The sequence below is a fragment of the Polypterus senegalus genome, chromosome 4 (assembly GCF_016835505.1).
Source record: "Polypterus senegalus isolate Bchr_013 chromosome 4, ASM1683550v1, whole genome shotgun sequence".
Classification (NCBI taxonomy): domain Eukaryota; kingdom Metazoa; phylum Chordata; class Cladistia; order Polypteriformes; family Polypteridae; genus Polypterus; species Polypterus senegalus.
Window position 1 is genome coordinate 175,605,404 of NC_053157.1, and position 288,358 is coordinate 175,893,761.

The following is a 288,358-nucleotide window of genomic DNA, read 5'->3' on the forward strand; positions in this document are numbered from 1 at the left end:
CTCATAATATCTAACAAATGCACATTAATATAAGACTCCCATCTTGAAATGAAACTCTTAAACTACCCATGCAAATAGCACTGTCATTTATGATGAGACCTTCAACAATATCATCTTCCTGCTTCATTGGTAGTGACCTATTATTAATAATTTAAACAAGCAGAAAAGGAAAGAAGAAATGAAAATCCCACAAACCTCTGAGAATCTGACTAGCAGAACACTTTCTTTCGGGAGGGTAAGCATCATAAATATATTCGCTTCTGTTAATATATTGTTATGCTAATGCTGGGATCCTGAAGGGATTTAAAGAACATGAAACGCTTGGGAGAGAGGTCTGAGAGCCCTTCTGTTCTTGTCACACAGCCAAAACCTGTACTTTAAATAAAAAAATATTAAAAGCAGAAATAGCTTATCTGAAAATATTCATTAGTCTTCATCAGTAGTGAGGCATTGAATGTCACACAGTGATACCCAGATTCATCATTTTAACTTTCTGCTTGATGTTGTGAAGATCGACACCTCAGCATGTCCAGCCAGGGAAATAAATGCCAATGAAATACCTTGCTAAAAGATTACATATCAATTCAGAATACATAAACTATTTTAGAGTAGAAATTTTGATTCATAGGTTTCTGAATTTACATTATAGTAATTTTTCACAGCTGATAGGAATCTGAACTTATTCATGACCCTATTGTATTTTAATAAATAAAAAATAAAAATAATACAGTACAAAGCACAGTAAATCAGTAGATTTAGGAAATAAATAAATGACAGCTAAAGAAGCGATTTTCCTTAACCCTTAAAAGTTACAGTTTTGTTTGAAGCTTTGCAGTGGATTTTACAGTGGAGTGATATGCACAGTTTTCAGTACTGAAAACTTACTTCTTGTTGAGCTTAATCAGGATCTAACTGGAGCAGTACCAAATCAAAGTGGGGAGCTGTATGTAGCGCCTTACACAAATACAGTCTTGAATAGTGCGATTTGTTACATTTGCCTTTTTACAGTACGGAACAATTCCAATTACATTACACACCTTTCCTTTTCATCACTAATATATACACTATAGGCATTTTTTATCTATTAGTATTCTCCTTCAGTAAAATTACAGTACATGTAAACCTTTTGGAATACCTGAAGATCCTTATCATTCAAGAATATATAACCTTATATAACACTTTATTTTTTTGAAGAATGAAAAAATCAAACCAATTTTGAAACTTTGAATTTGGCAGAAACACTCGTGTTCATGAAGAGCAACTTTACTTTATGTTTTAGTTTTGGAACTTAAATGTGAGCTATAGTCTTTTTTTCCTCAAAAGGATGTGAATGTGAACTATAGTTCCTTTTGAATGTGACCCTGTAAAACTCTAGAGCAGTAAAAGGAGCAGATTGTTCTATAAACAGTTTTTCAAACAGTTAAACAGCATGAAAAGCAATTAATAGTACAATTTTGTCAACTAGATACAATGAGTGTTCATTTTTTAATAATTTATATCCTGTGCATTTGAATCTTCAAAGTTGTATATAAATGTGTGCAATTTAAGCAATGGTAAACAAGAGATCGTTCATCAAAAAAAAAAAAAAAATTGTCAAAAGGCTTTACATATGACCAAGAGGGGACAACCTTGAAATGTGTAGTATTGTTTGTAAAAGACAATTTAATGTATTTTGATTTTACAAAAAATATTTAGATAGAAAATAGTACACATATTAGTCAGATTTAGGTACAACTGCCGATCCTAATGTGATGTGGGAGACCTTCCGCGATAAGACCCTGCAGTTGGCTGAGGGTTGTGTTGGTGTTACCGGTGTTCCCAGACGGAGGTGTTTCATTTCGCAGGGCACCCTGGATATCATCGAGAGGAGTCGCAGCACACAGCTCAATGGCAACTCTGGTCTACCAGGAACTGAGATGAACAGGTGTGAGGGCTCTGAGGGCAGATAAAGAAACGTTTGTTAGAAGAATCTGTAAGCAAGTGACACACCATCCGTGGTCTAGCGACCCACGTCCTGCTTACAGAGGAATCAAAGCATTAAGCACATCTGAATCTGTTCCTCAGAGAGTCGCAGTAAGGGCAGCTGATGGAATGGTCCTTACAGATGACACTGCAGTTGTGACCCACTGGACTAGCTACTTTGAGCAGTTGTCCAAAGCTGATCCTCCAGCTAGGATGTTGAATATTTCTGGGTCCACGGTTCTTGAGGCTGATCCTCCAATTAGCTGTGAACCAACAACAACAACAACATTTATTTATATAGCACATTTTCATACAAACAGTAGCTCAAAGTGCTTTACATAATAAAGAATAGAAAAATAAAAGACACAATAAGAAAACAAAATAAGTCAACATTAATTAACATAGAATAAGAGTAAGGTCCAATGGCCAGGGGGGACAGAAAAAACAAAAAAAAAACTCCAGACGGCTGTCCCCTCTGGGCATTCTACCTAACATAAATGAAACAGTCCTCTTTGGATTTAGGGTTTTCACGGAAGGACTTGATGATGATGATTGTCACGTAGACTTCTGCCTTTTAATCCATCCATCATTGTTGGAGCATCATGAAGCTTTGAGTAGGTGGAGGTGGCGCAGGCCACCACCACAAAGAAACCGGAAAAAAGAAACAGAAGAGAGAGTAGGGGTCAGTACAGATTTTAGAGCCACCATGAATAGTTATTATGATGAATTGAACATACAGAGTATCAGGATTAAGTTAAATTAAGTTAAATTGAAGTTATAAAAAGGTCATGTTAAAGTAATATGTTTTCAGCAGTGTTTTAAAGTGCTCTACTGTATTAGCCTGGCGAAATTCCTATTGGCAGGCTATTCCAGATTATAGGTGCATAGTAGCAGAAAGCCTCCTCACCACTTCTTTTAAGTTTTGTTCTTGGAATTCTAAGGTGACACTCATTTGAGGATCTAAGGTTACGATTTGGAATATAAGGTGTCAGACATTCTGATATATGGGGCGAGATTATTTAAGGCTTTATAAACCATAAGCAGAATTTTAAAGTCAATCCTGAATGACACAGGTAACCAGTGCAGTGACATCAAAACTGGAGAAATGTGTTCGGATTTTCTTTTCCTAGTTAGGATTCTAGCAGCTGCATTCTGCACTAGTTGCAAACGATTTATGTTTTTTTTTGGTTAGTCCTGAGAGGAGTGCATTACAGTAATCTAGTCGACTGAAAACAAATGCGTGAACTAATTTCTCAGCATCTTTCAAAGATATAAGAGGTCTAACTTTTGCTATGTTTCTTAGATGAAAAAATGCTGTCCTGATCTGATTAATATGCGATTTAATATTCAGATTACAGTCAACAATTACCCCTAAGCTTTTTACCTCCGTCTTGACTTTTAATTCTAATGTATCCAGTTTATTTCTAATAGCCTCATTGTATCCATTATTGCCAATCACTAAGATTTCAGTTTTATCTTTATTTAACTTGAGAAAGTTACTATTCATCCATTCTGAGATACAAGTCAGACATTCTGTTAGTGAATCAATAGAATCAGGGTCATCAGGAGCTATTGATAAGTACAGCTGTGTGTCATCAGCATAGCTGTGGTAGCTCACGTTGTGCCCCGAGATAATCTGACCTAACGGAAGCATGTAGATTGAGAATAACGCGGACCCAGGATAGAGCCTTGTGGAACACCATATCGGATATCATGTGTCTTCGAGTTGTAATTACCACAACTAAAATCTCCCTGAGATTGCACAGGTGGTGAACCAGCTGAGGGGGGGAAAGGCTGCAGGAATCTGTGGTATCCTGGGTGAACTTCTCCAGGCTGGTGGTAAGGCTGTCCTCCTGGCATTGCAAGCAATCTTTGTTTCCATTTGGGAGACTGGCATCATCCCAACTGACTGGAAAACGGGACTTGTCATCCCTATCTGGAAAGGGAAGGGTGATCGTCTGGATTGCAGCAACTACAGGGGCATAACACTGCTTTCGGTGCCAGGTAAGGTCCTTGCTGGGTCGTCCTCAATAGGATCCGTGATCACTTGCTCACCTATCAGCGACCAGAACAGTCTGGTTTTATGCCTAAGAAGTCTACCATCGACTGCATCCTGGCACTAAGGGTTCTCATAGAGCACAAACGCAAATATCGGCAGAGTTTCTTTGCAGCCTTTAGTCGATTTTCGCAAAGCATTTGACTCAGTTGATTGAGCTGCCCTGTGGGACATCGTGAGGGTTCGTGGGATCCCCTCGAGGTTGCTGGATATCAGGTCTGTACACTGGTACTGTGAGTGCTGTGCAGAGTGGAGGCAGGACCTCTGCATTTTTCCCAGTTGATTCTGGGGTTCGTCAGGGGTGAGTTCTTGCTCCTACTCTGTTCAATGCTTGTATGGACTGGGTGTTGAGCAAGGTCGTGGGGTCCAGTAGCTGTGGGGCATCTGTTGGTGAAGAAAGATTCATGGATCTTGACTTTGCTGACGATGCTGTGATCTTTGCATAGTCAATGGAGGCTCTGATCGTGGAGCTCGAGAGACTGAGTGAGGAGTCTGAGTGTCTGGGCTTGCGAGTGTCCTGGATAAAAACCAAAATCCAGGCCTTTAATGACATCTTGGGCATGGCCATCAGCAGTGTGTCTGTTTGCGGAGAGAGTGTTGACCTTGTTGAGAGGTTTACTTACCTTGGCAGTGACATTCATGCCTCTGGTATTCTTCCTGTGAAGTCAGTAGACAGATTGGGAGAGCATAGGGGATCATGAAGTCGCTGGAAAGGGGTGTGTGGCGCTCCTGATAGCTATGCAAAAGGACGAAAGTCCAAGTCTTTAGAGTCCTGGTGCTTCCTATCTTGCTATACGGTTGTGAGACACGGACGTTATCCAGTGACCTGAGACGAAGACTGGACTCCTATGGTACTGTGTCTCTCCGGAAAATTCTTGGTACCGTTGGTTTGACTTCATGTCGAATGAACGGTTGCTCATGAAGTCCCGAAAGAGGCACATTACCTGCATTGTGAGGGAGCGTCAGCGGTCGCGTTTCCCCAAGGTTGATCCCGCTCATAAGATCCTCATTGTTGGGGACCCAAGTGGCTGGACTAGGCCAAGGGGTCACCCACATAACACCTGTCTGTGGCAGATGGAGGGTCATTTCCGGATGGTAGGACTGGACTGCGTGTCTACCTGGGGAGTTGTAGCAGTGCATGCTCCCCAACTTGACTTGACTGTATGATAAATAATAGTTTCTAAAATCTAGGTATTAGAATATATTCACTTATCAATTTGATTAATCCAATGTAAGGTTTCAAAGAATGTGAGGTTATTCTGACAAAAATGGCTACAAGTCAAGGAACAGAGATTTGAAAAGACACAAGCTAGTCATAAGCCATATCTATATAATCACTATTAAATACTTATTCTTGGCCCTTTTACTGCTGCCAGTTATTCTAACATGTACATCTTTGTAATGTAAGATAAAAACTAAGGAACTCTGTGGGATAATTTGGGTGCCATATATTCTCATAAAGCATTGAAGTGGAGCTCTAAAACAGCTGCTTGATGTACAGGAGAATGTTCTCGAAAACTGACATTATTCAGGAGGATTCTAATTATGATACTTTCTCATCTAATGAAAAAGGGTACAACAAATATTAATCAGCTGTTGTCTCCCAGCAAAAAAGGGAGGACAGTATCAAAAAGGACCAAAATTCTGTGATTCCCATGATAATTGCAAGTTAAGGTGAAGTCAGTACAGTACACAATATTCAGAAATGCTGTTACAGATGTCCAAAATGTTAAATGCATCCTTGTACTATGCATACACATTCAATTAACCATTTACAATACAATACAATACAATTTATTTTTGTATAGCCCAAAATCACATAAGAAGTACCGCAATTGGCTTTAACAGACCCTGCCTCTTGGCAGAGCCCCAGTCTTGACTCTCTAAGAAGACAAGGAAAAACTCCCAAAAAACCCTTGCAGGGAAAAAAAGGAAGAAACCTTGGAAAAGGCAGTTCAAAAAGAGACCCCTTTCCAGGTAGATTAGGCATGCAGTGGGTGTCAAAAAGAAGGGGGTCAATACAATGTAATACACAGAATAGAACAAATCCTCAATACAATATAAAAAATAAATGGAGTAGAATTTAACAGTAGATGATATCACATAATATGACTTGGATTTGTTTAGAGTTCTGGAGACCTCAGCCATCAAGCTGCCTACCCCTACTGGCCATTCCACAGCTGAAACAGTGCTGGGCCAGCCAATCCGATGAAAGGACCCTTCTACCCCACGATTCCTGCAATCCTCCTTCAGGGATGACTTTATCTTAGGCAGGCAAAGCAACTTGGCAAGTGGGGCATGGCACCAAGTACCACATTTGAGTACCAAGAAGAGAAACAGAATAGGTGAGGGTTAGTAACTAATTATAACTATCATGTTTTCTTATGTGTTATTGCTAATGATTAACAACAGAAATGCAGTCTGTACAGTTAATCAGCAGTTCTAGTCAGGATATGCTAAACCGAAGTAGTGATTCTTCAGCCAGGATTTAAAAGCTGAGACCGAAGGGGCATCTCTTATAGTAGCATTTCGTGCATATTTTTTCTTTAGGGACTAACAATAACAACCATAGGTTTAGATGCTGCATATCTTTGCAATTCATGGCCGTGACTCTATACTGCAGCACACATACAAAAAAATTAAACAACTTTGAAACCCATGCAATGATAAATGGTCACTAGAAAAAGTATATCAAATACAGTTACTATATTTTATAAGATTGCAGCTAATTGGCTTTGTTTATTCTCTATTACAAAATACTGACAACTTTAAATAAAGTGAGCTAATGTTAAATATTAAAAAAACAGATAGTTAAAAAAAACTTCTGTGAAATGTTATAGCCTTTTTCTAGTTATGATGCTTTTGCTATGTTGTGCTTCTCAGCAATACTGCTTTTTGCAAAACTGTTAATTGGAAGTGAAAGTAGGGAATTGGAATAAATAGGGCCCATTGCAGGCTAACTAACAGAATGCAGATTGACCTGTCGATGCATCACTACTGAATTTTGTGAAAAGGGCTAATTGTAAAGGCCATTCTCCATATAACCTGTTTTGAAGAAAGCAGAGTTTATTAGAGTAGCCACAAAGATCTTAATGAGACTGGCCTTTGCAAAGCTGAATCTTATATGGAAATATTTTCACATATAATGGCACAAAAGAAATGACATGCACTCTCCAGACCTATACCTCAATAAGAACAAAACTGTCCAGGATGGTTTCAACCTGAGAAACTTCCTTTAGCAAGAGGCTGGTGGAATACATAGGATGATCATTTCCTAGGAGTCTGCCTTTTCAGAAAAGAAAATGCTGTTTGTTGAGTTTACCTTGATCTGTGTATGTGGTCCTACCTATATTCTGCATGAAGTCTCATCTGTGCATGTCTTTGTAAGTCACTGTTTCTATAGTAAAACTGGATTTTCCTATCCGGGGTGTTTGTTGTACAGGCGGTCACAGAGGAACCCAGCTACAGGAACCCAGTTCATTGAATTTTACTGAATAATGCTATTCATCAACTAGCGTCTTTGATCTAAAAGAATCACAAAACTGCCTTTAAGCTTTTACGTTACCCTGGGGATTATGCAATTCTTGTAGTGAGCATAAAATAATATCAGTTAATCAAAGAACGTCTTGGTATTATTTGTGTGGTAAAGACATCCAAAACATTACAGTGAACCAAAGAAAATATAACATAAAAATATTAACATCTTTAAATGCCTGTTATAGATATTCTAGGCATGCAAATGTTTATTTTGGTGGTGAGCGTCATCATTTTGTGTTTCTGCTTTTCATTGCTGCTGTTATTTTATGTCTCATGTCGCAGTGAGGTGATATAGTGTTTAGGCATGTGATGCATGTACCACCCGATTTGATATTGGGAGTTGGGATCGTGAACACGGCTGAAAAAATAACAGTAAATTTACAAGTATCATAAATTACACCAGCTGTTACAGACTGAAATCAAATGTAAGTTTTTATTCTAAAATAGTAAGAATACGAGCAGCTCAGTTTTTAAAACGGACTCACCCAGGATCAAACCCATGAAGCTTTGATTACCAGTCAATGGCTGATACCATTGCACCACCGAAGCTGTGATAACAAATTCATGTCAATATTGCAGGTAAACGTGCGTTGTTTTTCTGCAGTTATAGTTTTGAAAAAAGTGCATTTATTTGTACCTTTTGTGAAAGTGTTTTTTTGATATTTGGAATTCAGACTTCACACATTATATTTTTTTACAGTTTATGCCAACATTTTGTCATTTACTACTAGAATATGAAAAATGTTTCTGTTTTAAAAATGTGTTTACATAGATTACTGTAGAAACGGAACACACATGAAATGTGTGTGTTCCAGATAACAATCTATTATTTCCACTCTAAAACTCCACTTCACTCCCAGATAATCAATCAAGGCATGAGCTGTGAGAAGTTTGTGCACGGTCTAAGTCAGTGGGGGGATGGAATACCTGGCTGCTTGCAGTTGTCTTTATCGGGACATTTAGAAGACAAAAGATGCTGGCAGAGAGGTACAAATGGATTTAAGAAGCGATTTAAGAAGATGGGCCAGATCTACAAGTTTTTTCGTAGGCTCTGGTAATTCTAGTGTTAACTGTATTACTAAAGGCTGTTGCTATATTAATAAAGAATCTTTTCACTTACATATCCAATGTCGAAAAAGTGTTTTAAAAAGCCATATGATGATATTTGAAAATATTTTCCTGCTTTGGAAGAAATTAGAATATCATTCTCGACATGAGTTGAGGCTGTTTCTGTGCTGTGAGCCAGACTTGAATCTCTTACAAAGTGTTTCTTAAGACAATATTCAACAACATTCTGAATACCCTCCACGGGCATTTATTTTTAGATAGACATAATTAAATGGCCATGAGACGTGCACATGGGACATCTTCTCTAGATTCTAAAACCACATTAATTGAATGCTTTCCATTCAGAAGTGAAGCAACTTAACATAATGGTTCTTCTGAACAGTTAAGCAATCTCCCTGTAAGAGAAACTGAGATCAGCAATTGTGTGCAAGAAGCCTATTTCAAGTGATTGTTCATATGGTATTATTTTGGTCAATACCCCCCAAAGATTGTGATCGATAATATGTGGCTCCCCATCAACATGGGAATTTAGATTAAAAGGAAAACTGAAAGATTTTTTTATAGACTTAGCTCATGCCTCAGTGACCTGATCTGTTGGATAATTTTTACTCTCACTCACGAACAGAGCTCTGGGGTATTTTAACTCAACCAACTTCACTTATAATAATCAAGTCCAGTGTGAGAGGGTCATAATGCCACATTTGCTATTTCATATGCAATCTGTGCTGCAAACCTCTCCGTTATATCCCAGAGATCAGAGTTTGGTGAGGTCTTCAAATAGCAAAAATGTAACTCTCATCTGTCCAAATTGGATACCATCTTAGCTTCAGCTTTGCTTTAATATCATAAAAACAGAAGGAAAAGACAGGTTTAAATTTTATTGACCTAATATCAAAATTGTAAACCTAATTCTCACAACACAAATAATGCAGTATGCATTTAGCAGCATAATACGTGTCATCTATGGCAGAACACTGGTAAAATCTGTTTTATATTATGTGTATATATAATGGGAATCTATCAAAATGACAGTAGATTTTTTGACTAATTTGGTAGAAAGAATCTTTACAAATATAATGAAAAAAAAAATCAGTGCCTATTGAAATGTACATAAGTAAACAGACTCTGATTTTCACAGTTCTCAGTGTTTTTCTTACAATAGCATCATCTGACTCAAAGCAGTTGGGTAGGGTGACAACCTATTGAAGACCAAGGAAAAGCACAAATCCACATTCACTCACGCCAGACCATTTGATAGATGCTACACAAGTATTGCGTAACAATTTAACTGTTATGTTCGCTTATGTTTTCAAAGGGGGAATACAACACAAAGCATAACTCTGCTAATGTATCATTAAGCCATTGTTTTGTAAACCACAGAATTAAAAAAGCCTCTATGCAGAGTCTTTTATTTTTGTTTGCCACAGGAATGTGTCTCCCCTTCACCAAAACAAATGTTTAAACTGTTTCATAACTTTAGGTTGGGCTCAATTTCAAAATAATGACACTTTTGAAATTTTATATATGCAAAATGTGATGAATGACCGGAACTCTTGCCAGGCCGGGACGGCCAGAGTGTGGAAGGACCGGGAAAAGAGAATATTTTCAGGACACTTTCTTCCCCAGGTCGTAGAGGGCAGCCCCCTTGGTTTCCAGCAGGGCCAAGGGTCATGAGCATGGGTGCTCAACCTTGTTGGAACCTGTGGCCACCGCCAGGGGGAATGTGGACCTTTCTAGGGCCTTATTTGGCCAGAAGTGTGGCCGGAAGAAGCTCGTTGGGCACCTGGTGTCCTTCCACTTACCCTATAAAAAGGGGGTCAGTCCCCACCATTCTAGAGCTGGACTCGGGAGGAAGCGGACAAAGCCTGAGTAGAAGTGGAGGGAGAAGCACTGGCGGTAAGAAGGGAGCAAATGGTGTTGTGTTGAATGGTATTTTGGGCACTTTAGATTGTAAATAAACATGTGTAGTGTGGCAAAACCGTCTCCTGCCTGTCTGTGTCTGGGTTGGCTTAACAAAAACAAGATGATTTTCTGTCTTCTTCAGCCTTCTTTCATCTGTATAATAGTACAGATTGCAAGCTTTGGAGACCATGCCCTCAGGTTCAGGTGGTTGCAGGTTAAGTTTGCAAACACTAACCCAGTCATTGTCTGATTAGAAATTGCACCCTCTCTCTATGTATGCATGGGCTTTCCACTCCAAAGTTCTGTACAACCAAACTGGTCACATATCAGTTTGTCCATTTGTGGGCTCTACAACAGCACATAAAAATATCAGGATTGATCCCAGAAGTCATTTTTCCTGTATGTCCTCAGGGAATGCCATTTCAGCTGTTTTTTTAATATTTGTCTGTAAAGATGACATCATCAAACATTTCTTTCTCATGAAATTATGCCTTGCTGGAGGCACAGTGTTTTGAACTGGCACATCATAAAAAACAATAAATAAGCAATTGAATTACATTTAAAAAGTGTGAACAATAAAAGGAGACAGTGCTCTTCATGACAATAAAATACATTAGTATTGCAACATACTGTGGAATACAGTGAGCTGGAGCAGCCTTACTGTGCCCTTCCGTATGACCAGCCAAATTTAATCTACAGAGCCGAGGCAGTCACTTTGAAAATGGAAGTATTAAATTGTTTTCACAATCTCCCACCTACTTCTTTTGTCATCTTGAAACCACATGATAGCTTAAAAAATGTCACTGAATAAGAAATCTTATCTACATCTAAAGTGTATACTGTATATTTAAAAGAAAGGGAAGGAAAACTGTGTATTCTGTTCATCAGTGCTTATGTCATAACTCTGAATTTTTTTTTGGTATAAAAATGTTGTCATTCTGGCTCATCTGAGGTGTTGTTTGATGCATTCAGTTATTACTGTAATTTCTGTGTCCTCTAAGAAATGTTCCATGTCTTTTGGTGTTTCGGCCTTGTATTTCACTTCAAACAAAATGTCCTCAATTTCTATTTTGAGATTTGCTCTCAGTTGTTACATAATCATGCTTATATATACAGTATATGAAATTTTTGAGAACCCAACAACCCCCAAATATAATCTTTGTGCAAATTCTGAATATCAGGAAAGTAATAATCATCCCGGACCAGGTGTAATTGAAAACCTAGAGCTGGTCCAAGCAGTGTCAGAAATAAAAGACAAAGAGAAGAAGACAAAATAGAACATCATAAAGCGGTTTAAAAACGTTGGCGCGATACACATGCGATATTATGAAAGCAGTGAAATTCAAAAGGCTCAAAAAATGATAGCAAAGATCGCATTAGCGCTAACAAATGGAAATTTTTACTCTCCAATGCATTTGGGTCTCTTTTCAACATGCTGCTCTTTCTTTCCTAGAACGTATAAAATTTATAAGAGCTGAAAGCACAGGAAGTGTGTCTGCCAAAAGCATTCCAACAACTGAGAGGTTAGATGACCATGGTCTTATTTGAAAATGGTTGTAAGCAGGGCATGACTTGCAAAAGTCACTGTCTTACAGGACTTTCTTCCAAAGGTTGTAAATATGACATGACTTGACCGTCTCGTAGGATGAGAAAGTGTCTGTCTTTAAAAGATAACATCTCGTCTCTGGATAAAAAGTCTCGTCTGGTCCCAAGATTTTTTTTCTATAACAGAGAGGCAAGATGTGAGATCAGTGTCTTACAGTGTGTAAAAAGCTGTATCAGCTATTTCTGATAATTAGAAGTCATTACTATAAATGCAACATGAACAATGAAATGAGCTGTGGTGTGTAATATTCATATTCCGATGGTTGCTCAGGCCCAAACACCACAATATAGTTAAAAGAGTAACATTTGCTTGTTAGTGGCACACAGTAGCTGTTGCTAGGAATTTATTTAGACAACCACTGAAATATTTAGCTGCAAAAGCCCTGTCCCCATTAGTTTTGCACTTGGTACGAGGGACAACGGAGACAACTGACCAGAAGATCTAAGCACTCTGGATGGCTGGTGTAAAACACACAATTCAGATAAATAGGCAGGAGCAAGCCCATGTAAAGATTTAAAAACTAGCAACAATATTTTAAAATCAATTTGAAAACTGAAAGGAAGTAAGTGTAAAGAAGCTAATATTGGAGAAACAGAATCAGACTTTCTTGCCCCAACCGGAAAACGAGTGGCAGCATTCTTGACCAACTGTAACCTGCATATCAGGGATTTGCTAATCCCAGAATACAGCGAGTTGCAGTAATCAAGGCGAGAAAAGATAAAAGCATGAGTAGCTTTCTCGAGATCCCTAGAAAATAAAAAAGGCTTGATCTTACCTAATAGACGAAGCTGGAAAAAGCAACTCTTGACTACAGAATTAACCTGTTTCTCAAAAGAGAGGTTACTGTCAAAGATAACACCAAGATTGCAGACTTGAGGTTTGCAAAAGACAGAGAAAGAGCCGAGAAGTCCAAGACCAATTTTTAGCTGATGGACCCACTATAAGCACCTCCGTTTTATTTTGATTCAGATCAAGAAAATTATTAGCCGTCCAGGATCTTAGTTCAGAAAGACTGTTGTGCAGTTGATTTATTGCAGACTTGCAGACGTGAATACAAACCTGTGTATCATCAGCATAGCAGTGAAAAGAAATGTTAAATTTCCTAAAAAAAAATAGTTCCAATAGGGTGAAGGTATATAGAGAACAAAATAGGACCCAAAATGGATCCCTGAGGAACACCACATTTAAGATGAGCAATAGACGAAAAAGAGGAATTTAAAGTTACTGAAAAGTGTCTACCATTTACATATGACCTGAAACAGTTAAGAGCAGCCCCTTTAAGCCTAACAAGATGTTCAAGCCACAACAGCAATATCTCATGGTCAATAGTGTCAAATGCAGCAGACAAGTCCAGGAGGACAAGGACTGCAGCGCCACCTGAGTCAGTAATAATAGAGATGTCATTGAATACTTTAAGGAGGGCTGTCTCAACACCATGATAACGCCTAAAGCCAGATTGGTAGATCTCAAATAAATTATTGGCGTTAGGGTGATCAACCAATTGATTATAAATAATTTTTTCTAATATTTTAGCCAGAAATGGCAATTGGGAAATCAGGCGAAAATTGGCTAAAACTCCAGGATCTAATTCTGCCTTTTTTAGACAGGGACGTACCGCAGCATGTTTAAAAAATGAGGGCACAACTCCCTCACTAATAGAACCATTGATAATAACTAGTAAAGATGGACCCAAAACATGAAAGGCTTACACTACTAGGCGTGGTGGTACAATATCAACAGGACTGAGAGCTGGTTTAAGGGTGTCAATAGTTCTTTTTAACTGTGAAAGTGAGACAAGATCAAAAGATTCCAAGACAATACCATGATTAACAGAAGGAAGTTCATACCCAGTTGGAACAATACCACAGCTAGTTTTATCAAGTTTTAACAAATTTTATCAATGATGGTGATGTGAGCACACTGCCAGGGTTTCAGTATTGCCTTGTCTGAACTCTATTATGTTGTGCAACAGTTTCCATGGAGCAGACAACTTGCTTTTGGTTTTTATAGTCATTGCTGATCATGTGATGCGAAGATCATTGGGATCATCCTATATAAGATTACTTTCCATAATAGCCTCTTATCTGATCATTAGATCTCTTTCAATAAATAAAAGCAAAAGTCTGATTCTGGTTTTGTGATTTTATTTTGATGATTTTTTTTCTTTAAGTTATTGGTTTTCTAACTCTAACCTTAATATTAACTCTTTTTTTGGTCAATTCCATTTTTATGTCTTTCATTTACTGTTTTTTTCACTATAGAAACATTTTCACTTACTTTTGAAGATGGTCATAACAAGGTGGAGTTTTTTTTTTTTTTCATTTACGAAAACTCAAATAGAAATATAGAAACTTTGTAGGAAACTGAAAACTGAACCCAAACTGTGTTCCACAACACTCTCATAAGCTACTGTATATAGAAAGCACTATAAAATGTAAAAAGATTGAGAAAAGAAAGTGCATTATTTGGTAAAGGTTCACAATATGAGCAGCCCTTGTCACTAAGTAGTATTTAACTTAAAAAAACAAAAAACTATGTTGATTTAGTCTTTGGCAGATTATTTATAATGAAGCTGAGAATAATCCAAAATAAAAGAAAGCAGCCCAGTGGAAAACCAAATGTAAGTTGCCTGTATGAGTGACAATGTAGAAAGAGATGCTTATTTATTCATTGTAGGGTGCCATAATGATTCAGTTTGCAACAGACAACTCCCCTATCTCTTGTGACATCCACACCAATAATGAAGATGTTGGAACCCAGTCCTGTTTTATAGTTTCATTAAAAAATTATGAGATATGAAGAAAGCTTCAAGCACTTCAAGCACTGAATCCTGCTATTTGTCTCAGTTAGTTATAATATTATTGCCACCACACAGAAAATGAACCTGTTGCACAAAATAGATTCATGGGGGTTGAAAATGACAGATACATGAAACAAAGACACTCCACCACTCAATCTGGCATGTACAGTCTATATCAGAATCAGTTTGTACCAATATAGGGCTCGGGTATGCCTATGCCCACCTACTTTGCTTATTTGTCCGTCGTGTTTTTTAATTTAGTTTTTAAATTATTATTGCTTTTTAACAAATGAAAATTAGGTTGTGCTGCGTACGTGCATTTTATTATAATTCTTACTTGATTAAAATATTAATTAAATCTAAACCAACACAGCAAAATTACCTATGTTAATTTCACTTATCATTATGAGAGGTATTTGGGAAGCATAAATATGGTGGCATGCACATGTAATTAGGGGGCATTCTAAGGAATTGTGCATTGACCATCGTTCTGCCTGTGATGGTGTGGGTTCTGCTCCATGCTCCCTCTTCCAGTTTTGGGAGCTCATTGATCCCAGCACCATGGGTAATGTAATCAGGTGAGCTGTGCAATGACGACAAATCACACATGGAGCAAGGGAATGGTGTAAAGTATCCTGTGCTTTTATTATTAATAAATTTCATCAAAACAGTGTGTTCAAATAAATAAATAATAAATAAAGTTCTCCATAGTTCAGTAAATACATTTTATTTATTTTATTTATTTATAAAGCACTTTAAAACCAACGTCAAGGCTGAGCAAAGTACTTTACAATAAAAACACAGCATATCAGACACACAAAACCAAAGGGTAAATAACACAGAAACACATAAACAAATAAGCACATAAGAACAGAAGAGATCCATCCATTGTCTAACCCGCTGAATCCAAATAGGGTCACGGGGGTCTGCCGGAGCCAATCCCAGCCAACACAGGGCACAAGGCAGGAACCAATCCTGGGCAGGGTGCCAACCCACCGCAGGACACACCCACACACCAAGCACACACTAGGGCCAATTTAGAATCGCCAATCCACCTAACCTGCATGTCTTTGGATTGTGGGAGGAAACCGGAGCGCCCGGAGGAAACCCACGCAGACACAGGGAGAACATGCAAACTCCACGCAGGGAGGACCCGGGAAGCGAACCCGGGTCTCCTAACTGCGAGGCAGCAGCGCTACCACTGCACCACCGTGCCGCCCACTGAAGAGATTCTTAATAAAAAAATATATATATATATATATACAGTTAGCCAACATCCCATACTCAGTTAAAAGCCAGAGAGTAAAATAATAAATAAATAAACTAATAAAAACCACAAGTGATGAGTGGAGGTTAAAATCCATAATAAATAAATCTTTTAAAACGACATTAGAAGCTGTCCTTTTTAAAATCCTATTGCCTTCTCCTAACTCGCGGTTCCCCTGCTTCTCCCATGCGGGCCTTGCAACAGGGGAGTCGCCCTATCTGCAGGTGCAGCTGACTCTTCTACTGGTCTGGTTGCCTTCCATCCCCTGGCTACGTACAGCTTACTCACTGGACTGAGATTCGGGTCCCCCAACGGCCTGGGCGATCACACAAGGGATCACCCTCCCAAGCCTCCCTGACTCCTGCTGCCTTATGTAGAGAACCGTCAACCTTTCTTGGTCACTCCAGCTCCTTGAAATCACTTAGCTGGAGCGACCATTTCCAGCTGCCGCTTCATGTGTCAGCCACACACTCCTTCCGGGGCTCTATACCTAGCTGCCTGCTTCTCCGCAGCGAGCCTGCTCTATCTCAGTTACACCAGCTCTCAGCATGTACTGCCTTCTTCTTCCTTTAACCTCCTCTCTTTTTTTCTCCCCTCCGCCCTTGTGATACTACTATTTTATAATGGGGACGTGGCACAGGTGTGATTATGGACACTGACAATCCCGCACCTGTGCACTTCAGTGCAGAAACACCCATGCCTGCATCGTGCCCGGGAATCACTCCTGCCATGCTACCATGCCCCTTGCTGCAATTATTTATTTAAACACTGGACATCCGTTTAGAGCCGTAGACCCGCTATATCACACTACCCTGAGTAGAGCACTGGACACTATTATTCACATCTTATTCTCCTTCATTGGCCGACCAAAATCTCGAACAAAAAGGACTCATGATGTCACTTCCAGTTTCTCCTTTAAAGCTGGCCTCATCCAGTCCAGAAGCCTTATAAGCTCAGCCTTTTCAATATGGAGTCAGTCAGCATATGGACTCACATCTGAGAAAAAGCTCTCATTATCTTATTATTAAAAGTGTACCAGTATTACAGTCTGGTGCCCCAAACCTGTGTCTTGTTTTTTGCATTTATTTCACAACAGTAGTGATTTTACTGTGTAGAACTCCGTAACAAGTGTTTAAAAATAAGATTGACTTTAAATTTTACCAATAACAACCCCTGAAAAGATGTGATGTTAACAGAAGGGTATCAACTGGTAAGTTACTGAATTAACTAGTTGTATAAGTGGATACTTTTTGGAGGGAAATGTGAACAAGGCAAGATACTGTAAGTGTGGACGATATCCTGATAAATACCTCTCAGAGTGTTATTAGTGAAAGGAAATTAACAGTGCTGAAAATCGTTGCAGAGTCTTATGTTGGTACTTTAAAGTTTGGTGGTGCATCAATAGCAAGTAAAAACTCTCACGTTAGCTGTGGTAGCTTTAGTGATGGGTTCGTAGCCAGCACTACTACTGAGTGAGCTGGAAAATACAACCACTACACCAGTAAGTGTTGAAGGGTCAACCAAAGCCATGGATTTCTATGATATTAATAAACCACCAACTCAACAGATAGTGTACATGTTTTGAATGTAGGACATCAAAAGATGAGGTTGTGGCATTTTATTGATTGACAAAAATGTGCTTGTATGTTCAGAGATTGGAAACATTCAGGCCCAGAACAGGGTAGTGCTTTGTAAATAAACAAATTACAAGGAATGCCAAAAATGGTCATCCAACTCTACTGGTTAGAAACATATTATTTGGGCATTTGTGTCTTGCGACAGGCTGGTTTCTCAAACGTATCATTAAAAGGTAATCAGTTAGTTAACCTTCACCGTTTGTTAGTGGATTTAAATTAGTGTTAACAAAAATGCAACTAGGTTAGATCGGAAAATGAACAAAAAAACTCCTGATGCTCATGCTTGTATTGGTATGACTGGACATGAAATGTTATATTTAAATTTTTATAATCAATGCATATTTAACAATAATAGAATTAGGCTCACTCTTCACTAATTTATACCCACCCTTCAACTGATCAGAATATTGATTCAATCCACTTTTAGATGCCAAGTAAAAACAGCTTTATGAATGCACAGATAATAGACCTAACAGACATGCATATTACATGTACAGTATAAGACCTTGCTAAACAGCCATACATACAGTGACTGGGTTAACAAAGTAGAGTTTGACAGTGTAATGGGTAGTTGAACTTTGTGCAAGAACCTGATTGATGTTCTTGTTGTCACTATATTCTGCTACATGCCTCATGTACAGGGTGAAGCAAATATAGGATCAAATTCAAGAACAACTGCACAAACCCTAATCTGTTTGTCTGTTACTTTTTAGTATGTGCAAAATGTTGTGGAAGAAAACAAGTAAAATTCATATACATTTTGATTTCTCCTTATGAAGGTGTATTTGAATGGTGTAATTCCTGATGTCTGTGTTGTTACTTGATGTGTAAGTGTATACAAGTGTATGCTTTGTATGAGTTGTTTCATGCTTTGAGCAGATTGCGCCAGAAAAGGCAGCTTGGAAACCCTGTACTGGAATGTATAGGTTCAGAAATGGCAAGAATGTATAAAACAACTAATGATAAATTCATGCTGAAATTGTTTTATCACTCCCACTTATCTAGCCACTCCATTATTGACTGCTGTATTAGGATATTGTACCCTTATGCAAAGACTCTGCTGGTTTATTTAAACTAGATGGTTACTGTGCTTTTTATTCAGCATGTAGTGAACTGCACTTTGTTCAGATCTCGTTCTTGTTTTCAACAGCACATGCACTTTAAAAAAGTCCTTTGTGTGTGCTGTGCATGTTTTTCATCCATATCCACATTTCCAAGATTTTTCCTGTCTTAAATGTTCTGTTAGTTTAAATGGCATATTCTAATGAAAAGCATCCGTGTGTCTTATGTTAAATTTATTGTACCAAATTATGCTGTATATTGTTTTCTGTTTCCATTCTTTAGTAAAAGCTTAATAAATCTGGCTGCTATTCATTAAAAATTATAACAATAATAAATAGCATATATTTGATTATTTTTATGTGGAATGCTCAGCAGATTAATAACAGCACTGGGAACAAACTGTTCTTGATTCTGTGTCAGCCATGTAATGGCAAATGGATGGGAGTGTAGGGACTGGAGGCAGCCTTTCACATTACTGCTGCGGATGCTGTAGGCCTTTTTCATAAGTTATACTGTATATAAGAAAATGTATGTACAGTAAGAAAATAGTGAAAGTATTTCAATTTTGGAACATACTTTTAACATATAGCCATCATTCGCTAAGCTAAAGCTTTGCCTGATGAACCTACCTTTTTCTATTAATTATACAGAATATATAATATAATCAGAAATCTGTATTTGGTTATTTGGTTTCATTATTTTCTATGACAGACTTTTTTTGTTTTATACAAAATAAGGCTTTAGACATTAATTTTTGAGTTAGTGTTCTTATGTTTTGATGATCAGTATCCTGGCATTGACTTCTGCCTGTTTTTGACCTCATCTTTTCTTTCAATCTTATTTTCAAATTTTCACTGTCTCATCTTGAGTCTGTATGTAAATGTTTTGCCAAAAGGAGAAAAAAAAAAAACACAAGCTAATGGGTTAAAGGAGCTAACTGGGTCAATAGGCAGGCACGACTAGAGATCTAGTGACAAAACTGAAGAGAATGGCAAACTCATAATTCAAAACATTAAAACAAAGCAGGGTCAAAACCAGAGAATAAATTTGATTTTTTTGTACAAAGTTCTCTAAAGGTTTTCGCAAAGACATTTAGCGAATGTTTCACCTGAAAGCTATTTGTACCAATGCAGAACTGATGTGGGGTGCAAACTCTTGCAGGGGCTTCACCCTGCTGACCTTCTTAGCAACCAGGTGCCAAAAAGTAAAAAAAAAAAAAAACAGCACCACAGTATCTAAAATTCTTAACCAAACAGTCTTCCTGTCAATAAATAACACGATTCCAGGATAAATCCTTTTTAAGGAACAATTTATCCTTCCATGGAAAAATTAAAAGTCAGCGTGGTTCAAGATAGCAAAGAACACAAAAATATTATAGTGCTGAGAAAAAGAATAAGAAAAGAAGTTTAAACTGGTTAAAATTACACTGTAGTAGACAGAGTTGTCACATATAGAGTCCCTTAATTCTGGAGTGACCTTCCTGCTATTACAGAGAGGCCACATTGGTGTCAGTGGTAAGTAAAGATTAAAGCCTCTTTATTGTAGCATAGGGTACTGTGGTTAGCGCAGCCATATTAAAGCAGTCATTGCAGTTGGCGGTTATTGAGTCACTGCTGTACTCTGTCTTCTCAAAGTCTTGCTTAGGCTTTTAACGTTGTTGCATTCTTTATTGAGTTATACCTCTAGAACTGGAGACAGGCCCGGTGTCAGACAATCATAATCTGCCAAATCAGATCTGTCTGTATCACTATAAACTGTGGAATATCCCATGGGGGAATGGGAGCCCTCTTGTCCTGGGCAAATTTATTCTCTTTATGATACAGTGTTTTTTTTTTACTCCTCGTGCTTTTCTGTTTATTTATCTATATTTAGGCTAATTAAACACAAATTTTATTTGTAATTATTTTTACACTATTTATTTGTGACAGCATTGTTTTCCTGAGGTAGGAGAAATATTCTTTTTCTTGAATATAGATTTTGTGACCATTGCAGTACATTAAGTGGGAGCAAAATTTTACGTTTTGATTTTTAATTTCATATGCTGTATTTACCAATTTATTAAGAAGTCAGGTTATCAGTAGTTGTTGTAAGATTTAATTGCAGTTGGATGCTTGGAGGAACAAAACATTTTTAAAATTGTTAGAGCTGCTTTTTATTGCACTGCCATTGCAATAAATTTTATTTGTAGTAAAAGTCGTCTGTCGATTGTTAGGCACCTTCCCGTCTTCTTACAAACAACATGTCTCATATTTGAGTTGGTTTTAAGAAAAATGTTTTCTTTCAGATTAATGGTATTTTTTTTTAGTTATAACTAAAAACAATCATCTCAAGTTTAGAAAATAGCTTGAAGTGGCATTTTCTGTATATTGCTGTCAACAAGTCTTCACCATAAACATACCTAGAAAATTTTGCAGAGCTTAAATGTTTTTACCAGATACTGTGCAGGACACATGTTATTAACATATTAATCAATTTAATCTTTTTTCATTTTTTTAGTAAACTAATGATGTTCTAAAGAGACAGAATGGGAAAGTTGCTCATTTACCCTTATTTCAAATTTTTGTATATTCCCTGTAACAAATCATTTCCTTTTCAAATTGCATTTTGCCTGCCAACAACTAACTCTGGCCTCACTTCTTGAGAATTAAAAAAATGTATTGCTTTCTGATGGTTCTGACCAGTAGTATTTCCTTAAAACTTTGTATCCAGCAGGTGGCACTTGCTCCCTGGGATTGTTTCCTTTCTTGATGCAGAACAGAATAGAGCAAGGTCCTCAAACACCAGTCCTGGAGGGCTGCAGTGGCTGCAGGTTTTCATTCCAACCCTTTTCTTAATTAGTACACTGTTTTTGCTGCTAATTGACTTCTTTTGAATTAATTGTAATTGACTTGATTTTTAAGAGTTGTTCCCCTGAATTTCTTCATCATTCCTCTGAATTTCTTCATTTCTGTCCTTAAATGGCACCCAAACAGAAATGTAATGTGGAGTGAGCCAACAGAAGACCAACTAAGTTAGTGCCTCAAACTCCAACCAGTTTCACCCCAAGCAGTTGTTTAATTAGGCGTTGATTCTTGTTGTTAATTACATCCATTCTTTAATTCCATGGCTTGTTGATGTTCTCATTGTGCAATAGCAGACATTTCTGAAATTGTTGATTTTCTCTTTTCTAAGAGCACACTGTTAAAATGTTTTGGGGACCTGAGACCTTCATCTTTCTTTATTTTCAGATATTGTATGATAGACACCAGTTGTTTTGGCTCATTTTGTAGCTGATTATTGTTTGGCAGCTAATTAAGAAAAAAGAAACAATTAAGGCCTCCCACAGTCCAGAGACATGAAGGTTAGGTGCATTGACGATTCTAAATTGTCCATAGTGTGTGCTTGGTGTGTGGGTGTGCATGCCCTGCGGTGGGCTGGCGCCCTGCCTGGGGTTTGTTTCCTGCCTTGCACCCTGTTGGCTTGGATTGGCTCCAGCAGACCCCCGTGACCCTGTAGTTTGGATGTAGCGGGTTGGATAATGGATGGATGCATGCTCTTGGAGACTCAGACCCTTTAATTGTTTCCATCCATCCATTATCCAACCTGCTATAGCCTAACTACAGGGTCACGAGGGTCTGCTGGTCAATTAAAATTAATTCAAAAGAAGAAGGGCGGGGAGCAGCATTTGGTCAGCTTCTGGCTTTGTGATGGATCCTCTTCATTATAAGCACTCACATATTAACATATTTGTCAGGTATGCACAACTACCAACAGAGCCGTCTATATGTCATTCTTAGACTATTGCTAAATAACACCATCCCCTGTTCTCATGGCTTCTGCAGACAGTAGCCATTGATCACTCTAGCTATACATTGATTCAGCATGCATCAGCATTTTAAAATAGCCTGCCTTGGTTGTCTTTCATAAACTTCTGTCCATCATCCAGATCAGTTTCACCCTTTCAGCTGGTGTGTGTGGCTTCAGCTTTGGAATAAACATCATAGATTACATTGGCACACTTCAAACCTATTACCACATTTTAAATATCAGACCTTCTGGCCATCCATTTAAGCTAATTGTCTTGCACTATGTTGCACGAGACTTCAAATGTAAAAGTTCAGACAAACAGAAGTAAATATATTTTGTGAATTCTATTTAACTAATGTTTTCCAAATAAAATCATGTCAAGATTCCTGATTCACTTAAAAATAACATTTACTGTGCTACTTAGTAATTAAACAAATTCAGTAGATTGCCTTTATGTGTCCATCTCTTTCATTCTCCTTTAACACAATAATACTGCAGTAGTATTCTTAACTCCTTGCTCTTTTATGCTAGTTTCAGTGGAAATGTTAAAAGGACTCATCGAAATGCTTTTCATCTATACATCCTCCTAGTTATTCTGTAATTTATGGTAATGGGCATCCTGGCAGTCTGTGAAACAGTACACACACAGAATTACCCGCATCAACTCATAGGAAACCGTTTAAAAGTTACAGATGAAACTAACATGCACATATTACAGTAGTGGAAGTGAAAGTGCCCTGATGAAAATCCACAAGGAGAACATAATGATAGTGAAAGAGCCAGTATTTAAACTCAGTCCCATGGAGCTGTGATGTGGTCCTCACCAATGTGCATTTCATTTATTTTTTGCAATGGTGCAATCAATCATAAATACAAAATTTCATTTTCTCAAGATGTTTTTTTATACTTTTTATTTCTGTTTTAAAAAAGAAGGTACAGTTTAGGCGGTCCCTTTAAAATGTTTTATCATACAAATGCAATGTGGAATAGGCATGAGTAAATACAATTCTATCAGAATGTCATAAAACAAAAATCTTGCCCAAACATTTTTGACTTATTCATCAAGATGGCATGAATTGTCGTGTTTTTTAATTTCTTTAGCGCATTTTTTTCATTTAGCAGTTTGCACCTACAGGGGTCAGAGTTGGAATAAAATTGAAAAACAATATGTGGATTTTTCTTTTGCTTTATTGTGTATAATTTTGACAGCACGGTGGCGCAGTAGTAGCGCTGCTGCCTCGCAGTTAGGAGACCCAGGTTCGCTTCCTGGGTCCTCCCTGCGTGGAGTTTGCATGTTCTCCCCGTGTCTGCGTGGGTTTCCTCCGGGTACTCTGGTTTCCTCCCACAGTCCAAAGACATGCAGGTTAGGTGAATTGGCGACTTTAAATTGGCCCTAGGTTGTGCTTGGTGTGTTTGTGTGTGTCCTGCGGTGGGTTGGCACCCTGCCCAGGATTAGTTTCTGCCTTGTGCCCTGTGTTGGCTGGGATTGGCTCTAGCAGACCCCCGTGACCCTGTGTTTGGATTCAGTTGGCTGGATGTATAATTTTGAACATATGAAATAATTTTGTATTTTGGATGCATTTTTCATTACTGTTGCTGGTATATCAGTATAATATTTACCTTGTATCTTGAAATTTTACATTAATATGAAAGACTGTGCCAGAAAAAGAAGACTTAAGAGCTACTGATACGATAAACAGAGTTGGCTGGTATGACTGTTATGCCAGCCTACATTTACATTGCAGTCAGTCAGGTCGTTATATTCATCACAAGACAATTTTCATCACCATTCAATTTAAGCCATTATTTTAAATACTGCACATGCATATCTCCCAGCCACTGATAATGGAAATAGTGGGCTCAGAAATAAAATAGATGTATGATGTTCATGCACTGTGCCAGTACTTTCTATCAGCCATTCATTAAATTTGTGACAAATATTGTACAAACATGTTTAAAAGTCAAAGACAGAATCCAATGTGGGTCAAACTAGGGCTTCATAAAAATTTGTGTCATTAGTTGCTCAAAATGTACATCTGATTTTATCAGTTTTTCAAGCATTAAAATTATTCAATGCAGAATAATAATAATACATTAGCAATGTGGGTATTTGAGGATAGAGCAGCTCAAAAACCACATTAACATATTAAGTAGATCAAATGAAGTGTACATACATATTTTAGATTTTACATTACAGTCCCTACAGGGCGCTGTAGCACCCCAAATACCCAACACAGAGGCTCAGACACAAGTTCCAATGAGAATCAAAGTTTTATTCATATGAAACTCTTCAAGGAAGTGTTTCACACAACACAATCACATCTACAATAAACAGTGCTGTGATTCTTTTTCTTCCTCTCTCTGTAACTCTTCCTCTGTTCCTATCCACAAGCTTTGTCATGCTCCTCCCAACTCTGGTTCCCAGACTGAAGTGGGACTGCTTGTTTTATCGGTAGTACATCTAGTGACACTAGATTGTGGCTCAAAAGCACTTCCGGGTACGTCTGAATCCCCACACAGTAGGGATTCCTGATCCCTACAGCTCCCCCTAGTGGTTCCCACAGAACCCAGCAGGGCTGTCCCCTGAGACTAAAATATCCAGCATGCCCTGTGGGTACCCAGGCAGGAATTTAAGCCTAGGTTGGCTGCCATCCAGTGTTTGGGGGAGGGAACCAACACAAGTAAGCTGTCCTTCCATTTGAATGGCCTCCCGGCTGGGTAAGATTCCTGTTCAGTCCTGGCTGGGGTGCCTGCCCACATGGGATGTATGTCACAACATGTTAGGGCATTTTCTGTTGCTTGTTGCTGTATGCATACTTGTTTTCCTTCTCATTGTTTACTGACTAAAACTTTGGTAACACAAACAAGCGCATTTCCTAATTTTTAGTTTCTGTTTTTAATTAAATGCAAAATTTTACCTGACCAATGGGTCTCCACTTTGTCATAATGTTCTGATTTGTTTTGTCTATAAAATGAATAAAGATTTGACCTTGTTTTAGAACCCATGGGTCACGGTAGCGAATACCCTTTAGAGGTATTCTAACATAACATCACATAACTGCATAAACCAATAAAGGGTTTTGGAGAGCCAGCATATTGGGTATATGGCAGGAAACAACCATGGACAAGGTATCATTCCACTCACCAACGCTCAGTCAATTCAGAATCACCAGGTAATTTATCATTAGCTTGAGGTTGGAAAATAAAAATACAAAGATTATTGCACGGACAAGTACAAGAAAACATATAAATACCATACAGACAACAATCCGGTACAGGATTTGATTCCAAGATGATGCCTTTGCAGGGAAGCAGCTGCAGCCACTATTCCAGTCCTATTTGTGGTAGACTTTTCCAATTAGTAATCAAATAAGGTACAAGCAGGAATTTTATAATCCCTCTTATAATCTCTTACTGTATACTTCCAAACTTTCTAACCCTTGGATTTTCTAAATATTATTTCTGAAAGATTAACTGTTGTCTAAATTTTGGTTACTTCATTTGGATTTTTTTAGTTACAGTGAACAGTTTTTTTCAGAGACATGGGTAATAAATCCGTCACACAAACACTTTTAGACTAAGTACCAGATGCCCCTGGCCATGAACTGAACAAGGTGGTTAGAAAATGGATGCATTGACATTCATACAACTCCTTCTTACTTCTGCTATTGATTAAATTGCAAACAGAATTGAGATACTTTTCTCTTAATAATATCAAATTTATTTACATTAGTTCAGCGTCTTTCCAGACTAAACATTCATATACCATCCATACTCTCGATCTGATTAAGCCAATTTTATCTTTCTATATAATACACTACCGTGGCTGCTCGTTTGTCTGTAGGATTTTAAATCACCTGTAGCTTGCAAACCATTTGACCTATTGACCTGCAATTTGGTGCACATATACTACATGATGTCTAATATCTGCTTTTGGGGTGATGATTGGCCTCAAAGGTTATGCTTCTTTTTATTTTTATTTTATTTTATTTTAGAATCAACTCTTGGCAGCGAGCAGCAGGGTGTCACTTCCCCTACCTCTTCATATCTTAAATCATTCTTGAGGCAGATTGAAGACTTAAGTGCTAGATTAAGTGAAAAATTAAGCAAAAACATGTTAAGTAATTGCAACACAAACACTGACTTAATCAGTTTTAACGTGAAAAGATGCCAACGAAAGAAGACAAGAAGTGGGCTGTTAGCGTGGAGAAAAAAGGAGCTGCTCAGGAAGCAGCAAGCGCATCAACCTCTGAGCAAACGAATGCTAAACATACAAAGAAAGAGTATGAAAACTATGAATGCTCAGGTCAAGTGTATTCACTGCACGTTAGCGTGCATTTGGCCCTTACTGGTTTCCCATAATGCATGTGGTAATGTGGTAATATTTGTTATTGTCACCATCTCCAATGTTTTTGTAAGCATTTTGACATTGCACTGGACAGTAAGAAACAGTCTGTGATCACCAACAATGAAATACTGTAAACTTCATTTTCCTAAATATGTGATGCTGTACCATAAAATGGGCTGGCACCCTGCCTGGGATTTGTTTCCTGCCTTGCATCCTGTGTTGGCTGGGATTGGCTCCAGCAGACCCCCGTGACCCTGTAGTTAGGATATAGCAGGTTGGATAATGGATGGATGTACCATATTAAATTGTATAATGCAATTGGACTGTATCATAATTTTTAAATCAATTAGTATGTTTTATTTAAATGTTTGTAACCCTCTCTGACCTTTATCTGCCACAAAGCAGTAAGCCTACTGAGCTAAAGAAATATTATTATAGTTTGGATTGATGTGGAGGAGGTAGCCTCTTTGCTTAACTTGTGAAAGACTCAAAATGAGCATTTCTATATGAAATGTGTGTGTAATTACAGTATTTGGTAAAATCTAAATGATCATTAAGTGTGCAGTAGATTTAATAGTACAAATTTCAGAAGCATCTAGTGATTGAAAATATATTGGCTTGATTTTCAATTCTTCTGGCAATGTCATAACATTAATGTATTATTTTACACAGGAGAGAATCTCCCATCAGGTTATTATGGGTGCACACCCCAGGGGCCCATGACAGCAAGCCACAATGAAATGGCTGAGTTTCTGCATGCCAAAATGAACAAAGGTTCACCTTTCTGGTCGGTGTAGACTTCAAGTGAAATTACTAAGGGTATCCCCCACCATAGCTTCATTAAACAATAATTGGAAGTATCAAGCACCATTAATCGACTGTGAAAAATATGTTTGACTCTCTGTTAGGGGGGCCATTGGGGTCTGAATGATTTCACCATTTCACATACTTGATTTAGCCCTATGGTGTTCAAAACAGAACCTCTTCATGTGCGTCACAATGTATTTAGACGGGAATTAAAAAAACAAGGCTGGGTTTCCACACAAATATTACATTCACATGAGAAGAAAATGGAGATAACACAGTTAAGGAAACCCAGACACGTTGAATCTGCTAGCAAATTAAAAAACACATACAGTATTGTCCCTTTCCAACACTTTATCCTACCATGTGATAAATAATGCACTGCATTTAGTTTGTATGAATTAGATGAAGTTCTTTTTTACATTTTCATATATCCTTCATCTGCCCTTGCTTTTAGAAAATGCATTAATGTGTTTTATTTGGTCCAGTCACATCAGAACATCTCTGTAAGCATATGGCAAATCTCATCAGACTGTTTCAGGGGGCGAACAAAATGTCTCTCAGGATAACACAACCGCATATCGTGCTTTCTTAGAAGATGTACAATGGAATTCAATACTCCTTAATAACATTTTCATTTTTAGCCCAAGGTAAAAAGACTTTATTACAAATGAAAAAAAAGTCTGCATTATTTAAGCAAGGAAGCAAAGGTGTAGTAAGTTTCATAGATTAGGGGACATCATCAGCTTTTTCTTAAAATTGAAGAGCTATTTAAAATACTATAGTTTTAAAGAACAATGACAAGTGAAAAATGCATACAATTATGTTGATAATCATTTAGTCAATGAATAATAACAGTCGGATGATTATTCCATAGATCAAGCTTGCAATCTGAGTTCTTTTAGCCCACACTCTTTAGCATCCTTGACCAACTTTTATTTTTTTTTTTCTCTACACTCTAGCTCTGATTTATATTCTTTTTGCAGTTTGCATTTGAGACTTTCCATTTCTCTTAGTGCTGTCCTGGCAGTAAGTTACTATCTATCATTTGCACTACTGAAACCCAGATGGTTTATCTTTAATTACAGATAACACCCACAGGAGGGGTAAAGACCAAAACATTCATTATGCATTAATATGGCTGGATAAAACTCAGACCTGAATTTCTAGCAGTAGGATGATGCTTTGAAAGGCTTTCCAGATCACAGGTAACTTTCTTTTCCCTGAACTCTGATTTTCTGAAATGCTCATCTGTTTGAAAATGGCCACTGTAACCTGTGTTGCTAAGGATCGTGCAACATGTCTATAGAGAACAAAAGGGTGTATTTCAACAGGACTTGAACTCAAATGATTGCCAAATAATTATGAAGCATAGCTGAATGTTTCAAGTCATTTATTTGCTTTGGATCAAGGAGTAAATACTGCAAAAATGAAGCTTTCTATATTCCACTTGTTTTGTTCATTTCTGTGCCACTTTTTACCACATTCTTAAGGGAATGGGCTGATTTAATAACCACCTTTCCAGAAGGTTATCCTAAGATAAATTAGCTTGGCAACACAACGATAATAACATTTTAATATTCTACATTTTAACATTCATCTCATTTCACTAATTTTGCATTAACCTGCAGTGTATAATTCAGATAGTTTATTACATTATTACATCCGTATGGTATCAGTCAAGCGGAATCAGTAAGCACTGGCAATGTCCATTTATTCCAAATTGCAATTCCAAATATAATTAGCACTATTAATATTATTTACATTTTGAGTGCATATGTTTTTCCAAAACTAAGCTGTCAGCAGCAAGCAATTTAAAACAGAAAAAGAGGTACAAACCCTTTTAGTTAGAATAATTTCTGAATATGATAGTAAAAAGTAAAGCACCTTTATTCATGTGAATATACATAATCTTAACATTGACAAGAAATGTCTGTAAAAATGATGTCATTAAATTTTCTTTGGATGTAGAGCTTAGCCAAAACTCAGACTGCAGTGGTCCTAATTTACATTATTCACTGTAGAGGTGTAGTGAGCTAATACCTATCTGGAAGGAACCAGTGTTGGATAGTAGTCCATCATGGGGTGCAGACACATAGTCACATGCACACTGGGAAAGATTAAAGCCTAGACATCATTCAGAAAGTGGCATATATATGAAAATAGTGATCAGTAGAGGGCATTCTACACCTGATGAAGACTTGTGTCATTCACAACTCATAAATTGTCTGAAGTATTCCTGTTATCATATTGACTGTCTTTTCAGGCTTTAAATGGCTCTCATATGATAATAAGCTACTCCAAGAGATCTGTTGCTACTCAACGGATTTGTAATAGTGTATAACTGGTTTGCAGAGTGAGGAGCTCTTAAAATTGTGTTTCACTCATAAAGTAATGACTGAAGGAGTATGAACTGTGCTATACCAAGTCTTAGAGAAACTACTCCACTGGGCCTCTTGAACTCTTAGATTCCTTTTTGCAGTCATGTGAAAAGAAGGGGCAAACTCCATGGCGGCCTTTTGAAACTAGCTGGCTTTCTGATTTCCTTGACGGCTTTCCAAAGTAATGTGTTTCAGGCTCCTCCCAGAAAGGGAAAAAGAGAAGGCATGGAGGCATCTGGAGGGGTTTCTTCATGGTCAGAGCTCCACCAGGAGTAAGGAAGAATTAAATGTATCTATACTTATATATGTAGCTAGTAATCCACACAGGGAAAAAAATGAACCAGATATCTTAAAATACTTTTTTATTCCTAAGCTTACGACAACCTATCAGGTGTCATCATCAGAGCAAAATGATTAGACATACAGGAATCAAAGGCAACATATAGCAAATTAAATTTTTGGGGTGCAAATGTGTTTGGTTTTCTCAAAGTATAACTGATACTACTCGAACAATTGAAATTTCTTTTCTTAAGAAAGCAAATGTAGACTTGCTTTCTTTCAGTTTGGAAAAAATACAGTATAATCATTAGTGTACTGATGTCTTCCAGATTGCCTTCTAGTCATCAAGTTTAAATTTAATGGTGCTGTATTAAACATTCTTTACTGTATATGAAAGGTATGTTAATAAATGGACACAAAAGAAACGATTCATCACCTCCTGAGATTTTTATTAAACTGCACACCATCAAAAGACTCATCTACTTTCCTTCTCCAACTCTGTTGAGTCTACTTCTTTACTACTGGGGGTCTTCCATAAGATAATCATTCAAACTCCACATACAGTAGAGTTTATGTACCAGGGCCTTCAACACTTCTAACCATTCCTTTGTGCTGCCTCCTATATACGGTAATTTGTTTTTCTATTCAAATAACATAAGGAATTTTAAATTAGAGATCACTTACATATTGAAATGAGTACTTGCTACTAAAGGTACCATAAGTAATACCAGTAATTTTTCCATTTTCTTTACTCGTAAGGTCATCTTTCAGTAACATTTAATAACATTTAACTCTTTGCTTTAACTTTGTTTTTACTGCATGTTTGGATCATTTTATAATATACAAAAGCAAAACTAAATGTTCAGAATCAAACATGAGACCATAGAAGTGGCATTACCACTTAGCAAAGGCCATGACTGGAGACACCTCTCTGATATGCTTAGCTTTCAGTGGCATAGCTGCTTTGACCAACACATAGATCATCTGTACAAGGTGCTTCTGGAAAAATAGCACTTGTTACAAAGCACTACTTGAAGACCTAGCAGTCTGCTAATGATATAACAAAATGTTGCAGTTTGTCAATTTCCTGTCCCAGGTGAATCACAGGACAACAGTTTTCTTAAGTAATGTTTGTTGTATCGAGCTAACAACAGGCTTCTTCTATTTCCTATTTTTGATTGATCCTCATTCTTTTATGTACATGTACACACACATTATTATAGGTAGCACTATATATATACAGTATGTATATATATATGTGTATATACACACACATATATATACATATATGCAAACACATACACACACACACACACACACATATATATATACTGTATACATATATATACTTGTAATGGGTTGGGATATGAGTTTGTTGGCCTTCTTATAATTATGTCTTTTGTCTTCTGTTTCCTTGCATTTAAACCTTTGCAATCATAGGCTGTTCTTTGTCAGACACATATGTTATTGATCTGCAGATAGGATTTATTATCAACTATTCTGTTCTAATACATTTTAAAATGAATGTCTTACACCAACACGAAGAGCTGTGCACAGGCAGGCTCTTTAGATTTCCATCAGCCGTGTTAGATGCTTTACCTCCTTTCTTCTTGTTTCAGTCATTTATATATAGTGCCTTTTTTGCTTGTACCATATTATCACAATTATAGAATAAGCAGGTCAAATGACCTGACAGATAAAAACACAAGAAACCAATTTGATATTTGAACCAGCAACATTTCAGATGTTTCAATTCAGGATAATTAGCAGGAAGAATAGAATGCTAAATGGCTGACAGCCTTCTGGTAATTCTTTACATAAAGGGTTCAGTTTTTTCATGAGTAAAAAAATAAATGGTTAAAATTTAAAATGTAAAGCTGTAAAAACCTACCCTTAACAATCATTAAGATTAGGATTAAACAAGTGTATTTTTTTTTTTTTTTGCTATGGGCAGGGCTGATGAGCTGCTGCAGGGATCTAGGTTTCAACTGCCAGCCTAACACTTTTTCATGGTCTCCCTCTGTACTCTGGGTTCCTCCCACACTCTGTAAAGATTTTTAGGTTAAGATGATCGGTGACCTGGGGGTCATATTAATAAACGTTTGCGTGGATTCCAGCGTTAAAATATGTGTTAGCCCAAAAACAAAGGAAATGCATACATACAAAACATTAGATGTATAAAACCACTGTACACACATTTCTATGCAATTTACCTTTATAAACCACACACGTGCACATGGGAGGCAGCTAAAGGGCTTGAGGAAGAACAGTTCCGAATCATACCAGGATGTGGCACAGTGCACTCCCTTGCCTGCAGACCATTCATGGGACATTCCACCTGGCCCTCTTGATGTCACTTCCGGGACCGAGCCTACGGAAGAAGACCTTGCCGGCTCTGGCCCCTGTGATGTCATGTCTGGGCTCGAACCTATGGCTGAAGACCTTCCTGATCCTGACCCCTTTGATCTCACTTCCTGTTTTCCCCTTTAAATGTCTCCACCTTTTCCCTATTCTCTCAGTCCTATTTTGGACTTGGTTTTGTCCACAGCAGTGCTATCATTTCAAACGACAATTTGCTGCCAGGAAACCAAATGTTGTGGCTGACCCAAACCTTGCTATGGCTCTTTGCGGCTTTTGTGACAGCATGTACATCAAGATGCCTCAAACCCCACTTGTTATCTGGAACCTGGAAAGAACCATATATGGAGCATGCTAATCAACCTTATACATATGCAGTCATGATGCTGCAGACCTTCATTGGCTGGTGCAGCAGCCATCTTCCTGATGCATTCAAGAGTATCTTGCTGTTCTCCACAACTGAGTGCGCAAGATTATGCATGGCATTATAGAGCATGTCCCCTGCATTCTGGGGATATGGGAAAGGCGTGAAGTACTAGCACTATTATCTGGTACATGTGATTACATGATTGCTATTACCACATGAAAAAGGGTTCAGCTCTACCAATATGCTAGCCACCACTTACAATACCATCACATCTGTCAAAGCTACTTTGCCTCAAGATAAATAAATCATGGGTTGACCCAGACCACTGAGCCATGGTGTTTGTCAGTCTCCTCTTATCATCATAAATGACTTGTGCGTTAATAGAATGTCACTGTTTACGGTTAACAAAAACACATTCCCTCTTGCTAGATGCTATTATTACAATATAAGAGCAGTAAAGTGCTTTGATTACATTAGGAAAACTGTACACTACCGTAAATTGCCTTTTAATGTTGGTAAAAAACATGTTATGTTTTATGTATGTACACTCACACCATACGAAAACTGGATGTAGCAACTTGTTGGTCTGTTAGTGGCTTCCTGAACAGTGGGCATGATGGAGCAAGGCTTGGCTAAGATATTCCTGACCTGTTAGCCAGTATATAAACTGACAAAACAAATGGGTGAGAAATGCTGCAAATATGTGCACATTCTTCTATCAAGTTTTCTTTTATAAATCCCAACATTTGTGTGGAAAGTTAATGTGTCAAGCTTTTTTTATTTTGGCCTTGTAAATGAGTATGCTGCTATGGCCTTTTGTCCTGTTCTGTGTTGCTGGCTTACCTAAACAGCTTTAATAAAATTATCTGGCTTCCTATAATGCTGCAGTAGTGAAAAAGTCAATTGAGGAAGTTAATGTCTTAAAAACAATATTTTTCGCAGTACAGTAATCAGAAGTTTTAAAGCATCTGATGGTGGAGCAGTGACTTTCACCTGTTTTCTTTATTCCACCAAATTTACTACTCAATAGTTTGCACATTCTCTCCAAGTCCACGTAAGTTTTATTAAGATGCATGTGCTAATTATGTTGACAGGCACTTTTAAATTAGCTAGCTATGACTCAGTGTGATTGTATATGTGAATGTGCCCTGCTTTGGGCTGGCCTCCCAATCCAGGTTTGGCTTCTGCCTCAGTCCTGATGCTACCAGGATTGAAGGTTCACTAAAGGAATGAGCAAGTTCTGAAAAAATGGTGGATGAATGGATGGACAGATATATTGGTTTTGCTTGGCTGTACGTGTGAGTGTGTCCTGGGATGGGGTGGTGACCTTGTCCAGGGCTGATTCCAGCCTAAATCACTGTACTTCCAGGACAGATTCCAGAAAATTCAACAAATGATTCTGTATTGAAATGAAATGGTTTCAAAAAATGAATGGATGGTTATTAACAAGGTTTCAGTCTTTCCTGTAACGATCCTACATGTGTATTAGCAGCATTACACACATTCTAGTGCACATGCTACTTTTGCTTTTGCACATATCCAAAATTCCCTTTACAAGATTCTGTTCATTTGAATTTTTTAAATAAAGCTGACAGATCATTTTGGCATTAGCTTTTCTGCAATACTTTATCAAAATGCACTCACCTTTTAAGGTTACTTATGTACATATGCAAATATTAATACTACTTCTATTATTAACATTACTATTGAAGTATTAAAGAGGCCAGTTATTTATAAGTATATTGTTATGCACTTTTTTGTTTATTACAATATACAATGGCAAATCATTTGTCATGCAAACCTCTAATGGTTCCTTCCAGATCAAATTATTGTAGTAACAACTGCCGTTTTCTTTAGATATCTGTTTTGTCACCATTATCTTTTAGTACATATGTGGATCTCAAATTGGGTGCAATGGAAAAGCTTCCTCAAAACTTAACAACCGTCCTTATGGGGTAATTGAAAACAATTTGTGGTATCCTGCAGACATAAGGTGTACCCTGATAGTCACTGGTAAAGATCCTGTGCAGATTTGCTCAAGAGCCAGTATCCATTACCTGGTTCAGATGTCCATCAGCCTTCTTTCATAACATGCTTACCGGGTGACCATGAACAGCAATTTCACATTTGACAACTATATTGTACATTGTTCTGTTTTCCAAGGTAATGGGCATTATTGTTTTTAAGAAAACACAGCTTACCCCCTTCCTGTTTTCTTTTATTATTGGAAATGTATGACACTGACAGCTTTTGGGTCTTCAAGCAAAATATAATATACTGATTTTATCTAACCCTAACTGGTACTACATAAAAAAGTAATTGTGCCTTTACTATTAATAACTGGTTCCGCCATGTTAGTTGTAATTATTGCACAAAAATCTTCCTATTATTCAGTTTCACTTTTTAACATCAAAATGGAGGAATTATAGTCTACTCTTCTTTGCAAAACTGCTTTAATCAGAAATGTTAGTAGATGTTCAAGCACAAATTGCTTGTTTCATATCAGTTCAGTAGAATCTCTGTTGGATTTATGTATAGGCTTTGACAAGGTCAGTCTCATATTTTAATTTTGCCCTTTTTCAGCCATTTTTCATTCATTCTAATATAGACCAATTATTGTGTTTTGGATCACTTTATTACATTTTGACCAAACTCCAGTGTAATAGCCATTTCCTAGTTACATAAGATTCATAAATGTTTTACTAAATGATAGTGCATAATCTATGGGAGGTTCCTATAACCCCCATCATTTAAATATAATTGGTATATTCTAACTATTTCTAGCTTATCTGACTAAACATTATTCTCAGTTTGTGATCAGCCTTGCCATGTGTGAGGTGTAGAGGGCACATGGTTTTAAACCGTGCCTTGCTTACCTTGTGTGCATGTTTTGTGTCCTAAGAAACATGTAAGACAAAGCACTTAATTGAAAGTGCTGTGCTGTACGTTTAAAGCGTACAGAAGAAAAAGTTAAGAATCTTTAAGTATAGAAGAAGAAGTTAAGAATCTTTAAGTATAGAAACAACTAAAGTTTTACAAGAAAAGCTAGAGAAGATACAGTTTTACTTTTTTTTGCCTTTTATTCTGCGTATGTAACAACTTTTTTTTTATTCTTGTGTAGATTGCTTGCTTTGAATTTTCACTAAATATTTTTAAAACAAACTTTTAGACTGAGAGATTTCTTTCGGCACGCGTTTTACCCATGCCTGAACTCGCCTTACACCCTGGTGGCTACATCCAGTTTCTGGACAGATGACCAGACATTACCCCGAAGAATTTGCTGTACAGAGCAGAATCTACAATTGCTTCAGTTGTGTTAAGTTGTTCAGGACCTGTGGTAGCAAAGCATCCCCACAACATCACTACTACCACTTCTGTGTTCATCTGTTGGCATTATGCTACTGAGGAGTACTTTGTTCGATATATCCCAGCCAACACAGGGCACAAGGCAGGAACCAATCCAGGGCAGGGTGCCAACCCACCGCAGTTGTTCGATATATGTTGGACATAATGTTTTCCTAGAAGTTCCACTTTTGTCTCATGTGTCCATAAATAATTATAACATCAGAACATGAGAAAATTGTGATGAGAACCGGCCATTCAGCCCAACAGGCTCATCCATGCTATTCACCTAGATTGTCTAAAATAACATGGTGTCAACATTTGAAGGTCCCTAAAATAACCTAATAAAATAGTAATATAACCAGTAATAAAGTGACTGGTAAATTCTTCCAAAAGGCTCAGGGATCTTCCATGTGCTTCCTGGTAAATGAGAGGAGCCAAGCATTTATGTTCTTCTTGGATAGCACTGGTTTTTGCTTTGCTACAGTCCAATGACACCCATATTTGGGTGTCATCGAATGTAAAGTCATAAGTAACGAAAAGCTAAATGATTTACTCAAAATTGAATTGGCAGTGAAACTCAGTGCTCCACTTCACAAAAATAACGTGCAAAATAAGTTGAGTTTCGCTTCCAGGAATATTCATGTCATTCACAAAACAAGAAAGGAGATATTCCTTGTTTTCCAACCAAATCAAAGATTTAAACCTCAAAATCTAGCAAATTGTGAAATCGGTTGGGAAACAAATTTTTGTTTAAATTTCGCAGAACTGTATGCAAATGAAAATTTGGCTGACCATTGCTGAAGCAAAGGAGGCCTAAAGTCCTTTAAATATTTTTAGGATGTTTTGTGACTTTGAGTAACTATGGCCGGTCACTCATTACTATTCCAAGTCTTTTCAAAATCGAGACTCTGGTTTTTATTCAGTAGGGTTACAGATACCAACAAGGTTTTTTTTGTTTTTTTTCTAATCTCTTCAGGAATTTCTTTTGATTGTGGCATTATTTGCTTTTATTGAATCTTGGTGCTGGCAACTTGAATGTAATGGTCAGGGTCAACATTTGTGAGTTTATTTATTGAGCATGGCCAGGCAGTTATCTAGCTGTTCTGTTAAAGCACTTGTTTTCTTATTATTTATTATTTACACATTGCCTACTGGTGTTGAATAACTTTGTTCATTCGATTAACAAAGTAAGTTAAAAATGTGTGATTTATTCACTCTGGTGTTCTTTGTATTTTAATAGATTTTGGTTGACAACATTCACATTTTCAATAATAGAAGAACAGGAAGGAGAAAAATATTTCTTCCCAGCATTTCTGTTGTGCTGCCTTTATTCATTTCTTATTTTGTATACTTTTTATTAATGATATGATTGAAAAACAATGAATACAAACTGTTACACTGTGGTGGGTTGGCGCCCTGCCCAGGATTGGTTCCTGCCTTGCGCCCTGTGTTGGCTGGGATTGGCTCCAGCAGACCCCCGTGACCCTGTGTTCAGATTCAACGGGTTGGAAAATGGATGGATGGATGGACAAACTGTTACAAGATTTTGTATATAAAAAAAGTTGAAATATGGATGAAATCCCATCTGCTTTAGATGGAAGTTCTTTTTAAAGCAGTAAGGGGTTCACATATTCCCATATACAAAATTGTATCTTGGGTGAATTTAATTTGCATAATCCAGAATTTGTATAATCCTTAAATCTTGTCACAGACATTCTCTTGTCTTGTTAATTCGCAAAAGTATTTTCTATTTCAAGGATCACACATAGTCTTTGGTCAAGTTCAGCTGCTATAGGCCACTTGTTTCTTACTGCCTATGTTTCACTTAAAGACTAGCACTATGTAGACCATAAAAAATTCCAGTTAGTTACACTGAACCTCACAGTTTAAGTGAAATATTACAACAGTTTATTAAGAAGGGAAACTGTAGTCCCCACGTTGTGACTACTGTTGCTAACATAAATTCTGGGGCTTAAAGCACAAATCTACATGGAAACACAAAATGTAATACAGCTTATAAAATTTAATAAGCAGAACTCATAAATTGTATAAAATAAAATTACAGTAAGTCTGATTTCATTAACAAAGCACATATATGCAAATTCTTACCAATAGGTGATGGCAACAGTTTAGAGAAATATTAAAAAGAAAAACATCTAAGATTAAAATTATTAAAGTTTTTTCTGCTAGCATACATACAATTATTTTTATTGATTGAATATCATAAAGGGGTGGCGCAGTGGGTAGTGCTGCTGCCTCACAGTTAAGAGACCCAGGTTCACTTCCCAGGTCCTCCCTGCATGGAGTTTGCATGTTCTCCCCGTGTCTGTGTTGGTTTCCTCCCACAGTCCAAAGACATGCAGGTTAGGTGCACTGGCGATTCTAAATTGTCCCTAGTGCGTGTGTGCGCCCTATGGTGGGCTGGCGCCCTGCTTTGCGCTCTGTGTTGACTGGGATTGGCTCCAGCAGACCCCTGTGACACTGTAGTTATATAGGATATAGCGGGTTGGATAATGGATGGATGGAATATCATAAAGGCTAAACAACTGTTTGTTTCCGCAATATCTAGAATTTTATTTATTAGGAGCTTTCATGTGGGAGTTTAATATATACTGAAGAAATTACAAAGGTATTTGTAATATATCACCTTATTTGAATCATCAAAGTTGTCTGCTTTCTCACTTGTTACCAGCTTTGGAAAGTACAAGTTTGCGGTGACGATGGCAATGGAATCAGTGCTGCTTTGATTGCACATTAAAATACACATTAAGCTGCTTTTCGATTTCACATTATACAGACATTATAGCACTGTTCTTCTCAGATCATGCATATAATTTCTTAGTATATTGTTACTATATTTATAAAGCACATGGATCGGTGCTATTTGTTCATGTTAAGGGTACTCCACTAGCAAACCCTGCTGGAATTATACTGTAGATTTGTGGAGACAGGACTTTTTGATGCAGTTGACAGAATATTTGGTTCTACAGGATGATGGCTTCAGTCCCAGTCATACACAAGATTGGTGGAATTTGTGTGGTGAGGTTGAGTTGATGGAATCTTTTTCTGTGACAATGGTATACAATCCAACACTACATAAAACCATATAGAAGAATAGTCATGTAAATTACCTTATAGATAATTACAATGGGTTCCTACTAGAGGCTTAAAGCTTTCATATGTATAACTGTACATAATTTTCTCCAGAGATAGAATTTGTCAAGGGCTTAGTTACCAAGCCAAAAACATCTTGATCAATGATCTGTGTTATTTGTAATGTTAAGGATTAGCCTTAGGCTGTTGTAGACCCCATAGAGGATGTGAGGAATAGTGTGGAGTTTTTCTGAAGAGCGAGCAAAAGTGGCACAGTCAATATTTAATTGAGTTTTAGTTTGGTTTATTCATATATAGATATGTATAACACCCGCATAAATTCTCACAAATAAAATAATCAACAGCAAATATATCCATCTTAAATAAACTGAAAAAAGACAACCATAAATGTTGGCTAAAATTTACAAAACATCTGACTAACAGAAGATATGAATAACAAAACATCTACCAAGTTAGCAAAGAAAAATATGAAAATAAAAACAATAGCTAATAGCACACACAGAAAAATAAGCCTCTGTGTTTTGGAATTGGTGAATTCAATATAAGGAAGACCTACACTAACTGGTCATCATGAAGTACCGTATGCCACATGCTGTAGTCCATAAATGTAATTTAAGAGGATGCTTTTGTGCTCTGTGTCTTTTGTCTTTGATATTAAAGGTTCTTCACCACCACAGAATTTCATCTTGCAGAAAGAACCACAGATAATAATGCAGATCATTGACCACAAATTCCTAATTACCATTTTTTATCAGGAAATTCAGGATTAGAAAAAGGCACACTCATTTTGTTTCACAAATCTGATGAGAAACTACCCAAGTTCATCTCATATGAATCAAATCTGTAATTAAAGGTTTTGAACAAACCATTCATCCAAACAAGATCACCAATCCTGTTCACCCTATGTCAGAGCTTTGAAGGTCCCCAAAGCACCACTCTCCACTACTGTCATTGGTAACGTTTGTAATTGTAGACTAACGCAGCTCAAGGCTTAAGGGCATCCACATTTCCATTGACATGAAATACAGTTGCTGAATTTTTAATTTTTAATTTTTTTGTTTAAGGGGCTAACATCTTTATTGTCTTTGTGCTTGATCACAGTCCCTGCTGCAGTTTTACACTTCTGAATCCACCAGGTATATCACAGAATTTTGGTTGTACAGTGTTGTATGTATCAGTTGACCAATTGACATTGTCTTAATTTAACTAATGGTTCACTTTCAGTTTGTTCTAAAGCTGGCTTTACAGCTTCTTGTTTACACATCATTGTATTTTGGTTGAAGGCTCAACACTATGAAAGTGGATCATTACCGTCACCACAAGCCCAAGTCAGGAATAACAGTACTTGCATAGAATTCCGACCCCAAGTAACGCCAAAGAGGTTCAGCCAATTTTGCATTAATTTACAATCTTGGTCGTGAATTAATTTCTGTTAGTTTGGTCAGTAGCTTCTAATATATGACCTTATTGAAAGCGTTCTGAAAATAAGGAATATTGTAGCCCTCTAAGATGCAAATCTAGACTAGCTTTGCTATAGATAAATTACCATATATTATAGACAAAACGTAAGCCTTAAAATCACAAGAAAAGAGCAACAGAGACTTCGCACTAAAATAACATTTAAATATCTGAAATATGAGACAAAATACAAATTTAATATTGAAAGTTTCTTGAAGGAAGGGCCTGAAATCCGAAGCAGGAAACAATTCACAATATAAATGATGAATGCAGTTGAACCAGGAGTTGATTTAACACTGTTGATCAGGTCAGGCTGAATGAAAGCTGTACAGGCCAGTTAACCTGATGTGCATTATAAACAAGGAAAATTGTTATATAAGACAAGATAGAGAAAAAACTGTTCAGAAGAGGTATGTTAGTGGGCAGTTAAAAGTGATGAAGAGGATTATGATTTATCAATTTGCTGAAGTATTATGTCGAAGCAACCAATATATTTGATAACAGAGAAACATTCAATATTATCAATGCTTTCCTACAAGACACTATGTGAAGAGTGAGGTTACTGAATCATTAGACCACAATTACATAATGTCAAAAGTGCAGTCCTTCAATGGTCACTCTATGGGCCTCTGTTTTTTAATGAATATAAGGGCATTACCCATATACAGTGCATAATGCAAAGTTGACTAACTTGCTCACTCATCAACACAAACACTTTTTCCCTAGTTAGTTAAAAAGTTGAAATTTGTCAGCATAGTATATCTAAGTCACTAGGTCAGTAATAAAGGATATTTCTATATAATAATACAGGGTAACCCACAACAGAACATTAAAATACCCCAAGAGCCATGATGGATTTCTTTGAAATTTGGTGACATTATAGAAAACAGAAAATTACCTGACAGTTGTTTTTTTTTTCTCAATATTTGTTGGTAAAAAGTTTTTCTTGTGAGTGAATGAGTGAGTTATTCTTAGGCAACATGTCCTTTTTATTGTTAACTGCTACGGCTAAAATTGAGTGGAGAAATGGGACGTGCAGTTCATCTAAATGAACGCAGCAAGCAAAATAGTTCAGCACAACCATACAAGCTGACACAGTAATCACACAAAAAAATGGCACTAGCGGTAAGTGAAAAAGGGTGGCTATCCTACACAGGAAAAAGGTGGAACCTTGGAAAATGATATTATAAAGTATACAAATAAAAGTGTAATGAAACACAAAGCAGGTGTGGTTAGCAAGTGGCCTCCTTGGGTACTTGCATTACTCCCAATGCTATCAGCTTCTTCCTACTCTTCACAATCTATATATATAAAGGAGAGTTGGGATCCGAGAGACTGTGTTTGTGTGTTTGTGGAGGGATTGAGAGTTAAGGCGGGTGGGAGAGTCACGTGATCATCTCCCCTCCCATTCACGTCATTCACTTTATTTAGCTCTGCAGCTGACGCGGTCTTGCTGTTCTTTTTCCTTAGTGTTTAGTCCTTTCTCCTTTACTAATTTACTGTTTAGTACACGCGGTACTTACACAGTCACTCATAAAAGGGGAGAAGAGTCTGTGCATGAAATGGGTATTGAAACTATCTTGGAAGACATGCAATCAACGAGGCCATTAAACAGATCTCAAGAGAGGTCTTCTAGGTTGGAAAAAAAGCGCTTGGCTGCCAAAACCAGGCGATTAAACGAATCTCAACAAGAAACGACTTCTACGTTAGAAAAAAAAGATTCACTGCCAAAATCAGGCGGTTAAACGAATCTAAAAAAGACAGGACATCTAGATTGGAAAAACCATGATCCGCTGCCGAAACTAGCTGGTTAAACGTGCAGCGAAGCGTGCCAGGTCTGCTAGTGCAAGATAAAATACATTCGAATTCAAGCCGGATTGTGTTTTTGAGCACATTTATAAACATAACTATCAAAGACACAGGGTGTTGAAGGGGCAGACTGGTGGCAACATACATGCAATATTATGGGGAACTGTGCCATCTCCTTTGAGGTCAGACCACAATGTGCAGCTACACAAAGCACAAATAGAGAACTGCTAAAACAATGTATCAGCCGATGTCAAGCTCTGAGTTTATCACAAGCTGGGAGCAATGGCATGCTTCATTCAATTTAAATGCTTGTGTAGCTCATTAAAAGGGTCCCCCACAGACAGAACAAAGAGCTGGTGGAAATTGCACATACAGTTAGGCCCATAAATTTTTGGAAAGAGACAACTTTTTTCTAATTTTGGTTCTGTACATTACCATAATGAATTTTAAATGAAACAACTCAGATGCAGTTGAAGTGCAGACTTTCAGCTTTAATTCAGTGGGTTGAACAAAAGATTGCATAAAAATGTGAGGCAACTAAAGCATTTTTTTAACACAATCCCTTCATTTCAGGGGCTCAAAAGTAATTGGACAATTGACTCAAAGGCTATTTCATGGGCAGGTGTGGGCAAGACCGTCGTTATGTCATTATCAATTAAGCAGATAAAAGGGCCTGGAGTTGATTTGAGGTGTGGTGCTTACATGTGGAAGATTTTGCTGTGAATAGACAACATGCGGTCAAAGGAGCTCTCCATGCAGGTGAAAGAAGCCATCCTTAAGCTGTGAAAACAGAAAAAACCCATCCGAGAAATTTCTACAATATTATGAGTGGCAAAATCTACAGTTTGGTACATCCTGAGAAAGAAAGCAAGCACTGGTGAACTCAGCAACGCAAAAAGACCTGGACGTCCACGGAAGACAACAGTGGTGGATGATCGCAGAATCATTTCCATGGTGAAGAGAAACCCCTTCACAACAGCCAACCAAGTGAACAACATTCTCCACGGGGTAGGCGTAGCGATATCCAAGTCTACCATAAAGAGAAGACTGCATGAAAGTAAATACAGAAGGTGCACTGCAAGGTGCAAGTCACTCATAAGTCTCCAGAATAGAAAGGCTAGATTGGACTTTGCTTAAAAATATCTAAAAAAGCCAGCACAGTTCTGGAAAAACATTCTTTGAACAGATGAAACCAAGATCAAACTCTACCAGAATGATGGCAATAAATTAGTATGGAGAAGACGTGGAACAGCTCATTATCCAAAGCATACCACATCATCTGTAAAACATGGTTGAGGCAGCATGATGGCTTGGGCGTGCATGGCTGCCAGTGGCACTGGGACACTAGTGTTTATTGATGATGTGACACAGGACAGAAGCAGCCGAATGAATTCTGAGGTGTTCAGAGATGTACTGTCTGCTCAAATCCAGCTAGATGCAATCAAACTGATTGGGCGGCGTTTCATGATACAGATGGACAATGACCCAAAACATACAGCCAATGCAACCCAGGAGTTTAATAAAGAAAAGAAGCGGAAAATTCTTGAATGGCCAAGTCAGTCACCTGATCTTAACAACTGAGCATGCATTTCACTTGTTGAAGACTAAACATCGGACAGAAAGACCCACAAACAAACAGCAACTGAAAGCCGCTGCAGTAAAGGCCTGGCAAAGCATTAAAAAGGAGGAAACCCAGCATCTGGTGATGCCCATGAGTTCGACTTTAGGCTGTCATTGCCAGCAAAGTGTTTTCAACCAAGTATTAGAAATTAACATTTTATTTCTGGTTATTTAATTTGTCCAATTATTTTTGAGCCCCTGAAATAAAGGGATTGTGTTAAAAAATATGCTTTACTTGCCTCACATTTTTATGCAATCTTTTTATTCAACCCACTGAATTAAAGCTGAAAGTCTGTTATTATTACTATTATTTCTATTCACCTGTTTAAAACATTGAGTTTATTCCATGGGACATGTAAATGTGAAGCCTGTAAACATCAATGCTGTAAGTAATAATTTAATGGAAGCTACAATTCAGTGTATATTGTTTTTAATCTAAACCCTCCAAAACCTTGTAACGGTACAAGATGACAGATGAAAGCATTACAAGGTGACATTACATTTATCCCAAATATTCCTACTAATTACCTGTTGATTTAACGGTTTCCTCTAAAATTGTGTTTTGCAATGAACATCAACAAAAGTCAAGCCACAGTGAGAAGCAAGAATTGATCTATGGCAGGAATATTTTACTCATGTGCAATATGTAAGCATGATCAACAGCAGACAGCATGGTTGTGTAGTGGTAGTGCTGTTGCCTCGCAGTAAGGAAACCAGGATTCATGACCTTACTCCTCCCTGTGTGGGATCTGCATGTTGCTGTCTGTGGGGATTTTCTCCAGATGCTCCAGTTTCCTTCCACAGTTCAAAGACATGACAGTTCGATTGAGTGGCAACATTAAATTGGTCATAGTGTGTGTGTGCTTGTGTGTTTTCATTCTGTTCGGGTAGTTTGTTCCTGTTTTGCACTCTGTACTTGCTGAGTGAAGCTCCAGCTCCCTCACAACCCTACTCAGGATTAAATGGGCTTAGAAAATGGTATGGTATGGTATGATATGGCTTGTTTAGGAGTAGGGACCTCCAGTAAGCTAATAATATATATAAAAAAAAAACTTGCATAGTACTTGTTGTAAGAGCCAGTCTTAGAAAGTTCATGCTTTAAGTTAAACTCATATTAGTACATACTTAATTTGAATAGAAAATAATTTTCTTTCAGACCCGTAGACAATGGTAAAGTCTTTTAGCCCCTGTAAGTTAATATGAGATAGAAATTTGTAATATATTTGTAATAAAGTGTGTTAATTGAGTCAGTTGTCATTTAGAATAGGTCCCTGTGCTAGTAGGGACTGAAAGACCCATTTACAGTATGAAAATGGAATAGGCATACAGTTTTCTGGGTGTTTAGAAATGGTTCAACTGTAAGCAAACTTCCATCCATCCATCCTCTTTCACTTATCCGAGGTCGAGTCGCGGGGGCAGCAGCTTGAGCAGAGATGCCCAGACTTCCCTCAACCCAGCCACTTCTTCTAGCTCTTTCAGGGGAATCTCGAGGCGCTCCCAGGCCAGCCGGGAGACATAGTCCCTCCAGCGTGTCCTGGGTCTTCCCTGGGGCCTCCTCCTGGTTGGACGCACCCGTAACATCTCGCCCGAGCCACCTCATCTGACTACTCTTGAGGAGCAGCGGCTCTACTCTGAGCCCCTCCCAGATGACTGAGCTTCTCACCCTATCTTTAAGGGAAAGCCCAGCCCTTGTATTCGTGATCTTGTTCTTTTGATCACTACCTATAGCTCATGACCATAGGTGAGGGTAGAAACATAGATCAACTGGTAAATTGAGAGCTTTGCGTTATGGCTCAGTTCCTTTTTCACCACGACAGACCAATGCAGAGCCCGCATCACTGTGGATGCCGCACCGATGCGCCTGTCATTCTCACGCTCCATTCTTCCCTCACTCGTGAACAAGACCCCGAGATACTTGAACTCATCCACTTGGGGCAGGATCTCGCTCCCAACCCTGAGAGGGCACTCCACCTTTTTCTTGGCTGAGGACCATGGTCTCCGATTTGCAGGTGTCGATTCCCATCTCAGCCGCTTCACATTCAGCTGCGAACCGATTCAGAGAGAGCTTAAGATCATGGCCTGATGAACTGATAAGCAAACTTAAAGAAATGAAACAAGATTTATAATTTTTAAACAGATTTTTTCTTCAACAAGACCTTTTCTTTTCTTCACAATACCAGTCTTGTCTCTATTTTTGTGTGAACTGTTTTACTTTGAAATGATTCCACAGACACAACCAATTAACCCTTGTCTCTATAAATAAAGCCCATTGCTGTAGGAAACTTTCTGGTGAAGCCTAGTGACACAGCTAGTACTGAAATAAAACTAACAAGTTAAATAAACACAAGAACAAATGTTGTAAGATGAAGGCGCTATATTGCGCCCGACCCTGCACAGACTGACCCAGAGGCACGTGTAAAAGCACAAAGACTCTTTTACTTTTCTTCACCTGTGGGGCACATCTTCCCCGTGAACCCCATAGGCAATACGCAGTCCCACAAGCACTTAACTCCACACAACACAATCCTCTGGCACCACCACTCCTCCCAGGCAACCTTGCCCTCTTCCTCCCAATTCTGGCTAATGAGTAGTGGCTGCAGGCTCCTTTTGTAGCACTTCAGGAAGTGCTCCAAATGGTAATTGACCTAATTAGGCTACACTTCCGGGTGTGGCTGCATTCCAGCCCACTGAGCCTCGTTAAGCCATGCAGCTCCTCCGGGTGATGGCCATGGAGCCCAACAGGTCTGAGTCCTGAAGTCCCACACCTGTGGTCCCGATGCCACCAAGTGTTCCGGGGGACGTAGAGTGCATCCCATGGTTGCTCCCCCAGATCCAATGTTGAAGGGGCGTCCCGTCACAATGTATTACCAAATACAAAAAATCAACAAAATCCCTAGTTGATGAACATGTTCAGAATTTAACATACTGTATTGGACAAACCTTTTCAATGTAAATGCATTTAAACTGTTATGGGAGGCAGAAATAATTAATTATAAAAAGAGGGCTCTCATGCTGCATACTTTTAGTGGACTTGTTACTGTCCATTGTCAGATAGTGTATAAAAGCAGTGAAAAAGTCTAACAGGGCGTGGAATAGCGGATCCACAGCTCCTGTCAAAGGCCAGTTTAAATAAATAATAGATAGATAGATAGATACTTTATTAATCCCAAGGGGAAATTCACATAATCCAGGAGCAGTATACTAATACAAAGAAACAATATTAAATTAAATAGTAATAAAAATGAAAAAAAATAAAAAAAATTAAAAAAAAATTAATGTTAGCGCTTACGGCTTAGCGAGGGGGCGTGGTAGTGTGGCTGAAGCAGTTCTCGGGGCAATTCGTGCTGTGGGCATTTCTTAAGTGCACAGGTGAGAAACTGTCCAAATCCGTGATTGTTCCTGGGGCCGCTGTTATGCCACAGCTGCCATGCCCTCTTGATATACAGAAGCGCGAGTCGGCTATAGAGGGAAGAGATAAAAAGAAAGAATGAACAGGAGGTTGCAGGAGAAAGCAGGAAGCAGAAGATAGAGAGGATAGAGAAAGAGAGAGAGAGAGAGCCAGTGCATGTGAGTGAGCGAGTGAAGGCTCATATGCAGCTGTGCAAGCAGCCTGGGTGTTTGGCCAACACCCGAGGGAGTAGTAGTTGTGGTCGCTTCCGCAGAGTTTGTTTTTATGAAGGACGGTAGTGACTGGAAGGTGGATGACTCTCTGCATAAGGCCGTGGAAGACAGCGGGAGTTGGGACTTGGGATGTGGTGTTCCCAGCGTGAGAGCCTTGGTCGTTGGGGAATCCCAAGTCACTGTTCGGTGGTGCCTAATGGAGCCAGGGATCGGAAAGGCACCCGACCAGCTAGGAGCAGAAGGCCAGCTGCAGGAAGAGCGACTCCCCTATTGAGAAGCCCAGATGGAGGAAACAGGGGAGTCACTGGTAAAAAGGCACCGGGCTTGTTGTTTTTTAAAGAATGCTTTCTGTGCTATTTTAACCTCGCTGTTTCTAAGAAGACTTTTTTCTATTGTTTTTAAGCTCCACATTTTCACTTCTGGGTTTTATTGGATTATTTATTTATTGACTATTTTTGAATGACTGCACTTAATTATTTGAACATTGTTTTTGTCAATTCTTTTAAATAAAAGCACTTTGCACTTTTTCACCATCCCCTTGCTATGTTGTTACCTCACTGCTAAGCTCATTGGTGATATTACCGGAGGTGATGGGTTCAGGGGCTCCCGGACAGCAGATGTGAGCATTTAGCAAACCTGCATCGTCACACTGGGCTACATAAAGCAAAGGAAGTACTGTATATTATGTGCAGTTTCTGCATCCATAGTAAAAGAAAAATGATAATTGTGACAAAATATATATTAGTGCAGAGCTACTACTGATTCCAAGTCTTCCAAGTATGAGATCTCAGGAAAAGACTGAGAGATTTAAGCTTTATTTAAAAGAAGGAAATAGAGATCACACAATGACATGAAAGAAGTGATTCACATTATTAAGGGAGTTTGAATGGTGGATGTCAGTCTTTATTTTAAAATCAGTTCTTCAACAAAAACGCAGGATACAGATGGAAGTAGTTTAGGAATATATATTCACGCAGATGTTAGGAAGTATTTCTTCCCATATGTATTAATCAGACAAGAGTAGCACATTCAGAACCTTTGTCTTAACAATACTTTGTAAAAGTGAAATGAGCAAGAAATTACAAGCACCTACACTTTAGTGGTATGTTCTTCTTAAAACCGTTTTAACGTCTTTATGTTCTAATTACTACATATTACATTCTGTTTTGCAGCAAAAATAAAATTGCAGTACAACTCAATCATAAAATGTTTTTTATGCACCATTTAAACTAGTAGTTTGTGAATAAACAGGCAGTTCATTGTAAAACACTAGTAAATGCTGATGGACATGTTTATAGTTATATCATTTTTAGATCTGTCATATGTTTAGTTGTTTCTCCACTCAACTCCACATCCCCTCTTTATAGGGTGTGGTTTTCGGCTTGGACACAAACAGGTAGACACGTTTGAATCACCCCAAACATGTTTATTTTGGTGCTCCATATTTACACAAGTGCTCTCAAGTCCCCAAAAGTCCCCAAAGTCCTGGCCACAACAATGCCTCAATCTCTTCAGGCCGCCTCCTTGCCTCCTCCACCAAGCTCTGTCCTTCTCCTCACCTGACTCCAGCCTTGAATGAAGGGAGGCGGTCCCTTTTATACAACCCCGGATGTGCTCCAGGTGCTTCCCGGCAATTTTCCACTGGCACTCCCCAGTTTGGTGGAAGTGCCGGCTGCATACCTGGAAGCACTCCAGGTGTCCCCAGTCCTCTTCCCCCCAGCACTTCCGGGTGTGGCAGAAGTGCTGAGGTCCAGGGCTCTCCAGGCACCAGGGCACCCCCTGGCGGTGACCACGGGCCCCTACAAGGTTGAGATTCCAACCCCTGCACCCGTGATCCCCAACGCAACCAGGGCGGTCGCCTTCTCGTGGTCTGGAGGAGGCGCAAGCCCTCCTCCAGTCTTCTCGGGCATCCCGACTGGGTACCAGCCCCAGCCGCATGCCACAAGGGATAGATAGTGCACATCTTGACAAGAGAAATGAGCACAGATACTGAGATAGTGAATTTCTCACAACATTGGAATAAAGATTATTTAATATAAATAAAGAGGGCAAAACAGTTTGTAGTTATTCTTCAGACATAACAAAGAAATGGTACCATTCATTTTGAGCTTTCAAAATTCTGACATGCTCTTGCTAGGACAAACTAACTTTTTCAGTACAGCTTTGTCATTCTTGTAACTCTGAGAATGCTGGGCATGTGACAATAACTCAACAGTATGAGGTAAATAAGTGAAATTGTTCTTTATTTGAATTGCATTGGACAGGTTTTCAAAAGTGGAGGAAATCAATAGGTAGAGAGATTTGGTGAGAATATCTGATGATATAGCATAAATAATATCCGGCTTGCTTGATTACTAGTCCACTCTTCTCTGCCATTTAAGCTGAGAGTGTCATTTTGTGGTTTCTAGTCATTGTGTTTACTTCATTATTGTCAGACTTTTGATGTAAGTGTTTAACTTTGTGTGTTGGAATACCTTCTGAATCTCACTGTGCAAACATTGTTATTCTTATTGGTGAAATTTACTAGAATTTTGTTATGCCAGCATGCATTTGATATGTTTCATGATGACATAAACTCTTAAGATAGATTTACATAAGTATTAGGTAGATGGCCTGGCCACTGAAGTACAGTAATTTGCCTTGGGGGTTCTGATACAGGGATGGACCTTTTGACTTACATTAAACCACTATAATCTATCATGGCATAATAAAAATAATGACATAAATGTAGGAGTCTCAAAACGTTTATTAAGCTTTTAACCACTGATAGGAAATACTTGAATGTAATGGCAAGTATAATGTTTTAATGCATTTGTATGTTCTATTTGGGCTGTGATGGTCTGTCATATTCATTTGTTATTATACAACGCAAACTAAAATCTATAAAAGTGCCTTATCAGCCACCAATATTTTTATTTTGGACTTTTAATAATATTTTTATGCTGGATTGAATAGTACATCCTCAGACTGAAGTAATAAAATGACAAAGTCATTAGCACTACTGCTTTACATCATCAGAAAGTTCAAATCCTGTCCACACCAATATCTATTTGCAGCTTGTATGATTTCTCTTTGCATAGGGTGTTCTCTGAGTACTTGGATACTCCATTTTTTTGAATATATGAAAAAGATATGTGTTTTAGTTTAATTGGAAACTATACACTAGCAATGTGTCAGATAGGCAGAGAGAGAGAGTTGTATTGTGGGAAAGGATGTGGGTAAACCTCACCTTAAAACGTAAACTCACAATACAAAGAACACAAAACAGTGCAAATGTTGCTTCGTAATAGTTCAGGTATTACCATGTGGTCATGTAGGCACAATAGAGTGAGAGAGGTTAGGAGCATTGCTGCACCCACATCGAAAAAAAAAGGCAGTGTGCTTCATGGTTACTCTCTCAGGTGTGCGTTAGCATATCATTATCCCTTGTACCAGTAGTGCGAATTTTCCGCATTCGAATTAAAAAATACCAGAAATTATACTGTAAAATCAAGTCCCAATTTATCCGTGGGAGAACTTATCCACGAGTATATACGGTAGTTAGATCACATTCACACCTTGTGCAGAACACTCCAAGATTCATTTGGTACAGCTCCAAGACCATCCTTTCCAAAGGGACCCGAGAAAGTTGTATTGGTCCACACCATTCAAATCTACCTAAACTAACCGGACTTTCAGGGAAATCGCTCCTGAGTTTAAAAAACTGTCCAAACAAACTAGGTGTGAAAATGTCTTAAGATTGATAATCGAATCATCTAATTTAGCAATGTAAATTGATTCTTCTTTAAATACATTTATATTTATTTTTGCATCACTCTGAAACCTTTGAATATACATCTGATATATTTAAAATACAAATCAACTTGCCATTATTGTGAACACTTTAGAAAACAGCTTGCTAATGTGAATCTAATACCTATGTATTGCTATGTAACCCAAATGACTAACACAAAACATTACTCTTATTTTAAAGGTTTGTTAGTCATTTGTAAATCTTATTTAAATTAACGTGTTTGTAACTGGCTAATAGATTACTATTTTAATGAGTTACCAAAAAATATAAAATGTCACAATAGAATATTTAAATGCATTAAAGACCTCCTGGATGAGCCACTGGGAATACAGAAATTGTTAGAAGGGCCCAACTTCAAAAGTGACAAGAACCAAGAAAGTATACCATAGTATACATAATGGTTGAGGTATTTGTGAATGTTTTTCTGCATATATCAAACATTTAAAAAGAAGTTTTCCTAGAATAAAAGAGATAAATCACATTTTTATCTTGATTGGCACACTCCAAATGCCTTTAGACTACTACAATATACAGACCTTGTTGCATTTTAAATGTTCAGATCTGCGCTTTTTCTTGATTACTTTTTATTTACTAATCTGAAATGTGTTTAGTTGTTATTAGCTCCCTTTCCAGATGTTGTAATTGAGAGAGTCTTTTTGTGCTGTATCTTCTCTGTGGAGCATATTCACAAAGATTAAACAGTGCTAAGATTATCATTTCCATCTGGATTCACTTTTAAAATTTATCTTCCTTGCCAAACCTGGACGATTACCAAATGAGAATTCAGTTTGTATTTCTTCACCAATGTTTAATTTAGTTTAATAAAAGAATACCTTGTCCAAGGGGCTTGGAAGAAAAATGAAACACCTGAGCTAAAATGGTAATAAAACCATTTCTTGAATGAAAACTGTAAAAACCATGTAGATTTCTAATATCTGTTTTTAAAGTAGCTAAAATGGTAATTTCAATGCATTTGAATAAATTATTTTCCACTAGTGCTTTTCCTTTGTGGTGCTGTGAATATATTAAATAATACATTAATGTTTTACAGTATTTGTAGCTATTAGAGTAGGGTTCTCAAACTCCTGGTCCTGAAGGGCTGCAGGTTTTCATTCTAACCCTTTTCTTAATTAGTAACCTGTTTTTGCTGCTAATTAACTTCTTTTTAATTACTTTTAATTGACTTGCTCTTGAAGATTCAGACTCCTTATTTTTTTCTTTTTCCTTAATTTGCTGCCAAACAATAGTGAGATACAAAATGAGCCAGCGAACTGTGTCCATCATGTAGTATCTGAAAATAAAGAAAGATGAAGGTCTCAGAAATCTTGATCGGCTCAGGTCCACAAAATATTTTAACAGTGCTCTTAGAAAAGAGAAAAGCAACAATTTCAGAACTGTATGCTATTGCACAATGAGAGCAACAACAAGCCATGCAATTAAAGAACGGGTTTAATTAACCAGAATCAGCACCTAATTAAGCAACTGGTTGGAGTGAAATTGTTTGAGTTTGAGGCCCTGACTTAGTTGGTCTTCTGTTGGTTCACTCACTTCACATTTCATTTCTGTTTGGATGCCGTTTAAGGAAAGAAATGAAGCAATTCAGATGAACAATGAAGAAATTCAGGGAAACAAATCTTAAAAAAACAAGTCAATTAAAAATTAATTCAAAAGAAAACAATTAGCAGCAAAAACAGTGTACTAATTAATAAAAGGGTTAGAATGAAAACCTGTAGCCACTGCGGCCCTCCAGGACCAGAGTTTGAGAACCCTATAAGTAAAGACACTGTGTGTTCTCTCCATGTGTGCATGTTTTTTTAAATTTTTTCCTCTTGGTACACATTGCAAAAAAATGCGGATGTTAGATTAACTGTAAATTCTAGAGTAGGCCTGCAACAGTGTAAGTGTATGTGTGTATGTGTGTATGTGATCACGTCCTGAAATCACTATCCCATTATCCAGGTTTGTTTCTTACCTTAAGTTGTCATTTTGGCTCTGGCTGTCAATGACTCTGAACTGGACAAAGCAGCTTTTAAAATTATATACTGTATTATTTTTGGATTAGTCTCACTTTTACTTTTGCACGAACATAGCTAATAAACAACTTTAAAGAGGAGACGTTCTAAAACCAAACTACTGTTAGTTACACAGTAGTATGATAAATAGTAGGACTTTGGGGACAATCAAAACTGAACCTGATGTTATTTTGGACAAACTAAGTGTGGAGGAATGGCAAGATTTGAAAGGCTTAATAACTTGCTTTTGTAAAATTCACATGTTGTTATTACCAATTTAATTTTCTTAGTTTAAGAAACCAAGCCAAGAACCTTTTCAAAACCTGGTAGGATCTAATCAATAATATTTTAGAATAAGAAGGAGTAATTTTCTTCGAATTTCTTTTTGTTCTCCATTCATCTCTGTTGCCCTGTTAAACTCATCAATATAGGTATGCTTATAGGCTTTAAGTATTACTCCGTTGGCCATGCTCTCTTTCTCAGGAGTGGGGTTCGATTTGTTTTCAATCCTATTTTTTGTAAAAATTGATCTATTTTTATGAAATGATTACAATAAAATTAATAAAATTTAAAATAATAAAAAAAGAAACCAAGCCAAATTGTGAAAGTTGTACAACAAGTGCTTCTTTTTCATTGGTTCATTGCAAAAACTATTTCAATAAGTATTACTACAGCTGCTTAATAGTGATGTAAGTATTCAGGACCAGACTAGGGATGTTACTAGCTTTAAAACTTATTAAGGGCTTACTACCCACGTGGGTTATTAGTGAGGCTGAAGAGCAGCTGTGGTGGTCCCTGTACAGTTTTACACAAATCATCCTTGCATTTAATAGCACATACCGCAGAATAGTGGTTAGGTTCATGAAGATCAGAGGCTGGACACTTGAGACAGTGAGATGGGGCAGGGGTCCCTCTAGAAGATCAGGGGATGAACACCTGAGAAGCTCTCCGTGTGATGCAAACAGTTTGGTCAATGATAAACTTCTAAGAGAATGAATCTGTCTGTTTATACATCGTCACCTTTTTCTTTAAACTATTTTTTCCAGATCAGGTCATGGGGTGCCATAACCTTTCTTGGCAGCATTAGGTGCAAAGCAGGAATTGCCTCGGAAGAAACCTTCAGCTAATGAAAGAGTACATTTACACTCATACTGTACATTTGGAGCCATTTACTCATTAACCAATGTATAAGGAAACCATAGAGATGGAGACATAGTTAGAGCATGTGAACTGCACACAGATATTAGCTAAGGTTCGATATCAGTCAATGTCCCAATTCTTGCAAGGCAGAAGCACTAACCATTATGCCACCCTACATCCTATCAAAAGCAATTACCAGCATTTTATTATTATTCAACTTTTATACAACTAAAAACAAGAGATTATGTGTAGTTAAAATATCTTAACTACTAGCACATTTTCCTCAGTCATATTTGTGTCACCTGATGTGTATGGAATGCTGTGCAAGAAGAAATGGAATCAGGAAGCTGTTGTTTTTATTACAGACTGTGAGCTGATCAAACCCATTACCAAGGAGTCAACACTTTACTTTATAAGGACTTGCTTGGTTAACAAGACTGTAAGCTGATCATACAATGCAAACCCATTACCAAGGAGTCAACACTTTACTTTATAAGGACTTGCTTGGTTTACAAGTATTAGATCTTTTCATTTATTCTCTAGATTAATTCCCTTATGTCAAAAGTATGGCATGCATTGCAGACATAATGAAGAGGTTTAGCTTGTTTACCAAGCCTGAGCTCATCTATCTATCTATCTATCTATCTATCTATCTATCTATCTATCTATCTATCTATCTATCTATCTATCTATCTATCTATCTATCTATCTATCTATCTATCTATCTCAGCTACTGCTCCAGGCAGTATACTGCTCTTTGACCTCTGGTGAGATGTGGGTAGTTTTGGTTGTCATTTAAAATCCATCCACCCATTTTCTAACCCACATATTCCTTTTACTATATGCAGTAATCCCTCCTCGATCACGGGGGTTGCGTTCCAGAATCCCTCGCGATAGATGAAAATCCGCGAAGTAGAAACCATATATTTGTACGGTTATTTTTATATATTTTAAGCCGTTATAAACTCTCCCACACTGTTAACATTATTAGAGCCCTCTAGACATGAAATAACACCCTTTAGTCAAAAGTTTAAACTGTGCTCCATGACAAGACAGAAATGACAGTTCTTTCTCACAATTAAAAGAATGCAAACATATCTTATCTTCAAAGCAGTGCCATCAGTAGCAGAGAATGTCAGAGAGAGAGAAAGAGCGTGACAGAAAAGCAAACAATCAAAAAATCAATATGTGCTGTTGGGCTTTTAAGTATGCGCACCGCGATAAAGCAGCCGCAACAGAAGGGAGCAATGTGAAGGTAGTCCTTCAGCATTTTTAGAGTAGCCTCCATATCTTCTAGGCAACCAGCCTCTGTGCAAACAGCCCCTCTGCTCACACCCCCTCCGTCAGGAGCAGAGAACGTCAGAGAGAGAGAGAGTGCGAGATTAAAGCAAACAATCAAAAAATCAATACGTGCTTTCGGGCTTTTAAGTATGCCTAAGCACCGCAATAAAGTGGCATTTCTTAGAGGAGCGTCCGTATCCTCTAGGCAAACAGCCTCTGTGCAAACAGCCCTTCTGCTCACACCACCTCCGTCAGGCACAGAGAATGTCAGAGAGAGTGAGAGAGGCAGAGAAAAGCAAACGATCAAGCACCACGCGGGAAGCATATCGTATATCATTGAGGAGTTTTATTTAATACGTAATACATGCTCTGATTGGGTAGCTTCTAAGCCAACCAAGAAAGCATGTACTATAAATTAAAAGACCCATTGTCCTTAGAAATCCGCGAACCAGCGAAAAATCTGTGATATATATTTAGATATGCTTACATTTAAAATCCGCGATGGAGTGAAGCAGCGAAAGTCGAAGGGCGATATAGCGAGGGATCACTGTACAATAAAATTTTTTGTAGTTATTCTGACCCATGGGTACTTGTGGTGAGGATGGTCTGTGGTCTATGGAGGATGGTACAGAGCATTGTGGCCCTGTTGATCACAGATAGCAGATATGCCTCAGGCTCCTACAGAATAGATGTGCTACTGCTATGGTGGCTCTAAAGATCAATTACAGTATGTAATAGGTCATGTATGCTTGTCACATTTTTATTAATTATTAACCAACTGATAATAAATGAATTCCAACACAATATAAGTTTGTATTGGTTCCCTGAAGGGTGGTATCATCCAGCAGAGATTAGTGCTGCTTTTTCAGATTTTGTGCCGTGGACTGAAATTCTCTGTTCTGTTGCTACTGATATAGAGTTTGAACATTCTCCCATCTCTCTATATATATTTCTCTAGGTATTCATGTTTTTTTTCTTTAACATCTTTAAAATGTCCAAGTTAAATTGACTATAAATTCAAAATTACACCCCAGAGTACATTCATTAAAGGGGCATAAAATGGATAACATCTTATTTAGCATATGTTCCTATCAGTTGTCTGATGCTGCTGGGATAGGTTCCTGCTTCCTGTAACCCCGAATTAGATCTAATGGATCTAGAAATATTATTTTAGGTTCCTGTGTATAGATTTTAAGACCCCTTTTATAAAAAATACAATTAATAAGGCTTTCCGACAGGCAAGTCTGTGCTTGTCACATTCAAATGTTTAGAACAAGCCATATTTTATTAGAGATACATATCAGCTGACATTCAAACAGAAAGGGTCTAAATAGCAAAATGGTGGGATTACTGAAAGGCCCTGGCCTGTGAAAAGATCAAATCTGCTTAAATTAAGTTTATATATTGTTTCTGAAAAGTGTCAGGGTGAAAGTGAAGGATGGGTTTGATGGGTTTATGATTCCTATACCTCTTCTTTGCGTGAATATTGCTGAGTGTGATAATAACTTCACTTAGAGCCCATCACTTTTGAGAACTCTGTAGAGCTGTTCACTTAATAATTTAAAAATTATATCACCCATATTAGTACAAGAAAATATATTACCTGCTATGTTATAACATATATATGCATCAGATTTAAGGAAAGGCGCAAATATAGAGAAGCAGGAGTTTGTTTGAAATAGTCTTGAGACATACTGGATTGAATGCATTCAGCTTTTCACTATAAGAAAACCAAGTAACCTAAATGATCCATGAAAGCAAATGTCCCGTCATTTCATTATTTGAACTAGAGCTTGTCCCAAAATTAACCACATAACCTAAATGCAGGCAGTTACCAAGCAGATTTGCACTTGTTTCAGTTCTCTAGACAATTACCACCTTTTCTGATTTTTATTTTTTTCCTGGCAGCCCCGTCTTGTTATTTTGCACAGATTTGGATCCTTTGGTTATACAGGCATAAATAGAGTATCACCTTTTATTATCTATTTGATGGCACCCCTGTAGTCATTCACACCTGGGAATTAGGAATATCACCTGCGAGGGAGTATGTAACTCCGTAAATGGCCTCTTCTATAATGAACAGTCAGAAGTAGCAATTGAAAGCACAGATTAGCAGAAGGAAATAATCAGACGAGATCAGGACCTAATCAGTGGAACTGGCTCATGTAACTGTTAACATGATGACCCTGTGCTCTTAGAGGAAGCAGCTTGCAGCTTGCCTGTCTTTAGTTTCCTTTGCTGTATTTCATTTTCTTTTTATGTAGCAATTAGTTGTATTAGGAAAAAAGTGTGTATAAATATTCCTCAGGATAGAAGTTAGACTGCAGGAATGACTCTAAGGAACAGAATCCTTTGCAAGTAATAATGAATATAACTATGATAGTTCTACATATGGAGATGGCTGCTTGAAGACTTTTTACATAACATCATGTTCTGAAACCTGCCTATTCCAATTCTGGACCACAGTAGGCTGAATCAATCTTAGCAGCACTGGCCACAAGGCTGCTGTCCATCGCAGTGCCCATTCCCATACACACTCACTTAGAGCCAATTTGGAATGGCCAATCAACTTAACCAGCACATCTTCGAGGATATGGAAGTAAAGCTAGAGTATGTTAAGGAAAATAGGTAGACACAGACAGAGCATGCAAACTCCACATAGAAAATGGCCAGGTTCAACATTAGATATTGTATGTCTTTGGTGTCCATATTTCAAAACATGGTGTTGACTACCATTGTTATGCTGATAATACCCAACTTTATCTTAAAGTTAGCCCTAACATTGTTTTATCTGTAAAAAAGATGATGGAGTGTATTGATGATATTAAAATTTGGATGGTACTAAATTTTCTCCAACTGAATGAAAATAAAACAGAGGTCATTATCTTTGGCTGTACTTCTTTCGCTGATGAAATTGGCACTCACTTAGGCTAGTTAACGGTAAAAATTCATAATGATGTCAGGAGCCTGAGTATCATCTTTGAGTTGTTGTTTTGACAAACAAATCTCCGTGGTGATAAAGTCCAATTTTATCAACTGAGGCAAATCTCAAAATTAAAATCCTCTCTTTCCCAGAAGGATTTGGAAATAGTGATTCATACTTTTATTACACTTGGCTATATTATTACAATTCCCTATATGTGGGATTGCCCTGTTGCACCTTCAACTGATTCAAAATATAGCAGCTAGATTTCTAACCAGCAGTAGAAAAAGAGAGCATATCTCACCTGTACTGGTTTGTCATTGGCTACCGGTGAGATTTTGGATTGGTTTTTAAATGTTATTGTTTGTTTTTAAGACCTTTCATGGTTTTGAACTTAAATATGTCTTCAATCTCCTGCATCTCCTTTCATGGATGAGGGTTTTGAGGTCTTCTGCTCAGCTACTCCTTGCAGTTCCAAGATCACAGCTGAAATCTAGGGGTGACAGTGCTTTTTCAGTTGTAGATCCTAGGCTTTGGAACAATCAACCATTCCACATCAGATCTTCTCCTATATTGAGGTTTTTAAGACTCGGTTAATAACCCACTTTTTCTCTACCCCATTTTACTATGGGTAAGGTTGTCGGTTGATGGAAATTAAATATTCATTAAGAAACTGTTTTACATAATTTTTTGCTTTATGGTAGTCTTATATGTTCTTTTGTACAGCACTTTGGTACAACATCTGTTGTTTTTAAATGTGCTTTTATATATAAATTTGATTTCACCTGACATGACTGAGATCCCATTGGTGATGCCCCTACCAACAAGGCCACTCTGATAAAGACTGTGATAACTCCTGGAAAGACATATGCCAACTGAAGTTTCTTGAGCATGGAAAAGGTGCTATTTAAATAAAATGTATTATTATTACTATTATTTCATAAAGTACTGCCAGTTTTTAATTCATATTACTCTTCATGAGATATTAACTCCTCAGCTCTTTCCCCACTAGGACTAAGGTAAATTGTGGTTGAAAACAAAACAGAAATATTTAATTCAGAGAACACTCTTAAAGCTGAGTACCAATATCACACTTTGAAAATGGGGATTTTGGGATTCACACACCACCATTTTTGCAGTGTTGTGACATTCTATTCATCAGATCATACAAAAAGAAGTATACTGTATTGCATCAAGAGTCTGTTCAATAAATGGTTCTGCTTTTATTACACAAATATACTGAAAAGTTACTTGTTGCACTGGGTATGCAGAAGAAGAAGATGGGCATTCTTAGAAGGGCAACAGTGAAGAGCAGAAAGACCAAGCAGTCAAATGCATGTCTTATATATGTAAAGGAATGTCCCACGGAGCATGGGAAATGGAAGGGGACAGGAGCTTGAAAGAGAAGTGAACATACAGCAAGATAAGCAATCAGCCTAGAAAGAAAGAAAGAAAGAAAGAAAGAAAGAAAGAAAGAAAGAAAGAAAGAAAGAAAGAAAGAAAGAAATGCCAGTTCATATGAGCATGTTGAAGACATGAGTGAAACCATATTAGTGGCACCACAGGAACACAAAGATAAATTAAATAAAGATCTGGATGTCAGATAAATGCCACAGCTGGAAATCTGGCATGATTTCTCATGAGGTCGCTATATTATGTTTGTGATGTGCAAAGAAAATTTTTTCAATCATCAATCTTCTAGAATAGCTTAGATCGCAATTGCACTGTCAAACCCACTTATAAGCATGATGATATTTACCAATCTTTTTTTTTATTCAATAATTCAATTGACAATTAGATTTTAGAAAAAAAATATTTTTCAAATGTCTATACTTTTGAATTTTATTTTCAAAGCACGGTTGGCAAATCAGGCTGCAAGTGGTTACAAAAATCACTGTGTGCTCTAAAAGAATACCAGTCCATCTTTGTACACACAGAAGTGCAAGAAGACTGGAGCAAATTCACCCTGGGCATGAAAGAAAGGGCCTGATAAAGGGGCCTGAGTTGCCTTGAAAGCTTGCAATCTTTTTAGTTAGCTAATAAAAGGTGTCATTTTGCTAGACTTTTCAATTATTGGAGAAACGTTTGGGACGAGTGACAAATATTAGTCACTTCAGTGTATTGCAACTTTTTTTGCTTTTTTGTAGGTGTTAATTAAATAGTAAAAAACAACACAAAACATTATTTCCCTTCTTGAGAAAGTTACATTTTCTGAAGAAACTAGGATTCACTACTGAGCATTGAGTCCACTCTAACATTCATTATGAAAAAGAAAACATGAATTTTGGCATAATGTTTCTTAAATGTTTCCAAATCTCTATGATTTTTAAGTCATAACTCTATTATAAAAAAGTTTGTTAAGAAGTTAAAAGTTAAATATATCTCATACTGCCCTGTAAAGATAAAGGAGGGAGCAAAGGGAATTTCATGAGGTAAAGCAAAGGAAACTAAATAGATGTCATCAATATTTTGCTTTGTTTGATCACAATTTTAACTATCAAAGGAACTCCTGCCATAAATTGTAAAAAAGCAAAATAATACTGATCTGAGCAAACAAATAAAACAAATGACAATCTCAGTAATTTACACTGCAACTTACTGCCAGTATAAACAAAGGTGTTAGTAAGAAAGCTTTAAAAGTGTGATAAACAGGTTTTTCTAAGTGCTGTAACAGCTGGATCAACCATGACACAGCATGTTGCCAATATAAGGATCTTTTGATTTATATGTTCATAAGTGATTTTAGTGATTGATAGGAAAATTAAAGGTCAGTTACCAGGCTGATATTCACTGAATAGAATGGAAAATGCAGGTAAATAAAGCCTGTTTTGAAGACAAGTGGAAAAATTTTTTTGATATCCGTCGGGTCTTTTTGTTCATTCTTTTATATATTTATGTATCTCTAATGTGTAAAATACTGAAAAACTACATATGTAACTTTTATGATGCTTACTTTTCACATCTGCATGCTAGTGTGAGAAGACAGACACAGTGAAGCAATTTAATCAAGAGCATCTGAGAGACAGAAATGGAATCACTGACAAATAGTCATGATGCCTTCTGCCCAACAGAGCGTAGTCTTTATGGTCATGTTGGGAGAATTTGTATCATGTTACAGGTCAGGTCTGTAAAGATTGGCAGTAGGCTAGTAATTATGGCTAGTAATTATTCTTCAGCTTGTTAGACAACACCTACCTGGCTATACATCACCATCATGGGCATGATCCCCAACAGTGATGAGACAGCTTACATAGAAGAGGTTTTCCTGCTGACACAGCAGTACAAGGACCTTTGCATCAATAAAACCAAGCAGGTTCTCATAGTAAATTATGCTTATTTATATTGTAGCGGTGCTACTGGGGAATGAAACTTCAACTCCCAGCAGTTCCTATAGTGGCTCTGATTGGTTGTCTGCTTAGGGTGCATGGGCTGCTGGGGACAAGAAGGCCTGCGCGACATTTCAAAGGAGGCTAGTTCTACAGAAAAGAGGGGTCTTTTGTGTTTCCTGTCTGGAGTCGCCTGTATATTTGTCTTCCCGTCTTGGTAATTGTGGAAACTTGTTTTGTCTTGGATTGTCTCCTGTTTTGAGTGTATGGACTCTCTGGTGTCTTACTGCTGCATGGGGACTGTCTGAGCATTTGTTGTTATCCTGCAAAGAAATTAGCACTCCTGATCCCATTCACACGTCACTATCTCATCAGGAAATACCAGTAGGGCTATCTATTGGTGTGTGTGAATCAGGCCAAGGCTGGGTGCGTTCCTTTCCCCACTGAAAAAATAAATAAATCTTTGTCATATCGACGGTGTGAATCTTAGCTGGGTTTTTTGATCCGCTACAGTATTATAAGGAATATTGTGCAGGAGAACAGCATTTTTAATTTTTTTGCAATCACCATTACTGTTGATCTGAAGTTGAAACTGTTGGATAACATAATGTTTGTAATAATAATTGCATGCAATCATGGAAAGTGAGTGCATATGTGACAATTGTGCATGGTTTTGGTTGATCTGATTTTAAGACTAGAAAATAAAGAGCATTCTTGCAAGTGAGAAACTGTATACATTGTAGATACAACATAAACAATACATCTGGGCTATCTTTGAGTATGTCCATCAATATCTTTACTTTGTTAGATACCTGAGGAAATCTAGATGTAGAAATCTAGATGACTCCATTGGTGTTTACCAATTTATATTGATGAACAGTGGAGTTTATTCTAATGGACTGCCCAACATCCTGATATAGCACATACTTAGTTCAGGAGTGTAAAACACTACAAGGGTGATAAAATTTTCTAAGTATTATTACATGCGCATGGCTACCTTCTGTCCAAGGCATTTATAACTTAAGGTGCCTTCAGAAGTTATATAGATCCCTTCACCCATCCATCCATTATCCAACCCGCTATATTCTAACTACTGGGTCACAGGTGTCTGCCGGAGCCAATCCCAGCTGACATAGGGCACAAGGCAGGAAACAAACCCCAGGCAGGGTGCCAGCCCACTGCAGGATCCCTTCACTTTTTTCATATTTTCTTATGTTGCAACATTATATCTAAATCATTTACATTCACTTTTTCCCTAATAAATATTCCAGAAAATAGATTTTAGAATTTTTTGCATATTTATTACAAATAAACAACTGAAATATCAATTGATACAGGCATTTAGACTCTTTGCTATGACACTGGCTCAGGTGTATCCCATTCTATTGATCATAACTGAGAGGTTTCTACACCTTGCTTGGAGTCCACCTGCGGTCAATTCAGTTGAATGCACATGATTTGAAAAGACACAGACCTGTGTATAAAAGGGTATAGTTAACAATGTGTATCACAGCAAAAACCATGCCATGAAGTCAAAGGAATTGCTTGTTTAGCTTAGAGACAGGATCTTGTCAAGACACAGATCTAGGGAAAGATATAAATGAATTTCTGCACCACTGAAGGTTCCCAAGACTATAGTGGTCTCTATAATCCTTAAATGGAAAAAGTTTGAAACAGCCACAACTCTTACTGGAGATGGCTGCCTGAACAAACTAAGCAAACAGGGAAGAAGGACCTATCTAAGAGAGGTGACCAATAACTCAATTGTCACTCTAAATGAGCTCAAGAGAATATTTGAGAAGATGGGAGAAACTCAGATGGATAGCCACCACTGCAACACTCTACTAACCAAATCTTTATGACAGAACTGCTAGGTGACACATGAAAGCCCACTTGGACTGGGGGACTAGTTTGGATTGGAAAGCTGAATGGGCCAAAGTATTGTTCTGAACCTTACACAGGGCCAAAGTTCACCTTCAAAAGGACAATGGCCTTAAGTACAAAGGAAAGACAACACAGGACTGGCTTCAATCAACTCTGAGACTGTTCTTAAGTGGCCTTGGAGAAGCCAAGACTTGAACGCAATCGAACATCTCTGGAGAGACTTGAAAATAGCCATCTACTGACAGTGTCCATCCTGACAGAGTTTGAGAGGATCTGGAGAGAAGAACAACAGATTGGCAGAAAATCTCCAAATTCAGGTGTGCAAAGCTTGTCATGTTAGACTCAAGAACACTCCAGGCCCATAATCACTGCTAAATGTGCTTCAACTAAGTACTGAATAAAGAGATGAAATGCTTGTGTCAATGTGATATTGTGGTATAGTCTGTCCACGACTTGGAAAATATGGCCATTTAATAAAAAAATAATTGGCCCCGCTATCTGTTGGTTTTTGTGCTCACTCAGCTGCGGGGGGGTTGGTGGAGTAATTGGGGCGAGATGCACAGGCACGTGAACTATGACACAGTCTTAATAGTCAGCGACTTTAACTTTCATATCGATAATCAGTGTGACCTAAAAGTAAAGGAATTCATGAACCTCCTTGACTCTTTTGATTTGAGACAGCTCGTTAGTCAGCTTACAAATAAAGCAGGTCATACGTTAGACTTAGCAAATACCAAAGGACTAAAAGTTGATGTGAAGCAGATCATTGATATTGGTCTATCAGACCATTTTCTTCTTCTATTTAATATAGAAATAATGATAGAAAACATTCCTGAGAAGCATATTGTTAAAAAACGCTTCTTTGACTCATCAACAGCTTTAAAACTTACAAACATTCTGAGCAATCAGTCCGTTTATAGTGCCAACTATAATATTGAGGATAATGTAAATAGTAAGGTGGAAAAATTTAATACTAAAGTGAGAGCTGCTGTTGACATAGTAGCACCTAAAAAGAGAGTTAAAAAATCTTCTAGCATTGTTATACCATGGAAGACCCAAAGAGTGTCTGATTTAAAAAGAACATGTCATAGAGCTGAGCATAAATGGAGAAAAACTAAACTGATTATCCACTATGAGATATTGAAGGTTAAAATAACAGAATACAATAACACAGTCCGTCTTGAGAGGCGCTGCTATTTCTCTAAGATTATAAATAACAATGCTAGTAATCCCAGAGTCTTATTTTCTATGATTGATCATCTGCTAAACCCAGGTAACGCAAACGAATGCCTCCAAAATACTTCCAGTGAAACCTGTGAGGCTATTGCTGTATTTTTCAATCAAAAAATTTATGATATTAGAAATAATATAGTATATCTCCCCAACACTGAGGATCCTCCTAAGCCCCAGTACTCCGTTATAAACAAATTAAGTTCTTTCACCAGGATAGATTTACCTGATTTACATAGAATAATCTCTCAACTGAAACCCTCCACCTGTGTCCTTGACCCAATACCAACAAGTTTTTTCAAAGAAGTATCAGGCGTGCTAATTGATAATATTCTTGACATAGTAAATTCATCATTAAATATGGGGGTCTTCCCAGACTGTCTAAAGGCTGCTGTAGTTAAACCCCTACTCAAGAAAAAATAATCTTGACCCCTTTGCTTTTGAAAATTTTAGACCCATCTCTAGCCTGCCCTTCTTAAGTAAAATTCTAGAGAAGGCAGTCATTATGCAGTTAAATGACCACCTAAATAAACATGCTATTCTAGATAAATTTCAGTCAGGTTTTAGAACAAATCACAGCACAGAAACTGCACTCGTTAAAGTAGTAAATGACTTGCGGGTAAATGCAGACAGAGGCCATTTATCTGTTCTCATCCTCCTTGATCTGAGTGCCGCATTTGACACCATTGATCACATCATTCTTAGAAATTGCCTTAGTCAATGGGTGGGCCTCTCTGGCAGGGTCCTAAATTGATTTGAATCCTACCTGGCAGGGAGAAAATTCTTTGTTAGTTGTGGTAATTACAACTCGAAGACACATAATATCCGATATGGTGTTCCACAAGGCTCTATCCTGGGTCTGCTGTTATTCTCAATCTATATGCTTCCGTTAGGTCAGATTATCTCAGGGCACAACGTGAGCTACCACAGCTGTGCTGATGACACACAGCTGTACTTATCAATAGCACCTGATGACCCCGACTCTCTCAACTCACTAGCACAATGTCTTACTTGTATTTCTGAATGGATGAATAGTAATTTTCTCAAGCTAAATAAAGAGAAAACTGAAATTTTAGTGATTGGCAATAATGGATACAATGAGGCTATTAGAAATAAACTGGATACATTAGGATTAAAAGTCAAGACGGAAGTAAAAAACTTAGGGGTAAGTGTTGACTGTAACCTGAATTTTAAATTGCATATTAATCAGATCACTAGGACAGCATTTTTTCACTTAAGAAATATAGCTAATGTTAGACCTCTTATATCATTGAAAGATGCTGAGAAATTAATTCACGCTTTTGTTTTCAGTCGACTAGATTACTGTAACGCACTCCTCTCAGGACTACCCAAAAAAGAAATAAATTGTTTGCAACAAGTGCAGAATGCAGCTGCTAGAATCCTAACTAGTTACCTGTGTCTTTCAGAATTGACTTTAAAATTCTGCTTATAGTTTATAAAGCCTTAAATAATCTCGCTCCATTTTATATATCAGAATGTCTGACACCCTATATTCCAAATCGTAACATAAGATTCTCAGATGAGTAGCTCCTTAGAATTCCAAGAGCAAAACTTAAAAGAAGTGGTGAGGCGGCCTTCTGCTGTTATGCACCTAAAATCTGGAATAGCTTGCCAATAGGAATTCGCCAGGCTAATACAGTGGAGCACTTTAAAAAACTGCTGAAAACACATTACTTTAACATGGCCTTCTCATAACTTCACTTTAATTTAATCCTGATACTCTGTATGTTCAATTCATCATAATAACTATTCATGGTGGCTCTAAAATCCATATTAACCCCTACTCTCTCTTCTGTTTCTTTTTCCGGTTTCTTTGTGGTGGCGGCCTGCGCCACCACCATCTACTCAAACCATCATGATGCTCCAACATTGATGGACTACTAAAAGCCAGAAGCCTGCATGACCATCATCATCAATCCTTCTGTGAGAACCCTAAATCCAAAGAGGACTGTTTCATTTATGTGAGGTAGAATGCCCAGAGGGGACTGGGTGGTCTCAAGGTCCGGAATCCCTGCAGATTTTATTTTTTTCTCCAGCCATCTGGAGTTTTTTTTTTCTGTCCTCCCTGGCCATTGAACCTTACTCTTATTCTATGTTAATTAAAGTTGACTTATTTTATTTTCTTAATGTGTCTTTTATTTTTATATTCCTCAATATGTAAAGCACTTTGTGCTACATTTTTTATATGAAAATGTGCTATATAAATAAATGTTGTTGTTGTGAGGGTGTGGTCTGTCTCAGTTGCTTCATCAGCTTCCTGTGGTGATGCAGTGATTGAGACGCTACATCCACAGAGGCATATAAGAAGGAGCCGGCATGAGAAAGAAAAGGAGGTTAATGGAAGGAGAGAGACAGAGATGGCAGGAGACAGAGGGAGCTAGTGTGTGTATGTGAGTGGATGAGCAAGAGAAGGCAGGCTGCCAAGAGGAAGTCCTTCGAGGGTATGTGAGTCTGGGGCTCTGGGGCTGAAGGAGGTTATTCCAGTTAAGTGATTTGGGGAGCTGGAGTGACTGACGTGGTGCTTAGATGGACTCACAGCCTAAAGCTGGAGAGTGGAAGTGCGACTGCAGGGGAATATAAGGCTCAGTCAAGGCATCCTGGGCTCGCAAGGACTGTGGTGTTATGGGTCCACAGCCCTCTCAGCAGAGGCCAGTTTTTAAATAAATAATCACCATACTCGCGGCTTATTGAAGGGGCATAGTGGCTGTAGCAGATCTCGGGCGATCTGAAGTGTGGGCATTTCTCACCTAGTGCACAGGTGAGGGACTGCCCACATCCATGATTGTTCCTGAGGCTGCTAATATGCTGCAGCTGCTATGCCCCCCCTCTCAATATAAAGAAGCGCGAGTCGGTTAGAAGAGAGAAAAAAAGAAAAGGAGAGAGAGGTGAGAACAAACAAGGAAGAGAGAGAAAGACGGAGGTGGCTGGAGAAAGCAGGAGAAAGAGAGAGACGGTGCAACGAGTGAATGAGCGCTCTCAGGCAGCTGTGTGAAGACTGGGTGTTAGGCCGACACCCGGGAGTCGAAGTAGAAGTTGCTCCCGCTGAGTGATCATGTTGCGGGAGTGACCAATGAAAGTGACAGTCCGCATAAGGCTGGGACGGCAGCAGGAGTCGGGAGGCTTGGTAGTGAAGTCCTTGGTGTGGGTGTCCTGGATGCCAAGGTTCCAAGTCTCAGGCCTGGGATAAGTGCCAGACCGAAGCCAGGATCGGGAGGACTCCAGACCTGTGTGTGTGTGAGAGAAAGGAGAGCGTCTCGCCTGCTGTAAAGCCCAATCAGGAGTAGCAGGTGAGACGCTAGTTTAAAAGAGGCACCGGGCTTATTGTGTTTAAAGGACTGCTTCCAGCGTCATTTGAACCTTGTTGCTTTTAAGGATGTGTTTTTCTATTTATTGGTTTTAACCTCCACATTTTCTTTTATGGATTATTTATTTAGTGAAGACTTGGTAGAAGGCACTGCACTTTATTTAAATTGAATATTTTGATTTGGACATTGTTTTGTTTTGTTGGATTTTAAATAAAAGCACTTTGCACTTTAGAACCATCCCCTTGCTTAGAAGTTATTGCCTCACTGTCTAGCTCAACTCGGTGACATTATTGACAGTGTTAGTTTCAAGGGCTCCTGAACAGAGATGGGCGCATGGAGCTGAACCCGCATCATCACAGGGACGTGAACAAGGCAGTGGGAGTTAGAGGCTCGGCATAGTGCTCTTGGAGCAGGCGCAGAAGGTCGGTTGACCTGCTGATGAGTCTTCTGCTAGGCTGCAAGGACCTGATTGGGGCTGAGGAGATGGCTGTTTTAAGGTGATGCATTGGGTAATGTGTTTTCTGACTCAACAAATTCCTGCAATGTTTTTTTAAACTCGCTTTTAACACTAGAATCCCTGGAGTCTGGCCACCTTAAATTCCTTTGCACCTCTTAATCAGTATTTTAGTTTTGCAAATGTGTCAATCAGCACAAGCAGCAAGCAGCCTGCTATCCCATCTACCCACTGACGTACCTGGGTGTGAGGTACCTGGAGTTGTATAAGGTAAATAATATATCATTATTTGGAATGCATACATTTCGTGTGTGTTCCTTGTCTGCAGCGATCTGGGTAAATGTAGGATGACAAGAGATGCAAGGCAAGAAATGTTGAACACATAACTAAAACATGTTATAATAATAATTGACAAAATCCTGAAGTTAAGTATATATAATGTGTGAAGACTGAAGTGCAAATATGAATTTTTCTGAAGGCACTGCATGCTGCTTTACAAAGGCATGCAGCCTTATCATGATGAGCCATATTACAAATTCATTTTTCATTTTCATTTACACCACTAGATTAAGGGAAATATTTTTTCCTCCTGTCATAAAAGTGATATGGGTTAGGACTTGTATCAGCAGGCAGGGGAACACATCCCACACAGTACACAACTCGTATCCTGCTACAGCAAGGATGCCAGGTGAAGATACACAGTGGTGCAGCTAGGGGTGGGCAGAGGGGGTGGTTCTCCCTGGGTGCCACATTTTTGGGGGCAGCATTATTGGCCAAAAGGCTCAGTACAATTCGTGTGTAAGCAGCAGGGTTCAGAAAAATATCACTTATGATTGAAAAAAGTATAATTCTCTCATTTTTATCCACAAATGTTTCAAAAATAATTTTCAGACTGTCCTTCTGTGACGGCATCAGACAGAGCTGTTGAAATTTATTAGGCAATTACAAAAATAAACATAAACATTACACTGATAATAATTTCTAGGAACATAAACAACTAATTTACAATTTATAATTTTGTTTCATTATCAATCAGAATGCGTTCTTGCTCTGCAGAAAACATCCCCACTTATCACTAGTACACTACACTGGTTAAGGTTTTTGTAGCGTAATTATATTAAACTAATAATTAGAACATGGCTTATCAGTGCGTCTATACTATATTCTTGTCTAGTTGATGCTTATAAATAATTATATGTAAATAAGTATTTCTGTTTCTCTATATATGAGTAAATCTATGAAAAATGTATTTTCATTTTTCTCTATATGTCATTTTAATTTTCTATTTAAATAGGTTAACATATTCAGATATGTTGGAGGGTGGCAAATTGAAGCATCGCATTTATTGTGTTTTGACTCCATCTAATTTTAGATCAATATTTCTCAACCACTGGGACATGGACTGCTACTGATGGGTCACAATTGCTTATACTGGTAGCAGGTTGCAATCGGTTGTGCATAGGGTTGTGCTAGGTCATCACCCCAATGAGACTTGCTAAATCTCCCTCCTCAACTGTCCTAGGGGGACTCCTCCACACTTTTATTATCACGCTCAATTTTCCAGAGGGTGTGCACTTTGTTGGGTCTCTAAGAGACACTACATCAGGAAAAGTGGGTCAAGGCACCAAAAGAAGTTGAGAAACAAAAATTCATTTTCTATTTGTTTGCATTATGGTGCTGTAAGTACTGTGTGGGAAACAAGAACATTCAACTTGATCTTTAAACAGATTCAGACTGCTCCACAAATGAGACTCCGCCAAATTACATAGTCAGAAAAATGTTTGGAACAAACTGTTGGGAAGAATAAATACAAGGGTCCTAAATGACAGATAGAGCAAGATGAGGGTTAGAAGAGAGTGCGTTCCAAGCACAGCACTTAGTGGCTAGGTGATTGTGTGAACCACCCAGACATGAAAAACACCTGGTCTAGAGGGGTATCATGACTTTTTATGTCATATTTGCTTTGTAATTAAATTTTTTTATCTCTGTATATCCTTGTGTGTGTTTGATTTTTATAAAAAAAGAAAATAAAAATACTCTGTTGTGACTTGATTTCACTTCTTGTTTTTATTGTAGGTGTGGAGAGCCACCTATACGGTCTTTCTCCAAAACTACTATATAAAACTATATGCATATATTTTTACTTCAATAGAAAACTGATCACATAGCAATTTACCACTGATATCCTGTATTTGCCAAAGTAGACCACTTTCAGAATTAAAGAAATCATTTAGACTCTGCATTTTCTTGAGCACTGGAGGTATTAACTGCCAGCTGTATAATCACAGTGGATAAGGGATGTGTATTCGCAGATCTGTATTGCAGAAGTTTAATTGCAGCATGGCTATGTTAGCAAGACTAAGTGGTTCAAACATAGCTGTGATCCACTGTAATTAAACATCTGACATCATTATGCTTGTGCTTATCACTGGTTGAACTGGGTAAATTGCCCAAGATTTAGGTCTCTAGACACAAAAAAAGTTTAACCTAATGGTGGTCACCAGAGAATGAAACAGATGCTCCTGCTGTTCCAGCTTCTGCTGTTTGAACTCTTCACATATGAATGCACTAAGTGTCTTGTTCCTTTTGCCAGAATGGGATTTATTCACTATACTAACAAGTCTAATAATTCCTAGGAGGCTCATTAAACAGGGTGTTTTGCCATGTAAAATATGTGAGAAGAGAAGAACTGCTAGACAAAGGACGGTGTTCACCATACACTGAAAGAAAATAAAATCATTCAATAGAGCTTTCTTTATTAAATTCCAGACACTCTCCATTACCTTCTTCAAACTCACAGTAACATTCAGTAAAAGCCTAAACTGGCCCATACAACATGAAATTATATATTTTCAAAGTAATGTAATTGGAGGCTAAATTGGGAATTCTTTAAAATTCTATGCACACAAGATAATGTTTATGGTATGTTAGCAATTATGCAATTACAGCTGCTGCTGTGCAAAACTATCTTTGGTGTTACTTTAAGGCATCATTTGCAAATTCAAACTGAATTTACATCATTGATCTCTCGCACTTTGCAATTACTAAACATATTTGCAGTACTTAAATTTAAAATGTATAATTGTTAAATAGTTTCCACATCAATTTCTACAATTAAGATGACAAACAAAAAATTTGATTCATTCATATTTACTTTTGAAGTTTAAATGGTACCCATCCCTCTGGGCCTTCAGCATCACACTCTTTATACACTGCCACTGATTGTCATAATATTATTTATGATTAACAGGGTTCAATCATGGTGTGTAGACAATACTGGAACTTCAAAACACAAATTTGGTTGGTACAGCTTGTTGGAGAAAATATTTTATAACATTTTAACATTTCTGTCTTTTAGACTCCCACAAGGACTCCAACTGTGTTCAATAAGCTAACTCTGTTCTTCAGAGAGGTGTAGTTGTTTAACCTACCCTTGCAAGGATTCCACAAGACTACTAATATAGAAGGTGCTTTATAGTAGCGTTTGTCTATCTGCTTCAAAGTAGGCAGACACTTCTCTAGGAAGCAACCCCTGATATTGAGTCTCAGCAAGATGAACATATTCCAAATGCATGTTAAGTCCATCCTCATTCGCCTTTTAAAGTTAAATGTACTTACCTATAATTTACATGTCATATGCTAAAGACACTCAAGTATATTCATATCTATAAAATCTTCACACAAACAAAGAATATTAGCACATCTGTGTTTGCAAGGTAAACACATCTTCCTTGATGTGCTCCAGGGCCATCTTTGTTTGATACATTTCTTATATACAGTCCCGAGAGCCTTTTTATTCTATTGGAAAGATAAAATAGGGATCAATAAGAATTTGGGATCAAGAGTTTGTCCCTATCAAGCTTCATGGGGCTCCAAAGAAGTACAAATGTTGAGGTGTGAAGGTATATAAGAACAGTAAGACCTGCAACCAATAATTGCCAATAAAGGCAGTGACAAAAAATGAAGTAAGTACAAAGCAGTCAAATAAGTCTGGTAGCATGGTATATAATACCACTTGCGGTTTAAAAAATGGATTTACATTCAAAGCTAGGAAAATAGCCCTTATTAGGAAAAGAAAAATCCAAATGTATTTGATTAGGCCATCTGGCCACAATATCTCTTCTTGAGCAATGTAGTGCACTACAATGGAGGTTAGTGTTCATAATTTTGATGGAACAGTACCGTTAATGTTTTCTATAACCTTTGAACAGCTATACAATATAACATATTGAGTGCACTAACTAGAAAAGTGTGTAACATTTATTAATTCTTTGATATCAACACCATATTGGGAGCAGAGGTAAAATAGATACCTATTAATAAAAGAACATGAAAGTGATAGCTGTGTCCTTGAATATATGGATATCTAACTCAAAAAGCATTTTTAAAATGTAGAATAACTTCAGGGGGTTTCCAGATGATCCAAACAACTCTGTACATCTGAACTTTACACTTGCTGTCCTATACAGCAAAGCAACACATATCTTACAAATCCATGGTCTCCAAAGCAGAATATAATGTCAAGAATAGCTTTAAAGAGAATATGAATGTCACGTTCTTCCAAAAATCTTGCCATAAAGAGGAAACCTAATCTCAGAATCTGAACTTTGGTAGTGGGCAACATCCACCAGGACGTTGCCTTTCGACTCCTCTCTGTCCATTTTTGTTCAGTCTTTTCTTATCCAATAGCCTTACTTTTACATGTTTTCAGATATATTGCTAATGGTGCATTTTGGACCATATTAATTTGGGTTGTTGTCACACTACTTACAATATTCTACTTTGTAAGTTATTTAAATGTGACATAGCTGAATGACAAAGCAACCTTTATTCTTTATTCCACCCTTTTCCAAAAATAAGGTCAGCACATATGTAGTGGATTCACAAGGTGTTTAGACTTCATCACATTCTGCAGACTTTACTCTATTGTAGTTTTAATTTGAAATCGATGTATTTGTCATTTTTGCCCATTAATCTTCATTCAATAACCCATAATCACCAAGTGACCCAAGATTTTTTTCTTAATGCTCTCATAGTCGCATAGTTCCATTTTCAAACCCTGTGCAGGCTGCCTCAGCCACCCTATTATATAATTGATGGAGTACTGCTGAAATGGTTGTTCCTCTGATAGGTTCACCCATCTCAGCAGAGAACTTCTGAAGCTTTGTTAGAGTGATCATTGGGTTCTTAGTTACCTTCCTGGCCATGGCCCTTCTTGCTCAGCAGTTAGGCCTTACAGCCTGAAGAATTCTGGTAGTTCCAAACTTTTTCCATATCTCAATTATTGAGGTTCTCTTTGTAAAAGTCAAAATGATTTTATACCCTTGCCCTGATCTATGGTTTACCATAACTTAATTTGTGGTGATCTACAAAAAGTTCCTTGGATTTCTTGGCTTGCTTTTTTCCCGATATGCAGTGTGAATTATGGGACCTTATATACACATGTGTGTGCCTTTCTAAGCTTTTTCCAATCAATTCATTTTGTCATCACTGGACTCAAAGCAGTTCTAGACACATCTCAAGCATAGTTCAAGCAAACAGTATCCACCTGACTACAAGTTGGAGTGTCTCTGCAAAGGTTCTGAGTACTTACAGAAATGAGAGACTTCAATTTTTGATTTTTAACATATTTGCAAACCTTTCTGAAAACATGTTTTACATTTGTCGTTATGGGATATTGAGTAATTTTGGGCAAAATTAAAATTATGAATTTAAAATGAAATGTACAACACAATGAATTGCACAAACAGTGAAGGGACCTGAGTCCAATGTATGTTTTATTGTTTCTACTTATTTCAAAATTAGTGTTGGGTGACCACAGTCAAAAATGACTAAATACACAAAAAGTATAATCTCTGTGTTACGATTGACTACGGTTATGCGTTTTTAAAAGCATTACAATGCTGTACATTTGCCTTGTTATAAAACGTTCAAACAAGAGCATAAACACTTTTTTGAAACAGACATTTTAGAAGTTGCTTCAATAGCACTATTAACCAAAAAATATTTTTTTGTTTCTTCAAAAACAATAAAAGTCTTGTTTAAGAAACAATTTAAAAATACATTAGCAGACACAATTAGACCAAATAGAGCAAATATATTTCTATTTTAAAAAAAAAAAACAAAAAAAAAAAAGGGAAATGGATTTTTCAAACACTTTTTCAGACCCTCACATATTCTGCGCTTTGTGTCTTTCATTTAGAGATAGAGAATGAAGTGGGTGAAGATTGATAAAAAATTAAGGTTATTACCCATAAAGACATTTGATGGTGGGTGTAATGGCAGCTCTTTATTGATAACATTGGCTTAATCACTGGTTTTCTGGAGCCACTGAAGAATGAATCCTCATGAATGCTATGATTGCAGAATTTCCTGAAATGCTGGTCTTTAACCAAACTGGTGTATCTGGAGTAAGCAGTCCAATCATTGTGGGCTTCAAGTAGCCTTTTATTACTTCTGTCATATTGCTCGTTTTAGATATATATTCCCCTGACAAGCAGACTTCTTGGCATTCTAAAGTCTATGAATGGTAACTCTCACTTATCTATGTCCATGAGAGTCTATGTATTATTCATTTGTAATTGCACCTAAGCCTTTTATTGCTAACCGATTCATGTTTCCGTTTTCTAATATACTAAATTAAAGAAAGTGCAATTTGTTGACTTTTCCCTGTGAATCCATTAGTCCTTTTTATTGTATTTTGCCTTCAGGTATTGTGCTTTTAAGTGTTGTTTAATTTCTTAAAGACCTTGTGATGCTGCTTATTGTGCAACACACTGAAAAATGCAGAACTAAAGATTTACTGATGGGAGAGACATTGGTTAGCAGTGCGGTCGTGTAGCTATTTGATTCCTAGTCCTGACACTGTCTGTTTGATGTTTAAACATCTTACCTTTTTGAGTATTTTCTTGGACATTTCATTTCCTTTAACATCCTTCAACATCTTATGCACATGTTAAGATAATTGGTAGCTCTTTATTCATCTGGTATGATTGAGTCTATGGGCAAATACATTAATTTTGTGTCCTGGGTTGGCTCCTGCCATGCATCTGAGGCTAGCATTTTACAAACCTTAACTGGGTTAAGTTAAAAATATAAAGTTTGGACTGTTGTGTCTTCTTGTTCCTATCATCATATTTCCTTCCACTCCCTCAAAGCTAGTATAGAGCCTGGCTATTATTTATTTGTACTGTTACTTTATGTTACAACCAGGATAGGCTCTGCTCTTAATGAAGGTATATCAAATTAAGCAGAATTGGAGATTGAGGTGAGAAAAGCTAAAGTTCACTTTGCATTACGTTTTCTTCTTCTGTATTATCCTGGAAACGTAATTTTTTCCAACAAGGTGAATGAGCACAACGTGACTTACAACACGCAACATACTGTTCTGCTTGGCAATTTTAAACAAATAACATGAAAATGGAACTAGTGTTTTGTGTTATCTTATCTCAATAATCAGAGAAAGGAGAGCCTTACTCTATTTTCATAAGAAAACTAAGTTCTAAGTTCATTCTTCAGAACACAGTATTAGTGACTTAATGAGATACTATTATATTTGTCATTTCTTTAAATCATACTTGTAACAGGCTGATGCCTTCTCGAGAGCTGGCCCTGCCTTGTTGCCAGTGCTGACTCTTTATATAGGCAGAGGGGAACCATTGCCATGGAGAAAGGCTCTCTCTCAAAAGATGGCAATCTCAGAGCCCAAATGGAAATGTAGAACAGTCTTTATTACACTGCAGTGTAACAAAGAAACTTGACCATGGTGCAAGTACCCAAACTAAGAAGTACATCAGTTTATATTACATTTCTTATCATCCATAAAAAACGCTCCCCTCCTTCCAGTTCTTCCCTCGGTTACCTAATGTCCATCACTTTACTAAAATATTCCATCATTACATCATAGCATTACCTAATTTCCATGAATTTATCAAAACCTATTAATTGAAATATGACATAATTTACACAATTTAAGTCAAAGCCAGGAAGACTCACATATGGAATACTGGACTGCACGAACGGATGTTTCTTATCTCTCAAGGAGTTGCATTTTTAAAACAATGGCCTGCTTGTTTTTTTCATAGTACACAGTGTCCTTGACTTTCATTAGCAAGTAAAGAAGCAGGGCCAGGCTGCTGCATGCAAAAGCAAGCTTAGCCATCTTTTCACTGTACTTAATAACAAAAGCTATATTTTTACTTATTACTGTGTAAAAGTCATTTTATGTTAATTCCAAATACCATACCACTTCAGCCACCACCAATGTGTAGCACTCACCTGGATTATGCAATGGCAGCCAGTACTGCATCAGTACGCACACCACACATTAGCTGTTATGTGTTGGAGTAAGAGAGACACAGCCAGTTAGAGACAGGGTATGATTAAGGAGCCAAAATGGATAATGCCGTGGTGTGCAAGTTAGTCAAGACATCAGGATAAACCCTGCTCTTTTAGAAAGATACCCAGAGAACTTTAATGACCACAGAGAGTCAGTTTTACATCTCATATTTACAGCACAGTGTCCCCGTCATTGCACTGGGGTACTGAGATCCAGGCAGAGACCATAGGGAAAGCACCACTGTGGCTCTCCAACAACCTCATCCAGCAGCAGCCCTAGCTTTTCCTAGATGGTTTCTCAAGTACTGGCCGGGCCTAAACATGCTTAGCTTCAGGTGGGTGACCTGTTCTGAAGCGCAGGTGGTATACAGTAGTTTAAAAGTATTAGGTGATGATGTTTAATGCTTTGTTTAAAAATTCAATAACTATTAAATGACAAAGATATAATTTAAAATGTAAACATCATCCTGCCACTGACATTCACCCATGGTATGATTATTACTTATGAGAAAATAGATGCTTCTTTTCATTTACAAATATTCAAAAAAGTCACTTACATTCAGAATGGACAGAAGGTTAAGGTAATTGAATTACCAATACATTCTAAAAATAATTATATGATTTAGTCTTGTGTTAAGCGCTAATACTATGTAAGGTATAAAAATTGCATAATAAGGCACATGTTTAACTTGAACCAGATCTCTTTTAATATTGTTAGCAGCAGAAGCTACAATTGCTTTTTTATATTGCACATATTTTAAGCAATGGCTACACTCAATTTCAATATTATATTTAAATTGATTGTAGCCATTTATTATATTTTGTTCACTATATAAACATAAGTCAACCAATACTGGAGCAAATGCACAGCTGTTTTATTGCTTAACAATGTAAAATATAGCAACCTGCTATTATGTTTTATTGTCACTGGAGTTTATCAAGTGTATAATTGCTCTCCACTTGGAAATAGGCTACTAGTTGTTAAACATGGAAAAGATCGATGAAAATCTGTTGCCCAGGTTGTCACATTTACACCCTTTAAAGTTTTCACTACACATACTGATGAGAGGCGTTATTTCAAGAACTGTATGCTGTCAGGCAGTAATATCTTTCACAGCAGTACTGCAATGCTTGGCATTAACTTAAAGAGTTTCTCTCTGTGCTAATGTCATGTCTATGCAGAAAAAATAGAAAAAAATATTTTGTATAGCTGGGTATATTACCCATTTTGTTGCAACAAAAAAAGAATTAAAGGCTCTTAAGAATCCATTCTATTTGCCTCCCTTTCCCATTGTTATTCCATACGATTGCAGTAATCAATCAAAAGTTACACAACACACTTACAGAAACATTGCCTTTTTAAGCATTGCTAAACAGCGTGACACGTTTGAAAAATGAAGTAGCAGATCCTAAAGGTTATTTATCTTTGGAAAAAGAAGGAAGTATAATGTGTGCTTATGCCACAGTGGCAAATGAATGCTGTAAAGATGATAAATCTGTGACCACATACATAAACTACTCAATTCCAAAATCCCTAACCTCATCACACAAGAATATGCCAGGAAAGGCCAAGTTAAACTTTAGTGAGACTGGGACAGAATGTATAAATCTGCAGGCTGTGTCCCTTGGTGAAGTGAACTGTAGGAATATCAGTGAGAAAAGAAAGCCATCTATAATAGAGAGTGAAATCTGATAAAGTAATCACATGTGGAAGCTTTACCACAGCAATACTGGTGTGTGTGTGGAGGGGGGAAACAACAGAAAAATGCAGGCACAGCCTGAAGGCAGTGCTACCATATAATTAAAGGTCAACTAGAAAAGGCATTTGCATAGTGCATTATGGAGACAGATAAATGCAGCTTTTCGTCTGCTCTAATATATTTCAGTTCATAAAAAGGAAAGGTCATTTACAGGTAGACAGAGAAATCAGTATGGCTGTAAAGTGTCTTCATTTTGTGTAAACACTAGAAAATGCCTTCCTTTGTTCAGCCACTAAGCATATTTCACTAGTTGTATCTGATGTAGGGTGAAGATCTCTGCACAATCTGGTCATCTGGGAGTGGCTCATCTTGGCTCAGATCACTGTTAGCAGTTGTTTTCCCAAATGTAATAAAATTAAAATTAATTCTGGCTGAGAATCCAGGTTTGACAGTTTATATAATCACACTGCATTAAATTTACTGCACTGGTGCCATTTCATGTAGACTCCAGCACAGCTGATGTTTCAGTGTATTCACAACAGATGGAACAATGGTGATTCTGTCTTTTGTAACATCTCTTAGTTCACTAAATCTTGGGACACTGCAGGCGGCTAGTGTGGTATAGATTTATGAAGCTCTTTGATGTCAACATATTGACTTCATGGGACCTTTGGTCTCCACTGGCGTGCTACCTGTAATGAAAAGTCAATGGGCAAAATAACTATGGTCTGATGCAGGTTGCTGTCAGTGGCCTGATGACTTTGCTTTGGGTGGGTGACTCGAGGGCTGTCACAGCCTTGTCATCAGGGGTGCCTTTTGCAAGATAAGCAAAATCAGTTGCCTGAAGCATCATAAATTATTAACTATTGCACAGTTCAGGCATAATACAGTTTATTTCTGATGTAATAATGTTGTGGAGTTTACTTTCTACATTATTTTTAAAAATATTTTGTAATCCCACAGACATTTATTTTATTTATTTAGGACCTTTTCCAAGCTCAAGACGCTTTTGAAAAAGATTTATGAACCATAGCTTAAAGGCAGTTGCTTTTAAGTACACAATTAAAAGGTATATTCTTTGAAAATAATATTCTGCAAGGGTATACATAATAACATTTGACTTACGATATCAGACATTCACTAATTTCATTGAACATTTTTTAACAGTGGTATTCACTGTATACAAATGGGGACCCAAAAATTCCCAGAATTAAAAAAAAAAAAAACAATTAATGTTGGGAACAATAAGAAGTCACAGGGAGCAAGATCTGGCAAATACTGGTGGTACAAAGCAACAACTGCATTGTTTTTGGTCAAAACCTCTATGACTGACTATGCAGTGTGTGCATGTGTGTTGTCATTGTGCAGAATTCAGGTTTCAGTGTGCCTCTTCTTTGGATGTGTTTTTTCCTGATGCTTTTATGTAGATGCCTCAGCAGTTCAATATAATGTCACCTATTAAGAGTCTGTCCACGGGCAACAGACTCTTTATGAAAAAGTCTGTGTGTGTAGTAAAACCTGATCATCTTCTTTTGTAAATCTGTCATGGCTTGGAGAAAAAAAATGGCTAAGTCATGTGCATATGTGCATGACTGTAGAATATAAGCTAGAAATATGTGGTTGATCAACATGGCACAATTCAACTCAGTGAACCAATTAACCAGGCTGTAGGTGTACGATGCCAGGCGACACATTCAAGAACTACACCTTACTCTAGTGCTTTCATAAGAGTTTCATAAAAGCACCAGTATAAGCACTATTGATATTTGAGTTAGTTGTCTGAGGTCCAACAAAAAGCCATTCTGTAAGTTTCTGCATTTTAAACCTAATTTGTCAATTATGCTAATAAGGTCACTGATTTTAAATGTCAGTATAATGCATCTATTTTGTGATTAACTAGAAGTTTGTTGGATATACATTTCAGCCCATGACCACTGCTCTATGTTAATATTAATCTTGGGGCACCAATCAGTGTACTTTGATATCACATTTTGGACTAATTATGTTAATTCTTAAACTGGTATTTGGCCAGTTGATTTGGCAGTCAGGATATATAAAATTAAATTCATTCTCATATTAAAAGCTGCTCTATGGTAAACACTTGTGTCGGGAGTTTTACCACTCTACTGGCAAAGGAACTGGATTAAAAGAAACAGAGGAAGAGGTGATACTGAAGATCTGAAGTATCAGTCTGTTGGTACTTTAATCCCAAACTAAATTGCATACGACTTGACTGCATCATATCTCCAAATGTATGTGTTTAGAAGAACTCTTCAAACCATCCAACAACAGTGCAAAGATCCAAGAAGGAGAATGCATAGGCTCTGAATCACTGAGGAGAGTGGTAAAGTGGTTGCCCTTTAGTGTAATTATGTGCAATTATTCATTCCTCATAAAGGAAATTAAACTGGGGACTTTGTCTCTGGGAAACCCTCCTTTCACCTTCTTCCTGTGTGTCTCTTTTATAAATGATAGCTTTAAGTGTCAGAGAAGAGACAGCATCAATTGATGAACATTTAATCTGAATTTCATATGAAATTATTGTGATTATCTGTGAGTTGTAAGACAGGGTTCAACAGCATTATGAACGTTCCTGTCAAGCTAAACATTTTTATGTGCATATTTATAATGTTCTTCAAACTACAGCACAGTCTATTATTTATCATTTGTCCAGGGTTTTTCAAAGCATTCTTCTAGTGTGTCAATAAATGAGAAGCCGGTTCATTTAAAAAAGTTTCTTTCCACCAATAAAAATAATTTGAACCATCCTGTTATATTGGATGTTTTTCACACTGAAAAAAAGCAAGCAACATCTTAGGCTGGGGATGTGGCTTTAAACATTCAAACCTAAGAGCAGTCAACCAAGCAAAGCTCCTTAGAAGCAAACATGAGCAGGGATAACAATAGTCATGAAATCAGACAATAAAAAACATTAAAAATCAATAAGCAGAAAAATGAGAACGATCAAACAAAAACTTCACTGGTGATGATGTGTTCATTTGATCCTATTGGTGGCATCAGTGAAAACACTTGGAAATTGCTTCAACATTTTGTCTTGAATACATCCAGGGGAAAAACGTAAGGCAGCATAAGAAGCAGGTATCCAACAGCCTCATTCAAGCCTCTTCCTGTTATAAAAGTCTTTTCCCAGGACTGTGTCCTGCATACAGTAACTCCTGGATCTGTACTTCTTGAGCAAGTATCAAGAGATCCTGTAGATGGAGACTATGAAGAGCGTGCCTTATAAGTAAAGAGAGAAATTCCTGTATGATTCCCCAAATCCTCTCTTGGGAGTCTGGATGGATGAGATGGGGCAAACTGTGACAACATACACACATTACATTTTCTGTGCTATACAGTAGTAGAGTGTTTCACCATATGTTAATATAATTGAGTAATTAATTTGCCACCGAACGATTGTCACATTATAACTGGAAACAAATCTGTTGCAATTATTTATTTGTATAACTATGCATACCATAAACTTTTTGCAAGGCCCATTAATCACTACATTAATTTGTTCAATGCAAGGTGCATTTATAACCTACATATCCTTTAGTAAGAGCAGTTCAAAATTAAATAAAAAAACATCACTAATTATACTCAGTATCTTTGATGGGCCATTTAATTAATGTAAATTGGCTCCTGAAGTAGTCATAGACCAAGATAAACTTAATTGCCAGATAGCTGTGATGTCTACTTACAGAAACAATAGCGTTTGGCAGTCAATTCTGATATTTCATGCTCATTATGGTAGCTTAACACTCATTCAAGTTGGAATCTAAACAAAATTACAAATGTAAAGAAATCTTTTATTTTAATGCCGTCTATTTTCTCACCCGGCCAACTGAAGCACATCTGTATTCATCCCAAGCTACTGCCTTAGCCGCCTAACACTTTGCTGGCATGTGACTTGATAATGTGTGTGTTTGACTATTTTCTAATGATTGTGTGATAAGCAACAATTCAAATTAGAAGTGCCACTAAAAAGCATCAAAATATAATTATTTGTTCAAAGTTCTGGTGGTCTTAGGATTTACAAATATTTTTATTATTGTGTTCAGCGGTCATTATTTTAATTGCACAGCCTCCAGGCAAACAACCGTAAACTGCACAAAGAATGAGCCATATGCATGATACAGTCAGCCTCTTTTCTAACTCCTTCAAAGGTGTCTATAACTTTGTACTTTTCTGCAAAGTGAACACCTCATAACTGTCATGCTAAAAGCTGAAACTCCTCTAAATGTACTTTGATGTTGTCATAAACTTGTGAAATACTTTTTTCCTTTTTTCACCGCAATTGCAATTTCAAAGCTGTTAAGGCTGTAGTCTCTTATTCTGTCTCCTCTCAGCTTTGCTTATTCCATTTTTATGCTCCAAAAACTTTGAATTTTGCACCCTTGATTTAACCATTACATTTCCTAATGACATCAGAAAACTTTCTTTTCATTAATATATTTTGACATAGACATCAACTGACATTTAAGGACTTTCTGGAACAGGTGTGAGTCTCTTTTCTTTCTATTTGATGTATTACTCTTTAATCCTTATCTTTTGACTCCCATGCAACATTCCTTTGCTTCAGCAGAAATGTACAGGATGTCATGGTTATGTGAAAATGAAATAGATATACTGCATCTTTGCTGTATAAAAGGTCTGAATTTCTAGGATGTGTGGCATTTTTTCACACCATTTCTTTTTCATTCTAATGATATCCCCAAATTATTTCTATTCACACTCAGAAGGGTGTCACAAATGCATTTGGTTATATCACATTACTGTCTTTAATATTGCTTTAACCTGAGAAAAGCATGATATAATGGTGCTATTTTTTTAGCTCCACTCCTCCACCATCTTTTTTTTTAAACTTAATTGTGTTATCAGCCACATATTTTTGATAAGACGTATCAACTTTAGGACAGCAAAACAGTAAAAGCAAGAGCATAACAATATAAAATATGACTCACTTGAATGAAGTGGAAGAGGAAGGTATTGGACAGTAACGTAATATCCAACCTGTTCTGTTACACTGCCAACTGTGGCTGATTATACTGGTATTTAATAATTATTGTAATCAACGTAATTACCTGTTATAAAGTCTTTCATATTATTTCTCATCTGGTTGACACTAACTATTACTATCTCTCCTTTGAGATGGTACTCAGTATGGACAGAAGACATTAGCCTTCCGGTGGCATAGAAAACTCAGACATTCATTGTATTCCAACAAAGTCATTAATGCTAACCTGTACCATACCACATGGCCAAATAAACTGGTTGCACAGATGTTTTTGCCCTGGAGTCTACTATGCTGTATTCATAAGTTGCCTTTACTTTTTATTATTGGAGCTTTACAAACCTAAATTAAAATCAACATATTTATGTCAAATCGCCACATCCATTTATGTACAGAGTATATAACAAGTATTCACCATCCTGGAAGTTTTCACATTTTATTGTAATACAAGTTTAACCACAGTAAATTTAATTTTGGCTTCTTCAAAACTGACCAAATAAAAAAGACTAATTCATTTCAAAGTGAAAGCAGATCACTGAAAAGTAGTCTAAATCGGTTACAAATATAAAAAAAATATTTGATCACATAAGTATTCACATATCAGCATTCAGTAGATGCACCCTTTTCAGCTTGTGTGGACAAATCTCTTTCTCTCTGTATCAGTACATATCAGGACTCTGCACTTTTCCCCCATTCTAGTTTGCAAATCCTCTCAGGCTCTGTCACGTTGCATGGGGATCAAAAGTGGACAACTGTTTTCAACTCCAGCTACAAATTCTAAACTGGATTGGGATATGGACTCTGACGTAGCCACTCTAAGACATTAATATTGTTGCTTTTACACTCGCTGGAAAATGGTTCTTCTCCCAAGGCAGAGGTATCTTGCAGAAGTTTTCCTCCAACATATGCCTACATTTTACTACATTTATTTTTCCCTTTAACCCCACAAGCTGCCCATGGAATGCTTCAGAGATGCATCCCCACAGCTCGATGTTGCCACTACCATGCTTCATGGTAGGGATGGTGTGTTTTTGATAAAGTGCAGTGTTTGGCTTATGTCATACATGGCAATTAGTTTACTAAACTTTTTCTAGCTGTCTTCAATGTCTTCCATAGTTAAGATAAAAACAGACTTTCTAATCTCAGGCACTGTACCTTTTAGCTTCTTTAGAGTTATCATAAGTCTACTGCTGGCCTCCCACACTAGTCATCTTGCACGGTCACTTAGATTCTGTGGATGGCCTGCTCAAGGTAGATTTACAGCTGTGCCCTAGCCAAGAGTGGCGTTTGGGGGTGGCAAGTGGGGCAACTGCCCCAGGCCCTGCACCTAAGGGGGCCCCGCTTTTGAGGTCTGTATGTCCCGTTCAAGCGGATTTGTCAAGATTTATTCTCCAGTTATATTTTGATAAAGTCCACGTGTTATCTTGCAAAAAATTAGCTGAATACCGTAATGAGAAAATCCAGTGTATGTTAACATTATTTTTATTAAATTTATGCGCAAGTTTCTAAAGTCCACACATACCGGTAACAGCATAGTTTCTGTTTTACATTTGTAATTATTTTAGACCACTTTACAGAGATCTATTTGCACTTTGACCTTTAAAAGTCTTTTTCCTGTCATATCAGTGTTAGAAAAGATAAATTAAATACACTGTGATTCAACGCTGTATAAGAATAACTTCTAAAAATTTCCAAGGGTCTAAATTGTTTCTGTGCCCATGTTGTATGGTGTTTTTGTTGTTTGCATGGTATTTTGTGCTTCTATTGAATTTGAGCTTGCTTTTACTTTTATCAGTATTTAAAAAAGTGTACAGTGCTTTGAGCTTGTCAATGTATTGTGCACTATATAAAAATAGTTGTAATCGAATCTGACCATTAGTCACCCATTCAAACATTTTGTGTCTTATCTTACATTTTGTAGTGGCAGCACTAATGTCCTTTGTTTTTCGTTATTACAATTCTGTAGTTCATGTATAGTTATTTATTTATTTAAGATGATTTTCATTCAGAGCCACTCACATTTGTATTTATATATAAATATGCACTGAGCTGTCACATTTTTAGGTATGTCTGCCCTTACCATGTAATTGGCTGATCAGTCAGTGACAGAATAATAGATCTGGCCCATTCAGTATGTGTAAATAATACAAAAGAAGAATGGCCACAACTTGAACTTAATGTGTATGTTTTTGCCAGATATGCATGCATAACTGCAAGTTTAAAGGAAAAAATGACTATGCTATGAGTGTTTTAAGAAACCATCGAAAAAACAGTCTTGAATTTGGTTCTTGGATAGGGAATGAACATAGATGTAAACCCCTAAAGAACACTGTACTGGTTTGAGCAGAGTAATAGGCAAGCTGTAGTTATTTAATAAAAAAACTGAGCATAACATCAGTAGAGTTGAAAAAAAAAATCAAATCCATCTTTTCTTCCTTTGTAGTGGAAGGATTTAGTAGCCGATGACCCTATTAACTTTCAGTGTTTTCAGTGAAAAATAAGTGGGTGCCGTTGTGGTGGTAAAAGAACCTAAAGATGGAAGATTAAAAAGAACATCTGGTCTGCTGAGTGTCAGTAATAAAGTCTTGCTGTTGTTCTGTAATAGTGTAGCATACTGTTTACTGTATTTTCTTGGCACATACTGAAATATTTGATACAAGTAGTGTAATATCCAAATGTGAATACTGATACATCATTTTCATCCTTTCATGGCAAATGTGTACCACTTTATGGATTATCTTTTTTCAGGATATGAGAGTCTTTGAATGGTTCCAGTAAAATAACTGGAAGCTTCCCCATTCATCAGCTCTCAGTCCAATGAAATATCTAATCAAATATATATGGACCTAGGTGGGACAATTTATTTGGAATATATCTCCAGTACCTAATATGCAGGGTCTATGGTCTACAGGCTCCATACTATGCCTAGATCAATTCTGTACATTTTGAGAACAAACAGGAGGTTAGCTCTCTGTTAGTTTGGGTATATTTAAAAAGTGAACACTCAGTGAGCAGCACATTGTCACAGTTCCTTTTCCTTGTAACATAAGGGCTAGGAGCACAGAAGAGACCATTCATGAAGACTGTGCTTCTGTTTTTCCAGGTGAAGACTGGAAACAAGTTTCTGAATGGTGTGCCCTGGAGAAACACTCGAAGCACAAGGCAAAAGGATGGGGAGCTAGAGCTACCAGCTAGAGCAGGTAGTCCAGCCTCTTTGTGAGGGAAAAAGACAACCTGATGCATCACTAGCAGTTTGCCTTTGGATACTGAGGAATGGACTTTAAACTACTGATATTTTCATATTTTGTGGAAAAAAAATCATTTTGTATAATAATGGAATGGCTACGCTATGGGTTCCTTACTTGGTCGGCTGTCCTCCCTCCAAGGTCACATCATAGCGAAAGAACCAATATAAATTGAGTTCTATAACCTTGGCTGCAACAAAAAAGAAACAAATTGAAATCCCAGTATAATGCTGGGAAATGTTGGGAAAAAATGCCAAATAGCCCATACTTTTTCCTTCAAATGGTAAAAGTCGATTATATACTGTAATAGATTTTCCTTTGAAATAAAAAGGATTGCCACAACAAAAAAGGTTTGTGGGCCATTTACGTACAATGTCCATAGGACAAGAAAAAAAAACACAAAGACTTTTTGCAGTGATCAAAAGCATGTATAGCAGATGACAAATGATACATGAGAAAATGGCGTTTATATACAGAGGACAAAATGGTAACGGGAAGTCAGTTGGCAGGAGATGACGTTGAAGCTGTGGAACGGATACAACGTCATCAAAAGCGGACTGGAAGTGATGCTATCATAATGAGTTGGAGGTAGCATCATTTGGAAGCGTTGAAGGTAGCGTCATTTAGAGGAGTGATGTCTTGGTGGCCATCTTGGAACCTGGAAGTAAGTGTTTATTTTTCTTCTTTTTGTCAACCCTCCGTCTCATGATGTTTCACTTACCTTTGGGCTTGTTGAATGCCTCCTAAGCGCATGAATTGTAATTCACATATTGGTGTTACTATTTTCTCTTTGTCTAAGTTCAACATCCAAGCCTTCACTGTCTAAAAACTAATTCATGGTTCTGGATAAAGAAACCTATATTGTTGCAATTAATGAAGACAAGAATCAAACCTGTGCAGGATGGCTATTCATCCTAAAGCACACACATAATGGGCCCATTTACAATTGCCACTTCATCTGAAAGGATATCTTTTTTTTTTTCTACGTGAAGTGCCAACAAAGACAGAGGAAGCATGTAAAATTCCACAAAGAAGGCTAAGCAGCATAAAAATGAAATATGAGCCTTGGTACTTTAAGGCCTTTGTACTTCTTTTTGTGGTAATATCATCCTCTACTTGTTGCTTATTCTCTACCTTTACAGTCTTTATGTTGAAATGCCATCCTACCTTTTTCATCACGTAATGCAGTGCTTCCTAAGTGGAATCCTGGCACCAACATAAGGCTGCAGGTTTTTGTTCCCACAAATTCACAATTACTGTGTCATTTTTACCTCTAACTGATCTGTTTGTTTAATTAGCTGCTTGTTTTCTTATTCTATATTCAGAGAAGTGCAGTAATGTGAGATGTGTATTTATAAGAAATGTATACAGTGGAACCTCAGTTTGAGAGCATAATTTGCACCGGAAACGTGCTCGCAGTCCAAAGCACTCGTATATCAAAGTGAACTTCCCCATAAGAAATAATGGAAACTCATATGATTCGTTCCACAACCCAAAACTATTCATATAAACATGATTAATACAAAATATAAAGTAAAAATACATAAAACAATTTAACCTGCACTTTACCTTTGAAAAGAATCATGGCTGGTCTGAGTGAGTTTCTAAATTCTTGTGGGATTCCACCCAACAGGACGACATGTGGAAGAACTGCCCAAAGCAATCACAGTCTCCCAGCGCTGTAGCAGTTCACTGTAAAAAGCGAATCCAGGAAGATCGCGGACATGCTATAAGCGCCTGCCTGCCTGACTGCTGTGTCTGTGTGTAGGAGAGTGGCAGATCATGCTACAATAAATAACCAAGCTGTTGCTGTTTCAAGCTGAATAAAGCTGGTGGTGCAAGACAGGGATTCGCACGTCACAGCACACACACGCAGGAGCGCGCACATGCACACACGCACACACGCACGCACACACACACACACAGTCACAATGCTGTAGTAAACAGTATACGCTCGTACAGATGTTGACTATATGAGGCATGCTGACTCAGACGGAGAATAGGAGACAATTGCCCACAATCCCGCAATGAGAGAGAGAGAGAGAGAAGAACCATCAGCTCAGCTGTTATTACATGACGCTCAGCAGACAAAGTGTATACATACTACTCGTATTGCAAGATGTCACTCGTTTATCAAGTCAACATTTATTAAAAATTTTAGCTCGTCTTGCAAAACACTCGTAAACCAAGTTACTCGCAAACCGAGGTTCCACTGTATTTGTATTTTTATTCTAGCTTTAAATGCTTAACTTTCTTTTGTTATTTATGTATGTTTTTCTTCTGTAAAGTCTGTTCCCTTGATTGTATCCTAATAATGATAATTAGCTACAAGGAGAGCTGACACCCAGACAAATGATGCTGAATACTGACAGGTAACTTCAATATCTGACCCTGCAGCACAGTCATTATGAAGTAAATGGTTTAAATAACTAGAGCACTACATAATTAAATTGATAATGATGACCAAATATTAAACACCAAGATGTTATACTGAAAAAAATATTTTTCCAGGAACATCTATATGATGCTAAGCTCCGACACATTGTCAATGATGTTACTTGGGGTCATCAAATGTTTTGAATCTTTCACACATCATACACCCTTGTCCAAGTGACTGGATCAACAACAACACAAGGATCTTTAGCCAGAGGCATCTTGATGTTTAATCAGCCACATCTGTGATGGCAGAAATAGCTCTTCTTCTTCCCTCTCATGTGATTCCAAGTGTTGTAAATGTTTTGACCAGCCTGCAATGACACCTGACCTCCACAAACAAACATTTTGCTCTCCAGCCTCTTCTTTGGCAGCTGGTTTTCAGGTCTTCATATTTCTTTTTTTCGTGTATTCTTAAGCATAAGAATATGCTCCAATGAGTCAGACTACAAAATAATAAATATTGTGCTGCAATGCAGCCTCATTGATGTGGGGAGAAGACTCAAACTGTTTTCCGGACAAAACAAATGTCATTCTTAGTTATGCCTTGCCTTTCAGCAAATATTGTTTGTTGTTCAATCATTGCTGCACATGAGTTTCCACTCCACTACCTGTTCCCTTTTTGTCCAGGCCCTTTGCTGTCTCATTGCCCACGCTCTGTTGTTCCTCTGCTTCTTCATAGCTGACCTAATTTCCTTCAGGACTAGTTCTCATTGCTTCTTCAAGGACACAGGACTTTAAAGCTTCCAAGTCCAACTCTTCCTTTGGTGACCGCTCCCACCAATGTTTTATTTCAGCTTGTTCCACTGTAGCTTCTGCTTTCCACTGTCTTCCTATTCTCACTGTCATTCTTGTTCCAACAACTTTGGATCTAAAAATTCCTTGTACTGTATAACTTCTCTTACTTACAAAACCTTGAATTCCTACTCAATTTCAGAGGTAGTCTCTGTTGGCAGTTCTTAACATACAAAGTAATGCCGTTGATGTTTCTATGTACAGGTAAATCCAACCATCTCCACAGGAATCAATTGATTACCCTCTCTAGTTCAACAACAGTGGAAATTGAAAACTCATAGTGGAGCAGTGGCCAAAGAGTTCTCAGTAGTATAGCATGCTGGTAAATGAATGACTTCAGTCACTGGCAGGCCAGTCTTGTCAACCTATTGCAGCCATTTTTGAAACTCTCCACAGGTGTTTTTTTGTTGCTGTTTTGTTACAGTGTTCTTTATGGTGGTGGGAATTGGCATGTCTTTGCTTTTTAGCTAAGTCTAGTTTATCAAAACATAACAAAATGGATAATGCCAGTCTGTCCTACACCATTTAAAAGCAGAAGTTGGTTGGAATGAAAACCTGCAGCCACAACAGGCCCTTACGACTGTTCTTAAGAATCACTGATGTACTGCTGTAATGCATAAAATAAAACGCCAAAGACTAACTTTATAAATATTTGATTCAGGCTGGTGGCATGTACTATATCTCTCTTCTGAGAAAATTAGTTTTGTAATTCCCTGTTTACAGTTAATACAGGATGTGAATCTTTAGATATAAATATTTTTAAATTGAACTTAAATCTAATTCATGCTTGATTTCAGTGCAAAAAAATCAAAATTTTATGTATAATTTAAACATTATTTAAGTGTACCGTTTGAATTCAATCATTGCATATTATATAAAAAGTTACATGAAAAGTTGAAAGGATATAAATTGAATGAATTGAAAACAATAAACTCCTATTACATGAAACTGTCTTTACAAATATTAACAAAACAAATCAGAGTGAGGCAAAATGTAAGTCTGTTTCCTGACATGAGAAAACTGTGCTTCACAATGCAATTGACAGGGAAATACTTCATTATGACAGAGTTATTAACTCCAAAAAGCAAGAAGGTCCTTAATGTACTGTAAGTCTTTTAGAAAATGTAGTTACTTGGTGGCTGGAATATTGCAGCTGTCATGGCCTTGGTAACTTATTGATAAAGCTAAGAAGTGCATAGTACACAAAGGCATGAAGAAAGAATACAGGAGATCAAAACCGGTAAATTCACTTTCTGTTTCATATTTTTGTCTTAAAATAGGGAAAAACTCATTAAGATGCACAAGGGCAAAGGGTAGCATTTAACATAACATTCTTGAAAGCTAACAGCCAGCGATGCTTGTAAAACACAGAAAAGCCAATACATAGCCCACAGGCACTATAAACATGACAGAAAGAGTGTAATTCCACTAGGTCAAGGACGCAATAAAAATGTTGCTTCAAGAACCACTTAAGTATGCACTCAAGACTAAACTGGAATAGAAGAACATTTTTTTTATATTTTAGTTATAGAAGCTGACAAGAAAGAAGCAGGGTTGGGCACTCAAGGTATAGAAAAGGCCAATCTGAAGAAGAAATTCAAAGAAATAGGCAAACCCAATGTCTTATGGCAAGGTACAGGTTACAAATATTTATAATGTGAGAGTGAGAGAGAACTTTGCTCAGTCTTTTCTTTCTATTCTCTGTCTGTACTGACCTAACTATGTAACTCTATGCCATGTAAAATGATGTGGAATACCATCACTTACAATACGTGAAAGTGTGAGCAGGAAAGTTGGATGATTTATCCATTTTGTTTAATGTTTTTTAAGAAACATAAATTCATTTTTTGTAAAGTGGCATTAATTAAGTGACACCAAAATAACCTCCTTTCTTGTAATGGATTATTAAAGAAACCAATGAATCATGCAATATAAATCTGGTCAGAAATGGACTAGTTGGACTAATTCTGAAAATTAAGTTAAGAGTTGATCACAATGACAAGGGTAAAACCGCAAAAGACAATTCCTTCTTTAAGTGTTGCACAAAAAAATTGAACTTATGAAGCAAGCGGTTTTGTTTCTCAAGTATTACACTCTGAAATAAGTAACTGATTGTTTAATCATAATGGGTATTTTTAGGTAATGCTAAATATGAAGCTGATGACAAAATGAAGTTAAAATAGAATTAGATATAAGGAAATATTATTTGTACAAAGAAATGTCTGTCTTAATCGTATATATGTAAGCGATTATTAGACATAAACAAAACAACAAAAAGTCTTGAGTGGGGCAAAAGTTTTTTAAGAAATTAGAGTTTCTAAACACTTTTAGAATGAAATTTTAAATACAAACCCAATGAGAATTAAAAGAAATACAAATTGTCTTGAAGACAGAACAGGAATGTCTGAATGTGTGCCATCACTGCTGAATTTTAGCAAGAATTTTATTTTTTAATGTGAATTTAATGTTTTATGTGTATTATAGAAACTAATAATTAAACCAGACAACATGCTAAAGCATTAAATTAGATATCATTTGGATTTAATGTTTTATCTTTGCTTTTCATTTTGTTTTTTTACTAAATAACTAGGGTGCTTTGCCCCTTACTCGCTTTGCTCGCCCAATTCCTCCCATCCCCTTGTGAGCGCTATGCTCCAGCCACTTCGGGGTTGTAGGCTGAACACACGCTGAGAAAATGCAATCTCATCAGCTGCTGTATTTCTGCTGCCAAGCTGCGTGTCGAACATTTAAAAGCCTGTACAGCAGCTGTCCTTTTATCTCACTGCCTTGTCTCGCGCGGGTCATCAAATTGTCTTCCAAGAAGATCACGCATTGTCTCCTTCCAAGATTTTTTTTTTTATAATAGAGAGTTATTAATTTGGTTTTGATTCTTACATTTTGCTGGTCTGAAAGGTTTGGGCATGACGTCAACTTAGAGGTTTCATTGAAAAGTTAAGCAGTGTTGGGGTTGTCAAATACAGGTCTGTAAGATACTGGTTTACAACAAGTAAACCAAGCCAAGAGATCTGGAACTGCAGGGGGACTGTTAAGGACCCTAAGGTCTCCATTGCCACCATATCTCCAATCAGTTAGCCTGGGGAAGAGAAACAGATGACCTTGATACCCCTCCTGGCCTGGTACTAGTGGTCATGTCCAAGGATAATCCCTTTGCTTTAAGAATGACTAGTATAGTTGTAAGTTTTATAGCTTCTATTGACTTTACCAATGTTTAGTTTGACATGTAAATACTTAACAAATGCTCCCATACAGCAATTTAATATATCTATTAAAAATATCTTTTTGTCCAATTTATCCCTTTGTGTCTGTCTAAGAAGGCTAAGGAAAAAGATTTTTATGGCATGATCAAGAAGCGTTGACTGCCATGCTAGCATGCTTACTGTAGTTAGTCCCCCAACAGATTCACAGTATTGGATGACTCTATCAGTGGTGGACAGAAAAGTCACTCAAAGATGCGCAAAAACTCAACAAATAACTTTAATATCTGATATCAGACAAGAGGGAAAATAGCAAGAAAGTTCACAACCTGAGAGCTCTCTCTTTCTAGCTCCTTCTCACCTTGAAACTTGTAAGTGGACTAACAATTTTGAGATTAATTAAAGCCCACAGATGGTTAAGTTTATGGAAGAGTCCTTGACACAACTCTTATTTGCGCTTTCTCTCTAGGTGGTTAGTGGTTGGCGACAAACACATGAAAAAATGCATGCATTTGTTATTGGCTGCTATGATTTATTTTTTCAGTTTTTTTCTTTATTTTGTTTGTGATGAATTTCTGTTCTGTTTACGGTTTACTATTATGGAGAAACGTAATAAAATATAATGTTTATTATTTGGTATGAAGCATTTTTTAAAGTTATTTTCCTTCTTATCACAACACCATTATTGTTTTCTTATGCATGTAGCTGTCTCTTGTTTATCACTGCCAAGGTATTGATAAGTAGGGATACACAGAAGTGCTACTTCTTTGTATTCAGAACACAAACATGCCATAACAAAATGCAAAAAATTCAAAAGATAAACAAATCATTACATTGGCTTATAAATGCTTTTGAGTAGTGAAAAAATTGTCTGGTTTTCTAGTGGCCTGATGTTCCCTAGATACTTATATTTCTGTATATTTGTCCATTCTTATATACATTGTCAACATTGCAGAGTTAAAAGTGTTTTGCTTCATCTCCCTTTTCTGTCTCCATCAGCAGAAGGTGGAGGGTGGACTGTCAGCTTCAGTATTATTGCAACAGAAACTGCTAGGTACAACTGCTGAACTCAAAATAAAGCGAGAAAAAGAACATTAAAACATTTGAACAGTCTGGATGAGAACAGGCCATTCAGTCCAATGCTTGCCAGTCCTATCCACTTAATTTTTCCATTAGAACAATCTGGATGAGAAAAAAGAATTTGACAAACTTTGCATTCAGTATAATATGTTAAACTTTCTTTACCAATGTTTAGCTTACACACTAATGTTTGATTCAGCTTTTTACCCCAAATACACATTTGTGTATTTCTAAATGCAGGGTTTACAATACTCTTATAAGAATATTACCCTGTTTATATATCTACAGTATAAGCATTACATAGTCTGTTCTTTTTAGATTATTCACTTACATTACTATTTATTTCACTTGCCATTACTGTACTGTCTACCCAAATATTGTATATGGTCATTTGTTTTTAAAATTTAAAGCCCCTCAGCCAAAAAGGCATTTTTTTTTTAGATTCAATGTAAATTAATGGGGAGAAGAATGTTGTATTGAATTTTATTTTTTTTTTTGTACAAGAAATAGCCAGGAGTGGCTCTTGAGGTTGCCGATCCTTAGGTAGAAAGTAATTTGAACATAAGAGAAGGAAAGCATCCATCTGAATCACAGCAGACAGAAACTGAGAGATTGGATAATGATATGTCAGATCACAATGAAAATAGTGATGTGGCCATGAAGAGTAAGAGTGAAAATGGAGATTTCGATAGAACTTATAGGAAAGAAGAAAACAATGTGTTTAATAAGAAACCTGCAGTTTTACAGATGCAGGAAAATGGAAGTGAAAGGATGGGCACCAGTGTATGCAATCTTAGCATCTACTGTATCTACAATGATAAATTACCTGAATGAGTGAGTGTATATGGTTCAGTGAGTGTGTCTTACGATGAACTGGCACACCATCTTGGACCTGGGTCATGTATTATGCTCACAACAGCAGCTTCCCACAACAAAGATCTGGAATAAATGGATTCAGATGCATGGCTAGATGGCTTAGAAAATGAAAGAAATAATATTACCTAGCAAAAGTTGACAATCTACGAAATTAAATTTGTGTAAGACCAACAGAAATAACATAATTCAGAAAACAAGCTAGTGCTGCAAAAACAGAATCTTCATTATTGTCATCTTCATTCATTTTATGTTTTTTTTTTATATTTATAGTACTAGTTTGCTTGCCACTTTAATATTCTTTCAAAAATTATTTGAAAATGGGTGTCAGTAATAATGCTGTGGGTTAAACGGGTGTATCAGAAGTACTATGTAACTAACTGTTTTTCTGTGCACAATATTTACAGGTTTTTTTTTTATTTGGCAGGCAGTATGGTGTAGTGGTTTAGGTTTTGGACCTCGAACTTTAAACCCTTAGGTTGTGTGTTCAAATCAAAACAAAAGAAATGTAACTAACTATATCTCAAATGTTATAGGTCACCATGGATTAAGGCATCAGTCAAATAAACAATAATATAATTAGGTCAATGTAGCTGCATACTCTTGAACATGCTATACACAATTATCAATGAGAAAAACATTACTGCATTAGATCAGTTCCTGCCATTTCCTAATGACGTGGTTTTTGTTGTTGGTCATTACAAAACACAATCTTATAGAAATGTGCATTTTTTGAATTGATACGAGTAATAATAAATTGAAACCAGTTATCTTCCCTCCAAGTTACGACTGTACACCTTTCTTGTGGGTGTCTTGCAGCACTTTTGAACTGCTATGCAGCTGTTATCCCGGTAGTCACTCCCCTTTCCATGCAACATTTCTAAAGATCTGCATAGCTTCATCTTTTTATTTATTTTTTTGATCTTATTAAAATCAAATGACTTTCTATACAAATAACTCAAGTTTTACAAAAAAAGGTTCAAAACAAATCAACCCCCACCCCTGAGAAAGAGAGCTAGGCCAGCAGAGTAAAACTTTAAGCTAGTAAAAATAAGTAAATAGATAAATGAATAAATGAATAAAGATAAATGGAGTAAAAGAGGGCAGAGAACCTGCTTTCTCAATGTAAATGCTTATTCTAAAATGTTATTGATTAGATCCTGACAGGTTCTGAAATAGTTTTGTACAGATCCTCTAAGTGCAAACATATAACTTCATCTTGCCTTTCACACTTTGGCTATTGTACCCACAACTTAATTTTGTCGTTTATGCGTTGCTGCTTTGTACTGCTTAATGCCCATACAAAATCTTCCCTCCCTCATGTCATTTATGTGTTGCTGATTCAAGGTGCTCGATTAACCCCTATGCTCATCAGTCATGTGAGAGTGCTTCACTGCGCTTGACTCTAAAAGGAGATCTTCTTGCTAATCGTTTGTGTGAAAGAGTGCTTTGTAGTGTGCAATACTTCATGCCGAGATGAGAGCTGGTACACACCTAAGAGTTCAGGTAGTCGAAAGCAAAAAACATCCATCCATTTTCCAACCCGCTGAATCCGAACACAGGATCACGGGGGTCTGCTGGAGCCAATCCCAGCCAACACAGGGCACAAGGCAGGAACCAAACCTGGGCAGGGTGCCAACCCACCGCAGGACACACACAAACACACACACACACCAAGCACACACTAGGGCCAATTTAGAATTGCCAATCCACCTAACCTGCATGTCTTTGGACTGTGGGAGGAAACCGGAGCACCCGGAGGAAACCCACACAGACATGGGGAGAACATGCAAACTCCACGTAGGGAGGACCCAGGAAGCGAACCTGGGTCAGTGATTGAGTCAGTCAATCCATTATGCAGTGAGTCATTCAGCTTTGCATTATACAGTATGCAAGGTATTAGGACCTCAGCTATATACTAATAAAAAATGGCTCTTTATGCCTGATATAATGCATTTTTGACATATAATTCTTTAACTGTATTACATTTCAGGAACCAGTATAGGATAAATAGTATGTGTTAAATGTCAATAATACTTCCTTTTAAATCCAGTAGCGCATAAGTTGAAAATGACCTGTTCTTCTGTTGCAAGATGTTATTAAAGTACACAACAAATGAAAATATGTATCAAAATAATTAAGAAAATAAAACACAACATGTGAGTGGTGAGTAAAACATTTACCAAATATTTTAACCAAATATGATCTAAAAAACAGTTAAAGGAGGTCATGCCCTGGAAGAAAACTGGAGGCATGGGGCACGATAACAGTAAGAGCAGCTACATTAAGTAGCCCTGCATCTACTGGTCACATGGTCCATGGTTCAGTGATAAAAGCAACCTAATATTTCACTAGCAGTTCATCCCAGGATGCTGAAAAAGACAGAAGTGTGCCCTGCCACTGGTATAAACTGTGTATCAAGAGATTTGTGTGTGGCTCTCTGTGGTAGATATAAAAAAGAGGACCAACAGTCTTTGGGAGGAGTTATATCAATAGCCTATCCAGTGAGCTGGTATACAGGCCCTTGACTACCATGTTTTAAGAATTAAAATCTTTCTGAACTGACTTCTAAATACTGATATTTCCATACATCTTGTGGAAATAAAATACAGTTGTATGATAATGGAATAGCTCAGGCAAATTTTTTTTAGCCAGTGCTAGTATTCCTTCTTCACAGTGCCAGGGGCTCTGGTTTGATTCCTAACCTGTTAGGGTCTGCTTGGAGCTTCCATGTTTCTCCCATGTGTCCATGAATTGAATAAGTAAATGCGCCTTGTGATGATCTGGATGGACTAGCTCATCATCAAGAGATGGTTTCTGTTTTAAACCACATACTGCCAAGCAGGTCTCTACTTCAGCAATAACATCCATCCATCAATTATCCAACCCGCTACATCCTAACTACAGGGTTACCGCAGGGTGCGTGCACACACACACACACACACACCCACACACACACCCACCCACACACCAAGCACACACTAGGGACAATTTAGAATTGCCAATCCACCTAACCTGCATGTCTTTGGACTGTGGGAGGAAACCCATTCAGACACAGGGAGAACATGCAAACTCCACGCATGGAGGACCCGGGAAGCAAACTTGGGTCTCCTAACTGCACTGCAGTAGCGCTACCCACCACGCCACCGTGCCGCCTGCAATAACATTAAACTGCAAATTAAAAAGCAAGTTAAAGGTAGAATCAGAACTCAATGCATCTTGTTTGATGAATGACAGCATATAGGTTTATAGAAATAAAGTACTGAATGCTAAGGGAGTGAAAGAAAACCTGCATGTCTTGGATAAATACAGATAAACCCATGTACATTTCACAAGATGTTTGGCCAGTGGTCTATGTGGCTATAGATGGTGCCAGCAAGCCAGCAATGGTTCACTTGTTTTCTGTCATCAATTTTTTTTTTATTTGAGGAAAGTCAGTGGTTATTTCTTTACATTAACTTAGTATGGGATTTTTTTGAGTTACCACTGGTGGCTTCTTATCTTCCCATACTGTTTTGTAGATGTGAATTTCAGGTAGACGTTTTAGGTGAAATATGAGCTTAGTGTTTATTTATTGCTTAATTCTCACATAAAACAATTAAAGATTATCATTTTTATTTTTAAAAAGTAATTAAATGAATTAAGAATGTACTGCATTCCAATTAGGAAAAAGAGCACAAGCTTCAACATACAGCATGATGAGAAACAAATAACCCAGAAGAGTGTGTTGCCTCTTCGATAATGTTTGTAGTATCTAAACCTCATTTTTCAAGGAGTTTTATCCATTTTAGAGAGACGTATGGAGCCATTTAGTATTTCAATCAGTGTTAAACAACAGTCTATCTTATGGTGCCCAATTAGGGACAGAAAATTATTTTTTGTCATTCTTTCACAATAGTGGTTTTGGAAGCATACACGTGGGTAAAATAAAAAAGAAATAACATTACTTCCTTTTAATGCGCACGTAGAAACTGCTGAGCGCTGCTTACTGTAAGCACAAAAATGACTGTTCAGCCAGGCAGCTAAGGTAATCATGAACAAATACTGGCACTCACACTTCAGATGTTCTAGTGAACATACAGCTACACCTCTTTATTTCTTTGTGCATATAATGTGCTTGACTGATACCGTACCATTGGTCAGACTGATATCAATGGTGCAGTTTCTGGTCAGAAAGAAAGACATGCTGTGTTAAACCCATTCAGAAAATTCTTCTTCTTCTTTTGGCTGCTCCCATTAGGGGTTACCATAGTGGATCATCTTTTTCCATTGTCACACATGTACGCATGGGAGGTAGCTAAATGACCTGAAAGAGAATAATCCCACACCAGACCAGGGGGTGACAGAGTGCGCTGACTCATTTTCTCACTTTCCTGCAGTCCGTTTACGGGAAATTCTGCCTAGTCCTGATGACGTCATTTCCGATTCCGGGCCCTTTGATGCCTTCACTTCCAGTCCCATGGAGGTGAACCCTTCCAGTTTTGGCTCTTTTGATAACGTCACATCCGGGTTCGAGCCTATTGAGTTAATTTCTTTCATGTTTGAGAAACATTATATTAGAATCACATTTAGAACTCCCACATCCTTTAACAGACATGAAGTATATATACTTATAAAGTGTGCACATATTCACACAAAGCATCCATTGAATATCTCCGTGTGTGTGCCTGTGTGTCATTTGCTGGTCATGGAGCTTACCCTCGGCAATTGTGTTTTGCTACATTACTATTTAAAAGTAAAAATTATTGTGAGGCAAAAGTATAAGTGATTACTAACATTCACATGGGCACTGCTCATTTAGCCCAGCTTAATAAACCAGTTACAACATGTTTCTCTATAGAAGTTGCATGTTTCCCCAATGTCTCAGCAGGTTTTTCATCAGGTACAGTGATTTTCCTCTGACATTGTAAAGTTAAAGATGAGTATGTTAATTTAAAATGACAATTTTAAGTGTGTGTTTGAGTATGGAGTAGAAGTGGGCATTTTGATTTAGTTGTTAACTGTCAGAATATGTTGCAATTAACTGTAATTCATGATTTGTGTCTTTGTGTCACAATGTCTTTGTGTCTATATTATGTGGAATTAAAGTTAGTAGCATCCTGGGAAAATACATACTGTACTTCTTTCTTACTGTTCATCCGGTCCTTTGGAATTTCACTGGATCATACAAACATTGCAAACAGAATGACAAAGACATACAAATAGACTTTCACTTCTTAAATATATTTATATACTTCTTTGTGAACTATAGAAAACATATCCTTTTCTTTATATTTAAACTTCAATAATCATCAAATTATTTCTTGAGAACCAAGTATTCTTTAGCTACCAAATTATTACAGAAATTTTTCATTGTAGAAAACTACTTCAGTCTGTACAAGCTGTTATGAACACGAGAGTTCTCAAGCATGTACGTCTCAAAAATACTCAAAATGTACACTAGAAGGGAAGTTATATCAAACCCTAGCTAGTACCAAGGGAAAACACAAGCTATACAGTGTTGCTTGAAACATAAATGCAATCCAAGGCAAACAAAGTCCATATACAAAATCAAAGGCAAAGTCAAAAATACAGCATAAGAGCACAAAATCCAGTCAATTGTAAAAAGTGAGGTACTCTGCAAAACTCACCAACTCCAAAGGGTGTAGAATTGTAGGACAGAAATATTAGTTCCATTTATTATCATTTAGCTCTTATAATGGTGTTTTTTTTTTGTATTACTTCCTGTCATGTCCACAAGACTATTTGCTTCTGTAGCCAAAGAAAAATACAAGCTGGGTAAATAGGTACATTAAATTGTCAGGGTGTAGAAGAGTGTGGGTGTATATATGTGTATGACCTGTAATGGACTGGTGTAGAATTAGGGTTAATTCAATGAGATGCTGCCAAGATCGGGTTTACTGTTCTGGTTTCCTCATCTTGGATTAAGTACCTACAACACATGAATGAACAGATATTAACAGAGGAGAAACTCAATCTGAATGGGCATCAGCCTCATGCAGAAACACTTACACAACAGGCCCCTATTTTTGGTATCTAAGAACATGTAGGGCTCCTATGGAAAACTATAAATTTATAAATAAAAAAGTACATATTGGATAATGAATGTATGAATGAATATTACACATAGTCATAATACTGTATAGGAATAATATTAATATTACTTCTTAATTATATATTAATTTTACCTTAATGGGGGTTTGGGTTAAAGACCAGAGGCAATCACTGAGCCTTTTACAAAGTAGGATGGTAAGTACTATATAAATAAAAATCATGGATGGTTAAAAATCATTGTACAAAAACCATCCATATATAACAATAATTATTTTTCAGCTGGTGGTAGTAAAGTACTAACATTATGGCCACAATCTAAATAACTAAAATTGAAATTACTGCTATCTATCTATCTATCTATCTATCTATCTATCTATCTATCTATCTATCTATCTATCTATCTATCTATCTATCTATCTATCTATCTATCTATCGTGATGGATGGCAGCCAGTGCCATTACCCGGCCATGTCGCCTCCATAATGGAAGAACAGGGGAAGATGACGTACGAAGGGCATTATCTTCCCCAAACTGCTATTTGGCAGTCCTCATGGGGTGTAACGGCCCCTCGGAGTTCTACAGGGCTATATGGGACTTGGTATTGGTTGGATCAGCCTTGTTGGGTTCCCGGGATGCCGCCCTGGGGAGCTACCACACCTGGGACTAATTCCCGGTCTCTCCAACAAGCCACCTAGAGTTCTCCTAGGTGCGGCTTAGAAAAAGGCAGCTACCTCACAGAAGAGAGCCTGAATTGGGAGAAAGTGGAAGAAGCTCACCTATGAGGTGCAGTGAAGGAAGTGGACTGTAAGGGTCTGGAGGAAAGAGACGGAGTTTTACTCTGCTTGTGACTGTTGGTATGGGTTGGGGAGCCTTTCCCTGAATAAAAGACTTTGTGTTCGACTTAACTGGTGTCTCTTCCTGTTTGTGTTGGGTCAGGGTAGTAGGTGCACCCCTATCTATCTATCTATCTATCTATCTATCTATCTATCTATCTATCTATCTATCTATCTATCTATCTATCTATCTATCTATCTATCTATCATTAAGATGATATAATTAAGAAGTAATACTAATATTATTCCTATATTATGAATATGTGTAATATGTACTTGCCCCAGACACATATATTATATTTATATTATATAACTGGATCACAGGCAGGTAAAGTTACTTCCTCAGGGAGTCCAGGGTAGGGGTGAACTGTTAAAATCCAAATCCTTAATCACTATGCCAGCATGTTAAAATAATTTGTATAGCATTTTGTAGCTTTATTTAGTACTGAAAACTTTTTATGTATAATAACACAGGCATCACTTTTAAAATTATATGTAGAAAAAAAAACAAAGTGCAGGATTTGCCTAGTGCCTATAGCTGTAATTTTATGGAAATTTCTGTTAATAAACTAGTATGGTTACACTTGATACTCAATAAAACATGTACTCATTTTATCCAACAGCCATATATCTCACTCAGCTTTAGCATCAGTATTCTGTTTCTGATTTTAAAAATATGCATGTCCTATTAGTTATCTGGATTTATATGGATTTTCATCAGTGCTGTGTGTGTGTTCATGTATTTTACATAATCTTATTTTTCCTTTATGCTTGCTGTTGGTAATGTATTTAATTTCACAGACATTTTCATACAACCTGGTATAATTATAGTCAGAAAAATTCCAATTATCTATGTTAAATTTATTGCTGAATAAATTAGTAGATTGATACATACTGGTTTAATTTAGTGTACAGCACTGAACATCCCAATTGTACCATATATTGATACCATATGCAGAAGCTATTAGGGAGAAATTCTGAAAAAGGAGATTTCACAAATTTAATTTGATAAGATTATGACTGAAAAGACTGTAAAACAAAATTAACAGTCAGCACATGCCATTAAACAGCAATTTTGCACAATTAAACAGCAGAAAGTAATCAAGCAGATATTATGTTTTCTTCCCATTAGACATGTATGGTGAAGACACCTGAGTGAGTTCCTGCCAAGGTTTTTTTTTTTGCTCTTTGCATTAGAAATAAATTTAGAAACAGTCTGCAGTATTTAAAGAATTAAACATACATTAGATGATCAGAATAGCTCCATTAAGCCTAAGTATATTAAATCCTTTGGTGCTTCTTTTGCTAATATCATAAAAGATGAAAAAAAAAATAATTTCTTGGATTTAAATATCTAAACTATTTCTAGTTTTGGGTGCTTTGAAAATTGAGCTTTGGTCCGGTGACAATAGTTCAGGCAGTATTACCGTACTTATTAATATTCTTCTCACTGTTGGATAATGGCTATTTCGATTATGTCCTTATCGTTGTTAGATAATAGCTATTTTGATTACTGTGGAGAGGTAAAGCTTGTTAAACTATTACAAGAGTTTCTGGAAAGTTGAACCAGTTTTAATGAGAATAAAGCTACAATCACTTGTAGCTGAGCTAGTCAAATGTAAGAAGGAAGTGTTGTAGAAGAAGGAAATCTGAATGGGAATTGCAGGACAAAAACTGATAAAACACAAAGATACACAATGGGTTTAATGTTTTGTTTATTGGACTATTATTTACATTTGTAGCTGTATGCCCTGTTTTTGCATTACAAAATCTCCATTTGTACCGTTTTGCCACTGAGCCTAGGTGTGGTCTTTGTACATGTGGATATTGCAAGCTACAAAGAGATTTAATCTTCACAAAGAGAACAGTTGGGCTTCAATTTTGTAGTTACTTTACTAGGAACAGAAAATTCCTAGTGCACACATAAGATGCAAGATAGGAACAAGTAATGTATGGGATATCTGCCCATTGCAGGACATATTTATAAATGCCAATTGACATTAAGCAAATGTCTTTGAGTTGAGGTTGAAGCTGGACCAGTTAAAGAATACTGACATGAACAAGTGGCAAATGTTTAAACCCAAACAGACAGTAATTGGGGTGGAAATCTAACTCTGCAATGAAGTTATTAAGCTTCCTTCTGTGTCTAAACTAGAAACAATATCGCGCCTTGATGAAGAATAACATCATCATGTTATATATAACTCAATAAAGTATACAGAAAATAAAGGGGTCTGAATACTTTCTAAATCCACTCTATATCAATGAGCTATGTATAAATACTAAAAGCAGTCATCCTAGCAAATAGCTGGGAAATTCTTTAAAACTATTATCATATTTATAAGATGAGCTCTGACTGTTGTGAACAGGGATTGGTACTTGTAGCTGCCGATGTATAAGGCGAAGTCAGGCACGGGTAAGACGCGTGTCAAAGAAATCTCTCAGTCCAAAAGTTTTAAAAATATTTAGTGAAAGTTAAAGGTAAATAATCCATACAAGAATAAAAGGAAAAATAATTACACACAAAGAATAAAGGCAAAAAAAGGGAAAAATGTATCTTCTATAAATTTAGTTTTTCTTATGAAGCTTTGGTTACTTCTGTACTTAAAGGTTATTTATTTCTTCTTCTGTATGCTTTAAACATACAGTTCAAAACTTAGATCTTTTAATTTACGAGTTACTTCACACTCAAAAGACTCTTAGGCCATTGGCACTTAGATATGCGCCAGGCTCAGTGACGTGCATAAGCACGAACGCGAGCACAAAAAAGAATTCTTTAAAGGACACGGTTAAAAAAACGTATGCCTCTGTACCTTACACAAGGCAAGGCTAAACACTTACTAAAGAACATTGTTTACTCAAAAACTGTTAAGAAATGACAGGAAAATACCAACTCAATTCTATTCACGGGGGTTTTAGGAACCTCCCATATTTTATGCATTATCATCTAGTAAATATTCATACATTTTATAGAACTGGGAAAATGGCTCTTACAGTACTCTTATAGAATTTATCCACGAGGATTAATTGTAAGGAGACTAAGCTATTATGGTGCACGACCACAGTGATGATTACATTAAAAAAGCTTATTGGTATTTATGGGTTCATGTCTATAAGGCTGTGTAGATCATCAAATCACCCTTTCTCACATCCCATCTCTCTCTCTCAGTCCTGCTTCCTCCCACCATTCAATTGTTTTTTATCTCTCTCCTCCTAAGTACACACTCAGCCACTGGCTGCATGCTCTACCTTATTTCTGTCTCCAGATCAGCTATGGTAAAGTACAAGATTCATTATGTAATTTTGTGGCAAATCTATAATATTTTGGGGCTACCAAAATACACTGTTCTCAGGGCACCCTTTGTTGGTATGAGCATGCAGCTGATCTATCATCAATGACAAATTCAAGGTTATCAAATCTTATCATGTTACATACCAGCTGCAAATCTTCTTAAAGCATCCAGGTGGTTCTTTTGGTGCTTTGTGACCTGCTCCAGTTGGTTAAAGGAGTAATGAAATATATGTCCTCTGGAGAGACACTTGGGCCATTCAGGTGAGAAGTGAGTGCCCTTGAGTTTCATTTGGGATGTTTTTGCTATAAGAAGAAGCTCTGCCTTCTTATGGGCTTGACAGGTGTCACACATGTGAACATGGGAGGAAGCTAAACGGAAGGTAATTCTACACCAGACCAGGGGGTGGCGAGGTGCACTGATCCTTTCTCTTTTTCCACTGCAGACCCATTACGGGAAATTCCTCCTGGCATCTATGACATCATTTTCTGGTCAGGATCCCCATGATGTCACTTCCGGTCCAGAAGACACCCCGTACAGTCATAAGCCCGATGGTGTCATTTCCAGTTCCGGTCATAATTACCTCATTTTCTCGGCCACACTTTAAATACCCACCATTTCAATCTCACCAGTTAGTTCTGTTTTGGACTAGAACCTGCACACATCTGTACTAAAATTTTTTCCATTTAGAGCCACAGGTGGCTACCCCAAATCGTTTTGTGGCTGTTGTCTCATCTCTAAGATGGATGGATAGAGGAAATAACATCACAATGGTTAAATTAGCTAAAGATAACAATGTAACTCTAAATAACAAAACATTCAGAAACCTGATTAATACAGTTCAAGATTGTCGAAACCTGTAGCACAGGGGTGACCAACGTCAATCCTGGAGGGCTGCGTTGGCTGCTGGTTTTTGTTCCAACCCTGTTGCCTAATCAGAAAACAATCCTTGCCAATTAACAGATCTTATTTCATTTCATGGCTTGTTAATATTTTAACTCTGCAGTGCAATTGTTTTTCCTTTCTAATAATATCATCCAAATGATTTGAACCCTATAACAGACAAGTAGTTATCAGTTCTTCACTTTCTCTTCAGTTTCCTACTGTGCATTTTATTTAACCAAATAGTCCACGATGAATACACACTGGTGTAAATGGAAACAAGCTAGATGGAGAATGGTTGGTTCTTTTGTCGTTTGCATCTTATTGCTAATAAGGAGCCATTAAAACCACTGAACAGAGGTTTTTAAGATTAAGAGAAGTAATTTAGAAATAAGACAACTAAAATGAAGCAGGAAAATATCACTTAGGCAATAAGTGCAATAACTGACTTCTCATTAAGCAATTGGGTTGAAACAAAAGCCTGCAGCTACTGTGGCCCTCCAGGGCCGACGTTGCTCACCACTGCTATAGCCTATTCAGCCAGCATCAAGCACAAGGCATGAACCATTCCTGGCTGGAGCAAACCAATATGAGGCTAATATTAAAATCACCAAATAATCAGAAGTACCTGAAAAAGACACCATACTGACTATGGTTGAGAACATGAAAATTCTGAAAAGACAGCGACAGGGATCAGACACTGGATCCTTGAGGCAACCACATTAACCACTGCAACATCAAGCCATTCAATTAAAAAAGGCATGGTACTCTAATTACAAAAACTGACACATTTCAAGAATTACATTTGAGATGTTTTTGTTCTGATATTCAATTGGTTGAATCAATGATAAATCAGTAAATCATTAGTGTCTCTTCTTCATATTTAGACACCTGCAGTTACAGATTGTGAAACTAGTATCTAAGGTTAAAATTAGATGAGAGTTATTAGAGCTGTGCATTCAGTTTTCTCACTTGCAATTTTGAATAGCATTGTCTTTTTTCAAAAAGTGCTCAAGTTTTCCCTTTGACATTGGTCTATTATTAAAAGAGGGCCCACTACTGTCCTGTGCATAATGAAGATATTTTCTTAACATTTCTACTTGACAGCATGTCAAGTTTGGCAGTATCAAATCTCTATCAAGTGTTTACCAATACATAACAGGTAGAAACTTAATATAATATTTTAAACAGGGATATTTTCTTGTTGTGAGTGTAAAAAATAGTGAGCTTGACAATGTAATACATCTGAAACCTTCATTCTCTGTAAACATCTGTATACAATGAATTATAAATTAGATTCTTGCATCCAAAGGTTATAAGTGTTGTAGGCAATGGCAGCAGAAAGCATCAATTAAATGTGAAACAGATGCTTTTCAATGCAGAGCATACAGGTGCTTCCAGAATGACACAGGTAGAAATGATAGGCAGAATGTAACTGCAGCTGCTCCGTGATCAAGTGCCAACTCATGACATCAGCCTGGTGCTCAGAGAAGCTATTATAAATGCATTATGTGGACACTTTTAAGATCTTCCGATGAGCAGCCAACAAAGCAAATTGCTTTTTATTCATACTACTTGGAGAATATGAAAACATTTAGATTAATGGAAAGTCTGTGAAGTCAGGATGTCCAAAGAACAGGGCATTCTCAATGAAAGAAGAGTGATGGAGGGGCCTGATACAAAGGCAGAGTTAGGAAGGAGCATTAAGAAGACAGCATTTGCTCACTGCCTCAAATGTGGCAGTTGAAATTCAGAATCAATAAACGTGCACCCATGCATATGACGTCTAGAAACAGGATTTATTTACATGAAAGGAAATAAATATGAGACGCACAATTTGGAAAAAAGCTTGGGATCAGACAGCAGCGCTCAATTCTTTGAAGTCATGGTGGCGATGCAATAAAAATCTAAAGCGAAATAACTTATCAAGAGCATTGTATGGCATACAAATTTAATGAGGTAAATCTATTATTGAAATTGCTATGATCTTTTTAAATAATATTATGGCAATATAAAATGGACAGAAAAATATTTGAAGTCTGTAAATGGTTACAAGTCCAGTATTGTGCAAACGTATTCAGACATCATGAAGGTTTTCAAACAGTAGTGAATTACAAAGGGATGTTTCCACATTATTATTTCAGTTTGGAGTTTAACTGCATATACGCATTTGCAAGAAGACATATTTTAAAGACACAGTTTTTTACTTGTTCATCAGTGCACCTCCTAATCCCTGTGCAATATCTGGGCCAGTAATGGAAGCTTTCTTCTTTGCCATATTCTTTTCCTGTTTTGGGCCATGTGGACTGCTTTTTGAGAAATTTAAGTCAGTACATTCTTGGATACCACCTATCTTTTGCTTTGCCATGTGTACCACATTCCCTTAACTCTCCCAAACATTACTGTTTTTATCAGTCTGTTGCCACCCATCCTGCATACATGTTCAAACACCGACAGGTTCCTTTCTTTGATCTTATCCACAACTATTTTGCTGTTCAGTTTTTCAGATCTTTTAACTACTTACCATGTCCCTACAACTTATTATCACTATGTTCTTGTAACATCTCATTCTGAATGAGTGTAATTTCCCAATATCTGCTTTTTTAGGAGTCCATTATTATAAGGAAGATTAAAACTTACGACGCATCTGCAAATTTGCCTGGTTGAGGGTGAAAGCCCAAAATTTCATCAAGAGCCCTTAACAACTTAGACAGGACAACTAAGAAGTACCTCTGTGCTACTGCAAAACACCTACAGAATCATCTGATGAAGACTGTGACAAGTGGTTTAGTGGTAAATATAAGACAACAAAACAAGAACTTCATGGCCACACTCCTAGATGCACTCCATTCTTGACCACAAAGAACATCAAAGGTCAACTAGAATATGCCAAAAGAAATTTGGATAGGCCTGCAGTATTTTGGGAAACAGTTCTATAGACTGATGAAGCTAAATTGGAGCTGTTTGGACACATGGACCAATGGCATATTTGGAATGAGAAAGGCCAGGCTTACAACCAAAGGAATAAATACCGTTCCCACAGTCAAGCACAAAGGTGGGTCATTGATGATGTGGGGACGATTTTCCACTGCCGGAAATAGCAAACCTGACTGTGTAATTGGTATTATGGATTCCCAGAAATACCTGTCCTTTTTAAAGAGGAACATGATGCCTCCTGTTCAGAAATTGAATCTTGGTGATAATTGGACTTTCCACCTAGTTAACCAAACTTTGGTTGAGAAATAGATCCTGGAAAGTCCAGGAATGGCCTTCTCAATCAATCCCAAGATTTAAATCAAATTGAAAATCTTTGGTTGTATTTAAGAAGGCACTTGCAGCACAGAAGCCATCAAACATCAATGAGCTGGAGGCTTTTATACATTCCAACAGAGAGGTGTAAGAAGCTTTTCAGCACTTAATTAAAATGGTTATTAGAAGTTAGAAAGGCTAATGGATGCTCCACAATGTGCTTAATCTGGGGGTTGAATAATAGTGCACATGCACATTTATGAAAAGAGTTAATTATTTTTCATTTTTCATTTGAACTCAAACTTAAAGTCAATTTGTGTTCTCAAAATTACTCTAAAAATGTGCCAATAAATATTTTGTGTTGTTTAATGAGGCTTTTTGTCATATATTTTCATGAATCTCAATTCAAATCACTGTAATATCTTTTGAGGTGAAGGGGTTGAATATTTTTAATTGCAAATGTAGCTATGTAACAGGCTCCATACAGTAAGTAACCAAGAATAGATGGGAACAGATTTGTGAAATACCAATGGATTCCAGATTTTAAAAGGACTGTTATTGCATAGGGTGGCACAGTGGTAGCGCTGCTGCCTCACAGTAAGGAGACCTGGGTTCGCTTCCTGGGTCCTCCCTGTGTGGAGTTTGCATGTTCTCCCCATGTCTGTGTGAGTTTCCTCCGGGTGCTCTGCTTTCCTCTCACAGTCCAAAGACATGCAGGTTAGGTGCATTGGCAATTCTAAATTGTGCTTGGTGTGTGTGTGTGGACTGGTGCCCTGCCCGGGATTTGTTCCTGCCTTACACCCTGTGTTGGCTGGGATTGGCTCCAGCAGACCCCTGTGCTAGGATATAGTGGGTTGGATAAATGGATGGATGTTATTGCATACAATAGTGCAGACGAAGTCTAGGTTTGCTTAATCTGTTATTGTCCTGCTAGGTACCCTACTATACATTAAAAATTTCACGTTTTTTTTCTCTATATTAAGAATGTTTTTTAAAGCACTGTGGTAGTCGGCCCGGACACAGACAGGCGGACACGTTTATGTCACCCACAACATGTTTATTATACATTCTAATATTTACAGAAGTGCACCACAACCCCAAAGTCTCCCAAAAGTCCAGGCCTCACAACAAATCCTCTTTTGCTTCAGGCTGCCTCCTTGCCTCTCCTGCCGATCGCCGCCCTTCTCCACTCCCAACTCAAGCCCACGAACAGAGGGAGTCGGCCCCTTTTATAATCACCCGGATCTTCCGCCGGCACTCCCCAGTGTGCTGGAAGTGCCAGCACTCCGGGTGCCCCCGATCCTCTTCCCCCCAGCATTTCCGGGTGTGGCGGAAGTGCTAAGGTCCAGGGCTCCCAAGGCATTGGAGCACCCCCTGGTGGTGACCACGGTCTCCTACAGGGTTGAGCTTCAAAGCTCTGCACCCGTGGTCCCCATAGCCACCAGGGCATCACCCCCCTGACACCTGTGACAGCACAAAGAACCATATTGACATGCAAAGAACCCATACCAGAATGCAATGGTGCTTTGTCAAGCAATAGTTGTACAAGGAACTACACAGCCCAGTAAAGCAGCATAAAATGCCACGAAAGAACCATTATTTTTAAGAGTGCTATGGAGTTTCTAGTATTTATAATAACATTTGCCACGATTGTCCTCTTATCAATACAAATACAATATACATCTGATGGCTCAAGTGAATGTCTACACATGACAAGATTTTTTATTTTTATTTAAATACGAAATGACAGACAGTTACATACAGAAAATAAACTCCTTTTTTATATCAGTGGCATGAATTTTGCTTGAAACAAAAGACCATTTATATTGCAGAATTTTTTGTAAAGTGAAACACTGTGTTTGTCTGCAAATCATTTTGCTCATCACTACCTATACAAATGTAGATATCACACATGCATCCAGTATATGTATTTAGTTGTCATATTAATGCACATACTCTTTTATATCCTGCTCACTGTTGTAAAAGCACTGCTTAATATTCACATTTCCTTACTGCAATCATTATCTGAAGTATTGTTACTTGCTAGAAAGGCTAAATACATTAAAAACTGAAATATGTGGCTTGTATGGTAGGTCTCGTGCACTAATACCTGTTTGAGTGACCTTTTGCTGCAGCTTCAGTATGTAGGTGTGACTCATTCACTCTAGCTCACTCATGTTCCTAGGGCAGTGATTGAAGATCACTATGTGCCGCAGATTCTTGATGGAAGTTAGGTTGAGAAGTTGGCAAGGACATTCTGTAATATTTGCCAAATAATCTTGAGACACTCCAATTTTGCTTTAACCTTGTGCTTGAGATCATTGTCCTGCTGAAAGATGAATTGTCTCCATTGTCTCAGTTTTCTAGCAGACTTAATTCAGATCCTCTACAATATTTCCTGGTAAGTAGAGAGTGAGATGTTGTTTGGGAGGAAATAAGTAATACTGCCAGAAAGAAAAAGAATAGGAGTGGGCACATGGAGAACTCAAACAAGAATTAAGGACATCTGGGTCAGCAGAAGATGGCGTATCATGTCTGGCTGGCAAAGCAGTGACCAGGCTGTCCCTTAAAGAGAGCTGCTTTGAGATGTGGGAAGACAAAAAGGGGAGTACACAGAGGAAAATCCATTCAGATACAGGCAGAACTTCAAAACTCCACACAGGCAATGACTGGGAATGGAATTTAAACCCAGAATGCTGGATCTGTGAGGAAGAAATGCCTCTTTCATTTTCATTTCATCTTTCATTTTTACTGTCTTTCATCTTTCAAGTTATTCATTCTCTTTCATCTTTCAACCTGTTTTTCCCGTGTCACTGCCACTTTGCTCTAACCTCTTTGTTCATCAAAGGCACCCCACCCAATGATTGGTCATCCAAGAATGAAGAATAGATCGGTGAAAAGTCTCAAAAAATGCACTGGAACTGGATGCAAAAAACAAAAGATTATCTATTTCTTCCAAAGAAATTTGCATCACACACAAGAAACTAGCAAATAGTCATAAGAAAAATGTCTTTCATTATGAATCAAATGTGTTCATTGTAACCTAGAGTTGATGCCTGAAAAAAATACTTTTTTTTGGTTAACTGCAGTACTAATCCTGTCTCTGCCATGCTGCCTAACAAACATGTTCTTGTCTCAGTATTTTCCTGTAGTTCTTTCATGTATTTAAATTGTCTTCTATTGTAGCTTGTTATCTTATGTTATCTTTTTATTGTACTTTTATAAGCAAAGTGTTCTCTGTGAAATTCAACATAGACTAAAGGTTAACTGTTTCACAAAAGCAACTTGATAGACATTTTAAAATACTGAAATTCAACACAGACTAAATATTAACTGTTTCACAAAAGTAACTTGATAGACGTTTTAAAATACTATCAAGAATGATTGAAAGATATGTCCTCTTCAATTGCATTTCTGATCAAACTAAAAGTTCTACAGCCTTGTAACACATACAATTTCTTGTGCCATTTTCTCAAATAAAACTGCCCTTTGCTGCCACGTAAAAGACATTTCTGCTGCCTTGGACAACACAATGTGTGGTAAAGAAAGTGCACTCAGACAGTGAAACTTGATATTAATGCTAGATTTTCCCCCTTAGGCAGTTCAAAAAATATCTGAAACTGCAAGTCCAGTTCAAGTTGACATATGTGAACCTAGTAAATTTCTCTCAAACAACTGTTCAGCAACTGATACAATCTCAAAAATCAAGGCCGAAGGAAAACAAAAAGTAAAAATGTGTTAAAATGTACTTGTTCTGCCCTTTAAAAAAAGAGAATCAGATTTTTTACCAAACTCGCTTTGTTAGCAGCTCTTCTTGAAGGCAGAATGCTACTGGCAAGGAGTCATTAAGTTTTGCAGATTTGTTTAAAAAAATATCTGTGACTTGTCCAGATCCTTGTCTATACTGAGCACTCTGTTGTTATTCACTGGAAACATGAAATTAAAGTTATATTTTTTTTTTATTAAAGGCAGCAGGCTGCAGTTAGAATTTAAGCATTTAAGGTTCAAACCCCAAGGCAAGTCTTTGTCCAACTGGAGTTTGCATTTCTTCTGTGTTTGTGCGATTTGACCTCCAAGTACTCCACTTTTGTTCTCAAATCTCTAAAGATGCTCATGTTAGTTTAATTAGCGCTTCCACATTGGCTCTATGGAGTGTGTGTGCCTGAGTGAGTCCTGAGATGGACTGAAGCTCTTTCCAGTGGTTTTTCTTGTAGTGCTGCTGTGATTTGTTTCAGCAGGTAACGATCCTGAATTAGATTACATGAGCTTGAGAATGTTACATTTTAATGTAAATTACTAAATTATTAAATAACATAAATATAATAGATGCAATATACACCATTTTATTTTAATCTTTAATGCCAAATATATCACAGCTATTATAAGTTATTTAAAATACATCAACTGAGCTGCTAACAACTTTTTTGCATCTTATTAAGGGTGCTTTTATAAAAAATTGGAATTATTGTTTTTACAACCTCTTTATTTTTTATAATCTTTCTCTTACAAGACTGATAAAGAGAGAGTTGATTAGCTAGAATGCAACCATTGCCACTGAAACAAGAAAGGCAGAATCCGGAGGGGAGTGATGCATATATTAAAATAAATTGCAAATATTTGCATACTTCATTTATTTCTGCTTTTTAGTAACTCCAGTGGGAGGTAATGGAGAATTTCTGAATTAAAGAAATGGAACACCAGAGTCCCCAGGGAATGGTAAAGCCTAGTCTGTCTGTAACAGGTGTTTCATTGTAATGACTTAATTGTTTAGGTCAGCCTACAAAAGTGCAGGGGAACAAATATTCCGAGGATGGCATTTCCTAAATAAAACTAATTGGATTCACAACATACATTTAGGACAGAAATACAAAGCAGCAGAGCATTTTCTATCAAGTTGTGATATTTGCTTTTAGTAAGTCAGCTCAGCTTTAATTACCTTATCAAATAGCATGGACGGCAAATTCTTATTATATCTAAGTTATGTACAACTGGCTTTGTCAGCACATATGGTTAAAAGAATGGATGTTTTATGGGAATATTGAGTTTTACTAACCAGAACAGTAGAATTGCTTCATAGTAAAAAAAAATTGTAAATGTCTCTGCTCAGGAATTTGTTTAGGGCAATTGAATTGAACATTCTCTGCCACTGTACTAAAAGAGGACTCTGTCAGGACAATGGAAAAGCAGGCTACTGTGTAATGCAAAGGTCCAAAGTCCTACTGTTTCCACCTCTGGGAGGAATAGTAGTAGAGAGTGTAACAGGAAGGGCGGTCTCAGACGAGCCTAACCAAGAGAGTGACTGCCGCTAAGTAAGAGGCTGTCTTGAAGTTAACAGCTTTAATGGCGAGATGGAGGGTGGGGAGTTGGTGGCATCATCCTGAGTGAATTCTGGAACAAAGATAAATGGTGCTGTGACCTATATTCTCTCAGGGGAAGGACAAGTGTGGCAGGAGAGGTGTGTGTGAGCCCGCTATTGTGTAAGCGACGCGTGCATAGTTAGCAGCCTAACTGACTATTGTACAGTGGCAGAGAAGGCTGTCCTGTAAGCAGAAAGTCATGAGTCCTGACACTGGTGTCATCTTAAGGAGCATGATTAGATAAGGGGTAAGTGAATTCCTGAGCAGAGATGGTATGTTGCTTTAGATAGATAGATAGATAGATAGATAGATAGATAGATAGATAGATAGATAGATAGATAGATAGATAGATAGATAGATAGATACTTTATTAATCCCAAGGGGAAATTCACATAATCCAGCAGCAGTATACTGATACAAAAACAATATTAAATTAAAGAGTAATAAAAATGCATGTAAAAACAGACAATAACTTTGAATAATGTTAACATTTACTCCCCTGGTTGGAACTGAAGAGTAGTGTGGGGGAGGAACGATCTCCTCAGTCTGTCAGTGGAGTAAGACAGTGACAAAAGTCTGTTACTGAAGCTACTCCTCTAACTGGAGATGACACCGTTAAGTGGATGCAGTGGATTCTTCATGACTGACAGGAGTTTGCTTAGTGCCTGTCGCTCTGCTACAGATGTTAAACTGTCCAGCTTTATTTCTACAATAGAGCCTGTCTTCTTAACAGGTTTGTCCAAGCGTGAGACATCCTTCTTCTTTATGCTGCCTTCCCAGCACACCACCGCGTAGAAGAGGGCACTCGCCACAACCATCTGGTAGAACATCTGCAGCATCTTACTGCAGATGTTGAAGGACACCAACCTTCTAAGAAAGTATATTCAGCTCTGACCTTTCTTACACAGAGCATCAGTATTGGCAGACCAGTCCAATTTGTCATCCAGCTGCACACCCAGGTAGTTATAGGTCTGTACCCTCTGCACAGAGTCTCCTCTGATGATCACGGGGTCCATGAGGGGCCTGGGCCTCCTAAAATCCACCACCAGTTCCTTGGTCTTGCTGGTGTTCAGGTGTAAGTGGTTTGAGTCAAACCATTTAACAATGGTTTACACATGCATGTAAGAATTTCACTGTACTCTGTATATTTGACAATAGTGACCCTATTAACTTACAGTATACATCAGTCCAGCCATCCATTACCAAGGCCACATAATTCAATTTAGGGTGCCTGGAACCAGAGCCAGCAGTGCAGCAAAGCACATGTTGCAAGTAGACATTTTCTTTAAGTGCTGTGTGTTTAACATCCACTTGATTCATTTTTCTCTTTTTGGTTAACTGCCTTTTGAAGTCTAATGTAATATAAGTAAGTGTGTTTGTGTAGACAGATACCCCATCAGCAACAAAGAAAATGAAGTGTAAATAGATGTAGTGGACAACAGTAGCCACCATGTGCAAGACACAGTAATATATGTGAAATATACAAAGTACACATATATCCATCCATCCATCCATCCATCCTCTTCCGCTTATCCGAGATTGGTTCGCGGGGGCAAAAGCTTGAGCAGGGATGCCCAGATTTCCCTCTCCCCGGCCACTTCTTCTAGCTCTTCTAGGGGAATCCCGAGGCGTTCCCAGGCCAGCCGAGAGACATAGTCCCTCCAGTGTGTCCTGGGTCTTCCCAGAGGCCTCCTCCTGCTTAGATTTGCCCGGAACACCTAACCAGGGATGAGTCCAGGAGGCATCGATGCGGAGGAGCAGTGGCTCTACTCTAAGCCCTTCTCAGATGACCAAGCTTCTCACCCTATCTTTAAGGAAAAGCACAGACACCCTGCGGAGGAAACTCATCGTTCTTTCGGTCACTACCCATAGCTCATGGCCATAAGTGAGGGTAGGAACGTAGATCGACTGGTAAATTAAGAGCTTTGCTTTACGGCTCAGCTCCTTTTTCATCCACCTGTCAATCTCCCGCTCCATTGTTCCCTCACTCGTGAACAAGACCCTGAGATACTTGAACTCCTCCACTTGGGGCAGGATCTCTCTCCCAACCCTGAGAGGGCACTCCACCCTTTTCTGGCTGAGGACCATGGTCTCGAATTTGGAGGTGCTGATTCCCATCACAGCCGCTTTACACTCGGTTGCGAACCAATCCAGAGAGAGCTGAAGATCACTGCCTGATGAAGCAAACAGGACAACATCATCTGCAAAAAGCAGTGACCCAATCCTGAACCCACCAAACCGGACCCCCTCAACACCCTGGCTGTGCCTAGAAATTCTGCCCATAAAAGTTATGAACAGAATCGGTGTCAAAGGGAAAGCTCTGACACTGGTTGTACAGGGACCAAACAGCCGTTATCAGGGAGTCCCGTACCCCATACTCTCGGAGCACCCCCCACAGGATTCCCCGAGGGACATGATCGAACGCCTTTTTGAAGTCCGCAAAACACATGTAGAGTGGTTGGACAAACTCCCATGTACCCTCCAGGACCCTGCCAAGGGTGTAGAACTGGTCCACTGTTCCGCGACCAGGACGAAAACCACACTGTTCCTCTTGAATCCGAGGTTCGACTATCTGGCGGACACTCTTCTCCAGGACCCCTGAATTGACTTTTCCAGGGAGGCTGAGGAACCAACAGGTTCGGGGATTGCTGCAACAACAGGCACCAACCACCTTATGGCCACAGCTCCGGTCAGCCACCTCAACAATAGAGGCACGGAACATTGCCAATTCTAACTCAATGTCCCCCACCTCCCTCGGGACGTGGTTGAAGTTCTGCCGGAGGTGGGAGTTGAAGCTGCTTCTGACAGGGGACTCTGCCAGACGTTACCAGCAGACCCTCACAACACATTTGGGCCTACTAGGCCTGACCAGCATCCTCCCCCACCATCGAAGCCAACGTACCACCAGGTGGTAATCAGTTGACAGCTCCGCCCCCTCTCTTCACCCAAGTGTCTAAGATATGTGGTCGCAAGTCAGATGACACGACCATGAAGTCGATCATTGAACTGAGGCCTAGGGTGTCCTGGTGCCAAGTGCACATATGAACACCCCTATGCTTGAACATGGTATTCATTATGAACAATCCGTGACGAGCACAGAAGTCCAATAACAAAACACCGTTCAGGTTCAGATTGGGGGGGGGTCATTCCTCCCAATCGCGCACTTCCAGGTCTCACTGTCATTGCCCACATGAGCATTGAAGTCTCCCAGCAGAACGAGGGAGTCCCCAGAAGGTATGCCCTCTAGCACCCCTTCCAGGGACTCCAAAAATGGTGGGTACTCCAAGCTGCCATTCAGCGCATAAGCACAAACAACAGTTAGGACCCATCCCCCCCACCTGAAGGCAGAGGGAGGCTACCCTCCCATCCACTGGGGTAAACCCCAATGAACAGGCTCCAAGTTGGGGGGCAATAAGTACGCCCACACACGCTCGGCGCCTCTCACCGGGGGCAACTCCAGAGTGGTAGAGAGTCCAGCCCCTCTCAAGGAAATTGGTCCCAGAGTACAAGCTGTGCATCGAGGTGAGCCCGACTATATCTAGCCGGAACCTCTCGATCTCGCACACTAGCTCAGGCTCCTTCCCCTTCAGAGAGTTGATATTCCGCATCCCAAGAGTCAGCGGATTGGACCGCCAAGGTCCCCACCTTCGGCCACCACCCAACTCACACTGCACCCGACCTCCTTGGCCCCCCCTACAGGTGGTGAGCCCATGGGAAGGGGGACCCACGTTACCTCTTCAGGCTGTGCCTGGCTGAGCCCCATGGGTGCAGGCCCAGCCACCAGGTGCTCGCCATTGAGCCCCACCTTCAGGCCTGGCTCCAGAGGGAGGTCCCGGTGACCCGTGTCGAGGAGAGGGAAAACGCTGTCCAAAGTTTTTGTTCTTCATAGGATTTTTACTGAACCGCTCTTTGTCTCATCCCTCACCTAGGACCAGTTTGCCTTGGATGACCCTACCAGGAGCATAAAGCCCCGGACAACAGAGGTCCTAAGAACATTTGGACACACAAACCCTTCCACTACAATAAGGTGGCGGTTCAAGGAGGGGAGTACACATATATCTCTCTATATATAAAATCCAACACCTTTTTTTCTGTCTTTCTGTATGTCTGTCCACTTTTCATGAGAGAAATACTTAACGAAGTATCATAGTTCGCTTGCAGTACCGATTTATTTGCAGGAATCCGAGAGAGACGCAGTGGACCGAGGGGATGGGGACGAGGCCCTCCTCACTCATGCTCCAGCCTCGGGGTGTGTACCTTACCTCCGTTTTGCTAATGAATGAGAGAACTACTTAACATATTTATATGTTTTTTTTTTCTATAATTTACTTGAACATTCCAGTTAATTTTATGTCTTTTCTCATCGTGCTAAAAATCATAGTTGCTTGTAGGAGCAAAATATTTGCACTAATATGAGACAGAGGCTGCAGGCCAAGGGGAGGGGAAACCGTGATGTCAAGAGTGGGGAGCTAGGCAGAGCCCTCCTCACTTACGCGCCAGCCTCCATTCGAGTCACTGTACCTCTCCGTTTTGGAGTATACCTTGCCTCTGCTTAGCTAGCAATACCTGTATGTTTATTGATTTTTAAAGTTTGTCCTGTTTCACTACTACATGAGCGGAGTTGTGGGGGACGGCTAGTACTGTGTATATGTGAGTGCTCTAACTGAATAATGTATGGTGCTGTAACAAATACTGACATTTTTCTGTTATAAATAGATACAGTATCAAGCAAATTTTGTCCCGGAATCCGAACGCTGAATCCAAATGCCCAACATGTTGTTCGTGTGTGTTTGTGCGTACGTTTCCCCAGCGCTCAGGGCCACCCATATGCTTTGTTGTTCAGTTCGTTGTCGGAAGCTGTAGTGAAAGCATCTCATGTGATTTTTGCTGCTAATTTCAAGATTCAAGATTCACGAGTATTTATTGTCATTTCATCCATGTACAGTAGTACAGCATACAGTGAAATGAAACAATGTTCCTGCAGGACCACGGTACTACATAGAACATAGGACAATGAAAAATCCATGACACATAACATAAAGACACATAATATATTACAAGGTGTATGTGAGTCAAATGTGCAAACATGTGCACCCATGTGCAACAGTGCAGAGCAGAACACATATATCACATATCAGACCGGTCCATGAGTGTTCAGGAATCTGACTACTTAGGGGAAAAATCTGTTACACATTCTGAATGCTTCGGTACCTTTTTCCCAATGGCAGGAGTGTAAACGGTGAGGGTGAAAGGTGTGTTGGGTCATTCACAATGCTGGTGACTTTGTAGATGCAGCGTGTGCTGTAAAAGTCCATGATGGAAGAAAGAGAGACACCGATGATCTTCTCAGCTGTCTTCACTATCTGTTGTAGGGCTTTACGATCCGTGACCATGCAATTTCCAAACCAGACAGTGATGCAGTTGCTCAGGATGCTCTCTATGGTTCCTCTGTAGAATGTTGTTAGAGTAGCTAGTGGAAGATGGGCTTTCCTCATCCTACGCAGGAAGTAGAGCCACTGCTGGGCTTTCTTGGCTAAATAGCTGGTGTTGTAGGACCAGGTGAGGTTCTCTCCTAGGTGGACACCAAGGAAGTTGGTGCTATTGATGACCTCCACAGTTGAGCTGTCAATGTTCAGTGACAGATGGACACGCTTAGTCTTCCTAAAGTCAACAATCATCTCCTTTGTTTTGTCTATATTCAGAGACAGGTTATTGGCTTTACACCAGTCTGTTAACCGCTGCACCTCCTCTCTGTATGCTGACTCATTCTTGTTGCTGATGAGACACACCACAGTCGTGTCATCAGTGAATTTTATAATGTGATTTGAGCTGTGCGTTGCTGCACAGTCATGAGTCAGCAGTGTGAACAATAATGGACTGAGCACACAGCCTTGAGGGACTCCAACAACAACAACAACAACATTTATTTATATAGCACATTTTCATACAAAAAGTGCTTTACATAATGAAGAATAGAAAATAAAAGACACAGTAAGAAAATAAAATAAGTCAACATTAATTAACATAGAATAAGAGTAAGTCTAATGGCCAGGGTGGACAGAACAAAACAAAAAAATACTCCAGACGGCTGGAGAAAAAAATAAAATCTGTAGGGATTCCAGACCATTAAACTGCCCAGTCCCCTCTGGGCATTCTACCTAACATAAATGCAACAGTCCACTTTGGATTTAGGGTTCTCACGGAAGGACTTGATGATGATGGTCACGTAGACAATATGGTGCAGCCTTAGTTTGTGGAAGACAGACACGACTAAAGACATGAGCATAAAATCATGGTTGTCAATTTCAAACTGCGTTTCCTCAATGTGCTCCTTGAGAAAAAACACATCATCTGAACCAATCTCAGCCCGAACAAACTGATTGATCAAAGATACACTGACAGCTTGCCCTAATGTCAACTGTCGGGTAACACGCTCAGCTACTTTGAACACCTTGACTGTACCCTCAGAAGGAATCATCAGACTTCCTTTGTTTTTTAATGTGAACAAGTGGTAGCTTTGATCATATGATGCTGGTACAGCATCTGTTACCAAACTAGCACGGCATGACAGGACAGCTTTCTCAAAATTCCATCTAAGGGCTACCTCCCACTGCTTCCTGAGGTGGACTTCTTTGGGAAACTTTCAGAGTTTGAGAAATGTTAACAGCTAACAACAATCTACATAGTTATTGACTAAATATGTTTAGCCAAAGCGTTGTTTGGAGGCTCACTTGAGCACATAAATGCATAGCTTTGCTATCTTAGCCTGGCGTCGCTAAAGTTAAGATTATAAAATGGGATTTTCTAATGGCCAAATATAACCAAAACAATTGTTCAGCCTCACCTATGAAATGTAATCCCCTGGGATTTGGTTTGGAACGTACAGTGGTTTGCACAATCCCAAGCAGCACATGCATGAGGCATCTTTATCCATTACTTCAATCCAAAGCAGTGCCACTCGCAACATGGCGGAGACGTTGACATACGATGCTGCTGGTCATGCGGTGTCTAGTAATTCTATGTCTATGGAGTTTCCCGTGTCTGGTATGCAGAGATAAAAGGGAAAGATTTACTGCACCCCGCCACCCCCTGTCCTGGAGTATTACCTTCTTTTGGTATTTTCAGCTGTCTCCCATGCACACGTGTGTGACACAATATTAATGATGTTGCCATCGTTTACTTTTATGCCACTACTTCCAGTGAGTCCCGGGTCAGTTTATTTAGGTGTGTGGTATCCTCTTAACTGGCAGCACTATTTTAGCAGATTGCAACATAGATTAATACACCTGCCATTGAACTTGCACAGTATCACCAGTCTGTATATTTATCCGTAAAAATGTACTCTCCTCTCATTTTCAGTTTATATATCTCTTCATTGGTTGATCATCACACACACTGATCTATCCAAAAAAAAAGTTTTTCTTTTCTGTCTAAGAGTACATATGGTCTTCTTTATGCATTCACAATGTAAGTGACATATGCATTGCCTTTAAAGTAAAACTTCGTCTTCATTGTTATCAACTTAATTAGATTTACTGCAACTCAAAGTGCATCTACGTTTATTTCCAGCATCACATTAATTTCACTATATATTCTTTATGCACTATTGAGTTCTTTATGTATTCTTAAATTTTATTAAATCCTCACTATTTTATTCATCCACACACATTTATCCATTTGGTTTTGCTCTTTTTCCCTTTGGTCAGTCACCCTTTTTACTGAGTGTCTTTTAAGGTGTTTTTTTCAGGCCCTACACTATCACTGCTCTTCTCCAAAGAATAATGAAAAAATGTAAAATATATATATACATGTTTCTGTATATATACAGTATATATAGCAAACAGTTTTGTTATCACTTGCACTTTACAGTACTGGATATAGAAACCCATTCATAATCTCAAAACATCAGAATAAGCCCAGTGCCAAATACAAAATTCTTCATCATTTATTATGCTTCATCCTGCAAAATATTTCCCTTTCTGTATTTAAAATGCAGCTGCCTTTCTAAAATAATGGTTTCATTTTGACATTCTCTACCCTAACATGTATAAAGAGACTTTTTATTTAAATGCTATCACACCATTGCAGACCACTGCAAACCCATGCATTTGCCCTTCAAATGAAAATGTCAGCCAGTCCCCTCTTTTTCTTGTAAGGAACCTTGGCAGAGGCATTACTATGCCACTGAATAATAGAGGACAATTTTGTACTCTGCACCAGGAATCCAGTATCTTAAGAGTAGTTGTTGTTATGAACCAGTTATTTTTCTGCCTATTCTCTATTAAATGCACAATGAATAACTGATGCTCTAAGCCTCATAAGTAATGTTAATAAAATAAAATTACCTGGACACATGATTATGCCCTCTATACTTTCTTTAAAACATGCATGTTTGTATGTATGAAAAAAGTGTATTTATTAATAAAACAAACGGGAAGCAAACAAAAAAAACCTGTTTAGTTATCTGCCTCAGAGTAGACTCAATCTTCTTTATGCATTCACAACCTGAGTGGCATATGCATTGCATTCAAATTAAAACTTCTTTTTAACACAAAGGGTCATTAGTGTTTACAGAAATTCCTAGCAAAATGTATGACACTTCTATAAATATCTCCTTCACTGTACTCCTCTCAAAACAAAATTTGTTTAATAACACCTTATCACTGAAGCACAACATTACTATAAATTCAAAAATTATTAACTGCTAAAATGTCAACACACTTTCTAAAAAATGCTGCTCCATTCCCATTAATTTATTCAAGTTGGCACATCATTTCTTTTACCTCAATGTAAACACCCTCTGTTATGTAGTTTAGAGAGATCCGCAGATGTGTGCATATTTTAAAACTTTAAAAAAGTACTGGATCATAATCAGCTGTTCCAGACTTTTTACTCCATGGCACTCTATAATGTTTCCACTGCCCTACGATGACAGCCTTGGAGTATTTTTTAAATCCTTTTTTTATTGAAAATAAATCTAGCTTATTTTTTCCACATTGTGCAGTTAAGTGCCTGTTTTTGTTCTTTTAAAACCGGTAGTCCCATGACTGTAATATTTCCTCTTTTGTGTATATTTCATAATATCAATATTTTTAAATTATTTTTAAGATTAAATTTTTCTACCAAAATGGAATCTGCTCCAAACATAGTGCTGACAAATGCAATTGCACAAAAGCTTGTGTAGCAGTATGTACTTCTTTATTAAAATATTTTTAATAACTATGAAATACTCTGTGGGCAGTTCAAGAAAGGTTTTTCTCAATGCTTTAACCATTAAGGTGCTGTAACAACACACAATTGAAGATAAAATGTTTACTCCTTAGCAATAATATGTTGTTTCATTTCCTTCTTTTTATTTCAGTACCACTTCTGAGAACCCTCTGAAACAGTGCTAGAGTGTTCAGTGTTACTGCCTGGCCACCACTTAGGGATTGTGGGTTCAAAGTCCAGTGGTTCAAATTTATGTGTAATTTTCTCATTTTCTCTGTATTTTTGTGCACAGTAATTGTAAAATCCCTGGTTAGTAAAAAAAATGGACAACAAAGAGTCTAATTTATTTTTACAAAATGCTATTTTAAATATGAAACTTTGAACAGCACAAAAGGCACAACAGGACATGACTGAAAAGGCAAAGGTAATCCAAAGCCAATAAGTTCCAATCACAAATCCAAAGAATAGGGAACAGAGGTCAAAAATCCTGTAATTCACAAAACACAAAAAAGAAGTCACAAATCCCAGAATCTCATCACACCATGAGCACATTCCAATGAACAGCAATGGAGTATACACGGCATATATATATATATATATATATATATATATATATATATATATATATATATATATATATATATATATATATATATATATATACAGTATACAGTGGAACCTCGGTTCACGAACGTCTCGGTACATGTACAACTTGGTTTACGACCAAAAAGTTTGCCAAACTTTTGCCTCGGTTCACGACCACAAACTCGGTATACGAACAAGCCAGTTTCCCTTTCGGTTTGTGCGTGCTGATGATTTCCACACGTGTTGCATTGTTCTCGGTCCGACGTGCGTGCTTGCACATGCGTGCATGCTTTCGCTGTGAACTCTTTGTGCTCTATTTCATTTCCATTCCGGTTCGTACACGCCGATTACTGTATTTAAGCATGTGTTGAGCTGCTCCCTGTTCATTGTTCTCAGTCAGATGTGCGTGCTTTATCTGTGATCTTTTTGTGCTCTACAGTATTTCGTGTGCTTTTGCAGTTAGCCATGGCTTCTAAGCAAGTGAAGAGTGGTGAGAAGAAATATTTGCAGAAAATTGAAATCGAAGTAAAGAAAGAAATTATTGAAAAGTATTGAGCGTGGTATTCGTGTTACTGATCTTGCCGCCGAGTACAAGAAGTCAAAACCTATGATTTCGACTATCCTAAAGCAGAAAGAATCCATTAAATCAGCTGATGTTGCAAAAGGAGTTACAGCGTTAACCAGGCAGAGACCTCAAGTGCTGGAACAGGTTGAAAAACTGTTTACCAGTTTACTCATTTACCAATTTGAGAACCCTCGTGCTTTCAAGCAGCACAAGGTAAACAAAGCCAGACTGCCAGTGATGTGGAGGGCAAACACGAAGGGTTGGGTCACAAGGATGAGAGAAAACACCTGAAGGAAAACATTCCTCCATCGCGGAGCCAGACTCTCCCTCAAAACTGCAACCTCCTCTCCACCCAGATCCTCCTCACTTCATGCCAGAACTCGACTCATGCAAGGTTAGTTTTCTTGGCGGTTTATGGTTAGTTTTTGTATTCCGTATTTTTCAAATGTTCATTTTTCAGTTGCGGTGTTACTTTTCACTTTTTTCAAATGTTCATTTTTTTCCCCTGTGCTTAAAACTCCTTAAAAAAAGTGTTTATACAGCGATCAGTTGCAAGGCTATAGCGCAAACTCCTGTAATGTTATTTTCTTGGTTGCTTGTGGTTGGTTTTTAAATAAAGTTCGGATTTGTTCAAATGTTCCTTCCCACACCCCCCCCCCAACTCCTTAAAACTCATTAAAATAAGGTGTTTATACAGCGATCGGCTTGCAAGGCTATAGCGCGAACTGCTGCAATGTTACAGAGAGGGAGAGAGAGAGAGTGCTGCTGAGAGAGAGAGAGTGAGCGCGTGCGCGGGCTTGCATGCTGCTGAGAGAGAGAGAGAGAGAGTGCGTGCTGCTGAGAGAGAGAGAGAGAGGGTGCATGCTGCTGAGAAAGAGCGAGCCTGCTTGTGCCGCTTGAGCATGGAGCCTGGGTGTTTTGTGTCAGTGTTATTCAATGTTTTTACATTAGTTTACTATTACACTGTGCATTCTATGGTGTAATTAAAAAAAATTGGTTTGAATCCTACCTGACAGGGAGAAAATTTTTTGTTAGTTGTGGGAATTACAACTCGAAGACACATGATATCCGATATGGTGTTCCACAAGGCTCTATCCTGGGTCCGCTGCTCGTCTCAATCTATATGCTTCCATTAGGTCAGATTGTCTCAGGGCACAACGTGAGCTACCACAGCTATGCTGATGACACACAGCTGTACTTATCAATAGCTCCTGATGACCCTGATTCTATTGATTCACTAACAGAATGTCTGACTTGTATCTCAGAATGGATGAATAGTAATTTTCTCAAGTTAAATAAAGAGAAAACTGAAATCTTAGTGATTGGCAATAACGGATACAATGAGGCTATTAGAAATAAACTGGATACATTAGGATTAAAAATCAAGACGGAGGTAAAAAGCTTAGGGGTGATTGTTGACTGTAATCTGAATTTTGACTGTTAAAGATAAATGGCAATGTCTTTCTGTACCTTTCTCTGCTATTCTTCGTCCAAATCCACAATGACAGCTTCGTTGTTGTCCAGTTCACTATCGTCTTCCTCTTCTTCCAGGTTTGTCCGTATTTTGGTCAACCCAGCACGAAAATGAAGCAGTTTTAGAAACAGGTACTGTGGAACCTCGGTTCGCGACCATAATTCATTCCAAACCTCTGGTTGTAAACTTATTTGGTCGTGAACCGAATCAATTTCCCCCATAGGATTGTATGTACATACAATTAATCCGTTTCAGACCATACAAACTGTATGTAAATATATATTTTTTTAAATTAAGCGCAAATATACTTAATTACACCATAGAATGCACAGTGTAATAGTAAACTAATGTAAACACATTGAATAACACTAACACAAAACACCCAGGCTCCCTGCTCAGCTGCACGCACAGGCTCGCTCTCTCTCAACAGCACACACCCTCTCTCTCTCTCAACAGCACGCACCCTCTCTCTCTCTCTATCAGCAGTATGCACCCTCTCTCTCTCTCTCTCTCAGCAGTACGCACCCTCTCTCTCTCTCTCAGCAGCACGCAAGCCCGGACGTGCTCGCTCTCTCTCTCTCTCTCTCCCCCTCTCTCTCTCTCAGCAGCACGCGCTCTCTCTCCCTCTCTGTAACATTGCAGCAGTTCGCACTATAGCCTTGCAAGCCGATCGCTGTATAAACACCTTATTTTAATGAGTTTTAAGCATTGGAGTGGGAAGGAACATTTGAACAAATCCGAACTTTATTTAAAAACCAACCACAAGCAACCAAGAAAATAACATTACAGGAGTTTGCGCTATAGCCTTGCAACCGATCGCTGTATAAACACTTTTTTAATGAGTTTTAAGCACAGGGGGAAAAAATGAACATTTGAAAAAAGTGAAAAGTAACACCGCAACAATTCACGCTACGAACTGAAAAATGAACATTTGAAAAACACGGAATACAAAAACTAACCATAAACCGCCAAGAAAACTAACCTTGCATGAGTCGAGTTCTGGCATGAAGTGAGGAGGAACTGGGTGGAGAGGAGGTTACAGTTTTGAGGGAGAGTCTGGCTCCTTCAGGTGTTTTCTCTTGTGTGATTTCTTGGGTTTCTGGTGTTTTTAGCTGTTTACAGCTGGTGGGAGCGAAAGCCTCATGCAGCCATTCCAAAAACAAAGTCCTTGTGACCCAACCCTTCGTGTTTGACCTCCACATCACTGGCAGTCTGGCTTTGTTTACATTGTGCTACTTGAAAGCACGAGGGTTCTCAAATTGGTAAATGAGTAAACTGGTAAACAGTTTTTCCACCTCTTCCAGCACCTGATATATATATAGGGCAGACCCTTGATGGTCATAAGCAGGTGGCCCTGCCTCTTGGGGAACCACTCACAATACACATGGAATACAACAAAATACAGGTGAACATAAAGAAACTAAACACTCAATAATATAACAAATTAAAAAAAAATAACATAAAAGCAGCATTTGAACACCAGCCAAGGGAAAATCCTGGCTGAAACACAACACTAAGAATACCAGTCTCACAGGTCACTTCCATTTCTGCTACTCTGAAAATGAAAGAATGGCAGATTTATTTTACAGTAACACAGAAACAGAATATGAGATGAAGAGTATAATGTAAGGGTCAAAACCAGAAAATTCAAAATGCTAAACTTGGATGTGGCTTCTAGCCCATCACGATTGTTTATCCTGCTAGTATAATGATGTAATGTGTCTTTACTTCCAATCTTCAACTAATAAGAATGAGAGCCATAACTAACAACAGGGCAAATTCTAAACAGTGATGCTCATGCTGCAAACAATACACAAAAAGGCAGTTTAAAAAGTGCAAAAAATAATGACAATAAAAGTATAATTTTTTATACAGTGAGATAAACCAGATATAAGTTTGGAAATGGAATTTGCACATGGCAAAAAAATATATATATATTTATACCTTATGTGTAGCTGATCTTCTGAATCTTGTAGATCTGCAGGTAATCTTTTTTTCTTTAGCTCAGTAGCTCTCTATCTCTCTTTCTACTCTTGTCATCTCTTACACTTTCTCTCAAGGGCCCATCCTTAAAACAGATTCTTGAGTTATTGGGCCTTTTTTAAGTGCTACCCCAAGGCACAATCTTCCAACGGTAGTTCCTTCATTGTGAAGACAGCAGACACTGAAACAGGTCTTCTGAACTTGTTGAATAATAGAGGACTATATAACACTCCTGTGATAACATCAATTCACAGTTCACATTAAGCTGCAGTAGATAATGTCAGTCCACTTGATCAGTGGAAGCCAAAGCTGTCAGTGAATTATCTGTCACCTGGGTTTCTTGTAGAAGTACAAGTCTGAACACTACTAGGTTTTTAATCTTAATCTTTTATAAAAAGCTACATCACATATGAAAAGCAGATTATAAAAAAAAAAAAACTCTTTCTTAAAACATGGCAGTAAATTGCAGTGTTAATTTACTTAATAATCAGATTAATGGGTCGGGGTGAGGAGGAGGCTACCTTTATAGCAGTGAGCACCAGTACACCACAAAACACACTCATACCCCATTCCACACTCACTCCTACATGGGGTTATTTTCTAACTGTGCCAGATGGGAGAAAAGCTCTCACATGGGATGAGTATTGGAAGTGAGCGGGTTGGAGTAGCAGCACTAACCACTAACCCATTGTTTTATTTTTGGTGAAACAAGCACAGAATAATACCTAAGATATTTGTCTCATTACTCCCAAGCTCTTATTCATGGTATGTCACTGACCATGTCACAAGCACATTAACACTCTTATTGAAGAAGGCAGGCTCAGTTATTGGATACTGTTGTGATGTGAGATTTTGCATATAACTTGATAAATGTTTTGTATGTCTTTATTTATAATTTAGGCAAACCAATGTAATTTAGTGTTACTTTGGTGAGAGGTATTCGTGTTTGCATTTACGACTGTCTCTTTGTAATTTTATGACAGGATTTGGGGGGATGTGTCTTAAACCAGTTTGATGAATATTTCTCTGCTAAAGTCTTTCAACCCCCTGCAAAGAAGCCAGGATGTTTAACATATAGCTTGGGGGGTTGCAGGTGTTAAGATGTTCTATTTCAGCCATTGGTCTGAGATATGGCTGTCTGTATTGGCTGGAGGGGTTGGACAGAAAACCTATAAATTTGCTTTCAACCACATTCTCTCTCTCTAACCAACATATGATGAAGAAGCATCTCTCTTGCTAACCTGTGATGATGAAGACAACACAATGAAGAGCACAGCTTCAGCCATATTGAACAGACATGCGGCTGAAAGCTGAACACCTTAACTAATGCCTTAACTAGAGACATTTTAAGTAACTACAAGTCTGTGTGCCACCTGAATTACACATCACCATTTTATCAGGTTGTATGGTTGCCAATATTGCATTTTGTTATTATTTATGAATATTATCATTAATACATTATTTTATGTGTAACTTAACTCCTGCTTGTCTTTTTACTACATCTAATTGCCTGAGGTTATAGATATAGAAGGGAAGGTGGGGTTAAGTTATAAACAATAATACCTTATAAACAGTGGTAAGTCTGTGAGATTAGGCATTCTAAGGCTACATATTAATAATACAATAGGGGAAAGTAGAGCAATATATATATTACTCTACCAAGATAAAACAGATGCACTCTGGACCCAGTGAAGATCTTAGCAAAGGATAGGTTTAAAACAAAACTGAGTCCCAATATGAACAATTCTGCACATTCCCTCTCTGACACACTAACACTGAGGACTTTCAGCCAACACATTATTCAGAAGATGTTTCAAGAAACACTAATGGGACATATTTATACCATCAGCAATATGCCTGCATAATGCCTCACTGAGACTGTGACTTTCTAAATGTTCTCCCATTTTAGTCATTCTTCTGTGTGTTCAGAACATATTTATTTATTTATGTATTTATTTGTTTAAAGAGCTTTTGTAAAAAGCCAAATTTCCCCCGGTGACAAATAAAAATCTATTTATCTATCTATCTAGATGGATGGCAGCCGGTGCCATTACCCGACCGGGTCACCTCCTTAATGGAAGAACATTCCAGGTCTCTCCAACGAGCCACTTAGAGCTCTTCCAGGTGCGGCTTAGAAAAAGCCAGCTACCTCACAGAAGAGAGCCTGAATCAGGAGGAAGTGGAAGAAGCTCACCTATGAGGTGTGGTGATGGAAGTGGACTGTAAGGGTCTGGAGGAAAGGGATGGAGTTTTACTCTGCTTGTGACTGTAGGTATGGGTTGGGGAGCCTTTCCCTGAATAAAAGGCTTTGTGCTGGACGTAACTGGTGTCTCTTTCTGTTTGTGTTGGGTCAGGGCAGTAGGTGTGCTCCTGGTTATCTATCTATCTATCTATCTATCTATCTATCTATCTATCTATCTATCTATCTATCTATCTATCTATCTATCTATCTATCTATCACCTAAGCTGTTTTACAGTATATACAAAAATGTATACAGCTATTTGATACTAAAGCACTTAGGATATTGTGATTTATTTTACGAAAATACATTTAAATATCACACTGACTTAGTGCACTGCCGTACAAAATGGAGAAAAAACATCTTCGATAGGAAACAATGAGAAATGAACCCACATTTACAATTTGTGCTATAGTAGGACATGACATAAAAAAGGTATATGTTTAATACATTTCCAAAAAAGTTATACATTATACATTTACAAAATGGAATACAAAACTAATTATTTTGTATTTCACAATTTTATTTACCAATCTGACTGGTGTGTATATGACAGAAAGAAAACCTGGTTTGATCCAATGTGCACAGTGGACATTCTTGACACTGAGCTTAAGACTAAATCATCTCACCAAAACCTGTTGATTCCTTCACACATATGGCAATCAGACCACCAGAGGACACAAAGCAGTTAATCATAACCAAGGAGGCAAGCAGAAAACATCTCTGCTGTCTCAGCTTCTTCAATTAATTTTTATTTCTCCTTCTGGGCCCTAGCCTTTATTAATCAATCTTGGACAATAAGCAAAATTAAGAGGCATCTTGAAAGTTTATTAGAATCCCAACAGATCTGAAATATGGCAAACCATAGAAAACCTGAATTTCTAATATTCAGTTATTCAGTATGTTAATTACCTTACAATCATTTCTTATTCTGTTGTGTCTTATTAAGTGTACTATACAACAAATCTCGAACATATGGTTGATTTAGCTGAAGGAGAGTTTTTGAACTTTTCTTGGGAACTTCTTGAGACCAGCAATTTGTGATATGTGAAAATAAATCACAAGAAACAGGAAGTGATTCCAGAAGGAAATACTGTTTAATGCCAGTTAGGTCTTACAGCAGTTAAGGAGCTCTCTGAGCCACTTTTAAAGGCTGTGCTGTAGATGCACAGGTACAGAGACCTGGATACCAGGCATCCTCTTCAGAATCAACATCTTCATAACTACTGGGCCAGTTGGCAGATACTGTATGTGATTGACCTGATCTTGCTTACAACACTCTCATGTCCCTTTTGCTTTGTTCAGGTGAGCTTGTGTGAATAATTTCTTCACATATTTGTCAATAAAAAATAAAAATGAAAATGCTGATATTCTATTACTCTAATAAAGTAACACTATTCCTGTATCAGCTCTGCAACTGAATTATTGATGCAAGTTCAAACCCATCCCATATTAGGTCTTCATCTCCACTTGCACAGTTATAGCTAACCACTTTAGGTCTGCATGCATGGGCCTTGAGGCCCTGATTACTCATAAGGTGGCTTATCATCCAGTCCATCACAGTACTATTGCCTGCTGCACTCCTCTTCACAGCTCCTTCCCCTCTCTCATTATTCATTGGCCCCTATTCCTCCTATCAGCCTAGTATTTTTCCCTACTCTCCTCCCCACTTCATGTTCAACTAGTGTTAGGAAGGCCCTACAAAGGATAACTACAGGGTGAGCAAAACACCCTAATTGTAACAGTGATACCATCCTAAATTTCCTTCTAGTAAACCCTTATGTCTCTGTACCATTGCTCTGTCCAAGACCCTTAAAGGTTTACATATCACTTTCATCCCCATGCTACCAATTCTATATAAGGAGCTTCACAGTCTTACATATTTCTATCCTCGTTGTTTGCCAGCTAGGGGGTAGGAGGTGTTTTCTGTCGTTCCTTCTTTGCAAAAAGTAAAGTCCCCGTACCAGATGTTAGGTTGCCTGCACTCTGGTTTCCAGGATATATTCTACCTCTTTCCTCTCAAATATCAGGAATTCCAGTTTGTTGAGTCACTTGTCCTGTGGTATGGAGTTCCTGTTTTGTGCTCCAGTACTCTAATTTACTATAAGTGCTGCTACCCAATATTAACTCAAGATACCTCTTTAATATGGACGAACTCTTACGCCTTGTTTGCCTGTGACAACTTCTTCCCCGTTTACCTAATTATCTACTACAACGCATTGGTATAACCATCTATTTGCACATGCACTGCATTATATGTTAGGTTCTTTATTTTATTTTTTTGGCCTTTAAATAACCTTGTAATATCCCCTGTTGACTGGTTGGTGAATTGGTAAAAGAAGTGTTATATTTGATGTTTAAGGAAAATAGTGAGGATGTGAATGCTAGATTCACCCAATACCTCAGATCTTCTAACGTCCCTCTGTATATTCTAGAAAGTAAAACCATTGCAAAACCAGGCTTTCAGGCCTCACATAAATTACATGATGAAGCCATACCCTTTCAGTGTCTTTTAAATCTATCTCTCTGCAGAATTTACTATGAATTCTACCAGTTTTCCACTCACTGCTCATTTGCCACTTCATGATGTGCCTGTAATGAGTTCTCAAGTCTTGTCATGGCAGCCACGGCATACTGTTTGTGTGTAGCCATGCTCAGTTTCCTTCAGGCAAATTCAAGTTGTAAAGCAGTCATGTCTGATTATTGCTGCTATTAATACAAGTTCACCATAGAGAACAGCTGGAGGGTACCTGTCCTTCTATTTAAACGATAAGAAAAGATTTAAAGTTTTAACATAAATTGTAACAATTTGGGGAGCTGTATGAACCAGTTTTTCCATCAGAACAAAAGTCACTTATTTTCTTTTTTCCTTTACACAATCAGTAAGAAGCCCATTTCATTCTGATTAGACCTTTTTCCCCTGTGACACTGTTTTTTTTCATACTCGACACAAATACACCTTTTCTGCATGAAGTCTTGCTGATTTCTGCAATCATTGCTTTATGCGGTTCTCTCTTTCTTTCTGACATGTCTAGTTTATATTTTTCAATCCGTGCATTGAAGGTTTTTTTTTTATTTTACCAGGTTTGCAAATATAATAAAGATCTCCAAGATGATCAGTCTTTTTTTCAGAAAACAAATTAAATATTACAAGATACAAGCAGGATTTGCACAGTAATACTAATCTATGATAGATGCAATACTTGTTTACGTTCTTAGGACTTCAGTCAGAATAGAATACCTATGGGATGCATTCCAGCTGTATAAATATAATGAAAATTGGTAAGAACAATTTATCAATTGACTGATATATTTCCTTTTGCAGATACAGTGGTGACAATGTTTTAATGCTTTAAAAAATCAGAAATGATAGATAGATAGATAGATAGATAGATAGATAGATAGATAGATAGATAGATAGATAGATAGATAGATAGATAGATAGATAGATAGATAGATAGATAGATAGATAGATAACTAACCAGGAGCACACCTACTGCCCTGACCCGACACAAGCAGGAAGAGACACTAGTTAAGTCCAGCACAAAGCCTTTTATTCAGGGAAAGGCTCCCCAACTCATACCTACAGTCACAAGCAGAGTAAAACTCTGTCTCTTTCCTCCAGACCCTTACAGTCCACTTCCTTAATCACACCTCATAGGTGAGCTTCTTCCACTTCCTCCTGATTCTGGCTCTCTTCTGTGAGGTAGCTGGCTTTTTCTAAGCCACACCTGGAAGTGCTCTAGGTGGCTCGCTGGAGAGACCTGGAATTAGTCCCAGGTGTGGCGGAAACCCAAAGTAGGTCTCTGCAGCTCCCCCGGGTGGCATCCGTACAAGGCTGAACCGACCAAAACCAAGTCTCATATAGACTGTGGAACTCCGAGGAGCTGTTACACCCCATGGGGACTGCCAAATAGCAGTTTGGGAAAGATAGCACCCTTCGTAAGTCATTTCCCCCTGTTCTTCCATTATGGAGGCGACCCGGTCGGGTAATGGTACCGCCTGCCATCCATCACAATAGATAGATAGATAGATAGATAGATAGATAGATAGATAGATAGATAGACAGATTGATGGACAGACAGATACACAGACAGACAGATAGATAGATTCACTTGTTCCACTTGACGTATGTTTAGAAAAATCTTTCTTCATGCTTGTCTAAAATTCTAGTAATTCTGATTTAAAGTGTGCTTATAATTCTTTAGTGCCAGAACATGTCTTCAACCTAAAATATTCCTCTGTTTATTGAAACCACTGAACCCATTATTGGGTTGTAGGGTGCCAGAGGCTAATATGATTGCACAAAAGACAGGAAAAATCGAGGACAGCGTGACAGTCCATAAATAACTTGAATCACCTTTTGAAGTGTTAAAAGTAGCAAGTCTTCGAGAAAAAGCCATGTTTAATGTGTCAGTTTCACATTACAACTATGCAAAATACTGAAACATCTTGAGAATAGAAACTTATATGCATTTATTATATTCTGATATGGTATTAGTATAAAGGAGTAAAAATCAGTAGGACTATGTTTTCATTAATGTGCAATACAGTGTCTGAGATAATAACACAGCTGGTAACAGCTTTTCTGACTGTCAGAAAATGAAGTGTCGCAGTTCAGCCATTTAAACACAGCACAAGATTAGGCTTGTTTTGTCACACCAAAGGAGTGGACTTGGTAACATTCTTCTATCATCATAGCCTAAATTTCCCCCAAATATACTCAGAAATCAATTAATGTAAACATGTTAAAGATATTATATAGAAATAGTACTAAAATGTCAAGAACACAGTGAATAAACACATATATTTATACAGCAACAAAAATAAAGAAGAAATATAATCCCAATAAATATCTCTTGTCCATCTGTATGTGAAAATTAAAATTTGGGCTTCTGTTTGATGAGGAAAATAAATGGACTAGTGTCAACAGAGTTCCAAAAATGATACTCTTCACCAGACTTCTTTGACCCTATGGTGAAAGCTTATGGTCACTACAAATGGTACTACCAAGCCCAAATTAATGAAAAAGCATTCCTGTGTGGGGAAAGAAAACCAGAAAATTCTGTATCAATTCCTCTTCCAAGAAATGTTGTCCAAATATGCTCTTCCATAATCTGAAAATAGTTCCTCCCAAATGGAATTAATTTGAAGCATTCAAACAAAACTGCAGGCATACAGTGCCAGCTTTAGAGGCCTCCATTTGTTACAATCTGAGAATCCTGTTCTCTCTTTTACCAGTGTTTGACTTTTCAATTTGATAGAGTATTAAAAGAAGCTATTATAAAAGTATTATAATAACAGCTACATTTGATACATTACATGTAACTCTTTAGTAGCAGTTTAAAGCACAAGTGAGTCGACTGCTGAGACCGCCTAAAGAGTAAGTAAGGCTAAAGACACTGAGCATTCAGCTTTAAATTATATATTACATTTGATAAATCAAAAAACTGAAAGAATGTGAGAAATGACAAAAATCACTTGCGTTAAGAATATATTTACTATTACATGTCATGGAGAGAAGAACACTTAGAGCAGAGGACTCAGAAGATTCAAAAAAATGTTTGAACAGAATATCCCAAAACTTTTTGTAGTATTAGTAGTAGTACTAGTTTATTTATATAGCGCACTTCACAGACAAAAGGTCACAGAGCGCTAAACAGCAATACAATACAACAGTTAAAACAAAACATAACTAAACTAAACCAATAAAAATAAAAAACAAACAGGAACTACTCAGAACTGATTTAAAGCCTGTTTATAAAGAAATGTTTTCAGTTGTTTTTTAAAAGAATCAACAGACACAGCTGCATGCAGACCATAAGGCAGACCATTCCATAATCTCGGTGCCACAGACTGAAAGGCAGAATCCCAACAGGTTTTTAGCCGAGTGCGTGGGACAACTAAAAGGCCCTGTTGCCCAGATCTAAGAATCCAACAAGCTGTTTAGTGCTGGAGCATTCTGGTAAGGTACTCAGGAGCTTGTCCATGCAAAGCTCTGAAATTAACTAACAAAACTTTAAAGTGAATTCTATAAAACACTGGGAGCCAGTGCAGTGTGTGCAGAATGTAAGTGATGTGATCATTCCGACTAACACAAGTTAGGAGCCTGGCAGCTACATTTTGGTCTAAAAGAAGACGTGAGAGAGAAGACTTGCTTTAATCCGTACAAAGAGCATTAGAGTAATCAAGTCGTGAGGAAATACAAGAATGAACAAGCATCTCTAATTCTGACTTTGAAACAGCATTTCTTAGTTTAGAAAGATTTCTTAAATGAAAGAAACATGAACTGCTGACTGATCTTACGTATGAATCAAGTGTCAGGGACTGGTCAAAATTAACCCCAAGGTTGTGTAAACTCAATCTAATTAGCAGGAGAGACAGAAGATAATTTTAAACTAATCTCAGAATGCAGAACAGGAGGAGCAACAATTAGTACCTCAGTCTTTCCATAAGTCAACTGCAGGTAAGTACTACTGAGCCAGGCATTAACCTGGGACAAACAATCAACCAAAGTGACCAAAGTATTAATTTGGTTAGTTTTAAATGAAAAATAAAGCTGTATATAATCTGCATAGAGATGATACAAGATATCCTTCAAAGAGTTAAGAATCTGTGATAGGGGAAGAATATATAAAGAGAAAAGTACAGGTCCAAGAACCGAGCCCTGTGGCACTCCACATGTTAAAGGAGCAGAGTCAGATGAAAATCCAGCCGCACCAACAGAGAAACTCCTATTCGACAAATAAGAGGAGAACCAGTCCAAAGCAGAACCAGAGACACCTAACAGCTCTAATCTATTAATTAAGATCTAACAGTACAACAACAGAGCATTGGCCTGCATCAGCAACAATTAAAAGATCATTGAAAACTTTAAGAAAAGCTGTTTCTGTAGAATGTTACCTCCAAAAACCATATTGAAAAGAATCAAAGGACCGTCGCTTCTCTAAGAAGGCACAGAGTTGCTGTTTAACCACCTTTTCCAAAACTTTGGCAATAAAAGGCAGTTTTGAAATTGGCCTGTAATTACTCAAAATATAGGGATCAGAATTGGATTTTTTCTACAGCTGTTGAATTACAGCATGCTTAAAATATAATGGAATCACACCAGATCTCAAAGAGCAATTTAAAATATTCAAAAGGCACAGACCTATACAATTCAAATTTTTTAACATTAATGACGTTGGCAACGGGTCAGAAGGACATGATAAAGGTTTCAACATTCTGAGCAAGTCAGAAAGATCAAAAAGTGAAACTTCTGAGAACACAAAAGACTCAGAACATGAGTGAATAAAATCACTAGGTAAGACAGCTGGAACAATATTAGCCCAAACAACATTAACGTTGCCAATAAAAATTTAACAACATTATTACAGTCACTATCAGAAAAAAACCTGAATAACAGATTGAGTTGGGGAAATATTGTGAACAGTATCAAATACCACTTTTGGATTACACTTTTGAGTCTGAATAAGATTACAATGAACTTCCAGATTAGTAGACTTCCATAGGTGCTCATCTTTTTGACAAGAATGCGTAAGATTACGAATGGAGTCATTCATCCAAGGAACTGAGTGGGTAATAGAACACAGCCTGATTGTAAAAGGAACAATTTTATTCAAAATATCAGTACAGTGTTCATTAAAACACTGAACTGCTAACTCAACATTATCAACATTACTGCTGGCATTAGATGCCACAAACAAATCAATAAACTGATTAATAACTGACTCATTAATGAAGCGACTACTCCTAGTGTTAACACAAGGTGACAACTTTAAATTAGAGGACAAGTAAAAGAAAACACACTTATGATCACTAAAGGTTACATCACAAATGGTAACATCATTCAAGGTAACTCCATATGAAAAAAAAAAAATCCAATTTGTGCCCCACCCGCTATGGGTAAGGCCCACAACATGTTGTACAAAATTAAGAGTCAGTGATACAAAAAAATTCGGAAGCCGCACTACATAAAATATTATACACATTGATGTTAACATCACCAAGAATTATTCTATCCAGCTTAATAATGGTGGATACAAAATCTTGAAAATCAGCAAAAAAAGGACTAACTGCTCAAGGTGGACGATAAATTAAAATACAATATATTGGGGTTACACACCCAACTTTAACAATCTAAAGTTCAAAAGTCTTATATGAAATGGTAGTAACAGAATCACATAAAAATAACGTCTTAAAAACCATGGCGATTCCACCTCCATGGCCGGAATGCCGCAGGGTGCTAATGAAAGAAAAGTCCTTTGGGCACAATTCTATCAGATTAATAAAATCAGAATCGCACTGCCAAGTCTCCATCAGGAACATGAAATCCAATTTATGACTAGTGAAAAAGTGATTCAAAATAAATGACTTGTTTGTGATAGAGCGTATATTAATCATCGCTACCTTAGCTGGTAGAGTCATAAAAAGAGTAGCCGTCAAAGTAGCATTTCCTGGAATACGAGAGATAGTGCAGAGTAGTCCGGGATTACTCCCTCAGCGAACATGTGGTCTAGGACAGGGGGTGGGATGCAACATGTTGGGTAATCCAGGCAGAACACGGGGGTATTTTCCGTATGTTGCTTAAATCATCCGAGATCAGATGCCTCATCTTGGATGAGTTAATGCCAGTGAAACTCATCCAGGATAAGTCGGTTTTTCAAATGCAGCTGTGTAGTAGATTAGTCTAGCTGGATCTAATCATCCGAAATGATTGCGTGCGGCCACGCTGATTGAAAAGCCCATATATATTGAGTCTAGAAAACATGATCAGCAAGTCTTTCATAGGCTGTAACAAAATGATGAAAGAACGGGCGCATTTTTTCACACAAGCGGAGCAGGACCTTTTACTCGAAGGATATGCAGAATTTCAAGATTTAATATGCAAACAGGGTAACACTGCAAAAATAGCCCAAACCAGAAAAGACGGCTGGCAAAAAGTGGCAGAAAAAAATTAAATATGTAAGTAGTGTGCATTGTACTTACTGAATACAGTGTTTCATTTCCTATGTGTCAGATTAATTATTATTTAATATGTCATAATTCCAGATCAAACATGAGCACAAGAAGAACAGTTAAAGTGAAGTACAAGAATATACTTCAAACTGGTAAGTATCGGTATATAACTATTTAAAGAATTGTTGACATAAAGAATCATATATAATATAAAAAAAAACATTCATTTTAAAGCTAATAAGAAGGCAGGCAAGCAAAAAACAGGTGGAGGTCCACGCAGTCCAGACCTAACCTCTGCAGAAGAGTTGGCTCTCCAGCAAAATGCCCATCACCCTGTTTCTGAGGGCATTCCAGGGAGAAGCTCCTCCTCAGAACCAGTGGCAGGATGCAGTGGTCACTTCATTTCAAGTAAAGGATGTTCACTGCATATATTTGTCCTCAATGTGTGCCACAGGTATGTTCCATATACAGTAGCTATCTTTTTTTGTTGGCTCAGTTACAGGGAATGTCATATCCCTAGAACCAACTAGATTTTGACAAAGGTCAAATATTTGATGAAGACACTGTGTCTGATTATTTATCATTAGGAGAGGTAAATTTTCCAAATGTTTGATCACACTCAACTCTGATCAGTCCCATGTACCCCAATCACATTTGGAAATCCTGGGTAATGAGAATGTTAGGCTGATTGTGAGATTCTTTATGGAACTGTGGGTGTTTTTGCCTGTGTATTACCTACCTGCAATGTCATTAAATGCCTCATTTATTGTCTGCACACGCAGGTGTCCAAGAAACACAATGAAAAACAGACTACGAATTGCCTGGCAAACTGCACTTTTAGATAGATTTTCCGCATCGTATACAGTATACATATAAAAAAAGTGCCACTTGCAAAAATCCTCAAAGCAATGCATACTGTCTGTGTGGTTGTGAGAGCCCGACTTCGCCTAGTGTGAATTCGAATATAAGGTGTTAATAAATCTTGCAGCATTCACAAACGGGAGATGAGAAAAGGTATAGTTGTAATGCTGGGAAAAATTTTCCATTGCTGATCTAATGTTGATCAATGAAATGCAATCGTACACTAACGTGGCTGGAAAATTGCGTACAACTAGTGTCACAAAATAAACAAAAAAATATCCCACAAATGCAATGAATGGGGCAAGACAAAGGCAAAAGCACAGCCTATCAGAGGCACAATCTGCTTACACTATGATGTTTTTGTACAGACATGCTACAGGGAGCATCAGACACCCATAATTCTTAGGTCATTCGCTAAAACCGATTGCAAAAAACAAAACAAAGGACCAATTTTCGCATCAATCGGCAACAAGAACTGCAAGTTAGTGTACATTTATAAACACACCCAGAGCGTGTAAAGATTTCAGTTAATCTAGTCTATTTTAGTTGCTAAGTTAATTTTTTCAGTTAAATTTTTCTGTTGTTTGGTTGTAAAACATGATTACAGTGGATTATGTGGCCAGCCCTCTCTTGCGTGTGTGTGTTAAAGCAAACAACAACATTAATTTATATAACATGTTTTCATACGAGCAGTTCTCGCTTTACAAGCGCATGTGTGTGTGTGTGTGTGTGTGTGTTGCTAAGTTAATTGCAGTGTGTGTGTGTGTGCACCTGTGTCTCTCTCGTGCATGTGTGCAGGTGCTTGTGTCTCTCTCTCGTGCATGTGTGCAGGTGCTTGTGTCTCTCTCGTGCGCTCGCGTGTGTGTGTGCGCCTATGTGTGTCTCACTTGCGCGCGTGTGTGTGCATGCGTGTGTGTCTCTATCGCGCGCTCGCGCAAATGTGTATCTACGTGTATCTCTCTCTCGTGCTTGTGTCTCTCTCACGCGTGTGTCTCTTTCTCGCGCATGTGTCTGTCTGTGTCTCTCTCTCGCGCTCTCTCTTCCTGCACAGGGAATGCACAGGGAGAGACTGAGCACGTGCGGAAATCATCGGCGTGCACAAACTGAAAGGGAAACTGGCTTGTTCATATACCTAGTGTGTAGTTGTGAACAGATGCAAAAGTTTGGCGAACTTTTTGGTCATAACCCGATTTGTACGTGTCCAGAGACGTTCGTGAACCGAGGTTCCACTGTATTAGGTTCGTAATGTGTAAAATTATAACATAATTTGACGTTTAATAGGCTTTTTCTTAACACCTCCCATTATCCGACATTTTCGCTTATCCAACGTTTTGCCGGCCCGTTTATGTCGGATAAGCAAGACTCTACTGTAAGATTAGACAATAATGTTAAAGAATAAGTAACAAAGAAAAAAAAGCAAAGATCATAAAGTGATTAATGCAGCAAGCTGACAAAACAAACACTTTTGCAGTCTCTCAGCATTTGGATCCTGATTCAACACTTTTCTGAAAAGTCTGTTTGTGTTCTCACGTTCATGCGTACTTCTTCTGTGGATTCCATCAGCATTCCAGCCTAAGGTATCACTAATAGGTAGCTCTGAACTGGCCCAGTATGTATTTCAGATATTTCTTCGGCAGTTTTTTTATTTATAGTAGAGATATTTCAATGTCATTATTTGTCAAATGAAGTGTAAAGCTTCTCCTTACTATTATACCAGGAAGTCTACAGGCTTCTTTTTTTGGTTACACGTTAAGCCAGGCATGCACTGCTTCTGCTCCCTCATCATCTCTTGCAATGTGACACCCTCTTCTAGTTAAAATGCAATTCCCTCAACGGTTATTCCTCAGTCATTGAGATAAAGGCCCTAAATTCTTCCCATTTCTCACCTGTGGTTGATGTTAACATCTTTTGCTGTTCCAAGATCTCTGCATTTGTCCCATCTGTTTGACAATAATTAAAAAGCTCTATCTAGTCATACACATGCCTATGAGACAAAACATTGTCTTCATGCTGAGTGTGTATACTACTGTGAATTTAAGCTCCACAGCACTTCTCTCTTCTTATTTAGTGCACACTGATAATGCACAGCCATGTTCATCACTTGGAAACAATTTGCACACTGACAGCACGGCCATCAGAAGCAAAATTCCAACCCCCAAGAATAAAGTTTACAATATTGCCATATCTCTGTAAGCTACCTTGCAAAAATTTCTTAGAACCAAAAAAAAAGCAAGAATTACAATTATTTTATATTTGTCTTTATTTCATATTTTGCCATTATCCAGAGTGACTTACCGGATCAAAATAAAATAATACTTTTTTTAACAAATGGAATGTAGGTAGGTATAAAATAAAACAAACACAACAAAGAGCTAAATTAGCCAAAAAATAGTACCTTTGGGGTCAAACTGCAGTTAGAATGATGAAATAAATGGGCAATATGTTTGTCCAAAAGAACACTAATTGTTAACCTCTTTTTGTGCAAACCTTTTGACAAATCATCAGTGACCTTGCATGTCTCTCAAAACACTAACTGAAAATGTATGTGAATACAACAAAGTGTGAAATTGAGAAGTCTTAAGTACTAACTCTGAAAACTCCCATATCCCGACAGAGTATATGCTGTCAATGACTGTTTTAATATCTGAGGATGGTTCCTACCGGCTGTATATTGCTTCCATGATAGGCTGCAGTTTCTATCAAATGTTGAAAAATGAAAAAAAAAACAAGATAAAAAAGTGATGGATGATTAGCTGGAAATGACTATAATTTCGATAATGCAATCCAAAAAACGTAACTCATGTTAATATCAAAATATCCAATAAACTGTCATTTTGGTTATGGTTGTATTTTAGTAATCCATGACAAGTGTAAAGTGTCACATGTATAGGTGGAGCATATGACTATGATGTTGAAAGTCACATAACACATTTGCTTAGGCATTCAGATCTGAAGTTTATTCACATCAGACGGTCATTTTTGAGAAAAAGTTCGATTTCCTTCAGTCATTTCTGCATACTGACTCTAACTTCCAAAATAATACACCTGAACTATACAAACTAATAAATCTATCTCTCTCTCTCCATCTCTCTTACTCCCTCTGTCTCTGTCAGACAGAGACACACACACACACCTTGCACATATGAATATGGAAGACATACGTCCACATTATAACTCATACGTTTTACTTTACATCAGTAAAAAAAAATAGTCAGCTATTCAGTAAGAGTACCAGATGTGTCCTTTCTTTCCTTTTAATCCTTATTATTACCTACATAAAGAATGTAGCTTTTTTTTTGCTTATCTATGCAGCAGACTCACTGTCATTGCCCGATTCAACCTAAATCCCCCTGTACCTGGATTCACAGCCTCATCAGCTAAAAAGCTAATGCTATGTAAGAAAGTAAAAGAACACAAAAAGGTTTCCTAGCAACTACTCAGATTCTTTCTGAAATGAGTCAGTTAAAACTGTGAGGCAGTACGTGTGCAGAGTATAAAGCATTAAGAAAAAGGCACTGGCAGCTTTTAAAGAATTGACTTCAAAATAAGTAGATTCTCAGTTAGGTTCATCCTTCCGTACTCTGGCGCTTCACTTTAGTTACCGTTTGTCTTTTATAAGTAAAATATGCCTACTGAATGCTACTAAACATCATTGGGAACATGTTTAAAAGAGGTGAACAAAAAACAAAAATTCTTTAAAGCCTCTTTAGAACAAAAGACTATAATATATATGTGTATATATATATATATATATATATATATATATATATATATATATATATATATAGAGAGAGAGAGAGAGAGAGAGAGTACCTTATTTCTTTCAGCTCCACTGCTTTCAATCCTTAAGCCATCTATTTGTGCGCATATGACTTTACATAGAAGAACTCGTGCCTTGTGTTTACAGATTAGATCAGTGCCCTAAGCTATGTATTGACACAAACAGTACTATATTAAAATTAAAATAAAAATGTAATACATTTTATTTACCGATTGCCTTTCCTTTGCTCAAAGCACATTGTAAGTGTGTGTGTGTGTGCATATATATATATATATATATATTGTAAAAGATGCAACAATAAGCAGCATAAAGGTTTGGGGTTTTCCGGCCCCGTATATTGTAGACAATCCACAATTCAAAAAGAAAACTCAGGTCAAAATATAAACATAAACAGGTTCATATGCACGACGGCATTCTAGGCGTCGGTGGCCATTTTATAAGGGAGGAGCCGGAAGTGGAGGAATGCTGGGAAGGAACCGTGAGGGAGGATGGGACTGATGACGTCAGGAAAGATGGCAGAGGAAGGGCGGAAGTAAGCGTACTGAGGGAAGGCTTCTGGTGGCAGAGCGTCTTTTTTCCTGGAAGAAAGCAAAGGAGAAAGGTTAGTACCCCGCCACTTCCTGCGGGCGAACGTCTTCCGAAGCGTTTTAAGGTCCGTCCGCAGTCTCCTATTCGCGCGTGTGTGACACGACCCCCCCCTCAGCCCAAGACCGTCAGGTCGGGCGGACCTAACCGAGAGGTCATGGATGCGAGAGAGGGCATTGGACTGAAGGTTACCGCGACGATAAGTGACCGTGAACTTATAGGGTTGTAGGTCCAGAAACCACTTGGTGACCTGCGGATTCGACTCTTTGTGCAGGGACATCCACTGAAGCGCAGCATGATCAATCACTAGAGTGAATTCGCGACCCAACAGGTAGTACCGGAGATGGGTTACTGCCCACTTAATGGCCAAGGCTTCACTCTCCACTGCCGCATACCTGGTCTCTCGGTCCAGCAGTTTCCGGCTTAAGTACATCACGGGGTGTTCGACACCATCGAGGCTTTGGCTCAACACGGCGCCCAGGCCTGTGTCCGAAGCGTCGGTCTGAAGGATAAAAGGAAGCCCAAAATCAGAGGTCTTTAATACAAGTGCCGACATTAGGGCCTTTTTTAGGTCACTGAATGCGTGTTCCGCCTTGTCGTTCCATACCACGTGTAGGGGAGCGCCCTTCTTTGTTAAATTGGTCAAGGGTGCTGCCCTTTTGGAGAAACGGGGTACGTACCGGTGGTAGTACCCTGCCAACCCCAAGAAAGCCTGCACCTGTCTCTTAGTATTCGAACGGGGCCATTCCAGGATGTCTTTGACTTTGGAACATTGGGGTCTCACTTGTCCTCGTCCCACAAGGTAGCCTAAATATTTGGCCTCCTTTAAGCCAAAAAAACATTTACGGGGGTTAATGCGGAGGCCGGCTTTAGCCAGTGTTGCGAGGACAGCAGAGACCTGCAATAGATGCTCCTCCCAGGTGCCGGAATAGATGACAACGTCATCCAGGTAGGCGGCACTATAGGACTGGTGGGGCTTCAGCACTCTATCCACCAGACGTTGAAATGTCGCTGCGGCCCCGTGCAGCCCAAATGGGAGGACCTTGTATTGCCAATGTCCACTAGGGGTGCTAAAGGCCGTTTTTTCTTTTGCAAATGCCATTAAGGGAATTTGCCAATACCCTTTCGTCATGTCAAGAGTAGTCAAGTATCGAGCCGCACCCAGCCGCTCAAGTAGGTCATCAATGTGGGGCATCGGGTAGGCGTCGAACTTGGAGACCTGATTCAGATGTCTAAAGTCATTACAGAACCTCCAGGAGCCGTCTGGCTTGGAAACGAGGACGACAGGACTGGACCAAGGACTATGGCTTTCCTCAATAATGTCCATATCCAACATCCGTTGAACCTCCAGTTCCACTTCGGCGTGTTTTGCCTCCGGGAGTCTACAGGGCCTCTCCCGGATGATTACTCCGGGGTCCGTGACTATATCGTGCGCAATCATCGAGGTCCGGTCCGGTGACTCGCTCACTACTTCGAGGATTGCCTGGGTTATCTCCTGCCGCTGTAAAGGTGTCAGCTCGTCACCGAGGTTAAGGGCAGACGTGCTAGCGAATAGGGAGAGGGATCTACGAGTGTCGGTAGACTCCTCCCTGTCCTTCCAAGGTTTTAACAAATTGACATGGTAGATCCTCTCGCTCGGCCGACGATTAGGTTGTTTAACTAAATAGTCGATGAGCCCCTTTCTTTCCTTAACCTTGTATGGCCCCTGCCAGTGAGCTAGCAATTTGGAATGGGAGGTAGGAACGAGCACCATCACTCGATCCCCCGGGCGGAACTCCCAGAGGATGGAGTTGCGGTTGTAACACCGGGCCTGCGCTGCCTGCGCACGAGTCACATGGTCCTTTAGGAGTGGCCTGATTTTTGCTAGTCTGCTAGTTGCGCCACGTACTCCGATATATTGGAGGAGGGAAGGGCCTCAGCCTCCCAGCCCTCTTTTAGTATGTCTAAAAGTCCTCGGGGTTGTCGCCCGTACAATAATTCAAAAGGGGAGAAACCCGTAGAGGCCTGGGGCACTTCCCGGTAAGCAAAAAGCACGAGTGGTAGGAGCTGGTCCCAATTCCTGCCATCGGCGTTGACAACCTTGCGGAACATCTGTTTAAGCGTCTGATTAAAACGCTCCACCAGACCGTCTGTTTGAGGGTGGTAGACAGACGTCTTCAGGTGCTTTATTCGCAGTAATCTGGCAACCTCCCTGAACGTATCTGAGGTGAAGGGTAAACCCTGGTCCGTGAGGACTTCTTTGGGGATACCCACTCTAGAAAATAGGTTGACTAATTCCCGTGCGATATTTTTGGTGTTAGCGGAGCGCAGGTGAACCGCCTCTGGGTATCGGGTAGCGTAATCCACCATGACCAATATGTACTTATGGCCACGGTTTGAGGGTTCCAGGGGTCCTACTAAGTCCACCCCTATTCCGTCAAAAGGGATATCTATCAGAGGTATTGGGACGAGAGGAGCGCAGTCCCTCCTAGTAATCTGGTGAATCTGACATTCCGGATAGGATTGACAGAAGTGCCAGACCTCCTCGTTGATCCCGGGCCAGTAAAAGCGTAGTTTGATTCCCTCCAAAGTTTTTTCGGCCCCGAGGTGGGCGCCTAGGAGGTGAGCGTGAGCTAGTTCACATACCTCCCGCCGGAAGGTACGCGGCACTAGCAACAATTTCCGCACCTCGCCCTTGTGGGTTGCCACCCGATACAACAGATCATTCTCCAGAAAAAAGAAGGGCTTGCGTGGCATGGAACCGTCAGCTTGTGAGTTGCCTGGAAGAACAATCGCATTCCCGGCAAACCGCAGGGAATCGTCATTCCACTGCTCCCTTTTAAATGAGGCAGGCGTGGACTGAAATTGATGGTCCAAGTTGCTCAGGGGGTCTTGTGAGTGGGTTAGCGGAAGCGTTCCCTGGCTCGTCCCTTCTCCGGCGAATACTTCCGGGTCAGGGTCCGTCGCCAAGGAAGTGTCCCCCGATGTGCCAGCGCCATTAGGGCCTGCCCCAGAGCACGGCGTGGAGACCGCGGGAAGGGCGCCTTGTCCCCTCATAGCCAGACAGACCCAGTGAGGCCCCGGGAGCGGTGTGTGTCTTACCGCAGTTTCTGTGTGACCAGACTTGTCCCAAAATCACTGGATAGGGGGGTTCGGGCAATACCACGACCACCAAATTAGACAATTGCCCCTTCCAGGTGATGTAACAGCGAGCGGAACGGAATGACTTGGTCTCCCCATGCACACAAGTGACTTGCAAATGTTGCTTAAGCCACTGTCATGGTAATACATAACGGTGAGCGACAAGGGTAATATTGCTGCCGGAGTCAAACAGAGCCACCACCGAGTGCCCATTCAATAACACCACTCCCGTGTTTGGACTTGCCAGCGGGTGCGACGGAGTACAGTACCTTTCCACAGTGGCCCAGGTGCAGTCCACCGGCTCCGAGGTGGTGTTGAGGGGACAGGTCGGCAGTAGGTGGCCAGTCTCACTGCACTTGTAACAGCGCGGGGAGAACAGCTTTTCTTTGGATCTTTGCGGCGCTTCCGCAGCGCGTCGAGAGGGCTTGGGGGTGGCCGCCCATCCCTGTCGGTTCCCACGAGCTTGCCTTTCCAACCCCCCGGCTTGGTAGAGCACGAGCTGATGCTTAAGGACTTCCAGGAGTCCTGGCATGTCCTTATAGGGGTGGCGCCGGACCTGCTGGGCGAGGGAGCTTGGCATGGCGTTCACCAGGCCCTCACAGGCCACCTGCTCCACGACCTTCTGGGTTTGGGGACCCTCGGGCCATAGCCAGCATCCCATCTTCCCCCAGAAGTCGAAGGCCTGTGCTCGGGCCGGCTTCTCCGGGTCGAACTGCTAGCTCCGCCATTCGCTCACCTGCTGACCCGGGGTGATGCCGTAGCGTGCCAGGATCTTCTGTTTTAGGAGGTCGTAACTCACAGCCTCCTCCTCGGGGAGATCGTAATAAGCTCGCTGCGCGGGTCCCTTCAGGTAGGGCGCCTGAATGGACGCCCACTCGGACCGCTGCCACTCGTTCCGGTTGGCCGTCCTTTCGAATATGCCCAGGTAGGATTCTATATCGTCCGCCTCTGTCATAGGCACCAGAGGCAGGGGCGTTGGACAAGGCGGATCGGGTCTTACCCTCCGGGCTTCTGCCAACCTGGCCTTCGTTTCCTCCAACTCCCGGGTGGTAGCAGCTTGCGCTTGCTGCAGGGCCAGGATCTGGGCGTTCATCCCCTGCAGCACTATTATATATATTATTATATATATATATAATTTAAACAGCTGAAACACAAGGAGTTTAACTGATGTGTTCAAAATAAAACACACTTCATTACATCTTGCACTGAAGTACCCCAAACACAATCTCACAGTCTCAAGTCCTGGGTTCAATTACAGGTTAATTTATACAAATGCGGTATATTAAAAAAAGGCTTTTTGTAATTATAAACACCTACACAGCTTTCTTCTTCTCTTTTTGTTCTTCCACTCCGCAATGCAAGGTTTGTCCTCTTTCACCCAGCTCAAACTTTAACTGCCGGGTCAAGGTGAAGCACCTCCTTTTATCTTTGACCCAGAAGAACTTCCAGGGCTAAGACATGGTTCGTCTGAAGCACTCCCAGGTCTGACATGAGAACCACAAAATAGGAATCATATCCCCCTGATGCGCCCGCTTCTGGCACCCACAGAATCCAACAGGGCTATATTTCAGAACTCCAACTCCCCGGATACCCTGTGGGTGGCCAAAGGGGACCTGAATCACAGAGTCCTTCCAATATACTGGTCTTCCCACCTAGTAAGGATTCTTGCTCCCATCTGGTCAGAGCCTGTCCTTTCTGTTTCTTTTATCATGCAAGCAATCACCCTCTGAGATGCCCATCAATCTCCTGTGGTACTTACAGGTAATATTTTTTTTTAAATGCACAAAATTATACTGCTAGAATTGGGTACATGTTCTGCAAGTGTTTTTCAGGGAAACAAGAATGGCAGTGATAGAGCTTAGCATAGCCCTGAGACAGAAAAAGATGAAATCTTGCCATGCCAGTGGATGTGTATATCTGTATGCCAGTGCATAAAGAACTGCCCAGTTTGAGGGTGGTATTATCTTTAGGCAGGGTAGGCTACCAAGTTTAAAGAGGTGACTAAGAGAAACCATAAAAAAGAGCGGAAAGTCAAAACCATTGATCACTTCTATTGAATGCCAATACCCAAACATTATCCCAATAATGGTAGCAACAGAAATCAAAGAAAAAGTCAGGAACTAGAAAATATTAATAGCAATACTAAGACAAGCACAAAGAAATGTTTTTACTTTGTTATACGTAATTTGGTTAATAACATATCTAGCACTCCAGTTCTTGTAGCAATGTATTGGATGACATTAACCACATAAATTTAGGGGCCGCAAATTATGAGAATAGGTACACTAAATTGTGTCTGCCAGGAAAAAAACAACATGGCAATGAAAATCATGCAAGAATTCACCCTCTGAGATGCTCATCAATCTCCTGTGGCACTCACACCACAATATAATTTTTAAAAATTGATAACAATTTCTATGACAAAAATTAATGCAAAAATAGGATTCATCAGCTTAAAAAAACATAATAGAGAAGTAACCATTAATCAAAAAAGGCTTAATAAAGTATATAAAAATATGCCAATGTACAGACTCATAACAGGTATATCATGCAGATGCCAAAATTTACCCTAGGAACTATAAATGCAAGAGCACCAAAGCTGACTGTGAGGCCACAGTGAAATTATGGAAAATGTGCAGCAAATGAACATAAACCAGCAGGACAGAGATGACTAGCATAAAGGCAACCAGGTGTTTAGATGGCAGCACACAGTCCCTAACTGGGCTGAAAATAATACATTTTCACATCTTAAGATAAAAAAACAATACGCTGCCTTTGACACTTGTTCCTTTAAGAGCTACTTTAGGACAACAAGGGCTGGTAGAGGGAGTGTTAGCCTGGTGTCCTTGATCCACCTTTGATCCCAAAAGTGATTTGATCGAAGTCAACCTGCTGTCAAAATGAGTGAGAGGAGTAGGAAGACAGAAATAGAAAAGAGTCGAGAAAGGAGAGTGTCTCGATAGAACTGTCAGAAGACTTCAATAACCACTGGTACACCCAGTCACTTTTTCTTGCCTTCTGGTACTTTGCATTCCACCATGTGTTTTCCTCCCTTGTGTGCTCCTGAAAACAAGAAGTCAGTGAAGTGGAAGAATATCATCTCTAATCTCCTCAGCACATGCAGACTCTATAACAGAGGTCAAGCTTTCTGCCAACACCACACTCATGTGTATCATCTCAAATTATGATGAGCCTGAGTACAAGAACATGGTAAATTAGCTGGTTAAATGATAAGCCTAAATATTCTGTCATTCCATGTCAGTTAAACAACCAGACTGGCAGAAGGCTATAAATGAGACCAAAGATTACTTTCACTATTATTCATCAATGGCCAATTTTAGAGGTAGTGGAGAATTTCATTTTCCTGAACAACCATTTTTAACAGTCTAACATGGGAGGTCATCTCATCCATTAAGGTCATTAAAGTTCGTACTAGTTACAGATATTCAGAGTGCCACAGAAAGCAATCGTCCTTTTGTACTGGTCTTTTATTGAACATATTTTGACCTTCTCCATCACTCTATGATATACCAATATCTTAGTGGCCAGGGACAAAAAGCGAGTGATGTGTACTGCAGAGTCACATTCTTTTTTCAGAATGAAATGTTGTGTGCAATTAAGCTTTTATCTGACCTATCAAGGTGAGAATATCCTCTGTTCCCTTTTCTTTTATCCAAGAAATGGTTTCGGTCAAAACCAGGATTTTATAAACAGAGCTGTGATATGCATGAATGTCATTTTTAAAGAGTCCTCTGAACGAATTGTGAGTACTGGTGCTTCCTGTCTTGCTATATGGTTGTGAGACATGGACGCTATTCAGTGACCTGAGACGAAGACTGCACTCCCTTGGTACTGTGTCTCTCCGGAAAATTCTTGGGGTTGGGTTGACTTTGTGTCGAATGAGCGGTTGCTTATGGAGTCCCGAATGAGGAACATTACCTGCATTGTGAGGGAGCGTCAGTTACGGCATTACAGCCGTGTAGCACGTTTTCATGAGGATGATCCTGCTCATAAGATCCTCATTGTTGGGGACCCGAGTGGCTGGACCAAGCCAAGGGGTCACCCACGTAACACCTGGCTGCAGCAGATAGAGGATCATTTTTGGAGTTGTGGGAATGGACCACGTGTCTGCCTGGGGGGTTGCAAACCGGGATCCAGAGGTGTTTTATCATGAACAACGCATAATCCCCAACTTGATTTGAACAAATTGAAATTGTTTTTAAGTAACTATTGGGAATGATGAGTACTGAAGTCCTTATCTTTTGTATTTGCACTAATGATTTATCTATATGAGCATTGGCCAACCAGACTCCTTGGAACTGGTTTTGCAGTGGTCATAAAGTAAAATCGCACAATTTATTGTAATGTTTTACCCTCCTGTTACACCAGGCTATATGCTCTCTGAGAAAAAATGTAATCAGTCAATAGCATGGTCAGAACTCTTTTGAAGCTCCTGATTTTGCTTCATATTCACAGTGGCATAGCTAGGGGCTGGAAAAAGGGGCGATCCGCCTCGGGCAGCACATTTTTGGGAGTGGCATTATTGGCCAAAAGCCTCAGTACAATTTGTGTGTAAGCAGCAGGGTTCGGAAAAATATCACTCATGAATGAAAAAAGTAAAATTCTCTGATTTTTCTCCACAACTGCTTCAAAAATAATTTTAAGACTGTCCTCCTCTGATGGCATCAGACATAGCAGTTGAAATTTATGAGGCAATAACAAAAATGAACATTAACATTACACCGATAACAATTTCTAGGACGATAAACAGCTAACTTAAAATTTCTTTTCATTATCATTCTGAATGCGTTCTTGCTCTGCGCAGAAAACATCTCCACCTATCACTTGTACACTACACTGGTTCTGGTTTTCACAGCGTAATTGTATTAAACTAATAATTAGAACATGGCTTATCAGCGTGTCTATACTATATTCTTGTCTAGTTGATGCTTATAAATAATTGTATGTAAAAAATTATTGCTGTTTCTCTATATGTGAATGAATCTATGCAAGAGTTCTTAATTTTTCTCTATACGTAATTTTAATTTTCTATTTAAATAGGTTAACATATTCAGATATCTTGGAGGGCGGCAAATTGAAGCACCGCCCCGCCCCGAGTGGCACAAACTCTAGCTACACCACTGCATATTCAGTTTATGCTGCTATTTAAATACTATAAAAGAATACTTAAAATTTTAAATTTATTTAAAACCTAACACTCAACCCCTTATTAGTCTGTTTGTCCTTTTTCAAAATTCTATTACAGATTGACACTGAGTCTATCCATCCATCCATCCATTTTCTAACCCGCTGAATCTGAATACAGGGTCACAGGGGTCTGCTGGAGCCAATCCCAGCCAACACAGGGCACAAGGCAGGAACCAATCCTGGGCAGGGTGCCAACCCACCGCAGGACACACACAAACACACCAAGCACACACTAGGGCCAATTTAGAACCACCAAGTCTTTGGACTGTGGGAGGAAACCGGAGCGCCCGGAGGAAACCCACGCAGACACGGGGAGAACATGCAAACTCCACGCAGGGAGGACCTGGGAAGCAAACCCAGGTCTCCTAACTGCGAGGCAGCAGCGCTACCACTGCGCCACCGTGCTGCCCCTACTGAGTCTATTAAATCTTCAGTTCTTTTCATATAACAGCAAGTAAAAGATAAGATGAGATAAATTACTGCAGAATCCATATCTTTAAAAAAAATTTTTGTCTTGATAAAAAATCTAAAGCAAAAAGCATAAATAAATAGTTGCTTGTAAAATTCTAATTCTACAACTTCATACTAACAAAACTGAAATGTCAACAATCCGAAAACAGTGGTGCTCGTAGGTGGAAGAATTGAATGCTTTATATTCAAAAACAGTAACCTACTAGCAAACATAATAGCAAAGGAAATAAAACAGCAATGAATTGTGCCACAAATATTTAGTATACTGTGAATTGGCAAGCAGGAATGGGCTTTATAGAATAAAACAAGGCACATGCAGAGCTTGTCTGAGTCATTTAGATGCTGCTACTGCACTATTATGGCTGTCCTCATGCTGCTCAGCCACACCCTCCAGGTGTGCTCTTTGCTCCGCGGCCCACTTTGAAGTTGTCTCCCACATGCAGGGTGGTAGCTCAGAGGGTAAACAGTGAATAAGTAGTTTCAAAGCATGAGTGAAGAAGTGAAATATATAGGGAGTGTGGGATAAATTAGCTGCATAACAGAAGTCCTTTTAAAATAATACAGCAAAAAACTGACTTCAGGAGACACTAAAGGCATTTGCTGAAATATGCTTGAGTATTGTTTATGTATTTCATTTCCAGTATAGAGTCTCAACAATTAATAACTAAAATCAAAAATGAAGAAGACAACTGCATTATTAATAATATATAATAATAATAAAAGGTACATTTGTCTCTATGCCCACAGGGTGTGTCTTGAGGAGGACAGTAAATAACTGACCAATAAAAGTGATAAAAATCAGTGGTTAGCAAAGCAAGTTTAGAAAGCCTTTTAAAGCTCAAAGGGAAAGGCTGCACAATGTGATAAATCTTGCTTACACGTATCCTTCCGCACCTCCTTGACAATGCTTTCTGGGATGGTGTGATGGTCCAGGTTGGATCCACACTCCTTGTTGCATCCAGGGATCTCTTGAACCTGCCACCATCAATAACGTAAAGTAGAATGAGCCATGCAAATGAGGACACCTGCATAGAGCAAGGGGTAGGTGTACAAGTGATCAGTCCTTTCATTTAAAACAAAGTCAAAAACAAGGTGCCCCAAATAGTGCAGTGCACCTTCACAAATAAATAATCCAATAAAAACAGTGTTGGTCAGTGAGTTAAAGGTCAGAATTAAAACGAAAGAAAAAATAACACAGTCATCAGAACCTTAGTGTTCATTCTGATCAGCACAACTACCTCTTCGTCTTCCTGGTTCACCCATTACTCGCTCAGGCAGCAGAGACTTTAGCATCCATGGTCCTCACCACCCGACCACTGTCTTTGTTGCCTCAAGCAGAGCTGGGCAGACTTCTTGGGGTCGGTTGTCCTCCTGTCATCCTTCACACTCCCCTATCATACCTAGTATCCCTGGGGTAGGGTTCCACCTCGATCACATTCACTCCTCTACAAATAATCAGTGAAGACAAACCACCCCTAGAGCACTCCTCCACAGGGCCAACGACTTCACTGCCTCTCCTGCACTTGCTGGGTGGCTGGATTGTCCTGCCTCTCCGCCCAATGCTGTTCTCACAGCTCTCTGTTTTCGACCTCTCTGTTATTTTCCTTTTCTTTTTCTGCCTCCCTTCTGTCCCGTGCTGGCTGCTCTTATACTGCCTCTCCTAATGGGGTCCAGGTGTGAGACGGTGCTCTGAAGCAATTGACTGATGCTCGCATTTGCCCAGGTATACTCAATCAGCCAGGTGCCTCCATCATCCATGGAGCGGAGTGCAATTGTGCATACCCACCCCTGATTGGAGCCTGCACATTGTGGGCCACGATTATATCTTTAAAATCCTCAGAAAGTTACAGATCATCCATCACAGATGGTCGACAACCATATGCAATTTCAACTTGAGTATATGCCCAGAAAGCAAACCTTCCACAACTTTCTTTTGAAATATGGCAACCTTCAGTCATTTTTTTTTGTAAATTGTGAATTCATTCTTCAGAACAACTTCAAGCACTTGGTAACAGACAGTATGTTCCACTTGTGGGCAAAAGCATTTGTCCTAACCTTTGATCTAGATGATCTAGATGATCAATGCCAGATATATTTCCACTGGATTCTTCATTTGTCACAGGGTATTCAACACCTTTTTGACATATTACTTTCTGGTGAACCACTTTGTGGTGAAACATGTCACTCTTTTTACATTCTGCCACACAAGTCTCCCCATGTTATATGGATGTAGAAAAACTGGCACGTTAGTTTCAGGTTGTTTGGTTTTAGTTGCAGTGGCACATTTTTACAGTTTTACCTAGTCATGCATTAGACACTCATTCCTTTGGGCTGCAACTCAAGAAAAGAATCAGGTTTTTTATACAAAAATTGTGATATAGGCCACATGACCCTCGTTTTCATTCACTTGTAATAAAACCAATGAACCTCAGCTGCGAGAGAGCTGATGAAAAAGACACACTTTATATTTTACTATTTAGTAAACCAAGTCAAGTTCCATTTCAATTTACAGCCACATAACCCTCCATCTCTTTTTTCAATATGCGTACTCAAAGCATTTTGAAATTTTAACTGACTTATAGTCAATACTGTCCACTAAGGGGGCTCAAGGGGTCAACCACTAGATAGTCTTTCAACACAACATTTGCAGAAACTTTTTTTGCACTTATATCACAGGTGCTATCACTAATAGAAGTTTCAGGAGCCTGCTCACTGTCACTTTTTTCTTGCAGCTCCAAATCCTCATCTGATATTGCAGAACCATCAACAATATGAAAACATCATCTGCAAAGTATTTCTTTTGACAAGAGTGACAGCTAGTATCTGATGATATGCTGTAAAGAGAACTGATAACTGAAGTGTGCAGGATTCATTTTATCTTGCGGTCTGAGCTGTAATTCAGCAAATAAAAACAAAACAAACCTCTATAGGAAACTTTAGTTGACTTATGGAAACTGTTTTCAGCCTTCTGCCCCCTCTGTCCCAATGTAAACTGGTTTCTAAACCTTATGTTGACTTTTGTTGACAAGTACTGTCAGTTAAGCAAACCACTTTAAGGCTGCTGCTTATTCTAGAAAATTTCACATTTGTATGAGACAATAACTACAATTGCAAGGTCCAAACCTCCTTGAATTATTCTTCAGTCAATTGATGGGAAGGCTAGAAAACAGAAAGAAACTATTGATTTTAGCACCTCTATGCTCATATACCAGCCCAGGTATTGTCTAAGTATCCTTTTCAAAATCTACTTTTTTCAGATATTCTTGAATTCTGTATAATTTTGGACCTTTACTTTTTTTTAAGATATACCGCATTTCAGTTGTGTCTGGATATAATGTGATTTTTCTTTGTCTTCTTTAAACAAATTAATTTTTGCAGCAGTTCTGTTCATATTTTCAAGTCTTTTGTCAATTTTGCCAACTTATCTGTTTGTGGTATGTATTGTTATAATCATCAACTTGTTAGTTTGTGCATGAGTTAGCATGTGATACCACAGTTGCCATTCTGTGGTGGCTCTGAGGCTAGGGTTCTGCACCAGCAATTGGAAGGTTGCCGGTGCAAATCCCATAAACACCACAAATGACTCTGCGCTATTTGGCCATTGAGCAAAGCCCTTAACCTTTAATTGCTTCATCCTAGGTATGATGTTAAACTGCATCCAGCCCTGCAAGCAGGTCCTACAACTAGAAAGGAAAACTTAGGGGTTGGTGGCAGGATTAGCATTGAAGCCACTGGCTGCACTAAGGTCCCAGTCCGGGTAGTTCATCGTTTGGTGGGTGCAGCAATTTGCTGTAAAATCAGTGCATGGTCCCAATCTATATGTCAGGAGATTTGTCTAAAATAAAGGAAACGACTCTCTTATGAAAGAAAACTTTTCTTGAGCATTTAAAAATATAAATCAGGTTCAGGTTTTTACCCAGTATCTGTTCTTAATTGATTTTTTGTTATATTTGAATACAATGCAAAACATAGTTATTATGATTGCCATGACTGTCTGTCTGTTAATCTGCAAGAAAACAACTTGGCTCTCAGTGAATGGATTTGGTGAAATTTGGTTCCATTTTCCTTGACATATCTGAAATACAGCAGGCTGTGCATAGTTTTTAAATTTTAAAACCTCCCATTGAAAACCACTGTCAAATTTCAGACTTGTTTATCTTATTATAGATTACGGATTACTTACCTCTTCAAATTTACCTTCAGAGGGGTAGCTTCAACTTGTATGTTTTGAATATTTTACTCTTTTACATGTCTGACAGCCGCTCTTTATATTAGAACAGATTCTCAATACAAATGAGTCATACTGATGGAGATATGTGATTGCGTCAGACACAAATCTACTATACCCACTTAACTGCCACTGTTTACAATGCAATTGCCCAATACAGTTCTTGCTCTTCTTCTCATTTTATAGCTATAATTTCTGTTTTTTTTAACCTTAACCTTTCTTATGTCTAATATTGACCCACATTCAGTACAACCCAGAACTTAATTAGTCTGGTTTAGTCTGGTTTGAGAATGTTTTAATTGAAAACAGTGTTCACTTGTATTTTCCATGAATAGTCCAGTTTTTTTAAAACTCAGTGTGGCGAGTGGCCGGAATCCTTACCGGCCAGAATGCCCGGAATGTTTAAGAACAAGTGGAGAGAGTATTTGTGAGACAGTTTCTACCCCGGGCCCAAAGAGGGCAGCCCGCTTGGTTTCCAGTGGGGCCACGTGCTATGAGCATGAGAGCTCAACCCTATTTGAACCCATGGCCACCACCAGGGGGCGCATGGACCTTTATAGGGCCGTATTAGGCCACAGTTCTGCCACACCCAGAAGTGTGGCCAGAAGAAGTTCGTTAGACACCTGGAGTCCTTCCAGGTGTCCTATAAAACGAGGCCAGCCCACCATTCAGGGACCAGAGTCAGGAGGAAGTAGTGGAGGTGGAAGGAGTGGCAGCAAGGAAAGGGAATGGACTGTGTATTGCGGTGTTGGTGATTGGTGTACAAACTGTAAATAAACACGGGTGTTGAGTTGAACCTGTGTCCTGCCTGTCTGTGTCGGGGGTTAGGATGGCAGTATGCCCCTAGTGGCGTACACCACATTAAGTCCAATGAAATGAAGTCTAATTTTAATGTGGCATGGAACTGGAAATTAGTGAGCCCTTTATTGGCCCATTCACGTTTTTCTACCCGTGTTCTTAGTTAATTTGACAAAACGTTTAATCATTTTATCTTTATGCTTTAGTCTGAATACTTTTCTGTGTAATAAACACTTTCCACCATGGAGATGATAAGATCATATGATATTTAACTCTTTCATTAACTGCAGTGTTCAATGGTAAGATATTTACCAAGGCTTTTTAACATTCATATATTTTAGTACCTTTCGTATCAATACAAGATCCAGGGTTTAAGATGGACCAAACCATTCTATTAATTTACAGCTATGTTATGCAGATTCTGTCAGCCTTAATAAGTGTAAGCACTTTCATATTTGCTAATATTTGTCATATTGACCTCAGACAATTCATGCGGCAGGGGTCCTTAAATCTGTTGAATAAAGAATATCCACTGGAATCACTGCAGGGGACTCTCACCTGTTATTAACAGGAGATTACCCAACATCTTGCTTATTTCATTGTTAAAAGTAATTTTGTCTTTTTTTTCTGGTTCTTTTTGTCTTAATTGTATTATTTCTTAATAAATAAGGACCAAATATGCATTAGCAATGTGTTTTGGGAGGGTTTTGTAGTTTTGGATTTCCTATTAGGGAATTATTCTAATAACACACAGAGAGATGGTAAAACATATAAACTCCACACACTGACAGTGGCAGGAGCTTTTAGGTAGGAAAAACAGAATAGAAAGAATGTGTAAGATTGTTTAATCATGGTTGTGAGGACTCACCTTAACTAGAACAGAATCAGAATGGAAATGATTAAGGCACTAAAGCCTGGGTGCATCTTGGCAGAACAAGTCTGAACAAAGGACCACTTTAGGTAACCACCAATTCTGTCCTGGTAACTGAGCCCTGGGAAACATTGTGGTCATGATCATTATCAATAAATAACTGAAGAGCTCACAGGAAGAGTCAGATTATGGACTGAACAGGAAAGTAGTTGAGCTTATTCTAAGGATTTAATAAGAATCTGGATGATCCACAATCATTATCTGAATAAGTACAAAAATAATAATTCAAAGAAGGATTAACATTCTTTATTTACTTTGAATATATTATTTACTTTATGTAGGAAACTTAAAAAAATCTCTTCCTTTTGGTCACTGTAGTGACAATATATGTTATAATAAACTTTCATAATTCTGAATCATTATGGCATCGATAATCACAATAAATTGTAATTTAGAGATTGTGGGTGTTAACAGGAGACTAAGGATATAATAGTCAGAGATGTGTGAAAACTCTTATCAGCAAAGGAAGTAATCTTAAACCATAAAGCAGCTTTGTCAGGCAGTACAGTAAGGCATTCTTTAATATTCCTGAGAACCACTGTCAGTGGCTGCTGAAATGCTCACAAGTATATACAGAGGAAATGGACCATAATCAGAAGAAAGAAGAAGGTCATTATATACTGTAGAAAGTCTCTTTTCTTGCTGTGACTGCCATTTGCTTGGAAAAGGATTTTTAATGATAGCCTCTCTGCTGGGAATTTGAAGTCTGTTTTCTGGTTTGGAATGGGAATGTTAATTACTGCTGATTGATTAGTTGCTAAATTATGAAGTGGCACAGAGAAGAACCAGACAGGTGGAAACAAGAAGAATGTTAGCTGGTCAAAATAAGTACAGGTTATTTTTGGCTTCATAACACTGGCAATAGCCCGGGCATCGGAATCAAAATAATGTACACCCAGATTGTCATTTACTGTGCACACAAGAAATGGTTGAATTTAATTGAAATAAAAAGCTAGAAAAATGTTAAAAGTTAAACACATAAAGAATTGTTTGTTGTTTGGTAATCCTATTAAAATATATTAAACAATAAGGAAAAATCATTCTATTTTTTTCCATGACACACTGTTTATTTCAGAGTTAGTCTGGAAATTCAGGCCACTGTTAAATTGGATAATTAAATCAAAATTACTATTTTCCCTATATATTGAAACAAATCAAATTTGATATGAAAGCATAAACATAAGACGTTTAGGGTATTTCTGAGTGTAGACTGTAGGAGGCAATCTTAGAAAGTTAATGCTTTAAGTTAAACTCATATTAGTGTTTGCTTAATTTGAATAGAATATAAATTTCTCTTATAGCTATAGATTATAGTGTAGCCTTTCACCCCCTGTAAGTTAATATGAGAATTTTCTTAGCCATATCTGCAATACAGTGTGTTAGTTTAGTCACTGTGTGTTTGGAATAGGCTTATGGACTGAAAAGCCCATTTACAGTAAGTAAATGGGATAGGCATACAGTTTTCTGACCATTTAGAAATTGTTCAACTATGAGCAAACTTAAAGAATGGAACAAGATATGTAAGCTTTAAACATAACTTTTCTTAAACAAGAACTTTTCTTTTGTTTACTATATCAGTTTTTCTCTATTTTTGTGTGAGCTGTTTTACCGTGAATTTTTACTAAAGCTTTTAAAAATGAAGATATTTTGTCTGTGGAGTTACTTCAAAGCATCGAGCAATTGCCAGAATCCCATGAAGCAAACTAAAGCTGCAGAACCTTGGTAACTTTGGGTAAACATGGCTAAATATACAATACTTTAAAGCTGGAGAACCTTATGCCTTCCATAACCAATACATTAGAGCATAATAGTTTAAGTAAAGAGTCTGTGAATTGAAATCATGCAGCATTGAAATATTTTGTTACAAGTTAATCTTCCTGGTAATTGACTACTAATATCTTGATAACTTTATGATCTTAATTGAAAATATAACAAACGTTATTGTCACTGCAGCACAGCATGTTTTTACCAGTCCTGATTCTTCAACCCAATGCCTCTCAGATTCTTTATTTGTCATTGTCAGACACTGGCACTTTGCAAACATGACATAATGCATAATAATAGCTACATGGTGTCATGTAAGGTATGTTTAAGCTATGAATTTAGTTTTTTTTTCATTAGACCAGGTTTTATTTTTTGTGATAATTTTTAGTATGATAATAGTAAAGATACTTTTATTCGCACCTCTTTGATTTTTAATATTGAACTAAATATCACCTAGAGATTGCATTTAAAAGTAAGATTGGTTGCTGGTTTAGAAGCTGGGAAATCTTCACTAGGTTTAGGATTGTGGTACAACATGATCGTTACTCTGTGTCTTTCTGGTGCTGGAGATAACAAAGGAATTTTAAATAATCATTTTTCAAAATTACATCATCAAACATTCTGGGAATTAAAAGTTACAATAGTAGAGATTATAAATTCACTTTATGAACTTACCTTTATAAAGTATATAAAATTAATCATCAGCAGTAAATCCAAAAAAAGAATGAGTCGATAATGAATCTCAGCACTCATGGGTATAAAACACTGTTTTTAAAGATGACAACTTACTTAATTTGCATATACAGCCATTATAGAAGTGTTAACTTACAGTACCTACAGACAATTCGATTAACATTCTATTGACTATCCAGTAGTTCTGACGATTAGACAACCTGATGAAATATCTATGCACATTTTTGACTTTGTACAGATTGCAGATTTTTCTAGAAGGCTAGAAAGGCAGACTACAAAAGACCAAAAGTCTTTATCCAATTACCAGTCCGCCATTTGCAAAACCAAAATCAAAGTCAAAAAACATGCAAACTCCTGATTCCCTAGTGATTATATTAAATAGCTAAACACTTGGACTTTTTTTTTAAATAATCCAGAAGTGTAAACAAGGAGGATAGGGCACTGTCATGTTTTATTCTGTCAGGACAACACATCACACAACTGCCACTTCCTGTGTCATGTGGTGGAAAACAGTGCCACTAAAAATTACAAATGGTGGATCCCAGAGCAAGAACCTCTAAAGAAAATGGCAATGAAAACACAGACAAAGAAACGTTAAAAATAAAACATATTAAATAATAATACATTATAGTGTTTCAAAAGAAGTTCTGCAATGTATAACACCAAGATTCAGACAAAAGGAAACACATAGATTAGCATGATTAAAAGAATGTCATTTATACAATTTGGTGCTCAATGTAATAGTTTACTTCTGAAAGGTGTGTAGTTCCAGAAGAAAATAATTTAAATTTAGTTTGTCAAAATATTTAATTAAGACTTAAGGTAAACTTGCTAGGCATGGATTATCCAATGTTTTTTGGTTATTGCTCTTTATCTCCATTATCTGTTGATCTTCAAACATTGATTATAAAGTACATGTACCTGACCTCTGTATCATTAAAAAGTTCTACACTTGAGTCCAACTGGGTCATTAACTTTTGTTAGTTTGACATTAAAATTGTAACATAACAGCATCAACAATTGTATCAATATTATTTCAAAATCATCAGCAGCTGAAACATCTCTTACTTTGTTGATAGCCATTATCTATTCATTGAAATCAAACTTGCAGTATAAATTATTCAGGTAATTTGCAAAATGAACTTCATTAGCAACCGTCATGTTGTATCTCTTGAGCTTATAATCAGTGATTGATTGTAATCCCCGCAAGGCATTCTTTGCATTATTAAAAGAAACACATCTTTGTACAGTAGATTACCTTAAATTTTTCTTCAAAGTTTTATCTCTCAGTTTGACTTTACATCTAGTTAGACTGTTTTAAAATTTAGATGTGAAGTATACACCAAACATTACCTACATGTTTTAACTGACTCATCAGGCAAGTTTTCAATTTGTCTTTTTTAGGTTTTACTTACTACATCAATGGTTAAGGCGCATGTGAAATTAGTAAGTACGTGTGAGTGGAAGATTTAAAGTTTTGTTTAACAGAGTAGCTTTATAGAAGAGCTGCAAATTGACTTTGGGTAGTGGCAAGGGAAGATTTTGGAGAAACATCAGGGAATTACAAAGGAACTTTAAAAAAGTCTTGTCGCAAAAAGTGATTTCAGAGAGTCCTGTAGAGAGAGAGGAAAATATGAGAGTCAGCAGCTAAGTGATGGTCAGGAATATCTGCATGTTACAGGAGGGACATACAGAAGCTATCATGAAAGCTATGGGATGATCTAGCATGATATTGCTTCCAGCCAAAGGCATCTTATCCTGAGAGAGATGAAAATGTGGTGCTAGAGAAACACAGGTGTCCCCAGAGTGTCTATTAGCTCCACACATCTAGACGCTATTAGAGATTTAACAGCATGCTGACTTAAAGAGTATTAAGTGTTAAGGAGGTGTGTGTACAGAGGTACACAGTTTGTACAGGTTGTAAGCATGCAAGAATTTCTTGCTAATTGTATGGCTTATCATCCTGTAAAGTACAAGCTTTGCAAACCCAAGGTTGACTGCAGATCTGAAAGACATACATGAAATGATGGTTTACTAAAGCCAAGAGAACAGCTAAGAATCCAAAAGGGTAAAGAGGTAAACCAGATGTTCATAAATAGACAAAAAGAAAGAAAAGAGAATCTGAGACAAAAAACCCAAAAATCAAAACAAATGTCAAAAATATCGAAAAATCACTCATAAAACTATTACAGCTCAAGTGATGGTTGGTTCACAGCTTAACAACACAAATTGTTCAAAACAACAGTTACTCTAAGCATCTCATTCTTAGTTGCCCTTCAACATCAAGGGGAAAATAATAGGTGTTGCTTAGTAACAGCCTGAGACAAAAGGGGCTAGGGAAAAATGACAATCAATAAAAGGGAACAGGAATGGCACCCTGTCTGAAGTACAAATTAATGGCAGAACTAGGAGTAGAGCCCTAGTCCATTCATGGCATAAATGCAACAGGCCACCGACCACTGAATTATAGTATCAGTGATTGCATATGGACGGATATAGTAGTAATTGAGGTATGTGACTATTCAATTATGAAGGTGGCAGGAAATGTTTGTTGTTATGAAATAAGAATCTGTTTCATCTGGAGAGACAAAGGGTACTTATATTTCAATGAGGGAAAGTGTCTATGAAATAGGAGAGTTTTTAGCAAATATTTATGGATGGACATTTTTTATGTTTGGCTTTCTTAGACTTATTTTTATGGTTTGAACAAGTGAAAGGGATAGTATTTGTTTTAGTTTATAAGACACAACGAACCTGAGACTCATTCAGGCCTGCAACTGTGTTTGTTGTTAAGTTACTTTGTGCCTGGGTGGTTAATAGATTAAACTAGTGCTTCTCTTTCAGAATATTGTGATTGTGTATTTGCTGTTAATGATCATGCTAGCTTTGTAAATATGTATTGTGGAAATGGCCTGGACACAGACAGGCAGACATGTTGTAAGTCACCACCACATGTTTATTTACACGACTATTTACAAGTGCTCACACAACCCCTTCAGTCCCCAAAGTCCTGGCCAAACAACACCTTGCCTTTCTTTGGGCCGCATCCACTCTCTCTTCTTCTGCCTTGTCCTGCTTCCACCCAACTCCAGCCTCGAATTAAGGGAGGCGGCCCATTTTATCCACACCCGGATGTGTTCGAGGTGCTCCCCGGCAATCACCCGCCGACAGGCCTCTGTGTGGCAGAAGTGCCAGCTGTACTCCCGGAAGTTCTCCGGGTGTCTCTTCTTCTCATCCCCCCAGCACTTCCCGGTGTGGCGGAAGTGCTGAGGTCCAGGGTTCCCAAGGCATTGGGGCACCCCCTGGTGGTAACCACGGGCCCCTACTGGGTTGGGCTTCCAGGCCCTCTACCCGTGGCCCCCAAAGCTACCAGGGTGGTGGCTCCCACGTGATCCAGGACGGGTGTAGACCCTCTTCCGGTCCTTCAGGGCGTCCCGGCCGGGTCGTTGCCCCTGGCATCCCTGACAGTATATGTTATATATTAATTAATTAATTCATTCATTCATTAATTAATTAATAATTGTGATTTGATAAAATTACAATGCATTTGTTTTATGGAATAAATGTTGTTTCATGGTATAATTATTTTTCACTGTCAGAATATTATTTGACAAATGACAATGACAATTTCTCTTAACATTAGTGGAAATGGAAACAGTCCAAAATCAAATATTTGCAACACATTTTTTTCCATCAATCAGTACTTTTTTCTCTTTTATCCCTTTACAATAGGCAGGAATTTGTATTTAGAAGGTCATAACGATGTACTTTATTGTCCAGAAGAGAAAAAGTTATTTAAATAGTTTTTACAGAAATATGCAAGGTCATATTGTTCTATCTATTGTCTTGACTAAGTAACGGAAGGAAACTGTGAAAGAATAAACACTTTTTCTATATTAAGACAAGAAAAATGACTGCAGAAGTTATATCTCATGTTGAGTTAAAAGATAACAATGGTAGCAGCCTGAGTATCAGCTGATGAAATATAGACAGAACATTAGAACAATCATGATGAGAGCAAGCTATTTTGTCCAGTAAACATGCCGATGCTTTTCATCTAGTTTCTCCAAAATAATATCAAGTCAAGATGTAATGGTCTCTAAAGTTCCACTCTCTTACCACAGTACTTGGTAATTTACTGCATGTGTCTATGGCTTAGTTTGTGAAGAAAAACCTAACAAGTGTCCAACCATGTTCCCTTGTTCTTGCTGAAGAATGTATTTCAAAGCAACTGCTTGGAACTATTGAAGTAATTACCCTTATAGTTTTTAACTCTTCAATCATATCATATAGTTATCCCTGTTTACTTAATTAAACTGAAAAGTTTTACCTTCTTCAATCTTTCCTAATAGGTCATACCTCTCAGTTCAGGTGTTGGCCAAGTTGTACTTCTCTGGACTTTCTCTGCTCATGTGGCATCTTTTTAGTAATATGGAGACCAACACAACATTGTACTCTAGACGAGGCCTCATTATGTAGCTTAAATATAATCTCTTGTGATTTTTACTGCACACATTATTAGATTAGATTTCTTGATTGCTTCTGTGCACAATCATGATATAAATAGAGATTATTCTACTATGGTTCCCAGATCCTTCAGAATAAAGTCTAATAAGAAAGAAGACTTCTAAATCTACAGATTAATGAAGATGTTTTTATTTTTTGCCAGTTTTCTAAAAGAGACACCAACTGGTATTGACAATATACAGAAGATATTGGGTTGAGTTCACAAAGAAGATCAAAGGCTTTCTTCAAAAGGTTTGATTGATTGATTGTAGTATCCTGTAATAGTACAATTTAAGGGTTGAAACAGCATAATTATGAACCTATCAGTACTTTATATAGGTATCTTACTCTTGGATGTACACTTCTGTAACAGTTAATAATCGGGCCTATTATACAATTGCAAAGTTTTATTAGAAAAATCTGTAGCATGTTAACCACCTAATTAGGAAAAATAAAGAACTATTACACTAAGTTGAGGACAAAAATTAAAAGGAATACAAGAAATCCATAAAACCATGTCACTACTAAAACTGTTTGTAGTCTGTTGGATAAGTTTTCAAGTGTATGCAATACAAGACACAAAACAAAAAGAAGAGTTTGGAAGGTTTTTATGTACACCCATCTTAGGGATGACCTGTTGAATGCCTTATTTAGTGTAAAATATATGAAGACCAAATATTCTGTCATAATTGAGTTTTATATACAATACCATCCACTACTGGAATTTGGCTTGAGAGTGAGAAGATATGTATTTTTTGGAAAATGTACATGATTGACTGGAAACAGGAAAGTGGAGAGGAGGTTATACAGTAGGGCACTGTTTCTAAGAAAGGTTGGAGGAGTTACAAACAGGCAATTGTGCTTTATATATGGATTAAGTATTAAGATAAAATAGAAATTTTAGAATGTCAAAAAGAACATTACTTACATTTGAACATCCTAAAGAGCATTAAAAGGGTTCAAGGAGGCAAAATATATCTCCAAATAAAGATTTAATCTGTATCATAAATGGATGCTGGCCAAACATGGTTTAAAAATGCATGTATGGATAAAAGGATTATGTAAAAATTCTAATATGGCCAGGTTCAGCGGAAGGAAAATAGTTTAAAAATGTATAATGTAATCAGTCCAAGTGGGCATAACAGAGAGTTCTTCTGTGAGATTAAAGGAAGAACATAAAGATATTCCTAGAGAGCATTCAAGATTGTTTGTTTTTGGGAAAAACCTTGTGAAGCTCAGAGTATCTGAATTAGAGACACCCACAGGCGTTAAATTTTACATTTTTTAGGATAACTCAAATCCTTTTTTATAATGCACCTCTACAGTATGTTCCAGATATGTATTAAAAATATCTTCATAACACTAGCCAGAATGCTGCACACTTTATGAAACTTACATTTTTTAAACTTTATTTTTGGACTGCCAGACAGTGCCATTTTGAGATTCAGTTTCATAATCTCTTTCCAAAACTCAAAGCCACTTTGCTTAATTTTACTTTATTACCTTACCAAGCCTAAATAATGACCATATTTTCACATTAAAATGATCACATCTAATATTCACTTTTAAATGTTACATTCAATCTGCCCTTTACACCAAAATATAAGAGCAAAGCAAAGCTTTCAGAATTTCAATTTTACATATGTGACATCAAGACCTTAATGTGTTTTCATCTGGAAAACAAAAGCCACATTTTTGAGCATGAAAAGAATATTTTCTGATCCAATAACAAGTAAAGCCTTTTTACCCAATTTCTTGTAATAATTCTTAAACAAGTCCATACTTGATAGTTAAAATTAGAAATTACCATGGCTTCAAGTACTACTAATTACACTACAGAAAAGATGCACTTATGCTTACTCATAGTATTCAATAAACTCTACTAAAACAACGTTGTAAAAAGTGTTGAGAGGTTTTTATGCTGTTGAAAAAATGAAAATTTTATTAGCACTGAACCTTTCTCTCTATTCAACTCTTTAACATAAAGAGCAGTAATAGCATGTGAGAGTTTATAAAACATACCGGAGTGAAACAATACGATACCATTAATGATTATGAACTTGCAAGAGTGATTTAACAAATCCAGTTCTTCAAATACTGTATGCTTTTGTCATACTGCAGAAGTAGAAACTGAATTAACTGGCACTACAGCAACAAAGTAACACTAAAATCAGTTGGAGGCTTTAGACATGCCTAGACTTTTAATTATTATTAATATGAAATTGTAAGATTATGGCTATCTGCATTATAACAATCTGTTTTAATTAAGAAAAATGTTAAATTTATTAATTTATAGTTAAGACAATATTCCACTTATACATTTTTACAAATATTAAATAGTAAAATAAATTATTAAGTAATGGAACATTTATATATTCAATAAATATTAAGATCCTACACATCCTAATAGGCACTTCAACTTTTGTTAAAGTAAACATGGGCTGAAATTAAAACAATTTTAACTGTAACAAGGTATTATAAACCAGTACTTCTCAAACTTAATTGACTAGCAACCCTGTTTTATCTTTTTTATTTGATTTATGACCCTCAAGCAGCAATTGAGAACTGGGTTTGGTTTGTCCTCATTGGTGAAATGAGTGCAGTTACAAGAGCAAGGTGGGTAGATGGGGAGTGCCCCCTTTGGTAAAGGAAGGGGATCCATCTTATTAAAAAAAATTGTAGTTATGCAATGCTTCCGCTTTAGTGTCCCACCATAACCCAATGACAGCAAACCATTAGTTGAGAAACACTTTTGTAAGCAGCAACACTTCAGTGAAAATTATATAGGTATAATTTTTGGGAGTCAGAGGGTTATATTAGAAAATATCTTGCTTGTAAATAAACCAAAATGTAGAAACACAGGAAGCAACAGGTTCACAGAAGCAAAGGCCAAGTTGATTTTTAAGGAGGGTAAAATAAAAAACACTTGCCTGAAGACAATAAGTAGACTGGTTAAGCTTAGTGCAAGTCTTCTTTTGTTCACTGCAACAACGGACTTGTGGATCATCCCTTGCTAGTATCACACTACATAGTCTGGTATTCAATTAGCAAAATATTTTTCTAATGAATGCATACATTTCACTATACTGATTTAACATTTCAGGCTTTTGCAAATATATCTTAAAAATGTAGGAAAATATAAGTGTTTTCTAAATATGTAGAATACTGAAAAATTAATTCTTGCATTTATTTCTAGTAGGATTGACTGCTGCAATGCAGTGTTCACTGGCTGTTCAAATCATACTTTTATACACCTTGCAGTTAATTCAAAGTGCCGCTAAAAGAATTATTACAAGAACCTGAAAATACACACATATAACTCCAGTTCTCAAGTCCATACAGTGGCTCCTAGTTAAGTTTAGAGCAGATTTCAAAATTCTATTTTTAATATATAAAGCCTTAAATGGCTAAGGCCCTGGGGCCTCATGTATAACGCCGTGCGTAGAACTCGCACTATAACATGGCATAAGCACAAAAGCTGAAATGTGCTTACGCACAGAAAAATCCAGATGCAGGAATCTGTGCGTACTCCAACTTCCACGTTCTTCCGCTACATAAATCCCAACCAGCGTGAAAACTAACGCTCGTGCATGCGCATTATGTAACGCCCCAAATCCTCCCAGAATTACGCCTATTTGAATATGCAAATCAATATAAATCGCCCTTAAGCGCAGCCTTCTGTGAAAAGACAATGGGAAAAGCACGGGGAAAATATACGAATTTCAGCTAATACCAAGTGGAGGCAAAGGAAAAACATACTATTTGTTCAAATAAACCGTGGTATAATCAACAAAAGGAAGTTGATCGAGTGACATAGCGTGTTGGAGAAACTTGAAAGCTCACATTCACAAATCGTACAGTGCCGGAAATAAAAAAGAAGTCACATATCAAAGTCGCCGTGAAAAGCCGAGTTGTAAGACCACTGTCTGAGTGTCATATGAAAGCTTATTAGGGTACAGAGAAAAAAGGCACACAGTGAGGAAAAAGCACGAAATGTCAACTTCAATCTCGACATTTCCACTTTAATCACGTAGTTTATTTTGTCATTAAAGTAGAACATCATAAACTTCATCTTAAAATCGTTTAATTAACCAGTTTCTCAAATCACATCGTAATTAAAGTAGCACGTTAAATGCTTTGTTTTGTATTTGATCTTCTATGTGCTCTGTGCGTGTGAATCACTACTTGCTTTTTAAACCGGCTCTCTTCCTCCAACTGAACACAGAATCAATTACATTCGTAATATTACAGTTCTCTGAATAACTAAAATACTGAGATGTATACGTGATATCATTTTCATTATGATAGGAGTTAAAGCACGTTATTAAACATGTGTTTCACTTCAATAAAATAATTTATTGCAGCAGTACGCAGGGGCGGCTCTAGGCTTGTGGTGGGACTGGGCAGAGGAAGAATCGGTGGCTCCTTCGCCCGCCCGTCAGTAAGATAGCTTATGCACAGTGGATGGCTGCATAGCTGCCTCGTGCTCATGACACAAGCATTTAACTTTTGCCAAAATATGTCGCTGTGTTTTTAGCTGTGTTGTTATTTTCTCTTTCTGTTTTATATTCAATATATATTGGCGTAGCCATCACTGCAGTCAGTGCTTTTCTTTCCCCAAGTAACCGATCGCCATACAATCAGCTCTGTAATAGACGTTAAGCCATCTGTAAGCTTAGCGCCGATTCTTCAAAACGTTTAAAGAACATTGAAATGTCTTCGTAGTACATGTTTAATTAATCTATCCTTAACGACACTCCTAGTGAAGAATATAGATTATTTAAATGAAGTTAAAGTTTTATCTGTATAATTTAATAAACATATTTTGCTGAATTTCACCTTATAAATGATATCATTTCTGTTTCTGAACCACGAGGGCCGTACAGGAAAGGCTTTAAAACATTTTGCAGTGGCTAAGACAGCGGGGCCTTGAAGCTGTATACCGATAATTCTCTGCCCGATCAGCTACTGCTGTGATTCACACTCAGATACAGTGATATAAATACTCTGAGTGGTGCAGTGAGAGAAATATTGAAAAAGATGATCCGCTGTGGCAACTCCTAACAAGAGGAGCTGAAAGAAGAAGAAGAAGAAGAAGAAGTGAGAGTAACAACGCTAAAGCAGTTATGGTATTTGGAATACTATGGCTGTTCCTTCTACCATTATATTGTTACAAGTTAATTACAATCAGATGCATTACACTAATAAACAATATGCGGTTAGTTTCGGTGTATTTATAAAGCCGCGTCAGGAAAATAAGGTGTAACCACACAGGAACAGTAGCACTGCTTTGACGCTGGGTGCCGCCAGTCTGCAAAACCGAGCGGAGAACTTGCGTACGACAAGGTATGAGGTACCATGGAAAAGTGCGTGGATTTACGCCAAGTGTAGGTTTTATACATCGCGATTTGAACGTGGAAAAGTTCTTACGCAACATTTCTGTGCGTACGCACCGTTTATACATGAGGCCCCTGGTTACTTATCTGAACTTATCGTTACTTACAAGCCTGAGTGCAAATTACGATCACAAGATGCCAGGATTAACAAAAGAACAGTGGGTGGTCAAGCTTTTAGTTACAGAGCCCTGATACTGTGAAGTGGTCTGCCTGCTACTATAAGAGAAGCCCTTTAGTCTCAGCTTTTAACTCCCAGCTGAAGACTCACTACTCCAATTTAGCATACCCTGACTAGATCTGCTGATTAGCTGTGCATACTCTCTATTGTTAACCATAAGTACTAAAATATAAGTAATATATTTATAAACTGTTACTAATCATATCCTATTCAGTTACTCTTCTTGGTATCCTCATGTGGCACTTGGTGCCACTTTTCTACTGCCAAGTTGTTTGCTTGCCTGTGAAAGAGTCATCTCAGGTAAAAGATCATTGACTGGTCGAACACTGACTCAGCTGTGAAATGCCCAGTAGTGGGGAGGCAGCCAGTTGGCTGAGGTCTCCAGGTCTATGACTGTGTCTAACTTGTCTCTGACTCATTTTTTACAATCTGGAAGTGGTTCTACAATTAAATGGTAGTCAGATATTATTGTTTTTCATTTATGCTAATTAGTTTCTACTTTGTTTTCAGGTATTTTAATAAATCGATATCTTTATATGTTATAGCTCTGCATTTAGTGAGTGGTATAATCTATTTTTGCATTTTACCTTGAGAATTGCCACAGTGCTGTGCAAGAGCAAAGTTGCTTGTACTCTTGTATTGTATTTCTGTAGTGGCAATGATAGATTGGCCATCTTGCTCTGTCAAGAGGATTACTTGTATTCTTTTTAGTATATTTACCATATTTTTGACACCCATTGCATGCCCAGCCTACATGGAAGGCAGTGTCTGTCTGAATTGTCTTTCCCAAGATTTCTTCCTTTTTTTCTACTGGCTATTTTGGGAGTTTGTTGTTTTCTTAGAGCGTCATAGCTGGGGGCTGTCAAAAATGGCCAATTAGAGGCCATTGAGGCATTCCTTGTGTGATTTTGGGCTATATAAGAAATAAATTGTTGTTGTTATATGAGTGCATATAACTGTAAAAAAAATGGTGCATTACAGAATACATTTACATATTATGTGTTAAAAGTGGTCTTCTTGCAGGGTCAGTGCTCACCTTTCCTGAGACTCAGTAAGGAAGACACTATTCATGTGGATGTTTGTTATAATACTTTTTAACTGACTGATTTCAGGTAAGAGGCCTGAAAGTTTTGTCATGGTGAACACAAGTGCAGTGTATTTGGTAAAAGCTGAAAGTTAAAGCTGGATATTTTACTTAGTTAGAAAGTGCAGCTTTTGATTCCCTTGGAAACTGACTGTAAGCTAGAATTATTATTATTATTATTTATTTGGCAGATGCTTTTATCCAGGGCAACTTATAATACATACAAGAATGAAACATCAAAAGCAAAAGAAAACAAAATTAAAAAGTACGCACAAGGGAGTTGAACTACTACATAATTATACGTACAGCCAGAGTAACACAAAAAGCAGTATTATAAACACTTTGTCAGTGCAACCGTAACTATCCTGTAGTAAAGAAACTAAGCAGTTCCAAAATATTTAATGAAAAGGTGCATTTTCAAAAGAGTCCTAAACACAAGTAAATTGGGTGAAGTTCAAATAGATAAAGAGAAATCATACCATGGTTTTGAAGCATGAATGGAGAAACATTGTCCAGTCTTGGCGCATCCAACAAGAGGAGGGATGGTCAGCGGACAGGCTGTGGCAGAACGAGGAATTCTTGAAGGGACATAAGGAGAGACCAAGGATTGGAGATACTGAGGATCATTTTGAACACAAAAGAGAGGAGAGTAATTGCCTTTTATGGTAACTTTTTTTTTTTTCAAAAAGAGTTCTCTAAATTCAGAGAAACTGACTAATTAAGTTTTTAATCCAGTTACTGTTTTTCTGAAACTTTTGATAAAGAGCTGAGTTCAGTTTCAAAAATGGAAATTGCAAGATTATTTTCATTTGGTTTTTATTCAGTTTTAATCTTGAACAAAAACACAATTACTGTATTTCATTGATTTGTTAGAGACTCAAATCAAATGTATGTTACATTACTGAGTTCCTTGAGTTAATAGAGTTGCTTGTGTTAAATTATATGGGGTGCTGAGGACTTAGTACAAAATGATTTTCACTCTTGTAAGTCTGCTTACAGTGTGTATTAAACAGTGACAGTGTGACACTAACCTTCAAGAGCCTTTTAGATGCTTATGCGTGGACACCTTATAGTTTTAACTGACTTCCAGTTCAGTGCTTTAAGTAACCATACATGTTCAACATAAGATAAATTGGTATTGCTTTTATCAGTCTTTTAATGAATTGTTATATTGGGCAGAGAAAAAACATCATTTGCTGGTTCTCATAAAGTTAAAGCATAAATGCAAAATCCAGATAAATAGGTACATGTCAGGACAGCAAACCAGCTATGAAACAGTTGGCTTTAAATATGGTGTAATAAAAAAAGGAACAAAAGAAAAAAGAAACAGAAGCAAAATTGGAAGAATTAGAAACAGACTAAAGAATAATGCAAAAAACATCTGTTAAGGAGAAAATTGTGGCTTATCTAAAAATTCATTGTACTCAAAAATTAGACACAGTTGTTAAATATTTATGCCACAGAGAATGGAGTACATAATGATATTATTTAATATTGTAACAGCTTCAAATGGCATGAAAGTCATAGACACTGGCTTTTGAGAGAAATTAGCTTTTGCAGCTATGATGTACCATTATTTCTGATTAACCATTTCCTTGGATTTTCTTAACAAATGTACTGACATGACTAAATCCAAACATAGAGTCAAATAACATTCTTTATATAATGCCAAATACGTAAGCTTACTGGTTACTGTAGGCAACCCTTTTTTAACTAATCTATTAAATACAATAAAGTTCTATCTATCTATCTATCTATCTATCTATCTATCTATCTATCTATCTATCTATCTATCTATTGTAGTAAAAAGGAATCGACAAAGAAACTCAAGAAGAGTGGAGGAATTGTCCCCTTATAATGTCCAGTGGACTTGTGAAAAAATAAACGTTGAATATGATCAAAAACACAAGCATTTGACAAAATACAGAGGTTGGCTGTAGCTTTTTATACATAATCCGGATATGTCATAACAGAAAGACGGAAGTAACGCCATCAGGATGGTACCAGAATCGACGTCATCAGGAAGAGCCAGAAGTGACGCTATCAGGATGGGGAAGTGATGCTGGGAGTCGGAAGTAAAAGTGATGTCCTGGTCGAAACACCATTTTGGAAAGTCAGAAATGATGGAGGTGAGTGAGCTAATTCATTACTTTTCTACTGTATATCTGGTGAAAGAGGGAGAGAGGCATTAATGCTCGATATCAACCCTTTGTCTTATGATATTTCACTCACCTCAGGACTTGTTGGCTGCCTCCTAATTTAATTTTGTTTCTATGTTGATGCTTTACTGTGCATTCATATCTGATCCATATGTAATGTGCTTATAAGGAAATCACAAATTAAACAGTTACTTTTGTGACTCTTGCTTGTAGCATTTCTATCCTGGACCAATTTACCTTGAACAGTAATCGATGGGTCCCAGTGTTTGAGTAAATGCCCTTTTAACGCCTTTCATATGCAGCCTCATTCCTCAATAAATCTGTATATACATTTTTTGACATTACATGATGAATGCCCAACTGGTGTAGAAAAACAAGACTTTTACTTTCTTTAAGACCTTAGATCCCAAATGTTTTTCTCAACATCTCTTCTGTTCCTATCTGACTTTAGTATATATTATTTTTTTGATGGGTGCATGCTTGTGCATTGCAATTTGTTTTTGTAGTGATTCTAAGTTAACTGTTTCATTTAAGAGTATTTAATGGACTTTGTTAGGGAAGTAACCACACTGGTCTGACAGGGTTACAAACTCAGTAACTGCAGTTCCAATTTTTTCTTTAGAATGGAAGAAGAAAAATTTCACCATGCTTTTTTAATGAACATACCACCAGAAATCAGCACTCATTAAACCTGCTTCAGGAGAAGATGAACTCCATGATTCCGTACTATTCTTCATTGAAGGGAAAACCTTACTCATCACAGACTTGATAGTCTGGCAGGGTTTTAGTCAAAACCTATTTCTTTGTATCTGCTTTATAATAAAATGGAATCCCACCCTGTTCGCCAACACTTCATCTCTTCTGTGTTCATTTTGTTACAGCTGTTATTTCTTTTACTGTTTTGCATATAAGAAATATGGCTCCTTCTTTTATGAATAGTGCTGTTTTAAAACAAACTGAATTATAATCCAATCACAATATAATGACAGCAGTACAGCAATTTTCATTTTCAAGTTTACGTAGTTAGCCATCTACCAATTTTTGGACAATCATTTTCAATTCCATAGTTTTCATATTTGAAGATACCCTGACAATATTAGGTGCAAAGCAGGAACACCCCGTATGAAGTGCTACTCACAGTAGACACTCGTTCTTCGTGGGTAAGTCTATAGTTGCAAACATCACAGAGATGATGACTAGGCCAGGAATTAAATTTATTCTCCCAAAGCAGAAAGGCAGCTATAGTATCGACTGCACAACAGAGTCATATGCCTTATGGTCCAGTTCTGCTATTTGGGGTTTTTGAACTATTAACTGATTTGTTAACAGTCAATGACTGACACATTGCTAAACCTCTCAAACATCACTCTTAAATGAGAATTAAGGTTCCAACTTTCCTATCCAGTGCCTGTGTGCAGCCATGTGACTCTTACCAAAATCTCTTTCTCTTACTCTCTATGGTGACCTTAGGTAAATTAGTTCCTGGGACCCCACTGCAAATTAATAATTTACAATCCATAATCAGCATTTTAATTTTACCCATCAGAACTAGATTTGCACTCCCACTGCCAGTATTATGTTTTTCTGTTTAATTGTACATCTGTGTCGCCACATTCTGACTGACAATCCTTTGTAAAACAAGCAACTATTTGAAGAACTGTTTGCAATACACAACACACTAAATGCATCTTGAGAGTGGAAAACAAGAACAGTTTATTGCACTTGCCATGTAGTCCCAGAATCACTGTTTATATGCCTTTTAGATTCGGGCTGTAAGGTTGGTAATCCTTTTACTTTGTTTTAAATACTGCTGGTCATCAGTGTAGTTAGCCTGGTGGTGACTGGTTGCTGACTTACCTGACTTGTTTAACTTTAAGTTTCTCAATATTTTGCTCTCATCAAGTTGTCTGCTCTCTCTGTTAACTTACTGCTCATCTCTTATTATCAGTTGGCTGCCCATATCCCTGTTGCTCTCAGTAAACTGGCCAGTTTGCTTTCAGTAGGTTGTTTTCTTAGTTGAATTATGTCTCAGGAAATCAGATACCATGTGTTCTGAAAAATGGAGTCCATTTCTTCAGCATCCTTAGATTTAACTATGTGTTCTCTAAATTTGTAACTAAATGATTTATACAATATTTTCATTATATACAATATAATGATTTAAAAGTTAAGCAGTCACAGTACTGACCATTTGTGGATACCATTTTTGACCTTTATCACAAAACAAGTGTGTTACACAGTAGAGATGCCAGGATATCATATTAGAGTGGGCCTAAATTTGCCACGGGTGGGTCTAAAGTTATTTTTATTATAGTTGAATATACTTTCATTTAAAAAAAATGAAGTCTAGTCATACTAACATAAACAACATTTTCTTTTTCTTTTGCACATATAGTTTGTATAATTTTTGTTAACACACTTTTAAATGGTAAAAGATCACTTGATTTACTATATTTTTGTTGATATGTAAGACTTACCCACCCTTTGCAAGGCACCAACAGCCAAATGACCACTATTGCATTATATAACAGCAAACAGTCAAACTACCTTTTTTCCATTCCTTGCAATTTGAGTATGCATACCTGATACTTACATTTCCAGTCTCAAATACACAAGTAAATCTGTCATCAATTACATTACTACAAAAAAGCCAAAATCCCATCTCTGGATATTCTGTCTTCAACTTATGCACTGTTGTTTGTTGTATCAATGAACTGTAAAGCTGCATGCCTCACCAGAAGTTGGAAACTTCAATACTGATTGAGTTGGATGTTGAAACAGATAGTGAAATTGATACATACAGTATGGCATAGGATTGGTGAATTCAGTCACATGAAGCTTTAGCTTAGCAAAAGGTAAAATGAGTGTGATCAAGTGGAAGGACAAAAAGACATTAGACCCTAAGCACTGTTCACAATGCAACAACTGTCAATGTTCATGGCAGGGGAAATGTGGGGAAAAGTCAGCGACTTTTGCACTGTGGTAGCCTACATTAACCCAATTTAGACTTGATCAAGTGGATCAAGCACTGATATTCTACCCTCTAATGTGCAAGCAACAGAAAATATATTATAAGAAAAGCACATAAAGAAATATGCTTCTATTGTCCCAATTGTGACACTTTGAATCTGAAATCAATTATAACGTACCTGAAAATGAGCCAGTGGATGAGGACAAAACACACAAGCATAGCAAGGGGTAGGTATAAAAGTGCCTTGATGCTTTTATTAAAATAGTGAAAAACAGTGCCCAAATATATAGTGCAGGGCTCCAGTCCAATAAATAATGAATCCAATAAAATAAAGTTGTTCAGTTGAGGTTAAAATCAATCAAATAAATAATCCTTTAAAAATGAGGTTAAAAGATGTCAGGAATCTATCCTTTGAAGTGAAGTCCCTTGTGCATCTGTTTGAAAATGTACAGTACATCTCCTCAGCTAACCCCAAGTGGGTCATTGCTGCTGAGAGAATGACTAACCAGCCGTTCAGCCCACCTTCTGTGCCTGCTCCTGGGCAATAACTGCAACTAAACATTTCCAGTAACTTTTGATCCTGCAAACCGGTTTGGAGGAATTTTAGCCCATTCCTCCATACAGAACAGCTTCAACTCTGGGATGTCGGTGGGTTTCCTCACATTAACTGCTCGTTTCAGGTCCTTCCACAACATCTCAATTGGATTAAGGTCAGGACTTTGACTTGGCCATTCCAAAACATTAACTTTATTCTTCTTTAACCATTCTTTGGTAGAACGACTTGTGTGCTTAGGGTCATTGTCTTGCTGCATGACCCACCTTCTCTTGAGATTCAGTTCATGGACAGATGTCCTGACATTTTCCTTTAGAATTCTCTGATATAATTCAGAATTCATTTTTCCATCAATGAAGGCAAGCTGTCCTGGCCCAGATGCAGCAAAACAGGCCCAAACCATGATACTACCACCACCATGTTTCACAGATGGGATAAGGTTCTTATGCTGGAATGCAGTATTTTTCTTTCTCCAAACATAACGCTTTTCATTTAAACAAAAAAGTTCTATTTTGGTCTCATCCATCCACAAAACATTCTTCCAATAGCCTTCTGGTTTGTCCACGTGATCTTTAGCAAACTGCAGACAAGCAGCAATGTTTTTTTTGGAGAGCAGTGGCTTTCTTCTTGCAACCCTGCCATGCACACCATTTTTTTCAGTGTTCTCCTGATGGTGGACTCATGAACATGAATATTAGCAAATGTGAGAGAGGCCTTCAGTTGCTTAGAAGTTACCCTGGGGTCCTTTGTGACCTCGCCGACTATTACAGGCCTTGCTCTTGGAGTGATCTTTGTTGGTCGACCACTCCTGGGGAGGGTAACAATGGTCTTGAATTTCCTCCATTTGTATACAATCTGTTTGACTTTAGAGATGTTTTTGTAACCTTTTCCAGCCTGATGAGCATCAATATCTCTTTTTCTGAGGTCCTCAGAAATCTCCTTTGTTTGTGCCATGATACACTTCCACAAACATGTGTTGTGAAGAGCAGACTTTGATAGATCTCTGTTCTTTAAATAACACAGGGTGCCCACTCACACCTGATTGTCATCCCATTGATTAAAAACACCTGACTTTAATTTCACCTTCAAACTAACTGCTAATCCTAGAGGTTCACATACTTTTGCCACTCACAATTATGTAATATTCGATTATTTTCCTCAATAAATAAATGACCAAGTATAATATTTTTGTCTCATTTGTTTAGCTGGTTTCTCTTTATCGACTTTTAGGACTTCAGTGAAAATCTGATGATTGTTTTAGGTCTTATTTATGCAGAAATATAGAACATTCTAAAGGTTCACAAACTTTCAAGCACAACTGTATATATTCACAGGTCTGCAGACACTCAGTATAAATAAATTAAATTCTGGACATTTTGCTTTCTGCCTGTTTTATGCTTAACCTTTACAAATTTCTATGAGGTTTCTTCACTGGAACACACAATATTTGTAGCACTCAGTCTGGCGACCTCCTTCAGGGTCATATTTTTATGCCTTTTTCTTCTTTGTTTCTTCAGGTTCTCTTGTTTCAACACAAACTCAGAAACACACACACACCTGAGCTGTCTAATAATCACTAATTGCTCTTGATTGCCTGTGTGCCACTTACTGGGCTGAGATATGCAACAGAAGTTAAAATAAATGTTACCATGGTAATGTCATTGCTAATAAAGTTCTTAGAAGGTCACTTCAGATCTCCCACCAGACAACTAAAATTAGAGCGTCAGGTAACAGCATGAACAAAAATTGTTAGTGGTACAGGGAACTTAATGCCCTTCATATTTACAAAGGCTTTATTGTGTAGGACAAGTTAATTTAAACAATCCAACTGATATTTCTTCATTAACCAAGGCCAGATTATCCAAGCCTGTGTAATAAGGTACCAGTTCTGAATTCCTGGAGTCCCTTACTCTTAATAGCAGTGAAGAAAATGCTAAATCACATTAAAGGAGGAATTTTATTTTGTTTTATTGCATAACAAATGACTGCCTGTTGACTCTTTCTCAACAGTTTTTACAAACAGTCAGATTAGGAGCTTTCAACCAGGAATCAAAAATACCACATTTTTCTTATTCCAGGGAAAAGGAGAATGCTTTACAACTGGATGTAGGTATTTAATTCTCATCAATGAAGAGGAAGATATGTTTACATTCTTTTAATTGTGAGCTAACTGCGAAAATATTAGAAATATAAATAAATAATCCCACTTCGTGGAAATTCATTTATCTGTCTGGAGCAGATTAACCGCGATAAACAAGGGTTTACTGTATAACTGTGCGGAGAATATTTATAAACAGTGTGGGAGAGTTTCTAAGGGCTTAAAATATATAAAAATAACCATACAAACATATGGTTTCTACTTCGTGGATTTTCACCTATTACAGGGGTTTCTGGAACGCAACCCCCACAATCGAGGAGCGATTACTGTATCTGAGACCCTCGCTTTCATAGAAATCCATCAGTCTTTGTGTGGGGTATGAAAATAAGAGGCACCTGCTCCCAGCCAATTGTCAGCATCGACAGACTTCAGTGTTAAAGATGGAACTTGAGGGTCACAACAAGGGCACTGTCAGACAGAGTGGTGGGGTCGAACCACACCTGAGCAAGGAAATTTGTGTTCAGCCCCTGTGAGTCCTTTTAAGTTTCCTTCTGTTTGTATACTGCACTGCTCTCGAGGAGCAATACACTGATATATGACTATATTTATGTAACAATTGAAGAACCTCTTCAGTTACCTACATGTTTATTTAAAAACTGGGCAATTTAAAGACAATCTTTAAAATTGGAATGATGTTTTTAATAATATTAGCCTTTCTGGGTGCTGTAGCCCTCAGTTTAAAAACCATTAGCTTAGAATAGCAAGGTGTGCCAATTTAAACGATTAAGGAAAAATTATGTGTTATACCTTTCAAAATTAATCAATATGTTAGCATGTTTACTTTGAAAGCTCTCTTTATTATCTTCTGATCCAATTATAATCCAAAATATGGTGTACTTGAGCTTGTCCAGAAACATTGGAGAAAATCCAACCATCCATCCATCCATCCATTTTCCAACCCACTGAATCTGAACACAGGGCCAAGGGGGTCTACTGAAGCCAATCCCAGCCAACACAGGGCACAAGGCAGGAACCAATCCTGGGCAGGGTGCCAACCCACCGCAGGACAAAACACAAACACACCCACACAAAGCATACACTAAGGCCAATTTAGAATCGCCAATCCACCAAACCGGCAAGGCTTTGGACTGTGGGAGGAAACCGGAGTGCCTGGAAGAAACCCACACAGACACGGAGAGAACATGTAAACTCCACGCAGGGAGGACTATTGGAGAAAATGTTTAGGTTTAATTCAGTTATAGAAGGCCGTCTGTTGACCTAATTAAATACATTTCAAAATATAAACTGTACATGTATTATTTTTATTGTGATAAAAATGAAGTGCCAATATTCTAGCAGTAATTTATGCTATTGTGATTTAATGTGCTCTTGTTGAACTATTGTGTTATAGTTGCTCCTATTTCTATGGATATTTCTGTTTCCATAGTGCATTACTTTTGTTCTTCATGTCAGTTCTCGCCAGAGCTTCTCCTAGCAACTTTTTCAAAAATGTTCGTGTATTTATGAGTCATTCTGATACTGAGCTATAACATTGTAAAGCATGTAATAATGTTACAAGCTGTAAATGGTCCTATATGAAATGAAAAAATTGTTTTCTGTGCTGTTTTGGCCTATCAATATTTTTTATTTTTAATGTTTAAAATATAAAGGTACACAGAAGGAAAAGGAAGATAAGTAATAGAACTATTGTCTAATAATGTTGCAAGCTTTAAATGGTCAAGTTAATGCACTAACACTGCTGTGATAGAATGAATAAAGGAGAGAATAAATCCAAATTAAACAAAATTCAGGATAGTAAAACACAAAAGGGAATGTAATAAATTTTGATATCTTTAAATCTAAAGTTGACTTGGAAAGCTTCAAAACCCAAAATATTCTTTGTACTGTGGAAAATAAGAAATTAGTATATTCATGTATTAGCGTAAATAGAAAAAACTTATTAGCAATAACCTTAGTGCAAGTATCAATACAAGTCAGGTACATCAAGCACATGGTTAAATAAAGGCTAATGCCGTATTTCTTTTTTTAATTAAAGCTTAGCTGCAGCCACCAATATTTTATCAACTTGAGGGACAGAGAAGGGGAAGAATGATAGCTGGAGACAGCCCAAGAACAGAAGGGGGGAACATCTGCAAGCTTAAGGCCGACCTAAAAATAAGCAAAGCAAAGAGTAAAGGCAAATAATAAAATATGAGATATATTAGTGGTTCCCATAAAAGTTTGGGAAGCCAGCTGTGGAAAGGGGTCATAAAAAGCAGCGAATGAGCTGTCTTGAGTGAGGTCAGCGTGATAAGAAATGATTATATAAACTGTGATTTTTGGCTTGTTCAGGGCTCAACTAGATTTGGCCTAATTGGGTTGGGTTGGGATTGCAATGAAGCTAATTACTCTGTTTGCCTATCCTCTGACTCCTAGAGCCGTCATTTCAGGTGAAGACCTTTGGTGCGTTTTCTGCTATGACAATTTCACTTCTTCAGTACCCAAAGTGTCAAGAGTTTAAACATTTTTAAGCTGTCCACTTTGTCAGAGATATCACCAGTGGCACATGCCACTTGGGAACGATTACAAGGACACCAGAGGGGCAGGTTTGTTTGGTTAATCTCACTCCAATCTTTTTTTTTCTCATCAATCACGAGTAAACTCTAACTCCACCAAATGTCAACTAATTTGCCAGCTCCTATCTGCATCTCCAAAGAGAACTGTAAATAGTTCAGCAAAACAACATTCCCTGGGATTATTTAAAGAAGTAGGCTTGCTGATTAAGCTAAAATACCTTAGAACAGTTATATTTACAAGCAGGTTGATAGGAATATATCCTTTCTTTTTAACTTCCTCCATGTATATTAAGTTATACCTTGCTCGTCTTTTTGAATAAAAGCATATCTCCATGATCAGACTGGATAATAGCAAAAAAATTCCAATATGATGATGGAGACTTTATAGCCCAATTAGTTCCCCAACAAAGTTTAATTTGGCCGTTACCATTTTTGAATGCAAGGTATATTATAACTCCAGGATTTATGAAGTCATGCAATACATTCTACTATGGCCTACAAATTGTCAGTGAAAGCCTCAGAAAGGCAGCTACACCATGTGAAATGTGCACTTTGCTCTCAAACTAACAGAGAAAATGGATAATAGTCTCATATATGATTACAGTCAACAACAGGCTGCCCACTCCAGGTGCTTTGAGTAAGCCCCATCGGGAACAAAGAAAGCTGATTTGTTAACAGAAAATCATTCCAATGTATAGAACAAGTGCATATTGAAACTGTTATATGCAATTGTAAATGACAAAACTAATATGGTTATTGATTACACAGAACATTCAGCTGGATATGACTCATTCTCATATAAAGAACCAACACCAGACATTTGAAAAAAGGATTTGAGCAAAAATAATCATTTGTTTTATCCAATGCTCATGTAAAAATATCTTACATTTTATGTGCATGCAATGTATCAGCATTTTAGCTGAATTTCATAGTCTTCTTCCTGAAGATTCGGGGTTAGGTACAGTACATTATTTATTTAGCAATGTGCACTGTTGAAACATTTAATCATTCATTTTAGACCTTCTAACACATTCATTTTATCCCATTACCCTAGGCTTTTTGTCCCATTTTCCCAGAGATTCGGGGTTGTTATTTGATGCCTTTGCATTTACAATAGTGTATTAATTGTCTTGCTAAACAAACATGCTCTAAGTCACTTTTTATTCTAAAATTAAGCTTTTGATATTCATCAGTCATTTCCTCTTAACCTATAACATGTATGGATATGAATATAGTCTGAACGAATCTGACCAATTGTGTTAGTAGCATATTTTAAAACCTGTATAATTAAAAACATTATTGGGTAACTTGAAATACTGAAAAGTTAAAACAGCTGCCATTAAATGTATCCATGACCAGTTATTTGTAAATGTGTTCTTCCTCTTTATATTATCTGTCTACTTAAAAGAATACTCCACTCCAAATTATATTTTTTATATATTGTTTACCCCACATGTATTGTAGTTTTATCAAAAACATTTTTCTTACATTTTAATGGAGAATAGATAATAAAAAATGATAATATGTTGTATGGTGACCAATACTGGACCGCAATAAACAGCAAAAAAAATCCATGAAAAAAATCCCTTGTTACTCATACCCTTACATCCATGAACCCAAATGCACAGATAAAGGATGAGGTTACCTAGGCAGTCCTATTACTGCCCATCTTCTAAGTATATAGGAATACTCAATATATTCCACAGCAGCTGTCACCTAATGGATTTTCTGGGATCTTTCCCAGCCTCCTACCTCACAACCTTTCCCTCACTTTGATGTCCATAAAATAAATTACTTCAAGAGCACTTTTGATACCTCACTCCATCCACTTCCCAGTGTAGACTGTTTTACAATACAGATCTTGTCACTCTTGCGTCCCATCTGGTTTGAGACCCTTTTTTTCAATAGCACCTCCTTGTCAAATAGAAATTGCAACATTCCAATACATTTCAGTCATATGTGAAGGATGAAGAAAAATAAAAGATTCATTCTTGTATGATGGGTTATCATTTTGGTGGCATGCACACTTCTTAACATTTCCGCATGAAACCTGAAGTAGTTTCAAAGTGTAATGGTTTTATCTCCTTAGTCATGAATAAGAGAACACTACAGTATATAATATTCTTATTTTAATGACATTTTGTATTTCCTTTACCAACTGATTTACATTTAAAAAGCACCTGCTTGTCTTCCATTTTAGATCTTTGGTTGTTTGCCTCTATTATCTATTGTATAGTAAAATGCCAAGGTTTGTGGTTGTGTCCAATTTCTCAGAGCAATTTGATTGGTCAGTTTGACTTTTGTGATGCTATCAAAAGAGGAAGTGTGATTTTGAGAAATGAAAGGAGGAGTAAAGGCATAGGAGGCACACTGAGATTTGCCTTCAAAGATGGGCAGTATAAAAGCATAGTGCAGGTGAGCAAGATGCCTTGAAATGACAGAGTCTGAGAACCAGGTTTTACAGGAACGCTCCTGACAGAGGGAGTGATGGTCAAGAGAGGTTCAGACACACAAGGATATCAATGAAAGGCACTGAAGGTACACATAGGACAAGAGATATAAAATATTTTTTTATTTATTCTTTTATCTGTTTTTGACAGGTAGCATGACTTGTATTGTTATAATATAAAAAATTGTTTCCTAAAGTTTACTTTTCTTTTCAAAACACAGAAGACCAATTACAAAAATTACAGATTTAATAAAGACGGAACATAAATTAGGAAATGATCAAATGCACAATTTGTGGCAGTTAAGCAAGCCAAAGTGTTTAGTAAAAATGAAATAATAAGTCATATTGGTTTGGACCATAGCTTGATCTTAAGTGTAGATCCAATTCCAAGTATAAGAACTGGGACTGTCAGTTTAAGAAGCTCACTCCAAATGAGCCTAGCATTTAATTCAGACAATTGTCTACAACAGCAGTTGAGGACTCTTCTATTTCCAGTTATAAACAGCTTTTGTAAATCAAACGTATAATTTCCCATATGGCAATTTCATGGTGGGACATATGTTTAGTAGGCTTTTTTTCTTGAACTTCACTGGAAATACTATAAATGACTGTGAAGTACTCTAATGAAAAGTAAAGCAATTAATTTGTAACAATAACAAATAGCTGTGTGCCGCATGTTGTTTTCGGTTTTACACTCTGTTTTGATTAGAGATTTGCTAACGACTAATCACAGAAAAGAAGTGGCATTTTTTGAGATGAAAATTGTTTTGTTGTTGAGCCCCTGTCTTGTGCCCAGTAGTGCTTCATTCAGCCAGGGTTCTTTGCAATTGTGGCCAAAATAAGCATTATTAATAAGAATAAAGATTATTTTGCATGTAGATTTCAATGATATATTATTGTAAATAAATAATAGTGTGTCATGGTGGTAGGGATGGGGGTTAATGTTATTGTTAAAAGCAATATTAAATAATGACTATCTTGAATTCAATTAATTCAATGTGATATGCCGGATTATCAGCATGAAGTCCAATCATTTTTTGAACCAGTGTATTCTGAAAATTTTTTAAAAGATTAACTGTTGTTTTGATCACTTTCAATGTTCATTCTTGGCTTGAAGCAGGCAGTTCTTACCAACAAAGTGTTGTGTTCAGAAGATATTAAGAACATCTAGGTGAAGAACACTAACGACCTACAAAAACAATCAACCCGTTCATTTGTATATGAGTTACCTTAACCTTTTCAGCTGAATGTATTTCAGGTAATGGGCCTCACTCTGAAAGCTGCCTCACACAGAACAGAAATGCAGTATACTGTATTCTGGGAAAGCTAAAAGGCAAAGCGGGATTCAATGTATTTACAGTACATAGTTAGAAAGTGAATCGGCTCCTTAGTTTGTATAGCTAGACCAGGGGTGGGCAAAGTCATTCCTGGAGGGCCACAGTGGCTGCAGGTTTTTGTTCCAACCCAGTTACTTAATCAGATGCACTTATTACTCACGTAACACTTCTCTATTTTAGTTGTTTCGCTCGTTAAGATTTTGAACCCTTATTGCCTATTTTAGTCTTAAACAGCTGTATTCTTGGTTTTTAATTGCTCCTTATTAGCAATAAGATGCAAATGACAAAAGAAACTAGCATTTCTCCATTTAACTTGTTTCCATTTACACCTGTGTGTATTTAACGTGCACTATTTGGTTTAATTAAATACTTAGAAGGAAAGTGAGGAGAAAAAAGTAAAGGGCTGAGAATTACTCCTCAATTTTAGACTTCAAATAATTTGGACGATATCCTTAGAAAGGAAAAAAATTCTAGGATATGAGAATGACCTGATGTGGCAGATTAAAGCATTAACAAGTCATGAAATTAAATTATTGGCAAGGATTATTTTCTGATTAAGCAACTGGGTTGGAACAAAAACCTGCAGCCACTGCAGCCCTCCAGGACTGACTTTGCCCACCCCTGAGCTAGACTCTAGTCTGTTTGCAGCTTAAAGCTGCTTTTGTTGGAAAAAATAACCTTGACCTTGTGATAATGATTTACTAATATTTTGTGAGTTTTGTTAAACTGTAACCTCACTGCTAATAGAGAAGGCGTGAGTGAGTCTTCATTTTAGGCAAGAAGGGCAGGAGAGCAGCTTCCTTTTGTTAGATATTTTTCAAAAAGATCAGTTCAGTTGCTGACAAAGGCTCATGGAGATTGTAGTTCAGTTATTAATTTTCTGATATTTTTGTGAAGAGCTTAGCTCAATTGCAAAATGAACATTTACAATTAGTATTTCTCTAACTGAAATAGACACTATTACTGAGCTTTCTATCTGTTGGTGCTTACCTGCTGGACACTTGGAAAGGAACTCTGTCTATGGCAGTGTTTCCCAACCTCAGTCCTGGAGGCCCCTGTGGCTGCAGGATTTTGTTCCAACCAGCTTATGTTTTTAATTGGAGTTCTGGGCTAATTAAGTGAAATGTTATTTCCCAAGTTCTGTGTTTTGGGAACAATATAGAAATTAAAAAACTAAGTTTAGTAAAATATATATATATATATATATATATATACAGTATATACATATAAAGGAGAGTTGGGATCCGAGAGACTGTTTTTGTGTGTTTGTAGAGGGATGGAGAGTTAAGGTAGGTGGGGGAGTCATGTGATCATCTCCCCTCCCATTCACGTTATTTCATTCACTTCATTTCGTTCCAAGCTGAGCTCCGCAGCTGACACGGTCTTGCCATACTTTTTCCTTAGTGTTTAGTCCTCTCTCCTTTACTGATTTATATAAAGGAGAGTTGGGATCCGAGAGATTGTTTTTGTGTGTTTGTGGAGGGATGGAGTGTTTAGTGTTTAGTCCTCTCTCCTTTACTGATTTACTGTTTACTAGACAAAGTAATTACTGAATAGTATTTTTTTCCTTTAGCGTTTCTGCTTAATGTTTCTTAATGTTTAGTAGATGCGGTGTGCCGGTGTTCCTGGCGGTGTTGCTGTTTACTATTACTTTCTACTTCGTTTTTGTATTTTAGTGTTTAGTAGACTTTTACTTAATCTCATTTACTGTTGTTTTTTTACTGTTGTTCCTGGAGCTGTTGCCCATTTTTACTTTATCTCATTTAGTGTTTGGTAGACTTTTACTTTATCTCATTTACTGTTGTTCCTGGCGGTGTTGCCGTTTTTCCCGTTTCTATTTTTTATGTTGCATGTTCACGAATTAGTCATAGAGAAAATGTATATATTTTGGCTCCAGGAGGACAAACCAAAAATGTTGTATATAAAGAAGCTCTATCTAAGTCGCATGTAGATACATAATTATTCCAATTACAGTGACTGCAGCGAAGCGCACGTGGTCTGCTAAAATATATATATATATATTAGAATGTCCCAAGCAGTTAAATGGAAATAATGTATTTTTTTCTTTTTAACAATATTTTCATCTTGATTGTTTAATTAATCCATTATTTACTAATTAGTGGGTCTGATGCTAAAGTAGTTGCAACCTTTGATTATACTGTGTTGTCTGCCAGCATGTCTGCACTGCTCATTTTTAATTGTCATTAATAAGATACAACAAAGGGGAAAAACTGCACAGAGAAAGGGCAAAATATAATGAAAAAAAAATGGTTAAGCATTTAAATCTATAGCAAAAGCAGAAATATTTCTAAATGTCTTATAAATGTAAAAATCATGCTGCTGTGCTTTTCTGAATGTAGAGTAAAAGAAAAATAATACCAGCTAATTAAATGAGATCTGTGCTATCAGGTGTTGTCACTGATTAGGAAGCTGGTTGGAACAAAAAACTGTAGTTACAGGGGGTCCCCAGGACCGAGGTTGGGAAAACACTGGTCTCTGGCAATAAATCTGTATATATTCTAGAAACTAATGAAATGCACCATCAGGAAATTTTTGTCTGTGTCTGAATGAGCCCATACAGATTGCATAATTGTTTGTATTACTTATGTTTGCTGCTGTTGTTTTTGATTCAAATAAATATAATTTTTAAGTGAAAACTTAAATCAATATTTCTTTCTGATTGCTACTAGCAAGCTAAGAATCTGGATTGTCTGTTCCTTTTCTAATGGATACAGAAGATGCTCTTGTGAAGCCCTCTGTTGGTGTAAAACTGGGTTGAAGTAAAGATTTGGAGGTAAAGACAGCCCAGTCAGCAAGTAGCTTGCCATTAGAAGCCCCTGGGGCTGAATACATGGTGTACAATATGAACAGAAAAAATGTAAGAGGTTACAGGTAACACTTGTATAGGTGTTTTTGACACTTCTTCTTATTCCTCATTAAGAAAAAGAAATTCAGAGGTTAGTTGGAACCTTTAATGTTAGGTGCACAGGTGATCTGTAAATAAAAAATAATTCACCCTGTAAATCTCACACATTAGAGGCTATGTTTAGTCATAGGGATGAAATGAAATATTAAATCAAAAATAATTAACATCTCAGTGGTAGTAATACGCTGGAATGCTTCCCTAAATTAATTTTAAAGAATTTTTAATTCCAAACATGTTTAAGGGAAAAGATGAGCTATTTGCTAGAAGAACAACAAGTAAACATATCGGGACAGCTGCAGTGGGCTGGTGCTTGCCTGGGGTTTGTTTCCTGCCTTGCACCCTGTGTTGGCTGGGATTGGCTCCAGCAGACCCCCATGACCCTGTAGTTAGGATATGGCGGGTTGGATAATGGATGGATGTATATCTGGACAGTAAGGACAATATGATTTTAGCTGAAAGGAAATTAAGATTTTTGTTGCCATATTTACTCATATGCATCTGAGTCCTCCAACAGAACAATGAAGCATTTTTTAAAATTACACATATAAAAAATATTCAGTATTGTTACATATTTAAGTTAGTCATTTAGATATATTCAGCAATACTTAATTTCTTTTGCTGACATGGTATCACAGATCAAATTCAAAGGTATTTGACAAAGAGACAGCAATTTGCTATATACATTAATCCTTTTCTAATCCCACTTTCTCAAATTCAGGGGGCCTAGTGCCAATCCAAGCCCCACTAGGTACAAAGCTGTAAATAAAACTAGGTAGGGTGAAGGTCCATTGCTGTCAGGTTCAATACAGTTGAGTTGATGAGATTGGTTGGGAATTTTTGGAAAGTAGCAGGGTGTACTTTAAAAGGGCAAGTTCAGAGAGATGTCAGACATTCATGGATCTGTGCACTAAAAGAACAGATTGCCAAACTAATTCTGGAGCAAAACAAAAACTTGTGACAATAAAACAAGCACTAGTCAGAAACTTTTGTTTTTTTTTCTTTTTTTGCTATATTGCTCATGAATGGAATTCTCCCATTATGTCTTTCCTTTACTTGCACAAGGCTGGATGTCATGTAACATATGTTCCAATTTCAATTACCAACCACAATGTTACACAAAATTAGGCTTGCATGTCTGGTAACACAAATGGTCATAGCAACAAAATATTGGTCCATGAAAAGTTGAAAATCAAAAGAAAAATGAAAAAATATAAGAAAAAAAATATTATTGCTTTAACTTGATAGTTGCTCTGCATACTTATAGTACTGCTTACAGAGACTCCAGGGAGTTTAGAATCACTAGTCAAATTAACACCCAGAATTTTGCAGTGTGAGAGAAAAACCAGCATTCTCTTGCTTACCTTCCAGACTGAGGGCAGAAGATGGGTTGACATTTTGCTGTGGGCTGGGCTGGAGTGAATATCTTCTTATTGGGTATCTCTGTCATTATAATCATCTGTGCTTTTGTGGAAGACATGTTGAGCAAAATACACTACACTCAGCAGTATACTTAGCACTACTGGCATGTGAATATAGTTTATGTTACACATTTTTTGATTTGTTCTATTTTTTGGCTACATTTCTTCAAAAGAATCACTAAACTATGGTGTATTTAGTTTCTGATTGTAAGGCATAACTTGTTATATATTGTAGTAGTAGCAAAGATAAAGTAATAGCTTGCGTGCTTCCAGGGGCAACTTATGGAAATTGCAGAAATTCATCTTAACAATTTATTGTGTATCAGCTGGCCATGTACTTTTTTGTGCATCTTGTTGCTATGTTTTCTTGTCTTACAAGATGGCTGCTGCTGATTTCCCATTAATTTCCCATTGGCTTCCAAGACCACATGATTACACCCTGTGTCATCATTGTATAGCAGCCATCATGCAAAACGAAAGAAAAAAAATAATGAAAAACGGAAAAAGGTGGAAAGCTAGAACAATAAATAATACTGATAAAGCCACAATTAACAACAGAAAAAATATAGACATTAAGATCTAGAAGAAGAATCTAGAAAAATACTATAGCATTAATTCTAGATGCAGAATAGAACCTCTAGAACAGTTTTTTATAACTTCTGTCGGGACATTCAGCTAAGAGCATATGTCTCCCCTAACTGCATTATTAATGACAAAATCATTCTTTCTCATTACCATTTGATCTGTTTATAGTATCTTCATAATTTCATAAGTAATACAACCTAGAGGATAAAGTCAATCAGTTTCAATGTCCACAAGCAACTAATCACCTTATCTAGAAGACCTATAGATCTTGTTTATGCCTTAAAATGTCTGGTGTGACTATGCTGATGATTTTTTCAAGAAGTAAATTGTATTGGTTGATAATCCCCAGTGTGAACCTTTTGTTGTCTCTGTCCTGGACATGTTTTCCATCAACTTTATCCCAGTTAAAATCAAAATCTTTGATCAGTTTAACTTGTACATTCCTTTCACAGATTTAAATACATTTACCATCACCTGCAATCTTCCAAATACAATGTGCTACTAGAACTTTTTTTATACTTACAAATATAATCAGAACTAGTTTTGTTTATGATTATTGCTTATTTTTGATTATTATATACTTTTAATATTGTAAGAGTGATGTAATCCTGCCACCATTTTGTGATAATTTATTTTGGGCACTGCCATTTTGTAGTGTGGATGCATGGGCACTGCCAAGTTGTTTGTTGAGCCATCCAATTACTAATCACATGATGTATGATCTATAATGTCATCGCCCAGCTCCTATAAAAGATGGCAGCATAATTATCAACATGTCTAATTATACAGGTAAAAACTCTTTAAAAAAGTGATTTTTGGATAGTGATTTATTTAAGAGAAAGATTTTGGTTTCTGAACTATTGGCTTTGAATTTTTACTTTGATGCTTGTTACTCAATTTGGACCTTCTCACTTGGTTGTGTTATTAACTTTCTGGTATTCTGACATTAAGTTTATTCTGAGTTTGTTTCACCTTGCTCCCTTAAAGTATTCCATCTACAAGTAAAATTTATTTAGTCTTAAGCTCTCAGTACCTCAAGACCATAACAGGACATTGCAAAGGTGGTTTAACAGATTACACCAAACCACATACTTAATTAACTAAGTCAAAAATTATATAACAAATTAAAAATGGACACCTACCAATATGTTGCTGTGTGGGCAGATGTAACATTTCAAGTGAGTCTGCAAAATGAAAAAAAAAAAAAAATTAAAAAAAACAAACATGAATTCTGAAAGTAACCTCATGCAAAAAAGAGACAGGCAAGCTGTGGTTTTCAGCCTTAGTTTCATTGTTGTGGCACTAAACTGACACAGCCAGACAAAGTCTGATCCGGTCCATTAAGTGCCCTTAGTCATCAATTTACTTTTCTAGAATATTTCTAATTTATAGTCTTTGTGCAGAAAAGTTTTGTTGTGTGGTGGTTTCCAATAATAAGTTCTTGTTTTTCAAAGTACTTTAAAGAAGTGCTTATTATAGAAGGTGATGAAAATAAAATGCTGTTTAAGCTAATTAGCTATTGGGAGTTATTTTATTCTCTTCATTAGGTAGCTTTTATTGTTTACTAGGCTGACCCGTCTTTTAAGGCGACCGACTTTTAAGTTGACCACTTCTTAAGGCAATTCAATATGTAGATCAATTTGATATTTTATACAAATTCATTAATTTGGTTATATTGCATTTGAGCGGTATTACTTTAATACTCGTAGTTTCTGATATTTTTGTGATGAAATTTAAACTTTTTTTCTATACTGAGGTCACCCTTTTGAACCCCCCTGATATTTACTATGCGGTGAGGCATTTGTACTCCATCAACATTAATTATTTCCAGAGACATAATTTTGTCTATTTTTCCAGCGCATCGCGCACAAAAGCAAGGGAACGATGGGAGCACCAGAACTCTGCTCACATCATGTTGCTTCGTACCGCAAGCTGCAAGTAGTAAGTCTGTGATAAGCGGAAAGCCGCTACGCTTTCCACTCACGGGATGGAAGGACAATCCCAACCGCTTTTATATAGTAAGAAAGAAGAAGAAGATATCGAACAGTCTGGAGTAGAAAATCATCTTTTACCTGGAAAAACGAAACTACAAATCCCATCGTGCATTGCAAAATGGACGGAGCGTGTGTGAAACTCCGCACCTGCGTAGCACTCACGGGACGGAAGGACAATCCTGACCGCTTTTATATAGAAGGATTATATGTCCAAATTAAAAAGAGGAAAGAAATGAAGTGCTTCTGTGAATTAGTTATTTGGACTAGTTTATAATTATAGAGTTGTGTGTATATGCATACATATATACAGAGGTACTGTATAAGTACATTCATGTATGTACATTACTTCTATACATATATATTGTGTTAAAATCAGTTCTCAATTTATACATTGTTTCAGGAAGATTCCTCTTTGGACCAGTTAATTATGTGGTTTAGATTAATAAAATTTAATGTCAAAATGGCAAACTCTGTTGATCACAACTCCAGACACCTGATTGTATTTGTACATTCTCCCTATGTCAATGTGACATTTTTTACTTTTTGACTTCATCCATTCATTATCCAACCTGCAATATCCTAACTACAGGGTCACAGGGGTCTGTTGGAGCCAATCCCAGCCAACACAGGGTGCAAGGCAGGAAACAAACCCCGGGCAGGGCAACAGCCCACCGCAGGGCATGCACACACACACACACCCACACACCAAGCACACACTAGGGACAATTTAGAATCACCAATGCACTTCTGGAAAACAACTAAAATGGAATACAGTGAAATACGACTGAGCATTTTAAATGAAGACTCCCTCCAGGTCATGTGTCTAGCGCAGTAACACCTTATTCAGTGGCTAACATTGCTTATCACCTGACATGACAACTAACGATAAAAAATTTAAAGAAAAGTGAGTAAAAACAGTATTGGGAAGAGAATATACCTCATACTTGTGCCTGAGATACTTAAACAAGCAGAAGGTTAATTCACCTGTGCAGTTCTACAGCCCACCACTAAAAAATTGTGAGCGGCTAAAATTGAATTATATATGAATATAAATGTAAGTATACAGAAGATACTTTAACTAATTCAGATAAGAGGCCTTTTTCTTCTAATTAAAAGGTTAATCAAGCTGAACAGAATTGCAGTGCATGCTGCGGAAGATGGAACACAAGAAGGAATTTATAGTTTTTTTTAATACATTTTGCTTAACTCTCAGAGAATTGACCTTGCGCTTCTTATAACGTTTTTCTGTGTTGTGAGAAACTACAAAAATGTATGCAACATGATCTGGTATCAGTGTATGTTTATTCATTTTGGGGGGAATTCAAGATGGGGGGAGCTGATGCTGGAGGATACCACACCCCTAGTTACTTTCCACTATCTCTCTCTACAATGTATATTTGTTTGGCTTGAGATCACATAATCTGCCTAAAATGCTCATTTGTGTCTGAGTGCATTATATTTTTGTTCAGAAGAGCTTTTTCCGGAATTGGTTTATTTAATAATATTTAAGCAAAAATACAAGTGTTCGGAACATTGTAACAATAAGGCTGGATGACTTGACATGCAGCGTGAGTAACGTGAAATTTGTTTCATGGATAGTTTTGATATTTGCTGTTGTTCCGTGTTGGTCCCCATATGATTCCTATTCTATCAGAAGGTTTGTAATTCTCATTTTGTATGAAGAGATACATTTTTTTCTTGTCATTTGATACATTTTACATGGAGTAGGTAGCACATAAAAATTTTGGGGTGGAGTATTTCATCAAGCACATTAAAACTATGTATTAAATCAATTTTATATTTTTGAAGGGCTTTTGGGTACTGTTCATTGAGGATATGTACTCTATAAAACACAAGCAGTTGGTTTATTGCAGTATTATTTCCAAGTGAATGCTGAAATGAGGATAGGGCTAAAAAATAAATAAAAAGCCTTATTTCCAGTCAACAATGAATAACAACTATGTAGTTAACCAAATAATTTTATGCTCCCATACCATTTAGGTGGGTTTACTATAGTGCAGTATAAACTATTTTGCAGTAAGTCCAAAACCCCAAATTAATTATCAAAATGTAATTCTAATACTGTACTGTCTTTAAGTACTCTCTCCCTAGAGGTCTTGGGTTGTTTATTCACATTGTTTTTTTAAGATCAAGTAAGATTAAAACTAGCTTACAGTGAGCACGAGTAGACTCAGCTGTCATGGCTAGTGCAATAGCTGGGATATCTGAGCACAGCCTGAAGCACAGAAGACCCTTTCCAAAGAGGGCAGTGGCAGGTTTCAAACACTGCTAGCATGAAACCCTAAGCAGCCAATTTCTTCAATTATAAATCTGAGTTGAAATGTTGACCTATCTCAGCGGATTTTAGGTCTGTAAGGCCCTGCCCTAAGATAAGAATGTGAAAAGAAATATTATAACAAAGAACTGTATTTCACTACAGTACACTGACTATTATATTTAAATGAACGATACACAAATCTGCAGGTTTTGCAGAATTCAGTCTATGCTGGAACTGTTTAGGAACTATTCAATATTCCCTAAATGAAAAATGAAACAAAAATGTCAGGGTCTATCTTTTTTGTGCTTCAATTTAAGTTGATAGACCTGTTACTTTATCTGCAAAAACAATGACAAATGTGACACAACCATCATAAGCGATAAATCATTTCACACTTACATTTGCATTCAGTTTTTGCTTGACCAGACTTCTAATGTATGACCCTTGCTTAGGTGAAAGACTTTGTAGAGCACTTGGACAGATGTTAAAATATCTCTAACATCTGTAGGAGGGCAAACCTTTCATTTTCTTTTTTATGTGATGTGACATCCAGGCTTCACTCTATCCATGTCATTTCCACAGGCAGCTTCTTTCTGACAAGCCTCTAGTAAGACAGCAAAAATGTCAGGCTTTATTATATTTGTGCTGAATTACTGAGCTAACATGGTGGCGATACCTTATTCTGACCCCCAAGTCCGGTGGAGTACTTGCTTTGATATCTCTCTGTCATACATAATCATCTTTTTATAGATATATCAAAAATACTGTGAGAAGCTTAGCTGATATTACAAAATATATAACCTCTAGGCACTAAAAGACTAAATGCATCCTGTATTTTGTGACAAGGCTCAACACGATAATGCCCATTAGGTGCACCGTTCTTTGGACTTTTCTGTACTATCGCTAATGTGGTCTTTCTATATTGTTATGCATTGTCTGATACTGTGAACTTTTGGAGTATTTTTCTACTAATATAAAATGTGTTGTGTCAAGGATCACATTATACTTGTTAAAAAAGAATTGAATTGAAATTTGGGGTTCTTAATGAAGATTGTAGAGGGTGTGACAGTGATTGCCCAAAAACACACTCAAAGTGATAAACTGGTCTTTTTTTCACTCTATCCTTACACAATCAGTATCTCACTAAGATTCCCCCTATTCAATGCAGCTCATGTGGCTCTCATGGACAGATCAGTTGAGTTGACAGGGCTAATGGATCTACCACTGGGTTGCTTGGTTCTGAACTAAGGAAGGAGAAGACAAATGTGTGAGCTATCTAGATAGATAGATAGATAGATAGATACTTTATTAATCCCAAGGGGAAATTCACATAATCCAGCAGCAGTATACTGATACAAAGAAACAATATTAAATTAAATAGTAATAAAAATGAAAAAAATTAAAATAAAATTAATGTTAGCATTTACTCCCCCGGGTGGAATTGAAGAGTCCATAGTGTCGGGGAGGAACGATCTCTTTAGTCTGTCAGTGGAGCAAGACAGTGACAAAAGTCTGTCACTGAAGCTACTCCTCTGTCTGGAGATGATACTGTTAAGTGGATGCAGTGGATTATTCATGATTGACAGGAGTTTGCTTAGTGCCCGTCTCTCTGCCACAGATGCTAAACTGTCCAACTTAACTCCTACAATAGAGCCTGCCTTCTTAACAAGTTTGTCCAGGCGTTAGGCGTCTTTCATCTTTATTTTGCCCCCCCAGCACACGACCGCGTAGAAGAGGGCACTCGCCACAACCGTCTGGTAGAACATCTGTAGCATCTTACTGCAGATGTTGAAGGATGCCAACCTTCTCAGAAAGTATAGTCTGCTCTGACCTTTCTTACATAGAGCATCAGTATTGGCAGTCCAGTCCAATTTGTCATCCAGCTGCACTCCCAGATATTTATAGGTCTGCACCCTCTGCACACAGTCACCTCTGATGATCACAGGGTCCATGAGGGGCCTAGGCCTCCTAAAATCCACCACCAGCTCCTTGGTCTTGCTGGTGTTAAGGTGTAAGTGGTTTGAGTCGCACCATTTAACAAAGTCTTTGATTAACTTTCTGTACTCCTCCTCCTGCCCACTCCTGATGCAGCCCACAATAGCAGTGTCATCAGCGAACCTTTGCATGTGGCAGGACTCCTAGTCATATTGGAAGTCTGATGTATATAGATTGAACAGGACCAGAGAAAGTACAGTCCCCTGCGGCACCCCTGTATTGCTGAACACAATGTCAGACCTGCACATATTGAGGTCTGTCTGTAAGATAGTCCACAATCCATGCCACCAGGTGTGAGTCTACTCCCATCTCAGTCAGCTTGTCTCTAAGGAGCAGAGGTTGGATGGTGTTGAAGGCGCTAGAGAAGTCCAAAAACATAATTCATGCAGCACCACTGCCTCTGTCCAGGTGTCAGAGGGATCGGTGTAGCATATAGATGATAGCATCCTCCGCTCCCACCTTCTCCTGGTAGGCGAACTGCAGAGGGTCGAGGGCGTGACAGACCTGTGGCCTCAGGTGGTGAAGCAGCAGCCGCTCTAGTCATTTCTTTAATGCTATTGCATAATTTCCTTTGTTAAACCCTGTATATGGTCATGCCTTTGACAACCTATTTTTGAATACTAGACATTATGAACAAATACATATGTGAGTTGATTATACTGACTGAATTTGGATATGTCTGACAAAGGGAGACTTATAAATGATAATATGATGATTTGACTAAACCAAGAACAATGTAACAGGTTAAGTCAAAAGTTGAAACTTTTGCACAGGCAACCATTAGTTTGAAGAAAGGTTAACATCAGGGGTATATCAAATGTATTTTAATGGGGTTATTTTACACCAGCAACAAAAAAAGTACCTTTTGTCATAAACAAAAATGCCTGTTACATTATATTACTCTCACTTCCAATTTTTGTATAAAAGTTGTCCATCAAGGTCAAGGTCTTTTAATTGCAACACATAACGATGGACAATAAAATTTGTACTTGTATAATGTTCCTTACAGGTACAATAATCAACATTAAACAGCAGGCTCAGCAGAGCTGAAAATGAAATCTAAGTAAATAATGCTAAACACAACATTAAATGCACTAGACCCACAGAAGATGTGGCACATAAATCACACTTTGGGGGGAAATGTCCATGCTGGGCGTCCAAGGTCCTTTTTGATTTGTTTTGCCTTTCCCAGACCGTGCTTGGCAAATATGTCCTGCAGAGATGGTATTTGTGTCCCAGTGATGGTCAATGCTGTTTTTGCCACCCCTGCAATACCTTAATTGAACTGCTGACATACCAGCTCACCATCCAGTTTCTTCTCAGAAGGTTGTGTCATTATCGTCTGTGACAAAGCCTATAACAGCGAAACCATCAGCAAACATTAAGATGGCATTGGAGCCATACAGTCATGGGTGAACAGAGAGTACAGCAGTGGATTTAGTACCCTGCTCCAAGGAGTGCCAGTGTCCAGAATCAGAGTAGAGGGTGTCAGAAAGTCCTTTGTCAGGTTGAATTGCGACCTCTAATGGCAGAATATTAGAAATCACTTGTAGAACTTTTCCTACATATTTCCGGGTGAAAGTTCAGGCTTTGCACGTCTTTCGTTCCTTTGTTTACTTGCTGCACGTTGTGAGAATAGTTTGTCCTTTTCTCTTATCACTTGAGCCAGTAATGCTGTGTGTCCTTCCGGAAAAGTAAGTTTATCATAGATAATTTGATATAAAGAGGTTCAAATGTTTGTTAAACTTACACGTTCAGAGTGTTTAAAATGTGTACTTGTACGTAACGTTGTAACTTAGTGTATGGATTTAATTTTGTTTACAGACCACAGCAAAAGGAATTAAAGTGCTTTCAGAGTTCAGATTGTGCTTGAAATTAATCTTTACCTCGATATTGGAAAGGGGAGTTTACAAACAAAGTTGTATCATCATGGAGTTAATAGCGGCATTTCCCGTGACCAGACATCTGATCGTGTCTACAGTCGTTTGGACTTTATCTCACCCGCATTTCTTACACCAGCCTGTCGTACCGAGACCAGCTCACATTTTTAGAGGGGTTATCGACCAGTTGGTATATGCTGGGGTATGCCAGTCAGAAAATTCAAGATCCAATTGCACTTGGGTACACTTAGAGCCAGGTCAAAGAGCTTGGTGATCAGTCTTGATGGAATTACAGTGTTGAATGCAAAGCTGTAATCTACAAATAACAGTCTCACAAGAGCTCTGTTTATCCAGATGTTCCAAAGTGCTGTGCAGTGCAAGTGCTATGGAGCCCTCATTAGAACTGTTGTGTTTAAAAGGGAAGTGCAGGGGTTCCAAGCTGTCTGGAATAATGCTCTTAATGGTTCCCACCACCAGTCTCTCAAAGTCCTTCACAATAATTGGAATCAGTGCTACTGGAAGATAGTCATCAAGACATTCCATGTTATTCTTCTTGGAGACTGGAATGACAGATGTATTTTTAAAGCACACTGGAACCATAGCTTCACTCGGAGAAAGGTTAAAGATGTCCTGGAAAACAACATGTAAATGATCATTGCACATTTTTAAAACTCTTCTGCTGACTGGATCAGGTCCATTTGCCTTTCTAACACTGATTTTATTGAAAGCTTTCCTCTCATCCTTTTCAGTGACAGTGAAAGTACAGTTGTGCTGCCCTTCAGGAATTAAAACTGGGTCCATTGGTGCACTCAAAGCAGCCATAAATAAGATGAACTTGTCTGGATGAAAAGCGCCTTTTGTGTCAACTGGGGTCTTACAATCAGCCAGGCTCTAGATGTCGCTTCACTTTTGTGAAACACCGTAAATGTTGCTAAGATGTAATTTAAAATATCTGCCATATGGCCATTTCGCCCTTGTAATTGCTTTTAGGGGTTCATACCCACATCTTTTAAAGTCTGCCGCACCACCAAGCTGAAATGCAATGGTGTGAGTATTTAGCTTCCTGTGAATTTCACCATTAAACAATAGCTTCTGATTTGGAATTTACTAGACTATTTTCCTGGGTACACAGTTGTGATGGATCAGTATTAAACTTTTTACTTTGATGTCTGATCTAACTTTTTCTTCTACCTTTCACTGGGTTCACTCTAATGGGTTGTGGGGCATGGTTTTATATAATTGTTTGTACTGAGTTTTAATTTAATAGTAATGCTCATTTGTACAGCACTTTGGTGCAACATCTATTGTTTTAAATGTGCTTTTATAAATAAATATGACTGACTGCTGACTGACCTAGCATTGAAGTGTTTTAAACCCTCGTCCCCAATATACTGAATTACAATTAGAACCAATCTATCGGCGCAGTGGTAACGCTGCTGCCTTGCAGTAAGGAGACCTGGGTTTGCTTCCAGGCTCTTCCCTATGTGGAGTTTGCATGTTTTCCTCATGTCTGCATGGGTTTCCTCTGGGTGCTCTGGTTTCCTCCCAAAGACAAGCAGGTTAGGTGCATTGGCAATCCTAAATTGTTTTAGGGATTTGTTCCTGCCTTGCGCCCTTACCTTGCATTCCAGGTGACCCTGTGTTAGGATATAGTGGGTTGGATAATGACTGACTGACCCATTAATCGATTTTCTGAACTATTTTCTCCATTTCAAAGCTATATTGGGGTGCCAGACCCAAGAATCATTGCTGGATGTTGCACTACTCCATCTCCTGATACGCACATGCACACTTTTATACCTGGTAATGAATCTATTACATGTGTCTGGAAGGCCACCACGTCACAAAAAAAGAGAACATAAAATAAACCATTATTGCCTTTGCTGTGGCTGATAATCCCTTATCTGACAAAACTGTTGGTATATTTTATGCACTCCAGCATGATAACCTAGTATAGTTGCCAAGTTTAAAGTGGCTGAATGATCAGGTTATAGATTAAAAGTGACTCAGACAGAAAAAATAATTTGTCCTCCAGGAAAATGTTTTAGCTGGTTTGTGCCGTTTGTACTGTAGGTGAAGATGGCATTCGTACAGCCTGGAACGAAGCTTGCAATATGTCATGTATTCAGGGCCCCAGTCTAAATTCAGAGATACTGCTTTTGGCACGAGAGGTGTAAAACATACATCTGCTGCCAGTTTACTGCAGGTCATGAATCTTGGCTTATTCTTAAAGCCTGGCATCTTTACATGTGCCTGGTGGTTTTACCATGGCTGTAGTTTAGTTGGCTTGCTTTGCTTTAGTTCCATTCACTAGATACAGTGTGGCAGGATTGTTATTAATTTACATTTTGCAGACTTGTTAAAAGTAACATACTACTAATCATTTGTGTAATCAACCAGTGACCAAACTCTGCTTCCATTCTGTACATTTTCATTTTGTAGTCTCAGTGAAATCTTGTTATAAATGCATGACCTCACATATCTGCCTCTGCCCATTTACAAAATAAAGGAATAAGCAGAAAACATGTTGAAGCAATTGAAAGCGTATTTTTCATGCTGAAGTCTGAATATAAAATGGTTTGCTGCATTAGGCTGCCTTTAAGTGCAAACAGAACAGCTCTAGTGGAAAAAATAAAACAATGAAATGCAATATGATGAGATGAAATGAAACAGTGAAAAATACTTTTCAGAGTCAATATCTGATGCAGTTTTTTTCCAATAAGCAAACCTGAAATTCATTATTTTTGTGTTCGTACATGCCCTAGGAAAGCAGATTGCTAATGTCTGAGGGGCAAATGGCTAACATAATAATTAAGGTATATTTCACCATTTACATTGTTACTGTTTCTTTTTTTTAATTCTATTGATTTTATTTGTAATGATCCCATACAAATAGATAAATTTTTACAAAAAATAGGATTGAAAACAAATCAACCCCCACCCCTTTAACCTTAATTTCCAATTTTCCCATGAGTTATTGCCATGCAGCCTATTGTTACATTGGTAATTATAATTATAAAGATTAAAAGGATAGATTAGATATAGCTTGCTCTCTTTCTCTACCCCCCTTATCCCCCACCATTTTGCCTCCCCACGTGAGGCTGGACCCTACTTCACAAAGTCCCAGTCCTCTGACATACCTAGAGACAGAGCACATCCAAAACAAAACAAGCCCCCCAGCAACTGCATTTGAGAAATAAAAAATACAGATATCTATTGCCGATAAAGTCTAAATGCTATAAGCATAAAATATATTCTTTAACTATCTTGAAATATTAAGATAGTAAACCCAGGGAATGGTGTTAAAAAGTGGCCCTGGATAAGCATAGTAAACCCTAATGCAATAATAACAATAACAATAAACCAAGGGTACAATGTTAACACTAGAATTACCAGAGCCTACGAAAAAACTTGTAAATCCTTTCCACCTTAAATCGCTTCTTAAATCCCTTCACACCTCTCCGCCAGCGTCCTTTGTCCTCTAAATGTGCTGATAAAGAGAAGGTAGAAGCAGCCAGCTATTCCATCCCCCCACCAATTTAGAACGTGCACGAACGTCTCTCAGCCCATGCCTTGATTGAGTATCTGGGAGTGAAGTGAAGTTTTAGTGTGGAAATAATAGATCGTTATTTGGAACACACGCATTTCATGTCTGTTCCGTTTCTACAGTAATCTGTGTAAACACATTGTTAAAACAGAAACGTTTTTTATATTCTAGTAGTAGATGACAAAATGTAGGCATAAACTATATAATGTATAAAGCCTGAAGTCCAGATATTAACGAAACATTTTCACAAAAGGTACAAATATAACACAACAGTTACGCTTTTATTCAAAAATATAACTACAGAAACTAAAAACCGCCTTAACATGCGACATTGACACCCGTTTATTATGATTGCCTACGTGGCATAATAGATTCTACTGCCGACTGGGAACCAAAGGGTCGCGAGTTCGAACCTGCACTACTCCGTTTTGAGAAGTAAACTGCTCTTAGTCTTACTATTTTAGAATAAAAGCATACATTTGATTTCAGTCTGTAACAGCCGGTGTAATTTATGATCCTTATAAAGGTTAGCTTTGTTTTTTTGTTTTTTTTAATTCACTTTTCATTCTCTCAGTTGCGTTCAGAATCAATCTATACAACCCCATCTGACACGGGGCTGTTTTCACATAAAGACGCACTGTAGCTCTGCAGTGTACTTGTGACTGACTACTGTAACTTGCTTTCTTTTTTCTTCGGTTATACAGGTAGTCTTGAATAAAAGTGCACTTGTTTTGTTATACTTTTACACCAACAAAAAACTCACAATTGTATTTCAAAAAAGTGTCGGGATCAGCTTTCTTAAATCCTTTTCTGCTTCCTCTGTAGTGGTGAAAACGTAATATTTGTCTTGAATATCCACTTTCAGTTTTGCAGGATACAAGAGGCTTTATCTGATATTGGCGTTCCGTAACCGCTGTTCGATGTTGTAAAAAGCGGCACGTTTAACAGCTGTTGACGGTGAGAAATATTTTCAGATATAATCTCTTGTTTCTGTCTGAGAAATTACATTACATTAAGCTTAAATTGTAATCTCTCAAAGCAAGCAATTAGAGTCCTAGGTTTAGAGGTATTTGATCCACGTATGTGATAAGCTGCTGCTATTTCGGTATCTGATTTAAAGTCCTCTCCAATTATTTTTGAGAATAGTTCAGCTACGAATTTCACTGGGTTTGGACTTTCACGATTCTCAGGTAGATCTTCGATTCTAATATTATTTCTTCTGCATTCATCTTCCAGAGCAGCAAGTCTGTCTCCGTGTTTTTTGCATTCGGAATTCGCAGTTGTAGCTGTTGTGACTGCTTAATGTCTTCCAGCTGATCGGCAAGTGCCCTCAGTTTGGATGCATTCTTCTGAATGTGTTTCTCAGTTTTTCCCAGCATACCTTTAAAGGCTGCATCAAAGCAATTATATATATGTTTTTCCAAATCTTTATTATCCTGCAGCTGCTCCTGCATCTCCAGCCACAGCTTCTCGTCTGTCTTCTCTTTTCTGAATGTCTTTCTTGAGCTCATTTATGGCCATGGCCATTGTTGCGATCATTACCTTCAGTTCGGTCAGATCATTTCGGCTTTCATGCTCCACAGGTGAAGTGGCAATACCCGTTACAGCTGATGCTTCCAGTTGATGAAAGCGCGGACTGCAAGGCCATTTCCAGTTTCAAGTGATGTTCTGGAATCGGCGAGCTATCGTGACCTGTATCACTTGCACATTTGCTCCCATTTTCGCTCTTGACAGGAGACAATGCACTGAAGCAGGGTCCCAGGGAGTCTGTGTTTTCACCTGTCTGTTCCAGGTCAGTCTCTGAAAGGCCGTACCTTGCACTTGGACTCAGTGCCTGTCTAGACTTGGATGTAGCTTTAGATTTCATTTCCATTTCTTTCTGACCCCCTTTCTTGTTGCAAATGTTTATATACTGTAGTAGAAACTCCTCGGGTTGGGTAAATACAGGATACCTAGGGATAATAAGAAATAAGAGAAAAAATAAAGCCATTACAAACTGAGCTCCACTTCAGACGTCCATCTCCTGTAACGGACGAGACCTACTGTTTCTAAACCACTATTTCAATTACAGGCTTCCTGGGAGCCGAAGCATTCTTTACATAGTTATGCTATAAAAATTGTAAGTAGATATCAGAACAAATGTCCAAAGAGATAGTACATTAAAAAAGTACATTTTTCTAGAAGAGGGAGAATGTTACAGATGATATTGGGTTCAGAAAAATCTTTAATCTTCCAAGTACACATATGTATAGGAAATTGTTTTGGTGCATTTGGCTTAAAGACAGTGACACATATTTCACATTCATTTCTGATATATTCTTGTGGAATGCAAGACATGTTCAGAAATGGTTAACATCAGTGCAAAAAATCAAGAGTGCAGGCAGGACAATGTCAGCTGACAACCCTTAATAGTACTAAAGTTGTTTTGTGTGGTTTACACTACTACTACTACTACTATTATTATTATTATTATTATTATTGTCTCCATTGAATTTTAGTACAGACTATAAGGAATCAGAAGGAGTCTAGGATCTGGTTCAGTAGTGTAACAGCTTATTCCTGAAGATATTTGATCAGAGGGAGCAGAATTGTTTCCCATATGAGAATTTATAAAACAGATGACAATTAGGGTGGCTGGGATCACCAACAATTGTTTCCTGCTTGATTGTTTCCTCTGCTTTTCAAGGAAAGGAAAGTGGGAGCCAATGACCTATCCTGCAGAGATGATGATACATTGCAATCTGTTCTCAGAGCGAGCAAACCAATCCGTAATTGAGGATGTCAGGTAGAAGAATTGACTAGATGGCATAAGGTTCTTTCATCATTCACATTCTCTCCTGTGCTTGGTAATTGTTAAAGCTAATTATGCAGTTTAAATGGCTTCACCAAACCAACCACTGCATTACTTTACTCCAAATGGGAACGTGGAGAACTATTTTATTCTTCTTGAAATCAATGAATATTTCTACTGTTTTAATGGTTCTAAGTTCAAAATGGTTTTCAATACACTATAATACCAGAAGATCCATCTCACACAACCCTCAGGTGGCAGAGACCTGTCTAAGGAGGATGGGACTGCATGGAGAAGCTGACACAGCAATTAGTGAGAACTTTAGCTGCCAGGAGACGTGTTGGAGGTCCATCTACCTGGGTGCATGTTCTCCACTAACTCTTGCAGAGCCGAGGGACAGTGGGCATATGAGTTGCTTCTGACCCCAGGTCAGTTGAGTGAGGCAAAGAGCGGAAAGCCTATATTAGTGGGCAAAGGAACGATGTAGCTGGAAAATGAGTCCAAAGTGCTCACTATGTGCTGTGTCTGTGAACGTCAATCTGTGAGCTGCTTTTTTGCTGCCCCCTGTCCCAGACCCTTTGGAGAGTTTAGCACGTCTAAGAGATTTAATGCTTTTGTGGTTGGTAGAATCATGGTGTGGCTTGAGATTTTTTGGGTTACATAAAGTGTGCCAGCACAGAAAAAAAGTTGGAAAATATTGCTTTATCTACAGCTTTTCTACTGGTACATAAAAAAAGATCTGCATAACTGCCATCTCACTTAACAATTGACACCATGCATTACTCGAATAGTTATGTTGCATTCTTTGCACAAATTAGCGAAGATACTACACACTGGAATATTGGGGAGGGATAATCATTACACTTCTATTTCATAGAATTTTGTCATTATATTAGGACAGTCAGCACTCTAAGCTACCTGCAGACCAGCAAAGTATTAGAGACTTATTTTGGCTTTGATGCCACTCAAAGATAACTTATTTAGCAATTATGTGATATGATATTGATTTGATCTTCTTACAGAAACATGAAATGAAAAATAAAAAGAGCATAATTTTTACCTTTACAACTTTTCTCTGTTGCACTAGGACTGCCATAAACTCCTCCTCCCCATCCCTTTTCCTCCCATTTACTTGCACCTGTGTCAGTATGAATAAATCAAGAAACATCACATATTGACATGTGGTGTATCGTTGTGAACTGCATAATTTGAAATTTTAATAAATGAAGTAGTTTATAAATATGGTACTGGATATGTATGTAATTCTTTAGGTACACTGTAAGTTACTTAGTAAGGTTATATTAAATTGATAGAAGTATTTTCTTAGTTATGTTAAAATGTTTACCTATATATTAATGCATAGTCTATAGGAGATTCTTTATACCCTCTACAAGTTAAACTGAAATAGAATATTCTAATTATTTCTTGTTCCTCTCACTATAGATTAGTCCAAGTTTATTATCATGGTAAGGCATGGAGGGAAAGCAGTTTTCAAACCTTATCAGTTAACGTACCGCATTGACCATATTGAATGTGCCGTACATGTAGAACATACGGAATGTATTAAGCAAAGCATATGTAAGTTTGCCATAGAGAAATAATGCAACCTTTAAGTACAGAAAGTAAGTGAAGTTTAACAAGAAAACATTTTTTCTGTTTTGCCTTTTATCTTGCGTGTGTAGTAACTTTTTTCTCTATTTTTCTGGGAATTGTTTTGCTTTGAATTTTCACTAAAAAACGAACTTTATTAGACTGAGTAATTTCTTTTGTTAAACATTTGACTCATGCTGGATCCTACCAGGCCAACTCAGTAGCAGCTTAGTTTTGGGAAGCTGGAAAAAAGGCAGCTATATACGCACTTAACTTTTTTGTATTATTGTTTCATAATTTTTTTTTTTTTTAATACCACTCTGCTTTAAATGGCTGGGTGTCTTCATGCTGCATTGTTTAAAGTATGATCAAATCCCTGTTAAGGAGCCCAATTCATTAAATTACCAAGTGGCTGGTGGGAATCTTAATCCAGCCTTGTTTACCACACTCAGTGACACTAACCCTAGTGACCCACTGAGTCTCACCTAGGCTGGCTTCTCTTAAAGATGCTAGGAAGTGTGCTCTATGACTGAATTGTCTATCAGAGATTATCACCTCATTCTCTATGTGTGCAGATTCCTCTATCTTTATAGGGGCTCTGTTGATCCTGCCTGCAAGGATCATGTAGAAGGAGAAATGGCAATACTACAAACAGAACAGAGCAAGAGTTTTCAGTCTTAAGGCAACAGACAATAGGCAAGAGAAAAATGGAAAAAAGGAAGGGTAAGATAAGAAATCAAGATGTCAAATAGAGAAGAATCTGAATATTTAATGTGGGATGTCTTCATGATACTTAATACAAAGTCCAATGAAGATACATTTAAAAACATCCTGTGGTGTTCTAAAAATATGTACAGAATTTTTAGCAGAGCTTTGGAAGAAAGAAACAAAAAATTATAAAAATAATTTTTAATTTTACAGGACGACAAGGTTTTTGGTACCGAGTATATTAGAAGGAGAGAGTGCACAGCAAGAAAAATTGTCAATTTTTATGAAAAGGCATGGTTGAATAATTCAAAATATTCTGTTGAAATTCAAAACACTGTTTCATGAATCTCACAAAACATGATAATACTAAATCCCTTAGGAATGCAGGATTACAGCTAATATTTTGTATTTCCATCCGTTACCTAAAAGCAATTAAAATGAAAGAACAAAACTTTGGAGCTCATAATATGAAAGGGATGAGAAAGTAAAACCAAGCTAATGCTTTCAAAATAATGCTCTGATAATCAATAAGCTAGAAATACATTCAGCAAAAGTCTGAGATGATTTAGAGCACTGTATATTGAACAGAAAGTGACAAGGAAAGCAAAAGTGAACCATGTTTTCCAAACAAACCAAAGAAACAAATGGTACAAAAACTATTGGTTTGGCAAATTGTACACAAATCAAAGTGACACATGACTTTATTGGTTATGAATGATTTAATTACAAATGAAAAATGACAGACTGAATGAAATGGAGTGAAAGAAATCGATCTGTTTTTATTGTGTTAAAGTATTTATGATGTGGCTAAAAACATAGCCAAGATATTATAATAGAACATCCATTTCACATGTGAAGAAAATTAAAAAAAGCAAATATAAACCACTATTTGAGTCAGAGTGAGGATTAGGAGGATTTAGTCAATAATTAAATGAGTTCTGTTAGGATGTAAATTGAAGGCACAAGGGAGTAGCTAAGGTAGGATTTGGATACTCAGCTTTTAAATTGTGTTTAAAGCCTAAAGTACAGCAGATCATTGGTTTGTCTTAAAAAATGGGCAGTTAATTTCCAGTATAACAGATTTAGATAAACAAATTTAAGAGATGCTGTTTCTTGAACACCATTAATAAAATTCAGGGAAATGCTACAGACGGGTCTTGAGCTATTAGCCTATGGATCATGGGGCTGTGATTTTTTTTTGTTTTTAAACTTTGCAACACATTTAGTAATTAATGTTTTTATAAGGTTTCATCCTCTTCTGCTGTTATCTTACCACCCCTGCCACTCATTGAAGACTATATATACAAAATGATGCAATCCATCAAACAACTGCCAAATAATTTATGTTGCAGGAAACATTAACTGGATAAAGCAAACAGGACGAGGTAGGAGTAGCTGAGACCAGACTGTATGTGGCAGGTGAGTAAAGACAGAAAAGAAGTTGGTTAATCAGGTACTGTTATTGGATTCAGAAAGCATACAATCTTCCCTTGAGTCACTATTTCTGGAGAGAAAGTTACTACTAGGGTGCTGTACCATGTTAGCCATTATGGATGTAGTGAGAAGTTAAGTAAAATGACTCCTTTTATTGGCTAACTAAAAATATTACAATATGCAGACTTTCTAGGTAACTCAGGCCCCTTCTTCAGGCAAGATGTAAGATCTAGAGATAGAGTGGAAACTGTTCCATTAAGCCGATGATGGATCTCTTTTGATCAAGTAAATATTTGGGCTTTTCACTGTGAGTGTCATTCTTGCAACTTCACTTCAGAACTCTTCAAATGACATATCATAGTATACATTCCTTACTTAAACTTCGCATCCTAGATTTAAATACAAAATATGCTGCTAATAATGATGCCATACTCCTCAGTCTTGAAAGTTTTGTTATTATTGCAATGCTAATGTAAAAGATCTGGACACAATGCTACCTTTACAGGGTTCAGCTCCCACAGAAAGCAACCTCATGTTATTTTACTTTTTTTAAATTCCTCACAGGTCTTACCTTCAGGGCAGTGAAAGTCGATCAATTTCTCTGATTAAGGACTTCCATCATCAAGAGGCTATTTTAACTTTTTTCTGTGAGTGCTCATCTAGTAAAAGAGCTACTTTGCTTAAAGCCTGTTGCACACCTCCTTACAGAATTTCACATTAGTACTGAAGTGCTCCCTCCTGCTGATGAATCCAGATCATAGCACCATATAAAAAATTTCAGTTCCAGTTATTGACCTTCTTGCCTTGAGCTGCATCCCCCACAGGATTCAAATTCTGGCCTTACCGTCTGCATGGAGACTGATAAAAAACCTTTTTGCTAAAGATTCTAGTCATTAATTATGAGTATGTGTCTTTGAATAGCCCCTCTTCAGTTAAGATCTCCTGCAGTGACTTGTCATGACAGATTTTTATTTCTACTATCACCTAGCACTCTATATTGTCATAAGAAAAATTCATTTAAATTATACTGCTCAAGCTCATTGCATATGCCCTGAAAATCTGTTCTTTACATGAGGTACTCAATTTCAATCAAAAATTACATAAGGAATGACTTTGATGATGGCATAGTGGGGACATTGCTTAAAGCTGCTACTGCTAGTTCCCAACTTATCTGTGGTGATCTTCTCCAAGTTTAATCCTAGCACATTCCAAAGATATGCATAGTGAATGAAAACTGGCCTAGAATATACCCCTTCCTTCCAAAGATGGTGCTTGCCTTGAGCCCATTGTTGACAGGATAGGCCATCTTGTAACAGTGCCATTAGGATTAAAAGTCAAGATGGAGGTAAAGAATTTAGGGGTGACTATTGACCTGAATTTTAAATCACATATTAATCAGATTACTAGGACAGCATTTTTTCACTTAAGAAATATAACAAAAGTTAGACCTCTTATAACATTGTAAGATGCTGAGAAATTAGTTCAAGCTTTTGTTTTCAGTCGGCTAGATTACTGTGGTGCACTCCTCTCAGGACTAACCAAAAAAGACATCAACTAGTGCAGAATGCAGCTGCTATAATCTTAACTAGGAAAAGAAAATCCGAGCACATCTCTCCAGTTTTATGTCATTACATTGGTTACCTGTGTCATTTAGAACTGACTTTAAAGTACTGCTTATAGTTTACAAAGCCTTAAATAATCTCACTCTATCCTATATTTCAGAATGTTTTTCACCTTACACTCCAAATCGTAACCTTAGATCTTCAAATAAATGTCTGCTTATAATTCTAAGGGCTAAACAAAAGAAGTGGTAAGGCAGCCTTCTGCTGTTATGCAATGTGGCGAATGGCTGGGGGTCTTGCCCAGTTGGGTTGCCTGACGCGTCCAGGAGAAGAGCAATACCTTCCCCGGGCCACGAGAGGGCCGTCCTGGTCTACATATGAGCTATGGGAGCAGAGCTTGGAAGCTCATCCCAGTTGGGGCCTGTGGTCACCGCCAGGGGGCACCCAGATACTTATGGAGTTCTGGAAGGCAGCACTTCCGCCAAACCAGGAAGTATTGCCGGAAGAAGATTCCAGTGACGACCAGAGTGTTTCCGGGTGCAAGAGCAGTGTGTCCGCCACACCAGGAAGTGCTGCTTGAAGAAGATCAGGAAGTACCTGGAGCACATCCGGGGGAGGTATAAAAGAGGCCACCTTACTCCAGCAAGAGAGCCGGAGTCGGGTGGAAGTGGACAGAGCTTCCCTGGGAGGAGTTGGAGGTGATAGAGAGAAGAAGAAGAAGAAGGAAGTCTAAAGGACTGTGTGTTGGTAATTACTGCACTGGGGGTTGGGTTTGTAAATAGGGGTTGCAATTAAATGTGTGTGTTTTAAGATGTTCTGTGTCTGCCTGTGTTTGTCAGGTCTGAGCATTTCCACAGCACCTAAAATCTGGAATAGCTTACCAATAGAAATTCGCCAGGCTAATGCAGTGGAGCACTTTAACAAACTGCTAAAAACTCATTATTTTAACATGGCTTTCTTAAAGCTTCATTTTAGCTTAATCCTGATACTCTGTATATGCATTTAATTATCATTTATGGTGGCTCTGAAATCCGTACTAACCTCTTCTTTCTCTGCTGTTCTTTTTCCGTTTTTTCACCCGATCAAAGCACAGTGATGTCCCTACATTGATGGATTAAAGGCCAGAGGTCAACATGACCGTCATCATCAAGTTCTTCCATGTGAACCCTCAATACAATGAGGACTGATTGGGTTCATTTATGTTAGGTAGAATGCTTAGAGGGGGCCTTGGAACCCCTGCAAATTTTATTTTTTTTCTGTCCTCCTTGACCATCAGACCTTACTTTTATTCTATGTTAATTAGTGTTCCCTAATTTTATTTTTTAAAATATTTTGTCTTTTTTCTCTTTCTTCATCATGTAAAGCACTTTGAGCTACAACATTTGTATAAAAATGTGCTATATAAATAAATGTTGTTGTTGCCGTAGATAAAACAGCTTTATAAAATAAACAATAACTTCATTAGATGATTTCTCCCAGTTTTAATAGTGATTTTATAATTTGTTTTTCAGAAGCAAACAAAAATCTTAGCATCGATTGACAAAAATAAAATGACTGTCTTCTGCAGTCTGTCATACAGTCTTCTGCAGCTGTCATTTAACACATGGATGCAGAGCTGAGGATGAAATTAGGGTAAGGGGTCAATTGAAAGTATTTTACTTGTTGAAAAAAAAGGCATTCAAAATGAAGAGCATGACAGCAGTGTTCTCATTCCTGTCTGGATGCCAGGGGCAGACTTTCTGTTAGTAGCCTGGCACTATTCTTTAGCATATATTCAACATCTTAACAATCTGCTCTGGTGTTGAGGGAGCATACAAGTGCATGTGCCACCGCACACAGAATGACTTGGTTTTCAGATTAAAACTGTGAGGAATTTCAGCTGCAAACATTGGCAATAGTTCTTTTGGCGTTTAAAACATTTATCCTATGCTTTAGACCCCCACTTGTGATGGCATCTGTTAGCGACATGGACTTTGCAGTCAATGCAGTAAACAGTTCACAGATGTGTGATGCCCTTCAGGGTCTTGCCTTCCAGGAATGTGGCCAAATGTAGCTCCCAGTCATTTGTGCAGAAAGGCACCTTGAAATGAGGCCAGAAAGTTTTCTTGGAATTGGACCTTCCTTCAACTGAATCAGGGATACCAAACATTGATAATTTTTCTTGACTTGCTAGATTGTCTTTTTTCCACCCCAAAACAATTTTCTCTTTTCTCTCACCCATTGAATTAGAACATTAGAAAAAGCTTGCACATCCTCTTCATGTAGATTGTCCAAAATAACATCAAGTCAAGATTTGATGGTCCCTAAAGTCCTACTCTCCACCACAATGTTTGATAATTATTTCCACATGTCTATGGTTCTCTGAATGAAGACAGACTTTCTAATATTTCTGTGAAATCTGCCCTTAACAAGTTTCCAAGTGTATACTCTGTTTCCCCGATCACCCACAACTAAATTCTCGTAGCTACCTGAAGCCTATCCACAGCAGCAGTATGAGTTGGTTACAGTGCACAATATCATAAACAGAATTACCATCAAGGACTTAGAAAAGTGGCAGCACATATGTATATGGAAGAGTTTGAATTTCTATCTTAGAACTAGATTTTGAATTATTAAGTGGAAATGTATGTAAAAACTACTGTTAGAAACATTTGACATTATTTTGAAACAGTTTAATTTTTATATCACTTTGCAGTATTCGTACACATCCCAGACACATGCATGAATAATTAATGAACTTTTCACACGTAATTCTGGTTTTTCTGCCCAATGTCACATCAAGAAGCCTTTCAGAGTGTGTGCCTGTGTCTCCACTTGGGGTCTTTCTGCCTTGTTGCCTATGGCTCCTCCCAAGGTGCTTCTTGCCTTTTGTTTGCAACTTAATGCAGGGGCTTTCTGTCTTATTGCATATTGATAACCCAACCGCAGTAAAGGATGTTCGTCAGTGGGACATACAGAGAGACATGTGGCTGTACAGAGAGAGAGAGAGAATGCCCAAGTTTTCTAAAATGGAGAACGCTCCAGCTTTGTTTACCTTTGGACTTTTATTTATCTTATCTTTACCCCTTTGTCTTGTCTTTTAAATATTATTTATTGTTACTGATAATATTTGTGCTTTCTGTTTTTCTAATATATTTTGTTCATGAAATGTTTTATATATTTTTTTTTTATTGTATGAAATGATATTGTGTCAATTATGTATACGTCTCATTTGTGTGCATGAGTTTTATGTACGCACATCCATGTTTCTAAATTATTGCTTGGAAAAAAATCCAAAGAACACTCCTCTCTCTCGTTACACTTAAATTAAATGCTGTCTTCAAATTAAGTGTACTATATGCACGTACATTCTGATGACACATCATCTGGACATGGTTTAAAGTCTAAATGCTACCAAATGCTTCAAAGATCTCTGAAATGGATGAGGCTTGCTTAATAATGGCATACATATACAATATATTATACTGTAGAAGAGGCTGCATGCATCACTGGGTTAATCATGTCACATCATGTTGCATGTTGAAGGCTGTACTCTTTTTTTGTGGTCGCATTGTATATGTAGCAAAGAAGTACATGCTTAATGCATTTACTGCAATTTATTCGCTTTTTATTATAACAAAAAAAAAAAATAAAAATAAACACAAGATTAAGCTGTAATTGTTTTATCTGGTTGTATCCATTCTTTGACCCGGTTAATTCAATTCTGGGTCATGTAGCTGGAGGATACTTTCTGCAACACAGATCTGGGCTTCAAAGGTTTGTACACACATCCACCTTCACATGTTTACAGTCTCCAGTTAACCTAACACACACACACACACACACACACATCTTTCAGGATGTTGGAGGACAAATAGAAATAAAAACCCATAAAGATACTGGCTATATGGATAAACTCTACAAAGAGAACAACAAGGCAAAGGAATTGAACCCAGGACACTGACCTGTAATGCAGCAGTACTAACGTCTGTCATTCCATCCATAAGTAGTAGATATAGACAAAGTGTTTTATTCAAGTATTCATAACGTTTACAAGAACCATCCGTGAAAAAATTGAAAATAAGATTGAAAGAATTTGAATTACCACCTTCAAAAGAGATGACTGCTTGATGTGTCTTTGTGTCTAACACTTCATGTTCTGAACAGCTATGAACATCTTTCTTCCACTTTGGGGGTAATTTCCTGAAGCTTTGATATTTCATTAATAAATGAGCTCCAGTAAGCCATTTTTAGGCCTCCTCAATGGAGACAATATAAAAAAAGAACTAATGAAATGATGTAATGAAGCACTGGCTCCTTCTTTGTAATATTTTACCTCTTATGAAATAAGCACTGTTTAACTTCTGAGTCAAACTCAGAAAAAAAAAATGTTTCAGGCTGTAAACCACCCCCTCAGGTCAGTGAACCCCGTCCATAGCTTTAAAGATCATTAAGTGTTCTCTTCATATCATGAAAGTCTTCTTTCTAACTTCCTGGGATGCCAGAAAATTCTAATCAGCAGTTTCACTCTACAGCACATTCATTAAACCCTGACACTCCAAAGACAGGTCATTATAGATAGATCTGCCCTCCAAAAAATGCTGCTGTAATGCTCGATAATAAAATGCACCGGTTCTAAGTGCTTAGTTGAACAAACTGGTGACCTTTTCTATTAAAAGGATTTAGGTGTGGCTTATATTTTGACCTAAAAAACCTTCTACAGATTATTTCATTTTGTTTGTTTTAGAATATATTAATTGAAAATATTAATTGATTATCCATTTTAAACTAGTTCATCAGTTAAATGACTGTTAGCATTTGGTAAAAAGAAGAAACCAACTCCCCTGGGCAGAGCTAGTCTACTACAGGGCACAATCAACCACATATAAATAATCTCTCCTACCCAGCCAATTTATAGTCACCAGTTAACCCAAGTGCATGTTATTTATAATAAGGGAATAAATCCAACTCAGATACATGGAGAAAATTCAAAACAACTAGTGTTGGGATTTAACCCCGGCTTCTTGGAGCTGAAAAAAAAGAAAAAACCTGTTGAGAGGTTTACTTACCTTGGCAGTGACATTCATGTCTCTGGTGACTCTTCCTATGAAGTCAGTAGACAGATTGGGAGAGCATAGGGGGTCATGAGGTCACTGAAAAGGGGTGTGTGGCGCTCTCGATATTATTGCAAAAGGACGAAGGTCCAAGTCTTTAGCGCCCTGGTGCTTCCTGTCTTGCTATATGGTTGCGAGACATGGACACTATCCAGTGACCTGAGGCGAAGACTGGACTCCTTTGGTACTGTGTCTCTCCGGAAAATTCTTGGGTATCGTTGGTTTGACTTTGTGTTGAATGAGCATTTGCTCGTGGAGTCCCTAATGAGACACATTACCTGCATTGTGAGGGAGCATCAGTTATGGCACTATGGCCATATGGCGCGTTTCCCAAGGGTGATCCGGCTCGTAAGATCCTCATTACTGGGGACCTGAGTGGCTGGACCAGGCCAAGGGGTCGCCCGCGTAACACCTGGCTGCGGTAAATAGAGGGTCATTTCCGGAGGGTGGGACTGGACCACGTGTCTGCCTGGGGGTTTGCAAACCGGGATCTTGAGTTGTTTCGTTCTGTAGTGGGTGCGGCAACACACTGTACCAGTGCATGCTCCCCAACTTGACTTGACTTGACTACTTAGAGCTGTGAGGTAGCAGAGTTTCTCACAAAGTTCATCAAAGTTTAAAACTACAGTATCTATAAAAAAGTATTAAGCCCTTTGGAAGTTTTCATATTTTATTGTTATCTAACATTGCATGACAGTGGATTTAATTTGCCATTTTTGACATTAATCCACAGGGAGAAACTCTTTAATGTTAAAATGAGAGCAGATAACTACAAGGTAGTCTAAATTAATTACAAATTTAAAACACCGAATAATTGATTGCTAAAGTTCACTGGTGCAGTCAATTGCTTTATAATTCACATAAGTAGTTCAAAGGTGATCATCTGTTTATAGTGGTTTCTGTTGATTACAGTATGAATGCACCTTATCTAGAAGGTCCAGCTCTTGGTGAGAGGTGTTCATTCCATCCATCTATCCATCTTATCAATTCAAAAGGAAATTTGGCGAAGCGTTTTTTTTTTTTGAGAATATATGGTGTTTACCAGTGACCTTTTTCATCATTTTTTTTTCCTGGAAGTATCATTGTACAGCTGGCATAGTCCATTTTTTTCCAGGGCCCCATGACGCTTTACAAAGCCAGAGGGACATCAAGGAGCTGTAGCTGCCAATGCTGGATTAGAAAGCAAGCAAACCCCCCAAATATATAATGCTGATCCAAGTAGTGAGTTCAAAATGAGATGGAATCTTAATATATTTCAACACAAAATGTGCATGCAGAAGGAAAATGGAAATATATCGTTGTATATGTGTCTTAAAGGTAATGTCTTTTTGTATTGACTAGTATGTGACTGGTGTGTTATACATGAGCCTGCCCCTTTAATACAGTTAACCATAATGCTGTGCAGATTATACAGACTGGTAGGAATGATGAATCCACATGCGTATTGTGTATTAGGTAGCAGCAGCAGCGAGCAACAAGTGCAAAAAAAACCCTGCAATTTTAGGTTTCAGAGTGAGTACATCCTATTTTAATCCTAGTTTAATTCATGCTTCCTGTCTGCCTCTGCCTGCAAGAAATTTTACTCTTATTGTATATAGTTCTGTTAACTTTATCTCAGGGAGGCAAGCTAGTACAATAGTTAGCACTGCTGCATCACAGCTCAAGTCACATCGCCACAATAATCGGTCCAGTATAGTTGGTAGATGTTTCTCTAGCAGGAAGGGAAATTTAACAGACAATTGCATGATTTTATTCCACAGAAAAGTAGTTCAGTTTCTACTTCAGCTTTGACTTTAATGCGTTCCTATGAATTCAGTGTTGTTCCTGAACATTTTTGCAGTTTTGCTGAACTAGAGGCAATGAGCATTCAGTGAGGTTTGCCCATCACTAGTAATAAGTCAGCATCCCTGAAAAAGTGATTGTATAGCACACGTCAGGGGATGCATACAAGAAAATATCTAAGTCACTGAACACTCCTTAGAGTCCAGTTAAATCAATCATTTAGGAATGAAAACAGTAAGGCATAGCTGTAAATCTGCCTAGACCAGGCTGTTCACAAGAATGAGAGGGACCTATGAGGCTTAAGAGATCTATGATAACTCTGAAGGAGTTATAAGCTACAATGGAAAAAAATGAAGAAACTGTTGCCAGTTGCAGCTTTATGAGAAAGTGACAAAGTGAAATCCAAAGTTACAAAAATACACATCATATCTTGGCTAGAGTTTGCCAGAAGTCACATGAGAGACTTTGAAGTCAACTGGAGAAAGTTCTATGGTCTGATAAGGACAAAAATTGAGGTATTTGTCCTTCAGAATACACGCTATGTTTCAACACTGCACAATAATGAATAACAATCCATCACTCCATCAGACTCTGGCATGGTCATGTCAGCATTATGCCTTAGGGATGCTTCTCCGCAGCTGGTCCTGGATGGAGTGCGAGTGTAGAGGGTTAAACGAATGCAGCAAAATACAGGAGTATCCTGGGAGAGTATCCAATGTGAAAAAATGCACCTTGGAAAAAGAATTGTTTTCCAGCAAGACAACCACCCCTAGTACTATATCTAAATAATGCTATAAAGAAATTTTAATGTCCTTTTGTGGCCTAATCAGATTCTAGGTCTTAGTCCAACTGAGATCTTGTGTCTGGACATCAAACAAGGCCATTCACTTCCAATTCCTACGACACCTGAAAGAGCTTGAGCCACTCTACAAAGAAGAATGGGAAAATATTGGAATATCCAGATGTGCAAAGCTGAGAGAGACCTGTGCACACAGACACATGTCTGTCATGGCTGCCAATGGTGCATCTCCTCAATACTGGCTTGAAGGGGGTGAACACTGTTTTTACTTTGTTTGTAAAGAGCTTTATTTCAGTTGATCAGTGTAAACAAAGCCAAGATCAATCCATTGTGATCCAATATTGTATACCAATAAAATGCAAAAATTTTGTAGGGCGACGTTTTAAAGGCAATGTATATACTTTAAACATCCATTTATTTTTCTGAAAAAATGGTAATTAAAAAGGTTGTAGAACCTATTAAGATCTTCTTAATTGTGTACAAGTTAACCACCTTTTTGTGAATATTAGTTTATTTCTTATTTACAGTGTTCCAATATTTTTCACTTCATTTTTTTCTATTACTTGGTTAAAGTAGATTGAGTAGATCACATTCCACAGATGAACTGCCACTTTACTGATGCTTTCTGAATACTTTTTGTCACTTTGCAGTACCTTTCGCTCCAGAAAGTCTTGATAGTTTTGAAATGTTATTGTTCTGTGCACAGACTTAAGGCACCCCATGCCAGATGTAGCAAAGCAGCCACAAAACATAACCAAGCCTCCTCCATGTTTCACTGTAGGTATAATGTACTTTTCTTTGAAAGATTAATTGTTTTCATCTGTGTGAATAGTGCTGACATGACTTGCCAAAGAGCTCTAGCTTTTTGATTTGTCAATGTGCATTTTAGCAAATTCCAGTCTGGCTTTTTAAAGTTTTTCTTTCAACAGTGGAGTCCTCCTGGGTCTTCTTCCATTGGGCCCAACTATAACTCAAAAAGTGACATGTGAGGTGGTATGATCAGACACTGATGAACCTTGACTTTGGAGTTCAGCCTTGTCTTTCTTTGGAAGCTGTCTTTGGGTTTTTGTCTACCATTCTTACTATTCTTCTGTCCATTATGGGGTTGATTTTCTCTTGCAGACACATTAAGGAACAGGAGCTACAGCCCATGAACCTTAAACTTCTTAATAATATTTGCAACTGTTAAGGCAATAACATCAACCTGCATGGAAATGTTCTTCTAGTCTTTGCCTTTATGACTGTCTTTAATTTAATTTCTGATCTCCTAAGACGTCTCTCGTTTGCTTTCTCTGGTCCATGTACAGTTTAGGATTCATGATGATACCAAACAGAAGAGTGACTACTTTTCTTTATTAAAATAAGCTGAATGACTGATTGCACGATCAGATACATGTGTCATACAAATTAAAAAACAATTGATTTGAAAATTCACTCTAATCAAATTATTTATGATGTTTCCTAGGAGTACCAACAAATGTGTCCAGGCCATTTTAGAATATCTTGTTAAATAAGCAGTACTTTACCTCTTTTCACACTTGCTTTGCTTTAGTCGATGACATATCAAAGGCATGCAAGTATATGCATGGAACAATTGCATTTCATTTAGTCACTTTTCAGGAGGCATACAGCACTTATTCAATAAGCTTTAATGGAACCAATACATTTCTCATTGTCTGTACAGGCTTTTTGCATGTGATTTTTCCATAACAATGCTGCTGGATGCTGCTACTCCACTTGGTCCAAAATGCTCTGTGATTTAGGGCAGACTTTCACTAGTGACTCTCTTCAAAAAATTTTAAAGGACGGCTGTCTTTTCGAGAAGTCAACTGTAACAGTTGTCTTTGGTGGGTTCTGCAGGATGCTGCACCTTGTCCCTCTTTTCTGAACACCACTATAATTCAATTTTGAAATTTCCATCTTTAACAATAAACTGTAGCTCCCCCCACAACTCTAGTTAAAAAAATCTTAAAGCAGCATTACATTTGGTAAGTTTGCCTTGAGTTTTTGGCCTCATGTTGAATCAATTTAAAATGGCCAGACTTCTGGAATTAGAACTGTGTGATCATACAAAGTGAAAAACAGGCAAAAAATCTCATGTTATTCATGTTGCATAATCCACATATCAGTTATCTTGTTACATAGTCTAAATGTGCAAAACCCATGTTTTTTGCTAAAATATTATTAAACATATACTTCTGCAAGAGTCAGCACACTTCATGAACAGGAAACTAGTACTAAACTAAAGGCTCATGGGATTGCCTTTTCCATCTGAAGACAGAACTGTTACCCTGTAAATGAGATTCGGGTCTTCAGTTCAAAAAGGTCTTTGGTACTAGTTTCCTGATTATGATTGACACTACCAATCCTAAATCCTAAAAAAAGCTGTAAGAATGATGCTGTTTTACTGGAGTTTTGCTGTCTTTCTTCTTCATTATTAGTAAGCTATATTTTTTATTAGGCAGATTTCTGGCGAGACTGATGGTAGTTACTTATTTGTAGATACTGTCAGGCACGCATGCCTAGGGAACAGCTGAAAGGCAGTAGTGACTGTAATTCTGTCAATACACCAAGGGTTGGCACAGGATCCTAATGCCTTTCTCTATTCATTCCTCTGCAATCTGAATGATCTTTTGGCTATAACACCTCTGATGACACTTCCAGTGTTTGCCCACTTGGACCTGCCTCTTCCTGCTGGGAGAACTGAAAACTGGAAGCTCTGCCATTTTTGTCAGTTCGATCCTGAAAAAGCGTCTAGAAAGGCATCTCTGCGGTTATTGCGTGTTTTCTTTTGTTTTTTGCAAATCCATTTATATGGGGTTACTAGGCTGGTATGCCAACTCTTTATTGTCCTCCTGTATTCTCATAGTACTTAATAATATAAGATCCAACATTTTACAAAGGATATATACATATATGTGTCATTAAGTCTGATCAGTAACTCAAAAGTGAAATTCCACTGTTTTATTTCAATTACATTTTGCCTGACCAGACTGTGGAAACACTTGTCAAAACCTGTGTAAGGTACAGGAAAAACTTTAATGTTTAGCTGGCACGCTAAATGGTTAAATTGTGGTTACACTGCTAAATTTTCAACAAGAAGGTTTTGTGTTTAACTGCAAGAACAAGTATGTTTTAAAAGATACAGCACAGATCGGTTATGTTCTTCCATGAAAAGGAATTATAGGAAACTTGTATTGTGAAAATTTAATTGGAAACTTTACTGCAGTGAAATTTAGGAAAGTTAGTTAAATAACATTTTGAAAATGTTTGTCTGTAATTTTTTTCAAAAAGCTTTAGATTTTGCATAAATTAATTTGATATTTTACTAGTATTTCAGCACTAATTTTTTTATGACTTTCATTTCACACAGAAACATTACATGCAGTATACACCATATAAAGCTGCCGTACACTACCCGATTTGCCTTGGGCCCTTCACCTTTCCAGGGACAATTCTGTCAAAAATATATCACATGACCTAGGAGCCATTGGAATTTTGACTTTACTTGTTTCAGTTGAAAACATCTGGGAATACAGCTGGAAACCAATGCTGCAAAAAATAATTACTGGTCTACTCTCCTCAGATGAATGGATATTTAATATCTTATTAATATGCCATTAACTTAAGTAACTAACAAGATATTTGCATTCTAGTAATAATCAGATTGAGGCAGATGGGAGGTTAATGCATATGTACAGGAATTTTAAGCCTTATCTCCTCACAAATTCTTAATTGTGCTTCACCATTATATAATGCAGATTGCTTCTTCAGTGTATACTAGGCTGATACATGACGTGACACAGCAGGTACTTCTGTTGTACAGCACATCCTTTGACAAACTGAATTTGACATTTCAAGATTTAAAATGACTCCTTCTGTAGTACTACTTACGTATTAAAAAATAATGGCAGTATGTCATTTGTGTGTATCCAAACTACACATCCAGAAAAGCTAAACTGCAGATTTAGTTACAGTCCAGCTTAAAAGACTAAACCTGTAAATTTTCATTTGGTCTCCACCTTTCTACTGGTTAGCAAGAATATCCTTTAGAGTTTCTAGGCGATTATTTGCCACTGCAAATTTCATTACTTAGCAGGGAGGTGCATTTTGATTTATTTTTTTCCCTTTAGTATAGCATTTCTGCCAGAGAAAAAAATAACGGCAAAAATGAATATCTTGGGAATGTAATGAAGACACCTAAAGACTCCAAAATCTAAGCATAAAACTGCATTTTGATCAGGTTTCTTTTAATGTTGTGCTCAACAAGGGCAGAGTGAGTAAGGGGTGATATTGATATAGTAGCAAAATTAAAAAGGGCAGATTTATTTAGTTTAATGTTTGATAAGATAGCTCAGTTAATGTTAAAGCATCTAGATTACATTTATAAAGTTGGATGTTTTCTGAACAATTACCAGTATTATTTCAAATATAGTAATTAAACTGCAGTTTGAAATCTAATATGACTGTAGACAAATTGTTTTTTTATAAATGTGAATTTTATTAAGACATACTTTAAGATAGTATCTACTGTTCTGCCACATTTGCAATGGAGACAGATTTTGGAGAATTTTTAGTGCCTTCCATAATGTTTGGGAGAAAGACAAATGTTTGCCTTGATTTATTTATCCCTTATCCTCCACGGTTTAAAATTACAAATACAAAATTTCAAATGTGATTAAAGTGTACATTGCAGAATTTAATTTAAAGGTATTTGCATAGTTTTCAGACACACCATATAGAAATAACAACACCTTTTCTATATGGTCCCCCCACTTTAGGTTACCATACTGTTTGTGACATAGTGATGGCAGGTCTATTGAAGCAGTCATATTTAGTACTTTGTTGCATATCCCTAGCCTGCAACAAGTGCTTGAAGTCTATGATTCATAGACGTCATCAGTTGCTGAGTATCGCCTTTGGTGATGCTCTGCTGAGCCTCTAATCCAGCCATTCACATTTTTAGCTCCTGCTTGTTTCGGGTGCTTGAAACCTTAAGTTATCATTTCAATATATGTAAGGCTCAACTGGATTTAAATTAGGTGACTGGCTTGGCCATTCAAGAATTTTCCATTTTTTAGCTTCGAAAAACACCTGTGCTACCTTAGTGGCATGTTTGGGATCATTACCTTGCTGTAGGATGAAGCACCGTTCAATGATTTTGGAGGCATTTACTGGAACTTGAGCAGATGTTTCTATACACTTTAGAATTCATTGTGCAACTGCCATCAGCAATTACATCATCAATAAACATAAGTGTGCCAGTACATGTTGCAGCCATATATGTCCAAACCCTAATACCCCCACCACCATATTTAAGAGATGAGGTAGTATACTTTGGATCTTGGGCAGTTCCTTTTCATCTCCCCATTTTGCTCTTGTTATCACTTGATACAATTTGATGTCAATTTTGTCTGTCCACAAGACCTTTCACCAGAAATCTGCAGTCTTTTCTAAGCACTTTTTCATAAGCAGTAATCTGGCCATCCTGTTTTTCTGGCTAACTAGTGGTTTGCATGTAGCAATGTGGCCTCTGTATTTCTGTTCATGAAGTCTTCTGCAGGTAGTCATCTCTGCCACATCTATATCTGCCACTTGAAGACTGTTCTGATCTGTCAGACAGGCATTTGGGGCTTTTTATTTACCATAGAGAGGATACTTCTGCGATCAGCAGGGCCTTCGTTAGCCTACCAGACCTTTTGCGATTATTGAGCTCACTAGTGCTTTCTTTCTTCTTAATGATATTCCAGAAAGTTGATTTAAGTCAACATAAGTTTTATGTTCCTAATGGTTTTATTCTTGTTTTTCAGCCTCATAATGGCTCCTTTGACTTTTATTTGTCACAGCTCTTGTCCTCATATTGAACAATGGCAAGTACAGACTCCAAGGGGTAGAAGCAAGCCTAAGTATCTCATGGCTACACTAAAGAAGCATTGAAACACACCTGACTAATCACAAACACCTGGGACGCCAATTGTCCCACACATTGTGGTACCCTGAAATGGTGGGATCATGTATATTGTTGTCTGGTTTAGTTCACAAACGGCACACTCCAAATTTAAATTATAGCGTGTTGTAAGATTGCTGAGAAAATAATTGGCTCTGCTCTTCCATCTTTCGAGACCTGTATACACCTCAGGTCACTTACCATATCATAAGGATCATCACGGACTCATCTCACCCAGCACATCACTTATTCCAAAAACTCCCCTCTGGTAAATGCTTCAAGTCAATTAAAACTAAAACTAAAACAGACAGTTACTTTCCAAGAGCCATAGCCCTGTCACACCAGTAATTTAGCCTGTCTTCTTTGTATTCATGCTGTCTGTCATATACTGTATGACGGTGTGTGGGTTTATAGTGTATGTACATGTATGTATGCGCACATGCATACGCACTACAGTATACACCCACACTTTCACTTGCACATCATCATTTGCACATCTCCTTTATAATTGTACTATTCTGCAACTTTGTTTGAATTTTTTCTTTTTAACTTATGCTATTTATGTTATTTCCATGTGAGGTTGTGTTCTGTTATAAGCAGTTCCAAATCTACCAAGTCAAATTCCTGTACATTAAATACTGGCAAATAAAAGTGATTAGGATTCTGACTCTGGCAAAAGATTGTAATTTCTACATGATGTGACAAAAATGCATGCAAATACTATTAAGTTAAAGTCTATAATGTGCACTTTAATCATGGTTGAATTGTTTGTTTGTAACTGTGGAGCAGAGGGGTAAATGAAGGAATATTTGTATTTGCCTCCAAAATTATGGAGGGCACTATAACTTAGCATCAAATAGTGAAACGGACAAACAAGAGCCAATATACTAAAACCCAAAATGCAAATCATAAGTCAAAGTTCAAATTATATCAAAGCCTCCCTGAAATGATTCAGTTTGTAACTGCGTGCATGAATTAGTTATTTTAAGAATTCAGAAACATGGGTAACAAAAGTAGAATGCTACAATCTTTTACACTGACTAGTTAAGGACATCATCCAATGCAACTTGCTAATTTTATGTGATGGCAACATTACGTGAATGCGAACTATAATACCAAGGGAAAAGTGCTGAAAATGGTGGTATCCGAGATCAAACAAAATATTAGTGCTAAAATAAATAAGATCAACTGAAGAAATTAATTGTAAATTAAATTTGGACCAATATATGAAAAAAGTATACAGAGAAGAAATCTGTGACAATACTAACATATAAGATATGCAGTACACTATGGTAGAAATTAGAACAAAGAATTACACAATAATAACAGGAGACATACATAATACAAGATAATCTATTTCAATAAAGTCAGTAATACCAAAATATCAGATTAGTCAAAATATTAATCAAAGGCATATTTTTTGTTAAATATTCTTAGTTTCTTGTCCATATGGCCTTGTAAACAATTTCTCCAGTGTTATTATACTCTGATAAGCTTGATTAGTTATGTCTTTATGTTGTATAATTTTTGTGTGGAGTTTCATCTTGTTTTTCTTTTAGTATTTATTGCATGTCCATGAGTAGGAACCAGTTAAAAAAGCAAGGTAAATGAACTACCTCTTTGATCTTTCCATGAAAGCTGTATTAGAACGCCTGAAAGACCCAAGTGAAACGGAGATACTTCAGGGCAAAAAAAGTAAAATATTCATGAAAAAGCTAAATTCAAAAAACAATGGAGGATAAAAAGATCATTCAAATAAATCATAAGGGAAAGACACACTTCAATGCAGGAAACATAGCATTTGCATTCCACTTAGTTTGAATTTTAGGTACTCAGGAAACTTGCTTTGTATCTTCAACAACAAACTTCGGTTTATGTAATTGACATTTTGTGACCTGGCAGATTTCACCTGTGGCAGAACAGAAGCTTTTCACTGACATGATTTGACCTTAAATAATCTGTCTGCCAAAAAATATGCGAACAAATCCTCTTGATTTCATGAACATACATGCACATACATAAGCCATGCACTTAAGTGCAAAAAACTAAAAAAAAAATATAGTGCAACAAAGATGTCATCATTGTGCAACAGTAAAACTAATAAATAATATATAAATGATAAAAATAAACATCAAAAGACTAATTGCTTAACACTAGAATCACTGAAGCCTATGAAAAACTTGTAATTCCTGGCCACCTTAAATCCATTTGCACCTCTCCATCAGCATCTTTTGTTTTGTAAATGTATCTATCAGCACAAGCAAAAAGCAGCTTGCTGTTCCAACCCCCCACCACTGTAGCTCAATTTGGAGAAAAAAGTTCTCCCAGCTCAAGTCTTGTTTATCTGAGTGTGAGGTGCCTGGAATTGTATAGGGTTAATAATACAGTATATCATTATTTGAAATACATGCATTTCATGTATGACAGGAAATGCGAGGCAACAAATGCTGAACACATAGCTAAAACAGAAACTTTTTCCATGTTATACTAATAATGACAAGAAGTGTATAATATGTGAAGATTGAAGTCCAAATATCAAATAAACACTTTTATAAAAGGTACAAATATAACAGAACAAGTGCACTTTTATTCAAGAGTATAACTGAAGGAAAAGAAATTGGGTTAGAGCACAATACTAACATGACTGCTTGAGTGGTGCAGCACTAGGAACTGCTGACTCATAATCAAGTGCTCCTGGGTTCGATCGTTACTATTTTAGAATAAAAACATACATTTGATTTGAGTCTGTAACAGCTGGTGTAAATTTATGGTACTTGTAAAGGTTAGCATTTCTTTTAGCAGGCTGCATGCTGCTTGTGCTAATCGACACATTTACAAAACAAAAGACGCTGATGGACAGGTGCAAAGGAATTTAGGGTGACCAGGGATTACAAGTTTTTTCGTAGGCTTCAGGGATTCCAGTGTTAAATTGTTAGAATAGGCTCTGGGCTGTGAAACATCAGGGATAAATATTACACAAATTACAACATCCTCACTTTTTTAAAAAGATATTAAAATACATTTCAACTTACTTTTCCATCCTCAAATGTACATCTTGTCACTTAATAAATGGCCATCTACTTGTTTCTTGCCTTACTTGAATAAGAGGCCGTACTGTGCAATTCCTGCTGCTGTAGATAAACAGGGAATAAAGAAAGAAATAAATTAAAGGAGCGTCCATGGCACTATAGTATACGTATACTCATGCAGCTCTCTTGCCTGCTACTCTACATCATTCTCCTTCATGCTAGTTGTTACTAATCTCCAGCTAAATGTCAGGGATAAACTAAACATCAACGGTGTCTAGCTAATGAGTGACAGGTGCCTTCCCAAACTGCGGTTGTCCTAGTGGATTCTGGTATTCTGTGACAAAATGCTTTTTTAAAACTGCTAAAAACTTCTAATAGAATGTCATATTACTATTATCCATTTATAATAGTTTGGTCATAAATCTTCCAGTATTTTAAGTCTGAGGCCATTTTAGTCCTGTCTGCAGTGCTGAAGACAGGTGGAATAAGCATTTTCTTTGAACATTAATAGACGTGCCGCCAGGCACTGGGGGAGAGAGGCCTGCAGAGTGGCACTTTTAGTTGCCGACCTGCCAATGAATTGCTTCAATGTTAGATTTATAAGTTGTCATGCCCAAGTAGGCCCAGAGGCATTCACATTCTAATTAGTGGGAACTGGCGTTTAACAAAGGCAAGCTGTACAGAACAGAAGGATGAGTCTTAAATGAAGACCAAAGACAACAGAGAACAAAGAAATGGCATTAAGAGTTATAGGCAGCCATAGAGGTGCCAGGAAGGGCAATGTCCTAAATAGCAATGTTACGACAGGGTCCCAGTCAATGTGAACAGCTGATATAGCTGTTTAGTATAGGAGCCAAGACAGTCTCATCTACTGAATGTACAAAAGCTGAGACCAACTGTGAGTAATTTTGTATTATTAATGAGCTGTATGTGTCCTGCACTTGTACATGGGAAGCCTTGCTGGAGGGTTACACAAGATGTTGTGGTTGATCATAATTAAGTACTTCCTACTTCATTCTGTTTTTTTTACTTGAAGGTTTGGTGAGCTGTTGCATATCCCCTTGCAAATGGGATAATGCAGGACCAGCTTTTATAGAATAGTGTAGAAGTGGCAATTAACCTTCACATCTTCAGTATTAAATTATACAACACAGAGAAAATCTGTGTAAACACAAAGAATTGTCAAAGCCCAAAGCTCTAGTTATACAAATTGAACAGACCACAAATATGACTTTATTATATTGTGCTGAAGCCAGTTTCAGAAAACAAAGTTGAACCAAATGTTTGTCTGTGATGGTTTCAAATCAGTAGAAACTCAACCTTTTCTTTCTTAATATTAATTTTACTAAAATTGACTCTTTCAAAGTTGTAGTACCAAATGGATGTGCTGTTTGACTGGTCCTATTGTTTGTGACTACTGTGCTCTTTAATTTCATTGTTTTTACCATACTTCTTACTGTGATACTCGGTATGTAAAATTTGAGATAGATTTACTCAACAAAATATAGGGTCTGGTCTGGGCAAGCCCATCCATTAAGACAAACTATGTGATTTGTTATAGTTGCATTTAACCAAGGACAGCAGATGTAGTATTTTAAACCTTTATACAACCTACTAGGAACTTCATGGCAGAAGAAGTCAATCTATCAAGCTCTCTCTAATCATGTTCAATAATTTAGGCTGCCCATTCCTGACTCAATGGTACTAAATGCAGATAAGCATGTTGAGACACTGTTGATCTATGGCAAAGTGCATGTTGAACAACCATAATTGTCTGGCTGACGTTCTAGTGGAAACTTTGCTTCACTGCGTGTAACAATGAACAAGGAGTATTCTGTCCCCAAAGATGTCAATGAGAGTCATGCCTCCTCCTAAACAAAGACTGATCAGCTTCAAGATGAGGACATTTTGAATGATCCTGGTAGTACAATGACACAAGGCAGGCTTAATGGACAAGCTTCAATTTCTCTAGAGCATACATTTTCACAGAAAATCTATAATGCAGTTAAGATCCTGTTTTATTGTGAAGTCATCTGATGACAACCCCCTCCTATATTTAGGACCCTTTAAAATTCAAATCTGAACATTCCAAGCCCTAGTTCTTTGTAAATCAACTTACCGTTGTGTCTTATCGATGTAGTTGCTTTCTGCAACTCCTCCCTTCCCTGGTCAACGTCAGGGTGAATCAGATAACCAGGCAGTAAGACAGAGTACAAATCAAGCACTGGATTGAATTCAAACTCATAACATTAAATAGCTTTCAAATTTAATTATGCCAAGAGCAAATGCAACACCTCATACGACTGGGTAGCAGTTCTTCTTTCTAGGTATCCTAGATATCAGGTTGCTTTTTCCATTTTCTATTGTGCTTCTGAACTGACAGTTCTTTCAGCATGGTTTCTGGATGTGCTTGATGGATAGAGAATGAGAGAGGCACAGAGGTACTTCTGGATGCTAGATTTATTTTAGTCTTGTGCTTCCTTACTATATCCCTTCGACCATGTTTTGGATATGATTTCATTCACATGTGTATGCCTTGTGCCATTGAATTGGCCCTGATCATGCAACCTCATAGCATAGAAAGACATAGCAGCGCTAGAGAAAGACATAGCAGTGCTTGAGAAAGTCCTAGCCTGATTCTAAAGCTAAGAAGGGGGAGCTGTGAGGAGACATTGAAGGAGTTGATCCTTTACAGTTTAAGCAAGTTGAGATTAAAACGGGACTTGATTTAAGTGTTAAAATTATGAAAGGAATTAGTACAGTCGATTATAATTGTTTCTTTAAATAAGCTATGCATGGGGACAATGCTGGACATTTGTTAAGAGCAGATTCACACAAATTTTACAAATGTTTTGTTCATGTAAAGAACCAGAGATGCATGAAATGAATTACCAAGTAGTGTGATGGAGAAAAGGACTTTAGGGATCTTCAGATCGAGACTTTATCTTAATTTGAACAAGCGTGGTGAATAGAATGAATGAGATTGTTGAACTGAATAGCCAAATAATATCACAATGTTTAGAATGTTCTAATGTTCTAGTACACAAATGTTCTTAAAACATGTCTTTGACTATGGCAAATCCCAATTTGTCATAGAGGGGTAAATATAGATAAAGTTTCAAGCTAGCAAATTTTAAGTTTCAGTTGTTACTGGTTCTTGCCAAGGGTTGACAAACAAAGCAAACAATTTCAGATTGTCTATTAACTAAAATGTTATAATGGAAGTTAAAATCCATGTAAAATCCAAGCACATTTTTCTAGTACATGTCTTATCACTATAAAGACGAATGATAATATAAAACAGCATTCCAAACATTTTCCCACATTCTATTCCCACATCCCACATAGCCATGAATATCTGACAAGCATACTTCTGAAGAGTATGATGAATTAATGTAAAAAATATTAACACATTGACTGCTGGACCATTTATTATCAGGACACTGCAGTGTTGGTCTATGCATGTATGATAAATATTGTTACCTAAAAAAATGTAAAGAAATGTGTTAGAAAGCAATGCTTTTATTGTCAACTATAACTCTGTACAACTATAAAGAAACTGTTAGTTACTTTTATTTTGACCAGTAAAACAACTAGAATTCTGCAAATGAATGAGAGTCCTAGAAGAACGGTTTCATGCAGAGTGCAGGCTTAGAAGCACATGTACCATAAATATGCTTATTTGCACTGTTCACACTTGTTGCACATAACAAACACATTTGATAGTTGGTGAATGTTGGTGCTCAGTGCACAGAAGAATGTCAATGTAGTGCTGTCTTGATAGTCGTGACAAGTCTGATGCCTTTTGATGAAGAAATGCCTTTGGGGCAGCTATCCACATCACTGCTAGAGCCTACAGGTTCCACATCATCCAATTGATTGTTACTATCTTAAACTTTCATCAAAATATTCATTTTGCAACAAATCTAGTTGTTTCAAAGCATCAGCAGCTTTATACCTTTTTTGCAATTACATAACTATGGACTATTTATAACACAATTTTCTGCATGTACAAAAACTAGCCACTAGATAGCAGAACTACAGAATATAACTGCGACATAAGAGCACAGCTTGCCAGCAAGCTGACTGTGTCTATAGTAGCTGCTATGATATAGCAGGTCCGTGGCTCACAATGAAAGGCCAGCTTTAAATAAATAATCGCCGTACTCGTGGCTTATAGAGGGGGTGTGGTAGTGTGGTTGGAGCGGTTCTCAGACACGATGTGCTGCGGCTGTTTCCTCGCTTATGTGCACAGGTGAGGAATTGTCCACATCCGTAATTGTTGCCAGGAGCTTCTAATCTCCTTACTTGTCCCTCATCCCCATTATATATAGTAAGAGTGCAAGTGCGGAAGGGAGAAAAAAGATCATGAGAACGGAGGTTAGCGGAGGAAGAATGTGAAGCTGGAAGCTGAGAGCCAATGGCAGTGTGAACGAGTGAGCAGAAACAGCAAGTAGTAGCAGGGTGTTTGGCCAGCACCCGGGGGGCAGATCAGAAGGTGGTTGGCTCACCACAAAATGCCACAGAAGGCAGCCAGGAGTCAGAGATTTGGGATCAGAATCCCAGTTTGAGTGCCCTGGCCGTTGGTGGAACCCAAGTCTCAGTCTGGGTAGTGGTACCATACGGAGCCAGAGGACAGAAGGCAACCGGACATGGAAAAGGTCAGCTGCAGGTAGGGCGACTCCCCTGGTGCATAGCCCAGATGGGAGAAGCAGGGTAGCCGCCAGTTGAAGAAGGCATCAGGTTTTGTTTTTAAAGGATTGCTTCCAGCTGTTGTTTTTAACCTCATTTTTATTGGAATTATTTTTACTTCCACATTTCACTTGCTTTTAATGGATTTACTTATTGACGTTTTTGAGTCACTGCACTATTTATTTGAACACTTTTTGCTTTTGACGGTTTTAAATAAAAGCACTTTTACAGTTTTGCACCTTTCCCCTTGCTTTGTTAGTGTCTTCATCGTCCAGCTCATCTGATTACATTACCGATGGTGTCGGGTTCGAGAGGCTGCCAAAGGAGAGATGGGAGCATGGTGCTAACCTGCATTGTCACAGCTGTATACTGAGATATGATTTATCTTGTATGTCATGCCTAAACAGGCTCAGTGAGTTACGACTTAACTCGTATCTCGTGTTCATAGTGTTAATATAATAATCCTGTTTTTAGATGTTTAAGTACACTGACAGTCTGGTTTGTGTGGATTAGACTTCCAGTTTGTCTGTTGACATGTGCAAGACAGAGATGATGCTTTGCTGAGGGATTTGCATTAGTGCAGCATGTTTTTATCAAATCATAATTAATTCCTTAGAAATCAAGCAGTGCTTAAGCTGGCCACTTTGAGTGTCATAAAGCCTTTTTACGAGTGTCGAAAGTTCCCCTTGCCTACAATATTTACATTGTGTGCATGGGCAAATACTTGACAGAATACAGATTGTGTGTAATTGCCTATTTCTTTGGTTGTGATGTTGCAAATAAACGGGGGCTCTATGGTGGACAGCACAATTGTGATTCACTTAGAGCAGCAGAATGAAATTTGCTAGTTTTGGGGGTACTGCAGTATTTTTGTCAACAACTTATCTGCATGTATCCAGTAACTTTTATCACAGTTCTCTTTCCTAGCAAACCCATTAAGATTTTAGCCTGCATATTCAAATATAAGACCACATGGAACCAAAGCCTATCCCTACAGCACAAAGGAGGACCAAGCCCTGGACAATACACCCAAAGAGCACACTCACTATTACAGAAGCCAATTTAAAGTCATCAATCAGTCTAACCTTTAGTTAGCAGTATTGAATCAGAGAAGCAACTTTGAACATAGAGAGAATCCAGACACATATCTCAACTCACTATATCACTGGACCAACCAAATATCAGAATATCAAAAAATTAAGAATGAATTCACTTTCAGCATCTTTGACCTAACAAGCTTCAATTGCACAGACTGAAAGGAAAAAAGGTGAGAATAAGCAGACGGTTCCATAAGAAGACATTGATGTGATTTGCAATTTAATTATGCAGTTCATAATTTACCAATGACGTCAGCAGCCACATTCAATGATAAGCAGAAAAAACACATAATTGGTCAGTTTTAAATTTCTAAAGAGCTTTGTGTCAAGATAGATACAGCTTGTCTTCAAAATGTACTTCTCTGACAAAAGTAATTTAAGAGCAGGTTTACATTTGTATTCCACAATGATTTTCTATATTTGATTAACCTTTTAGTCAATACAACCATTCTGTGAACTTGCTCCACTAAAGAAAACTCAATTCTTTTTGAAGAGAGAGAAGTGGCTCTGTCTTACTGCCATGTGCTAAGAAAGCTGTGTTTTTCAAGTCACGGTGCATGTTAATCCGAGCCTCGTTGAGTCATCCCACAGTTAAGCAGATTTGTAGATGCACTAGCAGTTAGTTGTCAAAAGTGATGCATTAGTGGTGGAAAGTCAGTGAAGCTTGGCTCTGCTGCTTATGGCACTATAACTAATTAAATGTAGCTTATCTTAGCTCCACTCTTAAGAGCATTTGATGTATACAAAAGGTTCAAATGTTAACTCCTTTCCTGGAAATATAATTATAATGAGCCTTAAGTTAATGCAAACAGTTTTTTTACATAATCTAAATGCTACAATGGATATGTTCACACAAAAGGTGTCATTTTCAGATATACTCAGTCAACTATTCTTTCAGTAATTACTTTCGTTTTCTATGCAAATTGGAAGTTTTTTTTTAATAATTCCAATTCAGCTTGAATCTCAAGCTATTCTTTTGCCATTAGTCTTTCATTTATTAATGACTGGCTTTTCTTCTGTTAGGAACAGCAATTTGTTTGCTATTAAATTATTGTTTTAAATATACATATTTGGAGGAAATCACCAACAGATCTATCGCAGCAGTTTTTTTTTGTGCAAATAATTGGGCAAACATGAACTGAACTACTGAAAAAGAAAATATTGATAAAGGAAAAAAATGTGTAAATACAGAGGAAGCTGCTTGGAAAAAACTGTATTCGTAATAAGAGTGAAACCATCATCCTTTTTTTGCAGCTTCACAGCTCCTGAGACCAAAGTCCAAGTTCTTGTCCTGAGGGCATGAGAATGTGTTAATAACAATAAGAATCAGAAAGGCTCTGAATATGTGTTTGTCTCTTTTAAAGTGACCCTTCTGAGAGCAGGTCAGAAAATAGGAGACCCATCCTCATAGGCTCGAGTCCAAAAAACTTACACCGCCTTTAGTGCTAGCTCAGTTTTTATAACACCAGGACCAAAGAGCGTGGTCTCACTTGTAAACGTTATGTGTCCTCAGTCAGCATCCTCTTGAAACTGTGGGAGGAAGACACAGAATGGTTAGTGACAGCACCCACTTGTGTTCCTAAGTGGCATTAACTGCTTAATCTTAGCCTTGAAGACGATCCTTAAGCTGTATGACACTGTTTGAAAAGAACTGTAAAAAAGTGAAATAGCTAACTGGCTCCAGGAACCCACATGCTTTATTTATTTGTTTGTATATTTGTTTTAAATTTGGCAACTAGGGATTCATTTCCAAATAGTCCTCCCAAACAACAGTCACCAGAATTTGTACAACAATGTCATTCTCACACAGGCTTGGGGACATTTCAGCAGAATTCTCAAGACAGCTCAATATCCTCATGTGACAAGTTAGAATCTGAGCCATCGACATTGTAAAAAACATCTTCTGCATAAAATTTCTTATTATGAGAGCAGCTCCTAGTATTTCACGTTGTGCTGTAAAGAAAATGGAGGTATACGGGACTCTGTTTATCTCACAATCCTTGCTACCATATAGCATATAAAGCCAAATTACACATTATAGATGATTTTTCTCAAAGTTTGGTCTTCTATCCCTTAATGGCAACTGCTGTCCACACCCTTTTTCTACCCTTTACACCAACCTTTGTCAACACCCACCTTGAAGGAGTCAGACATTATTAAAATATGAATTTTTGGCATGTTGTTGCAAACAGAAACTCGCTAAGGCCATCCATCTTTCCACCCATTATCAAACCGTCTTAATCAAGTTCAAGGTTATGGGGGCCAGAGTGTGTCTTTGTTATATCAGTACAAAGGAAGAACCATCTCAGGATGAAGTGTTATTCTGTTATATTTGTGGCTGGTAGCATGGTGGATTGTGTGATTTCAGGTAGGGAGAAGATGGCACAATATAGGATAGTTTCTTAGTTTAAATTGTAGAAATTGTTGAATATTAATCAAGAGATGTAATGCTCAGAATATAATGCACTAGTGGGGTCAAATCTGGTATACTGTTTTTATCTCTGGACACCTTGCTACAAAAAAGACAGTGTCAAAAGAATGTAGTAGTCAAGTCTATTAAACTTCTTTAATATAGTCCACAGAAAACTGCATGGGGATGTAATCGAGATCTTTGAAATTCTAAAAAGCATCAATGCCCGGAAGCATTCCTTTACACAATAAGAAGTAGGAATCTGGAAGAAACTACACGTACATGAAGCAAAACTCTAATATCTTTTAAAAAGTATTAGCATAAAATATTGGTACAACTTGATGGACTGAATACTATTTTATGAGATATTTTATGTTCTAATGATACAGACAAGACTATGTAAGAGCCTAAGAGCATGAGGAGAAACATGATCATGATGTATGCTAAATCCCATGTGTGTGCTGTGTGAACAGTAAGAACAACAGCAAGGTGTCCCAGAATTAGATAAAGTGAAAAATTATTTGTGCAGAAGCATGTATATTTCCCCAAAGATGCTAATGTCCAAGCCACCTAAAAGTTGCATATATCTCTATTAGGAGAGATATAATAAAGCCATGGAAGGTTAGTGAGAGGGCAAAACAGATCCTGTGTGTTTCAGATAGTACTTAATTCCACTTGGGAATGAAATTCTGTTGCCTTTCCGGGGTGAAGTCTCCAGATTTAATTAACACTAGAATCACCAACGCTTATGAAAAAACTTGTAAATTCAGCCCACCTTAAATCCGCTCGCACCTCTCCATCAGCATCTTTTGTCTTGTAAATGTTTTGATAAGCCCAAGCAGCAAGCAGCCTACTATCCCATCCTCCCACCGCCGCAAATACTGCAAGAACCTCTCCCAGTTCAAACCTTGTTTATCAGGGAGTGAGGTAGGACCTAGAGTTTTTTAGGCTAAAAATGTATCGTTATTTGGAACACATGCATTCGTTTCATCTCTACAAAGATCTAAGTAAGTGTAGGATGACAGGAAATGCAAGAAATGTTGAACACATACTGTACCTTAAAGACAAAATTTTTTCAAGTTTTAGTACTAATGACAAAATGTAGACATGAAGTGTATAATGTGTGAAGACAAGTCCAAATATCAAATCAGCACTTTCACAAAAGGTATAAATATAACAGAACAAGTGTGCTTTTATTCAAGAGTATAACCGAAGAAAAAGAAATTGGGTTAGTGAGGATTGTTGTAGCTACTTCTTTGGTAGTACAGTGGAAAGAGCAGCTGACTTTTATTCAAAGGGTCACTGGTTCAAGCCTCCCTGTGTCTAAAAATAAACGTTTTGAGTAGTGAGCTGCTCTTATTGTTGCTATTATACAATAAAAACATACATTTCATTTGAGTCTGTAACAGCCTGTGTAAATGTATGGTACTTGTAAAGGTTAGAGTTTTTTTTATTCAGTTTTATTCTCTCAGTCGCGTTCACGCTCGCTCCGATCTGACACTGTTTTCATATAAAGACGTGGTATAACAGAGGTAAATTCAGATGAAGATGAGGGTTCTATATCGGAGAAAGAGAACAGAAGCACCCCCCACTCCTCACAAGAAACGTCCACTCACATAATAATAACGCAGCTGCACCAGGCATACAGGCGAAAGATGGCACCTTTTGGATGCACCCAGAGGTCGGGCGTTATCCTGCCAGTTGGTCTGCCCCACACCTGTCCTTCAAAGACAAAACATGGCTTACAGAGCTTGCCAACATATCGTGCAAAGTCCTGTTTGTGATTATATTTTGTGATGGTCTTTATATAAAAACATTTATATGTTACATATTTAAAAGCCAGATCGAATGTTATTTACTTTGATTTATTTACTTATCTTCCTACAGCATAAAGTCACAAGTAGTCTTTAGAGCTTCCTCTGTTTGATCGACAAGGGCATGCTCACAAATTACACGTGTAATGCCAGGAAAAATGCCTGTGGACACTTTAGTACACGATCAATGGTACGAGAATGCAGACTTCTTTTTTGGGCACATACATCGTCCACATCTAAACACTAGCGTGAAGAGTCACTCGTATACTGAAGAGTCTATAGCTGCTGGTGGAAGCTGTTGTCGGACTTTTGCAATCACTGTACTTTGTATATAAAAGTCAGATTGAATGTTATTTACCTTGATTTATTTACTTATCTTCCTACAGCGTAAAGGCGTAAGTAAACTGCAGAGCCTCCTGTGTTTGATTGACACGGGCATGCTCCCAAAGTACATGTGTACTGAAGTGACTTTAGCTGCAGGTGGAAGCTCCTGTCACATCCTACGCAATTGTGTTTGATCTCATTCAAGAAAAGATCCCAGTCACCCCACGAGAGAAAGACTTTCCTAGACTAAGGTCATAAAGCTGATGAAACCGTTTTTGGACAAATTCAGAACCATAAAGAGCAGTTGCATAAATCAAAGTAAATAAAATTCAATTTGGCTTTTATATAACTAACATATAAATGTTTCTTATGTAAAGACCATTACAAAACATAATCACAAACAAGACTTTGCATGATATGTTGGCAAGTTCTGTAAGAAGGGCTGCTTTGTTTGAGGACAGGTGTGGGGCAGACCAACTGGAAGGATGATGACTGACTTCTGGCTGCATCCAAACAGTGCCATCTTTCGCCTTTACGCCTGGTTCAGTTGCGTTGTTCTTATATGTGAGTGGACGTTTCTTGTGGGGGATGCTTCTGTTCTCTTTCTCTGATGTAGAACCCTCATCCTCATTTATTTGAAAACTAACAGTGTCAGATTGGGAGGAGCGTGAACGCAACTGAGAGAATAAAACTTGATTTTATAAAAATGCTAACCTTTACAAAGGCGACCCTTTGAATAGGAGTCAACGCATTTAAAAAAAAAAGACGCTGACGGAGAGGTGTGAGCGCATTTAAGGTGGGCCGGATTTACGAGTTTTTTCATAAGCTTTGGTAATTCTAGTATTAAGGCATGGAATGAAAGAAAATCATGCTCTCTTTTTCAGAAAGAAAGCTAAGAATTTCACTAAAAGGCTGACTCTTTAAGACCTACAGAAGGCACTGGATGTGCAAAGTTCTCGTGGGATGACCCTGACTACAGAAGTGATTCAGGGGCTAGGTCATAAATGACACCAGGATAGTGTTTAAAGTTGCCTCATAGCCAGAGAACTAATGAGCTTGGAGTCAGAAGGTGAGTCAGGAGAAGGGCTGTATTGGTGGGAGACAGAGAAGTCACATTTTGAGAAAGAGAGTAAAGCTATACTTTGGTAAGTAATTGGAAAAGCCACTCAATCTTGTAGACAGGAGTCAAGACCTGTATAGGAAGGCCTGGATTGGCTCAAGTTTATTTCTGTTCACTTCATACTTTGGGTTCTTTATTTTTATTCCTTCTTGAAGCCATTTTCTTTAAAAAAGACTAAGTGTTATTCTTCAGCCTTTCTGGCATTTTTTTGGAGTTCAGGGATACTATTGGAACAATCACTGGTTCAGCCATTACATACTCATACTGACACATGGCCAGTTCAGAGTATCTAATTATTGAGTGGAAAAATCACAGAACCTAGGATAAAAAATAAAAACAACAACATACAAACACCACATAGACAGATTTTAAGGTGGTTTGGCACCAGCCCTAATGACTATGTCATCCTGTTGTACTCCATAGTTCATTATTTAGCAAACCAAATAATTCTGGCAGCTAGGAAAATTTAGTAGGCCTTAAGAAAATCTGATGTCTGTTCTAAGTGTTATTAGGTCCTGTGGCAGGGAGTTTTAAAAATCTGTGAGACTTGGTAGTATTTCATTCCTGTTCCTGTACCTGTTGTTTAACCTCTCTCGTGTCTTTATCTATCTTTAACACTAGAAATACCTTGCATTTTTCAGTATTATAATTACTGCAGCTGTCTGATTCCTCTTGTTTCCATTAATGGCCAATCAGCTGAAGCGTACTGATAATACAACACTACTGCCCGCCTCCCAATGCGCAAAGATAGCCTAGTACAGCTTGAATGAACAAAAATACAACTCTTTTTTTTAACAGTTTCCTGTTTGCATACATTTTCACTTTAAACCATATATTTTCAACTATAAATTATAAATAAATAAAACTGTTCAATTTTTGATCCAGGCTTTGTACTTCATTTTCCATATTGTGGTAAAAATATTATGATACCATTTCTAGTGAGATTAAAGTTATTTTTTACATAACTGGAATAATGGGAGTACCAACAGTTTTTCAGATAATGACCATTTATTTTTTCATCACACACAGTGAAAACAGTATGAGTGATTATAAATACAACACTTTTTCTGTGATTAATTTCCAGTTGATTGCAGAAGAGAGACAGCAATTTGCATTTGGGCAGAATGTTCAAGATTTGTCAAGGTGAAAAGCATATAGAAATACAACACAGAGGAGCAAGAAATCGATTTAGCCTGTCTGCCAGTGTTCAATGGTATTGTTTTTGGTAGTGATAAGGGATCTTTTAAAACCTGAGCCATCCATCCATCTTCACCCTTACAGCATCTACTGGTAGGACTGTTTTTTCATTCCCTTCCAGCGTGCAGATCTCTGGACTCACTATTGTCATTTTTCTTTTCTTCCAGTGTTGTTTCCATGGACTTTGTGGAGTTGTTTGTGTTTATATGTTTAATGTAATATCACCGTAGGTGTACAGGGTGGTATTATTGTTTTCATTTATATTATTTAATTTCATTATATTCTTAATTGTCATTAGTTGCCAGTGTGCTTTATTTTGTCTCTGTTTTTGAGTGTGTGTGGGTTGAGCCAAGGCTGGGGGCGTCCCTGGGATCTCCTCTACAAAAATAAATAAATCACCGTCATATTGACGGTATGAATCTTAGCAGCACCTGACCGCTACAAGGTATAGCAACTATATGTATAGCAGCCCCAATAACATCTTGCTGATTGGACATACTATTGACAGCAATTTATAATACTTCCCTTGCCATCCAATTAACTACAATTATGTTCAATTGATATCACAAGACTTGTAATTAAAAAAAAAAAAACAAAAAAAAAAAACATGCAAAGCATTGCTCCTGACTGAAGTGAAAAAGAAAACATGAATGTCAAAGCTTTCCGAGTGTTTCTGATTGACAGATCTTGCCTATTAGTTTCGGACCAATATCCTTTGCCTTAATTTGCTGGTACCACAAACCTAGCTGGGAATGGAAACATGCTAATAACTGGCTGCACTTCACTCCATTACCGTATGAGAGAAAGGCAAGCATGTTTGTGATTTCTGCATGGATGGATTTAACCCACTGCTGCAGTTCATCTTCAAATCTCAGCTTTGTTTGTGTCCCTTTGCCTTTTATAACATAAATAGATATTTTAAATTAAAATGTAGCACAAAAATAATATTAGAAGTATAAGCACTATCTGGGTAAAATTAAACTAATACACCAAGGATACTTTATAATGTATTCATTTTCAAAGTGAAATATGCAACAACATATTATAATGGAAGGCAGGGATGGACTAGTTTCTCAGGCAGCTTGGACAACAAGGGGAGGTTTGACTTCAGTGGGACAGTGGGAGACTGCCTTCTGGGACCATTTTTTTCCCATGTTTGATGGGTTGAAACATTCCTCTCATTGAGCTCCCAGCTGAACACCCTCAGGACAGCATGATAACTGTAGTCCCAATGGGCAGCTCTGTTGCCATCTTTGAGTGCCTCTGGAGGGAGCTGCTGGGGAGTGGAGCTCATCTGTCCTATTTAGATTGTGTCTAACAAGGAAGTGCTTATTGTTGCACTGGAAATATTCCTGCGTCTTGCTTAAAAAAGAGCTCTCTGCCTCACCAAAGTGAGTTGGAGTCAGGGGCACAGGAAGACAGCTCTCTCTAGTTTCAGATTTATAAAACTTAAGTACTCACAAAAAGAGACTTGAAATGTGTATATCTAGCTTTCCATGTAAAAGTCATGCAAAAAACTTGCATATATTTACGGTAACTCACCCTTCTCTACACAATATTTTAGAGAAAGCTATAAATAACCATACCCTTGTTCAAGTAGGAAAATGCAGGAGTTTTAAAATCTGTGAGACTTGGTAGTATTTCATTCCTGTTCCTGTACCTGTTGTTTAACCTCTCTCGTGTCTTTATCTATCTTTAACACTAGAAATACCTTGCATTTTTCAGTATTATAATTACTGCAGCTGTCTGATTCCTCTTGTTTCCATTAATGGCCAATCAGCTGAAGCGTACTGATAATACAACACTACTGCCCGCCTCCCAATGCGCAAAGATAGCCTAGTACAGCTTGAATGAACAAAAATACAACTCTTTTTTTTAACAGTTTCCTGTTTGCATACATTTTCACTTTAAACCATATATTTTCAACTATAAATTATAAATAAATAAAACTGTTCAATTTTTGATCCAGGCTTTGTACTTCATTTTCCATATTGTGGTAAAAATATTATGATACCATTTCTAGTGAGATTAAAGTTATTTTTTACATAACTGGAATAATGGGAGTACCAACAGTTTTCAGATAATGACCATTTATTTTTTCATCACACACAGTGAAAACAGTATGAGTGATTATAAATACAACACTTTTTCTGTGATTAATTTCCAGTTGATTGCAGAAGAGAGACAGCAATTTGCATTTGGGCAGAATGTTCAAGATTTGTCAAGGTGAAAAGCATATAGAAATACAACACAGAGGAGCAAGAAATCGATTTAGCCTGTCTGCCAGTGTTCAATGGTATTGTTTTTGGTAGTGATAAGGGATCTTTTAAAACCTGAGCCATCCATCCATCTTCACCCTTACAGCATCTACTGGTAGGACTGTTTTTTCATTCCCTTCCAGCGTGCAGATCTCTGGACTCACTATTGTCATTTTTCTTTTCTTCCAGTGTTGTTTCCATGGACTTTGTGGAGTTGTTTGTGTTTATATGTTTAATGTAATATCACCGTAGGTGTACAGGGGTGGTATTATTGTTTTCATTTATATTATTTAATTTCATTATATTCTTAATTGTCATTAGTTGCCAGTGTGCTTTATTTTGTCTCTGTTTTTGAGTGTGTGTGGGTTGAGCCAAGGCTGGGGGCGTCCCTGGGATCTCCTCTACAAAAATAAATAAATCACCGCCATATTGACGGTATGAATCTTAGCAGCACCTGACCGCTACAAGGTATAGCAACTATATGTATAGCAGCCCCAATAACATCTTGCTGATTGGACATACTATTGACAGCAATTTATAATACTTCCCTTGCCATCCAATTAACTACAATTATGTTCAATTGATATCACAAGACTTGTAATTAAAAAAAAACAAAAAAACATGCAAAGCATTGCTCCTGACTGAAGTGAAAAAGAAAACATGAATGTCAAAGCTTTCCGAGTGTTTCTGATTGACAGATCTTGCCTATTAGTTTCGGACCAATATCCTTTGCCTTAATTTGCTGGTACCACAAACCTAGCTGGGAATGGAAACATGCTAATAACTGGCTGCACTTCACTCCATTACCGTATGAGAGAAAGGCAAGCATGTTTGTGATTTCTGCATGGATGGATTTAACCCACTGCTGCAGTTCATCTTCAAATCTCAGCTTTGTTTGTGTCCCTTTGCCTTTTATAACATAAATAGATATTTTAAATTAAAATGTAGCACAAAAATAATATTAGAAGTATAAGCACTATCTGGGTAAAATTAAACTAATACACCAAGGATACTTTATAATGTATTCATTTTCAAAGTGAAATATGCAACAACATATTATAATGGAAGGCAGGGATGGACTAGTTTCTCAGGCAGCTTGGACAACAAGGGGAGGTTTGACTTCAGTGGGACAGTGGGAGACTGCCTTCTGGGACCATTTTTTTCCCATGTTTGATGGGTTGAAACATTCCTCTCATTGAGCTCCCAGCTGAACACCCTCAGGACAGCATGATAACTGTAGTCCCAATGGGCAGCTCTGTTGCCATCTTTGAGTGCCTCTGGAGGGAGCTGCTGGGGAGTGGAGCTCATCTGTCCTATTTAGATTGTGTCTAACAAGGAAGTGCTTATTGTTGCACTGGAAATATTCCTGCGTCTTGCTTAAAAAAGAGCTCTCTGCCTCACCAAAGTGAGTTGGAGTCAGGGGCACAGGAAGACAGCTCTCTCCTAGTTTCAGATTTATAAAACTTAAGTACTCACAAAAAGAGACTTGAAATGTGTATATCTAGCTTTCCATGTAAAAGTCATGCAAAAAACTTGCATATATTTACGGTAACTCACCCTTCTCTACACAATATTTTAGAGAAAGCTATAAATAACCATACCCTTGTTCAAGTAGGAAAATGCAGCCAATCCAACTAAATGATGACTCATATACTGTATATAATAGATATATCACAGAGCCATTATTATAACGTGCTTTGAAGTGACAAACATTAAACCTCAAAAGTGATGAATATGCCATATAGACTCCTTTAGTTTATATAGCTCCTTTAGTCCATATAATTCCTTTGTAAGAGGGCCAATGCTTTTTGTTTTACATTAGTTTATACAGTATATACTGATCAGCCACAACATCAGAACCACTTGCCTAATACTGCGTAGGTCCCTTCATGCTATCAAAGCAGCTCTGATCTGTCAAGGCATGAACTCCACAAAAGGCCAATACCAACAGAGAATACCATTACCATGAATCTTTAGGTTGGTGGTAAGTGCCAAACTGATATTCACATGAAAGCCAGGACCCAAATTTTCCAGCAGAACATTTCCCAGAGCATCACATGTCTCTACCGAATTTGCCCACTTCCCATAGGGCATCAAGCTGCCATCCCTTCCCCAGGTAAATGACGCACCCGAGCATCCACATGATCTAAACGAAAATGTAATTCATCATCATACCAGGTTACCTTATTTCACTGCTCCATGATCCAGTTCTTCACATGCCCATTGCAGGTGCTTTTGGCGGTAGACTGGGCTAACCATGGGTACTCTAAACAGTCTATGGCTATGCAGCCCCATAAACAGCAGGTTTTAATGTACTGTATATACTGACACCTTTCTCTAAAGGCCAGTGTTAACTTCTGTTAACCTTAGCTCAACACGTGTATCAATGAACCTTGGGTGACCATGACCCTGTCACTGGTTCACCAGTTGTCCTTCCTTGAACCACTTTTTGGTAGGTACTAACCACTGCATACTGGGAACACCCCACAAGACCTGTCATTTTGAAGATGCATTGACCCAGTCATCCAGCCATCAGAATTTGGCCATTGTCAAAGTCATTCAGATCCTTATGCTTGTGTATTCTTGCTGCTTCCAACACATACCTTAAAGAATTGACTGCCATACATATCTCACCCCTTGACAAGAACCATTGTAACGAGAAAATCAAAGTTATTCACTTCACCTGTCAGTGTTTTTAACGTTGTAGCTGATTCATGTAGGCTACATGTTGTCTCTTCACAGGATTACAAACCAATGCAATCCTGTGTTGTTAATAATTGTATTAAGTAATTAATACACATGTGTCATTCATTCCCTGTCTGCACAAAGCTTTAAATTTCATACCCTTCAGCCTATACATGGACTAATGATTTTACATAACATGACTTGTTTGGTGCTGCTTGAAAACTATAGAAATGAAAATATACAAATTGAAAAAGCTTTTATAGACTGGCATGATTTTTTGCCCATGATAGTAAGTGGCTTATGAACTAACTGAGACTCCCAAAAGCTATTCTCTTAGATCTGTTTGCTGAGTTGGGCCCAGCATTAGAAAGACAGATTGCCCGAAAACAGGCTAAACCTATTCATATGCCGGTTTTAACAATAGTTGGTTTTATTGCAACAGGGGCCTACCAGAGGGAACTGGCAGAGAGGTCAGGAATATCTCAGCCAAACTTATTCTCTGTCATGCTCGTTGATGGTGATATATGTGATGGCTGGCTTATTGATAAAGTAACTTGCTAAACCTTCAGTGCTTCATATGGCATGTACTATTCGTAGTAAAATTAATCATGTCATTATTTATGTCAGGTGGTAGAGGCCACCTGCTCAGATGCTGGCACCTTATACCTTTTCTCGACCCCAAAAGTCCAGAGGAGAGGAATTATAATGCTTTGTGGAGTGCATCATAGGACTCCTGTAATGCAGGTGGCGGTGTCTGGATACATCAGATGTGAGGCTGCTACACCAGCCAGTGAAGGACTACAGCATCATAGATGGTTGAGGTTGATTAGCATAGTACATTTATGTTTTTTTTCAAGGCAGGGATTGAGGCACGTTCACTTACGCACATTTGCAATGTGATCATGTTGTAACAGGTAAATTGTGCATAAGTATGTGTACTTCAGGTTTTATAAATATTTATTTCATGAATTATACATACTTTCACACACAAATCCACACAAAGATTTAGAAACAAGATGCATGGAAAGGAGGAGAGAAAAAAAGGGAAAAACCATTAACTTTACTCTTTCTTTGTGGTGCTTTTGAGCCTTCAAAATAGGGAGTGTGGTAAATAAAGAAACTTTTTGGTGCTGTTGTGTCTGGGGCTTAGGGTGCAAGATCTTTACCGTAGATCACTGTATAAATATTGTAGCTACTCTGGGTTTCTTTGTTGGGTTAAAGACTTCAGATGAGACCCTTGCATAGTCTTATTTATTTTTTAGGTTCTATATAGAGATGGGAAAAGCTTGAGAAACCTAAACTGGGCAGTGACACTTCACAGTAGGCAGCACTTCCTTAGGCAGCCAGGCTCTGTAAAATCCTCAAAATCTTCAACAAGAATTTAAAGCAGAAGATTCTGAGCACAGTCTCCTGCATCCAGAAAGAGAAAAACCGTGACAGAAAGGGGAGAAAAAGAGAAAAAGCATGACAGAAAAGAGAAAACCAAAGTATGATCATCTCTCCAGGAATGACACACACTCCTTTCCAAATCTACCATCAACTGCATCCTGGCACCAAGGGTTCTCATCTTGCACAAACGCGAATATCGGCAGAGTTTCTTTGTAGATTTTGTTGATTTTCATAAAGTGTTTGACTCAGCTGAACAAGCTGCCCTTTAGGACATCCTGAGATCCCCCCGAAGTTGCTGAATGTCATGGACGGCCTGTACACTGGTACTGTGAGTGCTGTGCAGAGTGGAGGCAGAACCTCTGCATTTTTCCCAGTTGATTCTGGGATTCATCAGGACCTTGTTCAGTGCTTGCATTGACTGGGCATTGTTGTGACATCCAGGAGCTGTGAGGTATCGGTTGGTGAAGAAAGATTCACTGATCTTGACTTTGCCAATGATGTTATGATCTTCTCAGAGTCAATGGAGGCTCTGATCGGGGGCTCTCAAGAGTCTAAGTGTCTGGGCTTGAGAGTGTCTTAGATAAAAGCTAAGGTCCATGACTTTAATGAACTCTTGGGCACATTCATCAGCAGTGTGCCTGTCTGCAGAGGGAATGTCGACTGTATTGAGAGGTTTACTTACCTCGGCAGTGACATTTATATCTCTGGTGACTCTTCATATGACGTCAGTAGACGGATTAGGAGAGAATAGAGGAGTCATGAGGTCACTGGAAAGGGGGTGTGTGGCACTCTTGATATCTATAGTGAGAGCTTGGTTGTCCAAAAATTTCTGCCACTACAACTTTATTTTCATGTATAACTCTTTCTACAGGATTTTGTGTTTGATGTATTTGACATGACATATACAGTGGAACCTCGAGATACGAGTTTAATTCGTTCCAGCACTGAGCTTGTATAGCAAATTTCTCATATCTAGAACAAACTTCCCCATTGAAAATAATGGAAATCCAGTTAATCTGTTCCGCACCCCCAAAAATATCAACATAAAAATCAATTTTCCTAACAAATAACACTGATAAATATTATATACAAGTGGAACCTCGGTTTGCGAGTAACTTGGTTTATGAGTGTTTTGCAAGACGAGCTAAATTTTCTAATTAATTTTGACTTGATAAAATGAGCGATGTCTTGCAATACGAGTAGTATGGATACACTTTGTCTGCTGAGCGTCATGTGATCATAACTGAGCTGATGGTTCTTCTCTCTTGTGCGCGTCTCTCTCTCCTTATCGCTCTCGCTCACACACACGTCTCTCTCTCTCTCCTTATCTCTTTCGCTCGCGCACGGGTCTCTCTCGTCTCTCCTTATCTCTCTTGCTCACTTGCCTCTCTCTCTCTCTCCTTATCCCACTCGGTCTCGCGTGCGCGCGCCTCTCTCTCTGTCTCTCCACTTGAGGGTAGAGAAAAGCCAAGCAAAATGACACCTTTTATTGGCTAACTAAAAAGATTACAATATGCAAGCTTTCAAGGCTACTCAGGCCCCTTCTTCAGCCAAGATGTAATCAAAGCTTGCATATTGTAATCTTTTTAGTTAGCCAATAAAAGGTGTCATTTTGCTTGGCTTTTCTCTAGATTCATAATGGCTAACACGGTACAACACCCTAGTACTCCTCTTGAGGGCAATCATCTCCTATTCTCCGTCTGCATGTCCGCAATATATTTGGATACGCTTATACGGCGAACTGCTACAGCAAAATAATTAAATCACAAGCGCACAAACGCGTAGCTCCTCACGCTACGGGAGAACAAGGAACACTGAGTGAGCTGACGGGCTGGCAGCGTCAGCTTGGGTGAATCTCCGAGTTGAGGCGGATCGGGAAACGCACCACGCATAACCACAGCCTGCCTCGTTACACGAGGCAATGCTCGTATTTAGATCCAAATTTTTCGCTTATACTTTCCTTGTATCTTGAATTTCTTGTATACAGAGCTGTTCGTATCTCGAGGTTCCACTGTATATGTATTTTTACCGGGTGGACAGAATTGCACAAGCTGCTTCAAAATGTTTGGGCACCAACTGGGTGTCTAAATAAAAACTCTGCTGGATGGAACTAATAACAGAAAATCATGGCGCATTGGCCAGCACAACAAAAAATAATTCCACTTATGGAGGGTAAATTTTCATGAAGGAGCTTGTTATAGGCCACGTTCAGGTCCATAAAGCAGACAACCTCCCCTGGGGACCCTCATATTTTTCATAGGACCCCAACAGGATATTCAGGACTGGCTCAGGGTGCAGCATTCGAGTCAGTTGCTCTCTCCTGGTGGCTTCTTGAGGCTGCATCTGGAATGGGAAAAACTGTTAGTATGTGTGCTCCCTCTCGTCCCATCGTGGTCCTGCTTACCTCAACAGAGAGGGGTTTTCATTAGGGGATGTTGTGGCATTCCAAACCCCAGACACAAGTCATGGGTTCAAATACAAGTTTTAATGCACAAAATACCTTATAACAAAGGCATGACAGTGGTACAGCACAACTCTTTTTCTGTTTCCTTCCACTCTTCCAAGGCAAGCTTTATCTGCCCTCCACACCCTGACTCCAACTCTCATGGATAAGTATGAGGGGCTTCTTTTATTTTGGACCTGAGAGTACGTTCAGTGCTAGGGAAATCCTTGGTGGAAGTACTTCTGGATCAAATGGTAGCCCCACAAAGTAGTGATCTTTATTCATATTCCTGACTGCCCCCGTGGAATCCAACAGGGCTGCCCCATGGGACTACAGGTCCCAGCATACCATGCGGATGTCTTTGTGGAAATTCTGACCAATGGATGCTGTCATTTGGCATATTGAAGGAGCCAGTAGTCCTGACAGGTTGTCTCCCCCTGTCCTTCCATCACACTGGTCACTTAGCTGGTTATTTTTCTTTGATCCAACCCTCCTGGGATGCCAGCATACCCACTTCTGAACTGGCATCTTCTGCCATCCTCCTGGCTAAGGCAGGGGACATCCTGCTACTCTTTCTGCCCATTTGCCACTTGGACCTTCTGGCCAGGTAAGAGAAGGGAGTCCATCCTTACTAGTCATTACAACATATACTGTATATTAGTGCCTAAAGAAAGTAAAGGCACCACCTTTCTTATTTCCGCTTTTAGTATTTTCAGAACTTAAATCAATATTAGATAAGGGGCACAAGAGTCAACAAATAACACATTTTCTTAACTTTATTTATTGAACAAAGCTATCCAACACCACTATAAATGGGTTAAAAAGTATTTGCAGGCTACCTAAATCACTGATAATTTGAATTAACCTGTTATAGTGTGATGGTGCTGGGATGCTTTGCTTCATCTGTACCTGGACTCCTTCTCAACCATGACTACCACTCTATCTAAAAATTCTGAAGAAGAAAACATCTTAAAGAGAATGTTCAGTGCTCCATCCATAAGCTGAAGTAAAAGCATGCAAGTTTGTATTAAAATGGCTGAAATTAAGCAAAATCCTAGTCAAAGCACAGATATAAACCCAGTGGAAATGCTGTGGCAAGATTTGAAATGAGCAATTCACGCTTGAAAATCTAACAGTTTTCTTCAAATAAAGCTGTCCTGCAAGGAAGAGTGGGTTAATATTCTTTCACAATGAGTACTGAATTGTAGGAAGCCTACATTTACAGTCATTGCAACTAAAGGTGTTGCCAGGTGGTGTTGAATAATTTTGTTCACTAAATAAATGACATGAGTAAAAAAAAAATCACCTACACAACATTCATTTATTGTTATTTTTGATTGAAGACTTTAAAAATGTTCAGCATCAAAAAAAGAGTATTCAATGAAAAGCATTGTAATATTGTAGATGCAAAAGTTCCAAAATATATTGAATATATCACTCAGAAAATGAAATACCTGTTGTTACTGTTGAATTAATTTAAAGATGTGGCTGCAAATAATTGTTGCAACAAGACCAGAGCAGCTACAATAATGAGTTACAAGCAATTACTAAACAAAACATAAAGCAGCACATAAACTCATGGTAGTCTGAACTGAAATACCCTTGTCAAATCAACAACTATTAAACATATGATGTTTATTTCAGTACTTGTTTTTCAAATAGCTTATCATATGCTAGCACCGATATAATTTTTTATATTGCAGAAATGAGTAAAAACTGTCCCAGGAAAATATTTAAGGTATGATGCAGATCTCTAAAGGCTATAACTGCTTTAAAGCTTCTTCCCCAAATCTAATAAACCGTGAACACAAAAATCATCCTGTAATTTACTTTGAAACCCCACAGCAAAGGAAGTTTGCTCCTGATGATTTTATGATATTATGCTACCTATGCATATATACATTATTAATTCAACAAAACGCCTTGTTGACTTGATTGGTTAGTTTATAATCTTTCCCTCACTTAGGCATTTTTATTATTATTTTGTTTTATAATTGCTGTTTTCATAACTCCTACATACTTAATGTCTCTGGCAGCAAATTCAGTTTTAAATTAAGTAGACGGCTTTCTTATGAGGCTGACAACAAACATTTGTATTTGGAGAATTTAAAACAGAGCCATCATTTAATTTTTTTTCAGAGCACACTTTTTAGCCTGCAATACTTGTATAATGAAAAGCTGCACTTGTACATTATATGATGAAAGTATAACATCCACATTATTTGAAAACGTCATCTAGACTTAAAAGGTTAACACAGTAGAAAGAAAAAAAAAATCCATTGTATGTCAATTAAAAGAACAGAAACAATATCAAAATCCCCTTGTCACTTTAGTATTATATATCAAAGTGTATACTCAAACATGAATATTAGATCCCTGAAAGAAAGAATACTTTTTTGTTTCATGTATCTCAGTTCTCATCTAACTAACATATTTTGGAGACATATACAGCTGAAAGCTTGTAAAAGACTGGCTTTATAGTATTATATCCATTAACTGCCTGGTATATCAATGACTACAAAAAGCTACCCTCAAATAATGATGCTCTGATGCATTACATTATTTACTCTTGATAGACACTGTTTGTCATGGAAGGCAGGACTTGGAGGAGGATTTCCCTGAATTGGATATGGGCTATATATTCTTCATTGCTCAATTTTTGGTTAATTCATTTGATAATCTTTATTGTATGAAACACAAGAGAGTTATCAACTCAATCACTGGATCTACACAATGAGTTTAAGGCTCTAATCTGGACACCCAGGAGATTTTTCAATTTGTTTAGGGCACTGAAACCTTTATAGAGTAGAATTTCCAGCTATTGTATATGTCGGTCTTATAGCTAAAGGAAACATATTAATTTATTCAAAACATATATAATGGGAATATCTGACAGAAGAGGATAAGGATAAATGATAAACATATATTATAAACATCCATCCATCCATCCATTATCCATCCATCCATCCATTTTCCAACCCACTGAATCCGAACACAGGGTCAAGGGGGTCTGCTGGAGCCAATTCCAGCCAAGGCAGGAAACAAACCCCGGGCAGGGAACCAGCCCACAGCAGTATTATAAAAATGTTATGTCAATAAAATAGTCATTCATTGTACCTTACAGAAAGCCAGAAAGCAATATATGGTCTATGTAGTGTTTAAAATATGCTATAAATCTACCATCCTGTGATTCAAACGTTTACAAATGTATGCATTGATGAATAACCACAACCTGACCCGATTATCATATAATGCTAGTTTGATATGCTAAAATCTCAGACACTTCCACTGTGTGCAATTTATACATTTCCTCATGCCTATGCGAGTTTTCCTTCAGGTCATCAATTTTCTCCTCGCAGGACAGAGATGATAATTGTCACTCCTAAACTGACCTGGTGTGATCGAGAGTAGCTGTACGCGTGAGTGTGCTTTCTGATGAAGAGCACACTGGTCAGGTTTGGCTCCTGCCTTGAGTACAGTGTTACCAGTATCGGCATCAACTGTTTGTGAAGTGAATTATGTGATGGGTTAGAAAACAACTGGAAGAAATTCAAGATTTTACTTTAATCATACTTCTTCTATAGATTGTGGACTCTTTTGGCACTTTGACCTAAATTATGTTTAGTAAAGGGTATGTTTTTAAAGTTAGAAAACCATTTCTATGGTTATACATTAAAAAGTGTATTTTGATATGTGTTGTAGTTACTAACAAAGTTATTCTGTCTGACAATACAATCTAATACAAATCACTGCAGTGAAAAAAACCTTGATGTTATTTCTTCAGTTATTGATATTTTTTGTTATATCATTAGTTTCTCCATTTACTGCACCTCTCCCTTATCTCTTACTTATTGAATATTGCACACAGGAGAAAGGGTGTAATAATACTGTTTTTTATTTCTTAAATCAATTAGATTAGATAAACTTTTGTTAATCCCAAGAGAATTTCACATGCATACCTCAGCAGAAACATAAAAAACAAGAATATAGACTAACAGGACAAATAATACAGTAAATCAAACAATATGCAAATAAAAATAAACAAATACATAAATAAAAATAAATAAATGTACATTGTTCAGGTATTTCAAAATAATTTTTCAAAATAAAGTTGCCCTGGGAGGAAGCATTGAAATGCCTGATAGCACTGGGCAGAAACGACCCCCAGAGGCGCTTCTTAACATACTGTGGTGGAATGAGTCTGAGGCAAAAAGTGCTTCAAGAAAGCACCTTTGGGAGGGGATGGAGGGGATGTGTGATGAAGGCATCCTGTTTTGCTGCCATCCTGTTTTCTACAAGAGATTCCAGTGTGTCCAAGGTTTTCGCTGTGATAGAAAAGGCCTTCCTGATAACATTTAATCAAGGATTGTGCTTCTTTTGAGCTCCAGTTGCTGCCCTAGGAGACCACAGTGTTAAAACACCACACTACTACACACTATGTACTGATAAAACATTTCCAGTAGTTTGCTGAACATGTCAAAAGACCTGAGTCTCCTTAGCAAGTGCAGTCTGCTCTATCCCTTCTCATACAGCACCACTGTGTTGTCAGACCAGTCCAGTTTGTTGTTTATATGGACCCCTAGGTACTTGTATCTCTGCACCACTTCCACGTCCTCTTCCTGGATGTTGACTGGTCTCAGAAGCTCCTTCGCACGCCTAAAGTTCATCACCAGCTCTTTTGTCTTGCTGATGCTGAGTTGCAAGTTGTTGTCCCTGCACCATAAGACAAAGTCCTCCACACCCTTCCTGTACTCTGACTCGTCTCCATTATTAATGTAGCCTATGACGGATGAGTTATCTAAAAATTTCTGTATATGGCAAGTGTTGGTATTGTGCTGGAAATCTGTTGTGTAGAGGGTGAACAAGAAGGGAGACAGGACAGTTCCCTGAGTTGCTCCAGTATTACTTACACTATTTCTGACACACAGTCCCTCAGCCTCACAAACTGCTGTCTGTTGGTCAGGTTGGTAATGGCAGTGTAGTCACCTTCACATTATCTCCCCCTACCCACATTTTCTTTCTTTGCACCATGAAAAAGGATTCTTTCTTTCTTTTTGCATTGTATTGTATATTCAGTGACACAAAGTTGTTGGGCCCAGTTGCTGATGATCATGCTGATCACACATTTATTTACTGCAGAATAGCTAGAGGACAGACAGACACCTTGTGGGCGTTTGTTGCTTATTTTGAAATTGGAATGCAAAGCTAAACACAGCCAAACAGTATAAAAATAAGCCACCTGCCCAAAACTTAATTCACAAAAAGACTTGTATTAATTTGTTATTATTACATGCCAACCTTCCCTGCATTTTCAATAATGTATGTTACTTTTTATGTTAAAAATAAAATCACACAAAGGAAGAAAATGCAGTCTCCCCATTGAAGTCACATCACAAAAAAATCTAGCTGAGGTCATGGAGGTGCAGATAGGCCCTCACTATCCAAGTTATTTTTTGCTTTGATTCTTGAAGGAAAAAGCATCCAAGCTGTGACCATGCATTTTATATGGAATTTGTCATGTGCATCGTGACCAAATACTGAAGAAACCATGGTATTTTATATTGATTTCCATTTGACTGGTGTTAGGGGCTAGGGTCGTCATGCTGCCTGGTCACAAGGGCACAGCAATAATAATGTTCTCTGTCAACTGTTGCCATGCAGGTAAGGCTAAGCCTCTTTTACCACTTCCCGTGTCTTTATCTTATTTAGTATTAATCAGGATATGTTCACCTTAGCAAGGCTGAACTTGATCTTTATTTTCTTGCTCACTCTTCCAGCATCTCTCATGTTCCCAGAAGTTGAACTTATTTCTCAAATAGCTACTTATCTTTGCCCTCTTGAGTTCAATTAATTTATCTTATATGTACTGTCCTTCATAGTGTACAGATACAGAGCACTTCCCAGATTTATTAATGTAATTCAGTAAAGGTATAACACAAAACGTCACATAAGTAAGGTTGGAGTGGAGGTGCAGGGAAAAGAACTTTCTGTAAGGGTATGAGGAGAGATGAGAGAAGGGGTGAGGGATAAATACCACTGCATGAGCATGAAGAGAAGAGGGTACTTCAGACCAGAAGCAATATAAAGGTGACAATAGTAAAACACATGAAAGATCAAACAAGAGGTTGTTTTTCTGTTATGGAGGTGTGCCCATGACTCAGAAAATAAGGAACGATAAGGTGCTGTTTGTATTGCAGTATTAGAAATAAATGCCAACCTGTACAGTAGAACTCATTTGGCAAAGTAGCTCTTGTGTGGCTTTTTCAATGAGGTCTTCATATATACAAGAATGTCCTAATTAATGAAGCAATTATACACTGAAATGTGTATGTTCACAATTCTATTCTGTATTCTATATGCATTTTTGCCATTTATCCAAAATTTAACAGCAAGAAAAAGATCTTTTCCACAAAAATTTAACAGTAATCTTGTTTGGGCTGGCAGCAGCAGCACAAAATGTTGCTTAAAGTTGGTGTAACTGGCCAAAATACTATCATAGTGGACAGAAAAGTTAATTTACCTTTATCATATATTACAACAAAAAGAAATATTGCAAGTGCCTTTTTTCAGAAGCTGTTTTTTTTTTGTTCATGCAGTAATAAAGAATAAAGTTCAGGCAGATTTTAAATTACAGTGCAGTACAGGAATGAACGCATTAGGGAACAGTAGTCTGTATAAGATGGACACATACACATAACAATATGTGTCCATGCCAAAACAGTTTACCATTGCCAATCAAATTAAAAGCATGTCCGTAGGCTGTAGGATGAATCTTGTAAAAACACAGTGATAATTGTCTGACATGCATAATCTGACTGTGCCTTAGAGGTGGTCGCCCTTTCAACATGATCCTCTAGTTGTACTTTCAGAGGTGAGGATACAATACTGCAACAAAGTAGATGACAGTGATGTTGTAGGATGTTTGTAAAATTTTGTGAAGCATGGTGGTTGTGCAGACCAGAAGGCAAAAGAGATTACTTCCATGTGTCAGGGAATAATCACGAGAGGACCAGCAGCTCATCCATGCACCATTTATTTAAAAGTCACAACATCAAATGTATGCCCCTGACAGTATTTTTACTAGGCTTTTTAAAGCAGAAGAAGGCAATAGCAAAATGTAATTACAAGGCTTTAATCTTCAATATACATATGGTGCAAGAACATTCCTGCCTAGTAAATAACTCTGGAGATCAAGTACACACTGACCTTGCACAAATAGGAGACTCAAGTTAAAAATGAAAATAACACCATAATGTATTGCTTCCATTATTACTTTTTCTTCTTTGCATTACTGCCAGACCTTTCTATTTACAGTTACTTACAAGCTTAAACTAATAATAAAAAATACATGACATAATACATTACTCCACAATTGCTCTCTTTTTGTTCTTTCATAAGAGCACATGTGAATTAAATGTTCTGACTGTAAAAGCTGCTATCTTCTTTGACATAATAAGCCTTAAGATTTAAAGTTTTCTTTATTTTGTCTTTTTTCTTTTTGATCATCCTAAACTGGTGAGGAGAGGCTCTATACAAGTACCATATTTTTTACAACAGCTCTTTGGTATATGGTCAGGCAACATTTAAAATAGGAAAATTATTATTATTATTATTATTATAACAATTAAAAAAGCAATGATCATTACTAAAAGTCCTTTTGACCATGCACATAAAAACCTCAACAAGACAATCATTGGTTTCAATCTTCAAAGAATAGGGATTTCTTCAAATCTTCCAGTCAGTACTGATTACAGTCAGCTGATGATATTACTTTAACTTGGAAGATGAGTCAGTGAAAGATGTATACCAATGACAATGCACAATACACAAATGCCTTCTTTACTAACAATGTACATGTCTAAGGCCCCAAAGTTCATTTCTGTAGATATTTCTTCAACAGGACCAACAGTCAGATTCAGTAGGATCTGCAAAACTCAACCCAGTTCATTCATCTTTCGACCATAGGATAATGAGGCAGTATGACGAAAGATGATTCTCATCACCCTGACTAATTCTGGAACTGGATGTATGGTAGGAGCCATTAGCAGAGTGGCCCTTTTTCTTTTGTAACTGGGTGACTGTAGATGTTTTTGACAAAATCTTATGTAAGGAACCACATATGCTAAATAGTAAGTACCACAACACAGTTTGGGCAACCATGAATAAACATTGTTTTGGTGTGGTCTATATCCAATTATTCTTCAAACTTAAATCATCTCTATACATTACCTGTGTCACTCATACCTAGTACAATTGTGTAACTTGGAGAAACAGGATAAGTTTTCATGTTTTATGGAATAGTTTTCTACAATAAAGTGTAGGTTTTGGGATAGGATTTTTCTATAAAAAAATGTTGGTATATTGTAGGGTTCTCTCTTTATCCTTGGAAAATAAGTTGCCACTGTATGGTCCTTTGTCTATAAATACAAATCCACATCACCCACTTTACAGTCTTACACACTCTGTTTATTTATTTATATGGTAATCTTATTCTTTCCGTTCAGGTTTTGGTTCCAATAAGAAGGAGATCCACTCCCAGCTTGGGTTGGCATGTCCACAGCCTTCAAAAGGTTAATTCTTTTGATTCTGTACTTTCTGGTGATCCAATAAGGAGTCATCAAAACTATCAGTCCTAGAAGTAAGATTGTATTTAAAGGTGTAGGGAAAAACAGTGTGTCTGCATTACAGGTATGGGGAAATGCAACACAGATCAAGCAAGGGCCTTGGTTCCCTCAGTCATGTTTCACCCATTAAAGTGATAAGGACAAATAGTTGTTTATACCATGTGTTCCCTTTTCATGTTCATATTTTTAGTGGACCTAATATGCATACTGGAAGTCAACCTAGCAGTAAAGGAGAAGCAATACAACCTTAAAAGTAAGCCTAACTGAAAGAGTTACATTTTGTGAACTAAATGCAATTTGTTGGTTAGTACTCATTTCTGTATAATACTAAAATAAATATAGTTAATAGAGTAATAAAAGAAATATAGTTAAGAGAGTAATAGTAAATGTGAATATAATATATGAAATGTAAATATATGTATGTAAAAGGATAAATACTGTATATCGTTGAGGCTGTTCAATTGACAGTCCTCCTTCCTTTATGATCACCGATCTGTGAAGCCATGTTGTAGAACCCATTGTTAATCTCCTGGAAGCCCTAGCCTCCTTCAGGAGCTCTATACCCACTACCTGGGAGGCAGCTACAAATATTTATTCAGTAAATGCTGTCAATGCCATCTTTGCTGATTTGAGTACATTAAATGCCGGAATTTTGTTATAGCTGAGGTGTGAACCAGGGTAAGTTATTCTTCTAAACTGTAATAATATGCTGTAGTGGGCATCAACAGGACTTGGATCTGTTCCAACTTGGGCCAGACGGTGCTTTCTTTTGGAAACTTTGATGAGGGCCCAATCCTCTAGTTTGAATGAGAGGTATTAGAAGCTGAGGGATCCAAAAGGGCTTTTTGTAACCTGTTGATATAATGATCTAAAAGTTTTGCTCCTTATTAAACTGTATTTAAGTAAATATTTCAAAATTGCACTTAGCATTTCTGAATCCCACAATGGTGGCGGAGAAGCGGACTGTGACATTGCTCTGCCCATGAAAATTTCATTCTGTGATAGGCCTGTGGTTTTGTTAAGGGTAAGATTTGATTGGCATTAAAATAATACATTACTCCACAGCCAAAATAAAATAAAAGTTTATTAAAGCCACAATATCCATAAAACAGGGTAAAACCTAGATAGTGGTCAAAATGCACAAAAATATAAGGTACAGTACGATTAGCTTTACAATTATTGTTTTTACATATTTGTTAATTATTTTATTGTTATGTTTTATATTATATCATTTTGTTTTTCAAGGTCATTTCCATTTTGTGGTCTTTTTTAGTATGACAGTATGCACACTGCTTCATCTGTGGGACTCTTTAAAGACCAGTACCCCATGTTTCATGCCATCAGTGTTTCAGAATTACTGGAAAACAAAGGAAATGTTATGAATGTAGCACAAAACTTTTCAAAGAAGGCAGTCACGGTGCCCAAAATGCAGAACATTTCTTTATTTGCACAGTTATGCACAAATGTCTAAGTCCATGGAGTGAGCAATCAATTACACATTTTATCTGCTTTTATACATTTTTCTGATTACATCACCTTATCTAATACATCATGTTATCTTACTCTTAATATACAGAACTTTATTATTCCTCAAATCAACTAATGCCACCAGTAATTTCTGACTCACATCGATTCTCCCATTATTCTGAACACTTCTTTGTTAAGAGGGGTTTTTAGAAGATTGCCCTATTGATCTTAGCACTGTTTTGTAGGAGAGGTGTATGGGCTTTCCCTTCAGAGTATCCCCACTTTCTGGAGGGGTGTTCATTACTCATCTACCTCATTCTAACCTTTGAAAATGGCATTGGTAGCTTCTCTAAGATGAGGCAAAGATTTCTCTTGTGCTTTCAGCTTTAAGTTACAGTTAGTTATCCTCTGCAATTTTATACTAAAATTTGTTGGTTCCATGCAAATGGAGTGAATTCAAAAATGGCATATTGCTTGTATATGAGTGAAAGGTGAGCAAGTTCTTGTTAAGATATGAATCATCTTATTGTAAGCTGAGTTTTGGGTAAAACAGACTTCCTGGTTCAGATTGAGCTACATAATATTAATTTAAAAACCAATACTTTATTTACCTTTTCATTTCTCTATCTGAAATTGGTCAATTTAATTTTCACAGTTTTCTAAATTCTTAGTATTTGTTATTTCAATCACAAGATAATCCTTTGTTCCTCTGAATGTTGATTATTTGTTGCACTAGGACAAATAGGTGGTGATTAGTCAGCACATCCATAAAAGACACTGCATCTGTTTTTAGTTAACAGCAGTCTGATACAGTTAAAGTGTTGTTTACAGTAAATTCCTTTTCATTTATTTTCACTCTGTCTTGTTCTTTTCATTTAAAAAAAAAAGTGTCTTTCTCTCTATGGGGCTAGGACATTACAGTTAGATAGGAAAAATATTCAATTTTATACTTTTTAAGCCAAACAATAGTTGCTGCTAAGCATAAGTGAGTTTATCCGGTATTAAAATAACTAACTAAAAAATAACAATATTTTTGCCCTACTAAACTGCCTTCACAGATTTTAGTTCTTGTCTAGCAGCCAGCTTTGAGATCCCTTTTAGCAGACCACGCACTTTTCACAATACCTTCTTTTATAATGCTAGACTCAATGCAGCACCAGCAGGAGACAGCTTTTAAACCCATCACACAATTATTCTTGTATTTATGGATGTCTGTTAAAAGTGTGAGGCCATTAATCCACTGTGGTCTCTAATATCACCTAGATACGCTACACCCCTTTGCCCTAAATAGCATTTAGAAGAGCCAGACTACAGGTTGCAAGTTACTATTAGAGAACAAGTTCTCACCTTTATTATTTTAAACAGCCTTAATGCCTGCTGTCCTAAAGGTGATTTCCTGATCTCCAGCTACACTTTCCATGTGAGGTGGTCAGGCACCCTTGCCACATACAGAGCTTTCTTCCCTCTGTTGTAAGCAGGATGCTAATAGTCTTTCATGTTGCCAACTAACATAGAGAGGGAATCTTATTAGCTACCTTGTAAGGTTAAGACCACTCTCCGTCTCCCCTTCTTCTCTAAACAACCCTTTTGAGGAGCTCATTCTGCAGCTTACATTTGCACATACTTTAGAGGTGCTTTTCTGTTGTCATCATTGGTCATAGTCTTTCTCTGGTTCTTGTCAGGGACAAACAATCCTTCTTGAAGACACTTTTACTCTAGACAACTGTTTACATCCTACATCCATAATTCAGAACACAGAATTTTTGTGTTACCTATTTGACGAGACATTCCTTTAATCACAGTAAAATCAAGTACAGCATATACACATTGCATACAAAGTGTTAATCTTTGGGTAGAAAGGTGCAAACGACTTTAAAGAAAGATAACTAAATATGTATCACACATACACACACTGTATGGTTCATTAATTGAAGAAATCATCATAAAATCCAAGGGTAAGCAATAATTTAGTCAGAAAAAGGTTGATTTTATATTTTAACAAATAAGATTACATCTCTGTTGTGTTGTAATGTTATTTGCTATTACGTTTGTCCTTCTACACTGCCTGTAGAGTCTTGTGAGATTACCTTTATAGCAGGTGCACTTGGGAGAGCTGTCTAGTTGTTTTGAATGCATTAACATCTGCCTGTATCTTAAGAACTTGTTCTTATTAAAAGTTCAGTTAAACCTTCTCCCTGCCTTTTGGTAAATATCAACTTGGTGACAGAAGTGAGAAATCCAGCAGGACAGATAAACGCTGCAACGCTGATTACACACAATGGCATTCCTATAAGCCATTGATTCAACTGGTGGTCATAACCCAACAATAACAGGGAGAAGACAAGTAATTGAAAAACAAATGGCAGTAGGTTTGAGGTGTTTTTAGACATTCATTTTTGATAGCAAGGATACTGATAACTTGCATAAATTTGAAAGTGATTACAATATATTCATTGGCAGTAACACCCAGTCATAAATCAACATACTACTCAATTTAGCAGGACCCGAGGCTGTAGAAAGTGAATGGACAACTACTTACACACCAGCAGGGAGTGTCAGAAGATGGAGCTGAAATAACACTGGCAGAATTGTGGGAGGAGCTCGACTGCTGAAAAGAAAAGTTTAAAGAAATCTGCAATCTGGAGTCAAACATAATGATACAGAGGTACAACTTTAATACAAGGTATCAAAAGCCTGGTGAAACAATTAAGGCATATGTGAGTGTTCTGATAAATCAAGCTAACAACTGTAACTTTGGTATATTAACAGACAAGTTAACTCATGACTGATTAGCTTATGGTATTTCAAGTGACAACGTCAGTCGCATCTTATTAAGAGAAATGGACCTGATGCTATCCAAGGCAATCAGAATCTGTCAGATTAAGTAAGACCACGGAGCAACATAGCAAAGTACTCTCCATTCCCAGAAATGCAGCAACTGCCAAGGTGGATGTAGTTTAGATACAAAATAGCAGTAAAACTAAGTGTTATGCAAAACAGGGACATGAAGCAACATTCTAACTCATTAAGTGAACTGCAGGAATTGTGGAGGCAGACGGCATATTAAACATGAACAGTGTAATTGGAAAGAATTAAACAATTTTAAAAAACGGTGTAAACCTTTAAAGCACTGATGTCCACAGAAGCAAGTAAACACATTGACTGTTGAATCAGACACTGGCAGTGACATTGAAGAAACATTCACCATTAATAGCTTGAATGTGCTTGAAGATTATATACCACTAGACTCTATTAATATAAACCAGAAAAGCAGTGATGAGGCAATCTGCACTGTCAAAATGAATGAAAGAAACTTAAAGCTCACAATTGACACTGGAGCACTCTGCAATGTCATTGCTCTTGACAGACTTAAAGCCTTAAGATGGACAGATCAGCTCCAGACACTGACAAAGAGAGTCAGACGTGTTGCTTATGCGGGTGCAGATATTGTCCCAATTGGTAGTGTAACACAGTCACGTTCATTGAAATTTCTGGTGGTAAACAAACCTGTTTAGTTATTTCTAGGACTTAGTGACAGTTTAAAAATGAAGATGGTCACATTTAGCAAAGAAGTGCACTGCATTGATTTATCAGAGAACAATAGCTTCACCAAAGCCATTTATTCAGATTTCATAGAACTGTTCAATTCATTTTAAGTTGCCTGTTATTTACTCTGTGAAAGTCAACGCTTTTATTTAGCCAATTGTTTGTTCACTAAGACATCTTCCTCTTGCAATGCAGGACAGAGTGAATACTGCACTAGACAGTATGGTTGCTCATAGTGTAATTGAGCCTATGGAGGAAACCCATTGAAAGGGTTTTCAACTTGGTAGCCACACATACGAAAAAGACAAATGAAGTCCATATCTGCATAGATCCATGGCAGCTGAATAAACCAGAAGGAACAGAATCCCTTTATTCCTTGTTTGTTAAAAACAATTATTTACTTATTCAGTGCCAGCCATGTTATTTCAATCTGGAATTGTCTAGTCCCTGTATACTCTGCCTATCCCGCTTTGACTGTTAACCTCCTTTTTGCATGTCTAAATCTAAAACATGTTTGATCAGAAGTGTGTTCATGCATGTGAATAATTCTGTTTTAAATGAAATAATGAAACCTGTTGGCAAGGCAGCAAAAACATGGGTATGAAATAGAGGAGCTGGGGCCTCATGTATAAACGGTGCGTACGCACAGAAATGTTGCGTAAGAACTTTTCCACGTTCAAATCGCGATGTATAAAACCTACACTTGGCGTAAAGCCACACACTTTTCCACGGTACCTCATGCCTTGTCGTACGCAAGTTCTCCGCTCGGTTTTGCAGACTGGCGGCACCCAGCGTCAAAGCAGTGCTACTGTTCATGTGTGATTACTCCTTATTTTCATGACGCGGCTTTATAAATACACCGAAACTAACAGCATATTGTTTATTAGTGTAACGCATCTGATTGTAATTAACTTGTAACAATATAATGGTCCAGGGAACAGCCATAGTATTCCAAATACCATAACTGCTTTAGCGTTGTTACTCTCACTTCTCCTTCTTCTTCTTCTTCTTTCAGCTCCTCCCGTTAGGAGTTGCCACAGCGGATCATCTTTTTCCATATTACTCTCACTGCACGACTCAGAGTATTTATATCACTGTATCTGAGTGTGAATCACAGCAGCAGCTGATCGGAAAGAGAATTATCGGTATACAGCTTTAAGGACACGCTGTCTCAGCCACTGCAAAATGTTTTAAAGCCTTTCCTGTACGGACCTCGCGGTTCAGAAACAGTTTAATCCCAAGAACTTTAAATGCACTCAATCAATTGCTCCTTGTAGAACGGTTTGTACTTATAAGTACAATCATCCCACTGTAAACTTGCACTACAGTTATAATATCTCACAACCTGGGCCACTTTATTTATTTACATATGATGACGATATCATTTTTAAGGTGAAATGCAGCAAAATATGTTTGTTAAATTATACACATAAAACTTTAACTTCATTTAAATAATCTATATTCTTCACTGGGAGTGTCGTGAAGGATAGAATAATTAAACATGTACTACGAAGATATTTCAATGTTCTTTAAGCGTTTTGAAGAATCGGCGCTAAGCTTACAGATGGCTTAACTTCTATTACAGAGCTGATTGTGTGGCGATCGATTACTTGGGGAAAGAAAAGCAAGGACTCTTGGGGCGGCCACGCCAATATATATTGAATATAAAACAGAAAGAGAAAATAACAACACAGCTAAAAACGCAGCGACAAATTTCGACAAAAGATAAATGCTTGTCATGAGCACGAGGCTCATGAAACACATGTTTAATAATGTGCTTTAGCTCCTATCATCATGAAAATGACATCACGTATACATCTCAGTATTTTAGTTATTCAGAGAGCTGTAATATCACAAATGTAATGGACTCTGTGTCCAGTTGGAATAAGAGAGCCAGTTTAAGAAGCAAGTAGTGATTTACACACATAGATCACATACGAGTAGAAGATCAAATACAAAACAAAGCATTTAACATGCTACTTTAATTACGATGTAATTTTGAGAAACTGGTTAATTAAATGATTTTAAGATGAAGTTTATAATGTTCTACTAAATGACAAAATAAACTACGTGATTAAAGTGGAAAATTCGAGATTAAAGTTGACATTTCGTGCTTTTTCCCCACCGTGTGCCTTTTTTCTCTGTACCCTAATAAGCTTTCATATGACACTCAGACAGTGGGCTTACAACTCTTCTTTTCACGACAACTTTGATATGTGACTTCTTTTTTATTTCCGGCACTGTGCGATTTTGTGAATGTGAGCTTTCAAGTTTCTCCAACACGCTATGTCACTCGATCAACTTCATTTTGTTGATTATACCACGGTTTATTTGAACAAATAGTATGTTTTTCCTTTGCCTCCACTTGGTATTCGCTGAAATTCTTATATTTTCCCCGTGCTTTTCCCATTGTCTTTTCACAGAAGGCTGCGCTTAAGGGCGATTTATATTGATTTGCATATTCAAATAGGCGTAATTCTGGGAGGATTTGGGGCGTTACATAATTTTCACGCTGATCGGGATTTATGTAACGGAAGAACGTGGAAGTTGGAGTACGCACAGATTCCTGCATCTGGATTTTTCTGTGCGTAAGCACATTTCGTCTTTTGTGCTTACGCCATGTTATAGTGAGAGTTCTACGCACGGCATTATACATGAGGCCCCTGGTCAGAATCAGCTTAGGTTATTAAATTAAAATCTGTGCAGTTAGTAAAAAAATGATGAAAATGTTGTCAAAATCAGAAAGATAGGTCGAGAATTAATCTTAGCAAAACCAACATTAAAAGGATAGGAAAATCAAAAGTCTTAATGCAGTGGTTAATGGCTTGGTGACTGGGTAAAACAATGAAACTAATAACCTTAATATTACTACTGATCACAGCAGAGTAATTTATATGGCAAAGTGTGGTGTGGCAAAATGCTTGGCTTAAAGTGAATCAGAATTATGTAGTATTTTTGTAGTTCTCCCAATATCCACTACGGTTTTCTATTCTTTCTATGTCTTTCTCACTCATATTTAGCATTCAAGCCTACTGTCAACTCTTTCACAATGAATAACATTTGCTTTATCTGCTTTGCTCAAATCAGGGATAGAAGTGAATTACAATAATGAATCCCAGCAATAATGAATTCCTGGGGACATATAAAGTTCTATCTAATCTGATCACTTAGGCCGTAAGGTAGTAAACAACTCTGGATGGGTTGTATTCTGGTGAACATTGTTTGTGTTTACTTATGACAAAAATGGGTAGTTTTAAAGAATAATTGTTGACCATTATTTACTGGACTAACCATCACTTTTGAATTGTATGGCAACACTTCAGAAAAGAGACTGCTTATAGTTTATTAGCTACTTACTGCTATGTAGCAATGTATTACATTTATTTGGTGATAACAACAATAAGCACAGTTAAAGCAATTATTTTTATTTCTTTCTGCAATACATCTTACTGGTTTTCAGTAAACAGAAATAAGGCATCTCTTCAGAATATCTTCTACAAAATTGTATATTATTGCCCTAGTAATTCCCAATAGGCTGTTACACATTTCTGAGTAAAAATCATCATTAATAATTGACAGTTATAATTCTTTCTTAATACTGTAAGGATACACAAGTCTCCACATTAGAATAAATGCAGTGGAGATGTAATGAACATGTCCCAAATATGACAATAATTAAAAGAATTTATTCATCAAAGAACAGATCTCAAGGTAATTTTATTAAGTGCTTTGCATGTGCATTTTCTGTCTTTGTGTCACTTTAGGTCTCTTAGACAATGTAAACTGTGCTCTGAGAATGTTCAGGTAAAGACGTTTTGAGTTAAGGTCATTATGCTCACTAACCATGGGGCCAAGCTGTAAAGATGTATGGCATGTGGGCTAGAATATGCACGTAAGAATTTCAGGGTACTCTCTATATGTGACAAAAATGACTCTGTAAACGTATAATTAAAATTTTAATCTTTCTTTATAATCCATACAGTTTCCTCAAGGATAAATAAGACTACATGACAGAATAAAATTAAAATAGTGTTCAAATAAGCAACAAATAGCCATCTGGCAATTTACTTAATAACTTCACTTTGGAATGGTCAGATGTGGCTTTAGTAGAATGCTATTATTTCAGCAAATTCTCATAGTTTTTAACAAGGTCTGTAAATTCTCAATTAATGCTTAGTAATTTCTGAAAGAGCTGAAAGAAGAAGTCTTAATTTTGTAAACAATATGCAATTAATTTCAATGTATTCGATACAGTCTGCATCATGGATATGAATCTAAAAAAGAATGTCCATGGAAACAGTAGCACTGCTTTGACATTGGGTGCCGCCAGTTTGTAAAACTGGGCAGAAAGAGTGTGTGCGCAATGGTGTGAGGCTGCCATGAAAATGTGCGTGGCGCTAGTAAGCGCGGAAACGAGTGTATGCAATATTTTTGTACGCATGTACCATTTATACATAAGGCCCTAGAACTGTACATGCTACTCTTGGTGCAGTCTTAGTGGTGTATTATGCAGTTTGAGCAATAATAATAATTTATATTCAACAATCTTTACAAAATAACCTATATTTTTTTTTTACTTTTTAACTGCTTCTACACTACCTACAGGATGATAATGTTGCTCAATTTATATCCCTAAATCCTTTTCAGAAGCTACTTTTTTAGTTGCCCTTTTTATTTATAATAAATGATTCTTTGCACTTTTCTACATTAAAATGCATTTACAAGAGTTTGCAAGAGACAGAAGTAAAGCATATTAGACTATAATTAATGGGATACATTTTGTCTACTTCTTGCAGAGTTTATTCACATTTGCAGTTTTTATAGCCATCAGGTACTTGCAGAACATGCTTAATAAAGAATTTTAAATAATGTCTTTTCATTTATTTCAGTACAAATGGTAAAATCCCATCAGGCCCAGTGGTTTTGTTAGTCTTTAATGCATTGAGATCCTGAAACAAATCAAATTTTTTATTTTAAAATCTGTAACCTTACTGCTTGTTTTACTACCAGAGGGTTTACATTTATTTCTTTCTTTCTTTTTTTTTTTTTTACAAACGATTAGGTAAAAATGTTATTTAGTTCTCTCACTATTCCTGAGGCTTTAAAATTATCTTTTACTGGTTTTATATTATGGAGTAATACAGGAAAAATATCTTGCTGTTTCTTTTGGCTTTAGCACCAACTCTTTTAAAGTTAAAGGTTAAAAGTTTCTGTTTTTACCTCTGAAAGCCTTTTTTGATCTTTTGCTGTAGTTTTCAGTATTTCTAAAGGTTTTGATTTTTGTCCCGTTTTTACTTTTTTTACAGTGATTTTTCAGTTTTATGTTTTAAAATTCTCTTTATTTATCTGTTTGTTTAATAATTTGTATCTATTGTACTGTGATGTAACTGGGCGTTTTTGCACCAGTGGGAAAGATTAACCATATTTTTCCTTGTTGTTACTTAGCACTAAGCATAGTAACAACAAAATTAAATTAATTACATTTCCCAAATTGTAGGTTTTACATTTAACCTAAAATGTTTTTTTGAAAAGTTAAGTAGCTAATGTCATAAGTTTTTATTGTTTTGCCTATTATTTATTTTGCCTGGTCAGCTGTCAAACAAATTTGATTTAACAGAATCTTACTTTTCAATTCAATGCATTTCATGTCTCAAGTAAAATTTGCTTGCATGTAGTCTGGTTTATTTATCAAAATATTGTCTCCCCTTCTCTTGTAGTCTTCTCCTCAAGAGAAGAGCGACTAGGCTCATTCCAGAGCTACAGGGGATAAATTATGAAGAAAGATTAAAAGGACTGAGCCTTTTCAGTTTAAGCAAAACAGATTAACAGGTGACATGATTGAAGTGTTTAAAATTATGAAAGGAATTAGTACAGTGGATCGAGACTGTTATTTTAAAATTAGTTCAACAAGAACACGGGACACGTATAAAGGGTAAATTTTGCACAAATATTAGGAAGTTTTTCTTTACACGGAGAACCATAAACACTTGGAATAAGCTACCAAGTAGTGTGGTAGACAGTAAGACTTTAAGGACTTTCAAAAGTAGACTTGGTGTTTTTTTTTAGAAGAATTAAGTGGATAGGATTGGTGAGCTTTATTGGGCTGAATGGCCTGTTCTCGTCTAGAGTTTTCCCTAAAAGTTATCTACTTATGTGTAGCTCTGGACTGTTGCATTTTTCTCTCTTGTTCCTTTTCACTGCAACATTAAATTGACTATTTAAATCCTATAGTAGCTCCTCTATGTACTGTATGTATCCACTTTCTGGTTACTGTTTTTTAATTATTACTGTATGTACACATTTTGGAAATTATATTACTTGTTAAATAAGAAAATTTTTACTTAAAATAAATCACAAGAAATATTTGTATCACTTAGTGTTCTATAACTCAGATTTACTGTAATAAAAGTAGTATTCAGATATTTGAGATGTAATTGCTTTTTGTTAACCATAATTAGGTGCATGCATCAACCACCTTCATTACGTCTAAAATGACTTGATTTTCATAATGCCTTTCCATCTTCTCAATATATCAGTATATCACAGAAGCATACATTTCTTTTGCTCAATTAAAAAATGCATGGTTCTCAGTTTAGAAAGGTGAACAATCCTTTAATTGTCATTGAAAGATCAAACAAACTGATATAAGATATTAAAGTAAGCAGTTGAGAAGACAGATACATGGGGACAACTCTAAGAAAAACACAGAATTAATTAATTTTTTTCTTTCTCATTGCACCATTATTGACATGTATCATCACAAGGTGCTTTACAATGACAACAACAGTGCAATACAGTATCTAATGTAAAAATTGAAAATATCAGCCAATACAAGAAATACAATAATGGTAGACAAACATAAAGTATCAAATTCATATTAACAAAATATTCTAGTATCGGACAGCACAGTGGCGCAGTGGGTAGCGCCTCGCAGGTAGGAGACCCGGGATCACTTCCCGGGTCCTCCCTACGTGGAGTTTGCATGTTTTCCCTGCATCTGCGTGAGTTTCCTCCAGGTGCTCCGGTTTCCTCCCACAGTCCAAAGACATGCAGGTTAGGTGCATTGGCGATCCTAAATTGTCCCTAGTGTGTGCTTGGTGTGAAGGTGCAGGTGTGTGTGCGTATGTGTGTATGTATGTGTGTGCGCCCTGCCCGGGGTTTGTTTCCTGCCTTGGCTGGGATTGGCTCCAGCCGACCCCCATGACCCTGTAGTTAGGATATAGCGGGTTGAACAATGGATGGATATTCTAGTATCTGCTTTTTCTCATTTTTTGTGGTGAATGGTCAAAACCTAAGGCGTAGGGCACAATGAACCCAAGGGCTCACACTTGGGTTGGACATTTATACAACAACAATAACAATTTATTTCTTATATAGCCCAATATCACACAATGAATACCTCAATGGGCTCAATTGGGAAAGGGAATTCAGAGAAAGACCCCTTCCAATCGGTGTTAATAAATGAGTAATCCCGTTCACAGAACTAGATGGCTAATCTATTATTGTCATCTCAGAAATACAGTGCAATAGTACAAACTACTTTGTTCTTGCACAGCACTCCTCACAAAGTGCAGGCGCAGACAGCAGCGACAAATCTTAAGGCAAAATGCAAGAATATATTATACCACTAACTAAATACAGATCTATCACATATAAGAATATGGATTTGTTCAAATACATTCAAAACAAACTAGAAACTAAATGAAAAACAGCAGTATCTGTCCATCAAATCGAACTACAGCAAGATTGTAGAAAAAGAGTCAGAAAGGCCAGACACAGTCAGAGTCCTGGAGACCTCGGCCACTCAGCCGCCTCCACCCTCCTGGCCATTCTACAGCTGAGTCAGTGCTGGGCCGGCCAATCTGATGAAAGGACCCTTCTACCCAATGATTCTAGTGATCCTTTAGCTGATATTACTTTTCTTTAGATAGGCAAACAACTTGGCAGTTGGGCGAGCATTGGCACCAAATGCTACATGAGGATAGCGAGAAGAGAAACAGAATAGGATAAGGATAGTAACAGTTTATAAATATTGTATTATTTATATTTTAGTTCTAATGACTAACAACTGAGATTCAGTATGTACAAGTAATCAGCCGCTCTAGTCAATCAATCAATCAATCAACATTTATTTATATAGCACATATTCATACAAAAAAATGTAGCTCAAAGTGCTTTACAAAATGAATAGAAAAATAGAAGACACAATAAAAAATAAACATAGGTCAACATTAATTAACATAGAATAAGTAAGGTCCGATGGCCAGGGTGGACAGAAAAAACAAACAAAAAAAAAACTCCAAAGGCTGGAGAAAAAAAATAAAATCTGTAGGGGTTCCAGACCAAGAGACCGCCCAGTCCCCTCTGGGCAATCTACCTAACATAAGTCAAACAGTCCTCATTGTATTTAGGGTTTTCATGGAAGGACCTGATGATGATGGTCACGTAGACTTCTGGCTTTCAGTCCATCAATGTTGGTGCATCATGATGCTTTGAGTAGGTGGTGGTGGCGCAGACCGCCACCACAAAGAAACCGGAAAAAGAAACAGAAACAGGGGTATGTTAAACTGAAGTATTTAGTCTCCAATCTGAATTAAAAGCCGAGACTGAAGGGACACCTCTTATAGTAGCAGGCAAACCATTCCACAGCTTTGGAGCCCTGTAACTAAAAGCTCAACCTCCCACTGTTATTTAAGTAATCTTTGGAAACATAATTTTATAACTTAATGTGTACTCTGGTTTGTAAGGAATGATAAATTCAGATAAATAACCAGGGCCTTGGCCATTTAAGGTGTTTATGTTAAAAAGAGGATAACACAACTAGTTTTTTTTTTAAATCCTGTATCAGAATCTCTATCACCTGAACCTTAGAAACATTTCCAGTCTATCCATTTTTTGCTTAGAGAAACTCCAAGCTGTAACTGCCTCTAGTGACTCCTAGTGCCCTCGAAAACCCGTGGCATAAAACGGTCCATTTTAGTTCTAGTACCCAGCTGGGCTTCCATAGCTTCTCTGATGTTCTCTTCAAGCAGAGGTGCAGCCATCTTCTTGTTTGCCTGCCCTCTAGCATCCTGGAGGAACATTGTATGTTTTCTGTTAAGGTCCCATCTTTTTTTACTCAAGGGTGCTCTGATGATATGCTTCACAGCATCTGTTATAATGAAAATGCATATAACTTCTTTGTGAAAGTATTGGTAAATATGAGCTACACTATGCATTACCAGCCATGACCAATATAATTAAATGATACTAAGTTAAAAAAAAAGTGAAAGAAAAGTAAGACAATTCTTTTTTTATCATTTAGCACAACATAAGACACAATTATAATATCTGGAATATTTAAACATTTTGAGGTGAAAAATAAATCAGAAACATTGAATGATTAACAGCTTCAAGATAAATGGCAGTATACCTCTGCCTCACTGTAGGTGTTCTGTGCTCCTGGAAATAACCACTTTAAACTGTAATTTAATCAGGTTTTCTGAAATTTTAAATGGCATAATGAATTTCCCAGTGCTTTCTCATTTTGTCAATAAAATGGTAGCCTATGGCAAATATTCTTTTGTCTTTATTGGTTAGATAATTAGCAAACTACCGGGGTAATCTTCATGAAAGAATTTGGCATTGTTTTAGTATTTACAGGCTGCATTATTTTGATGAAAGCACAATTTTCGGTTCATTAGATTTTTCTATAATCCCATTTACACATTTAAAAATACTGTATAAAGTACAAATCATTACTGCAATCTTTAGCAGATCAAAAAATAAATAGGTGTTAATTAGGATAAAAAACGCCCTGCCTAACTTTGTACTTTTTTTTTTTTTTTTTGAATTTGGAAATCCAAATCAAGCCTCAAAGAAAATCAACACACAGTTTTTTGGTAAATAATACAGTAGAATACTTCTAAATACCTAGCGTAAAGTATATTTTTATGGTACCTTTCTCACTTAGAGGTCAATAGCAGCTTTAATGAAGAGAAACAGAATGTTTCTAGTGTTACTGTTTTCAAAGGACAACTTCATCATACCAGAATTACAATGTTGTATGGATATTAGCTTCAACAAATGTCATTTTCTATCACATACAAACTTCATATCAATTAGCTTCATGTGGCTGTTTTCAAAAGTACAGTTCCAATGACATTTGTTAGGTGTCACACATGTGTGCATGGGAGGCAGCTAAAAGAACCAAAAGAAGGTAATTCCACACCAGGCCAGGGGGTGGTGGGGTGCAGTAAACCTTTCTCTTTTATCTTTGCAGACCAGACATGGGAAACTCTGCCTTATTCCAATGACGTCACTTCTGGTTCCAGCCCCAAGAACATCACTTCTAGTTCCTGCTGCAGATGACATCACATCCACCGACCAGCTATGAAGGAAACCCATCTACCTGTTTGTATTCTGTTCTGTTGTGGACTCTGCTCTTCTGTATAATAATACAGGGCTATTCAAAATGAAAGAGCAGATTTCAAAAATGTATTTCATACAAGCTAAACATATTCCTGACTGACTAAACATATTTTGCACATCACTGGATAAAGGAAAGTTAAAAATTTATAAGCCCGCCTAAAAGTACCAGTGAATGCCACCGAGTGCTGTTTCTCGTTTATAGTAAAATGTCAACAAAACCACAAGAGAAATCACTGAAGGTAAATATGTTTTGTGCCATTTCTGCAAGCAAAGTGTATGGACCTTTCTTTTTTGCAGAGAAAACTGTGAGTAGATTTTCATACCTGGACATGCTAAAAAAAACTGGTTGTTTCCCCAACTTCAAGAAAATTTGAATGACTTTATTTTCATGCAAGATGGTGCCCCGTCTCATTTCAACTTGGAGGTCTGGCTTATCTGAACGACACCATTCCAGGACGATGGATTGGAAGAGGTGGACAACAAGATCTTGCTCATCGTTTGTGGCCTCCCAGATCTCCAGACCTTACCCCCTGTGATTTTTATCTATGGGGGTACATTAAAGAAAGAGTGTTTATTCCACCTGTGCCCACTAATCTTCAAGATTTGTGGCATTGAATTGAGGAAGCTGTGAATTCAGTAACTAGGGACCAGTTGACTCATGTGTGGCAAGAAATGGCCTACCATTTTGATGTTTGTCACACTACACACGGTGCTCATGTTGAGTGCATATAAGACTATAGGACCAAACTTTGAACTTTCCTCTATCTAGTGATGTGTGGAATGTGTTTCTGTCTTATACAGTTTGTTAAATTTTTGAAATCTGTTCTATCATTTTGAATAGCCCCGTATTATTTACTTTTGTGGTGATATTGCAGACCATGCACCAATTTCTGAAAAGCAGTTCCTGTTATTCAAGATTGAGGTGATGTAGATGAGTAATTAATGAATAATTATATATATATATATATTTATAAAAATATGCATTACTAGCCATATTACCTTTTGAAAACAGGTAACAGAATAAATAATAATATATAAGTACATTCAGTGCCTTTCCTTGGAATCCGTGTTTAGATGTACCTCTCTTGACCAGCGCTCTTGAGTAGGCTAGCATAAAGCCTGCTACTCATACTTTGTCATTTTGAGGTGCCTTTGCTTGCCTAATGACTACTTTTATACTTCCTGTCTTTGAAGGAGTCTCTCAGCGTGCCTTCTTTTCTTTTTTTGGTATTTGTTATTTGTTACGCTGTATAAATCCCTGAGATAAAATTGTCTAATGTCTTTACTCCTTGTGTGTCTCACACTCGCACTTTCTCTTTCGATCTTAATCATCAAAACAAACTGACCAATCACGTCAATACTAAGCTGATCAACCAGATTGCTTAGAGGAATTGGACACACTCACACACAGAGAACTCAGCATTTTGTTATATAGTAGATAAGGAAAGTGTTACAAGGACAAAGCACATTGCAATTGAGAAAATAAGAAAGAACAGTCAATCCAACCATGATATACAGTCGTGTCACAGGAAGAATTAAGATTTGTTTATATTAAACTACACTGATAACCCCACCCAAAACAGAGAACATTTTTATTACTAACTAGCTGATTACCCACTGGCTTTGCTCACTGAGTGCAAGGGAAAAAAATAAAATGTAGTACTGTATATAAATTATTAAACAGTAAAGCATTAACATGTAAGAAGTAAAGATACACTGAGCAGTACTGAAGTGCTTTCGGGTAAAGTACATTTTAAAGGCGCTATAACACAACAGGTAAGTAGCACTAACAGCAGCTTGAATGTATTTGGATCATCTAATGGTAGCAAATCCCTTGTGAAAGGCGCTACATGACCGCTGTGGTATACAAATTAGATTTTTTATGCGATCCTGCAAATTTCTGCCTGACAACCTTGCACTATGTGCCTGTGATTTAAGAGAAAAATTATTCTGAGAAACGTGGATGCTGCCCTTCCGAGCTTAACGGGCAGAAGGTCCAAACAATACCCAAGTCCAAAACTTAACATGAAGAGGTCGGTACATCTTCTTAGATGTAAACCCTCCATCGTCTTAAAAGAATTTATCACAAAAGCAACCTTGAATGTTGCGGGGTTTTAGTGACCTGAACTCACCTTAAGGGACAGTAAGTAGTCGTGCAGCACAATTTACAAAGAGAATTTTGCTTCGATGCCACCGATCACACTCATTCATAAAGATTTCCACTCTCCCAGGAGCCGAGGAGGACTGAAAGTGTCACAAACAGTGTGAGAAGAGAGGACAACGCCGAAAACTGCGAAGCTCTCGACATTCCACTTTGTTCTCACGACCCGTCGTCGCTGAAGGTGGTCTTGTCTTCATATTGTTTACAGCTCGGCGCAGTTGAAAAGTAGAAAGACGCAAAGCTGCTTTCCTCATCTCTTCTACAATCAAGTACTGCCAATTAAAAAAAAAGTTATAATGTGGCAGTTTCCGCAACAGTCACGTGGACGAAAAAATAAACCTTCTCTGTCAGAATGCGCCTGGCGTTGGACGGCTCAGCGCTGGAGTCCAGACAGGAGGGCTGGGAGAGGGCGATGCGGGGCGCACTTCTATGGGATAGATCGGCATGTTTGTGTTTACTTCTTTTCAATATCAGTAAAATAACTCTTACACAAATAATAATAATTCATAAAGATGATATAAAAATGGCGTCCACAAACAAAGTGATTAGTTCCTGTATTATAATATGTTCTGTGGTCATATGTAATTTCTGTTTCACATGGTCATACGTAATTTCTGTTTCAAATGTGAAAAGAATTTTATAGATATAGATTGCTACACACCCTCATATTGATTAAAAAACACTAGGTTAACAGAAATTAATAATTTTAGAATAATATTAATGCTTTTTGGGTAGTGGTACAGTGGTAGTGCTGTTAACTTGCAACAAGGAGTTCACATACTGGGTCCTCCCTTTCTGAAGTTTACAAGTTCTCCCCATGTCTGTGGATTTCCTCCTGGTGCTCTGGTTTCCTGTCACAGTCCAAAGATATACAGGTTAGGTGAATTGGCTATACTAAATGTGCCCTAGTGTAAGAGTGAGTGTTTCTGTCTGTTTACCAAGAGATGGACTGGCACATTGCCCAGGGATTATTACTGTCTTATGCTCTATGCTTTCTGGGATAGGCTTCAACTCCTGCTCTGGATAAAGTGACTAAAAGATTGATGGTTGGTTAATGAATTTTGCCAAATTCTAAAGAACCTCTGCAAAGTTCTAGCGAAGAAAATGGATTTTATTGTAGCTTTAGGTAATACTTTTATAATTTTCCAAAAGACTTATGGAGGGTGATTACTGTTCTCCTAGTTGAGCAAGAGTAATTCATGCACTAAAAATGGAGTGCAGGAAATCACAATGAGTTTATTGATAGATTGTTTAATTCCATCCAAAATACCTAATATCTGATAAATAAGAAAAAATCTTTGCCAAAAATCATTTTAATTTAGGACATTCTCAGAACATGCACAGTAGCAAGGTGTCGTTTACAATTAAGGTCAAATCCCTTTCTAAAGGAAAGAATGCAAATTAATTTTAGGTTATGGCAATACTAGTTCCTGAGAGGTTTTCCTGATGGACATATTGTAAAGAGCACCCAGCAATATTCTAACCACGTCAAGTTAGCTTATTAGGCAGGGTGTCATAAATTTGAAGAAATTATCAACCACATATCAAAATTCCAAATGTCAGTAGCAAATTATGTTGAATATACTTCAGCCAAATGTTCTGACCCAGAGATTGATTATTTTTTCCTCACATGCTGCTCTGTCTGAAAAGATATTTATTTTTTTGAACAACATAATATAGCAGGTAAATATTAACAAGTAAACCCTGAAGTATTCACTGCTAACATCAATTTTCTTTATTCCTTTTGTCTTTCTTGGTTACAGTATATTGACTTTTACTAACAACTGCTCAAGCTCTTTCCTAATATATGCAGTATAAAATGTAGGTGTCTTCATCAACGCTTTTCTGTCCTTCGATGCTCACATAAGTAATGTCTGCAAGACAGCATTTTTCCATCTGTGCAGTACTACAAAATTAAGACAGATGCTGACTATACAAGAATCAAAAAATGAGAATAGTCTACTATAGTGCACTATTAATAGGATCTTGGCAAATTCTATTGAAAAAAAATTATTTAGTTCAGAATGCATCAGTTAGATGAGGTGTTCTAGGAGTCTGTGGCTGTGTGTGAGTTTCTAAATAGAAATGCAGTTTAGGCTCTGTGGGTGTGGGCACTGCTGTGTAGCATGGCAGCTGCAGGGTGTTTGGTGTGGAGGAGCGCTGATTACTTGATTAGTTCAGCTGTTCATTGGCACTCCGCAGGTCATAATTAAAATACTGTATCCAGATTGCATGTAGTTTGTGTGAGGAACTTTCAGATTTGGGAATGACTGTCGACCCTAATGTGATGTGGGAGACCTTCTGTGACAAGACCCTAAAGGTTGCTGAGGGTTGTGTTGGTGTTACCGGTGTTCCCAGAAGAAGGTGTTTCATCTCGCAGGGCACTCTGGATGTGATTGAGAGGAACCGCAGCGTACAGCTAAATGGCAATTCTGGTCTGTACTGGAACCTGAGAAAGATGGCTGTGGGGGCTCTGAGGGTAGATAAAGAGGCGTTTGTTAGATGAATCTGTGAGCAAGTGACACACCATCTGTGGTCTAGCGACCCACGTCCTGCTTACAGAGTAATCAAAGCTTTACGCACATCTGAATCTGTTCCTCAGAGAGTTGCAGTCAGGGCAGCAGATGGAACGGTCCTTACGGATAACACTGCGGTTGTGACCCGCTGAACTGGCTACTTTGAACAGTTGTTCAAAGCAGATCCTCTGGCTAGGACGTTGGATATCTCTGGGTCCATGGTTCTTGAAGTTGATTTTCCAATTAGCTGTGAACCACCCAATGTCACTGAGATTGCACAGGTGGTGAGTCAGCTGAAGGGGGGAAAGGCTGCAGGGATCTGTGCTATCTGGGGTGAACTTCTCCAGGCTGGTGGTAATACTGTCCTCCTGGCATTGCAAACAACCTTTGCTTCCATTTCCAAGACTGGCATCATTCCAACTGACTGGAAAACGGGACTTGTTGCCCCTATCTGAAAAGGGAAGGGTGATCACCTGGGGCCTCATTTATAAACAGTGCGTATGCACAAAAATGTTGCGTAAGAACATTTCCACGTTCAAATTGCGATGTATAAAACCTAAACTTGGTGTAAAGCCACGCATATTTCCACGGTACCTCATACCCTGGCGTATGCAAGTTCTTCGCTTGGTTTTGCACACTGGCGGCACCCAGCGTCAAAACAGTGCTACTGTTCCTGTGTGGCTATCCTTTCTTTTTCAGATCCACAATCCTGACGCGGATTTATACAGTAAATACACTGAAATTAACTGCATATTGTTTAATAGTTTAATGCATCTGATTGTAATTAACCAGAAAACAATATAATGGTCCACGGAATGGTCAAACTATTCTAAATACAATAGCTGCTTTAGCATTGTTACTTTCACTGCACCTTTTTCATCTTCTTTCAGCTGCTCCTGTTAGGGGTTGCCACAGCGGATCATCTTTTTCCATATTACTCTCACTGCATCACTCAGAGTATTTATATCACTGTATCTGAGTGGGGAATCAAAGATCTACAGAATCTGAGAAAGAGAATTATCGGAATACAGCATCAAGCACATGCTGCCTCAGCCATGCTGTCTATTGAACTGCTTTCACACAGCAAACGTTTCAAAGCCTTTCCTGTACGGACCTCACGGTTCAGAAACAGTTTCATCCCAAGAACTATAAACGCACTCAATGAAGTGCTCCTTGTAGAACTGTTTGTACTTATAAGTAGAATTACCTCACTTTAAACTTGCACTACAGTTATAATATTGCACAACCTGAGCCACTTTATAAAGCGAATATTTACATATGATGACAATATCATTTTTAAGATGAAATGCAGCAAAATGTGTTTATTATATTATACAGATAAAAGTGTAACTTCATTTAAATAATCTATATGGCAGGAAACAAACCGCGTGCAGGGCGCCAGCCTACCGCAGTAATCTATATTGTTAATAATTAAACATGCCAGGACACAGTGCCGCAGCGCTAGCTAGGAGCTTGCGCTCTGTTCACGGATTGCTCCTGCCTCATGCTGTATTCTTGCTTGTGCTGGTGTGACACTGGAAGGACAGATGGATAGAATAATTAAACACTTACTATGAAGATATTTCAATGTTTTAAAGAATAGGTGTTCTAAGCTTACAGATGGCTTAACATCTATTACAGAGCTGATTGTGTGGCAATTGGGTATTTGGAGAAAGAAAAGTAAGGACAGGAATTGGGGGTTAGTATGTTTGAAAGAGACAGTACTGCTACAATAAAGTATTTCATCGAAGGTCATGCATGGCGCAGCAAGCATCTGCGTGAGACATGAACAATCACTGCGCCACCATGTTCCCATGTTTAATAACATGATTTAACTCCTATCATCAAGAAAATAATATCACGTATACATCTCACTGTTTAAATTATTTGGAGAGCTGTAATATCACGAATGTAATGGGTTCTGTGTCCTGTTGGAGGAAGAGAAAGCCTGGAAACACGTAGTGATTCACACACATGGACACAGGAGATCAAATACAAAACAAAGCATTTAATGTGCTACTTTAGTTATGATGGGATTGAGAAACTAGCAGATTAAACGATTTTAAGATGAAGTTTATTGTGTTCTACATTAATGACAAAATAAACTACGTGATTAAAGTGGAAATTTCGAGATTAAAGTTGACATTTCATGCTTTTTTTCCACTGTGTGCCTATTTTTTTTGTAGTTTCTCCGACACTCTGTCACTCGATCTAGTTCCTTTTGTTGATTATACCACTGTTTAAACCAACAAATAGTATGTTTTTCCTTGCCTCCACTTGGTATTCGATGAAATTCTTATATTTCCCCCCGTGCTTTTTCCATTGTTTTTTTCACAGAAGGCTGAGCTTAAGGGATATTGATTTGCATATTTAAAGAGGCATAATTCTGGGAGGAGTTGGGGCGGGACAGCAGGCACGTGCACGTGCGTTACTTTTCACGCTGACTGGGATTTATGTAGCGGAAGAACATGGAAGTTTGAAGATTTATGCATCTGGATTTTTCTGTGCATACACACATTCCCGCTTTTGTGCTTACGCCATATTATAGTGTGAGTTCTACGCACGGAGTTATACATGAGGCCCCTGGATTGCATCAACTACAGGGGGATAACACTGCTCTCGGTACCAGGTAAGGTCCTTGCTAGGGTTGTCCTCAATAGGATCCGTGATCACTTGCTCACATCCCAGTGACCGGAACAGTCTGGTTTTACACCTAAGAAGTCTACAATCGACCACATCCTGGCATTGAGGGTTCTCAAGGAGCGCAAACATGAATATTGGCAGAGTTCTTTCCGGCCTTTGTTGATTTTCGCAAAGTGTTAGACTCAGTTGATCAAGCTGCCCTGTGGGAAATCCTTAGGATTCACGAGATCCCCTCGAGGTTGCTGGATATCATGGCCGGCCTGTACACTGGTACTGTGTGTGAGGTGCAGAGTGGAGGCAGGATCTGTGCATTTTTTTCCCAGTTGATTCTGGGGTTTGTCAGGGTGTGTTCTTGCTCCTACTCTGTTTAATGCTTGTATGGACTGGGTGTTGGGCAAGGTCGTGGGGTCCAGCGGCTGTGGGGCATCTGTTGGTGAAGAAAGGTTCATGGATCTTGACTTTGCTGACGATGCTGTGATCTTTGTGGAGTCAATGGAAGCTCAGATTGGGACACTCGAGAGACTGAGCGAGGAGTCTGTGTTTGGGCTTGCGAGTGTCCTGGATAAAAACCAAGATCCAGGCCTTTAATGACCTCTTGGGCACAGCCATCAGCAGTATGTCTGTTTGCGGAGAGAGGGTCAGCCTTGTTGAGAGGTTTATTTACCTTGGCAGTGACATTCATGTCTCTGGTGACTCTTCCTATGAAGTCAGTAGATGGATCAGGAGAGCATGGGGGGTCATTAGGTCGCTGGAAAGCGGTGTGTGGCGCTCCCGATATCTATGCAAAAGGACGAAGGTCCAAGTCTTTAGAGTCCTGGTGCTTCCTGTCTTGCTATATGGTTGCGAGACATGGACGCTATCCAGTGACCTGAGATGAAGACTGGACTCCTTTGATACTGTGTCTCTCCGGAAAATCCTTGGGTACCGTTGGTTTGACGGTTGCTCATAGAGTCCCGAATGAGGCACATTACCTGCATTGTGAGGGAGCATCAATTATGGCACTACGGCCATGTGGCGCGTTTCCCCGAGGGTGGTTAGGGACCCGAGTGGCTGGACCAGGCCAAGGGGTCGCCCACGTAACACCTAGCTGGGGCAGATAGAGGGTCATTTCTGGAGGGTGGGACTGGACTGAATGTCTGCCTGGGGGGTTACAAACCAGGATCCCGAGTTGTTTCGTTGTGTAGTGGTTGCGGCAACGCACTGTACCAGTGCATGCTCCCTGGTCCAGAGATTAAAGAGAATGAAGGAAAAGCAAAGACAAACAGTCAAGATTGTGGCAGAGCCAGTGCTAAAGTGGAGAGGCAAGTGGTTGGATAACGCCTTGGGTGGAGCAAACGGACAACCCGTGAGTATCCAGGGGGAAGGAGCAACCAACTGCTTCAGGAAGTCCCACACAATGTCCAGAAATAGCAGTGGGTGAAGGAAGAAGAGCTTGTGGGGACCCCATAGACACTGAGGGATGACGTTGAGAACGTAAGCTGAATAAATGGGTTCACTGTGCTTGTCAAAGGACATCTCTTCTCACTCAGGAGTCCAAAAAGGGTGGACAGAGGAGACTTCAGTTTTGAAAAGAGGAACAGAGGCTCAAGTGTGGGTTTTTATGTAAGGATCCTGACTGTATTCTAACCTTGGATTTTACCTCATTTATAGGATTATATATGTTATATACATTTTAACCTCACTTGAGCACTCTTTTATGAATAATTAGTCATCTCCTGTGCCTCTGTCTTCATAGTAGTGAAACAGCCATCCACCCATCCATCTTCTTCCGCTTATCCGAGGTCAGGTCACAGGGGCAGCAGCTTGAGCAGGGATACCCAGACTTCCCTCTCCCCGGCCACTTCTTCTAGCTTTTCCAGGAGAATCCCGAGGTGTTCCCAGGCCAGCCGGGAGACATAGTCTCTCCAGTGTGTCCTGGGTCTTCCCCAGGGCCTCCTCCCAGTTGGACGAGCCCAGAACACCTCGCCAGGGAGGCGTCCAGGAGGCATCCTGATCAGATGACCAAGCTACCTCATCTGACTCTTCTCGATGCGGAGGAGCAGTGGCTCTACTCTGAGCCCCTCCCGGAAGACTGAGCTTCTCACCCTATCTTTAAGGGAAAACCCAGACACCCTGTGGCGGAAACTCATTTCAGCCGCTTGTATTCTTGATCTTTTTCTTTCGGTCACTACCTATAGCTCATGACCATAGGTGAGAGTAGGAACATAGATCAACTGGTAAATTGAGAGCTTTGCCTTACGGCTCAGTTCCTTTTTCATCACGACAGACCGATGCAAAGCCCGCATCACTGCGGACGCCGCACCAATCCGCCTGTCGATCTCATGTTCCATTCTTCCCTCACTCTTGAACAAGACCCCAAGATACTTTAACTCCTCCACTTTGGGCAGGATCTCGTTCCCAACCCTGAGAGGGCACTCCACCCTTTTCCGGCTGAGGACCATGGTCTTGGATTTGGAGGTGCTGATTCCCATCCCAGCCGCTTCACACTCTGTTGCGAACTGATTCAGAGAGAGATGAAGATCACGGCCTGATGAAGCAAACAGGACATCATCTGCAAAAAGCAGTGACCCAATCCTGAGTCCACCAATCCGGACCTCCTCAACACCCTGGCTGCGCCTAGAAATTCTGTCCATAAAAATTATGAACAGAATTGGTGACATAGGGCAGCCCTGGCGGAGTCCAACTCTAACTGGAAACGGGTTTGACTTACTGCCGGAAATGCGGACCAAGCTCTGACACTGGTTGTACAAGGACCGAGCAGCCCTTATCAGGGGGTCCGGTACCCTATACTCCAAGAGCATCCCCCACAGGATTCCCCGAGGGACACAGTTGAATGCCTTTTCCTAGTCCACAAAACACATGTAGACTGGTTGGGCAAACTCCCATGCACCCTCCAGGACCCTGCTAAGGTTGTAGAGCTGGTCCACTGTTCTGCGACCAGGACAAAAACCACACTGTTCCTCCTGAATCTGAGGTTCGACTATCCGACGGACCCTCCTCTCCTGAACCCCTGAATAGACTTTTCCAGGGAGGCTGAGGAGTGTGATCCCTCTGTAGTTGGAACACACCCCCTGGTCTCGCTTCTTAAAGAGGGGGACCACCACCCCGGTCTGCCAATCAAGAGGCACTGTCCCTGATGTCCATGCGATGTTGCAGAGACATATCAACCAAGGCACTCATCCACCCCCGGGGCCCTGCCCATCTCTGAGTCCCCAGGCTCTGCTTCCTTATTGGAAGGCATGGTAGTGGGATTGAGGAGGTCTGTGACGTACTCCCCCCACCGACCCACAATGTCCCGAGTCGAGGTAAGCAGCTCACCATCTCCACCATATACAGTGTTGACACTGCACTGCTTCCTCCTCCTGAGATGCCGGACAGTGGACCAGAATCTCCTCGAAGCCGTCCGAAAGTCGTTCTCCATGGCCACCCCAAACTCCTACCACGCCCGAGTTTTTGCCTCCGCAACCACCGAAGCCACATTCTGCTGGGCCTGCTGGTACCTATTAGCTGCCTCCAGAGTCCCACAGGACAAAAGGCTGTTCTCATTAAAGGTAAGTATGCCAACTGTGAATAACACACCAGAGTACTGGCAGGAATCAGAAAATTCATTCACATTGGTCCAGTATTGTCCAGCCTTTATTTTACAAATTTTGTACGGATTATAGAATTCTGCTTCTAACCTATAAATCCAATAAAGGAATATTTATGTCACCTACTTTTTAAATACAATACAATACAATTTATTTTTGTACAAGCAAAATACCCGCGCTTCGCAGCGGAGAAGTAGTGTGTTAAAGAAGTAATGAAAAAGAAAAGGAAACATTTTAATAATAACGTAACATGATTGACATTGTCATTGTCATGAATGTTGCTGTCATATATATATATATATGTATATACATATATATATATGCACATATATATACATATACACACATATATACAGTATATATACATATACATCCACATATATATACATATATATATATATATATGTGCACAAAACCATGCTTTTATCAAGACTTCCGTCGGGTAGTCTTTTAAAATGAAATTTTCCTCCAATCAGTCGTAGCAACGCACTTTCTTCCGACTGTTACATTTTTGTAGCTCTGATGTGTGCATCAATGTAATTGGTGTACCAGGAAATCATGCATTGACAGAAGTTCCACTTTGCTTGGAATGCAAAGTGTGATTAAATGCGTTATTTTTTAATGCGTTATGGAGCACATGCATTGAGGCTTCTCAGCTGTGCTTGTGTTAAGAAAAGGAAACATTTTAAAAATAACGTAACACGATTGTCAATGTAACCTTTTGTAAGTAGTGCCTGGAGGATTCAGAGTGTGGAGAAACTCTAGAGACAGCATGTGTATTACCTTGTGGATTTTTCTGTGAGTATTTGGTGGCAGCGTGACAAAGTTGCTTCCGCAAGACTGCGTTAGCTGCGGAGCTCAGCTCAGAGTGAAATGAGGTGAATGGGAGGGGAGATGATGACGTGACTCCCCCACCCGCCTTAACTGTCAATCTCCCCCACAAAGACAGTCTCTCGGAATTTGCATAAGCACAGCCCATCACCATCAATGTTAACTTAGTTACAAAGTGATCAAAACTCTCGTTTATATCCTGCGTCCTCTCATTAAACTTGTATCCCGCATTAGCCGTGGGCATAACAAACGCCAGCAGCAGCCTGTCTATGATCTTAATTTAAACTTTAGGTTTACACCGTGCTTTGTTTCCGAAGTAGCTGCACTCATGAATATAGTTGTATATGTCACTCGCTCGCTTCTTATTGTTTCGCTCCCTTCTCAATTATATAATGTATGTTTTCTTCAGCGCTTTTTGGAGCTCTTCCTTGTTTTCTACGTACTGCGTTAACAGTCAGTTCATGTGATTACGTGGGAGGCGTAATGATGTCACACGAAACTCAGCCCCCCACGGCCATCGAGCTCAACTCCATTACAGTATATGGAGAAAAATAGCTTCCAGTTATGACCATTACGCGTAGAATTTCGAAATGAAACCTACCCAACTTTTGTAAGTAAGCTGTAAGGAATGAGCCTGCCAAATTTCAGTCTTCCACCTACACGGGAAGTTGGAGAATTAGTGATGAGTGAGTGAGTCAGTCAGTCAGTCAGTGAGTGAGTGAGGGCGTTGCCTTTTATTAGTAAAGATAGCCCAAAATCACACAAAAAGTGCCTCAATGGGCTTTAACAGCCCTGCCTCTTGACAGCCCCCCAGCCTTGACTCTCTAAGAAGACAAGGAAAAACTAAAAAAAAAAACCCTTGTAGGGGAAAAAATGGAAGAAACTTTGGGAAAGGCACTTCAATAAGAGAACCCTTTCCAGGTAGGTTGGGCGTGCAGTGGGTGTCAAAAAGGAGGGATTCAATACAATACGATACACAGAACAGAACAAATCCTCTATACAGTAAACAAATAAAAATTTTACAAGTACGGAGCAGAATTTAACAGTAGATGATATCACATAATATGATTTGGAGTCCTGGAGACCTCAGCCATCAAACTTCCTTC